This window comes from Calonectris borealis, chromosome 4 (assembly GCF_964195595.1).
Source record: "Calonectris borealis chromosome 4, bCalBor7.hap1.2, whole genome shotgun sequence".
NCBI lineage: Eukaryota > Metazoa > Chordata > Aves > Procellariiformes > Procellariidae > Calonectris > Calonectris borealis.
This window is the reverse complement of record NC_134315.1, coordinates 27,146,081-27,434,438: the sequence shown is the minus strand read 5'-3', so window position 1 is coordinate 27,434,438 and position 288,358 is coordinate 27,146,081. Positions and strand designations below refer to the sequence as shown.

General features: G+C 41.9%; 4 protein-coding genes across 6 annotated transcripts in view; 1 reads left to right on the top strand and 3 right to left on the bottom strand.

Moving 5' to 3' along the window:
- LIMCH1 (LIM and calponin homology domains 1) overlaps positions 1 to 35,329 on the bottom strand; it is a 186,315-nt gene extending 150,986 nt beyond the window's left edge. Inside the window, exon 1 of the mRNA XM_075148972.1 lies at positions 34,848 to 35,329. Within this exon, the coding sequence (XP_075005073.1) occupies positions 34,848 to 34,943 (96 nt within the window). The 5' untranslated portion in view covers positions 34,944 to 35,329. The remainder of the gene's footprint in view (positions 1 to 34,847) is intronic.
- A 28,387-nt stretch (positions 35,330 to 63,716) lies between these two features.
- On the bottom strand, positions 63,717 to 68,922 carry UCHL1 (ubiquitin C-terminal hydrolase L1). The gene is made up of 9 exons (XM_075150544.1): positions 68,791 to 68,922; positions 68,653 to 68,664; positions 68,169 to 68,297; positions 66,864 to 67,014; positions 65,432 to 65,517; positions 65,309 to 65,356; positions 64,858 to 64,927; positions 64,430 to 64,488; positions 63,717 to 64,138 (listed from the first exon to the last, which is right to left on the bottom strand). The coding sequence occupies exons 1-9, from the start codon at positions 68,821 to 68,823 to the stop codon at positions 64,052 to 64,054; spliced, it is 675 nt and encodes a 224-aa protein (XP_075006645.1). The 5' UTR covers positions 68,824 to 68,922; the 3' UTR covers positions 63,717 to 64,051.
- Positions 68,923 to 82,479: 13,557 nt separating this feature from the next.
- APBB2 (amyloid beta precursor protein binding family B member 2) lies at positions 82,480 to 272,719 on the top strand. Of its 3 annotated transcripts, XM_075148973.1 has the most exons (17): positions 82,480 to 82,508; positions 103,501 to 103,639; positions 142,160 to 142,256; positions 155,153 to 155,262; positions 169,918 to 170,718; positions 200,852 to 201,057; positions 206,187 to 206,249; positions 206,676 to 206,761; positions 206,867 to 206,927; positions 223,042 to 223,188; positions 227,654 to 227,781; positions 263,141 to 263,255; positions 265,812 to 265,899; positions 267,006 to 267,089; positions 267,597 to 267,712; positions 268,508 to 268,687; positions 269,296 to 272,719. In XM_075148973.1, exons 4-17 carry the CDS (start codon positions 155,217 to 155,219, stop codon positions 269,461 to 269,463), a joined length of 2,289 nt encoding a protein of 762 aa, XP_075005074.1. In that variant the 5' UTR covers positions 82,480 to 82,508; positions 103,501 to 103,639; positions 142,160 to 142,256; positions 155,153 to 155,216; the 3' UTR covers positions 269,464 to 272,719. The 3 variants fall into 3 exon arrangements, with proteins under 3 accessions (XP_075005074.1, XP_075005075.1, XP_075005077.1); XM_075148974.1 differs by lacking the exons at positions 82,480 to 82,508; positions 103,501 to 103,639; positions 142,160 to 142,256; ... (6 more) ...; positions 223,042 to 223,188; positions 227,654 to 227,781 and adding an exon at positions 243,660 to 244,111; XM_075148976.1 differs by lacking the exons at positions 82,480 to 82,508; positions 103,501 to 103,639; positions 142,160 to 142,256; ... (6 more) ...; positions 223,042 to 223,188; positions 227,654 to 227,781 and adding an exon at positions 251,898 to 252,100.
- A 1,034-nt stretch (positions 272,720 to 273,753) lies between these two features.
- Positions 273,754 to 288,358, bottom strand: part of NSUN7 (NOP2/Sun RNA methyltransferase family member 7) — a 22,119-nt gene continuing 7,514 nt past the window's right edge. The window contains exons 5-14 of the mRNA XM_075148977.1: positions 287,935 to 288,065; positions 286,553 to 286,705; positions 285,145 to 285,328; positions 283,311 to 283,521; positions 282,529 to 282,672; positions 281,682 to 281,783; positions 281,019 to 281,136; positions 277,530 to 277,647; positions 275,210 to 275,865; positions 273,754 to 274,271 (exon numbers count right to left, since the gene is read on the bottom strand). Of these exons, the coding sequence (XP_075005078.1) occupies positions 275,245 to 275,865; positions 277,530 to 277,647; positions 281,019 to 281,136; positions 281,682 to 281,783; positions 282,529 to 282,672; positions 283,311 to 283,521; positions 285,145 to 285,328; positions 286,553 to 286,705; positions 287,935 to 288,065 (1,782 nt within the window). The 3' untranslated portion in view covers positions 273,754 to 274,271; positions 275,210 to 275,244. The remainder of the gene's footprint in view (positions 274,272 to 275,209; positions 275,866 to 277,529; positions 277,648 to 281,018; positions 281,137 to 281,681; positions 281,784 to 282,528; positions 282,673 to 283,310; positions 283,522 to 285,144; positions 285,329 to 286,552; positions 286,706 to 287,934; positions 288,066 to 288,358) is intronic.

Genomic DNA, 288,358 nt, shown 5'->3' with positions numbered 1-288,358 from the left:
TTAGTAACTCAGATGTGACTGGGGCAGCCAAAGAAGCAATAACCTGTAACTCTTGCACTACATTTCACTGGCTTGGAAAGTTAAATAGTTTGGACTAACGCAGTCCTGCAATGACTTCAAGGAGTTGCACGAAAGTACTGACTCCATCTCCCACCTCTGAGCAGTTAAGCTGTCTCATTTCAAAGAAATTCCACAAGTCGGCTTTAGCTGCAAGCATTCCACATTTTAAGAAGTGTTGGGGTTTTTTAGCATGAGCCTGCAATAGGAAGCCACACATAGTCACAAAGTGAACTCTGAAAGCAAGTCACCGACTTGACCACAGACTACTCTGAACTGAAACATGGAAGTTTGATAGGAAAGCACAGTCTACTCCTACAAAAGAAGGTCTTCAGCATCTTATCAGTGAAATCCAAGAAGCCTGTCTTGTCTCTCACTTCATGTGTTCATTGTAGGGGGGGGAAAATTCCATCTGTGCGTAGAAAGTTCCCAAATCCGGCACTACAGACTGCATGCTGCTAAATTAGTGCATTCATTAGTACAGTGTTTTGGAAATGTGCCTATACATTGTGTGGGGAGGAGGAAGGATCTTTCATTAAGAAAAAGAAAGAAGAGAGAGAGAAAAATTGCCCCAAGCTGGTCTATCCTAGCATCTCAGCACCAGCAAAAATTATCATAGAACTTCCCCTTATGAGCTTTTACACAAAACAGATGATCTCAAGCATCAGAGTAACTAGTAGCGCAATTACAACTTGATCATATGCGGTATATCTCCTGAACAAAGAGTACGTATTATATGCCTTCAGCATATCATTGACTTGGTTCGCTTTTCTTTGGGATCTGTATTTAGCCCGACACAAGTATGGACAGCTCTCCCTGCACGCAGTTATGCATACATCACAAAGAAGAAAGCTAGCTTTTCCAATTTCAAAAGAAACAGAAGAAAGCCCCTTTCTCAGCACCACCATACATACCTCATCCTAACTGCCTTTCCCATTGCATTTCAGCTCCCACCAAACACTCTTACTTTTTATACTTACTTGAGTACGAGCATCTGGCATAAGAAGTCACTTCCTCACATTTGCTCATTTTTATGGACAATTACTGGTTACTTTGCAGGATGGCCATTTAAAATAATGACTGAACTTGGGATTTGCCATCCCTGGGAGTTGCATTCTCTTAGTGTTGACTATACTGTCTGTGTTTTGACACTTGGTAAGGAAAGCGATTCCTACCAACCAACTTCGTCACCTAACTTAAAAGGTTTTCCCACCAGGAGCTCAACTTAAAGGGCCCAACTCCATTGATTTACAGGCACCTAAGAAAACTTGATGCCCCATATAACTTAAGGCATCTAACATTACTTAGTTTTCATTCTTCCCTCCACAATTTTAAGACCTGAACACTACTGATGCCCACATTTCTATATGCATAAGTACGCTCAAGATCTAGTTTTACGTTGTTTGTATTTCAGCCTCTGCCTTTCCCATGACTTCAAAACTCCTGCCTACATGTCTTCCATCTGTGGGTTCAAGTTTCAAGAACATGAGGCTCATCCACAAAATACTACTCAAGCCTAAACCTGCAAGCACTCAAGTGCAGCAGCAGTTTTCCGCAGAGATGGAAGTCCTCTGAGTGCAGTAGAACTACTCGGGTGTATAAAGTTACTTATGCACTTAAGCACTTCAGGATCTGTCCTTAATTTTTAAAGCAAGTTTTCTGCCAAAATGGCAAGGGGTTTCACAACAATCAGCAGTTCTTGGGAGATTTCCTCTTCTTGTTCTAAATCTTATAAGAACAGCTGTTCTGGAGAAAACTTGGCCATATCTCAATATCCAGACAGGCTCCAAAACCACAGGTGCAGGCTCCAAGCCAGGGATGCATATGTAAGTCTTCCTGAAATTCAATGGGATTCAGGTTTTCTCCTTTCTCTAACTACAAAACCACCACCGAAGGCACAGTGATCAATAATGAAGCTTCAGCAATGGGCATGTATTTGCTGCTCACATTGCAGCCAACGCTATTAATGACATTTAAGGTTGAGACAGTTTAGCAAGACTTTTTGCACTGTTCCCACTACTGACTGGGCCCTGTTATGTTAAACTTAGAATGTCTTTGTTTTAGTACTGCAGGTCAGTAGGGAAACCAGAAAAACTAGACAATGCAGTGCGTGGGCAGGGTCCTCAGGGGGCAGAGGGCTACCTTGCTATATCGCTAGAAAAGGCATTTGTTCAAAGCTTGATTACAATGTTACACATGCCGTAATCAGCAAACACTGGCTGTAACAGCCCCGAGAGTAATTCCTACTGAAGTCTTTGTTCTTTGTAAGCTTTACCAGCTAGCACTAGTCGTGAAGCAGACACTGCACTGACTAACATTAAGAGAATTCATAAGACCTATTCAGTTTTCTCAGTTAGAAAATTTGGCTTAAAAAGAGATACATTCTCACCTACAGTCATAGCAACTCCTGTACCATTTTCCAGCATACCTGTCTTCTATCTTATCCAGCAGAAGATTTTCTATTAGTCAATCTTTCAACAAGCCAGACATTTTTTCCTGCCATCTACCACTGAGAACAAATCTGGATGGAGTTCTGGAAATCTTTCTTAACTTGCTTATATTAATTTCACAAAAAGCATATGAATTTGTTTATATTATCCTCCGGATGTATCAGGAGACTTGAAACCATGAATTTAGCTACTTATTTGAATCTTGTGCCACAAACACCTTCTCCAGAAGTCATCACAAATGTACATCAACAGTCATGATCTAGGAAGTGCAAAAGGTGAAACAATTTTAAAGTTTACGTTATGAAATTATTGGCTTTGTGGCTAAATCATTCATTTAACAGGTTTTTGCTCAAGACCAAATTTGCATTCGGGGGTGACCTATATAGGCTTATTATATTGCTAAAGCCTCCCAACCACGTTCATTACACCAAACATCACCAATTGTGTTTTATTAGAGGCTAAAAAGACAGTCTATTTCATGCAATATGACTCAAGACCAATAAACTGTAAATAACACAAAGTCTTAGTTTGAAATAACCATTAAAAAAAAAAATCAACTCTGAAAAACTGTTTATTCAAAACCTGACATAAACTATCGGATTTGGGGTACAGGAGGAAAAAACTCCAGTTGATCAGAAAAATACATTAAAAATACTCTCTAACTCATATTCCAACAGCTACAGATCATTCACTCCTACATACAAACCATTTTGAACTTACAGGTAGCACCAAACTCCGGTATTACATCAGGGATATCTTCATGGTAAGAGAAGGAATTCCTAGAATTTTGCAGTTTATAAGGTGCAGAACTTGAAGTGGCCTCTGATGCTCAAACACCCACTTTAAATTCCTCACCTTCTCTTTGCCTGTTACAGGACTTCAGTAACCTCTAAAGAGACAACTTTGGTAAGGCTCAACCAAAACTCGAGTAAAACCTATGACAGCTTTTCATGCTCTTAACTGCAGTTCATCTCCCTTAAGATGCAAGTTGAACTGCACACCAAACTACTCAAAACGATTAAAAGTCAAGAGAAACCAAGTTCTAAACTCTCTAGAGCTAATGGGTTAAAACAGAAGCTCAGGGTTCATGGATTACTACAGCAGCATCATCAGTAAATGCATTTACTGAGACATCTATCCCTTGATATCCCCCAGTCAGTGCTGGCTGGCAATGGACAGCAGCTTTGCGATGAATATTGCCAGATCTGTCATACCTAATTGCAGTGGGTTTCTCCTGTCAGCTTGTGGGTGGGAGTCAGAGAGGGGACCCTACATGGTATGGCTAATTAATTTAAAAGATGTCCAAATAGCCAAACGATTCATCATGGTCATCACCCCCAACAAAGTCCCAAGTCAATTTTCAATCAGTATTTTCTTGGCTTGCAGTTTCCTTCCTCTGCTTCACAGAGGTGAAGAAGAGTACAACCCGCACCGCATGGGAGTAGCACAGATACCGTGCTACTTAAACATGGCAAGGGGCCTGGGGTGGGAACGCGGGGTAAAACTGACTGGCTTTCTAAAGAATAAAGGTTCCTCAGTAGGTGTGGGTGTGCATTCCTAACGAAGACTTCACTATAAAACTGACACGAACTTGAGGGCTCAGGAAGAACGGTAGAAGCAAGTTAGAAAGCAAATGCCTTAAAAGTAAAGAAAGAAGCTTGGTTTTCCTCTCCTTGCTCAATAGGAGAGCCTCATTTGGTATCCCAACACAGCCACCAATTATGTTGTCCATAGCAAAAGCATTACATAAAGGATGAACCTGATGGAAATGAATGATACAGAAGATTATGTCATTTTTAAGCTTTACTGCTAGGGAGGCTGATTTTGTTTCCGTACAGAACTCTAATCACTCCACTCTCTCAGACCATTAATTCCAAGCATTTCTCTCCTGAAATCCTCCATGTCAGAAATAAAACAATGCCACCTACCAAAACTTATACATCGGTCTCATTCTGTACCATAATGAACTGCTATGGAAAGGCAGTGCTAATGGGAAGAAAATCAGCCAGCATCTTTCATAATTTTGGAGAAAAAAATATTAAAAAATCCAGCCAGAATTGCATTAAACTTTTTTAAAAGTCACAAAATGAAAAAAATATGTTCATACTAGCATTCCCACGGGTCATTCTGATATGCTTTTTGTTTAGATACAAGTAACACTGGAGAAGGAGAGAGCAGAAAGGAAAGTGGACGTACCATATGCGTACATCTACAAGTGGCAACACTCCCAAACCTGCCATATAGATTTATTGCATCATCTGTGGCTCAGTCAAAATTCATTAGCTCCGTATGCCTGTATGCGAGTATGGGAGAGTGTGCGTGTACGTATTCACACATCTGCTTTCAATCGTTACACTGAGGAAATCCTACACAGTAGACACATGAAATATCTTTAACTACAACCTGTACCAAAGTGTGAGAGAGACAGAAAGAATTTAAGAGAGGGCGAATTTTTTCCTCCCAAAAGGAGGGCCGAGCTGCAAAAATGAGTCACTACATACCAAGATTGTTTTGCACTTCAACTGAAGTGTCAGTGTAAGTTTGGTTTAAGGACTGAAACCAGTAAGTTAGTATGAAGTATACAATAGACAGGTGTTTTTAGTAGGTATTACCGACTGGTATCATACCAGCTTCTTGAGAAACAGCTCAAAGGAAGCTCAGGTCTATTATCCAAGGTTCCAGTGAAGACAAGTGTGACGCTATCTTCGATCCGATTAACTAGATGTAGAGCTGCAATCAGCAAGAAGATTTGATTTTCTATATACCGCTGTGACTATAATAAGCAAACAGGAGGTGTGGGGAGTGAGGGAAGCCAACTATATTCCTTGAAATGGTAAGGTCTAGAAAAAAACTCCAAAGTACCCTCTGCATTCTCCATTCACTGAATCCTGCCTCATGTAATGCGCCAATTCAAGTGCAAGTGGTAGGTACCCCAAGGACCTAATGAAGACAGTAGTTCCCAGCTCCAATCCACCTGGCAGGACTCTGTACTCTACATGAAGCTCCACGAGAGGCACTAAGTCATGCTGAGTCAAGGAGTTGTTAAATCAAACGAGGCCAAATGTTGCCTTTAACACCAGCCTGCAAAAGAAATAACTATCTTGTTCTCAAGCAACCTGCAAGTTGGAGACTATCTTTAACTTCAGTCCCATAAGAACCTTGGTCATGAGAGCATCCTATCTACAGTTCTTACAAAGGAGTTTGGGTAGATTAACTGAAAGACACATCCAGTTTCATTTCTTTGTAAGTCATAGAAAAGGGAGGACTCCGCCTTCACTATCAGTCTCTACACAATGTAATTTTGTAATGGGTAGAGGGTCAGAGCGCTCTCCTAGCTCTATGTACACTTAACAGACTTTTACATTTCTGCCCCCGTTCTGGTTTTGAAGCGGCACCCACGGGTCTGAAGGAGGGTTTAAACAATGTATAAAAGGGGTATTTTAAACAATTTTGTTGGGAAAAAAGTTTTAAAGGACAAATAATGAGATTCTACAAAACCAGTACCCTGTATCTATGGATATCTATGCGTATCTCGGCTAGTTGCTACTTGTATTAACTGTATTTAGCATAGCCAAATCTTTCCACATTTGCAGTTCTTCATGGAGAGCTTCTATGCCAGGTCAAATCCAAGATTAATTTTAATGAACGCCATAAACTACTTGGGAGGGAATTTATAAATGAAACCAAGTAAGGAATAGTAGACATTTTCAAAGCTACTAGAATTCTACAGGCACGGAACAATCTTCATACAAACATTTCCTCAGTCATTTGCTCTTGTGAAATAGCTTTAATTATTACAATTTTCCTGGCAGGACAACACTCCTCCTCTAGATTTTTTCATGCCTTATATAAGTCTTTTAGGACAATAACTACAACAACCACAAATCATCAGTGTATATGAAATTCTAAGAGTCAAATGATTATTCTAGTTATTTGCCACTGTGTCTTCTTTTGAATTTTCCCAAACATTTTGCAATATCATGCACAGATATAATTTCATACAGAATACTTAAAATACTGAAGGAGAAACATTGTAAAGCTGCTAAAAACGAATAATTATTCCTAATGTTGACCTCTCTACACACTGTCAGTAGTTTATCTTCAGACAGAGTTAACATCATCCAAGACAGAAATGTTATCTTGCTGATAAGCAGCTGCTACATTTTTCCATATAATGGTGTTTTCTTTAGCACAATACAAACCATTTCTTTGACCTTTATTTCCGTTTATTGTTTGAAGATGCTAATCAATATTACAAAGAGGGAACAGGAGCAAAGAATCTACACATTTGTATGTACTTACTGTACTACAGATATTTTAAAAGAGTGTAAATAAGGGTGATTTTATAGTAAGGAAAAAGAAGTGGGCAATTTTAACTTACTACTTGAAAAGCTCTCACACAAAATACTCAAATCAACTCTGCACAGAAGCCATTTTGCTTGACTAGTCTAAATGGGATATTCTTATCCTTTATCATAACATCATGTAACACAACCCAAAAGCTACCTTTCCAATCCTGAGGCTTGACAACCACGACCTATGCTGAAATCACGTCTTTATCAGCAATGTCATTTTTCCTGTCCGGTGTAATTTCCTGTCCCCTAAACCTGGGACCCTTCCTGCCAATGTGTGCTCTGACCTGTAGGGCTGAGCAAAACTAATACACCAGCATAAATTTGATGATGGCATTTCATAGCAGCCACTAGCAAGTGAAGCATCCAAGCATCCAAGCATCCAAGGCCTCCAAATTCTGTTCCAGAGGATTTAAACCATTGTGTTACATCTGGCCAGAAATGCTGGCAAAATACTGATGAGGATACGACTTATGGAAAGTCAAACCTCAGCACTACTCCAACTTAAAAGATTTGTTTTAATTTACAGTCAGAGACCAAATATAAATCTACTGTTTGTTGTTTGGCTGCCCCTTCCCCAGGAAGAGATTGCACAGTGCACTGCAAGAGACCATTCATGGTGGGACCAGATTGAAACATGAAGAGCAGCTAAGCATTAAAAAAAAGTAAATAATCCAGAAGGATTCACAGGAACCATTTGCAGAACATCCATTCTCAAACCACGTCCTCTCTCCGCACTTCACAGAGCAGATGTATCTGAGGAAGAACGGTTCCTTTCCCAGGGTCTCCTTCCCTTGGAGACTAGTGAGCAGTCTTTGCTCCGAGCCAAACCTTCCTTTGAGATGGCACACACCTACTTTTCAAATGCAACCACCCTCTGCCTGCTGCTGGCTTACTGCTACGTCTTTGGTCACTGTAATACAGAACAGAAGTCACCGTGATGGGGGTAAGGCAACTGGCAATGCCAGGGACTCGGCACTGCCTGCGGGTGCCACGCTTGAGCTGGATCACCTCCTCCCTGCTGCGAATGCTGCAACGCTGACCTGTACAGTGGGAGTCAATGCCAAGAGCACGGTTGCCAGGTAGCATCCATTTAATAAATCCAACAATCTTCAGCTTTAAAAAAGGAGAAAATTCAGCAGCAACAGGGCTGTCCCAAAGCCCACCCAACCTTCATTAACAATGCAAATGCATTAACATTATGGTTTGAAAAAATACAGTACAATTTGGTTGCTAGGAATACCCCTTTATTGATAAGCCATGTAAAGCTGAGTGGGAAAACCGCATTTTTGAAATCAGTCTACTACTAATTTCTAAATTAATCAGTGACAACTCGTGTGAGACAGCTGACACCTGTATTTCCTACGGCCGTAAGTTAGAAACACTCTTCCAATACACTGCTAATACTGAACAGCCGGGAAAAAGGGGAAGGGGGGAAAAAGAAAAAACAAACCACAAAACCAAAAACCAGAGAGACCCCTTGCTAAGATGAATTCTTTGCAACGGAAAATCTGTGAACAAGAGCTTTCATTTCCCCCTTGCTTAAGTAACAAGAGTTAGAAAGCAGAAGGGTCACAGCATCAGCCACGGAGGGAGAAACTGCATAGCAATGAAAGCTTTCAACATCCTACAAGAATGCAAGCCAGCATAGTGCAGGAAGGTTTAAGTAACTGCAGTTTCATAGTGATTTTTCACATTACAGACTCAACAGACATGCACACTAAGAATGCCACTTTATTCCAAAAGCCCGGTTTATAACCAGGCTTTTTGAATTTTTGAAGGAGTTGATTTTTTTTGTAATAAAGGCTTTAGCGTCATGTTCTGCAAATAGAAAATGTTCATTATCTCAGTCTTTCGGTACAACATGTGGATGATTTTGTTGTTCTTAAGAGCTGGCAGAATTTTAAACTACTAGGCAGTTCCATAGGAGTGTGGGGATTGGGAAATGGAGAAAAAAATTGGGGGATGGGGGTGGAGTGTGGCATTCCATAGATCAAATGGTATCAAGTAGATCATTGTACAGACATTTGTTCCCGGTTCTACTGCATGCCACAAGCTACAAGCTACATGATAGCAGTTCCTAAATTTGTCCAAAAGGAAGAAGCCGTTTGGACTTGTTGCAAAGGCTTAAGTATAGAGGACAGAAAAAAACCAAGAGTCAGAAGCTCCAAACCTGAACTATTTTGAAGACGTCCCTGGCAAAAGACAAACAATGCCCTTTGCTACCAGATTAATTCCACAACTAATTGAGACAGTTCAGCCCAGCAGCTGTAAGCAATGACACAACAAGAGCACGCCGCTGGACTTGGCACAGGGCAGGACTACCTCAGCTGCCCTCCCCAGGACTGCTGAGATAGTTTAATGAATATATATACATGCCAGCAAGCAACGGGCAATGAAAAGAAATCTGAGATACTTTTATTTTACCCAGATATATTCAAAGACAAGCAAAGCTGGTTTCTTTCTGCAGTAAGTTTAGGCAGACTGCTATAGGAGCCTTAACCTATCCCTCTTCTTTCCCATTTGGTGACGAAAATGAGCCACACACATCAACTGGAAATAAGAACACCCAGAGATGCTAAGAGTTTCATAACTGCCCCTTAAAGGGGGAAAAATGAAAGAAGGGAAAGAAAAAAAAAAAAAGAAAGAAAAAGCCACATGCAAACACAACTTGAAAAAGCCACACACAAAGACAGCTTCTAGAAAAGGGGGGGGGGGCGGAATTAAGAAAATGAAGAAAAAAAAACCCCAAACCCGAGAATTCCAAAACGCTCTGACCCTGCAGAACATCTGCCGAGCCCATTGCAGGAGCTCACTTTGTTGCAAAATTTGATTCCCTGAACGTGTATCACCTCTAAATGACTGATGTACAGAAGAAAAGGATGGAGCTGCCTTTAGCTTCTCTGAAAGAACATATTTATGAAGACAAAGCTGTAGTTTACAAACTATGTTTTCCTTAAAATCTGTGTATATCAATCATCATCCTGCAGTCCTTTGGGTTTGTTTTTTTTTTTTTCCTCCAGCCAGCTAATTTTTTCTCATCTTTGAACTAAACAGAAAAACCATGAGAGCCCACTTCTGGCCCTGGGAGCGGCTGGGAAGTCCTGCACCGGAGCTGAGCACCGCAGCTGCGGTCTGAGGTTAACCTCAGGCGCTGGGAGGCCAGGGTGAAGCACCGCCTGACGGCACCGTTATGAGCAACCACGCTGCTTTTAACCAGACAGCCACCGCGGCACGGCCTTCCCCTCGTAGCTCTGAGAACAGCAAGGACACACCATTTTTCTGGCTTAACTTAAACACAACGACACTTAAAAAATACAAACTTATACACCCTTTCTTTGAGCCCGTTGCCCCTGAGAAAGCTAGAGGCTTGGTCAATAATCATGTCCACCATATTCCCTCCTTGACGGATGGAGTTATGGCAGTGGTAACAATCACCCATATATCAGCTGCAGTAAAAGGAGACATTTAATCCACATTCCAGTGCATTTTGATCTATTGCATTTCCAGTTGACACTTCCCTGATAAAGCCCTTCTCAGCATTTGAGTGGGTCAGCCCATTGCTAGAACAGGTCTTGGCTAGGCTAAAAAGGTATTTAAGACAGCAAGACATCTCCATGGCATCCCTTCTACTGGCAGAGTGGGACAGCACTTAAAAACAGAGGGGAAACACTGCAAATCTCATGGCCAGGAGGAGTGGCTGACACTAGGTTAGGAGTAGTCTTTTTTGAGGCCAGCAAACCATTTGGGCGAGACAGAAGAGGAGGGAGGCCATCAGGATCTGGGGGGAGAAGGAGGAGGAGGGAATTCCATGAGCAGTTGGACATGCCAGGGATATTTGGTTTCAGTGTATGTTTTAGAAAAGGAATGGCATGCTTAAAGATGGCCGCAGGCGCCAGTTAAGCTGTGCTCTTGATACAGCCTTCCCTTCTGGAGTATTCCCCGTTGAGTTGCATCAGTGATACAGCTGGATGAGTCCTGTCACCAAACTGACAGACGAGGCACTTCAGTGAAGGCACTCAGGTGTCATCATTTATTACAGAACACTTTCTGGGCAGCAGAGCTGGCTAACGATACTCTGTCTCGTTTCAGACCTCCAAGTTCAAAATGGCCCATTCCTAGGTCCAGCTGGAGACAATGCCCATTCACCTGCACAGCTGCCCAACTAGAGGCCGACTTTGCACCTGAATGTTGGCGGAGTAGAGTTGTTCCCATATATGATGCTATTAGTGCTGACTGGAGAATGTCAATTAGGTACAAGTGTTTTGTACTGATTAGCTGTTAAGATTCTGTGTATATACCATGGGATAATAGTTATCAAGTATTCAAACGATTCATCTACTTTGCTGTGCGCTAGGTCTTGTTCTTCCTCTAATACGAGCTAAAATCTAAAAAGCAAGAGATAAGGAAAAGGAGGGAAAGAGGGGTGACTCTCACACCAGGGAGTTACCTCCCAGGGGAACCTGCCTGATAACACTCTCAGGGGTCACAGCTGCAACGCCAAGAAACCAACAGCATGAAAATATCAGGGAGAGAAGAATAAGGGGGAAATACTGCCACAAGGGCTCAGTGGCTTGAGTGTAAGAGCTAACCTTACCGGAGGCATCAAGGCTCTTAAACGTGCCATGCAACAACAGCATCTGGGGATCCTTTGAAAGCCAAGAGTTAGGTCAGAAATCTGGCAGATGCCCACATCAATAGCTAAGCATGTTCCCAGGTTCAGCAACGATGAGATCTGTGCCATAGTGAGTTGAACTCTCACAATTAAAAAAGAAAATCCACAAACAAGCTCTTTCCCAGCATGCCAGCCAAGCACGATGGAAAAGGATGCTGTGCTCAGACAGCCTCACCTCATAGCAAAGTCCATCTCTGAGGTCAGCCCTCAGCGACGGGTGGTCTTTTGGCTGGAGCTAAGGGCCAGCCTAGAGTAGGTGGCATGAGCTGCCTCCAGCTGTGTGAAGCTGGTCACTGTCTTCATTACTCGAACCTTGATCCCTTATCTGAATCTAAGAGGGAGGGACGAAAAGGTCAGGTGTCCTGTACCTACATATATTCAACATTGTATACATGGCTAGATGGAACAAAAGCCAGCTGAAGACTGACAATCAAAATCCTACTTCAGTCTCTGTGTGTCAACCTGCTTTGACTCATAAATGCATGTGAACATTTGTAAAAGGAATTTCAACTGAATATGTCACAACATTGTTATGTTGAAACTCATTTTCCCCTGAAATAAAGATGGTGATGCTCCTCATGCTGGCAGTCACAAAAGTCTCCACAGGAACTGAATTTGCAGAATAAATTTAAGCTTCAACACCATCTTTCCCCAGTCAAAAATTAATATGCCAAGCAAATAGCTTACATAAAGCTCAGATATTTAGTTCATGTGAGCTAATAATCTACTTTTTGACAAAACCAATTAAGAAAAATTCCAGCTTTAGAATTTTCATTCACCACATTTACTTAAGTACTGGAAGAAAAACCATCAAGCTCTTTTAAGAGGTGGTAAGATGTGACGAAGTCTTGAATCAACTTTTTATTCAAATTTGTGACTAAAGAGTTACTTCAAAAATCTTTCCTTCATGTGTATTTGTCTGCTTGTTTATTTCCTCCCCAATTTATATTTGTATTCAGAAATTGGGTCCTCAGTAACATCTGATGGGTGAACTGAATGGCCATACAGTAGAAGATATCAATAAAGCACAGTCTTTTACACAGAATTCTTGATGTTGTTCTAATATGACATTAAACAAAACCACAACAGGACTTAGAAGAGTCGTAACACTTTCAGGCAAATGCTGTGGGACCCTAGTCAGAGAAATCACAGGAAAAAAGCTACTAATGAGCCTACAAAAACACATCCTACTGCCCATAACCTCAACGCTCAAATTTTAGGGTAACTAGATACAGACTGGTAAATTGTGCCTGCCTTCTGTAAGGCTTTCTGCAAGAGCATGCAGGAAAGCACAGAGGGAGTTAGCCAGCTGCCTTCTTCCACCCTTTACAGAATAGAAAGTCTGATTTTCAGAGATGGGAAACTGATGGTGCTCACACATATGAAGGAATGGGAAAAATAAACAAGCCCCAGATATGATGACCACACTCTTGCCAACAGGATACCACTACGTTCTTTACTGTATTTGGGGCTTTTTCTAGTGCCCACACGAGATAATGTCTGGATCAAGTTACTGCAACAGGCACATCCAGCTTCAAAAATCCTCTTTCGGGTAGCTTCATTCTGCCAGCTCCTCTCCTTACTTCAAGGTCAGCTACTTTGGGAAAAAAGGTGTATTCTCAGTTTTTCAGAAACCACCTGGACTTACAGGATTTAACATCAAAAAGTTATTTTTCTTGGTGCCTGGTTATCAAGTGTCTGCCATGCAACTTTCCACATTCTCTTTGCCATCAGCAGAAACCTGCACAAAGCTACCTTGTGCTAAAAATCTCAAGTTTCTCCTCATTTCCACAAGAGACACTAGCTGCAAGCATTTTCCCAGGGTTCCAGCCAAAACTTTTATTCTGCTTACCTCTGTCCCCATCTGGGAGCCTATCCTCTACTTCTGCCCACTGTCATAGTGTAACTATTGTTCCAGGAGATTATTTCATGCCAACACACCAAAAGAGACTCAGATGATGTAGACCCTGTCCTTCAAAGACAGACAGATAAGGTTTCCCTTCTGATCAACACTTATATTACGAAAATGGTAATAGAAGTCTTACAATGGCATCTGCCCTGGTTTTGGCTGGGATGGAGTTGATTTTCTTCCTATTAACTGGTGTAGTGCTGTGTTTTGGATGTAGTGTGAGAATAATGTTGATGACACACTGATGTTTCGGTTGTTGCTAGGTATTGTTTACGCTAGTCAAGGACTTTTCATCTTCCCATGCCCTGCCAGATGTGCAGGGGGCTGGGAGGGAGCGTGGCCAGGACGGCTGGCCCAGCTGGCCAATGGGCTATTCCATACCATATGACGTCATGCTCAGCATATAAGGCTGGGTGAAGAAGAAGGAGGGGGGGCGTTCGGAGTGATGGCGTTTGTCTTCCCAAGTAACCGTTACACGTGATGGAGCCCTGCTTTCCTGGCGATGGCTGAACACCTGCCTGCCAATGGGAAGTGGTGAATGAATTCCTTGTTTTGCTTTGCTTGCGTGCGCGGCTTTTGCTTTCCCTATTAAACTGTCTTTATCTCAACCCACGAGTTTTTCTCACTTTTACCCTTCTGATTCTCTCCCCCATCCCACCCGGCGGGGGGGTGAGCGAGCGGCTGTGTGGTGCTCAGTGGCCGGCTGGGGTTAAACCACGACAGCATCCTAAAACTTAACTCAACTTAAATATATAGTTTTCTGTTTCCCTGAAGCTTTTTTTTGAGATAAGCCAGCTCATGTTACAGTCGCAGCACAAAAGCAAATACAAAACCCAAGCTTCTATCGTAACATTTCATGGGTCACCACGTACTTTGGAAATAGCCAAAATTTGTTGAAACCTGAAGGCAAGAGTGATTCTCTGAGATAAGCCAGAAATTCACCTCCTACCTGAATGTGACAGTATCACTTTGCTGTCCCCACAGCCTTCCAAGAATTAGCTGCAGGGAAATGTGACATCACTTTAAATGCAGGGTTGGTGTGCCTGTGTGCACACTTGACACGCACCTTTAGACCTCCTGGTACCAAGGAGAATCACCAGCTAGGAGGACCTGAGTTTATCAACAGTTTGCCTCAAAAATACTTGACATATTTTACAGCTGAAGGGTTATATGTTGAGACAGTGCTGTCCCTACAACTGCACTGACTTGTACATGCCCAAAGAAGGACTTTGGGCCATGTATAAAGAGCCAACTATACTGGTTTAGGTTGATCCCAGATCCCGCACAATACTCCCTTAAAAATCCTTTGGTTTGTTGAATGCCCACTGCCTGTGAACATTAGCACACTTTAAGTTCAAAACATTGTTGTATTGTGGGTCACACCAGATATACCACTTGGACTCTAAGTCATCCTACTTCCATAACACTGAATTGATTTGTTGATTACCACGACGAAGTCCAGTTTATTATGGTTCCTAGTCAAATTTATTATGGATCCTTTATTACAGAGAAATTCTTTCATTTCTCCTTCCACCATTACAAAAAATAACATGCATCTATTCTTGTTAAATGTACCTAACAGCCTTAGGCAGTGTTTACACCTTGTAGTTTGGTCAAAAGAGGAAAGTCAAATTTGTAGATTTTTAAACTAAAAAATAGATCCCTACTTCAAATCTGCCACAAGACATTCTAGATTTCAGAGAGTTCCAAATGAATACTATTGTACAGTATATAAAAAAAAAATTGATGAGCATAGTGGGTATTAAATGAATCATTTCAGTTTGACTTTTCATTCTAATTACAGAAGTTAATTAGTGAAGATGTTACTGAGATAAAGCAGATTTAGAATAACATAGTGATAGCAAGCAGATCCAGTACCAAGACAAACTGACAGAGTAAGCTTCCACAGCCTTTATGACAGACAAATTTTCATCTATTAACCTTCACATGCTGAATTTTCATCCAACAGACAACCTGAATACCAAGGAACAGACGACTCCACACAACAGGACAGATGTTACTGACGAGCTTGCCCAGCCTTCTCTCCTACCACAGGTCATTTCAAAACTCCTAGTGTATGGACTCCTAATTCATCATAACTTCTTATTTCCAAAAAGTTTTTCCAAAAAGTTTATTTCCAAAATGTTTTTCATAGGCATGAAAAATGTTATATTCCAGTCGAAATGTGTATAGTAAGCCAGAAAATTTGTGTGGGACAACGTCTTTGATTGGCTTTATCCAGGGAGATGAAGACAGGAGGTCTGCAATGGTAGTCAGAAGATTACTAATAATTACAGCAGTTTATTATCTGTTAGCAAGGGAAATAAATCACTAGGACTGTATCCTGGTAGGATAAAAAAAAGTTTCTTAGCTAAGGGCATTTCAGCCCCGCTTCTTTCCTGTTATAACAGGTAAGGGTGGCACACGGACCCAAATCTTGTGACTCAACAGCACCCACAGTGCTCTCTCATTTAGGCTGGTGCCAACTTTAAAGCACACAGTCCAGTGAGGTATGAGAGCAATGGAAATGAGAAGACAGGAGAAAAGGAAACTGCCTGAGAATGATAAAGAACAAAGAACTGGTATTAAAATAAGAAAAACTCATTAGGTCATTCATATCACAGGAGACTGAGATTGAAAGCCTTAGAGAGAAACAGTTCAGGCAAGGACAATGATATTTCTTTGCCTGTGTAATTTGTATGTAGGCAGCAAAAGTAGGAAAGAATTGCAGGGAGCTGAAGAGATGATCTTACATTTCAGCCAGCTATATGGCTTGCTCTGAGATTCAAATATTCTCCTGGCTTGTGCCACTGTACTCAGTTGTGTTACTAGTCAAGTCATTGATATCAAGCTTTTGATAGCTGATTACCAGTCACACGTTGCTCGTTCGCTGTGAGTGCCTGGCATCCCAGCACATGGAAGAGAGCCATAGCTGTGCCTCTATAATGCTACAGAATGCTAAGTACACGGCAAAGAATACAAGGTCTTAAAAGTCTCAAATTAGCATATAGACTTGAATCTATTTTCGCCGTACCACAGTCCTGGTACTTACAGTGATGGCACGAAACAAGATTCATGTTTGCAAAGAACTTTTTTGCAAAGATACTGTCGTGATGAGCACCACAAAAGTCTGAGAAAGTAATTCTGTCCTCGGGATTTGGTTTGAATAGCAGATAATGGCATAGGACTGCATGTTGAACAGTAAGGAGAAAGTGAAACACTGAATAGCTGTTCATTAAGAGCCGTGCTATTCATTCTGTGCACTAAAGAGATACTCAGAAGAAACACAGCACTGACCACGTATTTAATATGCATGCCCATGAAGAAGAATTGAGTTTGCAGAGACAACACTATTGTATTATTTTAGCAGGCCTGACCTTGCAAATTTCATCACGTTCTCCAAGACTGAAGACAGAAGCTTACACATGTAATTATTCAGATAATTCTTATTTCACTTGTATTTAGCAGTCTTCAGTGAGATCAGGTTCTAAGATGCTGGGCACTGTATGAGTAAAGTAAAAACCTATCTATTCCCCAGAGAAAATACAGCACACCTCTTGGTAATTTAACGTTTTTAAGTTTGTACATGCAATTCAGTCTAACAAATACTGCAAGCACAGGCCAGGAGATGAAGCGCCAAAAGAGTGAACGGTCAAGACAAAGTATATGCTCAAATGAAAAACAGTAAGAAAAAAAATTAAGACGTCCAATGGAAGAAGCTTTCTCGTGCTGTCCTGAAGTCAAACAGCTTGGCTGGGCTTCAGTGGAGGCTAAAATTCCAGCCGTAGCCCATGCATAGCAGAGATATTCTATGTATACAGGAAACTATCATTTGCATTAGTATTCACGTGTCTTCATGAACAGCAGAGCTCGTAAGAAGGTATGAAGCTGGATTTTCTGGTGCTGTATACGTGAAAGCCCTATTGGTGTAGAAAGTCAGGCATGCTCAGAAGAATACACTGAGCCTTCCTCAGCTCTCTGCAATATTATACCAACTGATCTGTATGGTATCAGAAGCATCATAATAGGTTTAAAAAAAAAATCAATGTACCTAAAAACGCAAATAATTTCTTTTTGCATAGCAAACAGCTGGTTGCTTATCCTTTGGGTTATGGAATTTACTTCTGTTAACCTAACTTAAAGCCAGAACAAAAGAGAGCAAACTGATCTACGGCCAAGTTAGTCTTAGCACACTAAATTTCTAAGGCAAAATTATAAGTCTCCAGTAAAAGTTTAAGTATATAATCCTACGGTAACAACAACAACCATCAAGTAACCAGAAGGAGTCACTCTCTAAAGTTACAAAGTTACAAACCTCACCCTAAAATCCGAAAACAAAGCACCTGGACTCAATAAGGAAATAAGAAGCCATCACCAATGATGGAAATGCAAAAAAATGTGGTCTTTCAAGACACACACTTATGAAATCTCCCAATCAGGGACTAAATAATTAAAGAGCTCATCTTGAGGTAGAATCTTGGCTCCAGCCTGGACCGCTGTCAAAGGCTGTCAAACTCCAGGCAATATTGGTAATAGACGTATTACACAGGAATCTCTGTAGGCTAGGCTACTTCATAAAACTATAATTTAAATGAAAATGGAAGCAAGGTGGTGGGTTTTTGGACACTGATGTGCTTTGGGTTTGTAGGGCAAGGCTGGCAGTTTTTACTTTAATTGCAAAAAACAGAGGCCCAGAAAGCCATGTTCCGCTCCCACTCCCACCAAGCTCAGCTGGGTCATCTGCTTGGTCTGCAATGTGGCCCTAAACCTATCCTTGGGATAGCCAAGTACACGACAGTACAAACAGAAGGCATGGGATTAAAATTCTTTGGTCTTTGAGAGAAAGCTGGACATGTAAACTGAGTCCCCCATTTAAGAAAAAAAAAATATCCATTTTTCAGTAGCTACCTAGTAAGTCTTTCTGCTGATGGCATTTAAGTAAGCAAGTCAGTTTTTACAGTCTTCAGTTTCAAGAAGATGAACCTTTGATTACAGACATGGTAGCAGGAATTTTTTTTTTTTTAATAGGATTTAACATTATTCTGTCCTTCCAGAGACAGAATTCCGTTGTGTCAGATCATACTCATGAACACACACCGGCTTTTCCAAATATTTTCCAAATATAAAATGGGCTGGTATTTGAAATTAGTAGTGTCTTAAATCAAAGTCAGTTAAGTCTAAAAATACAACACACATCAGCTGAACAGAGTACTGGAAATTTATCTCCTGTTGAAAGGGACATCAGTTCTTTTGCCCTTTTGTTCATGGCTTTGTTCTTTCTGATAATGAAAACCACGTTTGTTTTTCTCCTTTCACACCTGTGGTTAGCCCACGAGAGAACTGCTCACCAGAAGCGTATCAAACTAATTCAGTGCACTTTGGCAGCAGGATAAATCAGAACAAACTGATGAGCCTAGGGAAAGGGTATTGGTATGATAAAAACTAAGGGGTTATCACAATTCTTTCTAGAATTGCACGGAACATTACAGACACAATGTGTGAATAGGTGTCACTGGAGCTGAAGTCAGATGCAGACCATGAGAGACCAATACATATGCTTAACATTCTCTTCATCATGCAAGAGATCCAAGGCCAGTCAGAAACGTATTAGAAAAGAAACAGATGTGGTGAGAGCACGCACCCCAATCAGAGTTCTTCCTTTTACCTGCTTATCAGCAGCAAAACAACCTGCAGAAGGAAACAAAGCCTCCCCATCCAGCCTGGACCAGTGCCAGGACAAACTAAGCTACAGATCCAAAATAGAACCAATTCTTGATTTTAATTACAGGAGGAACACTTGCACCTTAGCTTAAAACTGGAGCTCCCAAACTACAAGACACAAGTTACTTCCAGGTGACTGCCGAGCAGCAGAGAAGCGAGAAGAATGGACGTTCAAGCACCAAGTGTCCCCAAAACACAGAGCACTCTCCTCTAGCTACACCCAGCCCAACTGTGCTGACAAGAACCACTGTTGCCACCTCCATGAGAGAGGAGGACACCAGGTTGGAGGGACACCACCTGCACCTTCAGCACTGGCAGACGCACTGGCACCAGTGCTACCATCACCACCATCACAAGAACTCTCCTCCCAAGACCATGCCACCCATATGACCAAATTTGGAAACTGCAATAATCATTTTCAGGGAGTGAACAATACAAACACATGCTGAGAGAGACCTTGTTGTTGCTTACAGACTTCTCCAAGTGTTCAGGGAACAGTTGTATACAGAGCCCCAATACACACATGGTGTCTGTGGTGCCCCAAGAACAAGCAAAGCTGAACAAAGCAAGGCTTTTAAGGTTTTGGCTTGAAAAATATTGTGGGGGAAGGGAAAAGGTGGAAAAGGGAGAGTATTTATGGTAAGTCTTTACTCTTTGCCCACGGGACAATTAAGCTGGAACTGTAAATATGAAGGATGCAGGGCAAATTAAAAATTTTAAGCACTATAGAATTAGTGGTTTAATGGGTCTGCCAAATGATGGCACACTCCCAGCAAAGAGTTCTGGCTGCAGAAAGCCCTTAACCCCAATGAATACCTAACTGGGAATAACGTCAGCAAAACGGCTGTTCAAGTTGACTAGAGGAACAACTGCCTAGAGCTGGAAAGCAGTATGTTCAGCCCAACCTTGAAGCAAAGAGCAGGAGCTGACACCGCGGTTTAGCTAACAGCTGCCGCTACCACCACCTTCTACCTTAAAAATGGGAGTATGAAGGAGGAAGAGAAGCACCAAAGGAAAGAAGCAACTGTTCTCTTCAGAAACACAGCAGTGTAACTCTGGAATGAATTTGAGAGTTATCTAAATCTCTTCCAAAGAGAAGATGAAGCAAGTCAGTACCTATCTGTACTCAATCCTTCCCACTTTCCACTAAGGTGGAAAGGGGTACTAAATGCTGGAACAGAGTAAACATTAAGAAAAGAAACAACTTCACAGAACCTGTGTACCAGAGGAGCTCTACTAGGCTCTGCTGAGCAGCTGACTGAAGGTAGAATTGCTATTCTATACTTCCAGTAGAAAGAGCTGCATCTCCCCTGCATCATGATCCTGACTCCAACCAGGACTCCCCAGAAAAAGAAAAGGATTTTACGGTGGATTAGAAATGCCTGACAGAGCTTATACCCTTTGAAGTGCCTATCTGTTACAGGTTGCGTTCTCTTGATGCTCTTTGTCCAGACTCTGCTCCTCCTCATCTCTTCCCTTCTCTCAACTAAATCTCTTAAACTTTTTTTCTCTGCATCATTTTTGGACTGGCTTGCCCAAATGGTAGGACAGGATAAGATCATTCATCAGAAGCTCAAGGCATAGCAGTTGCTCTGAGCCAAACCTACCTACTTGGTTAAGCTCCAACATACAGCACAGGAGGTAAGAGATACTGCATTTCTTCCCTAAGAAATATACTCTCGTTCCTGTGATGGTGCTTGAAGTGGCAATGCAGCTTTATCAGTCCTTCAAAATAGCACTAAAAAGAAGGGCCCATTCAGAAACCCAGGAAGAAGAACCTTGAAGCTGTATGCACCAGAAGATATGAAGATACAAGGAGAATGGATGACCAACTACACACAAATTATTCAAGTGAGCTTGCAATAGCCATTCTCCTACATAAGGATATTTAAAGCACTTGTGGCACATAGGATGCAGAGAGCTGCTAGCATACATGTGACAGCTGCACCAAGTGAGTGCCTTTTGCCACCTATACCGCTCTACATTAACAGATGGGTTACTGGGCAGTCGTTTACAGACAACAAAAGCCCCCAACTTTGCCCACACCAACAGCAAAGTAAAATGGCCCAGAGCCCTCTAGTCAATCAAAAGTCAGATTTGAAATCAGATGGGTTGTTGATGAGCAAGAAAGAGGCACTCTGATTTATTACCAAGAACAAAGTTGTAATTCTCCCAGTTGTGTTAGTCCAAATAATCTGTCACTGCCCTGGGAGTGAAAGAGCTATAGTTACCACACTCCAGAAATTCCCAAATGGGAATTAGACCTCTGGAAGGAAGAAATCACAGCTCTGAGGAGCAGAACAAGTGCACAGGCCAACAAATGCTGCTTCAAGCTCAGTCGTTTATAAGACACTTTCATGGCAATCCATAAATGCAATTGGTTGTGGAGGAATTGTCAGACAGCAGCTCCTTCCACCTCATGCTATCTGCTATGATACACCTCTGGACAACACAGGACAGGAGTTACTCAGTTGGAGTGACTTTCTCCCCTTGCCAGAAGCTTTCTACATTGTAGAAGAGCCTTTTTTCTAACTTGCTTTTTGTTGAAAAAATGAAAATGAAAAATTTTCTCCTCAAAGCAAACACAGCATGAGTTTTTGACACGTGTAGGCATCTCAGCTTTGTTGACTCTTATCACATCTGCTTCACCAACCACTCACACCTTGCATCAGTTTTAAGTCTAAAGCATTCTCCCTCCCCACCAAATACAAAACTAGGAGCTTATGTTTTGCTCTTTCCATACCTTTTGGTGTATGAGATGCCTATCTTTTCCCTCTCAATCCTAAAAGAAAACTTCAACCTGCTTGAGGTTGCGCACACTGAAAACGTTCACTGCCCATAGCTAACACTGACAGCCTCTTCTCCACCGGCACTTTTTCCAACAGCACCTATTTACTGGGAGTACTGGAGCCCACTTCGAGCTGCGGGGAACTGTCACTTTGATGCTTCGTATTGGAGCTCCCCATCCTGTACAAAGGCTGCCACCACTGCTACTTCTGGAAGACAGCTCCTCCGAGTCACGTAGCCTTGTACCCCAAGCATACGGTGACGGGATACTCCCCTTTCCCTACACAGAGATCCCCCTTATGCTCTTCCTTCTCTTGGGAGATACCAAGAGACAGGAAAAAGGCAGAAAACAAAAGCTTTCAACACAGTTTGAGATTGCACCACTTCCAAGAAGCCTGCTCTGGCTTTGATCTATTGATTTCAAGGCCTTAATGTGGGAAGCTGAAATGCAAGTTTTCTCCACACAATTCTAAAATGAAAAAGAAAACCCAGTATGGCACTGGAGAATTAAGCGCTGCACTGAAAAACTAACAAATATTGAGGGGGGTGGAAAAACCACAAATACCAGATCTGCCTATAACCAGAATATGCACTCAAGAGTCTTGGTTGAAATCCAAAAATAAAAAGTAAAGAATTAAAACTATTATTCAGCAGTGCTACATCAGAGAGACTACCAAACTACAATGAATGGAAATTAATGAATAAAATCCCACAAGCACTGGTAGACAAGTTTTCTATTAAATCTTACTGGAATGTCACCTCAGAGCTACCCCTGTGAATTTTCATTAAGCTATCCCACAGCTATCTACAACAGCTTTGCTTACTTTCTCCCATGAAGCTACTCACAGGAAGCAAAATGAGGGAAAGGCATGAAGTAGCAAAGCATTTATTACTGAGACGCATTTTTAAATGAAAGTATGGATCTTTTTGTTTAGGATACTCTGAGAAGGTTCTCGCACCAACTGCAGTGCATCCTTCGCATGTGAGGCTGGAATAAATCCAGTTTGATGTTCGTCTTTGAAGAGCACCCATACCAAGTGAACCTCTGCAAATCTAACTGGGAACTGCTTCCCGGGAGAAAATAATCATCGGAAGATAAGCAAGGGAGGTGAAATTACTTTGCAGCTTCACCAGCTTTATTTTTAACACCCTGCTCCCTTTACGCTAATCTCCTCGCAGGGAGTATCTAAACCCTCAGCTGTGCTGTGCCAATCTAAGAGGCTCTGGATGCCAGGAACCGCAATGCAACAGCCACCACCTCCGCTTTCAGAAGTGGCCGTGTGCCCGGGCTGTCCGGAGGGAAAAACTAAGACTGCCTACGGCCCGCACCTCCAGCGGCAGAGGTACCCACCTCGACAGCAAGCACCCACCAGCCCAGCACCCTCGGCAGCGGAGCGACACGGGTGGAGCGGCACTGATCCGAGGGAAGGAGAAAATAAGGCCCCAGCAAGACTGAAGATCTGCATGTTCATAATTAAAATGTTTTGAGGGTATTTTTGCTTCTCTTTAGAAAAGGCAAGCTGTTTCTAATAAAGGATCATTTGAGTCGCTTGAACTGTGTTGATTTATGAGTTTTTTCATGTTATTCCAAAACTGAAGGCCCCCTTGTCGAAATAAAAATTGGTTTTGGGAGGGGTAGGATGTTAGGCTAAGCTTTTATATCATTTCTTTCAATTCAGGGAGAGTCACCTTTATGACTCACCGACTCTGACACCTCCTTTTTCTTGCCAGCATAATTTTTTCTGGAAAACAGTTTATTTTCTTAGCTATCTTTAATTGATCCAAACACTGGCAGAAGACAGACCCTGCACATGCATGCTCCCAAATCAGGACTTTCCTTTTCCAAACCACAACTTTAAAAAAACAATTCATCAGAATCAGGAAAACGATAAACAGAAAAAAACACTTATACAGTTGCTGTCATTTTTTTTCTGTGTAGGTAACATATTTACAGTTATGCTTCTGGACTGAAAGAAAATTTCCAGAGTTGGTTTTGTTGCAACAATACATGCAAGTTAGCCCACTGAAATGAATCAGAACAATCGCATGGAAACAGAGCCAAGGGATTCAGCGCTGAACGCCCTGGTACACCGGGCATCCCTGCCCATGCCGGTCTGACAGAGCCAGGTCACTTCTGCCTCTCCTCATTCCTCCCTCCCCTTCCCCAAACCCAGTGAGAAAATGCTCACTGCCAAAGAGCAGACTTTAGCTAACACACCATAGCTCCTTTTTAAATTGGAAAAAAATCGGAAAATACAAGAAAAATTGTTAACAAAGGCAAGCAGTTAATAATACTTAAAGAATTATAAAAAAAAAGGGGGGGGAGGCTTCAGTGCTTTTCCTCAGACACTGAGGCTTTCTTTCTCTGACAGCAGACTGAAGAAAAATCTCTTATTTAAGAATTTTCTAGATTAGTAAAGCAGGCATTTGGATGAAGGGTTTTCAGAGTTTGTTTGGGGGGTGATGGAAGAGAGTACCCAATACATCCATGTCAGGTATAAGACATGCATCACTGATATTTGAGAAATTAAATCATTGTAAGTTCCATAATTTCCTATAATATTTATATGCTATTGACGACTGGATTTGGGGGTTACATTTGTTTTAAGACGTTGTAGGAAGACCTCCAAATTCCACCAGAGCCACAATCTTCTGCTGTGGTACGACAGCATAACGTAGCTCTGTGCATTTCATGGAAAACAGTGCTTGCAAAGCAAAGCACCACAAAGAGATTTTAACCTCAGCCCCCTGCCCTCCGTAGCCATGCAACCATTCTGCTCCCACTTGAAATCAGTTATTTATGGGCATCAGCCTCTGCTTACGCAAAAACAATACTGTGCTTCTCAAGTCAGAGCAAAGGTTACAACTATTTGTGCCAGTCTGTGGCCTGCTCCTGAAGTACAAATTCATCTGAGTTTCTTGGCCTTCTGGTTTTAGTGGAAAGGTCATTTGGAGCTTTTTTCTGCCACTCTGGAAATGGCAAGTTCCAATTCTGGAAGATACACTTTTCTTCATCTTCAGTTCACAACTTCTCCTTCCAGGAGTCCTATCCTGTGTAAGGGACTGGACATGATGCAGTGCTATCAGGCATTACCAATACCGTATGTTAAAGCCCTTGACCTGCACTGTTGCTGAATGTATCAGATCTAAAATAAATTTTGGGAACTCTTGTGTATTAATCTTTTTACAGATTTCAGCTCCTCACTGTTGGTGAGAAAAATCTGAATCACAGCAATGTATGATCTGAGGAACGGCAGGCAGGTAACAGCCTAATTTATCTTTTAAATGATACTGTAATCCAGCCAGAGACTTGATTGCTCACGGTTGCAATACTGTACTGAGATCTACCAACACCTACAGGAAAGAAAACAATAGGGTATGTATTTACAGTCTCAGGATGAGGACTCCTGTTTTTTTGCACTACATAGAGCATGTGCAACCACCTTCCCTATGGCTTGTAGATAACCGGAGGGCTGGGATTCTTCTGAAGCCCATGGAAAGGTCAGATGGAGGTAGGGAGATTTTGGAGGCTGGAATAGTATAGGGAAAAGACATCACAGAGAATTTCTCCTTTCATTCTGTTCCTGAAACTCACTGTGGGATCACATAGTGCGAAAATCCCCGTCTTATTTCCAGCATGAACCAGAATCATGGAAAAAACTCTGTGAAGGAGAGATTAATGAAGATCATTTCCCTCTTACCTTACTCATTCAGCCGTACAAAGCAGAATTAAAGAATTGCTTCCCCTGCCTCCACCACACTGCTCCTTAGCCTGTGAAGTGCTCTGTGAATCACTGACAATGACACCAGAGCCAAGAAGCCACAGCAGTATTATTTTTCAAAATCTTAGCTTATCAAAGTTGATTTCAAAATCAAGCTGTCTTTGATACTAGGCATGAGACCTCAAAACAGCAGAAACCAGCAAAATACGGTTTCTCTTCAAATGGGAGATGAAGCGGATTTTATCCTTTCCTCACCAACCAAGAAGTCACTAGACTATTTTAAGTCAATTTTAATAATAGAACTTGCATCTGATGTCAACTCTATTGTTAAGCTAGCCATTCTGCTAAGGTAAGGATTACTAGCAATAATCATTACATATACACACATACAGTAAAAAAACTAGTTAACAGTAGCAAGTTATACTAGAACTGAGCAGAGTGACTATCAAGGTAGAGGATTCTTATAGCCAACTAATACCACAAACAAAAAACTTCTTAAGGATTTAGCATCTGAATTCTCTAGAATTAAGCCTGCACATCATCTTCTGGAGATCTGAAAAGCAAAGGAAATAATTTTAATTCCTTATTGGTCAATTATAGCAGTGCACAATTAATTAAATAACAAAAAAACCCACCCTCACCAAACCAAGGAAATCAGCCGTATTTACAGTTTTCTAAAATAAAACAGGTTTAGCAAAAATAGTTAGATTGGAAGCCAAATACATTTTACACTGCCTTGAGGAGTTTCTACAAAGAAAACTCAGTAGCATACCCTGAAAATGCCTGCCATACGCCATAGGAGTTTTGCTTTTGTATAGAGAAGAATCTTGTTCATTTAAACAGGCTCTTAAGCGCTACAATAATACAAGTAACAAATAAAGTAGCATTAAAAATAAAATTAAGTGGTGTTCACTCACCCACTGTCAAGAAGTCATAGATGCACAGAATAATACAGGTTGGTAGGGACCTCGGAGGGCCTCTAGTCCAACCTCCTGCTCCATGCAAGGGCAGCTCTCAGGTCTGACCAGGCTCTTTCTACTTTGCCCAGTCAGGCATGAAATCTTCCAGGAATGGCCATCTCCCAGCCTCTCTGGGCGACCTGCATCAATGTTCAACTGGCCTCTGGTGAAGAAACTTTTCCTTACGCTATTTTAGTTTATGACAAGTATCCCACCCTCCTGCCACATACCTCTGTGAAGTGCCTAGCTCTGCCTTCTCAAAAACCTGCCCACGGGTGCTGGGAGGCTGCTGCCATGTCCCCACAAAGCCACCGCTCCTGAAGAAGCCCAGCTCCATCAGCCTCTCTCTCGGGGCAAGTCCTCCAGCCCCAACCAGCCTGGGGGCTCTCTGCTCAGCTCCCTCCAGCTTACCAGTGTCTCTCCCGCATTCTGGGCCCCAAAACTGGATGTAGTATTTCAGGCGTGGCCTAGCAAGTGCCAAGCAGAAGCAACCAACCACGTCCATCACTCTACCGGCTCCAGAATAACCACGAAGGGCTAACCTCACCTCTCCTGCTGCCAGGACACCGCAGACTCTGTTGTCCCGCAGGTCCCCCCAGGTCCTTTCCAGCAGAGCTGCTGCCCCAGCAGTCACTCCCCACCCTGTCCCAGGTACAGGGAGTACATTTATTCTGTTTATAAAATAAAAGGCAGCAATAGGCAAGTTTTTTTTCATTTTACACTGGGGTGTGTTATAGTTCTTCACATTCTTACAAGGCTGTCTCGAGGACACGCGCTGCAGCCCTTTCACCTGGGACAGCGATTAACATAGCTGGGAGAAGTTTCAGCTATCAATTTTCATGTTACGTTATCGGTGCCATAGTAGCTGTTGTAGTCATTGTGATCTAAGGGACTGAGTGGGGCAAGGAAAGACAGTACTTTCTTCTTTAAATGTGTCCTGGTTTCGGCTGGGATAGAGTTAATTTTCTTTGCGTACTGTAGATGGAGATACAGCCCCTGCAGTGCACATAAGAAATACGCTGGGGAAGACAGTCTGGGTTACTTCTGCCTCTGGCAAGGGAAAACCCATCTGTGGGATTGCTTTTGCTCAAGGACCTGGGTGCACTTGGTGGGTAATGCGAAAGGATGGGGAAGTCCCGTGTGTACCTCAAGGGGATTTGATTTTGGGTGAAAATAGCCAATGAACTGAATTGTATGATGCTAATTGCTATATGATATTGTATATCATCACTTCTATGGTTGCTATCAACAGTATTGCAGTAAAATGAAGATTAATGAAGAATGAACTCTGATGAAACCGAGCAAAGTGCAACGATGACAGAACTGGACGAGTGCAGTGATAATGGAATCAGAACTGGCTTCAGGATGCAACAGTCCAACACCACACACCATCTCTCCTGCCCTGAAGGACTGTTATGACAGATGGAGCCCAAAGTCATGGACTAAATGAACTGAATGGACATTTTAGAGGGATGGCCCATGGACTAAGGGAATGATATCTGCGTGTATATATCAAAAGACAAGAAAGGTGGTGGTGATTAATTGGAATGTATTGGAAAATGTGAGATCTACGCATGACGTAGATGGTATAGAATAAGGGGTGGATACTGTCCTAGTTTCAGCTGGGATAGAGTTAAATTTTGTCCTAGTGCTGTGTTTTAGATTTAGTATGAGAAGAATGTTGATAACACACTGATGTTTTCAGTTGTTGCTAAGTACCCCGCTAGTCAAGGACTCTTCAGAGGCTGGGAGGGAGCATAGCCAGGACAGCTGGCCCAGCTGGCCAACGGGGTATTCCATACCATATGACATCATGCTCAGCATATAAATAAGAGGCGTGGTCCAGGAAGTAGCGACCGCTGCTTGGTTATCGGTCAGCGGGTGGTGAGCAACTGCATTGTGCATCACTCACTTTGTATATTCTATTATTATCATTTCTTTTTCTGTTCTATTAAACTGTCTTTATCTCAATCCACAAATTTTACTTTTTTTTCTTCCCCCCATCCCACTGCGGGGGGGGAAATGAGCGAGCTGCTGTGTGGTGTTTAACTGCCTGCTGGGTTAAATCACAACAAAATGATACATTGGAAGCAGAAGGAGGGAAAGCTTAGATCTTCAGGGTCTGCATGCCAAAACATTCATACCTTCCCCCTATGCAGCTGACCTTTTAAATGACACTTTCACCCCTATAAATCTTGCTTTTTCTTGTTCCAAAACTGTTCTTGTTGGGATGCTTGCAGAGAACCAATACACAAAAGTGTTCATCCATGGATGAAAAGCTTCTAGACTGGTAGCTTTTCCAAATGAGAAGTAATACAGTTTTCATAACCTGTTGTAGAATAACACTTCCCAGATCAGCCAACACATTTTAGAAACTAGAAAACAATTCTGCTGTATCAATCTGCTATTTATCCTCCATATGTGGGAAAAGATGCCACCTTCCTTTCTAGAGGACCAATACTTTCCTTAAAAACAACAACAACAACAAAAATGTAGTTAACACTAGCAGAACAAGTGCAATGAGGTTACATAGCTGCGTTAACTGATCTTCACCACCAACTGCATAATGACTCTGGTGTCAAGGGCAGATCTTTTACCTATTTTAAAATTTTAGTACTGAAAGGAGAAATTAATTCAGTTTTAAGGCAATTAACAGCTCAGTCCTGCATTTCCTGACATTATCCCTTTATCAATAGTATTGTTGTTCTGATTATTCTCACCCCCGTGCCAAGCGCTACTTGTAACATGGCTTAAACTGATCTCATGACAAGGGAATTGGGTCCACGTATACAGGACAGGAGGTTGGCTGCCAGGCAACTGGGAGAGGAAAAAATTTCTAGAAGGTGGTAGTCTGACAGGGTCAGAGAGTTTGGGCGGGTTCTTCTACCCCCTTTAAATCAATTTAGTTTTCATTCCACTGAATGACTAACTTAGCCAGAATGAAGAACATCCCATCTGCCCTGTCCGCAGTCCCTAAATGCTGCCCAGGTGGAGATGTAGAGATAGCAGTGAAGAATTCATCTCCACATCCAGTCACTATAGCCACAGTAAAGTTATTCTGCGTTCACATCCATCTAGGACCAGAAGCCAGCCACACACCTTTTCACTCTTCATGGTTGCCTTATAGACATTGTGGGAAGGATTCATCTGGCCTAACTTTAGCTGTCCACAAATCAGACAACTTGTCTAAGCCATTCACATAGGTTTCTTCTAGTCTGAGAATACACTTGCTCACTTTAATAAATTCATTCCCAATACATTATGTAAAGTATACAGGTAAGACACTCTTCCAGCAGAAGAAAAAAAAGAAAAAAAGAAAGAAAGGCTAAATGCTGAGAAATTTGAACTGTAGGCACTGCTTGGAGGCTAATTCAACAACTTTCCTACAATATTTGATTAATGAAACCATGCAGTCTTAAAGCTTAGTGCATCATTCTACACTTAAATGGTATTCAAATACTCTTATAGGCAGCCGGACTGACTTCTTTGGAGCTGCTCACTGGAGAAGATGTTTGTTGGATTTGATCCATTCCTATCCAAGTAACGGCAAGACTGCAGTGGCACCTGAAGGTCCCAGTCTGACTAGAGGCACCACCGTTCTAGGAACTGTACCAACGTCCAGCGGAACTAGAGTCCCTGTTCAAGGATCTTAAAATCAGCTTCAAAGCAAAGGAAAAGTGGATGTCTACACATATTTGGAAACAGAAACACTCCTGCGGGGCACAGGTTACTTGTATAATCTGTGAATCAGTTAGCTTAATCAGTACTTTTCATCAAAAGAGCTTCATCTCTGATGTTCCTCAAAGTCAGGGCACCCCACATTTTCAAGGTCAGATAAACAAACTTGTGTATTCCTCAAGTTCCAGACCCCCCCAGCAGATTTTCCAGATTTTCCAAGTCCCTTCACCAAGCAGACAAGATTTTGTCAATTAACTACCTTCATCTCCTTTGATGTTACGTTTTTGCAACGGGCGCCATAAGCCTCAGCTCTCTTGCACTTCATCCACAGGAAGGCAAGACACCCTAAAGAAACCTTGTTTCCAGACTCATGGCACAAGACAGTCACATGAAGTTTATCTGCCTGAGTCACTTTCCTGGTTTTATACCCCTCATACTCTTTCACAGAGACGGTGGTGTAGAAGTGGCATGCCTATTCTGCTGTATGATGTGACACATCCAGAAGCACTTAGAAATACACCTGGCCCCACCGCTTCTCCAAGGAGCAATGCCACTGCTGCCAACTCAAAACTGCCACCTTCAATATGGAAATCTAAGGGAGGTAAGTGTTCTGCTAGACGGGAAAAAGAAAATAACCCACACATACCCAACAAACCCCTCTCGCTGGCAAATTTCTCCTTAACAAAAGAATTCTCAAAGGGAATATACATAGAGGAGAAAAGTAGCAGACTTATTAGAAGTTGATGGGTTTTAGCCTATACACATCTAGAGGGAATGGCAAAGTCAAGCGCCGACCATAGGGGACAGAAAAACACGACTTGTTTATTATTACTATACAACTATAAAGGAAGCATCCTTATCAGCTGGCAAAGCTTCTAAGGAACGTAAGTCTACAGAAAAGCCATTCCTAATTGAACCAAGCCTCAACAATGAGGAGAGAGCATATTAATGAGGCAAGGCTAGGAGGTGCGATGAGGAGATAACAATACCCTTAGGAGTTACACCGGTATTAAATGCGACTTTATTACTGTATTACTCTCTTCTGAATCTTTGCAGCAAGAATAACTCTGTTTATACAGATGTTCTTTCAACCATCAGTTATTCTAGTTTAAACACACATACAGGGAACCTTGACATTTTAAAATTAAAGGCCATTAGATTAAATTAGATTTGTTATTTTGCTATAGTAACCCACCAGGCTTTACAAGGCTGATATATTCTTTCAGTGAAACTGAGATGCATTAATTGAAATGAGATACCGCACCTTTAATAATGCAGATTGATGTAGCTCTCTCACAGGGTTTTTCATTTGGTGCCTTTATTTTAATTCCTCTGAGTGCTACTAATATTGTTCATTTTATCATTAAGAGGCATTTGTCACTTAAGTAGCACATGCCAAGCTAAACTGAAATAATAGGACTGGTTTACTGTTACACAGAGGGAAGCACGGTTGATATTTATGCAAAATTAAATATACGTGCAAGGCTGAACTCCGGTTTCCCACCCAAAGTGACTTGCAATCACAGTGGAAAGTCCACAGAATGCCAAAATCCCACCTTCTGCAACATACAGGTGACACCAAATCTATCACCACTCGAAATACTCTCTTACAAAACACAAACTGTTAAATATATAAGCAGCCTTCGCAGTAGGAGTCAGAGCTCTGGCCCTTTTCCCCGCTCAGGGGAACACCTTAGTGTCACTGGTTCAGAGCTCCAGGGAGAGACAAGAGGATTATTATGAGGATCCACCCAAACTTCAGTGCAACTTAGACTCTGCTATCCTGCAGCATCCAGATTAAAGTAACGTTGGCAGAGGAAAAAGAAGACTTCTGGCACCCAGACGACCTGCTCTGGTGACAGGTCACAGACTCAAGGAGTAAAGACAAGACCCCTAAGACCCCTGGACCAGAGGAAGGGAAGTACCTCAATCCTTGCAGATCTAGACATTCATCACTTCGTGTCTTGGCTCCCCATGTAAAAAGAGGGCAGCCTCCCTTTCCAGCCCCACCAGAGGAGAAATGCACTGCAGACCACAGGGTGGATTCCTGTCAGCGCTACACAATGGTGACAGTGCTCACACGAGGATTTAAACCAGATGAGAATCCAACTAGCGAGTCACACAAATTAATCGTTAGAAATAAAAATGCACAGCAAGCTCAGAGTTTTCGATCTGTCCTTTTCTGCTTTAATTTTTTTTTACAGCCTAAGACAGGTTTTAAGCTGTCTCACACCGTTAGGAGGGACCTAGAGAGGTCCACCAGCCCTGCTTGCAACCATAATGATTTCTTTTATTTTCACTTGAGAGAGATATCATTTTTAATGGTCAGAAGTGAGCTGGAAGACACAACACACTGGACATTTGCTAACATCTCTAGGCCAAAGAATAAATTGGTGAGAGACAATTACAGAGCCAGCTGAAGCAGATGGGTCTAGTAGCCAGACACAGCATGACCCCTATTTCTGGTTTTCACCCAAATCAATAGGGCTTGGCACACTGAATGTTGATACCTGTAACATTCCTTGATTTTTTATTTCTTTTTAAGATTGACATTGCTTTTCAGTAACTTTGGACTAACATGTCAAGTTCTACATAATTCGCTCAGTCCAAATCATCCAGATTTAGAACAGTGAATGCTGAGCAGATTTTTGGAAGAGATAATAACCCTCGTGCTCCAGAGCTTAAGCCAAACTGGGATTAAAAGGAAAAATAACTTGTTAGGCAAATTAAGCCACATTTGCTTCACTGGCAGCTTCTTCTTCCTCCTTTCTCTTAGTAGGAGCTTCCACTCTGGGCATTGCTGGAAAGGCAGATCCTTCCCTCTCGCACCACAGCCATGGCGATGCTCCAGGCTCCCGACACGCTCCCGCAGGCAAGAGGAGGGTGGCAATCGTAACAGCACGTTACAGCTCTGTCATTCATGCATCAAGCAGATTAAAAAAGTGAAGGAGGAAGCACAAGAAGTTATAGACAGCTTCATTCATACGCATGATTCTCTCGGGCCTGCACGGAGGGCGCAAGGAGTTAAGCGCCCTTCTGCTCTGCTCACCAGGCCCTGGGTCGCACAAGAAGAGGCGCGAGACCTCCTGTCATGGTGAACTGCAGAATAAACTGCCCAAGAGGGAAGTTTCCGCCTGACCCACCAGTTTCTGGAAGATTTATAGTCCCTTAATTACTATCACGCCTGGAGGGATTGCTGGCAGCTTTGTTACCTACAGAGAATTGCTTCGCCATTGAGTTCTTGGCTTCATTAGCAGTCAGCACGGTCACAAGGTATTTTATGTACCATATGTATGACGGAGTCATGTGCCTCTCTCTTGGTCCTGTACTGTAAAGAAGCCTATATAGAAACCACCGTATTCATCTTCCCAAGACAATCGGTGTTTATATGCACTTCACTTTTCCTCTTCCAGGCTGCATACTCACCTTTCCTTGGCACAAAAGCCCTTCTTTTCACGTTCCTCATTGTTCTTCTGCCTCTGGTCCTACACCAGCCAGCTTACTGTGTCAGCGCCAATTCCCTGAAGTCTGACACAGCATTACCTTTCCGGCTGATATTGGAGTGAACCATTACAGTCTGAAATTCCCAGGGCTTCAGGGAATCTTAAAGTCACAATAATTTTAACAAGAGTTTACCTAACCACTGTCAGAAAACACAATCCACCGAGGCTTACTAAAAGCTGCAGATTAAATTCAAAGCCTGCAGCTGAAGGAAGCTGTTACCCTGGTATTTGGGTTTATACCACCTTCACGCGTGTTCTGTACCGGCAGACGAAGAGCTATTTAAAGTGTCCCTATTGTTACATGCCAAAATATTTAACTATTAAATTTCACCCGCCACCTGCCTGTCTTTGCATTTTGTGGCACGAGCAAACAGATCTATTTTTCTGCCCTGCTTGAAGAGCGAGACTGAATGTCTCTCCCTGGCTCGGCTGAGCGATGGGAGAAGGGGCTGCGGGGTGCCGGGACGCGCCGCCCCAGGCACTCCCCGCAGCGGTGCTGACCCGCCCCGGCCCGCCTCTCCGCGCACTGCGGAGCGTTACCTGCGCGGCCGCGGCCGCCACCCGCGGGCGAGAGCAGCGGGAAGGGCGCAGGGCCGGAGGATTCCCCAGCAGGGCGAGGGGCCCTCGCCGCCCCCGGGACGCCGCGGCTGGGAGCCCCGCCGGGGGACGCGTCCGCGCCCGCTCCGCGGCTCCGCGCACCTGCGCGGCTCCTGTTTACAGCCGCCCTGTTCATCCCGACCCCGGGGGCGGGGAGGGGAAATGCGATTAGGAGATTAAGTTTGGAAGAGATGCGCGGGGGGAGGGGGGCGGGGGTCCATGGGTCCATCTAAAGGCGCGCAGCCTGCGCGGGGGCCGAGCAGCGGCGCGGCGGGCCCCGGCCGCTTTCCCCGCAGCGAGCAACGCGGGGGAGGGCCGAGACGGAGCTCGGCGTGGAATAAAATGCCTGCGGACCCCGCGACGAGGGGGGGGGAAAGGACACCGGGTCGCCCCGGTGGGGGTCGGGCGCCCGCACCCCTGCCATCCCGCGGTCTTACCTCGATCCACTTCTGAGCCTCGGTGAAGGCCAGCTCAGGCTGGGGGGGCTCGGGGGGAGGCTGAACCTCTCCCAGCTCTAGCCCGGGACTGGCCATCTGCAGGGCCCCGGCGTGCCGCGGCTGCGGCGGGGGAGCAGCCAGGCACCGAGCCGCCAGCCCGAGGTGAGCCGCGGCCGCAGCAGGGGGACGCCGGAGGCCGCTGCCTGCCTCTCCCTGCCTCTCCCTGCCTCGCAGCCGCCGGGGCGGGGGCCGGGGGCGGCGGCGCTCTGCAGCCCGGCTGGCTGCAGCTCGCCTGCGGTAACCTCTCTCCGCCGGTGCCCCGTCCGCCCGCCCTGCCGCCTCGGTCCTCCCTCGCCTGCCGCCCCGCCCGCCCCGCCGGCGGAGCGGAGCTGCGCTGCGCTGAGCTGCCAGCTAAAAATAAAGCAGACGGGCGAAGCCGCTTTGCCTTCAGCCCATGCACATGCCCGCGCCGCCGCCTCCCCGCCGCGAGCATCGCATCGCAGGCGGCGCTGCGACCGGGGGGGCGGCGGGGCCGATGGCAAGGCCCCCCCGGCTTGGGGGGAGCAGCCGATCCCCCCCACCCCCCAGCTCCTGGAGGGCACGGAGGCGAGCTGCTGGTTGCGGCTGTTGCATTAAACACCTTGACATTAATTAATGTTATTGCGTGAACCACCTGAGAGCCTCCAGCCCGCCGCGGCGGGAAAAGGTTTTCCCCCCCCAACCAGACCCTCACCCTCCGGCCCAGGGGCCGTGGGGCTCCTGCCGCAGGAGCGGAGCACCGGCAGCTGCCTCTGCCGCCGCTGCAGGCATCTCCCCCTGTTGCTACGGGGTGAGGGTGGTCTTACAAAAATGTGAGGGTCAGCACAGTACCTGACAGCATTTCTCTTAGAATCATAGAATCATAGAATCATACAGGTTGGAAAAGACCTCTAAGATCATCGTGTCCAACCGTCAACCCAACACCACCATGCCCACTACACCATGTCCCTAAGGGCCTCATCTACACGTCTTTTAAATACCTCCAGGGATGGTGACTCCACCACTTCCCTGGGCAGCCTGTTCCAAGGCCTGACCACTCTTTCAGTAAAGAAATTTTTCCTAATGTTCAATCTAAACCTCCCTTGGCACAACTTGAGGCCATTTCCTCTTGTCCTATCGCTAGTTACTTGGGAGAAGAGACCAACACCCACCTCGCTACACCCTCCTTTCAGGTAGTTGTAGAGTGCGATGAGGTCTCCCCTCAGCCTCCTCTTCTCCAGGCTAAACAACCCCAGTTCCCTCAGCCGCTCCTCATAAGACTTGTGCTCCAGGCCCTTCACCAGCTTCGTTGCCCTCCTCTGGACGCGCTCCAGCACCTCCATGTCCTTCTTGTAGTGAGGGGCCCAAAACTGAACACAGTATTCGAGGTGCGGCCTCACCAGTGCCGAGTACAGGGGCACGATCACCTCCCTATTCCTGCTGGCCACACTATTTCTGATACAGGCCAGGATGCCGTTGGCCTTCTTGGCCACCTGAGCACACTGCCGGCTCATGTTCAGCCGGCTGTCAACCAGTACCCCCAGGTCCTTTTCCTCTGGGCAGCTTTCCAGCCACTCTTCCCCAAGCCTGTAGCGTTGCCTGGGGTTGTTGTGGCCGAAGTGCAGGACCCGGCACTTGGCCTTGTTGAATCTCATACAGTTGGCCTCGGCCCATCGATCCAGCCTGTCCAGGTCCCTCTGCAGAGCCTTCCTACCCTCCAGCAGATCAACACTCCCGCCCAACTTGGTGTCGTCTGCAAACTTACTGAGGGAGCACTCGATCCCCTCGTCCAGATCATTGATGAAGATATTGAACAGGACCGGCCCCAGTACTGAGCCCTGGGGAACACCGCTCGTGACCGGCCGCCAACTGGATTTAACTCCGTTGACCACAACTCTCTGGGCTTGGCCTTCCAGCCAGTTTTTTACCCAGCGAAGAGTGCACCTGTCTAGGCCGTGAGCCGCCAGCTTCTCTAGGAGAATGCTGTGGGAGACAGTGTCAAAGGCCTTACTGAAGTCCAAGTAGACCACATCCACTGCCTTTCCCTCATCCACTAGGCGGGTCACCTGGTCATAGAAGGAGATCAGGTTGGTCAAGCAGGACCTGCCTTCCATGAACCCGTGCTGGCTGGGACTGATCCCCTGGATGTCCCGGACATGGCTCGTGAGCACCCTCAAAACCAACCGCTCCATGATCTTCCCCGGCACCGAGGTCAGGCTGACCGGCCTGTAGTTCCCCGGATCCTCCTTCCGGCCCTTCTTGTAGATGGGAGTCACATTGGCGAGCCTCCAGTCGTCCGGGACTTCCCCAGTTAACCAGGACTGCTGGTAAATGATGGAGAGCGGCTCGGCAAGCTCCTCCGCCAGCTCCCTTAGAACCCTCGGGTGGATCCCATCCGGCCCCATAGACTTGTGAACATCCAGGTGGCATAGCAGGTCATGAACTTCATCCTCTTGAATTATGGGGGGTTTATCCTGCTTGTCGTCCCTGTCTTCCAGCTCAGGGGGCTGAGTACCCTGAGGATAACCATTCTGACTACTAAAGACTGAGGCAAAGAAGGCGTTGAGTACCTCAGCCTTTTCCTCGTCCTTGGTGGCAACGTTCCCCCCCGCATCCAATAGAGGATGGAGATTCTCCTTGGCTCTCCTTTTGTCATTAACATACTTATAAAAGCATTTTTTGTTGTCTCTCACGACAGTGGCCAGGTTGAGTTCTAGCCGGGCTTTTGCCTTTCTAATTTCCTCTCTGCACGACCTAACGCGATCCCTGTACTCTTCCTGAGTTGCCTGACCCTTCCTCCACAAGTGATAAACTCTCCTTTTTTCCCTGAGTCCCAGCCAGAGCTCCCCGTTCAGCCAGGCCGGTCGCCTTCCCCGCCCGTTCTTCTTGCGGCACATGGGGACAGCCCGCTCCTGCGCCTTTAAGACTTCCTTCTTGAAGAACGTCCAGCCTTCCTGGAACGTCCAGCCTTCCTCTTCTTTCAAAAGCGAAGCAGGCATCAAGGTGTGCTTAAAAAACACCGAGCGTGAATACTCTTTTTTTCCCTTTATGCGAGGGAAAAAACCAAACTCTGTCCTGCAGAGACTTGCACGCCTAACTTGCGTCGTGTGAGTAGTCCTAGCTCAAACAGATGCTCCTGAGTCTAAGGTTAAGCACAGAAGTTTCTAGAAATAGGGAAGAAAAATTTCACAAGGCCTTTTCAAAGCCAAATCCTAAAAATCTTCACTCATAAGTGTTGGAAAGATGAGCCAAAGTTACTTGCTTGTATTTATTCAAGCACAGAAAGATATCTGTGTGCTGGAAATGTAGGTATGCGAACATCAACCACTACTACTAAGTGGAGTTTTTGAGAGGGGATTATAACAGGCCACATTTTCAGCTTGTCACAGTTGTCAACAACTTTTCCTGAGAAGCAAACTGTAGGATCTACTTCTCAACATTCCCTAATTTTAGGCATGAATTCGCCTCAGTTCAAAACTCGGGATTTTTAATCTTGTTTGTTGTTATAAATTAGTCAAAGCAAAAAATGCTAACTCTTTAAATATATTTATAGCACGTAAATTCATATATTTAACTCTATTTCTGTTCTGGGATTTTGTCTTTATTGTTCTCTACCTTTTGTTTTGGTCTTTGTTTATTGTTTTAAATTTGCTGGAATAATGAAGGGCCTAAAAACAGGAGATGAGTTTATAGGGGTTTTTCTGACAACTGCAACTAGATGAAAACTAGATGAATGGTAATCTAATCTCAAACATTTAAAGAGAAATAATAAGTGCATTTTTAAATGCCTATGCTAACACAAACTATTTTCTGATTCTTGTAATATTTAAACAACACCGATGTATATCAGACATCAATTAGATTTACTCTCCCGAGGCAGTGGAAGACTAACAATTTAAAATAATTATCCTACCTCTTTTTTTTATTACCGTGCGATATCAAATGTATGATTTTGCTGTCTGGTGATCTCAACATCACCTCTCAGAGAACTAGAAGAGCTGGAATGGGCTGAGGTAAGCATCGTATCACACAGAGCATCCGTTCAAGACAGAGACCACCACCACATACCTTGTCTTAAACTGAGAGGGCGACATTCGTTTCTCATTTATACAGTCAGTTTTCATGGATCACTAAAGACAATGTGCTCTTATACACACTCTTATACCTACCCTTACATTCAAGCATATACATCTCTTAAAATTGATTAAATCCACAGAAAGGCATGTGGATGTAGAGCTAGTGCAGTCCTTTAAAGAGCCCTCTCTTGTATTTAGGAGTGTAAAAGACACACTGAATGGCAGCAGAAATCTGGCCACTTCTTTCTAATCCTAATCCTGAACCTCCTTCCCATTCGGTCATGTACGAGGCAGCATCCCTACCTCCCTGTTCCCATGGAAACACACTTCTAGCATCAGCCCAGCTTGTTGGGTTTTTTTTTTTTAAACCACCATCTGCCTGGAGAGTTGCAGGGCTTACTCTAAGCCCCTTGAATACCGGTCATAGGTTTTTCAATGGTTTTTCTTTCCCTATTACCGCTGGCCTGGCAACTGGTACGGGAGACAAAACGAGAAAACGAGCACCTTAGAAACTCCAGCAAGGTTTTCCTGAGGTCGCTGTGCTGCTTCTCACCAGAAACATTACCAGAAACACAGCGACAGCAACAAAATAGGAAAATATTTCTTGTAACTGTTTGCAAAACTCTCTTCTTTTAAAGCAAATGCTTTGGTTTAGCTTCTCTGTTTTTCTTTCCAGTAAAACTCAAGGTAGCATGTCAGTAGTCCTTATTGCCTGCAACAGACTTGCATCTGTACTTGTTAGACAGGGGAAAACCTGTGGAGGAGCAGACACCAGTGTCGAGCTGTGTGTATTTGTCCAGGTGCAGTCATCCTTCCCGAAAGCAGACTATGCCTATGCGCAAGGAAAGTAATTGTGGAAAAATGTGTAATATGGCGGTTATAGGAGAAGGTAGAAGCAGAGGAAGAGGGTCTTCTCTGATTATCAGGAATTTCTCTGCTGCTGTGCACAGAAAGAAAAATATAGGCTTTTAGGAAGATATAATTTCAGGTAGCGTGAGGGTTCAACTCATATTAACCAGTTTGGTCTTCTACCCAATTTAGTTTTCTCCACTGGGAAGACGAACTCTCCTGTTCCTTTTTGTCTTCAACATAACATCTAAAATCTTTAACCCTCTTGAACAGCAGGGGGTTAACAAGGCCTGACTGGTGTCATGGCAGGCCTGATCTTATCCCACAGCAGCAATGAACAGCTTGCGTCAACGAAGCTGTGTCCTGGGCAGCTTCTGCCGCTATAACGTGTCTGCCCGAAGGAGCGGTCCGGTGTTCAAGACCAAGCTCTGTGCAAAAGCACTCCTGGATGTCATCTTTGTGCTCTCGCTCCTTTTTCCGGTGGTATTAACCTGACAATAAACCTTGTTCTTCAAAGCAGATCTGACACAACATGCTTCCAGTAACACGGGCACCCTCCATTTGGAAAAAATTACCAAAAACACATTGCACAAAGAGCAAATGGGTGAAACACCCGAGATCCTCTGTTTCCATTCTATTTTACCTGGCTTACTAATCTTTTCTGTGTGAGCTTTTATAAATGTGCCTTAAACCAGCAAGGCCCCTGGGCTGGTTAAGAAGGGAAGTTATCCTGCTAGCACCAGGACTTCTCTGCCTCCTTATCTCCTCCGCAATCTGTCAGTCCTGGCTGATATTCTCCGAGCAGATCTTTTTCCCCCAGACCATAATGGTCATAGTTGGGGACGTTGCACAATCCTGGGCCAGATTTCAGAGAAATCTGAGCTGAGCCATAAGCGGAGCCAATGCTCTGGCTAAATATCTTCTCAGTTGTTTGCTCAAGGACTTTTATACATTTCATTGGTTTGCTTGTCCTTTTTGTCCCTTTAACAAACCACCGAATATCACACAGAGAACTTGAGGCCGTATGGTATTTATTTTTAAAATTCTGCTCGGAATTCCTTCGTTCTCTAGAGTATAAAACAGGGGTAGGCACATCCAGCACAGCTCTGTATAACCTCCAGATTATTTCAGAGCTGCTCAGAGATGCAGCCTCCGAGCCGTCACGGGACTCGCACCATTGCAAAGAGCAACCTGGTGATGGTGCGGGAGTTGGACAGCCCTGGCATAAAGCATCCTTGGTATTAATACTCTCAACAGGTTTTATCCTGCTGGAGAGTATTTGGAGATCTTTTACTGAAGGCAGGTTGTGCACTTTCACAGTTGTCCTGTGCGAAGGGGTGAACTGAGGGGTGGGCTGAGTGAGTGGAGGAGAGGAACCCTCACAGCAGCATCTATCAAGGCAGAGGAGGGTGGTGGAAGAGATCTCTACCAGAAATTTAGCGTTTTCTTCATTGATAAAGCTAGACTCAAAGACAGTTCAGCTCTCCATGACATGCAGCCTGTCTTTGAGAGTAGGTTGGTAAAGGTATCCCACTCAGAAGCAAGAGATAGAAACACCCTAATTTTGAAAAATGACTCAAAGAAAGACTGTTCCCATTCAAGAGGTTTTTTAATTTATTTTTTGAAAAAACTTACAAGCTAGAAGAAAAGTAACACCAGAGCTTTAGTTCTTTTTAATTCTCATGCAAAATCAATGAATCTGAAATTGTGAGAGCATGTTGATATTTTTCAATCACTCAAACAAATGTTGTGACTTCACATTTTATTTAATCAGGGCATCTGCTGTGGTGCATTTGCAGTGTTCAGCATTTGGCTGACAGCACCTGTTTGTTTATCCCGGCCATGCTGTCTTCTATCACAGTCACTTTCTCTCTGCTACCACTCACTCAGCAACATATTGTCAGGCTTGGCATTGATGTTCTGAGTCGTTCTGGGAATTACAGGAGTGGATGGATCATCCGAGTTGGCTCTTTCCTTGGAGAAAAGCAGTATTATCCCTTCTCACCCTGTCCTGGGAGAGTGTGAAGCCCTTTTGTGAAGCAGTTTTTCTCTATTTTGGAATTTTATATTGATTTTTGAAAGCTAATACATCCAATTGTCTTCTGGTAGCTGAGCACCATTTGACGTTTTCCTATTTGCCTGTCTTTGCATTTAATTAAATTTTTAGATTTTGAAAGCTGTTGACTATCCAGGATCTGATATACTACTACTCATGTTGCTATTTAGCTAGCTATATCAGCCTAATGGATCAGAGTGCAGGTGATTCAAAATGAGAGCTCCCCTGCATAAATGCCTGTAAATATTCAACGTCATTTACAAAGCATAATTTTTGGGGTCTTCACCATCCTCTCTGTTCCCTGTGTAACAAATCCCTGATCAGTATCTCTGTGTTTTGAGTGCTGCTATGCTTTTAGGTGTGGGGTTTTCCCTGCCCAGCCCTCCTTTGGCTTTGACACTTGGTTCTGCCTCTCGTGGAGGCCTCCAGATCCCGGGCTGATAGCTCTGCCGATTGCACAGGGCCTGGCTCAGCTTCTCCTTTCATCCGCAGCCACGGTCTGTTCTCCCACTCACCCAAACAACCGCTTCCTTCCTTCTTTATATTGTTCTCATCAAGACCTGCCTTTCCTCTGCTATAGGAAATTCCTATATCCAGCTTACTCTTTAACGAGCATTTTTTTCTCCACCACCCTGCTTTTCTTCCTCCCAGCTGGCCACAGTCTCCTGTCTCTCAGTTCTGTAACTGCATTCAACCCCATTCTCTGTCTCTCCGGTTCCAGGTATTTCTCCCTTCCTCTTGTTCACACGCAGTAGGTGGAGGGACAAGACAACAAATATAAACCATGAAAACCACTGGGAAAGAAGAGCAGAAAGAAGGCTAGGGAAAGGAGAAATATCACAAGTAAGTGATACCAGGTTACACAAGGCAAAAAGACATAAATTGGGTTGACTGAAGAGCAATTACATAAAGAAGCAGCGTAGAGTGGTGCAAGGGAAGTGAAGCAACCCAAAATAAAGAGGTACCAAGGTACAAGAAATAATAAACCTGAGCAGAAAACCAGTGAACTCGTCAGGCCAGAGAACATCCTTTCCTTCGATGTTCATAGCTACCAAGCGCAGCAAGGTCCAGGTCCATACGTGTTCTTTCTAGGGCCTCCGGTAAAATGTTACGAAAGGAAAATGACCACACGCACAAACCAGCAACTGGAAGGGGACTCTGAAGGAAAGCATGGCTCTCCCACCCTGCTCTGTACGCCCGGAGCTGCAGAGTTCTGCTCTCTTGACAGGACAAGTCGGGAAAAGGATGCGGCAGGACAATGGGCCTTTCACCAGCTGTTATCAAGGATCTTTTTAGCCTGTTAAAACAGAAGCGCATTGGTAAGGAGCCGATGCTCGTAGGTTTGTGTACCTGCCAATGTGACACCCGGTTTGTTTAATGCAAAAACAACAAACAAACAGCCTTTGCTTCTATGCTGAGCTGAAAGCCGTGCAGAAGGGCAAAACTCTATTTCCCTTCCAGGTTTTTTCTGAGTTTGACTGCCTTTCAGCTACTTTCTTACAACCTCCTTCATTAAAGACTGGAAGTGGAAGCGGGGTGTTCTTCCAAACACGGTCCGATCCGGGGCAGGAATCTCCACTTCCAGTATGTATCTGCAATAATCTTCCAGCTGATTCTGCACTCTGCTCATTGTGCAGCATCTTTCCCTGCTGCCACCCACCAGTATGCATCTTACCCCATTTCACCATCCTGGGTAGATTTTCAAACACATGGAGTTACTCAAATCTTTCTCAGTGAGGAGTGGCATTACATGTTAAAGGGGTTCTAGTACCCTCAGGGAGATGTTCCTAAACACCTCTTTGTTCGTGCCATCACCTAGGAAGGGGCTCTTTTAAGTCACCTAACATGCTTAGAGAGCCCATGCCAGCTGCGAGTTCAGTAAGTGCAGCTGAGTCTGTCTAGGCTCAGTACATGAAATGGGAAGTTGCCAGAGCAGGTTGTTCAGCGGTCTGCAAACCTCTGCAGCAAGCCCTAGCTTCAAAGAAGTGCTATAGAGTTGTGTTATTTGGGGGAAGGCAGGGGCTGTCACGTATGAGGCAGCATGCAATGAATGCAGTTAGAAACTTTTGCCAAACTGGTGTCAAATGGGATGAAAATCAAACTTCTACAATAAAGCTATATGTGGAAAAAGGTGCTTTGGAAGCCAAGTCCTAGCTTCCAAAGTAAATTCCTGGGTTCTGATATTCCTTTTCTTGGTTTATAACAAATTTTGTGTAATGGTGGCGTAACCATGTAGTTCACCGAACTATCTCATTTTTATCAAATGTGCAAAAGAAATGGCAAAAAAAACCCTCTCCCGGGTGTTAGAACAGCTATTTGCTGGGTAGCCGCTTGTGAAAGTTTGAGAAACCTGGGAAAAGGTACTTCAGACTTTAATTTTAGCAGTCACTTGCATCATCCAGAAAGAACTGGTGAATGTTATCTTCCCTTTTCTTTTCTTAGTAACTTTCCCTTTGGAGCAGATCAAAAGGGAAAACGTGTATCTGGAATTAACACTGGGATATATCCAAATTTGTTTGGGGTATTAGCTGGTTGACAGTGAATTGGAATATTCATTTTCTCAAGATAAGGAAATAGGCAGCCAAAAGTGGAAAATGGAAAGGAAAAAGAGAAGCAGGGGCAGAAAACAAGAAAAAAAGAAAAAAGGTGAGAAAGAAAAACAAAGACTTCATGCAGCAGGCCAGCAATATATCTTATTTAGCAACATTATAATTTAGTTCCATGACACAGGAATATTAGGGTTTTTTTCTCCTATGTATTGAATTTCTAAAAGACAATATTTAGCAGAGGATTATGTTCAACTGGAAGCAAGAGAAAGCCGTGTAGAATAGATACAGGTAAGTTTATTCCCTGAAGGCAGGCTGTCTTGCTCAGTGATCTCCTGCAGCCTGACAATCCTTGCAGAACAAGACACTCATCAGAGCCTGTGGAGGTGCTTTGGTGCAACAGGTACCATTTCTGGGACAGAAGGCATCCGTCATGCCATCACAGACATGATGGTCACGTATTCATAAGCGTCAGGGTGTCAAAATCAGCCATCAGTCCAAACTCAAAATGAAGACTATTATGCTTGCTTTATTTTGCTCCACCCATCATTTCAAAGGATGGAGTATTATTTGCAACCCTGCCTAAATTACTACTGTGAGTTAGGAGGAGCTGTGGACATCTCCCCAGATAGCAACCTTTCTTATACAGCCCTAAACTGCAAGTACCAACAGGTTGATATGCCTTAGTAATATTATTTCACCACTTAAACACGCGCATGCACACACACACAGAAACCCCAGCTGAAAACTCATTCACTGGAGCTACTGATGGCAGAAAATGTAAATCTAAGTGTGACCGCAGAAACGGAATACTTCTCAATACATGTGAGATCTCTAGGTATTAAAGAAATAAGCAGTACTATGACTATTTGTTGGGCATTCCTATAACCTTTCAGTGCCCCTAGAGAATTACTTCTACTGCTGTTTTTTGGACCTCTTGGAGATCAAACCTGACTTCACTGAAATCCCTGGGAACTTTTCTGAAGGTAGAAGGCCCTATCCTGCAGTGTGGGTCCAGCAGGGCCTTCCCCACCTCTCAGGGTTGGAAGGGTTCATGTAAGCTTCTCACTCTGCTCTTTCGAACCCAGACATAAGTTCATTCTGCTCCCAGCAGAATGAGCCAACTCCAAACCAGTACCAACATTAACGTACCAATGACCCAGGCTTAACGAGCTGGGTTTATTTGCTCAAGCTCAAGTACCATGGATCACATTTTGGAGCAGAGTTGGCTCTCTTCCAGCCTGCTTTAGGAATGGATGTGGTGACGTAGGTTTGTCTACTCAGTAGACGTATCTCCTATTTTAGTCTATGTTGACAAATTGTCAGGGAAGAGAATGTTGAATCACTGTCTGAAGTGCTAAATGATTTATTGTATGAGAGCTGCCCACCCATACAAAAGTGGAGCTAATGAGATTGCCAAGAAATCACTGCTATTGAGTGTACAGCCAAAAAAGTTCATGAGGGCTGCCCTTAAAATAGCAAAATTGGGGAAAAAATCCCTTTAAAGTTATTTTCATAAGTTTCTCTTATTATTACTTTTTTAATTATGTCTTTCTGTCTGGCCAGCAAAAGTGTCTGGAGTTTTTCCCAGTTTAGAGGCCCCACTGCTCCTCTGTGGGCCTCCAAAAGAAGCCCAAAGGTCAAGAAAACGTCAACTGATCATTCAAGAGAATGGAAAATACTTTCTGGGAGTTGATAATCCATGTTACTGAAATGAATGCCAATACCTGTCTTATTCTCTGGCACTTTTGGGCCACTGATAGGACTGCCTATCACAAGAGCTCCTGATCCAGCTGGAGGAGAGGTCAGGCAATCCATAGGTTGCAGAACTGTCATACCTGTAGCTAATCCAAGCCAGCACTTTGGAGTACATTTTTTCATTAATCATTTTTTTTTCGAAAGGACCATATTTACTGAGTGTTTTTCCTTCTTGAAATACAGTATTCCTTGAACGTGTCCTCACTCTGTTGATGACCCATGCCCAGGAAACTGGATAGGGATTTTCATGAGACTTTAAAGGAGTTAGATGTTCAAATCTCATCAAAATTAATGGGATCAAGCACCTAAGTCCCATCGATGCCTTAAAAAATTCCAGTCCTAAGACACTAGTGACACCATGTTTGCTTAGCATGCCAGTAGGTCAGTAAAAGATCAAAATGATGGCATGTCTCTAAGAGATTGGAGTGCTAGCATTAAGAAAATCTTGAGAAGTCAGAGGTCTAAGTTCCGGTCAGACAGCACAGGGAACACTAGAGTAATTAATCATTTGGCAAACTTCAGTTCAGCATCAACCTTTTCTAAGGGACAAGGGGCCTCCAGTTAACTTTAGTCAGTTTGCAGAATGATGCTTCTCTGAAACTGAGTATTTTAATCCGTTTTCAGTGCTGAATTAGACCAGTCTCTATGCCAAATTTGTGTCTGTGCACTACTTCCAGACTTTTCAATCAAGCTTCATTGCAAATCCTTCTCTTTTAGACCACTTTGCAACCAGAATGTAGCAAGGATTGTTGTGCAGGAAGGAATGATCGACCTCCGGAGCACCTTGTGAGACTGATCAGCATCTTACATGCCTCAGTGACACTGGGAAATCATGAGCCCATCAGGAATAAAGACCCTCAAACCTTGTTGGCAGTCAAGACCTGTGGGATCTTTAACCCAGTGACTAAGGAAAATCATGCAAGTCGTTCTACAGAGCGGAAGATTTTCCAGCAGTGCAGGGTGACTGGGCTATCAGCTGTGGGAGCTCTTGCAACATGAAACTCTCTCTTTTGTACTTTGAGGTAGCTGATGTCAACAGAGCACTCAAGTGTTCATGCTCTAAACCTAGAGGAGGGGGGCACTTCAGCAAGGAAAATGGAGGCTCACGTGTGGAGAGCATGACATCTAGAGAAACAATGGTTCTTCAAGGCACATGCTATGGCAATCTGTGGGCATGTCCTAACATCACCAGGTTGCTGCAGTCTTCCCTTTCGCTTTCTACAGCAGTTAATTTCTTGAGCTGCTGAAACACTGTGGAAGAATTGAGTACAGAGCGCTGAAAGCAGCAGAAGGCACTCACAGCGTAGGAGAACCCAGCTGGAAACTGTCGTGGTGTGCGTACGCACGTGCTGGAGGTGCTGTGCTGTGGAGAAGTGTGAGCGCTGTACACGTGCTCCATTAAGCCTGCCAGTTCTTAGGGCTGCTTCGCTGCAAAAGCTGTGTGGCTCCTGTTTTCCCAGGGCTTGAAAGTGCTGGGGCCTCCAGGAGCAATGCAGGGGCAAGAGTAAGATGTCAAGAAACTCCTCAGCCCTCGGGCAGGTGAGAAGGAGCTGCGAGGGGGCGAGAAAGGAGAGTATGCTTTTCCATACATCGGATATGGACCTTTGTAATTCTGCTGCATCCCCCTCATGAACTCAGCAAGAGCACATAGATTTTCTGAATACGTTTGTGTTTTTCAGTGCTCAAGGCTGTGAGACCCGAAAAGGAGAGCGAGATGGGGTATTGCTACACGGAGAGGAGGCTTACAGTGGGGAGAACACATCCTAACTTCCAGGATCCACTTCTTATCTCCCTCTTAAACTTCTGGCCTCGATTCCTGAATGGAAATGACTTTATTGGAACATTCTGCATTTGAAAGCTTGTGATAATACAAAAGCCGTCCTCTGACTGATTTCTTCTTACAGAAACACCATTCAGAAGTACGGAGGGAGATGTTTACACCAACAGATATCCTTAGTTTATAACATGGTGAGTGATTGCGAAACTTAGGACTGACTTTCCAAACCCGTTTAAGTTCTCAAGTGATCATAATACAGTTAACACATCCTTTACAAAAAACATGCACAAAAATAAGGAAATGAATGCTTAAACACATAATAAATCTTTCGCTCTCCACAGAATAAATACACTGTGCTTATCAGGTATAAACCGTGGCCTATTTCTTCATAATCGTAATCATAAATCTGGCTCAGTTATTGTATACATTCTACTATCTGTATTTACTTTTGAAGAATACTGCTCTAAATTTCTGAAAGATAAAGGGATTAATTTTTTTCGTAGATATTTACAAGTTACTAGTTCTGGGTGATAATAGCAGGAGTACTGTCGGACGGGAAGGTATATAACAACAATTTATCTTAAAATTATATATGCAACTAAAGTTGCATCTGGGATTGGAGACAGAATATTGATATTGCTTTTAAAACTTTTTAATACGTATATTTTGAGGTTATTGAAGAAAGAACATAAAATTTTTTGGGGCACAACTGAAATAGTTGCGTTAAATAGAAATATACCTTTCATTACAGTTTAAAAAGGAACGGTGTGTTTTTCTCGGTGTATCAGATGTGTAGGATCTAGGACGTGTGTACCTACTTGTTACTTTGCTTTCAGGGATGCGGTGTTTGGTGGTGGTGCGGTAGCTTTCTGTCTGTAGTGCTTACAAAACCCACTTTGCTGTCATGTGAGCACTACGCCCTGGGGAGAAGCCAGGCTGTTGGGCTGTCCCTGTGGGTTTCACAAAGGGTTTTGACTCTGTGAATCAAGGTAATTTGTTGATACTCCTGTAAAGTTGACGAGCTAACAGGTCTTTTTATGGAGGATATTTTCAATCCATGATATTTTTAGAAATGTTTTGTGGTTACAAACAGAGTTAAGTGTTTGGTGTTGTCTGGTGTATTGGCCCTGGTGTTACTGAGGATGTTGTTTGCTAAACTACCGATGAGCACTAAGGATGCTGACAGGGCCATTTATACATGGCGCTGTTAAGATACAAGGGTCCTTATCGTGAAGAAGTTATGTGCAAAGAGAAAGATAATGGAGGAAATCGTGTATGACTTGTCATACGTAAGCGGTTGTTTATAGTTAGCTCCTGCTCCTAATGATAATAGTTTGCACATTAATTGCTTCAAATGTCTTACAATGCATTTGGATTTATGTTCACTCTGGAAAAAAGTCAGAAGTTATGCTTCAACCAGGACCATCTGGTTTGCTGTGGAGGTTTAAAGTTTATATGGGCACAAAAGCAATGGAAGAAATTCACTGAAGAAAAATCTGTCAAGGGATATTAAATGTAAAGGTACCCCATCTGCCTATATGGCATCTCTCCAGCTCCTTGTAAGCTGGTGCAGCACATAAGGGCACACCACTATATGTTTAGTCTCCTCTTATATTCTACCCCAAGGTCATGCTATTGGCCATTCACAGAGGTTGGAAACTGAACTAGGATGCTTTTTGATCAGATCCTGTATAATGCTATAATGCTTTTGAGACCAGAAATCACACTTGTGATTTGAGGTGCATCTTGATGTTACTGATGGTTTTGAGGTTTTTTCACCTTCAATGTGCTTTTTCGAGACGCATAATGCTGATTGATAGCATCAGAAAAATTATGGGCAGGGAAGCAAAGCATTTGGTAACTTACAGTGCCATCTATAGAAGGAACACAGCACCAGCCTGCAAACTGAGGTCTCATTGCCTTCAGAAACCTTATTTTGTACCTTCAACAACCAGGTCACTGTTTCAACCATCAGCTGGAACTAAATATTAAATCCAACAGAAAACTCTGAGCACTGCACTGAATCTTTAGGCACTACTGAAATCCTCAGAAAACTCGTTCAGCTTTCCCCCCCTACTTCCCTCAGACCATATTTTTCTGCCAGTGTTGTCCCAGTCTCGCATTTGTTTTTTTCTAGTGGGCCTCCATCTCCTGGTAACACAGAGCTGCTTGGTGGTCTCAATAAGGGCCAGGGGACTCTTAAACTTGGCCTCCCCCTTGCCAAGGGGGTAGGCTAGTAAAGGTACTTAGGTGAGGCTTTGCACAAGGCAGAATCGAGCAAAGTCTTGTACTTCTTGGTGTGCACGTCCAGTTATCACCCAGTGGCAAAAGGCTCTGACTGGGAGGTCAGGGTCTGCCTTCAGCTCGCTATCGTACCTGCAGCTGGTGCTTCTGTATTTTAGGAGCTGGCAACCACCAGCAGACTGTTACAGTGTACAGAGAGTTGTACAGCTCTCTGAATTACCGTTTGCGTAAAGAACCTGGATATACATTAAGCCAAGGAGAGATGTTGAGATGTTGACCTCATGATAAGGAGTTAGAAACTGGCGTGGAAGAGTCAGATTCAAGTCCCTATTCCAGTGACTATTCCATTGCTTACAAAGTGGAGGACCACTGCAGGAAGAAAGAGGGAGAACCATTCACCATGAAGTGCCAAATAGCTTAGTAGTTAAACTTAGTTAAACATAGAGGGCTTCAGCGCATGTTTTGGCTGCAGAGCAGGAGAAAAAGCCTAGCCAGAGAAGGAACATAACCCAGGGCTGTCTGTCATGTCTCTTCTTTTTCTCTCATTCAAAAGGGCACCTAACATTAGGAGAGTATTCACAGTAAGAGTATTAAGCAAGGATGAACACCTCCCTCTTGCCATCACAACATGTTTAAGTCCTTTTGGAGAAAACCTGTGCCTAGACTCAGTATTTCCCACCAGCTAGTTTAAGCAATGCCTCTCTCAGCTTGTTGCTTTCTGTGCTCCCCAGCCATCAGCCCCTCGTTCCTCCCATTGGTTTTGTAGGGGATCACGCTGCCTAACCGAAAGCTGAGGTTTCCCTGAGTTTTGCCGCTCACTGAGGAATTGGCAGTGTGTAGTTTGCTCAAGAAAGCTGGTGGCAGAGCAGGGCGTTTAATCTAAGCCTCCGGTGACCCAGCCTGACCACCCAGCCCTCCTGCTTTTTTCTACCAGCTGGCCGCAGCACTGTGGCTTATCAGTAAGCATCCTCATTGCTTTGGGCAATAATGGCTTTGGTTTGGAAACTCTCTCTCTGCCTCTTACAAATCTGTAGATTTACTCACCTCACTGGTGAGGTGAGTAAAAGAAGACCCAGGATCTAATTGGTACCATTTACCATCACCGGGCATTTTGCCACCAACTTCAGCTGGCTTGGAGTTGGTTTTATGACCCTGAAGAAACTGGATGAACTGTTCTTAAGCTAAATGAAAGGAATGATTAACTCCAGTTACTTTTATACTTTTACTTAATGTATTCTTGCCCGAACTTCCTTCATTTAGATCCTGATTCTGGAGGACATAAGATCGAAAAAACCAGCTTTACTGTGCAGCTGAATTTCTTGTGCCTATTTACAGCAATGTGCTTCCATTTTCAACACTGGCAAAAACCTACTTGCAAAACAACTCTGAGAATTATGAAAACAAAACAAATAAGACAAAAGTTCAGACATTTTAAAAAGAAACAGTTTAAAGTCTTTCACTACTGAAAACTACTTTTTAAATGTATTTGGTATTCACAGAAAATGCTGTGTTATCTTTTCAAAAGCCTTAGACATCTTAGGTTTGAGGAAAATATTTTAAATGAGCGGGGAGAATTAAAATTTGCCTTCCAGCAGGACTAATGCTTAGGATCTTAGTTCCAGAGAGGTAACAAAATTGTTGTTAAATCGCATGAGTCTGACTAGCTGAGATGAGAGTCTAGATGCTGCCATTCCAGAAATACAGACCTGTAGTTCTTTCGCCACTGACACCTTCCTTTGCCTGTCATCTAAGTGAATACTTCTTTTTCCTAAATGCCCACCAGCCTGTAGAAAGTAGCACAGAGTAAGATGATCCTCCACAAGAAGAAGGGCATGACAATGAGAGTCATTAGCTGTCATTGAGATGGGAGCTCCATGGAGTCTCTTGGGCAGAGGTATTCTGTGCAGGGTAGAGGGAAGCTGTTACCCTTCGAGATATGGTGGGAATAGAGGGGATATCTTAAAACAAAGACCGTTCTGGAAAACAATCCCCATGTCATTGCATGCCAGCTAAACTCCAGCATAGCTCATGCTGGGTGGCTGCTGTGAAGGAATGCAGACCTGGGTTGCTTCTGTCTGTCTGCTGTGTCTCATCCTGGAGGCTTCCCGGACTGGCAGGCTTAGAGAGGTACTAAAACAAGCACATCTGGGCCACAAGACATCAGTGAAACTCATTACCGATTCAAGTACAAAATCTGTATATTAGAATACTGTACATATCTATACAAAAAGACCGTTCCAGACCGTGAATATTTTTCAGATCAGCTATAGTTTTAAATGAACCATGAAATGAGAGGCCTGTCCTTCTGTACTGTGGGCAGTAGTTGTATATCTGAGCACCGTAAGCATGCACTGGCTGTAGTTCGGGAAGCTTTTTCCAGTAGTCCATTCCAATAATTTCGGGTGTCCTTTCCTTTTTCAATGCAGAAAGGTCAACTACAATTCCCTACAAGAAATGACATGAGTTTCAGATCACTTTCCTACATTATGGGTGATTTCTTTCTTTTTACAGCTTAGAAAGGATATGCATGTTTGATAGTATTTGCATAGGTTTCCTCCAGCTAGTTATCTTACGTACACGGGACAGATTTTTAAGGGCATCACTGTGTGCCCTTTTGCTTTGTTATGGATTTCACTGTTCATGCTTTATTTGCAAATAAAATGTGCACAAACATTTATTTTGCTCCCGATAAGAATGACTATAAATAAACAAACAAGCAGGCGTTGAAAGCCCTTTCTAGTTCCTACATCTGTGTTTCCCTCCTGAAACAGAAGTCATTCTGAAAGCGTCACTGAAAGCTTGCTTTGAAAATGAGTATTTTTGCAGACTGCGGACTGCTGACTGCAGTACTACATTTACTAAAGAGATGCAGGCACACAATGGTTTGCCTCTGTTTTATCTAGGTCACGGGCCAGAATTCTCCTGGGTGCTAACATTTTCAATTAAGCTGAATTTGTCGGTGCACAGTGGAGCTATTTTCCTTTTTAAAGCTGGTCCTAAATGGGAATGCTGAGCATCACACCTGGTTTAACTGTTTTTGGTTCCATGTAGAGTCAAGGGGTGAAGTCCCCTCCCCAAGGGGCTGGCCACTCACTCTGCCGTGGCCAAGCACTAACCCGGTGTCAGGGTTCCCTAGTTTACACCCCCCACCCTTGATTTTATTAAGTGACTTTTATTAATCCACCGCTCTTGATTTTATTAAGTGACTTTGGCAGTGTTCTAGGGGGGTACCTGGAGGGATTGCTTGCAATCACCCATAAAGAAGAGGAGCTCAACAAAATATAGTGGAGGCCAGTCTCTCTGCACCAAGTTTAGGTACTAAGAGCCTAATTTAAATCCTAGAAATTTAAACCCTAGAATTTAAAACCTAGCTTTTTCCAGTAGTCAGTGTATCTTTCCTAAATTCAATGCAGTAACTAACTGAGCTTCTTTTTGTTCCTAACAAATCCTTTTCCTCTTACATGTGAATATGCTTGTGAGCAGTAGCTCTGTCTCAAGCATTTTAAAGGAGTACCATGTACCAGGATGTATCGACTGCCTTTAGGGTTTATGATTTCTTATTTAGACCTGAAGTTTTAAAATTATTCTCTATATTATGATGATACATGTTGTATGCTGCATATTTCACACATTGTGGATAAGGTATTAAATCTGTTACGTACGTAAGAGCAAATAACGAAGCTGGGTCCAGTCAGTGATTTGTTCAGGACAGTGCAAGAAAACCTAAAGATAAACTGTGTGACCGGTTCTGGCCCTCATTGCCGCCAGTTCTGCTCTCTGCTCTAGAGAGAGCCTTTTCTTCACCTGTTGGCACATAGAATCATAGAATCATAGAATCATAGAATCATACAGGTTGGAAAAGACCTCTAAGATCATCGTGTCCAACCGTCAACCCAACACCACCATGCCCACTACACCATGTCCCTAAGGGCCTCATCTACACATCTTTTAAATACGTCCAGGGATGGTGACTCCACCACTTCCCTGGGCAGCCTGTTCCAAGGCCTAACCACTCTTTCAGTAAAGAAATTTTTCCTAATGTCCAATCTAAACCTCCCTTGGCGCAACTTGAAGCCATTTCCTCTTGTCCTATCGCTAGTTACTTGGGAGAAGAGACCAACACCCACCTCGCTACAACCTCCTTTCAGGTAGTTGTAGAGCGCGATGAGGTCTCCCCTCAGCCTCCTCTTCTCCAGGCTAAACAACCCCAGTTCCCTCAGCCGCTCCTCATAAGACTTGTGCTCCAGGCCCTTCACCAGCTTCGTTGCCCTCCTCTGGACGCACTCCAGCACCTCCATGTCCTTCTTGTAGTGAGGGGCCCAAAACTGAACACAGTATTCGAGGTGCGGCCTCACCAGTGCCGAGTACAGGGGCACGATCACCTCCCTACTCCTGCTGGCCACACTAGTTCTGATACAGGCCAGGATGCCGTTGGCCTTCTTGGCCGCCTGAGCACACTGCCGGCTCATGTTCAGCCATACATATTGCAAGTATGAAGTTACTATACGGATAGTATAGTATATACTATAAGTATATCTTGGCCTGACTGCTGAAGTACTGGAAGGAAGAATATTGAGATCTTGCCATAAACATGAAGAATAATGTGGGACTGGATAAACCATATCTAACTTGTTATTGTTTTATTTCTTAAGAAGCTTTATAAAGCTTATTTCTTAAGAAGCTTTCCATCAGCATTCTTATGAAAAAAACCCCGGACAGAGGGAAGTTGCTCTGTTGGTGGTCACCGCTGGTGAAAAGTCCAAAAATCTCCTGTCTGAGAACGAAGGCAGGGACAGCCCACACAGGTCTGCGCTTTTCTAATACACACAAACGTTATCTATTATATGGCAGTGTGCAAATACGCTAAAAATGTATACTTTATTTATACAAACTCATGTTACTGCTGCGGTAAAAAATATTTGAGAAAGCAGTTGAACTTGTGAATGCTTACACTTCAGACTGTAGTTACATTGCTGAGATTCACATTTTCTGCCTGGTTATAATTTATAAACATTGGATTTAGTCAGGGAAAATCTTCATACAGCTTAACTATAATTTCCTGCGGTAAATGGAGTCTGATGAGGGAGGATATGAAATCTTGGAAAAGTTTAATCATTCTAAGGAAAGCTGTCCCACTTGATGTAGTAGAATCAGTATAATTTTGTAAGAAGGATTGGCAGTTTGCTAATTCCCTGTCCAATCCAGAGTGAAAAATACCAAGTGAGGAGCTTCCGCTTGAAAGCAAATGGATTTTTGCCCTCCTAACATGATGGGATCAGGCTCTGAATCTAAGCAGATGTGGAAATATCATCAAGTGTCTGACTAAGGAAATCACTTCAGCCTATACATAACTTCAACCACGTGCTCAAGCCTAACTGAAGGCTTGATTTCAGTTGAAATCATGGACTAATCGTGAGCTGAGGTGCTTTGTAAAATCAGAGCCCAAGTGGTACGTAGTAATTAAAAATAAGTGCTCCTGTTGCAGCCTAGGAGCTGAATTTATCTAGCATATTTGAGCAGAGAACTTTCCCCTGCCCCACCGCAGCTAATGGAGTCTATACTGCCAGAGTGATAAAATGACATTTCCAGACATGCATATATCAAATGAATGTCAGGAACAAAAATAATGTTGCTGTGGAGCTAATGTTTCAATTATTTGAGAAGGATTATTTCTCTCCTTTTGATGGCACCTCACAGGGGCCCAGGTATATCTGTGGATTCTCCTTTCAAACGTGCCAGCTAAGCCTATAGGATAAAAAAAACCCCTGCATATCGTTAGCTGCTGGTGGGAGAAATATCTCAAGTTTTGAAAATCAAAGAGATTTTAAACTAATTTCCTCCCATGTTTTTTCAGTCTGTCAATGAGTGTGTGGTTTTCGGCTCGCAACATAGCAAGCATATTCCCTGCAGGAACCACAGGCAGCGGTCGCAGGCTCTCCTGGGACTCTCTCCTGTTACAAGCCTCAGGAGTGGCAGCCATGAGCTATGCACATCCAAACTACAGCTAAGCAAAGGATTAAAGTCAGTCATCTGAGTGACGTGTATCCCTGCAGCAGCCGTGGCATATGGGGCGGCAGAAACGAAGCCACTTTTGTAAAACACGTTGTGCAAGATCCCCAGCTGCTTAACCAGCAGTTTCCCGTTGCCCTGAAACACTGCACTTTCCCAAAGAGCAGCTGTGTGCCTGCAGAAAAACCTTCCTAAACCCTCACAGCCTGATCCAGGGCCGTGAACATGCATCAGACTGATTCAAACCAAATAGAGGATTTTGCCACCTTTTAGAAAAGATTTGCATGACATTTTACAGGCAAGTTTGTCGTCACTGCTGCCTGCACCTGCATTTCTCAAAACGCAGATGTTACTTCATGACTTGCTGCCAGAGGGTCTTGCTGGGATACAGAAAATTGAAAACCAAGTCCCAAATTGAAAACCAAGTCCAATTGAAAACCAAGTCCCAAACTGTATGTCATACCTAAGGGAGATCATGTCTGCCTCTGTATGTAGCATTGGGCTGCATCAGAAACCTCTAATAGCTGCTTCCAGAAGTCGGGAAAAATTAACCACCCAGTATCTCACCCCTTCTCTCGCTTTGTTCAGTAAAAATTGATCCTGACAAATATGTTCTTTATTGATATGACTTGACTTTCAGGTCCATTGTTCAGTGAAAGGAGAAAGAATGGTTGGTAAAGTCAGAGAAAGTATCAAGGTAGCCAAATAATGATATTATTTTCTGATATTACCTTCTTGAGTACTTCTTCAAACCATTCCATAAAACCACCAGGAACGTGGCCACAACTCTGCCACCTGACTCTTCTGTATGTCAGGAAGCCTGAACACTGCAACCAGCCTCTTTTCTGTAATCATCTGCAGTTCAGATTCATGCATACTCCTCAACTTCCCAGTGTTGCTAAACATTTTTGTGGGATGGGAGGGGGAGGAGGGAGAAGGTAATATTTCTTGAATTGTGATGAATAGAAGTCTACTGGAGAAATATTTTGAGGCATTAGAAGGGGACTCAAGGGACTATATGTCAATACAGACCCTCTTTTGCAGACAGACATGAGATCACCTGACTGTTCTCCAAGTCAATCAAGTTGTGGTTAGCCTAACACTGAGCTTTAGCTAATAAGCCATGCTAAAAGGTAGGGTATATTAACTCAGGCCCAAAGCCAAACTAGTGTAAATATAAAACTCTGCCTGCAAAAAGCTCCACATGTAGTTATAAAGTTAGTTTTAATTCCAATTCTGCCATCAGTTTCAAGCATCACCTTAGGCAAATCACTGAATCTGTCTCAGTTCCTTACTTGCAAAGTGGGGACAGTAAAACTGCATTTCTCCCACTCTCCATATATTAGGAGTGGAAGCTGTTCTGGTAGGATGTTAACATGCACATATATAAAGACTTGAAAAGAAAATGCAATTCAGTCTGGCTACAGTGCTGTAAGTAATAATACCTCTCAGTATGGTATTGAGTGTTCTTAAGCAATGGAATTGACTGTCTTTGTTTTTTATAGTACTCTGCTTGAAATGCTAAACCCACTGGAATACCTTTGCCTGGTCTTGTTCCTCCAACGTCATGCAGATCTCCTCACTTTTTATATCTTGCTGCAGGCCTTGCAATATCAGCTAACCACATCTGAAACTCATCTAAGCAAAAAGTACATAAGAAATTTTCAAATCAGTTCTATGTTGCTTGTTACTTGTGCATTGGGCTTCATCTAGAACTGCATTTCTGATGCACGGCAATTCTTTAAGGGGTTGGGAAACTTCATTAAACTGTCTCATGTTGTTTATGGTACTGCTGGAAAGATGGCTGTTAAAAAACAAGCAGGAATTCTCTCCTTTTCCCATCTTCCCTATCAAGCGTTCTCCGCTCCGTTCCCAGTAGGGTTCCGTGTCACCCTTAGGCATGTTACACACATCGTCTGGGAGGACTCCCCATACTTCTGTTTCTGATTCATTGACCGTGGAAGAGCTACCTCTGATCTGCCCCTGGCCTCTGCTTTTCCCAACTCTTTGTGAAGAGACAACCCTCCCATCAGTGACAAAACCTGCGCCTCCTCCTAGATACGTCAGCTGGTGTTCCTGCAGCCATTCGTGTCCTTCCACCCCAGCCAGAGCAGAAAAGCAGCAGTCGGCAGCATCAGCCTCCAGCTCTTCCTGTGAGGAACGGCTCCCCCGCGCATGGCTTGGGGAGGAGACTCACCATTAGCTCCTCGTCAAGGAGCACAGCACTCTGTTCCCAAGGCTGGAGCAACACTGATCGCTGTTCCAATTTTTCATACTGTAACAGGTAACCTGGGGCGGTTTAACAAAAGCTGGTAGTTAAATCCTGGTCCCTTGCAAACTTCCGAGGATGGAGATGCCCCCCTTTCTCTGATGACTTGTTCCAGTACTGTACTACCTTCCCAGTGAAGAAGTACTCTTCTAGTTTCTGAATGTCCCGAACTGAACCTTCCAAGCTGCAATTTGTGGTTACTGCTCTTTGATATACCATCTCCTACTACCAAGAAAAAAATCAGCTTTGTCATCTTTGTAAGTGCCCTTGAAGTAGTCATAGGCTACAATTAGATCCTCCCTTCGTCTCCTCCGTGCCAGACTATACACGCCCAGCTCCACCAACCTCTCCTTGTAGGCCATATGCTCCATGCCTCTGGCTGCCTCAGTAGCCTTCTGCTGGACCCTCTCCGTATTCGTCCACATCCTTCTTGGACTGAGGGGGATGACACCCAGAACCGAACACGCTATTCCAGGTACAGCCTCATCAGTGCCCAGTAGAGATGGATAACTTCCCTCCATCTGCTGACCTCACTCCTCCCAATACAACTCCCAGCATCGTACGCAATTTGCCTTACTTGCGAGGAGAGCACACAACACAAGGGCTTATAGTCAATTTGGCACCTGCCATATCCCCCAGGGCCTGTCGAGCAGGGCTGCAACTCGGCCCGTCACCTCCCAGCCTGGGCAGAGACATGCGGTGGCTCCAGGTGCCAAGCTCTGCACCTCGCCGTGTTGAACTCTATGAGGTTTCTTCTAGCCCCATCCTCTCATCTGTTGAGGTCCCTTGGGCTTGAAGCATTTGGAATGTCAACCACTCCCTGTAACTTAATATCACCCTGTGCAAGAATTTAAAAATGACAAAAGGCGAGTGATATTTTAATTCCTTTGGTCACAAAGGAATTTTAATGCTGTTACTCAGCTTCTGGCTGCATTTTTCCCAGTTCTTGTTTGCTCCCATTTTGTCCACAGTCTCACTGAGCTGCAGTCCTGTCATCAGCCTCTTCTTGGCTGGCAGCAGCACCAGGAGAGGGATCCTGTGACTATGAGGTTTATTGCCAGTCTCTTGTTTTCTCCCTACGCCCAGCACATGGACTGGTGAGGCTGGCCCCTTGAGCTCCCCGGTGCCTTTGCATCAAAGGCAGAAGATACTAGTATGTCTAGTTCCCTTTTTCAGGGAACTACTTCTCCATCTTAAATATTTATAGATTGATAAACTGGTCTGTGCATCAAAAGCTGGATGCTGCTGCAGTTATTCCCTCTCTTTCTTTCCTTACTCCCCCAAAAAAGAATCCTATTTAGCATGGAAGTAGCAGTGCATATATTGTACAGTGGTATGTGCGGGACAAAGAGGTGGTGTGGTGCTGTATCAGCTGCCAATGAGCTATGGACCTAAGCCAAAGGCTATTGAAATGCATAAGAGGCTTTGGACGTTACATCACATCTAAGTTAACTTTTGACTAAATTAAAGATTGGATATTTGGCTCTGAAATCAGAAGTGTGCTTAAGCATGTGAGTGGTCCCACTGAAAGCGGTAGGACTACCTGTGGACTTAACATTACACGTGTGGTTGAATAACTTTGCGCCTGGATCTGTTTTGCCATTGGGGGCTCCTAAATCAGATCTGTTGCTGAAACTTTCCCAATGCTGCCACCTACAGAACAGGTTAACTGCAGCTTTCAACATAGCAGAGAAGAAAACTCTGTTAAGAAAATTACAGATTGTGCACAATCAACCCTGGATACGGTTCTAAATTAGCAATGTGCAGGTCTAAACAGATAAGCCTGAAATCCTACCTAAGATTCTTAAATATTTCTCAAATATTTCCAAGCATAGTTCTATAGAGTAACTGTTAAAACTCCACCTCTGGAAGGCTGCACAAAAATGGCAGGAACCTGTTAATTCAAATCAAATAATTTGCTCGGTAGACTCCTCACATATCTGGAAGAGCAGCAGTGGCAACAGCCAGTCACAGGTTTCTTTCAGAGCAGGCACAAAACACAAAACAGGCTTCACAAGCTCCTGCCCTTCTCAGTAATTGTCACAGTGAAAATTCAGGGGTAAATTCAGGAAAAACACATAAGGTTTTAGATGAGAAATAGAGAGGGTCAAAAGAGCTAGTTTAATTAAGGAGGATGCACAGGAAACATCAAGGAATGGTAACAGTTCCATACGGAACTTCAGATTTAAGATAAAAATACAAAGAGGAGAAAACAAGCAGAGACAAGAAACAAAATGAGCCTCACTTTAGATAGGATGTGACCAACAGAAAATATTAAATTATCAGAGAGCACCTTCTCACAAAAACAATGTGTTTTGATTCATAATACTCTAAAAAGGCCTACAGACATTTATACCTCTTGGTCCAAACACTTCTACTAAAGTGTGAAACAATGGGCAAAGATTAAAATTCAAAAACTTGCAAGTAGGTAAAACTAGCTGGCAAATATGCATAAAAAGCATTTATTTTGAGATTATACACATCTGACTTTAAAACATCTTCCATCTTTTCTATTTATGGCTTATTCTATATGTTTTGACTTGGCACATACGGACTTTCATGCATCATGGCTTTTCTTCTGAATGCAGTAGCACATCTGGAACAGCTGCACTGTTAGTATTGCAAAAGCTTCCATCTATTCAGCTTACAGACCCTCACCCATTGTTTGAGACCTCCTTCATATGAAGCAACTCTATCCCAACTCCTGAGATCTTCACCTCCCCAGCAACTCATCTTCCTCTTTCTACCCAGGCTGTTTTAGATGAAAGCCCAGCTGTTTGCCCCTGTCGTAATTTTAGTAGTGGAAAACAGCCTTGCTAGTGATGTTATACACAAGTGGGTGGACAACATTCATTCCTTAATTGTTCTCTCTATTTCCATTCTTTGAAGCTATACCTGAGACCAGAAGGTGAGAAAATAAGAAAGGTCTGTCACAACCCTTTCCCTGTTTTTCCATGAGGCCAAAATTATTCAAATGTTGCCTTTCAGCAGATTCTTAACCCAGAAGCTTGAGCTAAAGAGTGAAAAAAAGTTTATGAAACACGAAAATAACTTCAGTAGTACTAGAGACTTACATTGCTACATTAAAAAAAAAGAAAAAAAAAAACCCAAACCCAGAAAACATTTGACTGCTGCAATCACTACAAAAAATACAGTAGTATCTGAAAGGCACTTTCAGGTTACCTCAGCATTGACTGACTGCCTGTAACTGTACACAGGCACAGTTACAGCAGGAACCCTCAGCAGTGGCCTTAAAGGCATGAAAATGGTCCCCTGTAGAATTAAAGCATGCTCCCCCAGGTATGGCACACAGCTGAGTGGGCTCTGCTCTTTCTCCATCTCCCTCCTCCTGCCATATCTGATGTTTATTGCTCCTTCCATCCTCCTGTGCTCATGCTGCATGCACTTCCTCTCTTGCAGGCTTTGTTGCTAAGCAGCCTGAGCTGCAGGCATGGCTCCGAATCTGCACTGGAGTCGGAGGCTGCAGCGGAGATGCCCCAGGAGGCCTCCCTCCACCCTGCAACAACCTCCACTAACAGGCAGAATAAGATGCTGCTGTAGAGAACAGTGAGTGACACATAACAGACCTTTTCTCGGCAGGTAGCCTTCAGCTTTCTGCTAACAGGAAAGCTTACCTTCCTGCTAACAGAAAGAGACTGATGTTCAGAATTGAAGTACTCTGAGCTTTAGCTAATCCTCAGAATTTGCATTAAAAGGTGTTGCAACCCCCTGCTAGCTTCAGCTATCAGGTAATTATGTGAGCAGTAACAAGGCCCAATACCAAACACCTCCGGACCACACATGGCTTTAATCAAAGCTTGTGTTTTGAATTACCCTTCAAAAAAGCCTGGAAGCCAGGAGCAATCTGCAGCATACACAAAGCACCAGTGACCACCTAAGAATGTAAGTTACCCAGCACCATACATGGCTGGCAGGCACGGACTGGGACACAACGCATTAAAAAAAAGGCCCAAGTTGAAGGGGTTTTATCCCATCTCACAGCTACCTGAGGTATCAGCAAGGAGCTGCAGATAAGCAGCAGCTAGACTCAGGTAAGAATAGTTTCCACAGAAGGTCACAGAGTTGAGGAAATGTGTAATATATATCAAATATCTTTCTTCCCCTTGAACCCAAAACTTTGTCCTGCTATTGAAAAATTCATGTAGTGTGGTTTCTCCTTTTTTAGGTGTCCTGGTTTCAGCTGGGATAGAGTTAGTTTCCTTCCTAGTAGCTGGTACAGTGCTGTGTTTTGGATTTGGGATGAGAATAATGTTAATAACACACTGATTGTTTAGTTGTTGCTAAGTAGCACTTACACGAAGTCAAGGACTTGCGTGCTCTACCAACTGAGAAGACTGGAGATGCACAAGAAGCTGGAAGGGGGCACAGCCAGGACAGCTGACCCAAACTAGCCAAAAAGATATTCCATACCATATGACATGTCTGCTGCTCAGGGACTGGCTGGGCATGGGTTAGTTGGCAGTGAGCAATTGTTTTTCATTTGCATCACTTGTCTTTTTTGGGTTCTATTTCTCTCTTTTGTTATTTTCCTCTTCATTACAATTTATTATTTTAATTATTAAACTGTTCTTATCTCAACCCACAAGTGTTCTCACTCTTACTCTTCCAATTCTCCCGCCCATCCTACCGGGGCAGAGGAGGGTAGTGAGCAAGGGGCTATGTGATGTTTAGTTGTCAACTGGGGTTAAACCACATTAGGTAGTATAGCCTCTTCCAAGGCCTTCCTAACGCAATCGCAAGTTAATAAGCACACACTGGCTAGCGAAGGATTGTGTTCAGTATTAGCCAGCAGATTTCTTTTAACCACAGGTAGGTAAAAACCTGTTCTAATACTGTCTCCTATAAGGAAATACAACACCAACCAATTCAGTGGGTATTCTGTTGCTTGTAGCATTAAAACAGGGACTATTTGTATACAAGCACCTTCAAATTGACATTTGAGTGTTCCTTTATCACACCTTCCCCTCTAAAATAAATGTATTCAGGGTGGCGAATTACAGCTTAAGATTCAGACTGGACATTAGAAAAAGCTTTACCAGAAGGGTAGTGCAGCACTGGAGCATGCTACGCAGACAGTGGTGCATCTCTCCATCCTTGGAGGCCTTCACTACACTAGAAAAAGCACCAGAGGCTGACATTAACTTTTTGCTCAGAGGAGAGCTTTGAGGGTCCTTTCAAAACAAGGTTTATAGAGGATGCCACACTTAACTCCTTTTGGAGAAAGTTACAGTGATCACTTTAGTCCATTTAGTCTTCCAGCAGAACAAGTTTATTCTCATTAAGGACAAGGAAATACCAACCAACAGCTCAATTAACATGACACAGATTAAACAAGCCCTGTTAAGCATTTTCTACTTAACATGTGAAAAAAGAGTCTAAAGACATCTGATGTGTCCAAACTGTTCACATTAAAACTTGAGCTCATCCTTTAGCTCAGCCAATGTTGCTCCTGTGTATAGCAAAAGGTGGAAACAATTTAAGTTACCAGAACAGCTGTGTTTAACAAGTACTGAAGCACTGGAGTTTAGACTGCATTTACTGGTGTGCTATTAGACTGCTTTCCTTGCATCTCTTCAGAGTCTCAGGCAGACTTGCAGAAAGCCACAGCAGAAAAACGAACTTCTCCTTTTTCACGTTCTGTAAATTGTCTACAGATCTTAGCAGAATCCTTGGAAAAAAATAAAATGTTTAGACTATCAGAATACACTTGCTGTAGAGACCAAGTCTTTGCAGCTCCTCTCTGGGTCCCACCAACTAAGTTACAAGGTCTCGTAGCACCAGCTAATAAATACACTTAACAGCTATCTAGCTCTGTGGCACAATACTACTTTGTTATCATGGTGTAAGAAGCACCAACTTGTACAGCAAGTATGTACAGCCCCTATACACTGAATGCATGCCTCTCATCCTTTTATAAGCCTTGGTTTCAGGGAAACAAGCAGGTAGGGAGAAGTCTTACCTTCAATAGCAAGTCATCTGAGCTTGTGCCATGGTTTACAGGAAATGGCATACGCCCATCTGTGAAACAAAGTCCAATCACTCAGTGTACTTAATTCTTCTGAACTAGCAGAACTGAGCTTAGTGGGCCCAAGAAACAAGTACACACATGAAGATACTTGGGAGGTCAGAATAAATTGTCAATACATAGCTTGAGAAAGCAGGGGACTAAGTATTCCCACCTTTACAGGAGATTACATGCTTTACATGGTTGCTTCAGTGCAACCCATCTTCAGTTAAAATCTTCAAGTGAAGATAAAAACGATGTATTGGCTTTGAGAGACTCAGTGAACAGCTTAACCAGCTCCAAGTACCTAGCCTGAGCCCCCAGTGCCGCTGTACAGTGTAAAGCAGGCCCAGTGCAGCTACAGAGAGTTCTCAGGACCTTACCCAATTCATACAGATGTCCATCCACATTGACAAACAGGATAAAGTGGAAATTCAAACTGTTGTCCTCAACCTTAAGAGAGACCATTAGATACATTTGTTAGACTGAAAAAAGCCTAGTACCGTGAAGTACTTGTGACTACAGGACAGAGGAGATGTCACAACAAAGCAACAGCAAATGACTAAAAACTTAAGTTCAGCTGAAGAGGTCTCTGCAAGACCTCTACAAGGTCAAGCACCAAAAATCCTAATGTACAGTCACATTTTCAGACTGGGTCTGAACCCAAATTTTCAATCCATGTTTCAGGAAGAAACCCTACACAAGCATTCACCCATGAGTCACTCATTTCTCTTTCCACATGAGCTGTAACAGCTATCTGCTAGACAAAAAATTGTATTGCTCTACCACCTTCATTAACCCCTTCTCCCAAGATTTTACACATTCGTATCTTACCCGACATTGTCCTTCTTGTGCGACCGAATTGTGGACTTCTTGTATAGCCTTAAGAGAAAGCAGATACAAGTTACTACATCCTTAAGTGCTGATAGCTGTCAGCAGTTTGTGTAGTTCATATACCTTATTATTTGCAAAATGCTTAGCTCTCTCTTCAGGAGACAGATCAGCTGTTTCATCAAGAAACTTCTTCAGGGCAGACCCCTCACCTGCACAAGAGGATCAAAGATTTTATTCAGTATAGGTACAGCATCAGTTACAGTTCAGATGCAGCCCACAGTAATCAATGTTTGTTGCACTAAGAGTCATTGCATTCTGTGTGGAACTATCGCCTGCATAAGGATATTATAACTAGCACTTGAAGCAAGCTATTTATCCAGAAGCTATTAATCTACACACAGAGCCAGAGTTCAGGTGCTTCAGGGTACTTTGGATGCTTGTCTTAGAACTCACTTTCAAATGGGATTTAGCTTTTCTGATCCCCGCCCCCCCCCCATGGCAGAGGTGTTCAGTCCTGTTTTAAAGAAATTCAAGAAAGGTGCCAGCTGTGAGGACACTTAAGTATCAACTAACAGAATATGGGTAAATGAAATTGAGTTGTCTCCCTGCCTCCAAATGAACACAGCACTTGTCATGCTAGGCTTACTTTGGTTTTCCAGAACATAAATTAGTGCAGTACCAAGATGCACTGAATTCTACTGTTACATGCATCATTCATTTCACTCATCAAGAGTGTGCTATTTCAAAAAATCCTCTCAAAAAGAGTAAAGCAAAGCTACTCTCATTTAGCCTTCCATACGGGTTTTCCTTTGTTTAAAAAGGAATCCCACACCACCCAAAGGGCTCAAGTTCTCTTGGAATAATGAAAGTAAGTTACATTTTGCAGATCTCTAGTCTTTGATCAATAGAGTATTTCCTGGACTCAACGCTTTTTTGACAAGGACTTGTAATCCTCTTTCCTAGGAGTTTTCAGCCACGAGTTACCTAAGCCAGTTTTATATCCTTTTCTGTAAAAGAACCATCAAAACTACTATCTCTGCAGGAAAAATCTACTTATAGACCCTTAGGACCTTTATGACCCTTATCATCCTATGCTGCTTTCCCAGCAAAAAGAAAACATGTTTTAGACTGATTTACAGGCTACCCTGAGTGAGGCTGTTTACATTAGACTAAGAGACATGAAGAACTTTCATCTCTTCAGTTGACATCACCTACACCAATGTCAATAGCTACTTCTGAACATGATACTTCCTAATTACAGACTTTGGCCAATCCTACTACATGCCCTTTTCCTCTTGCATCGCTCAGCAGGATGATACCTCTGCAACTACCAAAGAGGAGTCAAAGTACATTCCCTTCTGTGATTCAGGTAGTAAGTGAGACCACATGCCCCCCTCCAAGAGCTGAAAGACCCATGTACCCACTGAAGCAGTACAGCATGCCTTAACTTGGCTTGTGTGAAAGCCCCAGGTGTCTCCTATAGCCCATACGCACTCAATCTTTCCCCCGTCATAAAAAAATAACAATTCAAGCATTTCAGAACATTCATACTCACCAAGCTTCACTTTGTCTTTATTATTAGCAACTGCATGTATCAGACCAATTGTCCCACAGGAGTTACTGACCGTCTGCTTCAGGAAATACACCTTGGAACTGATTTCTTGGTCCTTTATTTTCTCAGTCTGTTGTTTCCTGAAGTTCTCATGCTGTAAACATGTAACTGTTTTAAGCATTTCACCACAGTGGTATCTTTTTATTGTGCAAACTACTAGACAAATGAGTTATGCAGGAGAATCAATACTAGGACTAGACAAAGATTTACCCAGAAAGTCATCTTTGTGGCATAGGTCCAGTAAAGCATCATATGTCTATACTGGATGCAGGCCAAGCCTTAATGGACTACCTGCATGACTCAGTCATATCCAAAGGCACTGTTCTTAGCCTCTCCATCTGTTCTGTACACTGGAAATAGCTTGGGGTGGGAAATCATACAATGGATAGGCTCTTTTATATCCTCTCTCAACTGCTTTGGTCCACTTAATGAGACTACTCAGCATGTCTCTGCAATAGCTTGCCTTTGTACCTTTAGGTTACTTCCCTTCATGAACCCCCTGCCATCAGAACAATGTATAGACAAGCATAAAACTCATCACTACTGAAAGGCTGTAATCCTTCCTTTAAAGAACCTGTTAAATATACTTTATTTCAAAGTCCATCTCCTCACCTACTTCCTTAACATCAATTGGATTAAATGTATTAATCATACAGAAGTAGTTTAGGCCTCTCCAGACACAGTGATTCAGCATGGTAACAGAATTGCTATTCCTCACGCTCAAGACTGCTAATGTTTTTTCCTCAGTCTGATACACAAACCAAAGCGTAAGAGCAGTATTAGAATAAAAGGCCTTGTTTTGTTGCTCAGTGCATTTTAGTTCAGGCTATTTGGAGGCTGGGGCCAAGCACCCAGCACCCCACCAGCCACCCACAGTCCCAGTGCAAGACAAACCCATTCCCAACCATCTGATGCTTGGAGAGATGACACAGGCACAGTCCTGACAGCAGCCAGCGCTACCTGCTGTCAGCCAGCGGGTACGGACATGGCTGCTGACAACTGCCTGCTTTCTATTCCAGGGGCGTTTGGGCCAGACGCGGCCTAGTTGGCCTGCCCGCGGAGACAGCAGAAACCCGGTACGGCACCAGCTGTCACAGAGCACCAGGGGCAGCCGCAGGCTCGGTGCCTGAACCCAGCCCATCCAGCTGTTGCCTCCAGGGCTGCAGCCCAGACGACCTGCGAAGGAGGGACAGGACAGCCGCCCCCCCTGAGCTCCCCCATCCCGCTGGGGCACCACCCACCGCCTACCTGCTCGGTGAGGGGGAACAGTAGGAGCAGTGCGCAGGCCGGGGCCGGCACGGCGCCCAGCGCCTCCTCCTCGAAACCCAGCACGTCCACGAAGCGCCAGCCGGGACCCACTCCCAGGCGGGACAGCACCTGCACGGGGCACAGCGAGCGGGTGGCACGGCCGCGACATCCCCCCCCCTCCGCCCCTCACGGAGGGGCCCGGCCTCCCCCTCCCCCGCCGCGCCCCAGTGACACAGCACAACGCGCGGCGCCGCGGCGCCACCTGCCGGCCGCGCCCAGACGCCGCCGCCGGCACCACCCGCCCGAGGGGGCGCCCCCCGGGAAGGGCGCGGCCCCAGCGCCGCTCCGCAGGTGCGACCGCGCCCCGCGCAGCGGTTCCGCTCCGCGCCGCTCTAGCCGGCGCTGCCCCGGCAAGGCGGGATGCCGAGGGATGGAGGGAGAAGGGGCGGCGCCCGCCTGCGGCGATCCTGCGGCGGGGACTCACTTTGTTCAGCATCTGAAAGACAATGCGGGGAGAAGGGTGAGTGCCAGGGAGAGACGGCGCCCCACCGCCCCCAGCCCCATCCCACCCCTCCGGCCCCATCTCCATCCCCATCCCCCAGCCCCGCCGCCCCTCGCGCACCTCGGGGTTGATCTCCATAGGCTGCCAGGCCATGGCTGCAGGGCGGCGGGGAGCCGGGAAGAAGGCAGGCTGCGCCCCAGGCACGACGATGTCCCCACGCTACACTGTCCGTACGACCCCCCGCTGCCGTCGACGCTGCAGCGCGGAGCCGCCCACCCGCCTCTTATATAGGGGCGGGCTGGCCCACTCCGCGCTGCGGCGGGGGGAGAGGGAGGAGCAGGGCACGACCAAAGTGCGGGGGGGCCAAAGTGCGGGGGGGCGGGGGGCTCGGCGGTGCCAGCCCCGGCGGGCGGTTGTGCCGGGGCCGGTGTCGGGGAGCTGCAGGGCAAGGGAGAGCCCGGCCGGGGCTGCGGGGGGCTGGGGGCATTGCCGACCCCGAGGCCCGCTTCCTCCGCGGGAGCGGGGCGCGGCCGGCGGCGGGGAGGACCCCCGCCCGCCTTACGTCGGTGTGGAGAAAGTGCTAGAAGCGGCGGGTCCAGGCGCCGGTAGCGGCCTCCTGCCGGGCCCTGCCCTGCCGCTCGCTCCCTCGCCCCCCTGCTGTGTGTTATCGCATAAAGCATGCGATGGTTTTGATACTCAACGTAAGCATTAGATACTTACTTTTAAAATTTCAGTATGATTATAAAACCGTCACGGAAGTCACCTGCCTGCTGATGGCATCCCTGCAGTTTGAACCAGTTCCTGAACCAGTCCAATGAAGTTGGTTATAAAATACTGGGCTTTTTATCTTTTATTCATGACCTGACTGTTTCTCCATGTAATGTCTTTGGACTAGAACATCTCTGAACAAAGAAACAAAACCAACCTACCTGAAATACTAGAAATCACGTGGAGTCCTAACAGCCTTTCAGATGTCACTGGTAAACAGCCAGATGGGAGCTTTGTGGATAACCGAGAGATGCTTCACAGTTATCTTTGTAACAATGCAAATACTGAACAAAATAGTCAGCTGAATGTCTGCAGTCTGTTTGGTTTTGATGACTTACTTGCTCTGTTTTTCCACCCTGTTTCAGAATGATTTGGACTTCAGTGCAGCAAAATTTCTAAGTACCTGCCTAATTTCAAGCACATTTAAATTATCTTCAGATCTACTGCACTGTAAGTTAGTGGAGAATCATCCACATCAGGTGGTTGCACACATACGTTTTTGAATTGAGACCTATTTATCAGCCTTACTCAGTTTACAACGAAGTCCTCCTACAAAGAAGCTTAAAGTTTAATCTTTGAAATATGGCCATAAAAGGTTCAAGATACAGTGTCACACTGGCTCTACCTGTAACAAGACTTGGTGAAGAAAAGATGGGATAGCAAGGAGGGTTTTGTATTTCATGTGCAAAGCTGGGATGTTTCCTGACAGGATAAAGCCTTGAGTAACCTGGGCTGATCTCGTAGCTGATGGTGCTTTGAGCAGGAGGTTGGTCTACAGACATCCTGAGAGCCGTTCCAACCTGAAGCATCTCGTGATCCTGTGATTCAGTCTATCACGGTAAAGGGAAGGGCAGTACACACTGTTCAAAACAAAGATTTTCGGGGAGGAGGGGGTGAAAGTTCACAGTAAATGACAGTATCATTTATTTCTGTTTTTTCCCCTTACGTTTTAACTGAAAACAGTCATTGATATCTATAAGCAAGCTAAAAATGGCCCAGAATATTTATTCTTTATATAGTATCTTTCACTGTCTTTTCTTTTGTGATCAACTCTTCATGCACTGTAAGACAGAAGTACAGCAAAGCAACTTGAATGAACAAGCAACAATGATGCTAATGGTCCCTGATACATACCTAGGAGAGACTGCATGCAGCTCCTCTGAGAGGATGGCAAAGCACACATCTTGCAGCCTACAAAAGAGAAGGCTAAAAATGGCAAGAAAAATCCTATTTCTGAATTGCTTAGTGGCAAATGGTGGTTAAAACTTCAGCCTGCCTCGGAGCAATGGCAGTGCTCAGATCCCTAGGTTACAGTCAGCCCTGGGATGGTTCCTGAGTCTAGGCTGTCGGGAGAGACTGCAAACAACTGTGCAAGTGTTGTTTCAGTTTGTGTGCCATGAGCAGCACACAGGGACCATAGCAGGAGTGATCATTTCTAAGGGAGAATCTGCCAAATCTATCCATGCATTGATTTTAAATAAACAGTAAGTATAACAATACAAAACTGCTAAAAATCTGCTACAGTTGCATAAAGGTGCCTGCCTCTAGAAAGTCATGTAAAAAGCGAGTGCTGTGTCATATCCAGTCCCCATCTACCTCCTTGCAAAGAGGAAGTCTCTGGACCGTCTTTCTTCAGCGCAGGTAGATGTACCTAGCACATTTCACCCAATACATTCCCATTGCTGCAGTAAAATCAACTGACCTGAAAAAGTGACTGGAAACACTTGTGAACTTTCTGCACTGTCCAAATGTAATAATGGTACTTAACGGTGTTCAACACGGTCTGCGAATAAAGCTTTCGCTCAGATGTCTAATCTAGAAAGCGTGTACAGAAGAATCTTTGCTACGTGTATAATCTTTTGGCAGATTTCTTTCTTTTAAATATAGGACTCGGTGGTGTACACCATCCTATGACAAGCAAGGTGGTGTAGGAGACAAAGCTGGCCTTAGACAATGCAGAGCTCTTGAAATGGAAGCTGAGGTTGTAAACTATTCCTTGGAAAATAATTTTCCTGTTCTCCTGCCAAAATCTAAGCCCTGAGGCAGTCCAAGTCCCCATCTTCAGCTGCACTATCTGCACCTGCCTAGGAAACACCTCAGACCTGTGCCTTTCTTCATTTTCTTATGACTTGCTTCCTAAAAGAAGGACCCCAAACCCATCCCTGGAAATCTCCTTAATTCCCTACTCCCTACCTCCCAAACAAGCCACTGGTGTCCATAGCTGGCTGGTGGTGCCCAGGGCAGCGGGATGGAGGTACATGGTGGTGCAGGCGCTGGAGCCACAGGAACCCGTTACTGCATGTCACCATTCTCCTGCTGCCCTTTTGCACTTACCCCACGATGAGCTGAAGGTATCTGAGATTACTGTAAGTACATCTGCTGGGTTAGGGATAAATCCTGCCTGAGGACCGTTACGACAGCTCAGTTATACCATAATAGTGTGCTTGAGAGAGGCTGACTTAAACAGAAGTGCGGCATCCTTGAAGAGTTGCTAGGACTATTTTTGCCTAAGGCCAGTTCTGATAGAAGTCATAGTGTAACTAAGTGGTATCCATCCATCTATTACAGGGACATTTAGGATGCCTTCATAATCAGTGGCGAGAAGAAGAAATTTGAGAGCATGAGTCAGTGGACCAAACAGAGATGTTAGCTTTGGGCTGAGACAAACCGTGCTCTAGAAACACCAGCTTCTCTCCCTTGACTATAAAGGGAGCCTATGGGACCCAGTTCAGGTGTAGAGGTCTACAGTGGTGACACCGGCTTTTAGATGGATGAATCCAACCTTAACTGCCTGGTGATGAGAGGAGGATACGTATTTTTACCTTGCAGCTCACCATAATTAATGTTAGGATAATGTATGATTGAGTATGCATTATGGCATATAGCAAGGACAAACTATTTCTGCATGACAGGCTTTTAGCCTGGTAGATATGTGGCTGTGGAACAAGACCATTTCCTATCATTTGGCAACTAGTGTGCAGTCGGTAACTGGAAAGCTAATAAAACACTGTCCTTATTTTCCACCACTAACATTTTCCGTGTTAATGTATCTGCACATCTATGTCTGCATCATTGTAAAGGATAGATGTAAAGGAGTTGCCCACAACTGCACTTGCATATAGGTTTCACCAAGTGGGGAGAGAGATATATGTTACATTCTCTCTATCACTGCTATACGACTATCACTGCTATCCAGCTATAACATCAAATGTATATAGCTTTTCCAAAATGAAAAATTGCTGAAGAAAGCCTTTCTCCCAGAGTAGATGCTGGAGAAAGTCTTATGTGTTGTGGGTTAACCAAAGTAGGCAGCTAAGCTCCACACAGCTGCTCGCTCACTCCTCCCCAGCAGGATGGGGGAGACAATCTGAAGGGCAAGAGTGAGAAAACCTGTGGGTTGAGATAAAGACAGTTTAATAAGTGGGGGGCGGGGAGGGGGATTAAAAAAAAAGCCCAAACAAGTGATGCAAAAAGCAATCATTCACCACCAGCCAACCGATGCCCAGCCAGTCCCCAAGCTGTGTCCCCCTGGAAAACTCCCTCCTCACCCCTCCCAGCTTTTATTGCTGAGCACGATGCCATATGGTATGGGATATTCCCTGGGTCAATTGGGGTCAGCTGTCCTGGCTGCGTCCCTCCCAACTTCTCGTGTACCTCCAGCCTACTGGCTGCAGGGACAGCGTGAGAAACAGAGAAGGCCTTGATGCTGTGCAAGCACTGCTCAGCAATAGCTAAACGTCGGTGTGTTATCAGGACTGTTTTGGTCACAGATCCAAAACACAGCACCATGCCAGCTGCTATGGAGAAAATTAACTTCATCCCAGCCAGAACCAGTACACTGTGTCACCAAACATAAAACATGACAAATATATCTGAGGCCACTGCAGGGACAGTGGGTGTCAGGGATCTGTGTGAGGCAGTAACATCCCCCCTCTCCTCTGGTAAATTGTCTGGAGCACAGCAGTAATTCCTGCGTGTGTGCCCCAGCCTTTCATTAGAAGATCAGAGGGATCAAGAGGGCAAGCACAAATGACTGCTTTTATAGAGGGCCTGGGTCCATCAAAGCTTTGAGCAGGAAGAGATGTGTGTGTTTGTTTCTGAAATACAGCCAGGTTAATTTAAATACTTCTGTGAGGAGTCTTGGTGACTGCAGCCCAGCCCCAGTGGGACAATGTAAGTCCAGTTACTGCTCAGCACCCGGCTGTTGGCAGCTGCTCTCCAGGTCCGTGGGCCAGGAACTCTGGGCTAAAATGTCTCAAATGTCAAGCAGGAGTAAGATTGGGAAGTGACAGAAATTCAAAGCAGCTCAGAGGTGATTTGGGAATGGGGGAAAAACTCCAAATCTTTCTTTACTTAATGTAAAGGTTGGAAAAGTTATGTTCCTCTATCCCCTTCTCCACAAGGAGGGAGCGTTTCGGCTAGGAGATGCAATGACTAAGGACTGCTGAGGTGGAGACACGCTGAAGGATATGAACTCTGGGTCTGACCTGTGATGAAGTTCAGCTGGAGAGGGGTAACACTGAAGCTATCCAGATAAAAGGGTCGAGCTTATGAGAAGGGCTGCTCTGCCAAGGACTGCATTTGTGTGTATTGACTGTCGGCAATGACCTTGCAATTACTCTGAACTACAGCCAAGTCCTCCAGCATGTAAAAAACATACTCTACAGAATGCAACGGCTCTTCTGGAAGTCTGTAGGTGGAAGTGTTAAAGTGCTAAAATGTAGCTTTGAAGGCCTGCCTTGAAAGCCTCAGTTCTGAAGAGCGTGGCCGTGGTTTTCTTGAATTCAGATCTGTCTGGCAGGATGCTTACGATTCTTCACCTTGTTCCTCTGCAAAATCACGTCCACCATATGGTGATGGTGTCTGTCAGAGGCACAGCGATAGAATGCTTTGTTTCATGGTAGAAGTAGGACAAACAGAAAGTGATTCCTCTCTCTTTCCCCAAAGAAAGGCAGGAGGGACATCATTGTTGACAAGGGTGTCTTAGTTTCCAATGAAATTATATACTATCTGCTTTTACTTAATATGAAAGCTTGCAAGGCTTGTCTCAATGGATAAGGAAGACAGTACATTGGCACCTGGGCAATCGGCGTATGTCTCCTCTCGGTCAAATGCTTTCTTTGGTGATGTTAGCAAGCCACCCTTTTTCCTCTATAGGCAGGAACAATCCATCTTTCTAGTCTAGTCTAGTAGAGGAGAACAATCCCTCCTTCCTTCCTCTGTCTTTGTTTTGTTAATTCATACATTCTTGGGATTAGTGCTTTTAGAGAGGTAAAATATACAGCTCAAGTAAGAGGGCCCCATTTTGTGCAATGTTTTAGCGTAATACATGTAATAGCTAATAATAATGAATTCTAATTTTGATGTAGCACTTGGATTATCTGTGATAAGGACTTGTATTCCTACTTACATTTTCATCTAGTCAATGCTTTCCTCAGATTAACAGGCATGAGAGAAAACAAGATGAGCCATGTGAATTAAACTACTGGTTGCAAGAGAATTAAATAGCAGCACTTGACCTTTGCAATACACTCTTTTGTACAAGACTGTGCCTCTTTCCAAGTGCTGTGTTGTGCCAGGCCATCCTGGGGTGACTCCAGTCCGCTTCTCCACTGCAGTCTTCAGTTGCTTCAGTGACAACTTAATTAGCAAACCCTATCCTTAGACTTGCGTTTGAATACTCGTCAGCCATACATAGCACCCAGAAAGCATTCACAGCCTCTCCTCTGGGACTGCTGGAATAGTTTACCTTAGGTAGGCTGAGTTTCTTGTGAAACAAAATAAAAGGCCGCTCCAAATCATCTCCTGAGGACTATCCACTCTTAAGCTGGAGAAGAGTAGGGGAAAAAGAGAAGAAACCTGAGGAATGTTGTCCGTCAGTTGAAAGGATATCAAGACAGTGACTCACTAGTACTTTTAAGATGGTAGAGATGCACTTTCTGAGGTATGGTGTGCTACGGGAAAGGCGTGGGCCACCTCCCAAATACTTCTTTACATCAGTGGTCTCCATCCTCAAGAATGAAACCTTTTCAGGGAAAGGACAGAATATATGCCTTAGGGAGCTGCTGAGGAGAGATCTAACTTCTGGACCAAGTCTGTTGTCGCCTGTGGTCTCTTTACATGCTAGCATGGCTTTGGTGTCTCAGGGGAATGTGAGGAGCAAATGAAGAAATTGGCTTGCCTGCTGTTGAGTTGTTTCAGCTTGCTGCTGAAAAAGTGAGAGGTCAGGCTCTGCCAGAAGGGAATAGCAAGAGCTTTTGTGTCTTGCAAAAAAAAAGAAGCTCTTCCTGCCTGCATGATAACAGAGGCACCTGTAGACACGGATGCTCGCGTGAAGGGGATTTATTGTGAAATGTTGTCAGTCCTCCAGTCCAGCAGCACAAACTATCTTAGACTATGTCCTAGAGGTCAGCTTATCTTCTTTTGGGGGGAGGAAAGAGGGAATGGATAGTAATGGGGATTAATCCAGATGTAAAAGGCATTCTTTCATCCTGTCTTTTTTATGCAAATTGCGACCTTTAGCAGAATTTAAAGTAGTTGACAGTTGAAATCAGTGAACAACAAAGCTACATCACAAAAAAAAAAAAAAAGCTGCTTAGCTAACTCAGTCAGAGAGTCGTGAAAGATGTTTTCTTTCTTCCAGACATCTGACGTGGTCCTGTACTCCTGTTGTATCTTATGAATAGTCTTCTGGTGAAATGTTTCCATCTGATTTTTATATACATATTCACCCTCACCTATATAAATTCTGAAATAAGGTGTGCTCAGCTCAGCACGTTCTCTGAAAACTCTACTTCCATAACATAAAACGTCTTAGGTAGTACAAGCTATCCTGAACTTCTATTCATCAACAGGGACATGCATACCACAATATTTACACCAACTTGTGCTAAAGGATTTACTTCCTCACCTACATGTGCACACTCTTGAGAAGTGTGGGGATGGATGTGGGATGTGGGAACGATGTTGGCACAGAACTGCTGCCAGTCCAGTAAGTGAAGCCAAGAGCATGAGGTCCCTGGACAGCCCTGAAACCTGCCTGCCTATCTCTGCCCACTGACCTGAAGTGGGCTGGCTGTGCGGGACTGCATGGGAAAGACATTTTCTGCATCTGAGCCAGTCCCAAACTACCTCCTTTTCATCACTCCTAAGGTCTATGGTATATCTTAGAGTTCCTAGCCACTATATATATATGTATGTTTGGTGTGCAGCTCTGGCAAGCTGGTGATTCAGAAGTGACTCAGAGCAGCACAGTTCTGTCACTTTCTCAGTGTGACCATGGTAGATGTAAAGCCTCACAGACCTAGATCTGAGCTGCTCTTGCTTCTCTATTCTGTAACAGCGAGTAGAAGCATTAAACAGATCCCTTAGTCATGCTGGTGGAATTCAGTATGTGTTTTTTAGCTGCTGAGATCTCCAAAGTCTTGCCTGTACCAATTCCTGTGTTAATTACAAATTAACAGTAGCTATTCACTTGTACTTGTAAGACAAGGCTTTGATTTCAACATGTGTAAGAATGAGAGACGTAACCCCACATTAATAACCACTTTCCAGAAGTACATCTGGCAGAACATAACCCTTAGTTAAGTTTTAATTCTGTCACAAAGCATTTTACACATGGTGACCACCCAGTGTATCGCTAATGCAAAGCAGTTGGGTTGTACGTGCTGCTCTTACCAGCAGTGGGGGATGCAGCAGTGCAGGGGCCCAACCACTCTGACACTGCTGTGGATGTCACCAGTGGAAGGTTATTAGTCTTGGCTCAACTGCAAGCAATTAACATTAAAAACACAGTGAAACAAGCTCAGTCGGGAAACATCGTCCCTTCCAGGCTTGCCTTTGCCTTGAGCCACTCCCAGAACCTAACTCTATACTACCTCCTGCGCGTGTTCAGAGGCTGGTCTCAGAGCATCAGCAGCGGCGAGAAAGGGAGGCTTTTCTCCCTCTCTGCCTCAGGAATTTTTCCATGCTATTCAAGGAGGAGAGTATTTCCAACCCCCCACCTTCAGAGAAATGTTTAGACAGTGTTTGTCACTGATGGAGAAACCATTTTTCTGAAGATCAGTTTAACAAGCACTGTTTTGACGTGTTTACCCAAAGCACATGTGGGTATGAAAAACACCATCGTTTGGCCTTTGAGCCTTATTGTTTTAGCGGAGGTGTTTAGCTTATGAATGTGCATGCTGAAACAAATCCCTTTCTCAGTGGAAAAAAATATTTAGGTGGCAAGGGGAACTACACTATGGATCAGAAAAACAATGGGACTGTATCACATTCTACCGCTGCAAATAAAAATGCAAAACATGCCGCTCTTTCCAGTGTATGTTTATACACATAGGGCAAAATTCCCATTGAGTGCATTTGCAGCCTGGGCTTTTCTAGCTGTATTTAGGACATTAGACACTGGACTTTTGTCTCTCGTTTCAGAGACAAAGCACTGGCCTTCTGCTGTTAGTAAACCTAATGTTTCCAACTTTATCTTAGCTTTCTACACCTCTTAATTAATGTGTGTTAGTGGATGTGACTGTGTATATATGCATATATAGCATATGAGTGGGCTAGACATTCTGGCCCAAGACATGGGTTTCCTGACAGCCGCACCAGGAGCTGGACTGCTGCACTGCCTCGGCTGCCCATTGGGAAGCAGAACTGGCAGCGCAGCACTTCCAGGGAAAGCTCCAAGGTGTGAGAGCACCAGGGCTGAAACACAGCAACTGCTGGCAGTGGAGAGGTGTTGGCCTAAAACTTATAAGCTGTGCTTTCTTTTGTGCTGTTTGAACAACTGCCTTCTCAAAATATGGAAAAATTGTAGCCTCAAAGGCAAGTGGCATTCCAAAATCTCTGTTTCATATTCCTATGTCTCAGATGTAGAAAATTATTGGAGATCATATGTTTTAGTAGCCATCGGTAAGCAGGACTATACCTTCCATTTTAAGCACCCAAGGCAAGAAAATCTAGCTACACCTTAACTTTGCAAATGTGAGCTATTCTCTTTATTTGACTACCTATAATTACAGGCCTTGCTCTGTGAGTATTTTTGTCTGTCAGAGCCACATAAAACAGTAAATGGAAACAGCTGAAAAGTCAGCTCTGAAAGCACCTATTGCCTTCTAGCAGAGTGCCTAAGCAGCTTCTGTAGAATTTAGAAACTCTGCATTAATAGCAGCTTTTTCTTACAAACAGCAGCTTTCCCTCGCCTGGCCCCTCCAGCTAGAAGGAAGTCCAAAATGGACTGTTTTCCTGCAGTGGTCACTTGGTATATTCTCCTATTCCAAATATTGCGATTGTTAGCAAGCTAACACAGTCACCCTGCTTGCTTCCCCCAGAACTTGCCTTTAATAAAAAAAAGGAGCTGCCCCTGTCTGGATGAGTGGGTGGGCTGCGTAAGCACATCATGTCATCAGGGAGTTTATGTGACTGGGGGCCAGGCAAGGCCACCCTTCCTTCACCTTACCCATAGGAAGTCCCAATATTCTGCTGTATAACAGGAGGGAAAGGAGAGATCAGAGAATTACATCTAGTCAGATGTCTAAGAGATCATTTATAACTTACTTTACAACTATTCCTGTCTGCAAGAATTTGCATTCCTGAAGAGCTAGAAAGAAATTTCGAAATTAATCATTCTGCCTTGCTTCGCATGTCAAGAAATCAGCAAACTGCTGGCCTGCAAATTGCTCCGGGTTGAACTTGTACCCATACAGCCTTCATTAATGTAGTGGAAACGTGCCCAAGATAGCTAATGCAGTGGACGGGAGAGGGCCCCGTGAGTATAACAGGAGGCCTTGATTTAGTTCCTGGCTTGATTAAACTACTGGAGTAATTTTACCCGAGACTGATGTCTCGCGGTCTTTGCTTCTCCATAAATAACACAGGGAAGTTCCTCCATGGCAGAATTAGTCTTTCACTCCTTGCTTGCCCAGGGAGCACTACTGAGACAGGAACTCAAAATAACAGGAGCAATACATGCTTTCACACAGGTCCTGGGAAGAAATCCATCTGGAGAACTGAACCCTGTAAGCATGTTCAAGCCTGTTATGAAAAACTGTGTGCTACAAGCTTAATTCTTAAATCTCCTAGCTGCATGTGTAATGTGCGTGGTGGTTTCCGTTCTTTTTGGAAAATATTTGATGTAGTATTTTAAGATGGAGACAATGTCACAGTGAGTTGTGTGAATATGTTAGAGAAACAGTTCCAAAGAAAATTACCATTCTGCTATAACTGAATTTTCCTAATTAAATTTCTATGTTACGCTTGGGTTTAGAATCAATACATTCAGAAAAAGGTTATTTGATGGTGTAGGTTCCTCTGAAATACGAAAGTACAGTTGCACCACTAGATGGTAGCCTTGCTTATTCCATAGTCACCTCTTTTCTACTTTCCTCTGCAGCGAGAAACTGTTTCTCAAGAGATGGGATCATTGTGTACTTTAACTATCCCCCTGCATGGACTAACCCTTAAGTAAAAAGCTGGTATATAGAAGAAAGCAGGGGGAGAAACTATTAACTTCTCCTGAGAGAGCATTTGGGGGCACAGTGCATCCCGAAGCAGGGTCTGCAGACCCGTGCCGTAGTGAGGAAGGTCTGGAGGGTTACTTGCCGGTGGAGACTCCTATGCGCAGTCATTCCTTGTTGAAAAGTCAGGTGGACTTTGGACTTTGACCAAAATAAATTTGCAGTCATAGTTCAAACATAGAAACAGCAAGATGATGATGAAATTATTTTGGTATGAGCTGATAATATAGAAAGGCCTTTTTTTTTTCCTGTTATGTTTATAAACACTGTTTCACGAGATGTTTGTGTCTTATGTACAGAGGCAGTCAAGTGCTCTGTATCAATTCCTGAAGGCCACAACTCTAGGAACTATTTCGCTGCACTTGGAAAGTTAACACATCGGATCTTTCTAAACCAAGAGATCTATATTTGATGAGACTAGCTGAGCCTATGCAAGCAGTACATCCACCTGGAAATGTTTCTGAGAAGTCTGAGTGTATCAAGCGGCTGTCCATTTAGGATGTAGATGAAATTCCTTATTTAGTTTCCCCAACAGTTCATTTTTATGACTCTGCTTACTTCACTGCAATCCAAAGTGCATTATATAGACTATGTAACTAAATGTTAACCATAATTTTAACCGCATTGCAAAACCCACAATGCAGTGCTTTTACACCTCTCATCAACAGAACGTGAATTTATGAGTATCTTGCTTGGCCATTTATGTCAGGGAAATATATTAATAGGCTATTCACTAATAATCTCAGGTAACCCGATAGTTGTCTTGCATCTCTCCAATAAATAAAGTGCAAATTCCAGGGAGAGTTCTGCTCCAGTATGCCATCAAAGTGTAAAAGCTTTCCGTCCTGCTGGATGACGTGCTTTGTCGAAGAGGGAAGCACCCTGGTTTGCAAATGCTGGAATCTGATGAATCACCTTTGGATGTCTCAGGAGGTCGTCAGTCCTTCTGGAACTGATTGTGATGACACGTTTCTATTACAGATCATTAGAACTATTTGGAGGTTTTATTGGAGCTTCATCATAGTTCTGGACCTAAAAATATCAATTAAAATGTGAGTTTTAGCTTATAAAAGTGTTGCTCTTTTTAAACAAATTAGAAGATTAAATCACATCCAATTTTAAGACAAATGGAAAAATGTGGGTACCACTACAAACAAAAACAATACATTTAAGAGTAAGTTATTAAGTATCAAAGTATAATTTCCAGGTGCTTTGCTCTGATTTATTACATCTTTGCCTAATTGTTGCTTCTTGTTCATCACTGTAGTGCGTATAATTGCAAATTTTTTTTCTGTTCTTTAGGCCAGTGGATGTCAATAAGATCTTCTAAATCCATAAATATTTCTAACTAAAGATGCTATATTCCTATTCATCTTAATGATCTCTTTAATTGCGCTCAGTTCATGAGCGTTCTGCTGTTAGCAGGAGCATAGCTGTAAAGCCAGGGAACAAAATACTGAAGAAGGTTCTGGAATGCATAGGAAAAATCATCCCTTCCAGATAAATAGATTTGCCATTATAAATGGTGCAATAAGTTTTAAGTAGACTCGGGAACTTCAGTAGGACTGCTAAGTGTGTTTTTGTTTAAGAGAAAATGAGACTGGCCATTTCATTATTGTAATAGTCTTCATCTCAAGATGTGCCTAAGGATTCACTCCCAACCTTACTCTATGGTACTGCAAGTGTGAGGTTTCCAGGACTTGTCCCTTTACTTGTTGGTTTTCTGCACTTGAGAACACTCCATTTCTTTCTGTCCATGCTGGCTACGTAACTTTTGAGACCCACCAGAACACAGTCACCTGGAGCACTATGCTGGAGTCTAGCACCCTCCATTAGTCCACAACTAGAGGGGTTCGCTGATGTTCATCAACCATGTGGGTGTTTAACCCCCGTGTTGCTACTGGAGTCCATATCCAGCGTGAGAAACAACCCATCCTTCTAGGTGGGCTTCCAAACCTACTCGATGATCTAGCTCTCTGGCTCTCGTTATTACTGCAGGAGTCCTGGGATACAGCACGTGGCATTTTGGGAGCGTATTTGCTACTGCCTCACCTTTGTATCATTACATTTGCCAAGAACAGCCTGACTCTTCTTTTTCCCCCGAAGGAGAAAAAATGATTTTTCATTTTTTTCAGGGCTACACCTGCCCCCTACCCTTCACACAGGGACATCTGCTCTGGAAGCCACCGATGAGCTGCTGACCAGAAGCCCCCAGTGCCGCAGCGCTGAGGGGGCAGCGGCCGCGGCGCGGGGCTTGGTCAGGGCGGGAGCGGCGGCTGCGGCCGCACCTCGCGCCCCGGCCCGGCGGCGGGCACACAACATGGCGCCGCGGCGCGCGCCCCCCCTCGCCTCGCCTCGCCCCGCCCGCCCGGCCCCCTGCGGGCCGCGGCTCTGGGCGGCGGCCGGGGCGGAGGGAGAGGAGGGACGGCGGCGGCCGGAATCGTTTCCTGGGTAAGCGCAGCGGGCTGGGAAGCGTTTCCGGAAGGCTGGCCGCATCCCGCAGCGGGCTACGGGCGCCTCCGGGGCGGGCGGCGCAGCGCGGAGCGGCGCGGCGGGCAGGTGCGCTCCGCGGCCGGGCCAGGAGGGAGGGGAGGGCAGCGCAGCGCAGCGCAGCCTGTCCCGCGGCGGGGCTCCCGGTGCGCGGCCGCCTGCCGTGCCGCCGCTCCGGCCGGCCCGCTGCCGGTACGAGCGGGCAGGAGGCCGGGGGAGAGTCCCGCTGCCCTTGCCCGGGGCGGCTCCGGCTCATCCCGGCCTCGGGCGTACGGGGCCGGGGGCGACCTGCGGCTGCCAGTGCCGCCGCCAGCCCGCCGCCCCGCTCCCGCTGCTTTCCCCCGTCGTGCAGAAGCGCGGCGGTGCTGCCGCTGCTGCAGGGAGCTGGTCGGAGCGTCGGTGCGAGCGTGGGCTTTCCTCCTGCGGGCTGCGAATGGGAACGGCGGCCGGGCTTGTTCTCGTGGGGGGGGTGTAAGGTAAAAAAGCATCAAAAGTGGCAAAAGTGCCTGTAGAAGTAGCTCTTTTTTTTTTTTTTTTTTTTGAGGCTTGTACACGGGGCGTGCACCCCATAAATGGGAGTGTGCAAAAATACAGTACTCGGCACAAAACGTGGACCCCATTTAATCCCACTTGAAGTTCTCAGGAATTCGCTTGGGTCCCATGACAGTAATGGAGCTACTTCTAGTTGCGGTTAGAGAGAGAACAAAATCAGACAGCTAGAATAAAATGGAAAATGTAATCGTTCGTATTTATACTTCATTGCTTTGCCTGCTTCTTTGCAGTGCTTTATAATTCTTGGCTGGGCTCCTGCTTGCTAGGGAGGATAAGTGCAGTTCTGTGCTTTAAACACAAAATAACTAAAACCAAGAAAAAAAACCCCAAACCATGCACTGGTAGTGGGCTGGTAGGCTTTGTGCGTTGTGGATCTGTTGGTAGGCGTACAGGATAACGGTATCTGCAGTAAGTTGTGCAAGATAACAGTATCTGCAGCAAGTTACAGTGCTTCACGTAAGAGCTGCTATATTGCCCCAGAAGCCGAGGCTACGGGTTGCTGCTGAGCTGCTGCAGGCTTGCTGTGTCTTCTGGCTTGCCAGTGTGTTCCTCCAGTTTGTTCTAGATCTGATATGTCATCATCCTGCCATCTCATGCTCTGGTACTTTCTGAAAGCTTGAATGAGCTGTCTGTCTTGTATTTAAAGGTATTTTCTGCCTGCATAATTGCATTTGGTTAAAATAAAATAAGTGTGCAGATGTCCTAGCACTTAAAGGGAGAGACATCCTCTTATGGTGACCTTGGGACAAAATCTTGGCTGCCTAACTTCCTTGTGTGGAACAGCCATGCTGAGAGTGGATATTTTTGTTCTTCCTTTACAGTGATGAGTGTTTGATGGAATACTTTTTGGGTTGTATTTTTGGTTTTTTTGGCCACTTAAGGGAAGTTGAGGTTCGGAGGGGGCTCTTTGGGAGGAAGAGTAGTTTTATCATGTGTTATGAAGAATGCATGACTTGGTTGTAATGAGGAGGAAGAAGATTCTTGGCTCTGAAGCAGCACAAGTGACTGTGCCCTTCCTGGTGAAGGAGGCATCTAAACAGTAGATCACAACAGTGTGGTAATAATTTCCTTGGAGAGGGGATGCATGACTTGGAAACCTGGATTATTTCTTTTGTTTTTCAGTTATGCAGCTAAGTCAGGAACAGTGACAAAAATGGTCACTTTTGGTGGGGCGTTGGGTGGACTCTGCTGTGCCCTCAGTCAGGAGGGATGGTGACTTCCTTAGGAAATGCCTGAGGAGCCTAGAAAGGCTGCAGGGTTTGAGATGAAGAGAGTGGTGACTTTGGGAGCTAGTTAGGAAGGGATTTGAGTACTTGAGATTGCCTACTCTAAGGATTTTTTTAGGAGAGGCTGTGAAAAACTACAATGATCCTGATCGTTGCTAGGTAATCAACTGACTACGTCTTTGTCATCTGTCAGATGGCAGATCTATGCACTTTGGAAGCTCTGACCTAGGACATGCGGTCACACATGAACAAATCATCCACGCTGAAAACAAACTATACTGTATGTATATCCCTTGCTAGCGGAAGACGAGGTCTTGCCTTTGTTTCCTGCTGGGAACAGCAGAGCAGAAGATGTGCTGGGTGCTTGTTGCCGACCAAGCTGCTGCTGTCCTGCTGCCACGGAGAAAGTAAAGGCAACGGTGGAGCATGGACACTGGCAGGAGGGGTGGTGGGATGGGTGCGAGCTCCTGGGGAGTGCCAGGCACAGGTCTTCTCACCCGTGCTGCAGGTGGGACAGGTGCAGAGAGGGGCTGGGGAACAGAAATGCCAATTTTTCTGGAGGAGGTGAGGAAAGCCTGGCTTGTTTAGCTTAGCAAAAGAGGCCTGAGAGGGGATATGATTGTAATCTGCAAATACAGCTCCTCTCCTTTTCTAGTGTTTATATCCCTGCTATTTAAGCTAAAGAACAATGTTGGCACAAGAACAAACGGATATGAACTGGCATGAATAAACTTAAGCTGGAATTTAGACAGTTTCTTCCCTAAATGGAGTGAGGTTCTAGAACAACCTGCAAATGGGAGAAGTGGGAGCAAGCCCCCTAACTGGCTCTTCAGGATATATTGAGGAAGTTTATATCATGTGCTTGGCTGTGGCAGTAGGAGATGAGGCTTGGTGATTCAGGAAGAGCTTTTCCTTATGTCTGAGTTAACTGAATATTGATTTTCTGCACTAGTGTTTCTTATTTTTAAAATCTGACACTCAAAACTGGCATAAAAATAAAATGCTTGCTTTACAATTTGTATCGCTACTTAGAAAGGGCTGCGATGTCCTTAGTGGCCACTTTCTGAAATGTTTCCCAAGTTAGTTTTTTTCCCCTCCAAAATACTAAGTGTTGGTTTACAGCTGCATCTAATTGTGTGGAAATTCCTTTTTCTTTAAGTCAAAACTGTGCAAAAGGAGACTGTGTTTGTGAGCTGTTTGAGCTTCTTATCCTTCAGGTTAAAAAATGAACTGCAGAAAACCTTTTTTTTTTTTTCTTCCTATTGAAGTAATTCATAAATCCTCTCAAAAAAGGAGTTTTTGGGCAGGCTGTACAGCAGACCTAGATGGTGTGAACTGAGACCAGTGCTCTAAGCTACGCTGTGACTAAAGGACTGGAATAAATGAAGTTTAAAACAAATTTGAAAACAAGTCTAGCTGAGTTAGTTGTGCATGGGGTTTTTCTCACTTGCTGTTATGCAGAACAGCTGAAAGTTACCTAGTGTGGTGGTTGCAGTAGTTGAACTCGTACGGAAGTCTGTAGCAGGTTCTAAAAATATTGTGTGTGCAACACAGAATACAACCAGCTGTGGATGCTGTGTAATGGGTCCTATGACTGTCAGCAGTACCTGACTGCTTAGGAGATGTAATAAGTACAAAAAAGAAAGAGCAGCTGTGATGGGCCAAACCAAGGGATCATCTCTGTAGCCCCGTATGCCACACAGGACTCAAGCAAGCCATGCGGTGCCTGGTTTCACCTCCAAGCAGCACCTTGGAGATGCCTCTTAAGTGCTTCTGCATTGTTTCCTTGCCCTGTGGCAGCAAGTGGTCTCTTGCCATCAGGAGGGATGAGGAGCTCTTGCAGGCTGACTTATACTTCAGGTTAAGCTGTCGCCCGCTAAAATCAAATGTGAGAAAATTAATCGAGGAGAGGTGAAAATGGGTGCATTTATGTTGTGCTTCATTGACTCTGTGACTCACATCCCTTTTGCAGGGAAAAGGAGACCTTGGAACATGTACATCTAATGCATGAGGCTGCAGTTCCTCTTCTGGCTCCTCCAAAGCCTCTTGCTGAGCTTATGGGTGTTTTTTTGATTTATAGCTCTCCTATCTGCCACCCGACAAAAGAATGGGATCTTCTTGCCGGCCTCCTCCTGCCCCTGTCTGAGCTAGCCACAGCTCCATGGGCTGATGGGCTCCAGACTTGATGGGCAGCATCCCGGCACCTCTGTGCCTGTTTCTCTTTCCTTGTCTCATTATGGGTCCAGCCAGAGGACTAATCGCTGCTGTCCCCAGAGCTTTAAGGAGCAGAGGGTGCTGTTGGGATGCTCTTTGTGGTGTCCTGCTTTAGTTTCCTATTTTTTTTTAACCCTTCACCTTGCTCCCTTTTTGATCTGTTGTCTTCTGCAACTTCCCCCCCCCCCCCCTTCTGCTTGTAAGCAGATACCCAAGGAAAAATAAGAACAGGATGACCTTATTCAAAACCTCCTCTATAGATGCTCTCTGAGCCTCTGCCTGTTCTCAGCTTGGGGTTGCCAGAGCTGGGTGCAACCTTTCCCTGTTTCAAAACGTTTGGTGGCTTTCGGTTCCAAATGCCTGTCTGGTCTGTGTGCAGCCCCCTGGGACCTCATTGCAGCCTCCGTGGCCTTTGGCCAGGAGTGCTGCTTGTCTGTAGGTCTGCTTCTGGCTGTGTAAAGAATTCCCTCCTTCTGCTTGTTCTCAGCTGGCTTCCTTCATTTGGCAGCTCTTAGCTTTTGTGTGACAGAGGTGGTTAGTGATCCTGCGTTATGCCACTCGTGATTTTGTAGGCCTTTGTCTTCCTCATCGAGTTGGCTTTTGACCTGCCCGAAGAGTTGCCTACTCAGATATTCTTTGTATGGAATTCCTGACTGTGAGCATCTCTTGCCAGGAGTCTGTCCCAGCTCTACATGTCCTTTTAGGATGAGAGGATCAGGGCTGTATAGAGTTTTCAACATGTAGGTGAGCTTTGGGGCTATACAGTGGCATAACCATGTTTTGTTTTCTTTCTTAACGATTTGTAATGTTTGGTTTGCTTTTTGGACTGCTAGTGAGTTAATGTCATGAATCTGTGAAATCATAATGTCAAGATGTTGCTCAGGAGTGTGGTCAGTTTGGAATCCCTCAGTTACATATAGCCATGGTTATGTCTTTCCCATATGCATCTTCTTACATTTCTTGTGTTTATTTGCATTAGCTTTCCTCTGCAGTTATTGACTCAGTCTCCCAGGATTGTCTGGAATTCCTCACATCCTGGCCTTGCTATCACCATACATTTTTTTATCATCAGCAAACTTCCTCAACTCACTGCTCATTCCCCTTTCCTTGTCTCATATGAATGTGTCAAACAGCCAAAGTCTGAGCACGGGTCTCTGCTGAACTTCACTGGTGACTTCTGTTTGCTCCAAGAAGAGACCATTTACTCTTACCCTTACCCTTTTCAACCATCTATTTCTCCACATAGGACCTTTCCCCTTCCTCTGTCTGCCTAGTTTCCTTAGGAAAGCCCTTAGTTTTTGGTAAGGGACTTTGTTAAGTCCTTTTGGAAATTGAGATAGGTCAGAATGAATGGGTGTACCTTGTCCATGTTTGGCACCTTTGAAGAACTCAGAAAGGTTTGTTAGGCAGGGTTTCTCTCCATACAAACCATACTGATTCCTCCAGTAGACTATTTATCCAGGTGACCAAATTCTCTCCTTTTATCATTAGCATCAGTTGAGTTAATTATTATCCCAGTAGAGGTGTTAGGCTTTGCAGCTCTGTACTTCCCTGGATCCCTGCTGAGATTGTGGTTTCTTTTGCCACTTTCCATTCACCTTCTGCAAAGGATGTTTCAAGCCGGAGGTTGCAGGGCTCTGGCAGAAGAATTTGACCGAAGCATTGCAGAGAGTGCCCTGGGATTGCTAATGGACGCTGGTTTAACTGTGCCTCGTCTGAGAGGTCCTGGTTGTGTAAGCCTGTCGCCACGGGTATGAGGTGACTGGAAATGAATATAGGAGTCTGACCTGACAAAGACAGTGGGCACTTGGCCTCTATCACCTGCAGGATGATGAGTAGACCTTGTGTGGTGGTTTTTTAATGCTTTAAAAAGATCAAACTCGATTTAGCTTAAGACCTAAGGTGAACCTCTTAAGTTCTGTCTCCTAGCATCAAATCAATTTTCTTTTTTTAACTAAAATGTGCTGAGCTTCCGTCTCCCCTGAAAATGTGCTATTTGTTTGGGTAAGCGTTTAGATGGTGATTTTTACTGCTGAAGAAACTTTGCATCTGTGTATAACACTGATTAGTGCCTTTTTAAAGTGGTCTGCATAACAATTAGGATGATTAACTAGATGCAGATTTCTGCCTTTATCAGTAGTCTGTGCTGCATTTGATACTGAACACTGATCTCAGATAAATGAAGTCAGATGCAGTTTAATCTAGGATATTCATGAATGTAAACTACTAACTTGAGTAGTAGTGCATTGAGTAATAATACGTGACAGAGGAAGGTTTGCTACAAAATATGTAAGTTTTTGCTTCAGATCTCAGTACAGGATAGCCAGTGTCTGTAATTCTGGTTTGTTTTACCTTACGAATAGTGCTGCTGCTGTAAAGTACTTTAAGCAAACTCCTGACAGACTTATATTTGACAGTTTAATCTTTTGGACTTGACAATTTAAAAACCTATGCTAAAATCTCGGTGGTGTCCTCCTGTAGCTATGCCAAAATTGAGTTGTAACCCACTGATGTAGCCATCTAGTTCTTATTGTTTGGCTGCCCTTTTTTTCTGTAGAAATCTAATAGAAATCTTGCCTTTGTCTTCCTTGCCGGATTATATTGCACCCCAGGTAATATATCCCGTCAGACAAGCATCAGCTCTGCCTGCCCTTGGGAAAACCCTCCTGGAAGCACTAGACATGCTTTGCTATGATATGCTTTTAAGCAGTTTTGTGGCGTGTTTTTCTTTCGTTGAAGGTTGGGGTTTTTGTGTGGTTTTTTTTTTCCTTTTTGTGCAAGCGCAGTTTAATTTTCAAAGGCACCAAAAGGAACATTCTAAACTACTTCTGCAGATTTCAAGTGTAGAATATGTGTTTAAAAAATACCCCTTGGGTTTGATATCGGTGCTAAAATGTGTTTCATGCAGGACTCTGTTAGTCACAACTGATATTTTTCTTGTGTCTATTAGCTGGTTATAGAGGGAGGTTTCCTGGTGTAATTATTGTGTGTAAAGGACAGATTCCAAAGGGAAGGAAGCTGGCAGGCACTAAATGTTCCCTACCTTTATGAATTAACTTGTTTGAACAGAAGAAACTACCATAAACTTTACATATTTTGTTGTTGTTGGTTGTAGAAACATGTTATTCCTTTGCAGTGTTCTCACAGTTATTAAATGACAATAATTTGGTGTGACTAATATTGGCACAAATTAGTTGAGCCTTTATCGGAAACCTCGTAAGTATAATTTCTCAGCTGGGTTGGAGGGAGATGCTGCAGGGTGCTCACTGGCCAGCTGCCTAATTCAGCAAATGAGGAGCTTGACATTAAGCCATTCTATGTATTTAATATAGAATTTCATTATAAGGAACTAGAAGCAGTAGTTTGGGTAAATATGACAACTAATTCATTGCTCCTGTGTTTACATTTGCCTTGTTAATTCTATTTGCAAAAAGGATTATTGTTAGGAAGGGATGCTTCTTAGCAAGGTATTAGATTGTGTAGCTATGGAGGAAGCTGTGCAGAGAACCAGCATGAAAGATGAAAGGGAATTGCAAGGAAGAGAAATAAGGAGGAGGGTTGCTCTCACATGGAGAATTCAGCGCTTGCTGGATTAAATTGGGATTTAAATGCAACATAATGGAAAGATAGTTTAATTAGGTTGTTTCAATGAATTAAAGATATATACATATAGGGCACAATCTATGAGCTTACGGAAAGATTCATCTGGAAGTAAATACAGTAGGGAACCTGGGTGTTTGTGATACACGGGGTTTTAAGGAAACCTCCAGCACTATCTGATGTCCTTGTCTCGTTAGCATCCTGCGTGCCTCGCGTGTGAGCAGGAGAGGCAGGATCTCCATGTGATTGTTCCCCTGATACCCATATGGGTGAAAAACGGTGCTCCTTGGGGAGCGTGTGGTCTCACTGGACCAGGCACCCCGGTGGGGCGGCACGCTTGGGGTGTCCCGGCAGTTTTGTCATGGGAAACTTCTGGTTGCCTGTGAAATGGCTGGTGCTGGATGCATGCTGTCTAATTCACTGTGGTGATGCTGGTCAACAGAAAGAGGCACAAGAGTAAAAGTATTAGGACAGAGTTAAATTTTGGTAACTCCCTTTAATAGAATGATGTAAAGTATTTCAAAGGAATGAAAGTAATTTATGCAAAAGATTCTTGCTTTTCTTCCCTCTTGAAAGCTTAAATGGCCATTTTTCCTGGGTGTATACAGCCATTTTCCTCTGACACAGGAAAATGTAGGAAACGGACAACAGGCAAAGTCCGTGTTGCCATACTAGGAAAGTTTGAGGTCTGTTTTAATGTCTTAAAACATCTGGGGAGAAGCCCTGCCGCTAGGACGGAGGGTGTCCAGTGCTGCGGGGATGGAGCGGGTCCCCGATCTCCGGGGAGGCAGAGGGGTGGCGTGGCTTGGAAGAGGAAATCCAGCGGGAGTAGAGGGACCGTACCGCAGCAGTAGCCCTCGCCCTCGCCCTGCCTGCGTCTCCATCCTCTTCTTGCTGCAGCTCTGCCCTCTCCTCGGCCATACCGCAGAGACCTGCGTACGCCCGTGTTTACCGCCCATAACGGTCCCATATTGCTTCAACCTTGCTGCTGAAGGAGAGTGCCGCTGCCTGGGAGAGGCGCGTCCGCCCCAGGGGTGGGGGAGGCGGGGCGGGAAGCCGTGCTGCCCCGGGGCCGTGCTGCCCCGGGGCCGTGCTGCCCCGGGGCCGTGCTGCCCCGGGGCCGTGCTGCCCCGGGGCCGTGCTGCCCCGGGGCCGTGCTGCCCCGGGGCCGTGCTGCCCCGGGGCCGTGCTGCCCCGGGGCCGTGCTGCCCCGGGGCCGTGCTGCCCCGGGGCCGTGCTGCGGGGAGCCGGGAAGTGCCGGGCGGCGCGGGCCTGACCGCTCTGCGCCTTCCCATCGCCGCGGCGGGAACAGGGCAGAGCCGGGTAACGGTAGCCTTTGAAGCCTATTAAAAACGTGGATAGGTTAAACCCCCCATCTGGACGATACATAATTTCACAAGGGAGCCGTGCGCGGTGGGTGTGTGCTTGTGTAAAATGCCAGTACCCCACCCGCATTTTCTGTTAATCCAGGCTAACAAAACGGCATCGTACTCTCCATTACTTACTGTTAAATTCTTAATATGGTGTGAGATTTTTAGAAGAAATTGAAACTTTAAAAAAAATCTTTGCCCTTTCAAAAATTAAGTTTTACTCTGATACTACTTTTTTGCCAAAGTATAGATGTAAAAGTCAGCTTAAAAATACAACAGAAGTGGAATATATACTGATAGGTAAAGAGAAAGGGAAAGGTTATAAAGATAATTTCACTTGAATCTGAAAGATAGTGAGAATTGCCTCCTTGGGAAATAACTCATATTTTTAGAGTCCTGTGGGAGCCTGCTTGCCTTTTTTTCTTTTCTTCCCCCGCCTCCCCCCCCCCTGTATTTTCCTACCACACTTCAGGAAAACAATGAAACAACATGAGAACCATCAGTAAAGGGAGTGGTTTAACCAACACATCTGTATATGAAAAGCTGCATGTATTCAGGCAAATAAGATTTTTTTTTTTTTTTTTGGAGGAGTTTGAAGTTTGTTAGCTTAAAAAGTTATCAAATATAAGAAAAATGTTTGATGATACCTGTGTTTTTGAAAAGAGAAGCATTAAAAAAGAAAAATGTTTTTAATTGTTTGATGTTTGCTTCTCAGAAATTTTTGAGATTGAACTTATTGTTAGATAAGTTTGTAGACTGGTAAGATGACTATCCAGGATATTGAAATAACTTGGTGACAAAGCAGTGTTGGCTTTAAACATGTGCTGTTATTTAAGCACGTGCAAGAGCTGCTAGCAAACCATGCTTGACTATATAAATGTGTTTTAACCTTATTTTTATAATCTTTGCATGCTGTTACATCAGCATTCATCTAACTGCATTTTTTGCCAATTCTTGGCATGTCTAAACTTTTTCAGTAAAATATCCTGTATGTTTCCATTTGATGCAAGTATGGATTTAAACTTGGGTAAACAGAATGGTCCTATATGTGCCAAAATATAGGAGGTTCTCTGGTAGAGGCATATGGGCATTCAGGGACCAGTCAGTCTTTTTTTGAAAACCAATATAGATATGTCCTAATATGATAAAGATGGTGCTGTTTGTCAGGGAAACTGCATAAGTGGTCCCTGCGAAATATGTCTTTGCAGCCTAACAACATGTTGATATTGTGATGCCCTTGCACTGAAGTGTAACTAATGGAACACCACAGAAAATTCAGGTATTTTCAGTGTGGGATCTGTGTGGGGAAGGGGAATCAAGAGGGATGATTGGGAGGCTCCCAGGGACATCAGTGAGGCTTGATGCCAAGGAAGTCCTGGAGTGGTGGGACCCTCAGAGCATTGTTAAAGGTTTGTACCTCAGGCGGGCGTCATGTTTCAGTTGTTTCCTAGCCTGCTTTGGGCTAAAAATCAGCACTACTGCATGCTGGTTCTGAAATACAGTCTCCACGCTCTGGTTTTGGCCAGCCAGTGTGCAGCAATAGATGCAATGGTGTCACGTGGTTTTACTTACTGATTTTTGGGCAGAAAAAGGGGGATACCTCAGTGCTTCCCCAGTCCAGCCAGCAACTCAGGAGGTGATGCTCTTTCTTCTCTCTCCTTTCCAACATGTGCGCCCATGTTGCAGTGATGGGAACGGCTGACAGGCAGGATATAGTGAGGTGCATCCCTAAATCTGCGACAGACCTTGCTGGTAAGAATTATATGAAAGCGTTTCCCTGGCAGCAGTGGCTCTGGTGACACTGGGAGCCCCAGAGACGCAGCAGCCGAGAGCTGTCTCTGTCCTTGCCTTGCAGTAACCCGGAGGCTTTAATGAGCAGACCTACCCTCCCAGCCTCTGGAGAGGCACAGGGGTCGGCGGCTGGCCACTTGCCATCCCGCAGCACAGTGCTTCAGTCCGCTGCTGCTAAACCAGCAGGTAGGAGTGCTAGCTGGGCAGAAAACATTTTGTGGGATTTATCCAAAATAAATAGCTAATTTTACATGGGCGAGGCTGAAATTCTTCGGCTGCACTTCCTTCCATGGCAGAAGAGAAACTCGCCCTCCTCGTAATCCTTGTCCAAGATTTTGTGCACGTGCAAGGTAAAATGACTATTTTCCTAAATTTAAAGCTTGGATCCTCCTTCCTTGAGTTCTCATGGATGTCTAGATCTATACGGCTTTGAAAACCCATGTGAAGACAGATAACCCAAACTTCTCTGAACCTTCCCCAAAAGACTCACATTGAGACATTTGGCTGGCTTCTCTGCTTCTGCTCTGTGCTTCTGCATAATCCTTGAAGTGTAAATATAGAGCTGGAAAAAATAACACTCGATCTAGTTGACAGTATTCCAGCTTGCACTAGAACTTAAATTAAGAAATGTGAACTTCTGCTGTAAATCAGAAATTTGAGTTTGTAACCCCTTAATTTTTGTCCTGATAAATCCTATTACTCCCAGAAAGCTGTTAAGGTTATCTCTGTAAGTCCTGAGGATGTTTTAAATCTGTGGATTATTTAAGTAGCGCGTGTGCCAAGGTTTAAAATAGGACTGCTAACCCACGCAACATGCCGGCGGTAAAACCAGGAGTGGACGGTGTGGAGCTGATTTGGGAGGCGCCGAGTGACTGATCCAACTTCAAACCTAACTAGTGTTGAGCTTTAGCTCTTGCTGCCTGGACTGCCTTTGCTGCTGTACAGGGATGGAAAATTCACAGGATGCTGATATTTGTACTAGTATCATTAGTTCTCTCAAACTAATGGGGTGGATGCTGGTTGCACAGCTGCATCGGGCTCGCGTAGGGCATTCTTGCTTGGCACATGGTATTAGCACGTCCCGAGGTTTCCCTGCTGCTGAACGTGAATGCTTGAGAACTTCCTCAAGCAGCCAGTGTTCAAGTGGGGAGCTGGGCTTTCCCATTTTGGGATTGCTCTTTGAACTGAGATTGCAAGCAAATGTTTTTGGCATGGGTAAATGCAATGTGCTGTTACGGCAGGATGTGAAGCCTCCTTGCAGAAGGTGAGCTCGAAAGGAGATGTTGAAAATTCTAGATCCATCATGGTAGAGGATTAAGCTGAATTTGCCTAGATTTTAAAAACTGACGGAGGAGATACTCTAAGGAGAGTGACGTACATACCCTGTGATTCCAAAATGAAGATACTGATGCCCCTAAAGGCTGGCTCAGGAAAGGCACTTGCTAGAGGGCTCAGGTGGAGGCAGGAGCTAGCACATAAATAGATGAAGAGGAATTTTAATTACACAGAGGAGTTAGATGATGAAATGAGCTGCAAAATGCAGCAGTAAAATAAACCTAAATCACTTGCACAGAATTAGGCACTAACCTTGAAGTAAAACTCCCCTGGAGTGGAGCAGTGGGGAGGCATACTCTGTGCTAAGTACAATATAAACCCACTTAAAAATGTTTTCTAGGTTTCTTTCTTTCCTCCCCTTGTCTGCTTTAAGGACAGGCCTGGGTTTGTCCTGAAAGATTCTAAAAGTACCTAAATTTGAGAATAAACATGTTTTGTTTCACAGAAATTGAAGTTTGGGTCTAGGAGTTTCACACACAAGCTATGTTCCTTTGCATTTTCTTGGCTATTCCTAATGTGGTCGTGTCTGTAACTTTCATTATTTCTAATTCAGAAGCGTAAGCTAACTCAAATGCTTTCACAGTGCAACAGGAGGTTTTAAAAGGCCTTGAGGGACCCTGTGCAAAGCTTGTCAAATGGCCACAGTTGGTTAGTAAAAATGGACGATTAAAAACTAGCCTTTTCCAAAGGGTTGTCAGTTGAATGTGGCAGGCTCATGGATGAGCCGTATTTCTGCCTCTCTCAAAAGCTGTGCGTGAAAGAACCTCTTCTTCCAAGCAGAGCAGTGCACACATGAACGTTTGGCTCTTCTGGAGGCTAATACAATGAGGTAGTAAGTATCTGCACACCATATGGAAAATGGTAGTAACACTGTTAGTGCTTTTGAATTGCATGTTTTCATAGTTGTTAGCCGTAACTGGAAAGCACCACAGTATCTTAAACTCAATAAAATGCTTAAACTTAAAGAGAAACAGTTCTTTTAAAGGACCTTCAATTGTGGAGAACCTCTCAGTTTTGCAAGGTGAGAGTAATGCAGCTGGAGCAGATTGGTTTTACTAAGTGGCTACTGAAGATGGACAGAGGCAAAGCACTGTAGTGAAATAACAGTGTGGGTTTGATCCCCTCTGATGGGGAGCAGGTATTTTTTAAAAAAAAAAAAAAAAAAAAAAGGCAGCTCTATTGCATTGTTATCTTAAGAGGCACCAGAAATGGCTTCAGAAATTGAACTGTTATTGTAGAGAGGCAGCTCATTGTAAGAATTGAGATCAGGAAACTTGCTTTCTTGCTTCTGAACCGGAGTAGTCTTAGGAGACTTTTCCATGCTCGTTTCCGTCATATGCTCATTGCTATTTCATGGTATAACAATTTCTGTGTTTAAAACCACCTCTTTCTTAAAACCAAAGATAAAGAGCAAGGCAAAGTATTTATAATGTTAGCATGAGGTTGGCAGCTTTTAATTAAATGCTTTAAATACTAAAATTCTTTAAAGTTAAGAAACAGCATGCCAACAGAAATTTTTAGATTTACTGGTTTCCTTGTTGTCACATGGATTTCTCCACGTTAATCTGACTTTCGATAATTGCTCCCCTGACTCAGTTACTCTTTTTATACTGTCCTTTCCACATCAAGTCAAGCGAGCATAAACATTTCATGTGTATTAGAAACAAGAAGTTTTGTCTTCAGAAATGAATCGCAGGCCACCGTGGAAGGAGAGAAGGGAGAACAGCAAGTCTTGTCTTGACTTCTTTTTCCTGCTTCCTAAATGAAGTTGTGTAGGTAGGTGCTGTGTTTAGGTCCTGTCTCTGTGATGGAGTTTACACTGTCCTCAAGCTGTCCCCGAAGAAGGCTTCATCACTTCCACAGTGTACTGTAACAATCACAGTTAGGTTGCTCAGAGGTGTGACTGCAATAATAAAAACTTATGGGGACCAAGCAATTTGCAGAACTGGAGAAGTGCAGAAATGGGCTTAGGAGTGGACCAGCTGAGGTCAGAGCTGCCCAGATGTCTACCTGATGTCCTCAACTCCCTTGTCTCTTAAGGTGCCTCATACCATCACGAGGTAGCTAGCGTGTGATGCTAGACCTGCTCCTCGGCCTCGCAGGTGAAGTCGTGCCGACCTCTCTGGTGGGGAGGTGTCCTCCCTCAGGTGAGACCAAGGCTGGCTTTATGTCTGAGGAAACCCTGCACGAGAGGCGCAAAGGACAGGCAACGTGACACACAATGTCCCCCCAAAATACTTAATTGTGAGACATGAATTTCTTTAACTGTCTTAATTTTTTGAACTGAAATCTTTGGATACAAGTTGCATGTTAGTAATGATAGTGTTGCTAGAGGAGGCCTGTTGTTGCCGCCGTTCAGGCAAGTGGCGTGTTTTGGATTTTACTCCTGTGAGATGATGATTGACTGGCCCACTTTGCGAGGGCAGAAAAAGGTATTTCAGTGAAACTTGCGCTAGATGTGTTTCAGCTGGGATGCCTGGCCTTTGAGGCATGGGAGTGCACACTTGTTTGCTTCCATGGGTCCCTGGTGCCCCCTCTGAATCAAAAGGATTGTCATCCCAAAATGCCTTAAAAAGAAAGGTGAGAAACGGGGTGTTTCCATTTGTTGATTTCCCCCCCACCCCCCCCCCCTTATAAACAAGAGGGTTTTTTTTTAATGAGGAATAATTACCATTTTCATTTTCTGAGTAGGGCCATTGGTGATACAAAAGCCATCAGTCGATTTGGTTTTTTGTAGGATAAAAATAGGAGCTAGGAGTGATGATAGTGTACCAGACTCTTCCACGTTCTTTTTATCAGAAGGGATCTGTTTGCCTGAATATTCACTAGTAATTGATATCATTTAGAGCCTTCTGTCTTTTTCTCTAGAGGAAACAAATCTTACTTTCAGCCTGCGTCCTGGTTTTGTGTAAATCACTAATTGCTTTTCTGTTCTGTTAGGCTGTGGCCAGCCACCAGATTTGGGATCACAGTATTATTATTATTAAGGAACTCTGTTGGTGTTTTAATTACATGTGCCGCACTTGTGAGCGGCATGAAAGGGATGTTACACACCGCCTGGGCATCCCAGCAGGCATGGTGAGAATAATACTTGGAATTTTTTCTGTGAGTTTTTGAGTGACTGCTCTTAAGACTGGCATGTATATGGAAGTCTTCAGCATACAGAGCATTGATTGCTGCTCCAAATAAACTTGGAATATATAACCAGTAGAACTTTACTCCGCTGAATTTATTCTCGTGCTCTCAGATATCAAAATTGGTTTCAATTTGGTGGCTTAATTTCATGCCAGTGACCCCTTTGTACAAACATACACTTGTGTGACTTGGGACAGCTGTGTGGGGTTGCTGAGGAAGAGCGCTGCGTGCCACCAACCGAGCTGGAAGATCTCACGTGTCCCTTTCCGACACGGAGCAGCTTAACACCTCCTCCCAAGGCTTGTGGCACAATCGCGCTTCCCTGCAATTAGTCACTTGGCTAATTCCCAGCATTGGTAGGTGCTGGTGTTGGTTACAGAGATAGAAGTGCCATTGCCCTGCATTAGGTGTTGTATAAAGAAGAGAAATTAACGGGTACATTTTGTTAAGGAAAATGTGGGTTTTCTTGGGGTTGTTTTTCCTATTGGGAGGGAAGACACAAAATTTGAGTTTCTGTTTCTCAGCAGACTGCTACTTCTTGGAGTAAGTGAACCAGAAGCTGTAGGAAAAGCACTTACTTTCTTGGGTGACTAAACATATTGTTTATTCTCCACATATACATCAGCCCTATTTATAGTGAAAGAGAACTTCATGGGGTTTTGGGGGTGTGGTTTGTTTGTTTTTTTTTTTAAACACATTTTAAACTTCTACCCTGAGCAGTGAAGTATTGTGTTTTCATTCTTTGCATATTTCTTGGTGTTGGTTCTAATAGAATATGAACATATGTGAAAGTTATTTATTTTCCTAAATGGTAACAGCGCCGGTGTGTTTGAAGCACAGTGTTTTGTGTTTACAGAAGAAACAGTCAGTCTTTTGATATGTAAAGTTTTAAAACAGATATTAAAGGAAAGAGTAATTAAAACCATGAATGGAAGATGAGATAAAATGTGGCATAAGTTTATCCGTAGGTAGACTGTGCCAGAGTAAATGACCCTTTTCTTTTTTTCCACGTTAAAATGTGAGTTAGGATAAATATATTGATTTTATCTGGTCTTTAATAAAACATTTATTATGGCATGAAGTGGGAAACTCTAAACTGGAGGAGCAGGTCATTAGAGTTACAAAGCTGTAAAGGAGAAATAATAAAAGAGCAAAAGAGACCCCTAGGCTGGGGAAGACTGGTGATGGGATATTGCCACAAAAACTTTGGCAACCAGAAGTTAGGAATGCGCAAAAGACACGTTAATCTCGCTGGTGTTAAATGAGATGATGTAGACATGTAGATGCATCAAGCCATTATATAGTGTACTGTCTAGGAAGAAATGAATTATTTTGATAATGAGAAGTGAGAAAGATAATTTTAAACCTGGTTCGGTATAAGAAGGCTCCTCGTTCTGAACACGCGCATTGGCTTTGCCCCAAGTAGTACCCAGCATTTTGTGGGGAGATGCTCTGGGATTTCTTGTCTCGTTTTCTCTGGTCTTTCCCAGTTTCCTTTCCAGCTCCGCCTCAGTTTGCCTTTTGTTATCACACTTTCTCTTTCCGAAGTCGTACAGTACTCTTCTTTGTGCTCATGGCTCTGGAAAAGCTAATTGAAATGAGACTTTGCTAATTGTCTTTGGAAGTGGCACTAAGGATGACTGGACTGGCTTACTCAGCCTGGGAAATGGGAAAAGTGCTCTATAGTTCCTGGGCTTTGGAGCGCTGGTGGCTATGCAGTTTCCCAGGCTGTGGGTGCAGCTTCCTGTTTGGCCTCTCGGATCTTACCAGGAGGTGGATTCAAAAAGCATGGGCAGAGTTTTGATTTTTCTTTGCTTGCTGCAATACTTTGCTTGCCAAACAAGGACTTTACTGCATACATAATTATAGTAACAGTATGTTAAATACAGAAGGTTGCATAATACATTTCTATTTATTAAATGCTATTGTTATCTGAATTTAGTTCATAGTCAGGTTGTGTGTAACCTGAAGCCCCCCACGTTTGGGGCTTAGTTTGTGTTTTATAGTTGTCTTACTTAAAAATACCAAGCACCATCTCCCCTTCCTGATTTTTTTTTTTTTTTTTTTTAAATATCAGCGTAGCCCTACTGTGGGTAAGTGATTGTATCTTTGAATGTAGTGCTGGGGAAGTGCGAGCAGTCCTAGGAGCAGTGTTAGGAGCTTTCTGCTACCAGTCTTCCACAGTTTGTGGTAGGTAAGTGTCGTGGTTTAACCTGGCAGGCAGCTAAACATCACCCAGCTGCTTGCTCAGTCCCCCCCCGGTGGATGGGGGAGAGAATCGGAAGAGTAAAAATGAGAACACTTATGGGTTGAGATAAGAACAGTTTAATAATTTAAATAAAAGGTAATTATAATAATATATTGTAATGAAAAGCAAGATAACAAAAAGAGAGAGAAATAAAACCCAAGAAGACAAGTGACGCAAATGAAAAACAATTGCTCACCACCAACCGACCGATGCCCAGCCAGTCCCTGAGCATCACACCCTGCCCCGCCCCGGCCAGCTTTCTTCTAGTTTATATACGGAGCATGACGTCTTATGGTATGGAATATCCCTTTGGCCAGTTTGGGTCAGCTGTCCTGGCTGTGGCCCCTCCCAGCTTCTTGTGTATCTCCAGCCTTCTCAGTAAGTAGAGCATGAGAAGCTGAAAAGGCCTTGACTCTGTGGAAGCACTTCTCAGCAATAATGAAAACATCTCTGTATTATCAACACTGTTTTTAGCACAAATCCAAAACATAGCCCCATACTAGCTACTACGAACAAAATTAACTCTATCCCAGCCAAAACCAGCGCAGTAAGTTAGGAGCTGCCTTTTCCATCTCCATCCCATAAAGACAGGGCGTGATCATCCAAGTAGTGTCTGTTCTTGTTCCTCACAGACCTACATAGCAAATGAAAGCGGCTCTGTAAGGTAGACAGGGCAGATATTAGAGCAAGGATTGAGGGATGGCCTCCGTAAATACTCCACTGTATTTAAAATCTTCATGGCAGCAATTTGAGATTTTATATAGAGAGTCATTGGTGAACCTTTTATTCAAGTGGTAAGCTCTGTCCTGTGTTAGACTCAAAGAACAGTGCAGGAAATCTTTTTTCTTCTCTAAAGGAAGGCGTTTGCCACCCTTGTTCATGATGTATGGTATGCTACTTCTAAGTAACCTGTTGGAACTGGGGTGGGTAAGATAAGACTGACTGTGAGGAGGAGGAGTGCTAACTTTGAGTTGCTCATGGTCAGGACTTAAATATAGCATTGTACATGCTTAATTCCATAAAAGATGTTTGCAACATCCTCAAAGACCTTTGGATCTGAATGGCTTGGGATGCTATGTAACTATTAAGTTACAACAGGGATTTTGATGTTCTGGGAAAACATTTTTACCTGCCAGAAAAATATTATGTCCATTTTGCTTAGCAATGTCTGATTCTTCGACTTTGCTTTTGTATTTTAAGCAGTACTTTAATGCCTGCAGAACTTTGATTTTGGCCCACTGATGCTAATGGGATAGATGGGCTGAAGTACTTCCCTCTGATATAAGTGAGGCTTGAGTCATGTTTGAAAGGCATGTCGCTTTGTTCATATGAACTTATGCCTTCTCCCTCCTCAAATACTACAAGTTTTGACATTGGATCTTTTGCATCCTGAAATATAAGCCAGAGATAGCTTTGCTTTTGCTTGAAGTATCTGGCTCTCAACTGGTTTGGCTTTAGGCTGACAGTGTCTAAGGACCAGCCAAGCTAGAGCGCGTTTTTGATGCTCTTTCCTGGCAGACAGTGTGACCTTTGTAGTTTCAGGATATTATTTTTCAGATGTGCACTTTTAGTCCTAATGGTTCAGCTGATACTTCTTTAAAATTGATATATATCCAAGAACCAAGAGAAACTACTTGTCTGACGAGGGGAAACTGGAGACTGAATTAGACTGGTGAAAAATTGAGGTCAAGATATTCTTTAGTTGAAAACATTCGCTCTTGACAAGTAGCATGTCTTTATAGCAAGAATATAATTCTTGCTCTAAAGAAGTTGCAAAACACGAGGCAAAATTACTCAAAGCTAAAGATTTATTGACTTTGCTTTTTTTTTTTTCCCCTTCCCAAAACAGGCTGCGGTATATTGTGAAGGAGGGTAGCTGTGTTTGGACTCAAAAGTGTTTAGCAATTGCTTACTGACTGCAGTGGGTTTGATACAGAGCAGCGTTCAGAAAATGCTTTGTGTTGAAGGCAGGAGCACAGCAATGGAAGATTACTGATGGGTTTTGTACATGATTAAACAGGGGTAGAGGCAGGGATGCTGTGGCACAGAGCAGAGGAGGCATAAGCACATGTGCTGTTTGGCCCTATTTCAGTCTGACTTGGCGGGTTGGGCCATAAACATCTCTCCTCCATCTGCCTTTTTGTGTTTTGCTCCCTGCCAAGAAAAACGTAAACTTGCAGTGTTACTTGAGGTTTTTCTGTACAGATGTATCTTTTAACTGCAATGAGGACACACCACCTCCCTCCCCATGGATAACCTGTAGTAGCATTGCTCGTGTCCCTGTGTGACCAGAAATATAGAGAAAGATTAATAAAACCTTTCCTGCTGTACAACTTTTTCCTCCAACTTCAAATGGATGGGAAAGTTTCAATGTGGCTGATGAGTTCTGATTTTTTTTTTCTTCCCTTCTTTTTTTTCAAAATAAATAATTAAAGGTTGCTGTTAAATTCTCTTCATTTTCTTTTTAAATCGTCTGGTCATATCAAACTGCCTAACTTAAGTAGTGTTTTTAGCATTGTTTGGGGAAAGCATTATATTTAGAAAAACACTTTATTGTAGAACAGTTTTAACATTATATGGAAAAATAGTATTTAATAACCAATAAGATGATTTATGTTGCTAAGGCATCCGTGTTGCAAGACATCAGAACAAAGGAGTATGAGTGTTACGGAGATTTGTGCCGCGAAGGTGCCTGCCTTCAGTTCCGTGTGTAACCACATTGTGCTTAATCATGAAAGGATCTGTCTATGTTGGCAGTGCTGGGTAATTTAAGATGTGCTCTAATGTCTGGTTTATGTAAGGATTCCTGCATATATTAAATATTTGGTAACTGTGCTAATGTGTTTTGGGGGAAAAAGTGGAGGGAGGTGGCTTGAGTAATGTTGTGCTGTTGATAGTAAAATAGATACGCATCTCTTTTCTTACTGAGTCATAGATTTGAGACGTAGGTATCGCTAAGGCATCGCTTTCCATAGCCCCTGGGGAGATTTCTCTGCCTTGGTTGTTAGCACTGGTGTTATGAGTGCCAGCTGCAAGCTAGTGTTTGGTCATGTAGATGATAACTAGCGTGGTAGATACATCTGTAGGAATCGTGCGACATCCAGGAATTGGCATGAGGGAAATTCGTCTGGCTGGTTGTTCGTTTACAGCAGCTCAGCTCTTCTTTTATTATAGGTGGTTAAGACAAGAAAAGACTTCATAAATATCCTCGAGTCAGTGCCAGGCTGTTTCTCCTTGAAAGACTAGCCAAAAACTTACAAACGACAAGAATTAGCAGGCTTGCAGCCTAAGCTGACACAGGCTTTGAATAGCATGTGCTCTGGAGCATTTCTACTTTGCCTTGTCAGGATAGCCACCTTTTACAATGGGCATTATGCTCCTGGCAAGATTTGCAAATGCACCCAGTCACGTTGGGCTCGCGACTCCCGTTGCTGGGGTGGTTTGTTTGTCCAGAGTGCCTTTAGCTGCCTTCAACACCTTTTATCAATCTGGCCTTACCACGGCATGGAAACCAGAAGGAGTTGCATGGAAAGTAGCTGTGTAGACCCTGATTGAAGTTGCTTATGTGTTTCATCATCCTCTTCTCCCAGCAGGGACCTCTTCGGCCAGCAAGAAAGGGAAAGCCCACCAGCTCGTTTGCAACGTGAGAGGCTGTGCTGTGCTGGAGAAGTGTTCCCTGGTGCTAAACGGGGGCTATTTAAGTTGAAATGAGGAGACATTCTTGAAAATGTAAGTTTCTGGGTATTCTTGAGTAAAAAGAGACGACTTCTTTTCTAAACTTACCTGATGCCCTGAAATATGTGCAGTTAGAAGTTTGGTCAAAGTTGTGATACATCAGTACATTTAAATGAAAACCACCAAATGTTCATGGCTAAGGATTGTTTTTTGTGAATTTTCTGTTCAGCTCTTTCAAAGCGTTAATATTGAGAATTCTGTTCCAACCTCTTTCTCTTCCTTAATGTAAAAGTTCTTTTTTTATACTATGTTTTTTTTGTGCCTTGAAAACTGCACTCTTAGTTTTAAATGAACTTACAGTAAGTCAGGTCAAAACAAAGGACTAAAAATTTCCTTTCAATTTTTTTTCTTTTTTTTCTGTTCCATTTCTTTCCAGACTTTTTTTTTCCCCCTCTGCTTCTGAAGATTTAAGGCAGAGAAGCTGGGGGAAGTTATAAAGTGAAGGTTTGGGGATTAGCTGTAGGTACGGCCATCCCATCTGCAAGGATACAAGAAAGGTGCTGCTGTTAGCTCTTCCAAGAGCTAGTTGTTGAATCCAAAAGAAGTGTGACTTCAAAGACGCCATTCAGGCTAAATGCAGTATATAGTTTTAGATTTGTGCTCTTTTTCAAGAGCTTCAGGCCCACTTCACTGAAAGCAAGCAGTAAGAATACGTGGAGAAGTCAAACGAAGGATAACGTGCATCTCGCTGGAGCCAGTCGCACTGTAATTTGGTGCTATCTCTTACCATTACAAAAGCAGTGTGTGGCATCCTTGGTTGTTAAAGCTGGTTGTGGAGGAGAACTCCATTCCGCTTGGTGTTTCTAACTGAGGACATGCATATTTAATGGTTACAAGAGCAATTTGGAAAAGATGTCGCATATGTGACTTCCATATTGTGCAGTTTTGGGGCAGCTGTAGTTTATCTGTCTCTGATGTGAAGATGGTAATAGCCTTCTTAACTCAAGTAGAAGTTGTGTAAATTAGTACTTCAGAAATTCGTATCAACTCTTGAGATAAAAGATACACTGTGGTTAATGTGAATTACTGTTGAAGGAATAACGATGAGATGAAAAATGGAATATCAGACACTGTTTTAACTTAACAGCTGTGGTTTCTATGATAAAGATACATAAATCCCTTCATATGAAACAAACCACAGTTTAGGAATTCTTTTAAATATTTTAGCCTGTTTTGAATATGTATTTACATTTTAAAATACTTTAAATTCTGAGAGGAAGTTTTCTTGTGTCTCCCTGACGCTCTGTGAAATCCTTTGAGGGAGAAGCGAGGGAGTGCTTAGAAAGCTATTTCTGACATTAAATGGCTTCTTAAAAGCTAAGCTGATAAAGCCCTGAATTGTGGTTTTGGGAGTTAGCGTTCATAGGGTGGGAAGAGTTCTATTGAAAAGCAGCTGACTGCGCAGGGCCAGAGGTCAGCTGCCCTGGGGTGCCCTTTGGGCTCCAGCATCGGCCCCTGGGTGTGCTCTGCTGCCGGAGATGGGGCTGGCGGGATGCTGCCACCCCAGCTGGGGCCCGACCGCTGGGCACGGCCGCTGGCTCTGCCGGAGCCCCTCCTCGGTGCTCCCCTCCTAGCCAGCGTACCACGAAGCTGAACAAATTCCAGTGCTAGCCAAGCTTGTAATCAATTAGGCACAAGGTGAAAAGGATAAGGAAGAAAAACAAAAAGTGACAGCTGGGTGTGAAACATCAGCAGGGCTTCATTAAGGGCTATATGGTTGACAGCTTCTTGGCATCTTCATTTGTGCGTGCGCAAGCTGGGCCAAGGCTTCCATTGCATCTGCTGCAAAGACTTAACTTGATTGTATCCCCATGTCTAACCATTTTTTGAACAGCAGAGGATGTCCTCTGCTTGTAAAAGAACCAGTCCTGTATCACTGCTCTACCCAATGCGGATGTTTACCTCTCCATTGCCCCCCAAGAGCCTCTGGTCTAAACATTCAAACTAAACCTGACTTATTCAGATCCTTTAACTTTGTTCTTATTTGGCTTATATCAGCAATTTTACACAGCTTTCTGAGGAGTTGTGAACTCCTCTCACAATTTGTACTCGGCACGCCTTTTTTTTTTTTAAAGAAGGTAAATGCGAAGGGCATGAATCAGACTTCAGAAACTCTCCTCCCACCCCTGCTGTGGCTCAGTGTAAGAGGGGAAACCAAAATCTGGAGGGAAAAACTGTTGTTATGGCAGCAGAAATAATTTCTGTTTGAGACTTGGTATTCAGATGCTGCTTTCATGTTTCCTGTTTCAATCTTGGAAGAAGTCTGTGTATTATATGATGAATTAAATGACTTTTTAATAAGCACATAACTAGTATCTCCCAAACTCTGTAATTTAGGCACTTATGTGAATAATAGCACATGATGTATAATAGCATGTTGCCTTCAATTTTCCAAACTCTAACAGAGAGGGCAATGATGCACAAATGTATAACTTAATTAGGTCTTAATTTTTAGTACTTTGCAGCCTACTTTATGCCGGTATCTTTATTTGTATTGCGGTGCAGTTGAATCACTGGAATAATCTTCTGAGCAGTTAGGCTGCCCAATTATAATTGCAGTGAGTCTGCAGAGGCTAATAAATGAAATAACTCCTCTGGATTTTAGTTTTCTTTTCATTGAGCAAAGTGTGCTGGAAGGCACAGTTGGGAAAAATCATCTGTTTTTAACTTACTGGTTTAGTATACATTTGTATACTAACACTTAACGCAGTCTCTGCCTATGAACCTTCTCTGATGGAGCCCTGCCTGGACAACATGGCTTGTGTCTGAAGGGGAGCATTGGCTCCTAGTGTCTGCAGAAGACAGCCGCCTCATGGCTGGGGCTTTCCTCTGAGAGGCTGTGCTCTGAGCATCTTCATGCAAGGGAGCAATTGGTCCCAGTTCCCTCTGCTTTCTGTGCAAGCGCCCCTGCTGCAGAATTGCTGCGTAAGGGGGACTTTCACTGTGTTGTAAGGGAGAGAGCAAATTTCCACACTGTTTCTGGAAAGCACTAACCAGGCACCTCCAGGGAGTGTGTTTGGCCTGGGGTCTGTGAGCATCTTGGGTCCTTGCAGTGGGTGGGATTTCAGGCAAGTCCAAATGTTCTCATTTTCAGTGCTTTTTTCCCCATTTTTCCTTCCCCCCTACCCCCCGCCCCCACTTCCCTTTTAGGTGGTTGTCCACAGTGAAATGTTGAATGCGGTGATGTACAATTTGCCATAGAAGTCAGGTACCTGTTTTCCTGTTGGTGTCCTGCTGGGTTTTGCATCGCCCTGCTTCTTGCAGGCACATCCTTTTGTTACAGCTGAAGTATAGGTTTTGTTCTCAGACTGTACATTGTGCTTTCCTGTCCTTCGTTTGCAAGTGCCTGTTCTTTGTTTCAGGCTGTGTAAAAGTCCACAGACACCTGAATGACGTTCTGAAAATATGGACAGGCCTTTGGCTATTCTGGAAGAATTGAAATTGAATTGAAAGGGTTACTATTTTTATCAGGAGACCACTAATCTTAGGCTTACGTGACAAGCAACTCCATTTGTATGTTTGAGTATGGATTGCTGTTGTTGGGGAACTGGTCTCTTTATACATGCACTGCTCCCTTCAAGTCTTTATTTTGCTCTGATCTTTGTAAGTCTTAAGTGGTCACCTTCGATATACCTGCGAAACTCAGATCTGGGCAAGCCATCTTTTTCTGCAAGCCATTAAGTGAAGCAAGTTGGTCTAATGGAGAGTAAAATCTAAGCCAGCCCAGGCGTGAATGTAGAGGGGATCAGCAAGCAGTGGAATGTGCTTTCTATGACTGGAGTTGACGAGTTTATAGGGGAAACAGCGGAGGACGTTCAGTTGCATCTCCTTCACTGAGGGCAGCCATGTCTTCCGACTAGGCAGACTTCTTAAGTGTTGGTAATTCACTGTTCTGTGGGAACAGGTAGGAAAGAAGGAAGGAAATTACAAGCTACATCTCCGTGAGCTACATCTACATTACAGTGACTATGTGTGTACGCAGCTCTGTCATTGGCGTGGCACTCCTGTAGCACTTTTACTTGAAAAAATTATTGATGAGTTATTGTAATTACTGATATTCCATCCCTCACTGGGGATTGTCTGAGCACAGTTTGATGGATAATTGGAAGGTAACCATTGACCTTTTTTCCAAGTGTTAGAGTGGCTTTCATCACATTTAAGGACTTGATCTCAATGATACTGATATCAGGAGAGTGAGAGAATCTGGCCCTCATCTTCCATTTGGGTAGAGATGATGATTGGGCCTTCAGTAGGGAGAGAAAGTGAATGGGCCTGCACAGACTAGAATGGGTTACTTTTCCTGGGCTTGTGTCTTGGGCCAAAGAGGCTTTTAAAAGGAGACCCTGTGGAGAAGTTGAGATTTGGATGAGCTGGGAGAGGTTACCCACTGGAGGAGCTAACGTCCTGGAAAAGCAATGACTTGGACAACAATACCGGTTGCTCTTCTAGCACAGAAAGGCAGATGACATGACAAATTTTGAAGGTCTCCAAAGACCACTTAATTAACTCTGAACACAAAGAAATTAATCACATTTGCCTGGCTTACAAAATGGCAGAAAAAGGCATAAAACTGTTATTTTTCTTCAGTTGGAAAGAATTTCATCTGCGCTTGTCTCGAGGGCAGCAAGATGCTTTAATCTAGGGACTATTGATTTATCTAAGCTTCAAGCCAGGACATTAGTTCTCTGAGAAAATAGATCTTGCCCACACATGACTCTAAATATATGCTTCCTGAGGTGAAGGGGTTGAAAAGTCTTTAGCAGCACATGCGGTACTGAGAAAATCGTTAAGGAATGTGTATGTTCCCAGATGCTGAGTATGCAATTTCTGAAACAATTTAAACTTCGCGCAGTTTATGTAGAGGGTCCTGTTGTGTCTATTACGCGTGGAGCGACGAGAGGAGCAAGAGATCTCTGTGGCTGGGGTGGATGGCTTCCAAAAAGGTCTGATAAATCTCCAGATGGAAGATGCACCAAGGTGTCACAGAAGTCAATATTCTAGAGCTATGTAAGAGGTGGGTTTGAGATCAGTGGGCATTAAAAGAAAGCTTCTCTCCCTTCCTGAGCGGTAGCCAGCTCTGCAAAAGTTAAGCCTTTCTCTAAGAGGCCTTTGTGTACTCTTCACGTGGGGCTGTCATTCCTGCTTGCACAAGGATCAGAGGCTCCAGTGTGCTGGGCCTTATGGTTGTCTGTATGGTCATCTTTCTGGATCTTGTATCTTTTTGGCTCTTGGCACTAGGTGGTTGGTGCTTGCTTGTTTTCCCAACCAGACTGGCTTTGTGTGGGTGATAGCCCGGAAAGGCAGAGATGAGATTATAGGGCAGGTAGAATCATGGAATCATAGGATGGTTTGGATTGGATTGGAAGGGGCCTTTCAAGATCATCTAATCCAACAACCTCCCTGCCGTGGGCAGGGACATCTTTCACTAGATCAGGTTGCTCGAAGCTCAGTCCAACCAGACCTTGAATACTTCCAATGATGGGGCATTCCACAACTTCTCTAGGCAACCTGTTCCAGTGTCTCACCACCCCCATCATAAAAATTTCTTCCTTATGTCCAATCTAAATCTACTCTCTTTTAGTTTAAAGCCCGGTCCAGTTTCAGCAGGTACTGCTGCTCCTCTGCAGGGCTCCTTTTGCCTGGTACCAGAGCCAGACCCCCTGTGGAGTGAGCTTCATCTGTGCCAGATAGATGGTGTGCTGCATGCTGTTTGCGACTGTGGGGATTGTCAGGGTGGAGCAGTCCCTGTGTTCCTCTCTTTCCAACGTCTCGTCTACAAGGTGTCAACACTGTACGTTTCCAGAGGAAAAAGGAGGAGCATCTCTGTTTTTTATGGGGTAATCTCTCCCACTGTTGTTGTATCATAGTCTGTAATGGTTAGAGGTAGACCCACACCTTCAAGGTTGTTGATAAATTAATCTTAGTAATAAACCTTGTGTAAATGGAACAACTGTGCCTGGTCTTGGTCCTCACATGAAACGTGCCATACTTGACTTCCATGACTTCCTGCAGGAATTAATTTTAGTTTGTATTTATAGACATGCATGTTCTTGTATATGCAAACAGAAACTGCCAGACTTCCTTTTCCAAATAATTCTCTGTCTTGTCATAGTTGGATGTATTTCAGCAGATTGGGGTTGTTCAGGAAGACGGTCTATTCTGAGGGTTTTTCCATTCCCAGAGCCAGACATGTTACCTCTTTCTGAAAGAGGTGTAACCCTCGCTAGTTTAGCAGCATCTTTTGGGGTGACTAGCACAGCATGTTATTGCAGAGGAGTCTGCACTATTGTCTTCTAGAAGATATTTATTAGACTAATGTTACACTAATCATCTCAATTCTGTTCATGCAAGGTGGTTCTCTTTTTCTGCTTTTTAAACCATGGTTGTATCTTGAGCAGAGACTTTTGCTGAGCTGTTCCAAGTCTCTTTCTAGAGCCTTTAATTAATGGTTTAATTAAAAATCCTGTGAGATTTTATAACTAGTATAAAAGCTTGCATTCAGTGTGCAGTGTTAATACTGAATTCCACTGGTGTTGTATTTCTTGTCCATCCATGTCACTTATTTCTCTCTGCAGACTCCTCACGGTCCTGTCAGATATTGCTTTACATCAGAAATTGTCATCTGCTGATGTTCGTACCTTTCATCTCTCCCTCCTGCCCCCTTCCTTTCAGTTCATTGGACTATGAAATACTTTAAAACACAAAGATGTGGGAGACAGACTGCTGCTCGTCTTTGCCGTTATGCAGACTGAGCCCTTATTCTCGCCCTTGCTGTTGGTCTCCTAACCAGGGTTTGATACATGTGCATCCCAGCACTTGCCCATCACCTGCTTATCTTGGCAAGCCTGTGCTGCCTGGGGAGGTGCACGTGGCACCTCCTCCCTTTCCTTCCTCCCGTGGTTGGGTAGGCAATGCAAAGCGCGCCTCTTTTGAAATGCTTCAGAAACTACTGAATGTCAAAGCTGCTCTCAGACACTGGTGTGCATGTCATGGCTGGCCAGGGTTACTTTGTGTGGTGATGAGAGAAGTTTGGGCTTGTGTGGCTGTTACTGGTGGCCTTCACAGAGCAATCCGGTATGGGTTCTTTTTTTGTATTGAATTCGTTTCGTAAAGTACATCCACATTGATAGTCTTGTGTGTAATGCACTAGTTCAAAGAATGAAGGGTAGTTCAGGTGAATAAGACAGCGTCTTGCCTTACTAACTACAGTTATTTAAGAATTAGGGAAAAAAAAAAATTGTTTTGGCTGAAAGGATCTGAAGTGTTTTCTTCTTTGGCCAGTAAATGTCAGTTGCTTCAGGAGCGTTAAAAACTTGGATGTGTTCCAGCCTCGTCTTCCAGGCTTTCTTGTTCCTTTCCCCTCCTTATTTAGCTTTATGCCAAGAAACACACCAACTCTAATGACTCAGACATGAGAACTCTATTTCCTTTCATTTTTTAGCCCACCTTTTATATACACATGCATATCCTATTAACTTTTAAAAAGCCACTGTTTGGAATTAACACTGAGCAGTAACGATGAAAATGTGTGTTTGATTCCACTGTGTAAAAACTTACAGTAGTTAAAACTTTTGGAGAGGGGGTCCCATGTGCAGCAAGATGCTGGGCAGCTGGCAGATGCGGTTGGGTGCTCGGAACTGCACAAGGAGGGGGCTAAGCTCTGGTTTCCAGCTGATTTCCACCACCCTCATCCAAAATTGATTGTTATGGTTTCAGTATCTCTAGGTACATAACTGAAAAGCATATGCTTTGAAATACAGCTTTCCAAGTATTTCTGTGTAGTAGTAGTAGTCAAACTTTTTATGAGCACCGAGGCGATAGTTCTATATTAATTTTTAATGACATACGATGGCTTTTTTTAACTCAAAATATGTAGTCCCCCCTCTGAGAAACCAAGGCTTTATTATTTTATTAAATAAAACATCACACCATAATACATATATGTGGTGAACTTGATGTAATGATAGTTAAAGTTCAGTTTGATAACAGGACCCATTCACGTATTGCTCTGGTTTTGCTACACATGAATCTTAATTTTTAGAGATTCATATCTGTTCTGTATTCAAATGTTAAAAGAAATGTTGAGGTAGCTTCTGGCAATAAAACTAAACTGACCAGCTTTCCTGTGAAACTTCCAGTACTTCCTGCTTCTGTTCCGGCTTAAAATTAATGGTGTTAAAAAACCACCCTTTCTTCTGTCATTTCCACTTCTGATTTTAGCCAGAATGTGAAAGCAAGGAAGCATTGTAACAGTAATAAATAAATAAAAATTTAAAAATTCATCATGATCACTTTGTTTTCAAATGACAACGGTCAGAGCTTCAGGTTTCTGTCATTGTTTTTGTATAAAAGGTTCTCTATGCCTGCCTATACTTCCACATATTGAGATCTTAGCACATACATGTATAAATATATACAGAGAGAGGAAAAAATGAGTTTATAGGAAAAAACAAGCAGCCGAATAAAGACAAATTCTCTGTAAAAATTGCTTGACTTGAGGAACAATTGGAAGATTAGACCGGATAATGGTGTGTATGTTACTTTAGGGAAATTTATCAAGCAGTGTGTGACTGCCTTGCTGTTCCTAATGCAAGCCTAGCTGCTGAGATCAAATGGTGATTGAGTGTTAGTCAATAATTCTATACATGTGGGTCAAATATTTTCCAGCTCTTAATTGGTTTCTGTATATAGTACGATGATGGTACCCATTATTTCTCTTGTTGTCCGAGATTGTATCTGCTTTCTTCTTGATTTAAGTAGTGTTCTCCTCCCCCCCCCCCCCCCCCCAAGAAATTTCAATTACTTTAGAAGCATTGAAAACTTGATGTGTGGCATTGAATTCATTCTGGCTTGTATTTGTGATTCTCCCAATACATGTTAGGTGCAGAGATGCCCAAGTGGTGTTCATTTAGGATAGTATAGTGATTTCTTTCCTTTATAGTGGTTGAAAAACTTGCCACATCACGTTTGGCATTTAGTGCTAGGTTGTAGTGAAGATGAAGGTGTCTGGAAAAAGAGAATCACTTCAATTTTGTGTTGTAATAGTATATATTCAATGAGAAAAAGTGGAGTCCTGCAAGCGAACCCTTGCTCTGCAGTATCTTAAGTCTGAGTTTTCAAATCTGAAGTCCAGCCTGCACTGTACTCTTGAAAAGAAATAGCTCAACTTCTAAAGTGTCCCTAAACACACGGTTACAATTTTATGGTACGATATGTTTCTGCAAAATTGTAGCCAACATGCAGCAAAAGCACGGGAAGAGAAGGAATTAAACCCAAATTTTAACAGCAGTGAAGGAATAAGGAATGGGTTAAAAAAAATAAGTGGACATTAGTGTTGGATATGTAAATGAGTATAATTTCTCAAGTAGGTTTTATTTGTTGAGCTTAAAACTTGGAAGCAAGCTGACTTTAGACAGTGGTGTTTATGGCAAGATAAAAATGCAATAATGCAAGCAAATGGTTTTCCTGACTATTTTTTAATCTGGATACAAGCAATCATAGCAGTAACCCCCTGAGTGAGATTATTGCAGAGTTGTATAACATTTCCAACAGCATTTTGAATTTGGCCCTATTGGAAGCAAGAACAGTTATTCTTGTCCTGCACCTGCATAAGCCTGATCTGAATCTGATCCGCTATCTTCTCCTGAGATCAGGGTTTCGGAGCACAGTTCTTTTTTTAAAGGTAGTGCTCTGGAAAGTATCGTTTTTTAAAGGTTTTAAATACAAGAATTGAAGAGCAGTGTAATGTAGTAAATAGAGAACTAGATTAGGACACCTGAGCTGGTGGAGCCCTGTCTGTGCTCTGCTGAATTTCAGCTGACTTCAGTGGAGTCAGGCTCTAACATGCAGTTTCCATTCATGATCAGCAATGCTGGGCAGGTGATGCTGCTTGTATGGTCTTTCATCCTTTACCTTGCTAAAAGATATATTTCATTTCATAAAGCTGGTATACTGAAATAAGAATGAGGAATTTGCAGCTTTCTTTTGCTTAACTGGTACCCAATACCTACCCAAGGAGAACATTTCAGGTCAGGATTGCACATGCTTCTTGACTGCTCTGTCTTGTTCAGTCAAGTGTTGTTGGAATTTTTCTTGTATTCAATAGTCCCCCTGCACTTGCTTATCGTAGGAGGATTATCTGCATTGCACGTAAATGTACCGTGGCTGCAAAGGAGATCTGGTCTCATGCGATCTAGCTCAGGGCCAGAAGCAATGTGGTTGAGCTTGGGCAGCAACACGCAGCCTTGGAAGTTTGGGCTGGTGCCGTCTCAGGGATGGATCTCCGTGCTTTAGAATCAGCATCGCTGATGTTTCTCATGTGCTCCTGTACGTTAGTTGATGTAACTTGTCTTACTCTTGTTTTTACATTTGCAAGGCTGTATTTAAAAGAAAAGGCTTTATAGGTTAAAAAACCCCAACTTATCATTTGTGACAACAGTCACCTGTCCAGGCATTCTGTCCTTTGCATCTTTACTTTGTAACGTGAATAAAGTTATAATATATGTGAACAACAACACTTGGACTCTACTATAATGTTATTTTACGGCATTACAACTGAAGGTCTTTAAGCCTTACTGTTTTATAATCTGGCTTTGGGTTTCTGTGGGGAAAACAGTGCTGATATATTCATCAAATTTAAGGGATTAAGATGAGGAGGAAGTTAAATACTGTGAAAAGTATGGTTGAATTGCAGAAACACAAACAGGGTTGTATGAAAGATGTTAGGAAACAATCTGTTCTCTGTTACAGTTTTCGGGATCTTCAGTGAAAAAGAGGACTTTTTTGTTTTTGCACACCCTGAGGAATGCTCTCTCTTGTAGGTGGGGTAGCTTTGAATGCTTTTAACAGCCTAATCGGCGCATAAACAAAACCACCCCAAAGGCTGCTTTCTTAGTGGAAGGACTGTGCTTGTGTGGTATGCGTTTCTGGCTAGATCCAAGTAGGGGTTTTTTTGGAGGCCTTTTGCATTTTTTGTGGTAACCGTATGAACAAAATATTTGGAGAACACACCCTTGTGGTGTTCCTAGGTCTTCTCTTTTGTCAACGATCTGTTGTTTGAAAGCTGCGTCTAGAAGAAAGTTCCTGACCACCTTTTCAACATGTATCTTTGACATATTTTTTCTATGCTCTGCAGTTTTTAATATAAAGAAAAATACTAGTGCAATACGCTCTTGAGGTGTTGTTCAACAGCAGAGTAAGCCAGCGTAAGCTGGTGGTTTTGCCGGTGATGCCTTTGTAGGCAAGCTTCAAGTGTTAGACTACAGTGTTAGCGGTATGGGTTGCTGCATAATCAGACTTTTATATTAGAAGCAACTGCATGTGTTTCATGATTTCTGGAGAAAGTCAGCATTCAGTTCCCTGGGGTGAATTTCCTTGATTAGCTGTCAGACTCTTAACTTTCCAAAAGCCATCTCTTGTCTGATAATAGAAAATAGTGCCTGACTGTTCAGGTTGGTGCTGAGAAGCAAGGAAGGCTCCCTGTTCCCCCTTGTGCCTTGAAGAGGCTGGGCACCTCAGGTATGTGGCTCGTGGGGTGCTGCTGAGCATCTTCTCCTCAGCTCAGTTTGCTTCTCTGCAGAGGATCAGACTGAGTGACTGATCTTGGACTTGTTGCTGCATTTCCCAACTGGCCCTTCCCTAGCAATGGATATGTATTTCTCGCTAGCTAGCTTATGGTGCTGCAGGGATGCTGACAGAAATAGTTCATACAAGCAGAATAGTAATGCTTCAAGGATACCCCAAATTGTAGAAGAATCTAAACTTCTATAATGCTAATATATAACTGTGGTACCTTCACACTGCCTACAACTGATTGTTGTTGGTTGATTGTTTTTAAAGCCAGCCCAAGCGCAGAGGGACCATTGCTGGCGTTAGGTTCCACTTTTCATCAGGAGACTTTGTGGATGGTTATATACAACCTCAAAATGCAAACTCTTAGTGGATAACAATGTAGCAAAACATTCTTATGGTGTTCGTTATGAATAGCTGTGTTCATGTGGGTTTTTGTTTTGTTTTGCTTTTTTTCCCCCTGCGTTTTCTGTGGTTAATTAAATGTGGCGTTACTTTTTTTTTCACTTAGAGAAGCCTGTCATTCGTTAGCTGGGTCAGCTGAACTGTGTGCACATATGCTCTCCTGTCATTGTACCTGGAAGCTAGAGGTATTTTTCAAGGGACTTTTGGGGCCTTTTATGGTGTGGAGCCATTGAAACTGCACCGGGATTTTTGGTGTGTCTATATAGTTTCTGTGCACTCTAAGCAATTATCAGTCATTATCAGTAACGTATTAACTCCATGTTAGGAGGAGTACAGAGCAGTTCAGGTATCAAGTTGTTGGGTTACTTGGGTAACCCAGCAGATCAGAACAGATCAGCAGAACTCAATCAAAACAAATGAAAAAGCTAGCTAAAATATGCTGCAAATGGAAGAAAAGAAAATTAGTTGTTTTAAAGGACTTAGTCCTTTTAGAAACATTTAGAGCAGAAGCCATCCAAAGTCCTGCCTCCTTGTTCCTTGTTCTTCTGAACATTTTGCTCTGCAGCTGGCTGTATTTCTTTCAGTAGCGGCCCCCGTGGGTTACAGTGCTACCTACTAGCATGGCAGAACTTCTCAAGGTGGCCAGGATGACAGCTCTTTTGTTATGCATGTGCAGTGTTTCCTTTTAGGAGATCTCTGTTTCTGTGCTGTAATATGTGGAAAGGAAGTATCATAGATTTGTGGTTTATGGGTTTTTTTGCCCCCATCACCTCTTGTGTTCAAAAGCAAGCGTCCTTGCATAGGAGTATCACACTGCAGTATTTTGTGCAACAGAAATTTGGCTGTGTGTATGAACAGAAACGAAGTGGTTTTTTTCTGCCCTGTGTATGTATATAGGTGGACTGCTAAAGACACTTTACTGACATGCATGTCTTTCAGTTAGCGAAGGGAACTGTGTTCATGAAGACTGGAGCAAGGGCTGAAAGCAGGGAGATCCTGTCCTGGCTATTGTCTTCACTGATGGTGACCGTTAAGCTGCTGTGATTCTGGGAGACCCAGCGGCCATCTGCTGCTGGGTTAAGGCTGCTCTACTTGATTGGAGCAAGACAGTGTTAACTTTCTTGGACCTGCCCAGACAATGTACCATAGCTGAACAGTGTGCTATTTTAGGTAGGTGCACGAGGAGGGTGATTCACCTTATCTGTTAATGGGAAGGGTGCTAATGCTCTGGAGGATTCCTGTCATTCTTGTGATGGAAGTCAGTTTGGGCTTTCACAAAACAGAGCCTTGCTGTTTATAACAAAAAACCAAAGGTGTGAGGTGCTAGTGTGGCCTCACATCCCACTGTGCAGTAGCTCTCCAAACTGCCTCTCTTGGTGGTTGTCCTTGGGAAAGTTGTTGCTGAAGTAGGATAAGTATATCGCCTGCCTAGAAGGAACTGCTTTCTTCACTGTGGGGTGGCTGCTGGCTTGCATGTTTTGGGTCAAAATATGGTTAAGCATTTGGGTATATCTCTTTCTTTTTCTAAAGCTTCTGAATCCTCTTTCAGTTCTTCATCTCCCTACTACTCCTGCCTTTTCTGAGCTCCAGCAGGGACAGTCTGGGTCTGGTCATCAAATATGGGATGAATAGAGATGTTCCTATCGTGGCATGTTTCTTAAGGTAACCAACGTCAGTGAGACACACTGGGAATCACTCAGTAAGTACAAAGAGGAATTAGCTGAATATAATGACTACCCCTCACTAGAGATGTTTGTCTAAGCTTTTATAAAAGTGCTTGTGGACTGAAGTTTGCTATTGCTTCAGAACCTTAGTCAGCATGCAGCATGGTGAGTGCACGGGAGGTGCATTTTTAAGCTAGCATAACCAAGCAGAAAAGTAGTTTGAGTGCAGGGGGATGCCTCAGAGTAACTTCTTTGGAGAGAATGCAGTAAGGTGTACCACCTAAATGGTGAGTTGTTGTCGTTCTTTCGGACATGACTTAACATGTCCAAGTGCAGAGGGAGGAAATATTTGAGAGCTTTGCAGTGTGCTTTTCAGAAGATAGTGGTAGATACTTCAGCAAAGCTCATGCTAGGAAGTTTCTAAGCAAAGATTTGCTGTGAAGAGCGTTCCGGGAGGCTTGGTTTGGAGGTGCAGAGGTGAACATGCTGCAGTTTCGTTGGCAAGGAGCGTGCCTCTGGCTGACATGTGTCTCATGGTGGCCACTTGTGCCTTCTCCCTGCTTAAACTAGTTAGTTGCATTAGATTGGAGGGAACGAAGTACTCCGTTTTCCTTCAGTGATGTGGAAATTAATTGGATTTATGACATCAAGGGAGGAATATAAGCCACAGGTAGAAAATGTATTCCAGTTTTGCTGTATCTAACAAGCTCTTATTTTTCAAATTTATTACACTGTGTAATGTTATGCTTTACTAGTCTGAAGTAAGCATTTTAGCGAAACTGAGTGCTCATTCACTGGCTTCCACATCCCACTGAAACTTGGTGCTTTGTAAGTGCTTTCTGTTCCACAGAACTTCTGTTTTCTTTATTTTTTTTGGACTATTGCCTAGTCTTGCCATTTCATGCTCTTGCCATAAAGTGGTGTGTTAAAACAGGATGCCTTTGTCCGTGCTCAGGCGCCGCCGTTTTGGGGGTGGGGGGAGTTGGCAGGAGGGAGCGGGTGGCTGGTGCTTACAGGCCCCCAGAGGAACCAGGCAAAATGGTGCCCATTCACGGGGCCCTAGTAGTAAAGTATACCTTCCCCAGTGTTTCCCCGCTGTTTTTCTTTGGCTCTGCAAGTTGCCCGAGCTGCAAAGAGCTCCTGGCTCTTGGTCCTCAAGGATATTTTGGGTAGTTGAAGATGGAGTTCCTCCGCCATCTTCCCTGCGGTCTCCCGGCACCAATGAGAGCATGGAGATCCTGTGCTGTGGGGCTGCCGATGAAGCCCCGCTTGTCCGTTGCAAGCGTTGCTGAGTCCAGGCTGGTCCTGTGCTGATCAAGCTTTGGTGGTAGGAGCCTTGTGTCCCGTGGTAAATAGGTTCAGCAAAAGATGACTTTTGAGACCGAGCGGTCCTCAGCCGTGACTCTGGGTAGGCACAGCACGATTGCCTTGGCTGTCTTCTGCTGCGTCTGGCTACTGGGCAATGGGAAGGGGAACGGGGCAATGGAGGAATCTCGCTATGGTGCGTTCAGCAGTTCCTTTCCTCTAGGTATTTTTGGGCTGTCTCGCTACTAAACCCCCAGTAGTCCTGCTGGAGTGTGGTAGTTCTCAAAGTCCTGTGCTGTTCACTTGGGAATTGTGGATCAAACTCGCAGCAGACGGGGGGATGATTTCCTCTCTCCTTGATAAAAATAGTCTTTGGCTAAGGACAAATTGTGATTCCCAGAAACTTAACTCGATGCACTGGGCAAAAATTGGCCTGCTGGTAGGTGCTTGCTGCAGAGTTGCTCATGAGTTCCCAGAAAGTAGGTGTGTGGTACTGTCTCTGACAGCCAAAATGCCGAGAGGAGAGTAGCAGCACATGGGACGTGTGAGAGGAATATTCCATAGAAATCAGTTGTCGTTGGCTGTGGATTAATTTCTCTGAGAGTTTTGGAAATTAGTCTTGGATATTTGGGGCTAAAGGCTAACTAACTGGTGTCTGGGGCTGGTGTCCTCTTCAGAAATGAAGACTAGCAAAAGGAGGGAAGTGAGTATCTGAGATTACATACATTTCTGATGTTAAAATGGACATACTTTGTACATCGTGAGAGGGGTAGATTTTTGTTCTGCTTTGCAGTTCTCCCTTAAAAAAAAATTACACTTTCTTTGAGCTCTGATTATTTATTTGCAAAACAGAGCAATTATGTTGTCCTCCCTGATGTTTTATTATCCCAAAATTAGTCCACAGGCACGTATGTAGGAGGACTTGATGGGAAAACCCATAAACAGGCAGTGTGGATGAGGGAGCTGGCGCTGCTCATGCTGGTCCTGTAGTGTTTACAGCAAGCAGATGTTGCAGTGGGACCAGCCTGGCTATAGGCTGTTCTGGAGGTGTAGGGTGACTGTATATTGCAGTATGCTGTCTGACGCTCTTTTCAAATTAATTGGTGGGGTTTAATAATGAACAGTGCTTCCTTCTGCGGTAACAGTACCGTGCACATCCAGCAGGTGCTGATTCTCACAACGTGTCCGGTCCCTGATTCCTTACGGGTCAGAGGGAAAACAGTCGTCCCTGTTTCCTCTGTGCAAGTTGTATTTTGACAGGGAAGATGACATAACAGCACAAATGCAATTTTGACAAGTTTTGTCTGGTGGGTAATGCATACCAGACTTTTGTTACTAAGTCACATTAAACAGGGTAACTTAAATGAATGTATTGTTGCTGTGTTGGAGAACTCCTCTATCTCAAGTTAATCAGTAAAGACTCAGCTCTATTTAAGTCAGTAATATGCTTGCTTATCGCTTCTTCCTACTTAAAAAAGGGTTGTTTTGGACCATGGGGAATGAAAACATTCAAAGTATGAACTGCGGTCCTCTTACTTACTGGTTACCATAGAAATCTAAATAAAGAATGCTCTGCAAATAGTGTAAATATAGCACTTAACTTTCACAGCTCTCACTTTCTTAAAAAGACATGCCATTGTTCAGATATCTGTAGTAACTGATCAGTAAGGGCTACTGCACACATTCTGAATAAAATTGCTGTAAAAGTGCTGTATTTACACTATTTGCAAAGTATTCTCAGTATCAGAGAACTTTTCCATTACTGATTTTTAACATCAATTTGTGGTTGAGACTGGCCATGGTAAATGAGAGCAGAAAAAGCTGCTTTGCATTCTTTATAAAAGCTGCAAAATGCGCAAGATTTTATGGATTATGAATGAGTCACCTACAGAACTGTTCCTATAATTCCAGTGGGAAATGCGACCCAGTGACATGCAGAGCAGCCAGGTTAAAGCTGCAGCTAGAAACTCAGGAAGCAACAAGATGTCTTGGCTGGAAATGTGCTGCGCTTCTGCGGACCACTCAGCCTCTCCCCTGGTCCGGCTTTCTCACTCAACCCGTTGCATAGCCCAAGAATGGGGAATGGAGGCGAGCTGGCTTCTGGGTGTCTTTGGCTTCTGCAAGTGGCGTGGTCTCACTTACAGCAAGTCGGTTTGTGAGCTAACATCCTTTTAGGAGCTGAGGGTAGTTGCAGAGTAAAGCTGCTCCAGGTTTCTCCCACTGTCCTTAGGAACACATACTGTGCATGTCTTACCTGGTGGGACCTGATGGTATTTTCACCACTTTTCATTGTTTTCAAAGTAAATATTGAGACTTTTTTTTTAAAAAAAAAAAGCAGTCACTGTGGTTTCATCAGTTTTCATCTGTTTCCAGTCATCTCATATAATGTAAATCACTTTCATATTCCATTGATTTTTTTTTTTTTTTTTTTTTTCTTTTCCCCTCTTAGGGCTGTCTGGCTGGTAGTAGTAACCTCCTTGCAGAAAGAGAACTAACCATGTAAGAATTTTAAATGAGTTTCCATCTGGTGTTGTTTTTGGCTTGGTAACAGGAATAAAAATGTTTTGCATTTTTACAAAGTAGAGGATTTTTTTTTTCCTGAAAATTAAAAACTGAATCTAAAAAGCAAAATGGAAATTTACAGATTTCCAGAGCCAGGTCACTGAGCTGTGCCCTTACATCAGCATGCAGCTGAGGGAAACCAAAAAGCATGTGCACCACGTGATGGATGGGCAAACTGGGGAATTTTTATGGGCAAATCTGAGCTGGTATGGCTTCCCAACACCTCTCTAACAATGTAGCTGTACTCCTGAGATGCTGTGCTCTTTGAAGTTTCTAAGTTGGCTCTACTAGTCATCTGTAATTAAACGAAATACAGTCCCCATGCCTAAATCATGTTCAGGTGTTGGACTGGGTAATTCTTGCAGTACTTCTTTGGGTGTTGGCATCCCAATAACTACTTAACATCCTGGTGCAGGTTTGGAGAAAACCAGGCAGCAATTCTGGATGGGGAGGTTAATGCCACTTTCTTGAATTCTCTCTCTTCCTTTTTTTTTTTTTTTTTTTTGGTGTGGGGTGGTTTTTTTTGTTTCCTTCTCACTGCTCCCACTTTTCATCTTGCCCTGGCGCCTCTGGCTGGGTGAGGTGATTGGTGCTTCTTGTCTGGAGAGCACTGAGGCTTTTGTAGATGTTGTTGATTTTGCTGTATTTGTCCAGAAAATGCAGGCACCTTTTTAATGAACAGGATGACGTTGCATGTGGACAGTGTTGGGAGGTCTGCTCTTCTTTCTCAGTGACTGTGTCGTTATTCAGTGGGGTTGGTGCTGGTCTGTTGCTGTCCTTCGGCTCTGTGCTGCGCATGCTGCAGAAATGGCCATGGAGAGTGCTTCACCTTCGTGCTACTCTCATCTGGTCTGACCAATGTGCCGAGCCTTGAGGTGCCCCCGTAGGGAAATTGGATCCCTTCCCGTGGAGGATTGATGCCTGAATGTACTTCTGCAAGCGAGGAGGAATAATACAGGCATCGTTCACCGTGGCTGAGACCATTTCTTTTTGAGATCAAAAGGATCTGGGGGCCATATTTGTTATTTAATGGGTATTTGATAATGCTTCAAGTCTGTTTTCTTGATGTCCTGCCAAAAAAGAAATAGTTGTTTCAGTAGCAATTTTACCAAACTTCTGTGATAAGAAACTGATCTGAACTCAAAGTGATTTGTTTTTCAAATGGATCTGCAATTTTGCTCTATTTTTTTTCTTTGTCCTGCTTTCTAAAAAACCTACTCAGCAAATCTAGCGAATATTATATCGGCTGACTATTGGCTGTGTTTTTCGATGCTTGCAAAAATAGTAGATGGCAGAATTTTAGCTAAGCAATTCTTTCCTCAGATTTGTGCTAATATGGTGTTGCATTTCTTTTCCTCCGCTAACTCATCAAAATTGAAGGCAGTTCTTACTAAGGCGTAATATGATAAAGAAAAGTTGAATTTAGATACAACACTGCCAAGTAATTATAGTCTAGGTCGCTAATATAAATGTAGCTTGAAATACACTTAATTGCATTTGAAACAATTTCAGCTGCAAACTAATAGTATGCTTTTTTGGACTTCTGGTTTATACATGGCGTTGACTGCTTGTAGCTATTGGCTCTTTTTCTTTCTGTCCTCACAATAAAGAAATTTCTCATTTAGTATTTAATTATTTAATAAATTTATTATTTATTTTTCAGTTTCCTCAACAGTTACCAAAATTCAAACATTTTTATGTTAAAGGCTCTTGTGTTCCCCTTTTCAAAGGAACAGATATTCACAAAACAGCACAGAATTGCTAAACTGAAGGTTAGAAAATAAAGGTGAAAATTTTAAAAGTCCCCTGCTTCTGACTTCAATGACAGCAGGGAGTTCAATGCGAGATCTGCCTGCACTACTCATGAGCCATGTCCAGGTGCACAGGACATGCCTTAGCATGGTGATGAATGACGGGGTGCAGTTATGCTGCTTTCAGAGAAACAATACTGCTTTTTTCTGTATTTGTTTATTTTTTAATTATCATAACTTGGAGTGTCAAGTGAAATCACCAAACTTTGCAGCTCTGTGGTTTTAAGAACTGCATGTAGATGTGTAAGCCATTCAGTTTCGAGCGCTGTAGAAATAAGAGCTTCAACTGAATTTCTTCAGTAATAATTGAAACTGAGAGAGGATGAGTGTATACAGGTACAGAAGGTTTTCTGGGAGAGGAGTTCTCACAGAACAAAGAGAATCCTTTTAACCAAATGGATTTGAGTAGAATGAAAATTAATATTACAGCTAAGCCAGTGAGTTACTGCTGGAAGAGGCTATCCTTGTTCCTTTTTTTTGTTTGTTTGTTTTTTCACATGTTGTGTGATGTGGCCCTGCCCTCTTGTTTCAGCCAGCTCTGGGGCTTTTTTTTTAATATCAGTCACTGGGAGTTAAATACACTGTCTGGGTTCGTCCTGCTCCCTCTGCCCCCCTGCGTGTTCTGCTCTGTTGGTTCCCTGTGTAGGCTTCCTGCCCAATTAAATGGGTGCCAGAATGAGCACAGGAGGATCAGGAGGCGTGAGAAACATCGCCTTAGCCCTGATGTGGTCTGGGAGGCTCAGGGTGTGCTGAGCCCACCAGGTAAGTGCGAACCGCGCTGAACAGAAGTGCTCTGGAAATCCAAATTAAAGCATTTCTTATGAAAGGGGAGAAGGACCCATTGCAGAGAAGCAAAACTTGCATAGTTCTGTTGTTTCACTGGGCACAGCGGTGTCGGATTTTGGGTGCATTGGGTTTTATTTTTTCAGAAACATCAGAAGTTTCTTGGGATAGGGGAAAGATGATCTGTCAGGGCTCTTGCAAACTGGAATTACCCAAATTGAAGACAGACGTTGAAATGCAATGGGTATTCATCTCCATTCAGCACTTCATAGTAGGTAAAAATGCAGCTTTCTATTCTTGAATGCTTAGTATCTTGCCTTATATTGCCGTTGCCACAGTTTCTGATCTGTGCTCCTGTTCGCCTGGTAATCCTGTTGCTTATTTTATGCCTCTGTTGTGGGTGTGAATTCCCAGAGGTATTAGTCTATTAGTCCTTTGGGTTTCTTTCAGGTGTGATGAGGAGGAGGCTGACCTCTGTTGCATGCTCACAAGAAATAGTACTGTGAGAAATTGCCTCTTGCCTGTGTGGAACCTGGCTTCTCCTCCAGCAGCAGAGTGGTTACTGAGCCTTTTTTACTCACCCTGTTTGTATTCCTCTGACAAAGTAAATATGCACTAATTATCCTCTTGATTACATGGTGCAATTTCCTTGATCGTTTTAAATTGCAGCCACTGCCAGCTTAAGGACCTTTGACACCAGTTTGGCCTTGAGTTTTGCAGATGTCAGATATATGTACTATACTGTAGTAATCTGTCAGAAAAGAAAGTGCTGCAGAACGTGAATGGACTTTGAGAATAAATGTTTCTAATACTTCTCTAGTGTAAGCATCGGCAGTATAAAGCTTTTGTGCTGTGGAAGACTGCTGCAGCTGGTATCAGGTTTAAATCAGTCATTGCGTTTGACAGCTATTCTGACAGCCGTACTCACAGTGGGTACACTGCAGCAGCATCATCTCTAGGGAGAGCTAAGATGTTGTGCCTGAGCTCAGGTCTCTCCCTTTCACCATGAAAGATTTATCCTTTCACGGAACTTTGCATCAGTGTTAGATGCTTTGGAAAAGCCTGTATAAGTAGATGCATTTTGATAATGTTATTTAGTTGTGGTAAGAATCTGGTTATATCCTGTAAGACACTGACCATCATCTCCTGCAATTGCTAAGGGAAAACTGTGGTTCATGGTGCCTAAACAATCGATCAGTCTTGAACTGTTTTTACTGTTTCTTGATCTAAAACAAGAAGTTGACTTAATTGGCTGCATGTTTGCTCACAACTCAACCATAGTGTAGTAAAATGAGTGAGGATTAAAACTACCCTGTTTTGAGACGTCTTGCTGTCGGAAATTGCTTCTGTGGATTGCAGTGTGATCACTGGTGAGCTGGTGCAGTAGTTACTGGAAAGGCTAGCTCTGTTAGGAAAGCGGTAGCTCCTTACACACTCCAGTCATGGGCTGAGATATATACATTATCCCGTAGTTTGTAAATTGTTCAGTCTCAGATTGATTGTTGTTCACATTTGCGTTCCACCAAACAGAGCAACTACATGGGTTGCTTTAGAAGAAATGCTGTTGGGTCAGGACCATTTATAGACCCTTGGGTTTTCTATGAGTTAAAATTAATCCTAACATTAGTTTTGTGCTTCACTCAAATGTGGGTATTTATTACTTGTTTATTCTTATCCCTCAGAATGTTAAACTGATACAGTAGATGCGTCTTGTTATTAGTTAGCATAAATGTCTGCTTCATTTATCACTTAAAACAAACAATCCTTATATAGCTGCCTTTTTTTTTTCTTTTTTTGTTGTTGTTACAAAGTGCCTTACCTTTATCTGAAATGAAGGAAATCATAAGAGCACAAAATAACAGTATAGCTTAGGTTTACTGATGATAATGCGTACTTGCATATTATTTTTTGTCAGTGGCTCTGGAGATTTTTTGTAGACTTTCAGCAAGCTCTCCTGTCCTAGAAATTACGAGTTAAGAATATCAGAAGATGTGTGATTCTAGGCAGCAAGCTGCATTACAGGAGTAGGTGACAGTATGCTCTTCACTCATCTTGCCTGCCTCGTGTGGGCAGGTTTGACTGAATTCCTGAAGATCCATCTTATCTTGCAGGGGCTTTGGTGTAAGAATGGTTAGTCTGAGTGTCCTGTGACCGTTGAGATACTTTTATTTGTGAGCAATAGGTGCCTTTGGTTTTGTATGGCTCTTACCATGTCTTGTTCATTAGTTTACCACTTTCTTGTAGCTTGCTATGGTTCTCTGGTTTGGAAATTGTGAAGGGGAGAACTCCTCTGACTCCATGTTTTGTGCACAGAATATATTTCAATGGAGGGTCTCTAAGCAGTGTCAAAACAAGTTATTAATACACTTGTAAAGGATGTTACAGGTTATCTCTTCCAGGTTCTTTTAACACACCTGTCAAGAAGCCATGGGTACTACTTCTGGTGGCTGTGGTTTTTAGTAGGTTTGTAAACCATCCTTCAGTGAGCTTAAGCAATTCGTAGAAGGCCCCTCTCGCTGTTAGTAGTAAAATAAAATCCTTGATCTTCCATTCTCTGAGCTGTTATTCTGTGTTTAGCCTCAGCTATGATTTTTCATTAGCTTAATATTTAAAGAAATCTCGTAAGTGAGGCTGGTTCAACTGATACATAAAAAAAATAAATACAGATGCCTGTAAGTATTAGGTAAGTTGTTGCTAACTAACAGGAATACAACTCACACAGCTGTATGGTTGCAGGTATTTACCTTTTACGGTACTTGAGAGGGTGGTTCAGCCTAAGGAAATCTGAGGTTTATTGGCATTCCAGGTGTGCTCTCTTACTGTGCAAATAAAGGAAACATTATCTTTGCTGAACCGCATCTCTGAAGAAGAGGCTTGAGAAACAAGTTTTAAGTGCAAAAGAATCATCTGATCTTTTAACACTATCAGGTGAAATAAAATCACTTGTTTAAAACCTCTATAGTATCTGTCTTTTTTCCAACTGTAATCACTGTTCTTGTTTCATTACCTCCAGTAATCACCATCACTTTTTTCTTTTTGCATAAAACTTAACTGCCACCTTTACTCTGAACAGGGCCCTATTGTATCTATATATGGGTGAATAAGCTACATTCTGTGTCATGGGGAAGGTCTGCAGTAAAAAGGTGTGTGTAGGTGATTTCTTTTGATTTAGTTTCTAGCTGTTATTTTATTTAGTAAAATTTAGGAAAAGCTTTGCTTATGTAATAGACAAATTGGAAGAAAAGTGTTTTCAACAGTTATTTTTAAAGGAATTGCATTTGTTGTAAATACGCGAAGGCAGTACAGTATTTTAAACTTTTAAGGTACCTTGTTTCTTCATCAGGCGAAGATAGGCTTTGTCTAAGTTGGGTTAAATTATACCATCGGTCATGTTTCGGGCATTGGAAAATTGGCATTAATTTCAAAGCAACAGTTGTACTTTTTTAAGGAAAAAATGGAAAACAATAGAATTTTTAGTCACTATTTAGAACCAAACCTTTCCTCACAGCTGGAGAGAAAACACAGTGTATGTTTGGAAAAGGCAGACTGCTATGCTGTGTATTTGTACTTGCAGGCGGATGCCCTCTGTTTCACTGTGATGTGTAGGTTAGACTCGAAGAATAAAGTTTTGAAGTAGTTGGTTAGGCTGTCCGCAGTATAAGCATACTTTGGCTCGTAACTTGTTGAATGGCGCTGGAGTTCAGAAAGGGCAGGAGAAGGCAAGCATGGTGCTGGCCGCAGCCTGGGCCGCTGGGGAGGCTAACGGGCCTCTGTGACTGTATTGGGTTTGCGTGGCAAGGTTTTGGTAGCAGGGAGAAGCTGCTAGAAGCTTCCCCGTGGGAAGCCCGCGCTGGAGCAGGCTCCTGGCAGGACCTGTGGACCCGTGGAGAGAGAGGAGCCCATGCTGGAGCAGGTTTGCTGGCAGGACTTGTGACCCCGTGGGGGACCCACACTGGAGCAGTTCATGAAGAGCTGCAGCCCATGAGAAGGACCCACGTTGGAGAAGTTCGTGGAGGACTGTCTTCCTTGGGAGGGACCCCGCACTGGAGCAGGGGAAGAGTGTGAGGAGTCCTCCCCCTGAAGAGGAAGGAGCAGCAGAGACAACGTGCGATGAACTGACTGCAACCCCCACTCCCCGTTCCCCTGCGCTGCTCAGGGGGAGGAGGTAGAGAGATCAGGAGTGAAGTTGAGCCCGAGAAGAAGGGATGGCTGGGGGGGACGTGTTTTAAGATTTGGTTTTATTTCTCATTACCCTACTCTGATTTGATTGGTAATAAATTAAACTAATTTCCCCAAGTCAAGTCTGTTTTGCCCGTGACGGTAGTTGGTGAGTGATCTCTCCCTGTCCTTATCTCGACCCACGAGTCTCTCATTGTATTTTCTCTCCCCTGTCTGGCTGAGGAGGGGCGTGATAGAGCAGCTTGGTGGGCACCTGGCATCCAGCCAGGGTCAACCCATCACAGTGACCTGGCTTTGGAAAAAAACACGCTAATTTGAAGGAAAAGAGGATTGTCGTCGTCTTTAAAAGGTATCCCTTCAGAAGTCTTTTTGTCCATTTTAATGTCAGCATTGATCTGTCCCAAAATCAGTGAATTGAGGAGATGGTTTGGGGTCATTTTTTTTACCCAATAGCCTCTCTTTTTTGAGAAGCATAAGCAGTTACAAATAAGCCATCAGAACATACATGGCAGAATTGAAATTACTTAAAAGTATTCTTTACCAAGAGGGAAGTGGACGTAACCCTGGCAAGGAAATGCTGTGCCCGGTCTGGGAGGGTTGGTGTCCGTTGCACCTGAGATAGGGGAAATGTGCCAGATGACTCGGGTAACATTTATTTCCTCTCTTGGGGTCTGTTTTATTTAAGCCATCATAATAGAAATCTTTGCTTGGCTTATACAAAGCATAGTCACTTCCTTTACTGGTTGTCAGTATTCACAGAATTAGCCCAGTTATGGATTTTTTGGGCTTTACAGGATTTTTGAAAGCCTTCTTATGAAAAAGGTGGCAACTGCTTGTGCGTTTTTAACTGTTCTCCTCTTCCTTATCACCGGTTTCTTAGATGGAAATGGGAAGAGAAGCTGCTGCTGCTTTTGGTCTGTCAACCCTTTGGAAGTGCCTCTTTGGGTTGTGTGTCCCATCTTCGTCAGGTGTGAGGTGGACTACTCCGTTGTCAGCTAATGCAGTGCCATACTTGAATAACTTGCTCTTGCCATAACTTAGCTACCCCACGGTGTTAGGTTTAAAAGCTCTGGTTTTGCTGACTACTAGCCACATTAGGATTGTGTTAAATTTAAACATAAATCTTCATGTGCCTGTACGATGACCAACAAAGAAGGATGTAGTTCGTAATCTAGTGGTCCGCTGCCAGTCAACGACTTCTGCAGTGTACATCTTGCATACGGGTATCCCTAATTGGGACTTTATCTTCTATAGTAGTATTTCATTGAGTATGGTGAGCTTTTAAAAGTATTATGTATTTTCTGCTGGTTTGATACGGTGATCTTGCAAAAAGATGGGCAGCAAAACTTGTGTCTTGGGAATACTTGCTGAATGGCAGTAACTGGGTTTTTTAATAACCCTCTGTGTTAAGGTTTAAACATACCGCAGTGTGCCTGTGCTATACTAATTATGGATTTTTTTTTTTGGTAACTAGGAATAGATTTGATTTTTTAATTTCTTTTAGCAGACTATCTTTAGGTGAGTTCACAAGCTGCTTGTTAGCAGTACAGACAGAAACAGGATTAATTGGAAAGATGATCGGTAATAAATAGCCCAGGAGATCAGGTGGCAGATGATGACTGGCACGAATGCACTGAGAATTTTAAGGTGTCCTCTCAAATCAGGTTTTTAGACACATATCTGTCTTGGCATATTATGTGGAAGGTGTGTGGTGGTTTTTAAAAAATTTTTTATTTAATGCATTGATTTCTCTAAAGATTTGATAAAGACCTGGCCAAATGTATATGTAATTGAAAAGGAATATAAAAAACCCCACTGGTGTTAATTACGGAAACAGGGTGCAGAATCCTAGCCCCACTGATTTCTCTGCTAATTGTCTGCTAATTACTGCTATGAACAAGGTTTTCCCCTCACTTACACCAAAGCATTCTACATTGATTTAAGACCACGCTTAAATTACTGTGACTGAAAGTACCTTTGCCTGTGGCGCTGCCTGTCTCCCTTAGGAAGGGGTGCAAAATGCTTCCCTGGTTTGTGTTACATTTTCTAAACTTCAGCTGTCTTTGAACTACCGTGTTGGTGCTTTCTCAAGCTTTATTTTCACTCTAATACTATTGCGACTGTTGCATAAACTGTTTGACTTGCAGGAGCACTAGCATCTCTTTGTCAGGTAAATATTTCTCTGACCAGGTATCCAGTGCATAGAGACTTCCGTGGTGTTTCTCGAAGTGAAACCCTGTTGCTGCTTGTTGCGCTCTGCCTCCTGCATCTGCTGAAGCTCCCAGGGCTTCTGGCTGATGTTTCTGACAAAAGGCATCTCTTTAAAAATGCTTGTTACTGTGGACAATGTACGCCAGATATTTCTAGATCGTTTGGGGGGGGCTTGTGCTTTACCGATGTTGGGGTCACCCTCCCCTTCCTTTCCCAGGTGGCAAGGAGTAAGCAGGGCTGTCCCTGTGTCAGCTACTTCATCCTCCTTCTGGACCTTCAGAGAAGGAGGAGGACCTATTTGTCTGTGCTGAAATTAGATCAAGCTCCCATCTGAAATTTATACAAACCCATGTGTGGATTTCTATAAGCTTCAGATATGACCCCAATGAGACTTCCCCCCCCCCGCCCTTCTATTTTTAAACAACTCTGAAAACACAGAGTGGGCAGGATAAGAGTCGAGCACACTGTGAGGTTACGTGTGTCATCCGAGTCATTAGTGCTGGCGGTGCTCCTGACCTGTCGCATGTGCCAGAGGTGACGTCTTTCAATGAAGTTCAAAGGCGTGGTGAAAGATTATGGGCACGGTTCCACATCACTTTGGAATGCTCCAAAATTACCGTTTTAAAAGCTGTTGCTGACAGCAACTGTTAAAGGGCGTCTGTCCATCTTCTTCAAGCTATTACAATACGCCTTTTCCTGGCACCCTTGTGGCCCCCTGTCCAAGCTGATCAATTTGAGGACCCAGCTGAAAACTAACCCCTCAAAGAAGGTGCATCCTTGTGACAGTGTCGCTGTGATGAAGCGGCTGAGCCAGTCTAAAGGCCAACTGCTGCTGAAAGGGACAGTTGGCTTAAATCAGTGTAGGTGTAAAACTGTACCGTTACGTGAAGCATTTCACTCTGCTGGCTGTGGAACAGCAACTTTGACTTTTACTTTCTGCAGATGAATGTATGTGAAATGATTCCTTAAGCTGAGGTGAGCACTGCCTGTTCATACTTTTTACTGTTCATACCTGTTTAACCTGTTGAGTCCAGGACTCTGTATTCCATTTAAGTTCTGCCTGCATGAAGTTAAAGACAGTTCCAGCTCTTGTTTATGCATATTTTGAGTTTATACTGTGCTTAATAGCAATACTAAATTTCACTGTTGCTTTTGACTATGGGAATAAGTTATTTTTAAATGAAGACTCCAAGTTGGCTGGCCTTGCAGGCATCTAAAATGTGTGGCTGTGTCAATCCACATGCATACTTATACATATGTATATACACATACACACTCACAGTTTTATTTCTAACAGGAAGTCTTGAAACAGCTGGTTTTCCCCCAGTAGCTCTGAGCACAGCCAGCTTCCTAGGTGGGTAAAATGGAAATAATGGGAATTCTTCTTGGCTTCTGTGGACTTCAGCCGACGTTATAGGTGCTCACTTCTCATACTGCTTTCTAGCAATTTCTGGCACTGTTTAGGTTTTGAAGGGTCTGGTAGAGAGTTTTAATGTTTTGACTTTCAGGTGGTCCCACTTCAGCCGTCTGTGTTCAACCTTGGTGTGACTGGTTGGTGATTTTGTTCCTAGAGCTGTAACTCTGCACTTCTCCTCTAACAGGTTCCGAGACCTCTTGGAGGTGGCATGTGTGAGGAAAAATACTTGTAAGTTCCAAAAGAGTTTTGAATTTTATTTTTCAGTTGTGGCACAGACCTCAGTCTAGGTTCAGTGAAATTAGTGGCTACATTCCATTGATTTACTGGAGGTTTCCTCGGGACTTCTCCATCAGTTCAATTTTTTCTATCTATTACATGCTTCGCTTCTTGTTGTAGAGCACCTTCTTTTTAATTTTTAATTTCATAATACTTTGCATCTTTTGTCGCATTTCAACCGGAGAGGATCTGAACTGCTCTCCGGCTCCAGAGAGCTCCAGAACTTTCCTGTCCAAGCCAGCATTGCTTTTGTGCTTCTAATCATTATCAGTACTCATTTAAGAAGCTATCAAGCCCCACTGTCTCTGTTGAAGAAGTTACATTTCTTTTGCTGTATTGATTAACTTAACTGTTTTGAGTAAATTTGACCGCCTGTAGCTACTGCTGACCCTAGATTCCTGCAGTACCTCCAAGCAAAATGCTAAACATAGCTGGCATTCTTGGTCCAGCACGAGTGGGCGTGTTGGGAATTTGGGGGTGCTAGGACAAAGCATTGCAGTGCATATCCAGGGCAATCTTTTATTTGGGAAAAATAAAGTGTCTTACTCTTTGTTAAATTCAATTTGGGATCACAGCATTGAAGAGGTGAGATCCCTCTTGCTGTGGTTATGTGTGATGCCCCTCGGTTTCTTACTACCATGGATGGTTCTGCATGAATTGGAAAAAAATCAGTGTACTAGGGGTAAAAATTCAATGTAATTCTCTGGAATCGAGGCCTTAGTTAAAACAAGGGGACTGCAGGAGGTTTTAATTCATAGCCAGAAATGATAGGAATGTAAGTGAGCTAGGGTTTCTTGCACAGAGACCACAGCCATGCACAATGTTATTAGGGTGAATTTTGTTGCTTCCTTTTGGAGCATCTGGTAATAGCTGCTCTCAGGTCTGTTCTGAGATGGTATTTTAATGAAAGTGGTTGTAGCAACATACAGGGTGTTTTACTGAAGACTCGGCAATATTGCAGCAACATTAATTTCTGTAGTTTGACTTTTTGGTATTGACATGAAGTGTAAATATAACTATTTGGCAGTGTAATTAAGTATGTGTGATGTCCTGTAGGAAAATTTCTTTCCGATTCAAGAGGAAATTAATTTAGAAACTTTTTGATTTAATACAGACATAGCTGCCTCTTGTGTAGATGTGTATGAGCTTATTTAAAAAAAAAACAAACACAACATTTGTTAACAAAAATCTAGGTCTTAAAACCTTAGCAATGGAGAACTTGAAAAGAACCTAAATGAGCATATTTTGGGCATAGCAATGTAGTTATTAATTAATCTGCTGCCTTATTGTTTTTATTTTTTTAAATAAAACACTTTTTAAGTGATTGTCTTTTGAAAGAGCTTCCTAATCAAGCAACTTCATTTATTTTTGTTAATAAATTAAATACATTAAAATCTTGGAGATTTTTTTTATTTTATGAATAATTGCCACGTTGGACTTGTGAGCATGTATTGTATTTCTCGGCTGTGTAATCATACATGAGCAGAAGTCATTACTGAGAAATGCTGGTGGTTTTTGGGTTTTTTTTAACAAAGTAGAAATGCTGAGTGCAGTCCTACAGTGTGTAGTTCTTTGGACATGATGTTTTGTCTGCCATTGTCAGAAAGGGTTTTTCAAATTAATTAAGAATATGCTTGTGTGTTGCAGGATAGAATATGGCTAAATTTAGGGGAATAAACTTCTGAAGCCTATAGGAATGTTAAGGAAAGCTTTGTATAACTCAAGGCAAAGATGTAGTCAATGCTGTTTTGAAGTCAGAGGTTGTACTAAGAACTATGAGAAGTCATTGGTCCATGCAGAAAGCAAATGTATGATACAGGAGTAACATCTCTGGCATATAAGTACTGAATTTCTTGTCATCTGACAGCCATCCTTGGAGTTTGCTCTTTAGGTGGTGGTTCTGGTGACCTTTCTGTAGCTGACGATTTTATGTCTTCTATCTTCCTAATTTCTCTTCTGTGGAAAGCATATTTTTTCCTGTTGTTGTTAGGATACTTAATAATCATTCTCTCAGGAGAAACTGCAGAATCTCTTCTACTAGTGGCTTCAAGTTGGTTTTAAAAAAAAAAAAAAGAGGGAAAAAAGATACTAAAAGTATATGGATTAGGTAAGAGGTTTTAGCCTCATAGCAGATTTTATGACACAGTAGGAAGATGTATGCTTGTTTTTCGAAGATGATCGGAAAATTAATCTCATTCTTTTCATCAGGTTATTGCACCATTAATAGATCTCCCTAACAGAGGTAGGGAATTGAGAAAATACTGCGTAGCACTAGAACTGCAGTCTTAAGTAAAAAAAATTGATCTAAATATCTTTCTCTCGGTGAGAACTGTGAGACCACAGCTGCTGTATTTTTCATCTGCTTTACTTCCTTAGGAGATCAACCCTAGGTGGTGAGTCAGCTGGCCAGCAAAGATGATTAATAAAGGAATAAGCTGAATAAAGATTTTTTTTTCTATTAACCACTGGCTGTTCTGAGCAAGAAATATTCCAAGTACTTGCTGACCCTGTTTTGTTTAAAAAACCAACCAACCAACCAACCAACCAAAAAACCCAACAAAAAAAACAAAACCCCAACAGTTGTTATATTTGAGGTGATGGAGATGGGACAGGTCTGATAGTTACTTCTAACAGTGCTTCTGCCTTAATTCTACTAAGCACGTATGTAGTGATCTATTCCAAACCTTTCATAGGCTTGCATAAAATCTTTTAGTGTGGGGAAAAAAATGTGCTGTAATTTTTTTTTTTAACTTTATCCCCCACCCCCACCACCTCCTGAACCAGAATGACAGAGGCTTGTAAGGTAGAGGAGATGATCCTTTTTTACAGCTAAGCACCTATTGTGCAAAAAGTTTTGAATATGTTGTCCTGGTGTGCAGAATCAGTATGATTTCTGTTAGTACACGTTGCCTAAGTAAAAGGTTCTTCATTGTCTTTTAGCTGGCTTTGAAGCCAAAATTATGAGGTCTTATAACAGCATCATTAAAATTGATTATGACTAAAACTGGAGAGAGACTTGAGCCTTTTGTTCTGCCTTTTTTTTTAGTGCACTCATTTTAAGCATGCAGTCGTGAGAGTCTGCCTGAGCTTTAATGAATGCAATTTGGTCTCCTGCTGGACAAATTTTCCTATATAGATTTTCTTGTATATATGAAAATAATGTAAAAGAAATAGTATGAAATAACGCGTATGCGAGTCAAAGACACCCTTCTAATGGCATAATAAATCTGCAGCATGAGTGGATGCCTAGGCTAATGCAAAAGCTGCGCGAAGGCCAGCGGTGCTGGCAGAGTGGTTGGCTAAGCAGGATGCTGAAAGGCAGAGAGTGCCAGAGAAGCCAAGCTGGCGTTGCTGAGTGGCTTGTCCCATGATGCCGTAAACTCTGTGCCTTGCCCTGGCATGGCGTGTATCAAGGATGCTCTAAGGTAGAACACCCTGTTGTGTGCAGCATAAGCTGGAAAGTACTGCAGAGTATCCAGGGAGGTTGGGGAGAATTATACAGTGATAATAGTACTCCAGAATAGGAATGAATAACTGAAGTCAGTTATTGGGAGAGTTTGTACTTAGAGCACAGATGATAATGCCTTTTTAAACAGGAGCTGACTCGCAAATTGAGATTTGCCTTCAGTTTTGCAGTGTACTTCTAATAACTTGCCTTCATTCAGCAGGGTTCCAAGCTAAGGCTGACTGTGGCTCCATTTTAATTTATGCTGGTTTAGCTAATGCTCTGTGAAATTGTTGTCTTAGTGGTGCGAAAGTACATCTCTTGGGAAATGTGAACAAAGGACTACCTTGTTGGAAAAACTGTGCCTCTGGTTTGTGGAGCTCTTGAGTTGAGCAGATGATGTAATATTTTAACATCATCTTGTGAGACGGTGTATTGCATTTCTGTTCGTGTCCTTATTTCTTCTGCAACGACTCATCCTGTTTTGCTGGGTTTGACCTGTTAATGTATGTGCAGAACAGGAGATGGAGAGAGAATAACTAAAGAGCATGCTTGTGCCCTGCAGGGGGAAGGATGACTTAAGCTAAAATGCTGCCTCCATATCCCATGGGTATGATATGTGGTAGAGTGACTGGATCTCCTGCATTATTCATTGCCACTGGCTTCTGCTGTGACGTGGGTGTTTATCACATGAATAGTAGTGCTGTGGGTTGCTGCAGAAAAGGTGTGTGTGACCTGAATACTCATCACCCACAGGTCTTTCTCTAAGTGACATATAAAACCTCGTCTCAAGTATGGTATGTCTGCTAAGAAGTCAAATCATTTGGAGATGTTTTTCTCTCAGACAGCTTGTGGATGAGCATCTTTAGTTGCTTCTAACCCTCATGGTTGGTCTCTGTCATGTGTATCAGCATGAATTCCAAGGCTTTCAATTCCTTCCTTAAAATTTGATGCCTGTGTGAAAGTAAGTTTTATTCTTACCATGTATTTGGAAAATTGTTCAGCTAGCTAAGTTGCACCCCATTGTGCTAAGAATAAGAATTTTTTCTGAGAGAGAAATTCTAGGCTGCTTTGTTTCCAAATATTAATTCAAGTTTTTGCTTTCGATTTTTAATTTTTTTTAAATTCTTTTTAACTCGGCTGCTTGGGCGTTTTCAAAGCACACTTGTTTTGCTGCTGAAGTGCTAACAGCAAATCATGTGTTGGGCTTTTGTGAGCTCTAAAGCTTGGGTCAGGAGGATGAGCAAACAGAAAATATGGTTTGATTGCCATCCACTGGGGGGAAAACATGCTGCAGTGGCACTCGGACTGTACTTGAAGAGTTGCTGTTGAGCAATACTTACCCCTGTGTAGATCGTGCTGTGCTTTTGGCATGATAACCCAGAAACTGTCAGCCTCTGTTTGCTCAGTTAGTTTTGTAATAGCAGCTACTTGTCTGGTTCTCATTGCGAGTCATGGTAGCAGTGATGCTGAAAGCTGGAGAGAAGGGGGTGCTTAGGAACGGAAAGGGAGGACACAAGGCTTAGTTGTGCTGCTGGGGGAGTGCTCAGCACGCTGCAAACCGCCTGCCCTAGAGCGTGGGAGCTGTGTTCAGGATGTTTCTGTGCTTTCCTGCTCTTCCGTTGGCTTTTGCATATTGGATGTATGGGTGCTGAGACCTAGCACCAGAACAGCATCTGTCTTGCTGGAACAGCTCCTTGCCTTGGCTGGCTGGTTCACCCTTAGGAAGCTGAGTTACTCACCAGTGGCAACACCAGCTCCCTCGGACTATAAGGGTAGGGTATGTCCGTAGAAGTTTTTACTGGTAGGATATAATGATTTATGGGTAACTATAGAAGCAGAACACGAATCGAAGCGGGTTTTTTGGGGTTCACAATCTGACAGTATCAGGTGAGCTGGAGCCAGTGGTGTGCGGTGGGAGATGTCAGCCTCTCTGAGGCTGAAGATGAATTCTGCTTCAGTGTCAACCCAGTGCTTTGCCGCCTTCTGCTTTGGTGTCTCTGCAGCACAGCTCAGCGAGCAGTAAGACTTGTGAAAAGCAGTAAGTCATGCAGCCAGAGGACCAAAGTGACGCAATGGTGTTTGGGAGCAGTCACTGGCAACGTGGAGGTCTGTGTAAATGATTTGAGGGCAATGGTTGGGAGGATTTGCTAAAATGAAAATACAGATTTGGTCCAGACTGGCATGAAAGGAAAGGTTCTTAGCTCGTCCCCCCTCCCGCCCCCTTCTGTGCAAAACTTTAAAAGGAAAAACAAAAAACACTTTCTAATATCCACTTGGGACATTTTAGTGATTCTTTTTTTTATAAACTGAAGGGGACAGACTTGGGTATTTCTCATAAATATCAAGATTTTCTCTCCTCACAATCTCTTCCGTAGTGAGCCTGTGGTCAGTGCGCATTGTGGGAAGGCAGAAGACGCATGCCCATGTTCCTTCTTGGCCCAGGAGGACCCGACCCATCTTCTGCCCTTTCCAGGAAGGTGTCCAGAATATGCTTTTTAACCTGGAAAGGGAAGAGTGGGACCCCTCCTGCAAATAATGGATAACTGAATATCTTCAGTTTTGTTGGATTTCTCAGAGTTCATAAATAAAACAGTGCCTTGTGCATTTCAGTGTTTTAGACAGTAATTGTGAAAGAAGTGCTTCTTCCTGACCTTCAAAAAATTGTGCTTCAAAAATTTGGGAAGGTAAAATACCATCTAAGTGATGCTATTTTCCTTTTGGCCTTCTAGGGCAGTAAGTGAATTAATGTGTAAGATGCTTCCTTCAATGGATTTGGCAAAAACTGCTGTCAAAAAAGGTAAGATGCAGACAAAGAAAGGTAGATGCTAAAAATGTCAGAGAATTCTTGAGGCGGTGACAGCAGCCTTCCCCTCCACCTCGTCTTTAATGAGTTTTCTACCCGTCATTATGTTATGAGACTCCTCCATGTCTGTCAGATGAAGTGCAACTTGTTAATACACCTGGCAGGTTTTGTGGTTGTTTTTTGGTTTGTTTTTTTTTTTTTTTGTAAGAAAAACTAATTTGTTCATTTCATTTTGTTTTTTCTTTTAAACTATTTCCAAACTAAGGCCCCTAGAAACCTCAGAACAAAACTCAGTTCTTCCTTCTCTCCTCCTTTTGGAAACAATCGCCAGCAACCGGGGTTCTCAGGGCGGTTGCATGAGGTTCACCGGAAGGCTGTCTGATGGACTGGAATTAGAAACTGGTAATGTGCTTTCTAGAAGGAAATAGAAAAACTTGTCCCTAAAATAGATGACCATGCTGTACTTATTAATTATTGATGTTATGCTGGACTGCTTCTTTCTTCTATTTTTAAATTGGACGAAGAGGTGGAAATTTTAATGGAGGGGTAGGTGGGATCCTGTGGTTCCTGTTTAAAAGACAATTTTAAGGCAGTCCTTCCAGTCTCATAACATAAACGCAGCATGCCTGCATGTCTGTGTGTGCCTAGAGAAGACTGCAGTATGAAAACTGTCACGAGTTTCATACTGATACCAGTTTGCTCGCCTTTATATGATGAGTACTGTACATATGTAGTATCCTCAACCTCATGCATAAAGTACATAACTATGCTTCCATTCTAAAAGCACAAGAATTGGGAAATCTGTAGTTATTTTTCCCAGAGCAACTGAATCCCTGCCAACTTGCATGTTACTGATTTTACACCCTTCTGCCCTGCCCAACACTGTTTAAGTCAACAGAAGCATCCGAGAACCTTGCTCATATAGGTTTTTTTCTAGCTTAAAAGGTGAGAGCAAAAATGCAATGCCATTGCTGAGGAACACACCATTTATATAGTGTGTGCTTCAGGAGAAAAGAGTTACTGAGGTATAAAACCTATTTTGGTACTGAATGACTCCAGTTGAAATTTGGCAATTGGAAACCTGCCTCTTTTATGTTTAACCTAAACTTTAAAGTTCTTTGCCAGGAGTAAGGAGGTTGGAAAGGAGAGCAATCAAACCTGCTAACCTTCTTAGGTCTTGGCAGGAAGCCACCAGGCACAAGCACAGGCTTCAGTGGAGCAGGAGGAAAAAAGGTGCAGTGATTCCTAGGTCAGTAAATTCCTGCTAAACCTGAAGAACGTAGCTTTGGTCTGAGTTTAGACATTACAAATCTGTGAGGAGTCTCTGTCGGGTAGATGTCTGTCTCTGTTTTGAGAGATCTACAAAAGTAAGTTTTGTTCTAGCATCTCAACAGGGGCGATAACTCCCAAATTTTTTCCTGGTGTTTTCTGATTGGTTTTATTATTTCTAACTGAAATTCTGTGATGTGCCCAATATCCGGTTTCATGCTGGCACCTGTGAGATCACCTGTTTCTGAGGCTAGCTGAGGACTGGATTGCGGGTCTGTGTCCCATGGAAATCCAACTACCCAGGAATATCTAATCCCGCTTTAAGTATATGTAGCTATCACCCCATCTTTGCAAAAGAAGGAAATAGGGACTATTTAATTTTTTAAACTTGCACCTAGTATTACCTCAACCAGCCAGTTGTTGATTTAATTTATTGTAACAGTATGTTCCTACTTTGTCATCTGTGGGCGTTAAAACATTTGCTAATTCGTTTTCCAAGAAGGCTATCAGTGCCTGCATGCTATCTGCCTTCCAATTTACTGCTTTTAATAAAGTCCTAAATGAATTATTCTAGCTTGCATAGGTCTGGGAGACTGAGCTTGCTCCACTGTTGGTTGGCTCAGCTTTTTTTTGAAATATTAAGATTTATAAACAGGAAGAAAAAAAATTCCTCTCCTCATCCCCAAGTCGTTTTCAAGTCTGCCAATTTTCAAGGCAGGCAACATGGTAAAAATGTGGGTGGAGAGGTGGATGTGTTCAGCAGGACATAGAGAAAGGGAAGGACACTCAGGGTGAGGGAGAGATTCTCAACTGGGAAATAGAAAAAGTTGTGTGTGCGGTAGCACAGTTTCAGGAATTTATGTCGTCAGCGTAAATATCCCTTTGCATCTGAGGTCAGATGTCTCTTGTTGAAACTTTGTTTTGCAATTTCCTGTCTGCTGTTTTGTTGGAGAGCTTGGTCGTTCCTACCTTTGAGACCTGTATTTTATACTTCAGGCTTTCCTCTGATCTCAGAACTGGCGACTGACTCTGTCTTAGTTTGGATCGAAAAAATGTCTTGTTTCAGGCGTAAAATGCTTTTTAGGCTGTTGCCTATTTTTTTTTTTTATTGAATTAACTACTGTTTCTGTTGCAGTTACACTAGGCTTGGTTTAGAGCAAATTAGGTTTCGTATATAGGATGAGGAGAGTAAATTATAAAAATGGCTGTGCCAGCACAGATGGATGCATCTGTTTGTTTATCTTGGGAAGAAACTCCTTAAATTTTTTTGGAAAAAAGCTAGCATGTATGCCCAGCCTGTGGAGAAGTTTGGGGTCTCAACACTTAACCCAGAAAATTTTATTTATATAAAACCTGTGATTCTCAAACAGAAGGAAATCGCTAGTTTCTTGGCTTTACTGGTATGAAGGTGTTAACACAATGTGTGTTTTCTTTCTCTCCCTCTTTTTTCTCCTCTTTCTTGAATACTGAAATTTGATCATCTGATAACAAAAAGTCCACAAATGTGCCTGCTAAATTGGGTTAGAATATTAGTTTAATGAGCATTGTTCTGTTTTCTTCCTGCCCCCTTGAAGAGTGTTTTTAAAAGTGCAATTTCACTATTGAGATGAAAATGAGTATATTTTCTTGATTTCTTCAAAAAGCTTTAGATTTTAAAATTATTTTTCATCTGGCTTATAAAAAGGTCTGTTTTCAAGTTTCCAAATGACAAATAATGATTTTTAACAAGAACGTTTTTAGCTCTCTTAAATGATCTGTTCTATCTCAGTGCTTTCTAGGATTTATAGTTCTTGGATTTCTGTTAGAACAAGTACAGGAAAAAAAAAAATCTCTCTTTAAAATGGGATATAATTTGGCTTGATTTAGCCTGGCTTTTGCTTTAACAAAGGAAAAAAAATTTTTTTCAGCTCTACAGCAGATGAGATTTGTATCTTTGGTCTTGCATATTTATTTTCTCCAGATGGGAGAACAAATATAAAGATGAATAATACCTTGAATCCTACAACACAGTTTGACTGACAGATCTGCTGTCACTGTTGGAGTATCTTTTGATGGGGAGATAACCTCGCTTCTGTCACTATGTGGCAACAATCCCAGTATATTTTTCAGTATCAAAACCCATAGCATTAATGTAATCATTTACCAGGGGGCAGGATGGTTGGGGAATGACTGTGATACAGCATACAGACTTTGCAAAAAAAATTATATACTTGATGTCTACTGAACACAAGCATAACTGAAAAGATGATTTTTCACTTTATTTTCTAAATTAGGTTATGAACGTACTGTTTAGTGAGGACTTTTTGATGCTTTTTTTGAACTTGGGGCTCACCTATATAATCTAAATTAATTTTCTTCATGATATTCAGTTTTTGTGCATGGGGAAAACCGCAGGTCTGTAATGCAGTGCAGAGAGAGAGAGAATTTAAAGCATGCTTTGCAGCATGTCTCTTACATGCCCGAGCTGTCATAGTCCGACAGCAGCTTGCGACACCTTCCTGGTTTGGGGAGATGCCTGCACTGTAATATACGGATCCTCTCTTCTGCTTTTACTTCTCCTGCATGCGTGTTGTTGAATGCAGATGGTTTTTAAGGGTTTAAACTGAAGGTGGCTGTTTGGGTAACTCAGTTACTTGTCGTGCTCGTCTGATTCCCAGGCTCCCGCTGTCTTGCTGGCTCCCACTGCCGCAGAGGGCAGTCGTGCGGGTTTCTTCTGGTAACCTGCACCTTTGTGAGCTCAGTAGTTTTCACTAACCCCTCTTTGACTCTTCTTGAATGACAGCTCCAATATGTGACTTGTTTTTGTTTTGCAGCTTGCCTGATTCCTGCAGCGACCTGAGAGGGTGCTGGTGCCCAGGACTCCAGGACTTGGTGCTTTGGTACGGGCTTTCCACCCACGAACTGGGGAGAGTAAGTAACCTGCTCCATGTCCGGGGATCCTCTGGGGCAGGGGGGCTCTTTCTGCACTTTTCTTGTCCCAAGTCTCAAACACTGAAGATTTCTCCCAGCACAGAGACCGGAGGTACCTGTATTTCTATGCAGTATTTACATTGTTTATTATGACGTTTGTTAACAAAGATGCTCCAGCTCTTCTAGTACTCCAGCAAGAGCAGTTTTTGGTTTATCCATTCTTGCAGATTAACTGTATTTGTGCGACAAAACACTACAACTTGCTCTGCCACCTCATGTGAGAAAAGGCCGTACACAACAGAGGTGTTTCGTAGTAGTGCCGTAATACTATCTGTTAATGGGGACACCCGTGTTGGATTTCAGTGTTCTGTGCAGCAGAAGTGCAGTCTCCTGCGATATGTTCAATGGTTCTGTGTGGGCCTCGGAGTAGGAGGGCATCTCAGCTTTGTGGCACCATCTGAGGCCATCTGTGTGGAGGGATTATCTGGTGGCATGCTCCCCAGCAGCCTCTGGCGCTGTGGCTTTCCCTTCCTTCTCATGTGACCTTACAGGCTGGGGATGTACTTCCCAGTACCTGGCAAGCCACGGGGCTTCTCGCCTTCAGAAATAAGATATGTGAGGTCTGGCATTGTCTGCCCACAGAGAAAGTGGTGTTAGCTGGAAGACTTGGGCTAAGCATGTCTGTAGGTTTGCCTACGCCATACAAGCAGTTGTACTGGCAGAGCCCTGTGGAGAAACTGCACCACCGTTTGCGGCCAGAGGCACAAAGTTTTTCCATCAGGATTGCTGTTCCACCTTCCTGAAATGCAGCAGCGCTCTTCTGGGCTTTTGCTGATGTGATCCTTACAAGGTTGTTATTTTGTACAGTCCTAACTCCTGGAGGTGAGCTGGCAGAGCTTTCAGATATACGCCAGCCTTGTAGCCACTGAGCAAATCTTATGTGTGCCTCAAGTTCTTCCTTTATTTGTAGAATGCGCAGCTGCAAACTCTTATCCTCTAGGTTTCCTCTTTAGCTGGTTAGTGAAAACATAGAGAGGAGATAAATACCTAGCTGAGACTTGATTTAGAAAATGATCTTTTGTGCTGCATGTTACTTTTCCCAGAGAATTCCTTATTTACAAAGGACTTCTCATCCTGAAGAATTTTAAAGGTTTTATAGTTTGTGCCCCCACCCTCCCAGATAAAGCTACACTCCAGTAAGACGAAATATTTCTTATTAAAGCAGTCTTTGCAAAAAGAGTATGATGGGACTCCAGCCAGGGCCAATCTCATGTTGATATGCAGTTGTGTGAGACATGAATGTTTTAGCCAGTGCAGTAAAATAGCTCTTAAGAGCCTATGTAAGGGTTCAGGGTTAGTCTTGGTCCTCATGCTTTTCGTGTGTGTTAATCAAGCAGACTTAGTGATCTGTAATACACAGGAGGCTGGGCTAATGATGCAACTTTTCTTTCCAAGTTGTTTTTCTTTAGTCTCTATACCTAGTTGACAGAGCCTCAATTCTTACGTGGGAACCGAGCAGTATTCTTCTAAAACAGAGAGTTACCATGCAGATTATTAATTTGTATCATATACTAGGTCATTTTCATGTCTTCTCCTTCCCCCCCTTCCCCCCCTTCCCCCCCTTCCCCCCCTTCCCCCCCTTCCCCCCCTTTCCCCTGTGGATTTTGGAGGTGTGGGTTCAACTACCTGACCACCGATCGCTGCTTTTCGGAGTCTTTTAGCAAGCCTTGCAGACAAGGCGTGGGTGTCATGCTTGCAGTGGAGCTGGTGCTCACCACATTGTCTCTGAGATCACAGATGCAGTAGCGTAGATTAATTCTTTCCCAGATTTCACTGGATTAACACTTATGTTTAGTATATCTACAGAATAAATTTTAAAGGTGGAAGTCCATGCTCAGAACAAACTCTGTGTGGACGCAGCTGTAGCTCAGGTTGTCCTTCAGGCCTCATCAGCATCTTCTTCCATGCCCCAGTGGGACCTCTGCTGCTAATAACAAGAGAGTTCACTTTTCACGGCTGTTCCAGTATTTCTGCTGAGATAGTAATTTCTGTAGTGTGTGTGCCTCTTTGTTCATTCTGGTTCAAGCCCTAACCATCTGCTTCATAGGCTAGTAGAAAATCCATGGTTGCTCTCACCTCAGGATATACTTGTATTGGTGACCCCTCTTTAGTTAAACAGTTTCTTATTAAGAGTCATTTAAAACTGTTTGCTACAAAGCAATGAGGTTGGTTGAGCCTGAACTTCAGGTCCAAGTGTGGCCCAAAAGACGCCTATTCTGTGATATTTACTAGGATGAGTTTAATGGGTCTCATTCTAATTGACCTCAATTCAGCCTGTTTTGGTGCTGAAATCATATGAGATCATCTATAGTACTTATTGCTTGGCAAATATGGATGCAGTACCCCCAGTAGTGTGCTGCAAGCCCTCTCTGTGGCTCAGCAGAGGCTATCAGAAAGTTCCTGCTATATTACCGTCATTTAGGACTGGAGAGAATAGCCGCTTGTTTGTGGAAGATGTTATTCACAAAATCAAGGCTAATTCTCTGGTCCCTGATTTGGTTAATAATGGTAATAGGTTGTGAAGGAAACCCTGGGGGAACTTCTCAAATTGCAGCAGGTGAATGGAATAGCCTGTGCTTCTGTTCCCGGTGTTGTCACCATTCATCATCACCTTTTGCCACTGGTAACAGCAGCAGAAGATGTAGTACTGGGTAGTGCAGGACATGGTTCAGCCTTTTTTACTACCTTAGTATATCATACTTTCAAAAAGAAATAAATTTCTTGCTATATTGATAGCAATTGTCCTTGCAAACCAAGGACACAGCTCTTGCCGTGGGGGAGGGTATTGTGGAGAAGAGAGACCTGAAAAGAAATAATTGAATCTTAGGGGGTTGTTTGTCTTAAGCTGGTAGTTTATTGTCCCCAGACTCATCTTATTTGTCAAAAAATGGAAAATGGTACCATGAAGTATGAACTAAAAATATTTTAGAAAATGTTAAATAAAATTGCTTTTTTAATGGAGTATTGCAGTATTTAATGTGATTGTTCATGGCTCAGTTAGGATTAGGAAGCATCAGCGACAACATGAAACTATTCTGATTATTCTGACAGATGTTTAATTGTTTAAAAAATTGGTTTTTCCTAAGAATAAGTTCTTCCATCAAGAAACGTGGAACTTTTATGTGATAACTACCGATAATGAACCATATATTGACTTGTGACTCAGTTAATAAATTTTTCTTTTTGGATGCTGAGAATCCTTTCCACTGCATTATTGCAGAAAAACATGGCACGTAGCATGTCAGCTTAGGAACAATTTATGCTATATTGCAGCAGTTGTCAATACCATATGGGTTGTGAATGGAGAGTGAAGGAATATGCTTATATTATTCTAAATGCATGTCATCATTAGTTTTGAGGAAAGAATCAAAGAGCCCCAACGAGAGCCTGTCTCACAACTACTCTTCTATTATTTATGCAAGTGATTTTGGTGGCTGACACTAGTATAAAACTGGATTCGGATGCAGGGTGGGTCACGTCTGTATGTCATTCAACATCCAAAAAGGCTGACCAAAGTTTTATCTCAGTGTGCTAGACATGGGTTTCAAATACTCTTTTAGTTAAAAAAAACTACAAATCCTACATTATATGATTTGTCTGTCTTTTGTAGCCATTATTTTTGAGGGAAGGTGAGGCTAAACAAGTGCTTTGACAAAAACTCCAATATAATTTTCAGTGTAATTACTACTTTGTTAACTTTTTCAGAAGTATTTCAGTATGACACTGATACATTAATCATGAGGTTTTGTTATAGCACTATGGAGGTAGTTTGTGTAGCTTCCTTCTAGAAAGACGTAAAAAAACCCCTAGCTTTTTATTTCCTTGTTTTATTAACTGATCTTAAAGTAATATTTTTCCCATGATGCTGCAAAAATTACTCTTTCCAACATTTCTTTATTTACTAAAATGCTGAGGGGTTTTCTATGGCTGATGAACAACTGTTTAGTCAATAGAGGTGTTGTATGAGAGCTCTTTGTATCGAATGGCTCTACCATAAAACCTGCCAAAACTGGAAAGAAAGGAGAGGTTTATTTTGTGTACTCTATTTGGATACTACAGCATTGTTGTCCGTCTGAGTTCCTCATGACTTTCAATTTATTTTTTCTTCATATCCCTGTGGGTTAAAAAACAAAACAAAAAAACCCCAGAGGGCTGAATTGTTTTCTTGTCAAAAATGTAAATGAGTTGCTTGCTTCCTGCAAATAAGTCTCCAGTCCTTCCTTCAGTTCAGCAGCAAAAGAAGTGTACTGCTTATGCTGGTAGAGCTGTAGCTGTTCTCCAGTTTATGGCAAATTGAGACATTCAGACATGCGCTTGGTAATTGCACCGAGAAAAAGGGGCTTTTTAAGGAAAAAAAAAAGTAGTAGAAATTAAAATCCTGAATCGTACCTCAGAAATAGTTCATCTGCTTTCAGTCATTCCTGGTTTCGACTGCTTCAGAGAAGTAAGGCGGCCAAGAAATTGTGCAGAAGGCAGAGTGAAAAATCTGTTCACAAAGTTTCTTCCAAATGCTATTAGATGAAAGCCATCTTATCCTTTGAAACTTGATACCCCAAATCTTAGGTGTTTGGTTTTTGCTGGTTTGTTTTTTGTGTTTTTTTTTTTGTGTGTGTTTGTTTTGTTTTGTTTTGTTTTTTTTAAAAAACTTTGTACTCTGGATATTCTTGTTATTCACTAACGATGCAGTTTTATAACCCTGCTGGATTTTTGTCCAGAGGTGGTTGTTTAGATTCTCATTAACCTCGTGGTGAATTCCACAGAAAAATTGTTGATGCTCTTTTTTTCAATTAAAAAAAAAAACCCAAACCAAAATGCATCAGAGGAAAGTATCTCCCATTCAGATGCTTACCCCCATCATATTACACAATTCATAACTTTTAAGAGAATTTTGTTAGATGATTTTATACCCTTTTGGAAGGCTGTTCTTGGACCACCTTTCTCTGATGTTAGGTATGTTCTAATTTCCAGCCTAAATTTAGCAACGACTGTTTATATGCACTCGTTTCGTGTGCCAATATTACACTTTAAAGTTTTTGTTGCTTCTCTCGGCCTTCATTTTGCTGTAAGCCAAACCCTTAATATCCTTGTACAAGACAGAAATCTGGTACCTTGATTATCTTCCAATTTTCTGTGTTTTCCATTAATCCCTGGTGTGCAATGGACCAGATGCTACCGGGCTGTTTCAGGTGAGGTCTGGGCATTACCTCGCACGATGGTGTCAGTGTTTTCCTAGCTCTGCAGGAAGGGCTGTAACCAGAGGACGTGTTTGCCTTCCCCCGTGCATGCATCGCACTGGAAGCTCAGAGCAGGTCAGTATCCTGCTGATGTAGCTGGGTCTCTTTCTTCCGTCACATCCAAACATTCGCATCACAGCCCAACACTGACAGTAGAATTTCTTGGTGAATGCCCTGAGTGAGTGACCTTGTGCTTTGTGTTACTTCACTTCATTACATTTCTAATATGGTCCTTCTCAGCATCCAGTTTTCCTTTTGGTGATTCCATCTTTCTCCTTGCAGCAGAGCATCCAAATTTTGTGTCACCAGCAGATTTCACTAACACCTTTTGTGACAAGATCATTAATGATGATGATAATTGAAATTTCCTTTTATCATCCGATATTTTCCACTCTCTTGGTTAATTTGTATTTTCTGTTCTCCTCTTATTGTATCAAAAGGAGAAGTTCCCAGTTTGCTTCCACTGAACCTTTCTTTGTGTTCCCTCTTGTTAACTCCTCTGAGGTAAACATTTTGTGCTTCCCTCAGTGCATCAAAGCTCCTGTACAATAGCTTTGATAATTGTCCATTCCCTAAGTCTTCCTGGTTTTGTGGTCTCTGACAAATACTAAAGATACTTGGGCTTGTCTGAGCTGCTGAAGTTTGTATACTGTGTCTGAGAAAAAAATCAAGCATGGAGGAAGCCTGTGTTAGTGTCTTACAGGCTTCCATTGCCACAGGTAAAATAACATTTTGTTAATGTAACAGTTTGCTTCAGCGTCATTCCTCTGCTGTGAATTGTAAATTAAATTGTATTTTAGCTGGTTGTCCAATGGTCAGGAAGCAGTTACACACACACAAAAATAAATATATATAAATAATATCTATTTATATATTATATAAATACATAAAATATATAAAAAGCTTTATATATTCATATATAAAAACATATATATTTATATAACAAGTGTATATTTTATGTATCTTTATATATATAAAAATGATAGGGTAAATTATTCAAAATACAACCCGCACTACATTTGTTACTGCATCTGCTACCACCAGGTCCCCAAGGAGCAGCAGCAGCTAATGATGTGACTGTTGCATTGCAGACTGGGGATATAATGCGCTTGGGTTAGGTAAAAATAGGAAACTCTGATGACAGGAGGAATGAGTAATAAGATATGAACAGAATTGTTGTGATTTTGTTTTGGTATTTTGCTTTCAAGATAGAAAGAGTGGAGGCTGCTTGGGACAGCAATGAAGAAAGTCACAGAAGGTATCTGCTGGTGGTGGAACAACTGTTCCAGAAGGAACTGTTTAAAGAAATATCAGTGCAGGTTTTTTTGTATTGCTTTACAATTCTCTTCTTCTGTCCTCACACCTCAGTTATATCTTACGCTCAGCTTGTCTTCTGAGGGCTTTCTAGTAACCATGGGAGTTAGAAACAGCCATGGCTTGAAATCCTGGTCTTCTGGCAGTACATGGGTTCTGCTGTGCTCACTGCTGCTGTGGAAGGGTAAAACACAGGGAGTGTGGATTAGATCATTTAGATGCAAATGGGCAAGATGGGTAAACTCGGAATTTTTGTCTTGAGTAATAAAATGAAGTCATTCTCTTAAATTACATTTCAGTATCTAATGGAGGATACCAGCAAGATGAAGAAGGTGGTGGTTTTGTTTTTGTTTTTTCTGTCTGAACAGTTTTGGTTTAGCAGATATATCAGTTTGAAGAGAGAAGCTGTAGCTCATCCCATTAGTTAATTGAGAGCTGACAAACAGAAATAATGATATTTTTCTGGAGTTTCCGGTTCTGTTTTGTCTCAGCTTCCAAGTTTTGCATCCATTCTTGGAAGGACAGCAGCAACATTGTGTTCATTCCTACAAGATCTACCGGGGGAAGTGGAGAGTAGTGATGAAATGCTGTAACAGAAAACCTAGCTGTGCTTGAAAAGCTTCCCACAGAAAACAAAAGCACAGTGGCATCTCTAACTTCAGAAGAAATAAGCACCTTCTCATTTAGAATTACTGCTGTTACCTGACAGTCAGCTTTGAAAGATGCTTTTCACGGATCTTGGTGTAAATGAGATTCAGAATGCATCAGTGCAACCGTAAATATCGCCCTCTTGTTTTAGGCTTTACGGGAAGATCTGTGTTACCTGGCGATGATTGCTTTGATCGTGTGATGCCTTTGCACTCCAGCACAGCTCCACGGCTTGGCAGGCTTGCTTCTGGCACACAGCCCGACCTCGCTGCAACCCCAGAGACTCAAAGCATGGCAGTAGTGGTCTTGTCAGCCTTAACTTTGAACTCTTCCCCCCCAGCTCCCCATCCCTTTACGTGTGCAACTTTAGTTCTAACTTAACAAATTCCCCCAAAGAGCAAGTAAAATTGAGATTGTTAGCTGGTATCAGTTCAGATAGCTGCATCAGAGTGAATGAAGTTATCTTCATTTATAACAAACTCAACATTATACACAGTGTTTTTCTTTGTGTTAAAATATATATGGACTGTATAGTTGCACAAAAAATGTCCTGATGCTTTCTTTTACTGTTTGATTGAACAAAATCTGCATTAAGATAACTTAATGTAGAATAAATAAATATAAAAAGCAGATGTGTTTTACTGAGAAAGGAGTATCATCTGTGCAGGGGATCAGGGTCAGGGGACCATGAATGACTTGAATTCAGCTTGCTCTACATGATCTGGCTGCTGTACTGAAATGCTAAATTTCAGAAAAACACGTTTTTGATGAGTTAGGAACTCTATGACAAGCCTCAAATATGAATTAGGGACACGGTAGGAATTTTGTCCAAGTGACTAACATTGATTATATCCCCCAGAACAGGGTGGGAAGTAGTAACGTCCATCCCCACGTAGTTTATGGGAACCTCAACTAAGTGGGCAGGTGACACACTACCTGGAAAAGATGACCAAGAATAAGAAAAGCCCTAACGAAGGACTTCTCAAAAATGGAGAAGAGGGAAAGCATCCAAACAGGAACTTGTTAGGGGGGAAGTTAGAAGCACAAAGGTAGCCAAAAAGTATACAGGACAGAGAATTGCAAGCGAGAATGGTTACAAGAAACAAGAATTTGAGTAGTGTGAATTTGATGGAAGGAGAAATTGTGGAGTTGCCAGGTTTTTTGGGCAGGACAGGACTTTCCAGGTCTCTGAGCATATCTGGTGTCTGGATTGCACTGCATCCCAAACAGGTCCAAGTGTGGTAAACCCATGGCGGGTGCGGCAGGGCTGGAGTGAAGGCAGGACATCCCCTTGGCCGTAGGGTTGTGGTTGTCGTTCCGGTTCCTGGAAGGCTTTTATCCTGCGCCAGCGAGCGGGGATGACGGGGAGCGAGTCCTTTGGTAAGCAGGGCGGCTTCCTGCCTCTGGGCAAAGCCAGGCGGTGGAAAGCGTAACCTTCTGGATGTGAGTGCTTCCAGACAAAACTGGAAAACGCGGATAGGTCTCTTGGGTAACAGAAGACTTTTTAAAAAAAAAAAAATCCCTGAAATGACAATACCTTTTTTAAAAAAAGGTGGTAGTTATTGGATAAAGAATAATGGATATGAATCATTGACCTTTTTTGAGGTTATTACACTCACAATGATAGAAGATATTTGGCTAGACAAATAGACAACATTATGCTTTCTCCAGTAGGCAGTTTGGCATGGGAGATCCGCATCCGATAGCTGTTCCCAGCACAGAAAATTAATGTGCCATCTCTGTATGTGTCTCCGGAAATAAGCAGCACAAATTCCTAATGGCCTGGCTGCGCACTTTGCTTGCTTGTTTAAATTGGGTTTTGCTAATGTTGTCCTACAGGTGGTGCTCCGAGTGGCTGCTCTGAATGCAGGCAAACTGAGCAGCAGTTGACTACGGGAAGCATATTTGCATTATATATGCAAATATGTACATACATATACAAATACACTTTCTTACCTCAAAATGAGCCATCCACCAGCCTTACAGGCTGATTTTTTTTTTTTTTTTTTTTTTTAAATCAGCCTCTTTCAGTCTCTGAACCCTTTGCTATAGTGGGCCTATTTTGTATAGGACCTGTGGCCCCTGTGTTTTTAAAACAATGCAAAGCATTCCTCTTACCATTCCGTAGCAGGGCTATTTCCTGGTATTCAAAGCAAGACTTTAAAGGTGGGATTGTGTTGTTTGTCAGAATATCACCCAGAGAGTACTGGAATGTAAGTTCTTGGGTAGGTGTCCCTTGAGAAACTAAATGCAATAACCTTTTTTCTTTCCCTGCTGTGTGTAGCTGTTCCTTCCGAGCATTGAATGATGTAGTCACACTTGGATGACTTCTGTAGGTAATCTGCAGTCATCTCTTTTCTTTCCTATCTTTTTTCTTGGGCATGTGAGGGTAGGTCTGCTGGCAATCTATTGTATGAGATTAGAGCAGCCAGTATGAATGCACTTAAAATGGTGTTTGAACACACACATATTTATAGCAGATGTTGCTTCTAGAGAACCAGGGAAGGTCGAGTCGTCACCTGGCCATTTAATACCCTCATAAGCAGCAGCATGCGTGAACAAATAAATTTGGGTGAAACCCAAAAAAGGTTTAATGTCCATTAAAAGTATGGAGGTTGGACTGAGTTGTTTGTTCTCAAACAAAAGATAATGGAATTAGTTCAAGCAAACGTGATCTTACGTGCCTGCCATATGGACATAACTCTTGGTTTGACTCTCTCATTTAAAAGAAAGAAAAAAAAACAAACAAAAGACACCAGAATTTAGTTTTTCTTTTTTTTTAGTGGTGTCAAAAGATTAATACAAGTAAAATGAAACTTATGTAGCAGTTATAAAAACTAAGAAATGTAAAAGAGCTGCAACAAAAGAAGCTGGGTGAAGAAAATGGCTTCGGAAGATGACAGCCTCAGCTGAAAGTCATGGCAGGCCTCTCTGCAAGATGATTTATGCCCTCATTATGTGTGATAATGAGTAGCTGGTAGCTCTGTCACCACAGCTCCTAGAAAAGACTTGGCATTAGGTGAAGTGGATAGTGCTTTCAGGTGCTCCCCTGGGTGGCAGGTATGCAGTGATAGTGCTCAGGTTTTGTTTCCATGGTTTTCTGTAATTGCTTGCAGTGTCGGGCTGGTCACCTGAAATGAATCGGGGAAGATCATCAAGAAAGGACAAAAAATAAATCTTCAGGCAGAGCCAAATCAAAACATTTCCTGAAGAGAAACCATAAGGCTATATGTGCATTTGTGTGTATATAGTTTTTAATTTAACTATAAAGATGTAAAAATCACCATAAAACATTTTTAAAGCAATTTTGCAGTAGAATAATGATTAAAAAAACCCAGAAAGCTGTTACAAAACGCATTTGTTACAAAACAAATGTGAGTGAGCAGGTTAAAAACAAATACTAAGACGACCTGATCTGACATACTAGGTACTTTCAGGTTTAACTCAGGTTTATGTGCAGTAGCAGATATCTAAGTAGTGTACTTTTAAAAACAAAACAAACCCCAAACCTGTACATACATTGTACTTGGATCTTTTGAAAGGAATATTTGAGACCTCCTTCCATTTTGTTTACTATTCTCATGACTGTATATGGAAGATAAGTGCTAGTTTTCAGATGCTTTAGCTATGGCGTTTGGATACCAACAAGGTCACTCACATTTCTGTGGGACTCCCTCCGAGATTCACCTGGGTGAGCAGAGGTGTTTAAAAGGCAGGTTGCTTTGGCTATTCTGGTCACAATTCAAAGATGGTTCTTGAGTAAAAGAAAAAAACCAAACCCATGCAGCATCTTCGTTTGTCTTGATCTGGCTATGTCCCTGCTGGTACGTACAGTCAGTATCACTATTGTTTTGCAGGGCAGTTTAACTTCACTTACTGTGTAGCACTTGCTTCTAAATTGACTTTTGATAGTTGGCTTTAATCCAGGTGGTGAATCTTTGCAGTTCCCATTTTATACAGTAACTGATGAAACCTTTGCTATAATGAGAATATATCTTTATGTTGTGTTTTCCACTGAGATTTCTGGGGTTTTAAAATGTCATGTTTAAAATGGTTGTACCTTTGGGTCCCCACCTGGCCTCTCCTAAGAGTGGTTTATTTTCATGGTGGGCACACTTCTTTAGGAAAACCATACTCTAGTTTAATTCAATTGTTTGAGAGCATAATTGTGGGTTTAGGATTTTTAATTTATATCTGTTAGGTTTTTTTATTATGGTATGGCGCAGAAGGCCCCTTCTAATGCTGTGCTGCTAGGTAGGGAAGCAATAGCGTGTCTCAAGTGTAGACATCTGATATAATTTAGTGAGTGTTATCGCTGTAGAAAAGTGTACACCTTCTAGAAAGACAAGAATGCATTTACGAAAAATGAGTAATCTTGCAGCTCCATACATACTGATCAAATTCTTTCACAAGCGAGGGGAAAAAATTGTAAATACTGTCATCGAGTTACAATTTTTGTTTCCCCTCAGTAAATTTTTTTTTAATCCTTGCGCAGCTAAGGACTGTTCTGTTGTACTCTGCTATGAATTATGAAATTGGTGCGTAGGTAATTGAGGGGAGTAAAAATGTTAATGAATTTGGGGTGAGGGGAGACTTAATTTTTTTCTACTAATAAATATGTTGGTGTGGTTTTTTTTTTTATTCATATCGATCAGGAAAGGGGAAGCAGCCATCTGCAACTTTTTTTCTTACACAACATTCTAATGTGTTGAATTAGTAGGCCACCACAGAAGTTTGAAAAGGTCTGTTTGGCCCATGGCAAGGAGTTGTCACACATCGCCCTGCAAAAGAAATGCAGGGTTTTTTGATTGATTGTTGATTTTACTGTTTATTAGTCGATTTTCATTTTAACAGCCAGAATTCTCCTTTTTGTTGCAAGAGAGTACCATCTCATAGATTCACTGAACTTTCTTCATTGAGGAGAGTTGAACAGGACACGCTTTGTCAGCACTGATTTGGGAAAGAATGGAGATCTTTAGCTGTTTTTTGCACTGCAGATACGGAGCCTTGTAGGTGTCTGTATTTCAGAAGTAATCCACAGAGGCTGTAGCAATTTTATGTGATTGCATTTTAAGTCATTTTAAGTAGAGTCTGCCATGGTCCCATGGTCCCCCTTGGGTTTTTGATACTTCCAGAAAACTGATACACTAATAAATAGCCTGCATTCCTGTAAAGACTCTTTGTTTTTAGGGACAAATAAGCGATCAGTGTTATGTAGCACAGGTAAGTTTTGCTTCTATAGCAAACTGTTCATAAACTTGTTGCTTAATGATTGCTTCACAGAATTTGAGATGACATTGTTATTAAATCTCACCTACTGGCTAACTGTATTTAAAGCCAAAACCAAACTCTTTCTTGCAATGTTTGCTGTTCTGTCTGTATTATGGGCCAAAAGAAGCTACTGTATGACCTGAGACTTCTTTGTGCCTTAAAATTTATGTGAGCTTATTAATGGAGGCCAACCACTAATAATAAATTTGTGCTGCATGTATAGCACAACAGTTCATCTCCTCTGACAACATGACTATGAATAATTTATAGATGTAGTTATCCTGAAATTTGTAGGGGTCATTAGCATTTTAATGAAAAAGATACAGCTGTTGTACTAAATCTTCACTTTTTTTTTCTCTTCTCCCTCAGTTAAGCGTTTCGATCTGTACTTTGAAAGCAGCTGACAGCGTGCGGTAATGTGCTGACTGGCACTATGGGCAGGCGGTACCCGGGGGCTCACTATCGGCCAAGCAGCTCATGTATGTATGCATTTGGTCTAATTTATTTGTCGCTTTATTACTTTTGAAGGCTGCTAAGTTTATAAATTTTGAAATAGTACTTATAAAGGATGATGACATATTCTAATCGATGCCAGCTCTCCTGTGTGTGTACCCAAATGGTAAGTATATTGATTTATGTTTAAACTGCAAAGGTGTTTTCTAGAACTTTAAAAAATGGCTTGCGGTGTGACTTGACCAAGTCTTCTATAGTGTGCTGTTCGAGATCTGCAACTTCATTTATTATAGGGTTCAAAAGTTTAGCTGCTATTCCTCTTCACTCCCATCCCAAGTTTTTAGTACGAGATACCTTCAAATTAACAAACTACTTGAGCTTATCCTAAAATGTCACTGTGCACTATAGCTTTAATTGCTTAAGACTGCAACTAACGTCTCCAGTTCAGATTATTTATATGCTTGAGTTCAATACTATTCACGTTGTTTTTTCCTCTGAATTGTATCCAATAGCATTATATTACATTATCTCTTACTGAAGGTTGTCTTCTGTAAAAGCGCAAAGGCAACTCCTAAAATTTATCACCTGCATCTGCCATTGAGTAAGCAGACGTCTCTCATGCTAGTGCAGATGGCAGCCACCACACCGCAGTGGTTCCGCAGTGCAGGCTGTGTGAAATGAGCTGATGTGACCTTCCCTGAAGAGCTGTATGGGGTAGCCCCCTGACTCCAGAATGCTGCTGCCAGTCCTCGTGCGTTTTCTGTTGATCCCTCAGGCTGCTGAGGTGAAGCTGTGGTAGGTTAACTTTTGTATTCACTCTTCTTTCTGCTGTAGCAGAAGAACATGATCCCATGTGGCTTTTCTTGGCATCAAAGCCAGCTTAAGAATCTCTCACTTCTGTACGGTTCTTTCTGTTCCTTTAAAGACTTCTTTAAAAGCCTCGATCACTTCAGACATCCAGCTCCACACATACTTGCGTTGGCTGATGCAAGTAGTAAACTACTCTCACTAAAGTGAGAGCTTACAGCTGTGGCAGGACAGGGACTTCGTAGGGTGGCTTTGCCATCAGTTATGAGGAGCTGCACGGTGAGGTCCTGTATCAGTGAGAGCTTACAGCTGTGGTAGGACAGGGACTTCACAGAGTGTCTTTGCCATCAGATATGAGGAGCTGAGCGGTGAGGTCCTGTATTCAGAACTTGACTTTGTGGGATTTTCCCTAACGCCAAGGTTAAATCCTAGGAAGTAGTAACGCATGCTTACTCTCTGCTGCAGACTAGTCATAGGTGTCATGAAGATGTGTGTTAAAATGGTGCATTAGCTCTGGAGCCCTCAGCACAGGAAAGGCATGGACCTGTTGGAGCGGGTCCAGAGGAGGACCACAGAAATGACCAGGGGAATGGAACACCTCTCCTGTGAAGAAAGGCTGAGAGAGTTGGGGTTATTCAGCCCGGAGAAGAGAAGGCTTCGGGGAGACTTTATTGCGGCCTATTAGTATTTAAAGGGGGCTTATATGAAAGATGGTGGCAAACTTTTTAGCAGGGCCTGTTGCGACAGGACAATGGTTTTAAACTAAAAGAGGGTAGATGTAGACTAGATATAAGGAAGAAATTTTTTACGATGAGGGTGGTGAAACACTGGCACAGGTTGCCCAGAGAGGTGGTGGATGCCCCATCCCTGGAAACATTCAAGGTCAGGCTGGACGGGGCTCTGAGCAACCTGATCTAGTTGAAGGTGTCCCTGCCCATGGCAGGGGGGTTGGACTAGATGGCCTTTAAAGGTCCCTTCCAACCTAAACTATTTTATGATTCTATGATTAGAGCCAGTTTAGAGACTACTTTTCCAAAGAGTTTGTCTTGGGTATTAATATCAGGATATTGTCTATACTAGAACAGGGGAAATAAATGGTTATTACAGTTTTGACAGGTCTCTGGTGCTCTAGTGCTGGAGTGCAGAATTGGACTGATCTGTTTGAATCACTTGACGTTAAATCTAGACACTAGCCTTCAAACCTGGCCTCTCGGCGTACTGCAGGGCATGATATCCATGTCTCGTGCCTAGGCTTGAAGCTCAGAGTTTTAAAATGATCTAGTGTAGAGGTAGGTAATCAAGTCTTTCCCATTTCTACTTAGACAGAATACGTAACGTGCATTAAATTCTTACCTGAAGAGCTTAGGATGTTTTTCCTGTTGTCTAGTTGAGCAGTTGCAGATAGTGAAGAGCTGGAATTGTTTGCTTGGGGAAACGCTGGGGTTCCCATCATCTGCCAGGGCAGAAACTTGCATCAGAATCAATTGGCGCCAGAGCTCCCTCTGTCTGAGGGCAGAGATATCAAATTATCTACTTCATGATTGCTTTATGCTTTTGTTTAGCCAAGTTTTCCCTTTCCTTAACCTGTCAGGCTTTCTAAGCCAGGAAACGTGCTGTAGTTTTTGGTGTTGTTACTGTATGATTTGTGCAACTTTCCGGTGCCTAACATAATAAGTGCTTTGGGCATCCAACAATAACAGCATTGAAATTGCCCAGTCTTTGGGAAATGCGGATCATAATGAAATCTCTGATAGCAGATTAGATCGCAATGGAAGTGCTGGTAAAATACATCATTTTGCTTTTGTTTTCTTTGCATAAATAATGAGTAATTGCACCATCGCAGCTATTGTATTTCACATTCACAGTTGTTGCAATCTTAATGTTGTACCATTAAGGACTTGGTGCAGCGTCAAGCCTTAATCCCTGACTTTTATCGTCTGTCTCTACGTACGTATATACCTAAATAAAGTCTGTGAGGGGAAGAATTAGGTCTGTGTGGAGTATGGCAGTTGTATTGCTTCTTTCGTGGTGAGATAATATTTCATCCATTTATGACATTGACTGTATTGTCGAATGATTTCATAAATTTAGTGAATATAATACTGCGTAGTCTTAGGAGAGTAGCAAAAGGTTTTATATTCAAGGAAACGCGTAACAATTTAGACAGAAAACAGCTTATTTGAAGCCCAGTGCTAGGAAATGTATTTGAAATACAGGTGCTGAAAATGTCAGGCACAGCAAGGTGTTTAAAATGTAAAATTGAAAGCTGTGAATTTAACAGGTGCATGCTAGTTTAGACTTTTTAAAAGTGTAATTAAAGAGCAGTGATCTCCCTTGATTACTGACAATAAGCAAAGCAGTGTTGGGTGTATCCCTGGCTCTGTCTAGCACTGCTTGTCCTGACTTAACACTCCCTCGTGTGCTGTTTTGTTGGTTTTTATTTTTTCTTTTCTGTGCTTTCCTTGTGAAAAATACGGACTAAGGACGTACATTCTCCAGCTACTGAGAAGCTAGGTTTTGTAAACAGACTTTTTTCATTAATTTCTCCTGAGCTTCATTTATATTTCTATTTTATAATATTTGCTCATAAACCCCACTTTTCTGCATTGGCTGCAGCAGCTCTCCTGAAGACACGGTACTGTTTGTGTTGTTAGTTAGCCTCAACTTTTCTTTCATACTGTGGCTAAAAATTTTTTGGACTGTGGACAGAGTAAAAGGGTTTTGAATGTCTGGAAAAAACTTACTAAGAGGTTGTCCATGCATATCCTGTCCCCACCATAATTCATTTATTTGTTAGTTGAAGTGTTTTGTACAATGTTGAAATCTGAGCAAAGTGTTTCGGAGAAAATGAAATTGGTTCCAGTGCCATTCTGTTGGCATTAAATGCTCAGGAAGGGTTTAAGCAATAATAATAATGAAATGCACAGTTTTGTGAGAGTGCTTTTAAAAGAAAAGCCCTCTTTTTTTCAGAAGACATCGGAAGTGAGGAAATGCAGGAGTTTGTGGGTGGTGGTTTTCAGCACTTGTTGACCTTTGGAGTGTGCCAGGGCGGAGGTGCCGTCCTGTGGTGGCACGTCAGCATTCACCGGGAGGAAGGGACCCGCTTGCGCCTGGAGATCCGCGACCAGCCCTCGCTGCACACGGAAGACGGCGCTACATCTCCCACCCCTAAGTCACCTTCTTGATTTGTGGCAGGCAGAGGTGGACTTTTTTTTTTTCCTGAACTATTGGGCATCTCTTATTTAAAAATGACTCAGACTAGGGTCCATATGGAATGATTTATTGATATAATTCTGCCAATACAATTATTAGAGATGACTGGAGTTTTATTTCAGAAACTTCTGATGGAGGGTGATTCCTCCCTCCTCCCCCCAAGTAAACCTTTTTGGGGAAATACCATTTTGATGAAATGTTCATAAATCAAGGATGAGAATGAAAGGAAATATCCCTCACGGGAAGGCACTCCCCTGGACTGCAGAGGGGAGGAGAGGTTTGAGTCTCGGTTCTTCCTGATCATCTCCCATGCTAGAGCTGGTCTTATAAATAATTCAATATACTTGAGGGCAGAGAGAGCAAGGTTGATTTTATAAACTTGGTGTTTGATTTCCCTCCAAGAATACTAAAATTCCTGCTTTGCCTGTGTCTCTTCAGCTTCCCAAGGAGTGCCCAGCTGCAACCTTCTTTGCATTGGGGCAGTCTCCCTCTGCTGGTCTTGCAAGGGGGCTGTTGCTTAGTGAGACAGCTGGAAAGTCTTAGCTTTGTTGCAGTGAAATAAGGAAACAAATGCGAGAATGGTGACACTATAAATAACAGCAAACCCCTGGAAAAAACCCAAACTCCCAGTCTTGCAGCCAGTGCCAGTGATTGCTATCGTTAGCCCAAGATGTGTTGGTGTGAAAACGTACCGTGGAGTGGCACTGTGGGCTTGGCTTGGAGCCACTTCCAGAGTAACAGAAAACTCACCCAAAGAGGAACCCTGACCCCCAAGGAGGAGTGTATCCACTGTGCTACTCTTGGTAGAAGCATCCCAGTAAAATTCTACATCTGCAAAATCCTGCCCTGTATCTCCTGACCTTTTTTTTTCCTGAGCAAGATATCTTGGTGTAAACGAGACTCAAGCTTTAGCACTGCTCAGGTTGTGCTCAGGGGGGACAGTTTTCTGTAAAGTTGCTGAAAAGCTCCACGTAATTGTTGCTTAGCTGAGGAAAAGGTGGGAATACAAACGATTCATGGAGTAAAATTTACAAAAGCACCCAATGACACATATGTTGCTCTCCCTGTTAAAGCCTGTCTTGTTTAGGTTTCTACCTTTCCTAGGAAGTTATGTGGAGACTTGCAGAACAACTTCATCGCGGCCTCTTGGGTGGTCCTGTGAAGCCCCAAAACACATCCTGGTTTCCACAGATAGGAGCTGACTTAGAGCCTGCAGATAAAAAGCTTTCTTTAAGAACTGTGTATTACTCCGAATGCGTATCATCACTTCTGGTTTTATTTCTTAGCATAGTTAAGTAGTACCCTTACCCAGAGACCCTGACAGGTCGATTTCTTCTTCATGGTGAAACCAGAGGTAGAGTGCTCTGAAGCTGAAGGTTTCCTGGTAACTCCGCTTGAAGTTGTGGATGTTCATGGAGAACCACCACGGTACTGGATTTGCACTGCGTGTTTGTCCCCTTTCGCAGGAACCCCAGTTCCTTTGGTGTTAAAGTGCCTTGTGAAGATCTATGAGTTTATAGGTAGGAGAAAGGAGGAGAGGATTTTGGCAAGCACATCAAGAACTCAAGACTCCTTGTTGAAATTCAGGCCACTAATACTACTAGCTTGTTCTTTTCCACTTGTTCAATGTCTACAGCCAAGTTTGCTTCTTGTTGAAGCTGAGCCCACTTTTAGCTGCACTTCAGTTTAATATAAATGCCAGTAAGTGCAGTTGGTTTTTTGTTATGTTCTCTTTCCACTTTATTATGGATTGATCTGTTTAGTTTATGGGGACCATAAAGCAAATAATGATACTTTGATTTTATTTATGAGCATGTGGTTTTGTTTTATGTATGAGCACTATGCGCAGAAGTTTCTCAGCGTTAGTACAACAGCATTCTCAAGGAGCTCTATTTGCTACAGCAGGCCAAGATTGAAGTTATTCCTGTATTCTAGTACCATAATTACATTGGGAGAGTTACTGTAGGGTATGGCCATTTTAGTCATCTCTCAGCATTCTGTCAGCTTAAGCAGTGCTGCAACAGTTGGTTTATAAACTGTTTGTATGTTTTGAAGTATTTCTGATTTGTCCCATTAAAGTTCAGTTGAAGACAATATGTAGCTTTGCTGGCAACTTTCAGCCTTGCTGAGATGTAGCTCTTTGGGTAATGAGCCTTATTTTAGTTCAGCTTTTAATGGAAAAACAGACTAGAAATGTGGAGACCTTTTCTGGTTTGATGCATCCTGTGCTCTGAAATGCATCCTGTTCCATTACTGAGAGCAAGGGATATGTGGGTAGGACATATGAATCCAACTTTAAGACAGTTTTAGCAGATGTAGCTAAAAGTGCACACATGATAGCCTTATTTAGGTGAGATACAGCATGTTTTTAATGTATGTGAAACAGAAGCAATCTTGTCAATGTGCAAAATCTTGATTTCCTCTCCTTGAGAGCCCTGATAGTCTCATTTTGCAAAACCTGGCAATCAATCTAATGCTCTGTTCTGTTACTAAGGCTTAGACTTTTTTAGTTTTGCTCACAGGTCTCAACTTACTGTTAGCAATTTGAAATTATTTGCAAACGCTTACCAATTAATGAAATTAGAGGTTTTCATTCTTTATATTGAGACTTGATATACACATATTTTTATTCTTTATTTCTTTTCATATAGAGTTTTAGAGAGTCTACTGAAAGATTATTTTCCATTTATTTAATTTTCAGATTTTCATCTCTAGAGCTCAGTTTGACACCAAGTACAACCTTATAGTAACAAGAAAACAATTTTGGTGTACCATGCTCTTTCAAATGCATTTTAAGATCTCAGCTATGAGGCAGTGATAATAGGTGCTCAAAACTATTGTTACCAGTCTGGGTAATTTGAGGGTAAAAACATTTCTGGATAACCTTGGTAAGAGCTTAATATGTAACCAGCCATAAATTTATTATATGTAATTCAGAGGGCAGGTGAAGTTGTAGCAGGTGAAATCATGATACCAGGCCATCAGAAGTTTAATTGTTAAAATATATTAGTTTAGAAAGAGAAGCTGAAATGTCTGTATTTATGTGCATGCAGTTAGTTGTTCTCGGGGAAGTGGATTGTGCTTCAGGAGTATGTGGTGTTGTTTCTAGGCTTTGCGGGAACAGTCGAGTGTTTGCAAGCTATAAATAGCAGGGCCACAGACAAGATGTGTGGGAGGTGGTTAATGATAATCATCTATTCAATTTTTTTTTTTTTTTCCTGTCCAGCACAGTATCTGTGCTGGAACTTTACTCATCCATTGCATCTGACAGGGGCTCAGTTAACATTTTTGCTCCTTCTGTTAATAATGCTGTGACCTATGCTTAATCTCTTTCCTACTTTCGGTGCCTGTGTCTCCTGATCAAGGAGCCTGGTATTGGGCTAGTGCCATTATGAACAGCTCGAAAGCTGGTGCTGGACCCTGCGGGTTTCTTTTAACCTTTTCAGGAATTGATCATCTTTTGAATAGTTCTGCTTCCTGATTTAGGAGCTGTCGAATGATCCAAGTTAAATTTATGTGGGGCTGAAAAATCCATGGTCTGAACTCAGACTAATCATCTAAGTTATTTTATGTGCCAAATCTGTGGCCATTGATTCCTTTCTATTACTCCATTAAGCATATGGGTAGGCTGCCTGTCCTACAAAGCATTTTGATTGCCTTTTTTTCCATGAGACAGCTTATCCTAGCTTTCTTTTTCATATGGCATCATGCTTTGGTTTTGGTAATTCTGATCAGGTTTAATTACACATTGTTTACCTTCAGACTTGGTAAGAGTTATTTTTGGATGGCACTGGAGATTGAAGTTGCAGGATATGGAAGACCAAGTCCTTCTTGCTTTATTCGTCATCTCAGTTGCAGCAATTTAAGTTACAATTTCTGAGTTTGTGTCTCTGTGTAACAGAGAATGAAGTTTATGCTTGTCCTATATTAGCACGTGCATTTAAAGTAGAGTTGTTTGTAATTAACAAATAAGTCTGAGGCGTGGTCTTTATTGTTGAGTAATTTATACATAGATTAAAAAAAAAGAACATTAAGGCTCAGGAGTTTAATTTGCACAACAGGATTAGAAAAAATGAGAGAGGTTTACTTAGCAAATGTCGCTGTGAATGTATAGATCCGATGACAGAAGGTCTTATTATCTGTGCTTGCAAGTAGCCAATAGATAAAACACGCTCCATCTTCTTGCCTTGACAACTCTGTTTTTGCATGCCAGACTGTTACATTCTGCACGGGGGGAAAATCTAATTAAAGGGACAAAATTGAATTTGGAAAAGACTTAGTATGCCGTCTTGTTTTTTCCTTTACTAAATGCAGGATTAGTCGTGCTTGCATGTCATGGTTATGCCTTATGTAAATGAAACAATTGCTCTTTGTTTCTCCAAGTGATCACTTGATTTAAGAATACTCTAGTAGCAAGAGAATGACCTAAATCATCTGCAACATGGAGTTTCAATCAGATAGTCAAATATACACTGATTACCTAGGTGCATCTATCTTAATAAAATTATAAGTAAAGGAGCAATGCTTTAACCTGTTTATTTTTTTAATTATTATTTTTATTTTTTTCTTTTTCCTTTGTAGCTGTTAGAATCTGATTCCGAGAGGCATCCTGTTCCCAAATTTTTGCTGAATAAGGAATTTGACTGGCTGTGTGGGAAGGGGGAGGGAAAAAATGGGAAATGGGGAGACGTACTCCCCTTGAGTGCCAGAACTCATTGCAGGATCTGAAGTTGTTTTTTCCTTAATAAAGTTATTTAAAGACAGATCAGCATTATGGATTTCCATTAATAAGAGCATCACTAGAACAGAGACAGCACTGCTGCTAGGCTGTTGCAGTCAGTTGGCAACATGTTTAGCTCTAAAAGGAAAAATGTAATTATTGTGGCAGCAGGGGCTGGCAGGGTGCCTCTTGGGGAAGAGGAGCCAGGACAGAAAGCTGGTTACTGGATGGTGATTTCAGTATGACTAGATGAAGCAGAAGTAGCTGGAAATGAGAGAAGCTGCATTTAGCAAGCAGGTTGAAGAGGTGATTTTGTTGTGATGCAAGGACAGAGCCAGGGCGGTGTGGAGAAGGCAGCAGTGATTCCCTGCTTTGGCAGGGGGGTTGGGCTAAAAGATCTCGAGAGGTCCTTCCCATCCTCAGCATCTCTGAGGTTTGTGTGGAGGAGTCTGCAGACAGGTTTGAGAGCGCACATGCAAGCTCCTTGTACCCTACTCCTTTCCTGCTCTTGCGTTCCCAAAACTGCTCTGCCCACCATCAGAATTTGTTTTCCTGGCTTTGCTGAGCTTTCTCTCTTCAGCGTCCAAGTTCTTAGTCCAGCAGAGATGCCATTGCTGGAGGAGCAGTGAGAAGAAAACCATTGGCTGTAGGAACATCATTGATTGCTCTGATCTATCACAGCACTTCATTCAAGTGTTTGTCCCTCTTCCTTTTCCCCTCTGAAAGTGTTTAACATCCCCTGGCATTTGTGTAGATATGTAGGCAAAAAGGAGCGCAAGGACACTTGACGTGAAACCTTCTAGTCCCGATTCTCATTTCAGCTACATTAATGTAGATGTAGACTTCATTAGGATGCTTTCGGCTGACAGCTGTTTAACTATTACCATTTAGCTGGTCCTAGTTGAAGAATGCAGATGTTAAGAAGGCGGTGTGTTAGGATACTTAATTAAGAATTAATGTTTTAACACTGGGATTCACCCTTTGAAGTGGAGGGAGTTAGCTAGTGTTGAGTTGCAATCATTGTATAACAGAGGTGTTCTCTCCACCTGCTTAGGCTTTAACTAGACCCAAAGTGTACAGGACCTGAGGCTGTAGCCCCACGGCCTGAGTTTGTCATGAAACACTTTGTACTCAGCAGATGTCTTTGCAGAAAGGAAATCTGCTGTGTGAAAATGTTTGTATGCTTTCTTTCCTATGTTTCCTGGACACAATGGTAGAAATAGTCATAAGTGCATAGAAATACCTTGGCTCCCAGTGTATGGGCCATTCACACCCAAACCAGAGACTTTAAGGCAAAATGGTTTACTTATGAGAAGATAGCCAGGAAAGGGTCCCGAACAGAAGCTTGCTGCCTAGCTTGCTTTTTATGATTCCCTTCTGTGGGATCAACCCTGCGGACTATGCTTCTTAGTTTCATATGCTGAATCTCATTCTGCAAATTCTCATGTGAACATGCGTTACTGCTGTGTTTATTTTTACCAACGCTGCTGTAGTTTCCTGGGTAAGCTGTAGTTGGGTAATTGGGGAAAAACCCAGATTTTCTAATGTCATGAAGTTTTTGCTACATGTTGATTAAAACTGGAGAATATTGTTGAACTTGTGCTCCTAGTAAAGCATACATTAAGAAATATGTCATAGTTATTTTTAGTTACTTGTTCTCATTGCTGTAGACTAGCCTCTCCCGTACTTTAATGACTGTCAAATATCACTGAAAGCTCAAAAGATCCTCACTGTTACGTTCTGGGTTTTGTTTAGAATGCTTAATGTCTCTCAGGAACTTCTGAAATGTGGTATTTTTATTTTGTGTTTTCCTTTGGTTTTAATTCTTAAATGATCCCTCTTTTCAGATTTCAAATTATAATCTATTTCCTGATGCATTGCTGACGCCCCGTGAGCCATGTCAGAAGTACTTCCAGGTCAGATGCCCTTTAAAAGATTCTGCTATGCAAATATGTGAAACTTTCCTCTTCTTTTCCTCCTTCTTCTTCCCAGGCCCGTATTTCGCTTTCATTTTGCACTTATACGTGAAAAAGAGCAAGCACTTTCTTTTCTTTTTAACAGTGCCTTTTTGAATAAACTCTCTATTCAGCGTTTTAAAAACTATTCCTATAGACAATACAATGCAAAAAAGTTTTATTAGAGGTAAAGACAAATCGTTCATGCACTGTTCTCATTTGCAATGGCATTTTCTCTCTCCTCCTTCTAGCTCTGTAAGGTTTATGACAAGACTGAAAAACATCAATAAAAGCCATTCAAGTAATAGTGTTATCTGTATTATTATGATGCTTAGAAAATTGGGACTACTTTGTGTTAAACACATTATAGTGGTGAAAGTATATTTAATCTATATCTGTAGATACGTTTCTAGATGTTTTAAGTATGCAGTTGAGACTGTGATTTGTTTTAAAAAGTAAGCAAACTAAAATCATTAATGAATTGTTATGACAGATCTTCTACCTACCTAAAGTGCTGTCTTTAAGCACCAACATTTTAATGATATATTATTATTCCCAGTAATGATAGTGTCCTAATAATTCTTAGTTTTTCACCAGAGTCCAATATTTTTCATTGTAATACCCTATTTTTACTTGCTTATAACTTACCACTATTCACTTGCTTTAGCGGAGATATACATATCAACTCAGCGATTCCTTGTCTGCTTGTCTATGTGTGTTTGCTTTTCAGCAGAAGGCAGCTGAAAAAAGGGTGCCCTGTGCCAGTAGCGTCGTCCTTGCCAGTGGCTCAGCAGCGCGAGGAGCTGCCCGAGCAGGGGGGACAGGGACTGCCTGCGGCGCGGTGCCTGGGTGCAGGACCCCTGGCACGTAGTTTTGGTTAGCTGGTGAGGGGCGCAGCACCAGTGTGCGTTAGGTACCCCTGTGGCGAGGGAGGCAGGGTCAGTGGGAGAGACAAAATAAGAGATACGGGAAGTCAGTGATTGGAGTGTCAGTCTTGAAATTACAGGCACAGGAAGAAACTGCATTTCCTTGAAGTTTTAAATTAGAAAGTTGGGATGTGCTTCCTCTGGGAAAAGTGATGTGTTTCGAGCATCACTGTGTCCTGTATAAAGAAGGAGGGATAGGCTCTCTCTCTTCTTCCTTATGCCGTTCTACGACACAGTCTAGGGATTTTTTTTTAGTGCATTTAAGCATTTCCTTGCATTCAGACGTTTTCCAGCGCTTTACTTAGTCCTGGTCTGGTAGCAACTTCTGCCCTTGAGACGCAAGACCTGTCCCTTCCCATCTGTATTTCTTATTCTCTTTTTGCCTCTTTTGTTGCTTCCCTTTTTCCCACCTTTACATCTGTTTCCGAGAGCGGAGGGATGCTGGCTGCACGTATCCCAGAGCCTGGCTGGGAGTGCAGGGTGACAGCCAGCGAGCAGGCGCCTGCCCTTTGAGAGGACAGCCCGCTCTTCTCTGTGCGTGCCTCATGGTACTGTTTGCACATTCATTGATTTGATCAATGGATCATTTGAAAGGGGGTCAGGAGGGGACGTGGTGTCCAGTGAAAGGTTCATTTTGACATTCTTCTGCTTACGATCGTACACCAACCCAACTTAGCACCCAACTTACAAACACTGCTTGGGTCATAAAGACTTCTGGAGTCTTTGGCTCAGTCATTGATCAATGTGCCAATGTTCATCATAAATCCATGGGGGAGCTTGATCAAGCAGATTAGTAAAACATAATAAATTTTGTTTTAATGTTTCTATGTGCTTATTCTTACAATATTTTTGATAAGTGAAATGCTAAGGGCAGGAGACTGGCTAAAGAAAATCTGGCAGGCAGATACTTAAGCTTTATCTAGGAAGATTATTTTTTAAGAAATTTGTTCAGTGGTAAAAGTAGTAGCAAACATTGCATGAAGCAGCTCACATGTAACAAAGAACAGGAATAAATTTCAGTCTTGTTCCAGATTGTGGCATTTGTATTTATTGATGAAAAAAAAGGCTTGTTTTAATTTGCTGAAGCATAAATTAAAATATAAGCTAGTGAAATCCATAGATACTGTGCAATTCCATAAATTCTAAAGTTCAGGCAGTGAGTCAAAATTATCCTGCCCTATTAATTTATTTTTTATGTGACTTCCAGATTGTCAGACTTTTAACTGATTCAGAAAAAATATAAAGCAGCCAGTCCTTAAACTGTTTTTAGTGTTTTAGTGTTTTTAGATTAAAACATGTGCTTTGGTAACATTATATTGAATCAGATGTGACCTTGCTTGCATTACACTTCGTTGTTTTTAGGCAAGATGCAGAAAGCAACATTTATTGATGTATTTGAGAAGTACATTTACAAAGTTCCTTTAAATTATGTGATGGTTGTATTTTAGAAGTCTTTTGTGGCTAAAGCTGAAATTGTCTATAGGATGTTTGTTAGCTGTTACTTAAGCTGATGGCTTTTGCACAGCGTGCGTGGGGTGATCTGTCTTCTGAAGAATTTGCAGTTAGTCTAGACTGGTGCTTGAGGAAATGGCAGACATGAAAATTTGTAAAATTTAGTTTAAATTCTGTTTTGAACAGTTTTAGAAGTTGTTCTAGGTGGGTGATTCAGGGAACAAAGAGCGTACTTGGTCTGCTTGATTTTAAATGAACTGGAGTGGTGGTTGGAAGTGTGCAGCTTTGACAGCACATCAAAGAGAAGGGAACACTAGCAACTGTGCGTGCGTTTAGGTAATGTTGTGAAGTGCTCCTTTTCACTCTGTGGTTATGTATATGTTCTTTTAAAACCCATATATTTAATCTCGTGTAGATCTGTACAGCAGTCATTTCTGTCATATATCAAATATACAAGGATGCAGCACAACTCAGCTGGAATGATCTGTCATCAGCTAGCTCAAATTATAGCTTTTCATTCCTGGATAAGCCCCAGATACAGTTTTATGTGCAAGATACGCAGTTGGTGATATCTGAGATTAGGAACAACAGAAAGGCTGTTTCATGCCTGTGGCAGGTGGGAGTGATTTATTAATTGGCCTCTAATTTGGTTCCCAGGTGTCAAACAACAGTGACTACTACAGTATGTAAATTGAGGTGGAGTATTTGTGCAGATTAGTGAGAGCCATAAATAGGCATTAGAGGAACAAATGATAGTTTTTTAGAAAATAAACTTTTGATTATTTTTTTCAGTCTAAAAATCTGTTCCCTCAAGAAACTTAGTATTTTTCAAAATGTGAGCTGTGCCCCTGGCTAATAAAAATCAGAAACAAGTAGACAAAAGAATGATTTTATTTAACTGTGGAATATGTGCACTCTGCCCTAGGATGTACCTTTTATCCTTAAGTTTGAACTTTGTGAGCTGTAGAAACAGTGAGCCATCTTCATCTCTGGAGCAGCCCTTTTAACGTTGATTGAATTTAGAGCAGGATATTTTGTCAAAGGATTTCTGCCCCCACCCCCCGAAATAAAATACAATATTGTGAAATACTATACTTTTTGTATTCCCTGCTTTCTGACCCTCTACTTCCCCCTTCCAAAAAAAAAAAGGGGGGAGGGCGGGGAGAAAAGACAGACAAAGAGCAGAGAAAATGCAGGTGTTAAGAGGCAACAGCTGACTGGCCTCCTCGTCGGAGATACAGGTGAAATACTAAAATGAAATGATGGTAAGGATGACTTCTGGACTCCCAGGCATTTGCAAAGGGCATCTCTCCTGACCCCAAGCCTGCCTGCAGCAGAATCAGACATGAAAAAAGTGCCTTAGAACTACCTTGTATAAGGTCAAGCTTTCTGCTTTTTCTCAGCTTCGTGATAATCTATTATATGTTTCTGCCTCTGTTTTTCCTTATTTAATAAGCTAAGCTTTTGCCTATTCTCTTACCTACTTAGGTTGTGGTAATTTTCCTACTATAAAACAATTATGTAAAGTGCCGCATCCTTTACCAGAAGTCCTAGCAAAATAGTGTATGTAATGGATGTGTTTCATGACTGTTTCTTTTGCTTTTCTAGTCGATTCCGGCGTGGACGCGTTGGCAGTGTTTATGGCAAGCAGCAGTACGACGGACGTTGTGAACCGCAACAACCCTGCCACCCCACCGAACACCCTTAACCTGCGCTCCTCTCATAACGAACTTCTGAATGCGGAAATTAGGCACACAGAGACTAAGAACAGCACTCCTCCGAAATGCAGGAAAAAATATGCGCTGACTAACATTCAGACAGCCATGGGTCTTTCCGATCCAGCAGCGCAGCCCCTTCTGGGGAACAGCTCTGCCAACATAAAGCTGGTGAAGAATGGAGAAAACCAGCTCAGGAAAGCCGCCGAGCAGGGACAGCAGGATCCCAACAAAAATCTCAGTACCACTGCGAGCATAAACGTAACTTCTGAGAAGTTTGAAGGCAAAGAGCCGATCCCGCAGGATTCCTCTGGCTGTGAAATATTACCCTCGCAGCCAAGGAGGACCAAGAGCTTCCTGAATTACTATGAGGATCTAGAGACATCTGCTAGAGAGCTAGAGCAGAGTTTTGTTGCGATGGAAGATAAATCTGCGCAAAGCAACAGCCAGGCTTCTACCATTATTGTCAATGGGGAAGTCCTGCCCCGGAAACAAAACAAGCTGTCAAGCCCAGAGGATGGGCAAGTTGCCACAGTGTCGTCAAGCCCCGAGACTAAGAAAGACCACCCAAAAACTGGGGCCAAAACAGACTGCGCCCTCCATAGGATTCAAAACCTGGCCCCAAGCGATGAGGACTCCAGCTGGACTACGCTGTCCCAGGACAGTGCCTCGCCGAGCTCGCCAGACGAAACAGGTACGCAAGTAAAGTCTGCTCGCAGCCACCATTTTAGAAATGCGTTGCTTAACTCCTCTCAGCTGGCGGCTGGAAGGAGAGAGGCGATTTAGTGGTGCTTTCGGTGGGGAAGTGGATTGCATCGAAACACAAGCACTGGGCTTGCACACAGCTCCTTGCCTCCTTGGGAACGCTTGGCAGCCTCCCACTGGGTCCTAGCGGCTTTACTGCTGCTTTAGGAAAGGCACCAGCAAATGCTATAGACAGGGTCCTAAAAATATGCTAATTGCACTTTTTGTTAGTTTAGAAATAATTGCTCTTCACTAATCAATGGGTACATGATTGTCTGGAGATGCTGAACTACTGATAGCTGCCTACACACAACAAACAAACTTTTCTGAGCAATGATTTTTAGGTTCAGCAAAAATTTTCACTTTTCTAATTCAAATCTTTGTGAGTGTCCCCCTTCTGCCCCCAGTCATACGATGATATTCTTTTATTTAAAAAAATAAGTCCTCCCAAACCTTGGGTCATTTAAGTTCTGTGTTTTCTTTGTGCAGCAGTTCCATACCGTAACTCAGAAGCTGAAACCATGGCATTTCATAATTTGGAAGCCTGGCCTCACTAATTATTTGAACAGTAATGATGACTTCTGCACTGGCTCTGTTGTGATTTACAATGCATCTCTATTATTTTTAAAACTCCAGAGATCCCATTTACTCTAGTTAATGGACTTTGTCACTTTTTTTATATCCAAGCCAGTATGTAAAGGTACAACTTTGTCAAGATGAGGGGAGGTGATCCGATTCTCGAGGGTGACATGGGGCTAAAGAAGTTTGCCATATGTTGTTTGTGTTTTAAGGATTTCATTTTTACAGCATATACTGTTTGGAGGCCACCATGGTCCAAATCCACAGCTGCATTACATGTTAGTTGTGCATGATTATGACAATAGTGATTTCTATTTTGATGTGTAGGGTTTTTTAAAATCGCAAGCAGAAATCCCCACTATGTGACATATAATGGATCTTCTGATCTTCTTTTTGATATGTAACAAACCTTTGCTGTTACGAGAGAATATTTTCATGAAGTCTCCTCTTCACATGCAAAATGAAAATGTTTTCCGTTTACTAAAATTGCAGTTTGAGTTAATATTATTTCTCAGGATACTTGATATAATATGTGTGACATCACTGATAACATTTTCTGACGAAACTATCGATAGGAGGTAGTAAGGTAATTTAATGCTGAGCTTGTTGGCTCCTTCTGTCTTTGTACTTGCCCCAGGTTTGGCGATGAGAAACTGCGGGTAGAAAATTTATATTCACTGAAAACTAAATTAGAGTAATTCCAAGCAGCCTAATTAAATAAGGGTGGCCTAAGACGCTAAGAGCTAGCATAAATTTTGTTTCTTTTTAAATTATGTGTTTAAAATTTTCTTCCCACATGTGTATTGCCGGTGTATGAGCTCTTTCAGCACTCGGGAGATTTTCTAAGCTGTTTTGAGGTATTGGCAAGTTTGCTTATTTAAGTAACCAAGTGTTAGCTGAGCTGTGGTTTGTTTGCACTACAGAAATAAAGGGGAACTTTCCGCTGCTGAGTATGGGGGTTTCCTCATTTTTTTAAAAAAAAAAAAAAAAAAATCAATTAATAAAGCCCTCAGAGCTCACCACTCTTCTAAAGCAGAATAAAGGGCTTTTTTAACTTCTACGCTACCTTCACCATACTAGCAACCAATGTATTATGAACAGACAGTTAAAGAAAAGCAGATGGCCAGATACCTGACTTCAGTCTCTATAAGAAAAGAGTTAAAAATAAACAGAAAGCCCTAGAAAACCTCAAAAGTGCCTTTCAAGATCAAAGTGGTAGAGATGTTTCTTTCTCATCCCCATGGTTGTTGTCAGAGAGCGCCGAGTAGGACATAGGACCTGTCATACTGGATTGGATCGCAAATTTTAAGATACCTGTATATGTAAGTATTTATGGACTCTAAAAGCATCCAACTATTGCAACTTGCAACTTACAGACATCCGTCTTTTAGGATTATTGGCTATCTTGAATTTACCTTCACTCTGATAAAATTGTTTCATTAAGTGTTTCTAGTTTCTTTCCAAAATGGACTGTCAATTGATACCACAGAAGAAAGCTAAGAAATAAAATGTCGAGTTGCCGTGGGTGCCAGGACGGCTTTTGGACACGATAAAACAGGCCAGTTTCTCAGGCTCCTCTGCAGCTGCTTCTGGGAGGCTGAAAAGGGGGGTGCAAAAAGCAATGCTGCTGGTGTTTAAAAAAAAAAAAAAAAAAAAAGGGCAGAAATCACAACTGGTGCAAATATCTTTAGACTTACTCGTTTGGGGGCAGATTTTCTAGTTGTTCTCAGGGGCTCCAGCCTTTTATATTTGAGTAATGTGCCATCCCTAGGCAAGTTCATATATCTCCAAGGATGTTTGAAGGGTAATAAAATAAGAGGTGAAATAAAAGTTGAGGAAGTGAACTGAACTTTCTTTTTTGAGGCAAGGTCCAGAACGGTTCAATGTTTTGCACTGTAAACACCTGTGCCTTTTCCATCTCCTTCCCTGGAGGTGCTTGAGTTACTGTGGTGCTGACCGACAAGCATTCACCTTTCACCGTGCCAGGTCAAGCTATGGGAGTTACCTTACTTGCCAAATAACGAGGGTCCTACAGCAGTGGGTGGAGTTGGAAGTACTGAAGGAAATCAAGTAACACTTGCTGCTTCCTGAAACCCCTTGCACCCTTCTGCCATGCGGGGGACGGAGAAGTCGTTTCCCACAAGCACAAAATACATCCAATGTGTGTATGTCAGTGGCGGTTGACCGAAAACCCCAGAGATTCCCAGGGGGCTGTACCTAGCCCCTCTGAGGCCACGGAGTAGATATGAGAGCCCACATTTAGGAGTAGGCAAGAAGAAACCTCAGAAAGCATGGAGGTGGTCTCTCAGCTCTCTTGTGATTGTCTGATGTGGTTTTAAACCGCTTCAGCGGAGGTGTTGCCCCAACCTGCGCGGGCCATCTGCTCCAGAGGCACGTGGTGCTTTCCACTGCGGTAGATCTTTCCAGTCTTTTCAGTGTAATCTCTCATTCCTCGTTGTCCCTATGTGCCAGTATGGAGGAAGGGAAGCCCCCCAACTGGGGAGTCGTGCAGTGAGCCGTGGTGGTGGTGCCCATCCTGGAGGTCCGAGATTTTGGGCATGGCCAGGGCTCCTCACTGCCACTGCACATGGGTGGGAGGAGAGCACCGCGTGGGGTCTTCGCGGCTCAGTGCTCTCCAACCCTTGTGTTTATTCTCCAGTGATAAATGTTAGGGACCAAAGGGAGAAAAGCATCGGAGAGAAAAATCTGCAAAAGTAGACAGTTTTAGTCATATGGCTTCTGGGAGGGGGGAAAAAAGATATAGTTTTGAGAACAGTTAATCCATTAAAGAGTGTAATCTGGGAGATACCTGGAGAATTATTAATGTTCGATCCAGAGATTATATTTAGCACTTTAGTATACATAGGAATATGATAGAAATACTGTTATACTGGGAGGACACTGTTGAAAATGACAATATACTACTTCCAGGGTTTCTGAATTGTTTTGTCTTTTTTCCATCTGTTAACACAATTTGTTATTCAAATCCCGGAAAACTTAATGTGGTTTTGTGTTTGGTTCTTTTGTTTTGTTTTTCACGTGTTTTGTTTTGCAGGTATGTAATTCAAAGGCCCTGAAAAACTTACCCTTAAGCTTAATTGTTTGCACTGGGGATGCATCACTGTTTAGACAAAATCATCCTGAACTCTCCTTAGGGCAGGATACTTCTATTTGTGGTCTAATGAAAAGGTTTTTTCAAGATACTTGACTCTTTTTCTGAATGAGGAGGCAAAAATAAGACAACCCAATTTAAAGATGCAAAACAACTGGCTGGATATTAAACAAATGTTAATGTTGATTAGTAATGTTGCTGAAGAAATGTAATAGTCCATTAATAACGGGTGCACAAACACCACAAGCACAGTACAGTACAAGAATTGTGTTTTGAGGAAACTCTTCTTTCTTCTCTAAAGAAATTATCTATATCGGCTTCCTGACAAGAACTTCAGTGACTTCAAATTTCAGAGATTTTTTTTTTTTTATAAAGACTTTTAGCTTTCAGAGGGCATGTTGTGGGTTACCAAACACCAGCTCCAGATGTCATTAAAACTTCAGATGGCAGGGAGCTGATTTAAATCACAGTGATTGCTTCCTCTCCCTCTCTCCAGAAAATTTCCATAGTGTGGTTTTCAAAGGATCACAAAGCATCTTGTGTTATTACACCCTCTATCTATTCTTTTTCTCTGTCTCTATGTATTTACCAGTTCCACCTTCATTTATCAATCAGTGTGTTGTGAACAGCAGGAGTCAAGTGGACACCCCAGAGCCCAAACCTAGGGGAGGATGAGGGTGATGCTAGTGCTGTTTTCTGTTTGTGGCTTTTTTTTCTTATTTTGAAGAAGCTCACCAGAACATCTGTAGAAGGCAGACACGTTTCTTAAACTTCCTGTCACCTGAAAATTAGTTTCAGTGGAAAGTTATCCCTCCTTAGTAAAGTGCAGCTCTCTATGTAATAATCTCTAATGAACTAGGAATGAGAATTCTCTGGGGAAAAAAGAGGAATTCTGTTTGCCTCAAAGTCAGGAAAAATACTGGAATTTTCTTTTGCTTCTAGCTTTATCTTAATTTGAACCGTCCCTCCAGATCAGGGCATAGCCCCGTAATTAAGAAGGTCCCTGAGATGTGGGACACTTGGTGCTAGAGAGCCTCAGGTTTTCTTGCTCTGGGACAGTCGCCCTCCTTGCTCTCTTCAGAGCTGTGGGAGACTGCGCAGAGGCAGCAGCCTCCTCTGGCTCCCCAGCTTCTCAGCCTTTGGCTTGCACAACGCCTTGTTTCTCCCTGGTTGAAAATGTCATTGAAAGGGGGTATCAAAAGTACAAGCATCTTCTGTTTAAGGGAGTGCCGCTGCTGTATGTGCCTGCCATATAGCAAATGCCTGTCTGCTGCTGGTCTCTGAGCAAATCCGGGAGGGCAGTTTAATAGCTGGTTACGAATAAACAAGTTCAACCCAGTGCAGAAATGACAGCGATGAGGCTGGCCCTTGGGGATCAGAAGTGTCACTCTTGTAAATAGAGCCTGGTATTCTGAAATAAGAGTATGTCTGGATAGAATAGCCCTCTAATACAATAAAAATTACAGCAGATCATGAACTAGTCAGAAAGATTTATACCAATGGTCAACTTCTGCCTCTGATTTTAACCAGCATCTTTGACAAAATTAAAATGGATGTCCCCTTAAAAGCATCATTTTTCCTTTGCAGTACCTATCTGATATAGACAACAAGTATGTTATTCACTACAGAACATGTTTTCTGTGTTCCTGAGTGTGGAAAAAGATTTATGGTAGTAGAAATACATTAAATTACACTGTGGATAAACACAAGTCCCGTAATACTAGAGGAAGAATATATTATCATCTGTATGGTTGTAGGGTTCTAGGTAAACATCCAATTTTCAGATTTTTGGGAATAAGAGGCTCTAGTTCACAGCCGCTATGCATCCTAACGGCCTGTCAACTTTTAATATTGAGCTGTTTTTTTTAATCCTGCATGTTACTGATTAACCACGTATCAAAAACGGTGCATGTTTTATAGTCTCAGACTTGACCATTTGCTGACTGCTTACAAAATAGGGAAGGGTGACTATTGCTGTATATCCCCAGTGTTTGTGTAGGTAACATTCTGTATGTGGAGTAACTAACTGCATGTTTATCTTCCTTTTAGCTACCCTATAAGAGGATTTTAGGGAAGAAAAACTAAGCCAGTTTAAAAGAAATAAAACCTAAAAGGCCACACAGTTACACAATGTTCACAGTAATGATCAGCAATCAGGGTCTACTGGTAGAAGGCCATAAAATAAATTGAACTTGATAGTAAATTGAACTTGAAAGATGACTCTCTTGAGTACACGCTGCTGCTATCAGTTGTACAGGGAGGCCACGTGCTGCGTTTGGGCAGTCAGGTTGGTTTTATCCTGTGGTTCTCAGTGGAGCTACCTAAATCCGTATCTTGAATGCTTGGATAAGTTCTGACTTGAAACTCAAAGTTTCCATGGTAAAGAAGGGTGATCAGCACACTTTTGAATTGGGATAGTTAATAAAAATAGGTATGTAAAAGTGAATTAACGTGCTTAAACTCAGGAATGGGAGGATGGATCTTTTATACAATAGTGATTAGTGTGCTCTAATGTGCTTGCGATTACCAGAATTACCTATAGAAGAGGCTTTCCAGGACGTGTTGTATGGTGACAGTTGCAGTTTCATACTTGCTGTTTACCAGAAAGATAAAGAAAGATTCTTTATTTCATCAGAGCCATTCATTTTCCTCCTTAGGGAGGGCTTGATTCAACTGCCTGCCTGATGTCCCTTGAGGAGCCTGGTGGTGTCCAGGACAGGCAGCAGACAGGAGGCAAGAACTAGGGCTTGTATTCTGGAGGAGGAACTGCAGGCTAAGCGGGATGGACATCAAGTAACACTCACAAATGAATTAACCAGCTGGATAGAGCCTGCAACATCTACCCTGCAGTGCAGAAAGAAATTTGGCTTTGTTTTAAAAATCACTCTGTATTGGGTTTGTGTGGCAAGGTCTTGGTAGTGGGGAGGCTACAGGGGTGGCTTCTGTGAGAAGCTGCTAGAAGCTTCCCCTGTGTCCGACAGAGCCAATGCCAGCCAGCTCCAAGGCGGACCTGCCGCTGGCCAAGGCCGAGCCCATCAGCGGTGGTGGTAGCGCCTCTGGGATAACATTTAAGAAGGGGAAAAAGTTGCTGCGCAACAGCGACTGCAGCCAGAGAGAGGAGTGAGAATTTGTGAGAGAAACAACTCTGCAGACATCAGGGTTGGTGAAGAAGGAGGGGGAGGAGGTGCTCCAGGTGCCGGAGCAGAGATTCCCCTGCAGCCCCTGGTGAAGACCCCGGTGAGGCAGGCTGTGGCCCTGCAGCCCATGGAGGTCCACGGTGGAGCAGATATCCACCTGCAGCCCGTGGAGGACCCCATGCCGGAGCAGATAGATGCACCTGAAGGAGGCTGTGACCCCATGGGAAGCCCACACTGGAGCAGGTTTGCTGGCAGGACTTGTGACCCCGTGGGGGACACACGCTGGAGCAGTCTCTTCCTGAAGGACTGCACCCCATGGAAGGGACCCACGCTGGAGCAGTTCGTGGAGGACTGTCTCCCGTGGGAGGGACCCCACACTGGAGCAGGGGAAGAGTGTGAGGAGTCCTCCCCCTGAGGAGGAAGGAGCGGCAGAGACAACGTGCGATGAACTGACCGCAACACCCACTCCCCGTTCCCCTGCGCCGCTTTGGTGGGGGAGGTAGAGAAAATCGGGAGTGAAGTTGAGCCCGAGAAGAAGGGAGGGGTGGGGGTAGGTGTTTTTAAGATTTGGTTTTATTTCTTATTACCTTACTCTGATTTGATTGGTAATAAATTAAACTAATTTTCCCATGTCGAGTCTGTTTTGCCCGTGACGGTAGTTGGTGAGTGATCTCTCCCTGTCCTTATCTCGACCCATGAGTCTCTTATTGTATTTTCTCTCCCCTGTCTGGCTGAGGAGGGGAGTGATAGAGTGGCTTTGGTGGGCATCTGGCATCCAGCCAGGCTCAACCCACCCCACGCTCCTTGGTTAATCTCTGCTATATTGTGCCTAAAGGGTCTAGGATGGTTTGTCATATTCTTTCCAAACACAGCTCACTCCCAGCATGACATCTCTCCCTGGGCGCTCCGGGGCTGGGGGAGATTGAGTTCAAAGACAGTTGCCTTCTAGTGGCTGTGCTTTGACTACCAAAGCATTGCTGTGCCTAGCTCAGTGCTTTAGCTAAAGCAGTGTCAAATGTGGCCCTGTCCTAACTGACATAGCTTCATTAATTTTGATGTTATTCCAGCTGAACTTCTGGCCACTTGATGGGCTAGTTTAACAAGCTGTTTTGCCCTTGATACTTCATTTCTTGTTTGGTGCTTGTCTTTTCAGAGATACTTTCTTTGCTAGCGTAGTAAAGCACATAATTCCTAATCTGGACAAAATCAGAGTGCTGTTTTGTGTAAGTGCAGTGCTATGATGTTGAGTGTTTTAAAAATGAGTATTTTCTACTCAGTAAAATGTATAGTGTGGGGTGAACAAATGCCTGCAGGCCTGGTTGCTGGAACATCTGGAATACCAGCAGGGGAAAGTGAAAGATGACAATGGGGAATAGAGTTTGTGGCGAGACAATGCAGGGAAGTGAATGCCAGTGTCGTACTACTGCCTGGGTGGAAGCTATAGAGTAGTTCACAAGGCCTTCGGAGCACCGCAAGTTTTCCCTAATTCCGTAATGCAGTTTACATTGATGTGTAATGTTAAGAGATGTTAGGATGTGCTTTTTATACAGGGCTCATTGTGTGTTGTAGCAAAGTGGAAGACTCTTCTGAGCATCTGTAGGGAAAACTCGAGTTTCTGGAGTGGTGAATAGCTTAATCATGTCTGGTAATTAACTTGACAAAATATTTTTGGAAGCTTTCAAGCTTCTGTTGTTTCAGAGGTGGAGAAGTGTAATTCTGGATCCTGCACGTCCTCTCTGAGATTGAATGTATGTTGCTGAAAAAGCTCTTCTGTGCCTAGGATTGTATGTCTTCACAGGTCTCTCCTGAGACCATGGAAAGAGTTCAGGTCCAGTCAGACACATGACCAGGGAAAGAGGAAGGGAAAACAAACCACGGAAGAGAAACCAGAGAAGGTAAAGGGGAAAAGTCAGGATCGTGATAGCTCTTTCAGAGGGATGGTAAGGCAGGAAGTTGCACAGAAGAAAAGCCACCATCAATGAAAACCAGATCAACTGCCCCTCCTTTAAAAAAAAAAAAGTACCCATTTCATAAAGCTGTGCAAGTAATAACAAATTACAACCAAAATTGATCCAGTAAACCTCTGCCTCAGCACTTCTGAATGCTGCGTAGAACTCAGGCCAAACTTCAATCCACCTGATTGATGCTTTGAAATGGGTATAGAAATCTCTGGGGAAGGGAAGGAAAAACCAGTGTTACCTTTGGGAGGACTCTTAACCTGTGGCCCCCTGTTCGTTAAGGCAAGCTGAGAACATGGCTATATTCTGCTAGGTGGGTTCTTTGTGCTCCGGAGCTCTTTTCAGCCTGGTTGGGTGTTTGTTTGTCGTCTTCTGTGTTCCTATATCTCAGCTGCAGGAGGTGTGGTAGAGAAATGGTATTGCTGCTCAGCAGAATGAGTCTCTGGTCTTTACAGTGGCCCCTGAGCTTTTGGAGGAGCTCACAGTTCCTGGGGTAGCAGCGATTCACCTAGGTGTACAATGCCAGGGATGGGTGGTACAATTTGGGGAGTTTCCTGCTCAGAAGTGATTCCTGCCTGCTAAATCCCCTGCAGAGTGAAACCCCAAAGCCTGGGCCGCTGTGGTTGTTTCTCTGAGCATCTGCAGCGATACCAGCGTTGGGCCCCAGTAGCAGTGGTAAGCTTGTCTCACCGCAGCTCTCAGCAGAGGAGAAAGATGATGGGGGAACAAGAAGCGTTGTGGGGAGGAAGGTAGGAAGGGTTGGAAGATGGGAGTGTGACCTGGAGGCTTGTTGAGAGAAGGGACCCTGTGGAGGGGGAAGCAAAAGGAGAGTAACTGCAGCTGTGGAGATAAATGAGAACTTGGCACAAACTGGGGGGAAGCTGGAATAAACAGGAGCTGGAAGCAAGCAGGGGTGTTCGTAGTCAGTAGCTTAGGCAAGTGGGTCTAGCACAAAGACAGCGACAATAAGTAGGATGGACTAAGATTGAGAGTAAAGCAGCAGAAGTGAATATTGGGCAATTTGTGTATGTTTGAGGCTGGGACGTTATTTCGCAGAAGTTCTGAAAACTTAAAGCAGGCAAAAACAGGGGAGCTCTGGGTGAAAGTTATTTAATACTGAAGTACTGCTAAAAGAAAGTCAAATCCTAGCTCAGGGTTGGATTCAGGCCCTGGTAGAAGATGTCTGTGCCGTGAGGGACACAGACCTAAATTCCCCTTGAGTTCCTGCCCTGGTATATTTGTACCTGTAGGTATTTCTTTTAACCTCCCCAAGTTAGCAGCTCCTTTAGACCCCAGTCTCTCAGTGCACTGGTTCCTTTTGTGCTTAACTCTCACACAATTCAGCTTTAGCTGATTAAAATTTAATTCATCTTTAATTAACGACGAGGGATTGGCTGAATTGAGGTCGTGGGTCCTTTTGAGTTGCAACTGTGCTACTGCAAGCTGTGGTATTAAACACACAGAAACCTATAGCATGTACCGTCAAGACGTGGACTAAATGGTGCTGCAGACAGCCTTGAGTTCGTTGCTGCTGCATCAAGAGAAGGTGGGCAGATGCAGGGCAGTGCCGAGCCATCTCTGTGGGCCAGGAGAGGTCTTGTGTGATGAGAGTTGGCATGCTGCAGAGACCTTGTTCTGAACTCAGTGCTTGCTTGAGAGTGGATGCATTGTCCCTGCCTTAAGGGACATGAAGCCTTTTTTAAGGAATCCCATGAAAGCACATATATTTGCCATTAAGGCTCAATTGCTTCATTTTGAGATGTATGGAGCCCCTGGGTATGCAGCATTAGGCTGTAAATGTCCAGTATCTGGATGCCATAGAGCTCAAGATAATGACATTAAGTGGGTTTCTTGTAGTGTCTGAGATGTGGATTTCTAAAGCCTAGCAGTGCGTGTCCTTCGGTTTGCACAGTAGATTTATCCATGATACCTCAGTGATGAGAAATCCTTGGGGAGAGAGAGGGAGGACAACCTGAAGCATATATTTTTGCTCCCTGCTCATAGTGTTTCTCGGGCATTTTTATCCATTTTTATATTGCGTGGTGTTACAGGGATTGTTTTTAACCACCATTTGTTATGTTGATCATTTTGTATGACATGCTTTGATGCACTGGACTAATTTATTACCTAAAATGATTTTCAAGCAAAAGCCTTGAAGTAGTCACTCAGAAGTATTCATGAAACTGTTTATTAATGAAATTATTTTTTTCCTAAACAGAGACATAATTTAATATTAACTAAATTAATTTTTCCTATTATTTTGTTTTTAATTGCTTTTCAATTGAGATTCTGCAGGGCTAAATTTAAATATGAAACACTTCTTCCGTTATTAACTCAAAGAGATAGTTGTAGTGCACTGGGAGATAGGTATAGTAGCACTGTCATAATACTCAAGTAAAAGTTGTAACTCTGTAGAACACATTTCTTGTTTGCACATAACTGATAAAATACTCTAAATCAAAGATTATGGCTTCTTTTACTTTTTAGAAGTGGATTTTTGGCTCTTTCCTGAACCTGAGAAGTTTTCAGAAAGGAACAAAGGAGCCCATCCCTCCTCCCCTTCTCAAAATGAAAGCCAAAATGCACAACTCAGATTGGCCAAATTAATTTTTAAATTAGAATACATTCCCATTCAGACTTTAATTTAATTTTCCTTCTTCTCCGCAAGAAAGAGACAGTCAGTTACCCTGGTCATTTTGGCTGAGATGATTTTTGGCTTTGCTTAAATTATTGATTATAGCAAGGGGAGGGACTTTGCGATGAGAACAGCGCTCTCACTAATAGAAGCCTTTCACTAAATCAATTTCTACCATTGCTGCAATGCACCTTCGGGGAGTCGGAGGTTAGCAGCCTTAAGTATTTTGTCTTCAGAGAGTGGATCTTTGCCATACATTTTTCTAAGCCTTTTCTTTTCGTGTTTATACAGGCAGCTAAGGAGAAAAAAACAACATAAATATATTTCCAGGGGTTGATTTGCAGAGTGAGGGGCTGTTCTGGTCCAAAGTTGAGCTGATTAAATCTCGATGTGATTGATACCTAAAGGCTTGTGGGCTGAAAGTACTGTTCAAAAGCTTGTCTCCTGAGCAGAGTCAGTCAGAAAATACATCAATGTCTTGCAAGCTGGAATCAATTCAGTAGAGAATGCACTGTATGCACACGCTGCTGTAATTCCTGTATAGCCATCCCTCTCATTTTTTCCTGGCTTATTAGAAAATGCAGTCATTTATATGGTCAACATGTGGTGTTTCTTCTGTTACATCTACCGGCAGTTGAGTAGGGGTGGCTCTTCTTTTCTCCCACCCAAAGCACCATTCCTCGTTAGACTAATTAAGTAAGTGTCTGTTTAAACATAGCATTTGAGTTGGAGATGCTACACAGAAGGAGAATATGAAGCTGTTGGGACATGTATATAGCAAACTTAAAGGATGCTGGTAGCAGATCAGTACATGTTGAACTATATGGGAGCATCTAGTAACTGTAAGTAAAACTTATTTTCTATTTTACTTTTTCGTAGCTCTGGTTGACAATGTCACTTAGCTCTGGATATTGAATACAATTATTTTATCTGTTAATAGAAATTCTGTTCAGTAGAAGATCAGCTGGTATCTGACAGTTGCTTAAGTTGCAGAGTGCATGGTGTGCAGTTAGTACTGTAAAGGTATCTTTCTGAATGCTCATTTCAGTAGTGAATTGGCAAGTGATGTTTTAGACTGGTGATCCACAGAGCTCAAAATTTTTTACATAGGTTTAAAATACATTATGAACCAGACTTCTAGTTTCTCCACACATCACAAATTCCTCCCCTGGGACTGCTTTATTTTCCTTGCAGTCAAAGGGAAGAAAAAAGTCTGTCTAAATAATATAAAAGCAGTACCCCTAATCATTCCCTGAAGTTCAAGGTAAAGCAACTTTTGATATACTGAGTGAGGTTTTGGGCGTTAGAAATGTGAGGCTGTTTATAGCCAGTATTTGACTGGGATCTGTCAAAGAATGTTGACTAATATCTTGGACCTTTTTTTTTGTTCATTTTGCTAGCCCTAAATCAATCAATTTGGCCAGGTCCAAAAAACGATCTTTTGTCAGAAAGCTGGTTCACACAAAACCTTTACACAACTTTTTGTCTTCATTTGTGGAATTGTAATTAAATAGCATAACTGTATTTGCTCGTTACAAAAACAAACTAGTAATAAGAAATAGTGATCTAGTTTGGCTTTTGTAAAATTACTTGAAATTTAGTTCAATTCTTTTTTTCCTTTTGTAGGCAAGCCAACATCATTTGTCACACTCTGTAGCTGTAGCAGACTTTCAAGATAACATTTGGCATTAAACTCAAATTACCTTATTTTCTTTTGTGCTTAACTAAACCAGAATAATGAGTCTCCTTTTTTTGCCACTGGAGCCTGTCAGCAGATCCACTAAGGAACTTTGTCCTGACTACATTAATTTCCCATAGTTAATTGTGCTGAAACATAACCAATGCTTTTTTAACAAAGAGATCTGAAAAGTAGGAAGAAGACATCAGAAAAACAGAGATTTCAGGGCTAAGCTTCCACTGGCATAGAATAGGAAGTTCATTTGATTTTTCATACAGGATTGTTTTTTTCTACTAAAATGGGTGTGTTGGGCTTTGTAAAATTATATTGCCTATGCATATTCAGGATATGTATGTCATATGCATGTCAAAATGAATGTGTGATCATGAACGGAAGATTGTTTTTCTATATTTCTCTTGATTTCATGTCATAGTTGAATTCTCACTTTCATAACTATATTCCAGATTTCTGTGCTTTAAATATACCAAGGGTACTTCTTTATGGGAAGTTCCTAAGATTATCTAATCCTCCAATTACTTCACAGGGAAAATGCAGTTTCTTAAAAGAAGCTGCTTCAGGAGTAGGGTGATATGGAAGTTGCCCCATTCTCTCTTCCTCCCAGTGGCTTCTGTCCACATCCACTTTGGTTTTAGTTTCAAGGAGCTGGTCCAGAAAATGGTGGTGCATGGTCCAGAGTGGTTAACACTTCCCAGAGAAAACCTGCCTTTTTTGGGTGGTCAGGTGTTTCTAACTTGAGAGAGACTGTTGTTAATCTGGGACAAGCTTCAGCTGTCCCAACAAAAGATGAATTGAGCAGTGACTCAGGAAGAGTTGTTGTTTTCCAGGAATGATGCAGAGGGGTGAATTGTCTCTCAGGTCTCTCTGCCAGAAGTAGGTAGAGATGCCATCTATGTGTTCGACCAGCGTTTCAGGTTCACTACTTCCAAATTTTGCTAACATCAGTGCAATAACTATTTGACAGTATTTGGAAAAAAAAAACCCACAGACAAAATCTACTGATTTAAAAGTGGCGCTCCCTGCAGACCACACTTGAAATACTCTAGTAATAGTAATTACTGGTTGTATTTTTTTTAACCTTTCTTTTCATGTATTCAAGTATACAACAGAAGCTTTACTGTAGGTGAGGGGATATATCTAGCATTTGCACAGTAGATCTCTCTTGTTTTCCTCTGCTAAACCACTCCATCTGCAGGCAGGGCAAGTGGACAGACTGAGCACTGGAAGCAGAAACGCTCTTCAGAAGGGAGGGGAGGGAGTTTTCAGATGTTGCTGTTTTTTATTAACACGTTTATTTTACATCCTCTCTTTAATTACACAAGGCTTATGGACATCATGCATTTATAAAGGCTATCATACTGATGAATAAGAATAAATGCTTCAATTTACACCAAGAAACCAATTAAAAACTAAGTGAAAACAAAGTTATAAATTTTTCTTGAAACAAATACACCTTGTCCCCAAACGGGAGTCTAAAAAATATGAGTCTTCAAAAACAAGAATCAATTTTAGGTCATTGTTTATCTTTTAGGGTTAAGCTTTTATTCTAATTTTATTTTTTTAGCTTTTGGGAGGGGGGAGGGAGACATGGGAGATTCTGTGGGTTGTAGTGAGAGTTTTTTTGTTCTTTTTCTGTTAATGGACAATTTGCAATTTTCTGATGATTCCAGGAGCTGGGGACTTAAAAAGTACCAGATATCACAAGACACAATACAAAATTGTAAAAATTTCTGTCAGAAATGCTGAAAACAAGCATAAGTTCACAAGAGTAGTATTCCATTTCTCTAGTATTTTAAAAGTAAACTTTTTGAAAGGAATGAGCCTTGCAGCTTGAATTCTGCAGTGATGAACAAATCTACTACTTCATTTGGTAATACGCTAAAGGTCTTTTGGTGGGACGTGCTTTGTCATTTTATGACTTGCTGGTGGGTAAGGTGGTGGTCAAAGTTTAGAAGAGAGAGAAAACTCTCTTTGTTTCCTCCTTTTGGTAGCGTTACTGCAAAAGGCTTAGTGTAAAGGCCACCAGATCAGGTTATTTTGACTTAGTTATTTCTCTTTTGGTTTATCACTTTACAGATGCTATGTCAGGATTTTATGTTGTGATGGCCACAGTCTTATCTGGGCTAATTCTGTTTTCAGAAGGTGGCAGGATTCACTGAGAATTCGTTATCAGTGCAGAAACAGTGAATTTCTAACTAGCATCTTGCATCCAGTTTGTTGCTGTCATCTCTCCTTTCTATTTCTGATTTTTTGTGGAATGCAAATAATATAAGAGAAGCAAGACTGTAAACATTTACTGACATAAGAGCTCTTTTGAACTGTAATAATTGTCATATATAAAAGCCTGTAGTTTAAGCAGTGTTAATTACCTCTCAAGAGCAGTCGGCTCTGCAGTAATCACTAGATGAGATCTGCTTTTAGTTACTGCTCTTTGTGGTGGTTCGAATATGTTCCCCTTTCCTTATTGATAAAGATATTTAAGCCCAACAGATGTATTTGCCTATAAAGAAATTTTTATCTATTAGATGCTCTGTACAATTTAGTATAAAAGTAGTAACATCTTCCTTTTAGATACACGTAATATAAAATTGAAGGTGACAAATGTGTAAGGATAATAATATTCAGTCCCATAACTCCTACACTGCTGTTGTCATATGAGGTTATTGTGTATCTCAGGGTAGGAAACTGTGTACCTTTGTACTTATGAGAAAAAATTTATTGAGGATTTTCCTTTTGAGAATATATATATCCCTTAGAGGAAGCTTGGATATATCAGTTTGAGGGTTCTTGTATCAGATGTGGCTTTTTAATCTGACCCAGTGTAGTTGTTAATTTTATCAAAGTCTTTCAATAGTGTTGTTAATTCCACTATTTCCAGTGCAAACTAATGCACTGACTGGAAGCTAGAGCTCACTTTTACAAGAGTTACAGAGGTTACAGTTCCATTTTGTACATCACCAGAGAGTACGTCAGTTTGTAAGAATGGCTGTATCCAGCAGACCTTATGCTCATGCAGTTCTTTATGGGTCGCCTCTGACAGCGGTCAGTAGAAGAAACTTGTGGAAGCAATAAAAACAAAAACCAGGGCTAGCGTAAAGTGGTCCTCCCCCTATTATATCTTTTTCCACTTTCAGCAATTGGTGGTTTTAGGGCTTTCAAACTTGGTATGTCATTCATCTTATCTTCTTTAATTGCTCTTGATAGACTTTTCTAACATGAATTTATTTAATCATTTTTGGTCTCATTTGTATTTCTGGCATCCACAACATCCTGTGACCATGAGCTCCATAATTTCATTATGTTCTATGAAAAAGTACTTCCCTTTGTTATAAAATTGCTCTCCAGTAATTTCATTATATGCCCGTTGCTTTTCTGTTATAGGAAGCAGTAAATAACAGTGAATGATCATTTCTTTTCCATCCTTGCCGCCTTCCCACCATTCATGATTTTACAGATCTCTGTGACATCCTTCCCTCCTCCCTGTCATTCCTTTTCCAAGCTCGAGACTCCTACTACACTCAATGTCTCTGCCTCCAGAAGCAGTTGTATCTGTCTTTATGTCTTTTCTAGTTCTGCTACGTCCATTTTTATAATAGGGCACGTGGAAGTGCATGCACTAGTGCTGTGATAGTTCAACTCTACATTAAAACAGTAAGCATAAGGATTTTTGATCTTAGTTCCTAACATACAACTTTTTCAACTGCCAGTGAGTACCAAGCTGCTATTTTCAAAGAACTCAGTGACCTTGATCCTTCCAGAGAGGCAAAAGGTAATTAATTGCCTGCTATTGTATATGAGGATTTTAAGATCAGAAGAGTAACAGTAAAAGAACTTCAAGAAATTAATAAAAATCAGGAGATGGACATCTGTGTGATGAAGGAAACTGAGAAGTGAAGGCTGTGCCTTAGGCTGTGCATTAGAGCATTCAAATAGCTCTTGAAACATGTGTGTCCTAATCCTGTAGGACCTATTTGCAGTCTTTTGTTTTTGCACAACAACAAAGGTAAATATAAATCTAGAAAGGGAAATCTTCTCATCCTACGTAACTGTGGTTTTCCTGCTTCCCAAGACCACCTGCAGCCCTTTGGCATGTCCACAAATTGTAATGTTTTCACCAAAGATTAGATATTGTTGTCAGCTGAGGGAAGGAACATGCTGTTGCTTGTGCATCTCTTGTTTTACGGTTTGTGACAACTTGTGATGACAATCAGCTGTGTCTTTTCCATAGTGCTAATAGATCTCATGGCTTGTGGTACATCATATACTGGAGATCTTTTGTGTATTGTTTTACTGTGCTTTGCCGTGTTTACATTCTTACCAAGCAGGTGTTTGTTTTGAGGGAGATTCTAGCTCAGGTTTCACAGTAAAGGAAACTTTTGAAGTTGTTATATTCTGGGCATATGCAGCTTTAAGGAGAGTTTGCCCTCAAGTTTTCAAAGCAAGTAGCTATTTTGCTAATATTCTTTGAATCAAAGGCAGTGCTAGTTGCAAGTGAAATTCTGTTGTGGTTCTGCAGAACTGTAAAATTAATCCCTCCCTTTTCCCCTCTCAAATGCTTGTCCAGCATAGGACTCCAGTTGTTGTGTGTTAGGTTTGTTTCTGGCTACTGTTTGCTAAGTTAGACTTACCAGGATGATCGGTGACATGGTTATTTTTCTGAATTTTCTTCTAATTCTTGTTAGTGGTTATGTCAGAGATACCATTTCTATCTCCTTAAATGTAGATTTCTGTTCTTCAATTATGTGTATAAATCCACCTCTGTGAAAAAGAAATACAAAATTTTAGGGCTGGAGTGCCGTGAAGTCGATACCAGAATGAAAATAATGATCTTTCTAATGCTAGATGGTTGCTTTCGAAGATGATTAACATTTCTGAGTTTGCTCAATACCAAAAGATATCTGGATGGTGTGAATAAAGATTTAATAGAAAGTTCATACCAATGTAGCGATGTGAAATACTCAAACTTTTGGGCTACGAGAGCCCCCTGTGCGCCATCAGCATGCTTCCCTCTCCCTGGATTGTGAAATACAACCAGCTCCCCTGACGCTTGCATCTGCTGTCAGAAGCCCCTGTTCATAAAGCCTTTCTGTTGTAGATGCTGTATGTTGCATTTTATATATGGCTCTAACATTGTGCAATAGAAGACTTAGTTCAACTGCAGCAAGATTACTTTTGAAAAGGTTAAAGTTTTGTTGGTTTTTTGTTTGTTTTTTTTAAAAGTCTCAAGGCTTGAAGGCTGGGAGTGGAGCTAAGTTCACATCTTACAAGGCCTCAACGCAGCCTTTCGCTGCCTGATGTGCCCGAGCTTTTCCCTTAACGTCTGTCTTTGCAGGCAAACTGTAGGCCCTGAGGGCCAATGTGTTGCTTCCTATGCTTGTGCCATATTTCATGCTTATACGCCTCTAGTGGTAAAAGAGAGGGTTTTCGCCATAATAACAACTCCCTTCCCTTCAGTACTGTAGCAACACGAAATGAATTCGGAGATGGGGAAACACTAGGTCTTCGGCTTCTATGTTGGGAAAAAAGGAGCCTTCAGTTTGTTCTCTAATGTACATTTGACTACAGCTTTAAAGTGGCAAACTAATCCATTATATCGATCGTTAAGAGTAACATTCTGGCTTTTACTGATAGTACTAAACTGACTACATTGGGTAGGATGGGGTAGGAATTACTTTTTTGCCACATCAGGAAGAGCAGCCCTTTGTGTGGGACGGAAGAGGACTCTGGCGCATGGACACACCGGAGGACGGTGGCTGGGCTCTGTCTGTGCACCTTGACCTTGTGGTTGGTGTTTGGGTGCAGGGACCCTGCACAGATCCTGGGGAGTACGCAGAGTCTGGGCATGACTCTGGGCAAGTTATTTAATGCATCTCAGACCTCTCCTCCTACCTCTGCCCAGCTTTGTTTAAAACAGGGCTCGCACTCTCCTGCCTCACAAGTTTGGTGTGAAGATAAAGTCATGGTTTTCATGGCATCCTAGAGCATCTGCTGTGCTATATGTGGAGTCATGCGTCCGCATGGACTGAGGGATGAGCAGAACTTGCATCTGAGATGGGAAATCGCTGTTCTTGCAGGTTTTGCATTTTCTTGAAGCACAGCATTTAATTTCAGAGAGTAACTCCATTGTAATTCAATTTTATGTTCTGTTTTCATTGAATCATTAAATTCAGAAAAAGGTTTTTCTAATGCATTTGCACAGTGCTGTAAATAAAGCTGTCAACGAAAAGCAATTTTAGTCAAGCCACCATTTGAATTGTATGTCTGTGCCACTGACCAAATTCACTGGTTTTTAATTAGCCAATCATATGCACAAAACTCACTCATGAGCATTTCTATAAAATTTCAGACTATATCAATACATTTATGCAATACATTCTCCAGAGAAGTACAGTCCTTCCTTTCTCTACATTGTTCTCTCCTGACGTCAGTAGGCTTCATCACATTTTAGATGAAGGAAATTATCATTTGCCCAGTACCTGACTTTTAATGCAAATTTCTTTTTTCTGCAGTTCCTGTTCTGAAGGGAGAAGAAAATAGTACCTGCTAGTCAGATTCCTTCTATGCTCTAGCTTACTGCTTCTGTCATTCAGATTAGAGACATTGACTAACGTTACCAAATTTAAACTGTTGAGGCTCTTTCTATTCCTCAGTTGAAACAAATCTGATAGAAAGTATAGAGTCCAAGCCTATTGCTGTTCATTAGTACCAGGACTTGATGGCAAGTGTATCGTAGCTAAGTAAGGGAATAAGATCTGTCCACCTGTCTCTCATGGCATGTGTCAAGTTCAGTAGCACCAGCTACTAGCAGAAGGTCTAAGGGAGACGGGACCCACTTGTGTCTACAGCCAGTCCCAGCAAAGTGGAGAGTTACAGGTAGGGAGATACTGAATTCTGTAATGTTTGATGCTTGTAAAACAGAGTTTTACTTGGAAATAAAACATTATGGTGCATCATTTCCTCTGTGGAGAGTTGAGGCTGTTGAGGTCACCAACAATATATGCTATACATTGGCGCAGCATCTCCTCCCGCTCTGCAGGCCTCTTGTGTCTTGAAGTCAGAAGGACATCTGTGTTTAACTGCTTTTTGTGTCAGTATTTATAGACTGAATCTTTCTGGTTTGTGTGATTATTCCAGATTATATTTGTTCATTGCCCAAAATGAAATTGTTAATGGTCTCTTCTGTGGATGGTTTGACACTAACATATTGATTCGCTTTGAGGGGACAGGAGAATCAGGCTCCATATTTTAGTAGAGAAATACATAAATTCAGAGCTGCCACCAAACTGATTTTCCTTGCTTTTCTGCCAAATGGTTGGCTGCTGTTGCTGAGACAGATAAATTTTGTGAGGGTAAGGAAGGCTGGACTCCATGCATGTGCAGATTGCTTTTCCTGTTCCTGGGCATGCTGTGCACTGTGCCTACCGGTGCAACAATGCATGTGCAGGCTTTGCTGTGTGAATCCAGCATTCCCTTGGCTGAGATGGCAGTTTAATTTTATTCTTTAGACCAGACAAAATCCTCCTTCTGAAACAATACAAAGTGGTTAAATAGGGTATGAAGCCAGAACACAAGATCATGTGCTGTAATCCTGCTCTCTGTGGGGAAAGGCATGGGAAGCAGAGATGCTATGCCAAAAAAAAAAATCAGAAAAGCAGATGCAGGTTGCTGCTGGACTGTTTTAGCCCTGAAAGCGAACTCTCAAGACCACTTTTAGTGATTTGCTGGCGAGGAAGAAGATACTGCTCTGGATGAATTATTTGTTGCTTAGAGTCCTCCATGGTGAGGAAGTCCCTTGGAGTGCAGTCCCACAGGGCACAGTCACCATAGATTTACAGGTAGAGGTAGACTCTGTGTTAGATTATTTTTTTTTTAAAGTAAAAGCTTTTGCCACCTGGTGGAAATAATAGAGAACTAGCATTTCAAATAAGCAAGAAACCCACTAATACTGGTTATATATAGTGCATATGGAGTAACTCACTTGCTAGAACAGTAGCAAATTATTCTGTTTTCCTGTGGAAATTAGATGGTAGAAATCTTCCGAGATAATGGTGCATTTTGTTCAATAATATTTGAGGCTGTTTTTCATTTAAGCACAAAGTTGGTGAACAGGGCGTTCATTTGTATGCTGCTCTTGCTTGTTTGGGACTCCTTTTCATTCCACCTCGGAGGGTACCTGCCTGCTCATACCTGGATCCTGGGCTTGGCCAGTATGCTTTGAATGCCTCTGTGGTGGCTCACTTTCCCCACCGGTGGGATGAGGAAGAGAATCGGAAGGGCAAAAGTGAGAAAAACTCATGAGTCAAGATAAAGACAGCTTAGTAAGTGAACAAAAAAAACCAAAAATACAAACAAACAAACCCAAAAACCCAAAAACAAACAAAAAAACCCCAAACAAACAAAAACAGAAAAAAACAAGTGATGCAAACACAATCACTGAGCACTTCCTGCCAGCAGACCAGTCTCTGGCTGGGGGCAGACTGAGAAACAGAGGAGGTCTGGGCCCTATGCAAGCACTGCTCAGCAATAGCTAAACCACTGGTGTCTTTCCAACACTTGTTTTGATCACAGATGTAAAACACAGCACCTTACAGGCTGCTATGAAGAAAATTAAACTGCATCTCAACCAGACCCAGTGCAGCCTCTTAGTTGCCCAACTCTCCTAATGTTCATCAGCTCCCTAACCAAGAGATGGAGATCTCGTCGCACAGTAAAGTTTGTGCAAGAGGTGTAGGATGTTCCTCCAATACAGCACTTTCAAGTAGTGATTCATCAGCCTTTGCTCCAGCTGAGGTGGTCCTTCCTCTATGTCCACCATTTCATGTTGCCACCACTGCTCCACCTGGCTAAGCAGCCACCCTCCTCCAGGTGGGACGGGTCTTCCCAGAGCCTGGCTTCTTCCTGGTCCACAGCTTCTGCCACGACAGTCCCCTTGAGACAGCAGTTCAGGTCACCTGCAAGTCTTCCTTCCTTCCTTTGCTGGGCTCTGCTTGTTTTGTGGCTGAATGGTTTTGCTTGGTGAACAGCCTAGTCCTCTTGTTCTTACCCATTTTTGGCCCATTTTCCAGGAAGGAACACATGGACCTTTCCTCACTGTCTTCCTGTGGTACTTTTCCCTGCTGCTGTTGCTATTAGTGTAACTACCGTAAACGCAAGCTGCAGTGCTGGTTTCTCACGGCTTCACCTCTGGAGCTCAGGCCGTATTGCCTCTGAGCAGACACCTCACAGAGCCTCGAAATTCTCCCACTTAAGCAGGATGGGTAGTACCATCCTGAGTACTCGTCTAGGGCTGTCATCAACAGTTCTTCTGAACTTCTCTCCTGAATTCACTTGCCCTTGGTTTTCTTTGGTTATTGTGCTAGTACTCCGATTCTTATGTCAACAGCTTGGGGTTTGGTGGTTGAAAGGGAGAAGCAGCCAGGACATCAAAACAAGTGGGTTTAGTGGTGTAGTTTTTTTTCCTGAATGTTGACAAATCTGCTTTCTTCTCTCTTCCTTAAGATTAGTCATTTCTGCTTGAATGCCTTGTACCGTGTAGTAACTCACGATTTATACATCAGGAGGAAGATCACATCACATGAGAAAAATAGTACAGGCGATTCATCCCAAGCTTCCTTAGGATTTTTAAGAAGTCAGTCTTTTCTGATTATGGTTTATGTTACAGGTGATCAAAACGGCAATTCATTTTGGCACAGGTTGTGTCGGGTTACGCGTATGCCTGTTAATCCCACATTTCAGCACTTTTTCCTGGAACCTGTTTGAGAATCTTCCTCTCACAAAACGCATGCGGCTGGTTCAGCAATTCAGCAAGGAGGATGACAGGGTTGTCATGACAACCAGTTGCATACTGTGAGAAAAGATGATGCCAAATGACCAGCTTCTGGCTGTTTATCGCTCCTTGTTGAGTAATGTTCCCCAAATTAGATAGGCTTGTCTAATTTGTATTTGCTTGTCCTAGTGGCTTGTATTTTTGCTGCATTTGTTTCTGAGATAGCATTCATGCTTCTTGCAATGATGCTTAGGCGAGACTACCTGCTGACCATCATCGTTGTGAATTATGAGGATAGGTGGTACCATTGATTATGCTGTAGTACATGCAAAGTGAGGAGAAAATTTGTCTTTGGGGTCTTTTTTTGTTAAACCCAAACAACTTAAACTTGCACATTGAGCCCACTACAGGAAATAAATGGGATAAAAACATTCAGGGCCCGTGTTGTTTCTATTGTGCTGTTTAATGGAGAGTGCTCCTTTAGTTTTGTTTGCCTTCACTCATTATTGTATTAATGTCTTCCCCTCCCTTCCAATGCCTGCCCTGATCTTCAGTGTGCATATGGGGTAGGGGAATACACTCCCTTTAGGATCAAATCCTGGATCTGCTGAAGTCATTGGGATCTTCTCAAGAAGATTAAGTTTCTGTGATTTTCTTTTCCTTTGGTTTTGCTTTTCTTTAGGCCCAGAAGGCAGAAGGAAAACATTTTTATTTCAAGATTTTGTAAGTTCAGAAGAGGAAGAAACCACTTTAGCCTATCACTTTCATTTTTAATAAAACCTTTTTATCCTCCTGTCTTCCCAGCTCCTTTCTTGTGCTTCCCCTTCTGTGCCCAGAAGGATGGCATCTGTAACACACATGTGCCATTGTGGGCCAGCTCTTTCCTTGTGCTTCATTCCAGCAATGAAGAAAGCCATCAGATTTGAAACTGGTTTCCCATTGCTGCCCAAACACTAGGACAACATATTGTTGGATCCTGTCGCCATCCCATTCTTTGCAATTTTTGGCACAGGAAACTTTGCTGCAGATCTCTTATTTACAAGCAAGGCACTTTGTGGTTTGAAATCCTTCATTTACATTGTGCACCCACTGCTGGAACGTGAGCAATGGGAGGGCCAGAAACTGACAGATTTATTATTGGCCAGATTACTTTTCTAGATTTGGAAAACTCTGAGCGTGTCCCTGTTTGGACCGTTGTGCTTCAGCCTGGACACTGAACACTCCTTTTCAGTTAACTTTTCACTGTGGAAATATACGTTTGAGGCGGTGGTAGATAATCAAAGTCTAGATCAGTTTGGATGGTATCCCTTTTTTTCAGAGGATCTTTACAGGAGAAAAATTGTTACAAAACAGTACTAAGAATTGAGATAACTAAGCTAGGAGTACAAAAAAGTGAGTTCTCTCATCTTTATCTCTGTAGAGTATGGGTATTTTATTTCCTAACCTATTTAGATAATGTAGATCAAGTGCTCACAAGTATGGTTGAGCCTTGCAGGCAGGTGGTCTCACTTGGTCATTCTACCACCATGCAGTGGAAGGAGTCCTCCTTAGCTGGGAAGACTGACTGAAAATCAGGCTCCGCTCCAGTGGAGCTACATTTGCATCAGCCGGAGACTGCTGCTGCTTCCAAGTAGGGGAAATGAGGTCCATATGTGGAAATGAATCGCTTAAAAAGCAAAACACATATGTCCCTTTAATGATGCAATGATACCTCTCAGATTTCCCTGAATATATTTTCTGTCTTAGTATGAGTCTACCTTGGTGCTCTTTCCCAATTTTCCAAAAAAAATGCTTTTAAATTGAAGTAATGCAGTTTAAATTGTCCTGTGCCATAAGTTATATTACTATGCACCTCCCAGGTACAGAATTTCCAGTGCTCTGATGGCTCTGTACAGCACTTTTACAGTCTCTGTTCTGAAGTCACGTATGCTGCCAACCTCGAGCCCTTTGGGACTGCAGTTCCTCCTATTCAAGAGTACTCTTCTTGGCCACAATTTGATGCCCTAGCCATGCTGGTTGGTGGGATTTTTTTTTATTTAAAAAAGAGCTGTGCATCCAAAATACATGTTTTTTCCCAAGTAAATCTCCCAGTTCAATACAAAATTTATTGCATTAGACCTGTCACCTTGCTTAAGAGTATTTTGTTCAGGAAGTAGGTCTGCCTAGCCTTTAATGAATTAGGTTTGAGGCTCTGGTTCCCTCATGCACAAGGACCTAAGCAGAGAGGCACTGACAGTTCGGTCTCTATCCTCAGCACCTTGCTTATCATCACCACCAAGTTCTCTTTGAAGTGGAGATAACACCTAGTTGCTGATTTTATCCATTTTTGTTTAGTTTATCTAAAGAAAAGTAGAAAGTTTGTTTATTACAGTCTATTTTAAATTATATTTTTTGTTCCCATACAGTTTCCTTGCTGGTGCATTTTTCCTTGAGATATCTATTTCTGAGGTATCTAGCTTTTCTTTCTGTCACATAAAGTGATCTTTTTCTTCCAGTCCTAAGTAATGTGCAGTTATGCTAGTCATCTTCTACTACCTTACGTAGAGAAAGGGAAGGAGCTAGATTATGTTCCTTCCAGACAGGAGTGTTGAGATTTGTTATTGAAATGGTATGGTATATTTCTAGTCTTTATCAAGAAAAGATCTTGATTTATTTAATTTAGCATAAGCACAATGTCATGCGATTAGATTTTAGTACTGGACTGGTGATAGACCAACTTATGACAGTGGTGGGTGGAGCACATAGCTTGTTTAATACTGATAAATACAGACTTTGCTAAGGATGATGGAGATAGTGCTTTACTAGATAACACATTTTGGTCCATAAGAAATCAAACATCTTGCTAATATTCATCCATTCCACTGTTGTTTTAGCACCAGGTCAACCCTAATTGAACATTTTACTTTGGTGTAGTTCTTTCTAAAAAGGATGAGTAATTATTGTCTCAAAACATTAACACAACTTACTCTTAAATTCAAATATATTGTGCTGTACCTTTGCATTCGGGCTCTTCCAGAAAGTGCCTCCAGAGCTCCTGCCATTTTCTTTCTGTCTGTATTTGTTTCCAAATGATGGCCTGCGGTCTTCAGTGGAAGGATTTCTAACTGCGCCTGCAGAAGAAGGCCTGAACTAGTTAAAAGGTGCTTCGGCTTCATGGCAGTTAGTCTCTCTAATTATGAAATATCCATATATTTCATATATATGGATATACCATACAGAGAACGCTGCTGACATAGTCAGGAACGGCAGCTGAAAAGCTGCATTGCGTTTAGATACAGGGCGTACTGTTTGCATCCGTTGTGATGCCACCGATACGACCTGCGCTTGGTGAGTGTTGACCTTGCCTTACACAGGATGCCTGTTACGAGGGAACAGTTTGTGGCATTGCAAAATGATGGAAAAATAAATGGTCTCCATTTACTGCACAAATTCGTCTGCTCTGAAAGATCCTGCTGAAAGCTGTAGTTTCAATTTCTGTTTAATTGAAAAAGGGCTAAAGAGTGATTCATAATGGCTGCAATTTGATTACTATCCTTTCCCCTGAAACAGCAATAAAATAAGTGATAAAAATACTAGTTTTGCCAAAGAGCAAATTGCATGTGCTCTTCAGTGAATTATTTATATTATTACCATCTCTTTTCAATATCATAACACTGGTTTCCTAGATCAGCCTCAGATAATAAAATAACTTGAACTTGAAATAAAAATGTAATTACTAAAATTTCTAATTATTATGCCAAACTTAATATATGAACTATAGCTACAGCATGGAATTTGTCACTGCTCTGTATGAGGTAACTGGCAGAGGCTGACATTTGGAGGAGGGAGTTACAAACAGCAATATACTACATTATATTGGCTTTATCCAATCTTCTTTAGAATACAACATGTTTTCACAAAGTTCTAGCCAGAATTACCAGTTAAATATGGCTGTGTTTATGGTTTTGTAGAGGTGTATCTCTGTTGCTAGTTGTTTCAAAAGAGTGAATTAATAGTTTCATTTTGTGTAACAGACTTTATTTTTCCAGTGTTTTTGAAGTTTTAACTGCTGTCCTCAGTTATAGTGATACTGGGATGAAGGCTGTATTCTTTTTTTTTCTATTACAGGCTCCATGTTTCAGCCATTCAGACAAAAATTCAGACACAAGCATTTATTTCTGAGTGAAATTTGACCAGACAATTTCAGCAAGTGAGAATCTCTTCAGACTGTTTTAATCCTTTGTACATTTATTAAAAATGGAAACAACTATTTATACCCTTTAAAAAAAGAAGTGTTTCTTTGGTATTTTTCTAAAGCCTTACTGGCTTTTTGTGAGTTAGTCCTTTCTCTTTATTTTAATTTTTAAAGAGAAATCACTAACATAAACTCCCTGTTGGTTTTAAAAGGGAATGGTAAGGCATTGCAAGCGCTGCCCTCCCCTTGGGCTCTCACTTCTGATTATTTCATTTTTTTCATCTTTTTCCCATTCTTTTAAAAATGTTCCTATCACCGCCGTGTTGCTGAGTCTCTGAAGAGATAAAGTGGAGGCTGCATGGTGGGGTGCAGCAAGCAGATTCCTCTCTCCGAGTTCTGCAGAGACCAGTGTCAAAGGTTTTCAGGGAGCAGCCCTGTGCCCCGTCGTGTTGGACCCCGTAAGAAGGGACTATGGCGCTAATTCTAAGCAAGCTCTAGGTAGAGGGGAAAGATGTGGTTTCCCAAGGGGCTTGTCAGGTCCTGATGTGGGAAGGTGGTGGAGGCACGAAAGCCCAGTGAAGTCCACTCTGTGTTTTTCAGTTTTTCTCAAATGAAGTTAGCTTCTTATCTTAAACCACATCTTTCATGTTTTTATGTAATCTTCCATTTTAGTCCTCAAAATCCTCTACCACGTCCTTCGACTGTAATGTTTTTTCACTAGAATCGTCCCATGCTTCTTCCATAATAACATCCCCATGAATAGCCAGTTTGGGGATCTTCCGCTGTACGGATAAGGCTTTAGTCTTCTGTCTTTAGTGAGGCAAAACTCCAACGGAAGAATATCAGTCCTCTCTCTGCAACCTGTCCTTTCACGTGAATCTGCCTGCAGAAGACCAGCTGTGAACTTCTAACTATGTTGACCTTTAAGCTGGTAGTGCTGCATTTCAGAAGTTGGGTGCTGACAGCTCACACTTATCTTAGGCAGATTTCCAGGTAGCAGCTTGCCGATGACGACTCACTGGTGTGTCCGTGCCAGTGTGTGCAGATGTGGGGTGAGAGCCGGCCTGGCTCCCATGCACCCCGTGTTCGGACGGGGATAGAAAGTGAGGTGAAGGATCAGCTGCAAGCTCACTGCCCATTTCGGCATGTATTGAAAGGCCCAATATGTACATTTTATGAACACTGACATTACTGTGATATTTTTGAGTTTTATGAACCAGTTATTTAAACTTACTCATGTGTATCTGGACGTGCAGATGTTGCCACGCATACTTCAGTGTGATGTTTAGATATTTGATCTTTGCACATCACTTTTTGCATGATTGTGCATATTGAAAGTGTTTTGCTTTTATTTTCCTTTTATATGGTTGAGAAGAGTGCAGCTGAGTTGTTCAGAGGTTACAACGGGGGACATCTAGAGACAGGTGTTTAGACTTTTGGGGATTTCTGGAACTGATTATGTCAATGTTGCTGATTTCAGATATTGGGCTATGGGTGAGGCTTATTATTGAATTTAAGTGTAATGATATTGTCTAGTTTTTCTTCTGCAGAATTTGCTCAGATTAGTCCTCAAGTGGTAGATCAGTAACTTAAGAACTCTAAGTGGCTCTGGGGAAGAAACAGTCTGGATTGTGCCATGGAGTGTGAAAGTTATTTCAAGTTACCATTATGTCATTTGTGTGTGTGTGCATATGTGCATAAATGTGGGTAGCAGAAATCAGAGAGATTCAGAAATAAGTAACTGTGATAAAACACCTCATAGGAAGCTTGAGGATAGACTAACAAGAAACTTTTAATTCAAAAAGAGATTAAGAAGAGCAATATAACATGTTATTCATCTGTCATCCACTGAAGGTGTTTTGAGGACTGCCTTTGAAGGTTGGAAACAAGTTGCCAGGCTAGATGAGCCACGGCTCACTGGTATGGTGCTTCCTTTATTCTTGGGGTTTTTTCTCGCTAGCTCAGTTCACTGTGCTGGTGTCAGCCTTCGTATTGTCTGCTTAAGTGCTGGTGGAAATGTCAGTGCGGGAGGTTACTGCAGCTTGACGGTCCTTGGAGTAGACCATAGCAGCTGGTTAATAGCATGTACCATAATGATACCACCAAAGCAGTTTAGCTGAGAAGTTTACAAGAGCACTGGCTCCCTTCCCAGCCTCTGGAAAGCGTGTATCCAGCAGAAGGTAACTGCCCCTGCTGGGGTGCAGCTGGTTTGCAAATAGGTGATGCCCCTGCTTTCTAAAAAGCACTGCATGCTCTCCACTGGTGACATCTCTTATATGCATCTATAATCCCAGGTAAATCTGGGAATGTCTGTAATTACGATATGAATTGCTGGCACATTCTTAAGTTAGCAGGAGGTTTGTCAGTAGAGCCAGTATTTTATCTCTGTGTTGGCACTGTGGATGAGTTTTTGATTTTTTTTCCTACTCCATTGTAAAACTAAGTGAAAACAGTATGTTTGTTTGTGACAGTCAGTGTGTGTGTAAAATGATCACTCAGTTCTTTTGTTCTCATTGTTTTGAACTTTTAGATGTTGTAAGTAAACCCAATGCAGGTTGTTTAATTGTGGGTGGTGGTGGTGTTGTTCTGTTTTGATAAGCTGGCTTTGATTAGCAGAAATATATGCTCTGCTACCATGCATTGAGAAGGGAAGGTGCTATGATAAAGAGGATAGAGTACACCACAACTCCAAATTTTTCTTTATATGTTGTGATTTAATATACTTGAAGCTAAACCTTATTGGAAGAGCTGGTTTATCTGATAGTATTAGATAGCTGCCATATTAGAACAGCTCTTTGGTAAGTAGTGTATTTTCTTCCTCTCTTTATAGGCCAAGTCAAACGAGGCTTTGTCACCTTTGAGCCTCAATAATTCAGTGTGCTTTTCTGGTGTTCATTTACATAGGAACTGTACAACAGCAGTACCAGCTGTGCATCACTTGCTTCAGGGGCAGACCCATAGAAGAACTGTTCGTGTCTTAGTAATATTGATGCATTTTCTTTTTTTTTTTTTCCTGTTCCCACCAGATATATGGAGTGATCATTCATTTCAGACAGACCCAGACTTACCACCTGGCTGGAAAAAAATCAATGACATTGCTGGGATCTACTACTGGCACATACCAACAGGAACAACTCAATGGCAACGTCCCGTGTCCATCCCAACAGATCTCCAGGGCTCACGGAAAGGATCGCTTGGTTCCATTACTCCGTCTCCTACTCCAGAAACTGAGGTAACATATTGTGTCTTCTTGTGGGCTGCATACAGCTGCATACAGTAAATAAAATTGAAATAACTTTCTGAACTTGCAGGTTTAACTGTTAGCTAAACTGAGCTTTAGAATATGGGGCCTGATAGTAACCCAAAGTGTAGCTATTCGTTGATAATATGTTGTAAGTATCTATTTTCTATATGCATTTTCTAATGGCTGTGCCTCATGAAACATCCTAAACTTTGGATGTGTAGGATGAAATCAGACATATCTCAAATAAATTAGACAGCCAATGCCTGATTAATGTGAAACTACTACAGTTCTGTAGCATGCACTGATGCGTTGCTGCATTATATGGATACAGGATACATAAAATTTATGCACATTATAGCAGTCTTTCAGCTGGGCTCTTTGCACCTTCTTTCTTTTTGGTTCACTTGGTAGGAATATCACACAAAGACATGTGAGTCTTCATTTGAGACACTAGTTCCTTTACAGGGTAATTTCTATTGAATAAACATCAACTATTCTCAAGTGTAAGTCTCTTAACATCCTGCCAGTAGAAAATATCTGCAGAAATGGACCACTGTGTTACAGTCAGTCTTTAACTGTAAACAGAAAGAAATGCACTCTCTCTTCCACGTGCTGAAAGAGCAATATGTGATACTGCCTTTTAAAATGATCCTTTCAGGCACAATCTAGGGGGTTGATTGATGTCATGTAAGTAGAAAAATAAAATAAATTATCAGAAAGAAGGGTATGCTTCAAAAAATGGTCACTTTGTTTTGGTATGCTGGGAGGACTTCTATGGAGTGAAATACTAATATAAAATCAAATTGTTTTGAAATGTATTCTTTTTCATACTAACTTTTCAGAAGAAGGTCCACAGTTTTATGAAATAAAGGGAAGTCTTTGTACTAGCTTTGAGTTTTGGATCAGGCAATCCTTAGGTTTTATTTATGTATTTATTTTAAATGTATTTAGATATGACATTTCTTCTGTTCTTGATTTTGTTGATATATGCACCAAATTAACTTAAATGAAAGTTAAGAGGAGTTAAGGACATTCAAGTATATACTACTGTCTTCAGCCTGAAACTTTTATCCTGTATAGGCTTAAACATGTACGTTCTTGTTCATTATTTTAGAAAGATTGCTCCCACATGTTCATAAATGCTACTCATAAGGTTTGCAAACTTGACCACAACATTTCATTTATGGTCTACATCAGTCAAGCTCCTGTGGCATGTACTGTGCACCAAGCATGCTGGAAGTTATTTCTGAGAGGGTTCATGGAGAAAGAACAGTAATTGTTATCGTTCCGCTAGAAAACAAGGAAAAAAAAACAGGAAATGCTCAATGTAAAGTGCTGCACTTGCTTCTAGTATAAATTCCTGTAATGTACACATGAGGATATAACTTCACCATTAAGTATTTTTCTTACTCTAAAATATGGAGAACAGGGCTTTAATTAGTAAGTTATAGATGTCTTTCACAAAAACCAAGAAATCGGTATGGTTGGTAAATTGCAGAGAGAAAATGTGTGTATTAATTTTAAATATTTTTCTACCTCTGTTTAAAATGTCTTCACAATGAAAATTTCAGACTTGCTGGTAATGTGGCAGATACACCTTTAACCTTTCACAATTTTGTTTGCTTTAAATGAAGAGTAGTTTGTGATTATAAATAATGATCATTAATTCTCAGCGGCATCATGGAGAATACAAAATGTATGAATTATAATAACATAAATTTTAATACAGTGTAGATGTATTAAATAAGACAGTTGAGGAGTCATTCTAAAATGCCATGTATGTGAGTACTCATGTATGTAGTAGGCTCATCTCGGTTTTGATATGGCAGTTCTAATTCAGCAAGGAATTTGATCCAGGAAAGATTAATGCATATACAGCTCTGTGGCAGCATCAAGACCATATACTGTAGTGTAAAAGATGATACAGAAAATAAGCAAGTTTCCAAAATTTATATTAGTGTGATATTATATGGTTATTTTAATTGTAGGTATAGACAAAGGCCTTTGTCTTTTGAAAGTTTCTGTATTCATTGATAAACATCTTACATACCATTATTTAAACAATATTGATTTTTTGACTCAGTGGTTATTAAGATAGCATTGCAATACAATACCAGCAGACTTACAGTAATGGAGTTCAAAATGAGAGTGTGAATTGGGCTCAGGACTTTGTGCACTGCCAAATTCTGAAACCACTACAAAGAAGCGATGTGGCTGGAGTTATAATGAGAACTGTTAGGAAAAGTCTTGTATTTCTTGAAACCACAGATGTTGAGCTTTATTAAGAGGGAACTGGAGGAAGAATCCCTTGGGATTCAGCTGGTTCTGAGCAGAACCCCGCTACAGAGCACTAAGAGGGAAATAAGTCATGGTGTGGGTTTAAGAGATAGGGTTAGGTAATGAAATAGTTTGTAATCTAGATTTAACAGCTCAGCTATCGTGAATCTTTGGGTTTTCATCTCTCTGCAATCAATGCTTGCCAGCACCTAATCATTTCCAGGTCATTTGCAGGTGATACTGGTTTCTATCCCTGTTCACTGCACTGCAGCCTACCCCAAGTGCTCCCCCTCTCCCTCCCCGTGAAGGATTAACCTGGACATCTGTGATACGGTCAATATGACACTTCACAAAAGATGTGGAATTCGGTCTAGAATAGGGGCTCCCAAACGCCTTTATCCCGGCACTACCGTTGGCAGCAGCAGTCGTGGTGGACAGCTTCCAGCTCCAAGTTGGACCATGTGTGAGCTGTGTGCTGCTGGTTCCCTCATTGCTGTTTGGAAGCCTGTGCTCCGAGATAATCTGGTTTGGGAGGGCTGGTTTAGCTCATTCCCACGTGCTGGAATTTGGATTGCTTTCTTCTGAAAAGGTTGGGGGATATATAGGTTTTAGGCAGATGAAAGAGTATAATCTAGGATTGAAGACTGGCAGGGGTAGCGTTTCATATCTGTCCCAATAGGCTTCTGGGTCCATAAAAAATACTTTTATCTTTATCACATTTGTCTGTGAAGCATCATGTGCTAGTCTTGAGATGAGTTTATTTGGGCTCTTTCAGCTTTTGAGTTTGTCAAAGAAACATTTAGAAACACATTTTTTTTTCCCCCCAGAGTAATGCCTTTTTACCCTTTGTCTTGTTTCCTCCTTTTTTTTTTTCCTTTATTTTTTTTTCTTTTTTTTTTTCATTATTTTGTGTCCCTGTCTCTTAAATGATGTGGTATACAGAAGCTTTGCTTCATCTGGTAGAATGTGGCTCACAGCTGAGGGCAGTCAACAAAGAACAGATCAAGTCAGCCATTTTTATGTTGTAGCTTACTCTGGATATTTAGCATAAAGAAAAGCAGTTACTTACTATTGTTGAACAGAGAATCAGAAAAAAATGGGTAGGGAGGAATGATGCTGTAATGCATACAAATAGCAGAAAGGGTTTTAAAAAGGAAAAAAATGCAGAAATGCCGTACTTTTGCACAGACTGCAAGGCAATTTTTCTTTCACAAGATAATCAGTAAATTTCAATCCAAAGCAATTATGGGTTAAGCATTATGCGAAAATCCTGCAGATTTAACAAAAATGCTAATAAATGTTAAATACGAACAACCTGGAATTCCTTCTCTTCCTCCCCCTCAAAAGCATGAAAATGTGTTTTGGTTTTGCACAGTTGATTAAATTTGACTTAGTTTTAGGTGGTTCTTTTCTCCTGTGTGTTGCCAAATGTCCTCCTTTGTGAATCCTCGTCTTTTGTAACGTTCTCTTCCAAATTTTAGAGATTTTGCTGCCTCTTTTCCCATTTCCTATGCAGAGAAAAAGCTGTAGGGTTCAATTTTCAATAAGAGCTTCTTTGAGATCATAGCAGAATTTGATGGTGGTAGTTGTGTCGTCTTATAGCCTGACTCATCCGGGGCCCGGATCACCTCTAGAAGTTCTTATGTAGGTAACATAACCACTAGCAGCTAATAATTAAAGAGGAGGGGCTTAGTAGGAAAAGCTAACAACTCAATTAATTTGAAGGCATGTTAGGGAAGAGTTACTCCTAGGAGTTGTTTCTCACAAATAATTCCTCCAGTGGGGATGTACTGAGAACACTTCTGAGGTGAGAGGTCCACCCTGCAAATCAATGCATTGGGCCATATTAGTAGGTACCACTTCATCTTGGGGCTGAGTTGGACAGCCTGGGAGAGCTCATCTTAAAAGGGCCACTAATTACAGGAAGACTTGATTTGGTGAAGCTATAAAGAGGAGGCTCTGGGTCTCTCAGCAACCAGATCTCCTGTCCCATCTGGCTCTTGTTCAGGAGTGTGGGATTTCTGCCCTTGTGGGGAAGAGGATGCTGGAGTTGCCTCTCTCAGCTGCTGCTCCTCCCGGGCTTTACAGAGAAGGATGAACCTCAGGTTGCTGCACTGTGACTTGCTTGATTGTACCAGTGAACGCCTCTGAAAATTTTGAGAAACTTGAATGGAAAATGAGAGGGTGGGTGGTTTGTTTGGTGTTTTTTTGGTTTTGTTCTGTTTTTTAAAAAAGCTGCTAGACTTTACAAAACTACTTTTTCAGCAAGAATCTCTCTGCACTCCTTACTAATCCTCCTTCCCTTCACTGTCCTTTTCTTGTACTTTCTCTCTAGAAATATTTGATTTTTACCTTATATGTATCTTATCCTTGTATATGTCATTGTGTTTCAGTATTTCTAGTTCTAATAGTGTTAGGGTCTTTTAACAAAAGAGCCAATCAAATGGAAATCCTAATGTTTCCCCTTAATTGCTGTTTATCAAAGGCTGTAGCAGCTGTGGCCAACATTCATATTCAGATTCATTTTGCTTGCTTTTAAGATCATAGTTAAAGAGTAATTTCATTGTCTGTTCCTAATTTATATTAACTTTCCTTGTTTCAATCATTTGTTTTGGTAAGTAACTGTTAGAGGCATGTCTTCTCTTCCCTTTCCTCCAAATGCCATGGTATAGTGGAGTAATTAGTTGAAGTTTGAGGTGATCTGTTCCCTAACCCATCCTGTAAATATCAATGCTAACAAGAGTGTCTTGTGTTTTTTTTCTTTTTCTTTTTCTTTTTTTTTTTTTTTTTTTTTTTTTAAATCGATGTGCTTCTTCCTGTGTGAATAATTATGTGTCTAGAAACAGCCATGGAGTGATTTTGCTGTACTGAATGGGGGAAAGATTAATAGTGACATTTGGAAGGCAAGTATATTGTCAGATTTTAGAACCTTTAATACTATTACCCTTGTTTTTTGCATGGCAGTGGCTGTTTTTTTTCCCTTTTATTTTTCCATGAATGTCATTCATAACCTAGGCCAAAGTGAGTGGGGGTACTGCTAGGGATGTCTAGCTCACAAACATGCCGCCTTTTCTGATCTTTCCACTTGGGATGGATTCAGTCTAAACTAGCAGGGCAACTGCCATGATGTAACGAATAAGATGCCTGCACTGAATGAAATGCAGCTTGAGAATATATGCATGCCTCTCTTCAACTTCAGCCAGAAATACTGTCGCTTCTTTGCAGAGAGGATTTAATTTCCCTTTGAAATAAGAAATAACATGGTGGTGTACTTAATACTATATTAATAGCGCTTAATACTATACTAATGGCACTGCCTTTATCTCTAGGATCTGCATGCAGCCACTGTGAACCCAGACCCAAGTCTGAAAGAGTTTGAAGGAGCAACCTTACGCTATGCCTCTTTGAAGCTCAGGTACGATGACTTCAGAAGTCTCCGTGGAGTGACCAGCTCCATTTTGTGTTGTGCTATAATTTTTATATGATTTTAAGATTGATTTTTTTTTTTTCTCTGTAACAGAAATGGTCCACAATCTGATGATGATGATTCTTGTAGCATCAACAGTGATCCAGAAGCCAAGGTCTGTAAGAAGATCCACAATGGGATAACAATTAAAAATTTGCAATTGTAAACAACTTGCAAGGTGCAGAATGTCTCCTAGGTTTTGAAATTAACTGTACTCTTCCTCTTGGCACAATGTAGATTGACCATGCAAGACTAATTCCATCAAAGGAATTTGCAGATTTAAAGCTTCATTCAATTTGGTCAGGAAAGTGTGACTTATTTTAAAATCATGTAAGCCAAGAGATTGAATGTTACAGCTCAAGATTCTACTGTCCAACTGTAATAACTGACCCCTTGCACAACTAAGTCAGTTTTCTGTCCTGAATGAGAGAGGGCTCTGTTGTTTGTCATGGCTGGATAGCTTCCTGGGGCATTCGGTGACAGAATTTGCTCTTTATTCTCGAGTTTGTCCCTTTTTTAAGTACTCTTCCTTGTTTATGTGGCTGCTTGAACTCGCAGCTAGTAACAAGGAAGTTACTTTTTAGAACAAGGAACTTTGTATTTTAGAACAGAGGATGCAGCCTAGTTTGAGGATAAAATTTATAGAGAAAAATGAGACCATTATGTGAACAACACCATAATTAAATCAGAGCTTTTACCGTTGTAATCTAAGGTTTTTAAGGAGAAAGAAGCAGCAGAATGTTTTGAATGCATGTATACGTATCTCCAGATTTGTCTTGCTGGTGGTTTTGCCTCATGCTTGCATCCATTTTTAAGGATGTATGTGAATCTCTATAATTGGAGATCCAAGTAATTTAAATAAGAGTTTTGGCTGTGCCATACACCTGCAATGACTGACAGGACCAGAAGCTACTTACATGCAGGAAGACAGTATGTAACAGAGTTAATAATTATAATAGCATTAATGATATATTTTAGGAGAGAAAACAGGGTACTTAAACTTCTTTGTCATCTTGATTATTTGACTTGTGATGTTTAAATCAGATGTGAATAAACGTGTTTTGCTTGGCAGGCTGGCAGTTAAAAAGCAAGGGTTTCAGCTGCGCTCGTTACAATGACAAGCACTAAATTCTGAGCACAGTAAATGGAGGTGTAGGAGTGATGAGCATTAGGTACCAGTCCTCAGAACCAGAAAGCTTCTGTTCCTTTCAAGATAAGCCTTACACTATGGAAAGCATTATAGGGAGGCAGTATTTTGATATGTCTGACTCTTTCCCAGGTGATTTGCACTGGGTAGAATTAGGAGCCCTTCCTGCGTGGAGAACCATGACAGTATTTGTGGGCAAATAACTCATATGTCATCATCTCCCTTCCCTCTCTGGCTTGCTTTTGAACTTCAAAATTTATGGAACTGATACCCTTCTGGTGTCAGGGAAACGGGTCAATGCCAAAAGCTTGTCCTCTTTTGTCTATCACAGCTGGTTTTGTTTCTCCTGTTTAGGCGAAACATGATGATGATACTTGAACGGGTAATCAAAACTGAGCGCTGAAACATTTACAGAAGTGACTGAGAAGAGCAAGACAAGAAATAGAGGAGAAACTATACGTGTTTGGGTGTTTTTTTTAAATCACTTGAGTCAAAGCACCTTACCTGCCATCTGTCACTGCCTGATGGGGATGTTGTGGGGGGACAGTAGTGACCACGTGCGTGGTCCTGCAGGTGAAGCTCAGCAGCACTGATGTTGCTTTGCAGCGGGAGAGGCTCTGGGCAGAGCTGTTCAGTGCATCTGCCCCTGCCCCGAGGACAGGACAAGCAGCTGCTGAACCGCCGTACCCACAGGGACGGGAAGTGGTCTGGAAACAGTGGGGAGAATCTTCGCCTGTGGAAAATGCTCTGGGATCTTTAATTCTCACATGGATGGGAAGGAAGTGTGGTAGGTGGATTCCTTGCTAGCCCATTTAACCCAAAATATTGCGGGACTGAAAGAATTCTGATAGGATTTGAAACTGATGACCTGAGTCTTGGAAAATCAGATTTTTTAGCCCCTTAGGCTCTCCTCTGCCACGTGACGTGCCTTAACTGTATTTGATTGAAGCTTGTTTTTGCGTGGCAGCAAGCACAGATACTTTTTCTTCATTTCAGCATAAGAGAAGGAAGCTTTTTTTAACTTACTAAACTCTCTATTGGAAGAATTTGTTAAAATGAACCTTGTTAGAGATATTTTAGAGATCTTAAACCTATTTAAACCTATTCATGACAGTGGCCAGTACATTTGAAAAAAAAAAATTAAATAAAAAATTTAAATTTCCTCAATGACACGGAGTAATGCTGTCTTTCAGCAAAGGGAACCGTGCCACCTTGTGGAAAGCTGAGGTAGTTGTCTTCCCCCAGAGTCCCAGCTTCTGCAGAGATTGTAGCTCTGCAAAAATGTCAGTTTTGGGAAAAGTGTGTCATATAATTCATGTAATTCTTGTAAGAAAAGTGATCTATGCAGCAACACAGTTAAGTGTTCAAAATTGTCAATAAACAACAAATGTTTCTCTATACATCATGTGCTTAAGATTCACTTCAGAGCTTCATATCCTTGGCATCTTGGTGCAGGTTGTCTGCACAAGGCTATAAAGGAGAAGGGGAAGCGGGAGAAAGGGGACAACGATTACATCCAGCTTCTTGATTTCAGTAACTTATTTTGGTAGGAATTTCTTGAAGAGATGGCTCATTGCACTTGACCAGGATCCTAATTCTGCATGCACAGAAACACGCACAACTGAAAATGAGTTTTGTATTGGTACTTCCCAGGAGACAGATCATAACCTTCCTGGTTAATTTATAGAGCAACCTGCGCCTTCCTAATTGAGTTTCAAGGGAGGTAAAAAGATGCTTTTACCAGTCCTGGACTGTAAATTCCTCTGGGCTGTCTCTTTTTACATTGTTGTAAAATATGATGGCCGTGTGTAAAAAGTATGGAAAGATGCTAAATTTTTTCCTTGCGGTCGTGCAAAGAAACCGAACCTCCTGGGGAAACCTGTCTCTGTCCCTAGGAATTCATCCCATCCCTAGGGATGAAAAATGGGAAGCTCATATGACTCAATTTCTCCAAAATCTCTTCAGAATTGATCTGTTTAGCCTGACATTTGGGCTCGCCTTTATTCTCTCCTTTTAAATGTGATTTTCTGCTGAGGCTTAATTTAGTCTTTCTGTGTTAAGCATGGATTTTCAAATTCCCTGTCCACATTAGTCTGTTCAGCAGAGCTTCGCTTTCCAGCTTTGCTGTTTTAGAGTAGTTTCAGCTATATATCAATGTCTAAGAATGGGAAGAATGTGTTGATACCTATGGAAGTACTAGGCAGTTGCTCCAAAAGTCTGTTTTCTACTTTAGAAACCAGTAAATGCTCAGGATCTCAAAAGAAAGGAAGAGAAGGAGACTGTTTGCAAGAGGGAAAGAGGTAGGAGGTGCTGATTTAAATTTAATGACTTACCTGTAGGTGAATGAAAACACAGTTGGAGACATGGGAAGTGAGTTGGTGAACTCCTACGGATTACCTGAGCATTAGGGATTAACCAATTGGGCTATTTGGAGTTATGTGAGGGATGTTTCTGACGAGCTGACTTGTCAGGCCACCTGTGGCTGTCATGAAAGTGGCCTGTAAATAGCTCTATGGAAATAATTCTACAAAATACTCCTCCTGAAGAGTTAATATCCATTTCTCTGCTGCTTTTCTTGCTATGTAGGCAGGTGTGTGTGTTTTGGAGACATCCTACATTTGCTTGTTTCTGGTCTTCTCCAGAAGCAGATATCCTGGCTAGACACAGGGCCATTAGTAAATAATCAGCATGTCTTCTTGGTGATGGAGATGAGTCTGATTTCTGATGCAAGTGAAGACTTAATCAGAGAGGAGGAGTTTTTGCCATGTCTAGTAATTCCAAAAAAGGATCATCTTTTCACACTGAAGTCCGTAATTCTCTCTCACAGTCAGAGTAGCTTCTGAAATTATTGGTGCAAACAGGGAGTATTCAGCACTTCCCAGCAGTTTCACAGTCCACCTCGTGCTGCATGTAATCTTCTCGTGAGAACATGAAACACTACAAAAAGCCTCAGTTCAATTCATTTCAATTAATGGACTCAGTGGACTCAATTCAATTAATTAAATCTGAGGAATTTATTCCATCTTAAGTCTCCTTACAAAAAAAGATTAAATCTAAAAGAAAAATTAGGCATCTTCAACAGTTTTTCTTCCAAAATGGTACTCCTGCTTGTTTTTCAGAACAGGATTTTTTTTCTTTCAAAAACAATCCTTAGTTTTCATTCCCTAGGAAATAGGACCTGTGACAGGGTAGAGGACTAAGAAGAAATCTTGAACCCATTCCTTTACCCTTATAGGGAACCACAATATGTAATCACATGTATTAATTTCAGGTTTCTTCTTAAACATTTTGGGGTTTTTTTTGCCTTGACTGGTCTTACTGACAAACTGATCCAAGTATTACCTTCCTTTGATGGTCAAAAACCTTTTAACCTAAACTTTTTGAGGCCATTTTTTATCCTCTTATTCTATGTTTAGCCATCTTCTAGTGCATTTATAGCAGGCAATTATGTCTCTTCTTCAGCCTAGTTTTATTAAAGTAAACAAGCCAAGTGCTTTTAATTATTCATAACGAGGCTAGGCGGGTTTGCCATCTTCTTATGAGTCCCTGTTTCCCTGACTGTTGTAGCAGCTCTGTGTTTTCTGTCTTCTATTTTTAACCAGGGGCCATCAGATTTGTTACCTTGGGTAGAGTTTTTCCGGGGTCTTGTAGGGTAGCTTTAAAATGTCCATATTCTCTATTGGAAAGTTCCTGACACATAATTTCCTTTACTTTTTCAACTCCTGAGTAAGTAATCATTTTATTTGCAACTTAAGCCATAATTATAACCAGTGTTTACAAGTTTGTAGGAATGAGGGGAAGAAAAGTCCTGGTCTTCATCTCAACAATTTTAATAGCACCTTGGTCAGGAGGAGGGAGTTGATGGTTTTGGTTTGGTTTGTTTGTTTTTTTAAAAGAATCTTCTTGCCAGTAGCTGATGTTTTTTTGTGAACAGCAGAATTTTGTATTTTGGGGATTATCCTAAACAATGTGTACATAGTTCCTTTAACACTAAGCTGCTCCCAATAGAAAACTAAGTGCTTCTTTGGAAATACTGACTTTTTGCATTGATGAGATGGTGTGGAAATGCAGGAAAGCTTTCACAAAATGCAGGAAAGCAAATTATGCTCAGTGCTCATGGATCTTCCTTAAATGATGTTCTTAAGTATTTTAAATCAAAAGAACTACAGATTAAGTGTTAAGTAGTTTTTAAAAAAGTGTTTCCTTTTGGTATTAGCTTATTTTAGGCTTTCAGAGGGAACAATGATAATCTGGGAATAAAAACTTTAAAAAACCAAACAAACAAAACCCCAACCTAAAACCAAAATAAACATTGTAATGGAGTTTGGGGTTAGGGTTTTTTCCTTGTTCCTTTCAAACACAAAAAGGTGCCCTTAGTTTCTTCCCTCTCTCACCATCTGGGTAGTCATTTTAGTAGCTTTCAAAACTATGAATCAAAACACAGATCTTTGTTTGAAACATCCAGTGACTAATCAAAAAGAGGTCCGTCTTGACAATTACTGTAGTATAGCAAACATTTGTCCATCTTTCCATCCTTGCAGCTTCTAGGTAGCAATGGTTGGAGATGGGGATGGCAGTTTCTAAACTGGTTGGTTGGTTCTGAATCTGGCTGTCTGCCGTTAGCAGCTTTAAGGCACCCTCCCAGCTGTGGAGATGCTGCAGGTAAATGATGCAGGTGCTCAAAAACATTCTGCTTCAAAAGCGGTTTTAGAAATAGCAGACTAAAGCACTAAAATACATCTCCTCGACAATATTTTTTAAAATAGTTTATTTTTCATTTTGTACATTAGAACTTTTGGAGAGTGTGTTTGCTCATTCATTCTCTCGCTCTGATTGATGCTTATTACTACTGATACCTATTGTGTCATTAGGTGATGTTATAAGTGATAATGTCATGATGTGAAGTAGATCATAATACAGATTTCCATCTAGAGGATATTTGCTTCCACCTTGTCCCTAAACAGTCTTGTTTAATCAAATATGAAGATTAGTCCAGGGCAGAAGCTGACGTAGTGTTTTCCCAAATCTAAGCGATTTACTTTTTTAATGGTATACAGACTTACAATATGTTTTAACTGTTATATTTATATTTTTTATATATATATTATCTGGGATAATTTCTTGAGCCCTTCAAGATTTATAATTAGATCCTGCAAATGTTACATGTCTTTCACTCTTAGAAATCCCACGTATCTCTGGGATCTAATTAGATGTGAACCTTTCATTCAGGATCAGGACATGGGTGACTGAACAGCAGGTGAGATGTAGAGGGAGAGATTTTACTTGTAGCCTTTCTTAGAAAAATATATCACAAAGTCATTCCTCATGTGAAAGAGAATGGAAACTGCTTTAAAATTTACCATTAATTTCCAGGTTTGTAATGCAATAATTATGTCTTGAATTTGGGGGCATTATCAGTATTTGCTTTATTAAGATATACTGTACAAAAGATTTGCATTGGGCTGCCAGATTTCTACAGGATTGGGAAAAGAGAAGATAAAATATAAGAACGCTTTTGTTTCAAATTGAATCAAAATATCTTCTTGGCCCATAAATTTCCAGTATTGACAGCAACTTTGTCTGCCGCAGGTCTGTTGACCAGGGATTGTTGTTGGAATAGTAAGAACATAGATAGCGATTACATTACAGGAGGATAAATGATGTGGGTGGGAGCTGTGTGGGTCACACTTTTCCCTTGAAGCAATTACTACCTTGTGAGTGCCGTGGGTGGCCAGGTTGCATGGGCAGTTTAGGCGCACGCCAGTGACGGCTCTCCCCGTGGGGAGGTGGCTTCCCTGGCTGCCAGCTGGGCGAGGCGGTGCCGGAGCCAGCGTGCCCTGCCTCTGAAATGGCAACCGTGGGGCACCAAATGCGCTGCTGTGACCTCCAAGTAACGGGAAACCATTTCCAAAGTGAAACAGTGCTGTTGAAATTGTAGCTACTCTACCAGGAAGTGCCAGCCATGTTTGAGAAAATATGAATATACCTGACTTTTTTTTTTTTTTTTTTTTAAATGATGATGTTTCTTCCAGTGGTGGCTCTTTAAGTAGAGTATTCTATTGCTTCACTAGGTCGAAGTGCCAGTGTCATGTTCAGTACCATTTCTCATGGAGATGCATGGTGCAGTTTTTCTTGGCCGGGGTCTGTGTACAGCATCTTGCTGTATACAACCATTTAACAAGCCATGGCTGTTGTGCAGAACACAAGAAAAACCTAGCTGCTGCTGTGAGAGTTTTTTTTTCCTTGGAAGAATCTGCACTTCCTAATATTTTAGTGTTTCTTATTTTTAATTGTTTTTAATCACAATTTATTCACTGTTTTGTGGTGCAGCACAGTAAACTCTAGGCCAGCAGTACTTTGTGTGTGGTTGATGAAGGAGCCCTTAGGAGAGGACAGAAACTGCATACTCACGTCCCACCGGCAAAAAGCTCCTGTTGCCGTTCTGCAGACGGATGGATTTGGTGAGCAGGGAGCTCCCAGTTTGGCTCAGCCTCTGCTGATATTGCTGGCAGACCTCCCCATCAGCTCACCAGCATCTTTGCTAATACACTGCAGACGTGATCACAGCTCACAGCCCTTCATACTCCCCACTGGAGACCAACCATTTCACCTCTAAAACAATATATAGCCTCTCTTAGCTCCAGCTTTAGAATGGCCTGTTGATTGTGAACTGCCTCTTGTTCATCATCTTGCTGCTACAAAATGAACTGATCAGATGATATTTTTGTATTTCTCTTCAATTATTTACCTTAGCTTGCCAGTTTAGGGTGGCTCAGGGAAATAGCCTGCTCTAGTCTGCAGTGTCACAAAGTTTACCATTCCACTGCATAGATTTTTAATGAAAAAAGTGCAGAGTATGTATTTTTGCGTGTGTGTGTATATATATAAAAAATATACATACTTATGTATGATGTATATATGTTATATGTTGTATATACACAGTTTGAAAACAGCATGGTACAACCTTGCTGGGTTATTTGTCCATTGTGGACCTGCTGAAAGGTACATTTATGGAGGAAGTTAATTTAAAAATCAATTAAAATGGAACATTGTATTGAATGACAGAGCAATATTTAGATAGCTCTAGCCAACATGTATATTTATTTTGGTATTAGTTCTACCTCTAAATTTCACTTTAAAAAACCAGAGGTCTTCCTTGCCAAAATTGCCTGCATTTCATCAAAGAGAAAAGGGAGTGGGAGGTAATATTTATCTCTTAAGAGATTTAAGAACATGAGATATGCAGTACATCGTAATGCCATGTTGCTGCTACCATAATGCTGGGTATGCATTATTCCATATGCTTGAAGATGATTGCTCCACGGTGCTGCAGGGAGGCAGCGTGACAGTAAGTGGGCCCTCAAATGTGGGAGGCCCACCAGGGCTCGAGATTTCTGGACTTGGGATTCATGTTCATTTGAGTTTTTTTCAAAGAGTGGGAATCGATCAAACGTGATTTAACTTCATAGACTTTGGATTCTGTTGTAAGCATAATTTCTGCAGAAAACAAATTACTCTTAACAATAGTGCTTCTAAAGAGACATGAAATCCTGACTCTAGTGAAGACGGAAGGTTTTTCTCCATTGATTCAGTAAGGTTGAGAGTTCACCTAAAGGTTGGGGTTTTTTTGTTTTGTTTTGTTTTGTTTTTAGTTGGATGTCTTGCATTTTACCTTTGAAATTATGCACCACAGTACTGAATAAAGTGCTGCTGGCTGCATGAGAACCACTTACATCTATCAGCCTGCAGAAGAGCCCTCCTCAGAAAAATACAACATTTAAGGTTAAAGATAACAAGTGCAGAGCATTAGTTTTTAAGAAATGAATGCACACATTCTTTCATGCCCTGTAAACTCCTGCAGGGCTTGTCTTTACTGAGAAAGCATATGTGTGTTTGTTGGGGTCGTTTTTGTGTGTTGCAGAATAATGAAACTTGCTTGAGTTACCCTAACGGTTCAGTTATTCTGCAAGATAGACCCTAATTTGAGCATCATTGCAACAATCATCCATTATTAGTTTCTGGTGAGAAATATGACTGCCTTTTCTTCACTGAGGAGGCACTGAGGTTTTTATTTCACTGTATTAAAATGAAACCCAAAACATCATTAATAGCTCAAAGCAAAGTCCATAAACCCATCCCTTTAGAATGTGAAGTCAAGGTATGTGCAAAACATTTAAGATCAAAGCCTATTCTTTACTGAGAAGACTGGAGAAAAGAATAAGGTGATTTTAATTTCTTCAGAACTACATATAGCAAAAGGGTATTAGTAGAGAATAATAGTGTCCATTCCATTTTTGCTCAACTGACTAGATTTTTTACTTGATTCAGAAATACAGTAATGAATAAGAAATTGGGATTCAAAAAATCTCGAACCGACACAATGGTCCTGCAGCATGTTCTTGCCTTGATAGAGCAGATTTGACCTCTGGCTGTGAGCCAGCAGGAACCACTAAGAAATATTAAACTCAAAACAAGAAAGGGACTTTTGTCATCCTACACATTGGAGTCTGTGAGTCTGGAAAAAATGAGACTGCAGTGTCTTGGAGAATGAGTAAGGGACTGTGAAAGCAGAAAGTTCAGTATTGACCTGCTCTAGAGAAATAATTTATCATAAAGGTTATTTTACAGTATTTGTAAAGCCCTCATATTTTATTCCACAGAAGTTCAGTTTACAATCATCTGCTTGAAACATTATTAGTAGATTTCTGAATTCTGTTGTGACCTGAATATCTGTGTTCTTATTTTTGTATGGCATGCACATTTTCAGCAATTCAAATAATACAAGATGGACTGCAACAGAAAGCTGGAAATGTTGAAAAATCTTATTACTATGTTTTTGATTCTGCATTTTTAATTTTTTGTAATTAAGAATTTTTATGTGACAACTGTCAGTATTTCTCTGAGAAAATGGATGCATTGCAGTCTATTCACGTCAATTAAACGAAAGTGTTTGCTTGTTCATTAATTGCATAAGATCTCTTTATTCTTTTGTTACTCAGTTTAGCTTTGGTCATCTCCAATATTTTCATCTGCAATCAATGCAAGTTTTCTTCATGTATAGCCAGCAAATATACTGGAACATACTTCTTTCTTGGAATAGGGTGGCTATATTTTAAGATACTTGATCTTCTAAAGCATAAAATAATATGATAGTTTGTTTTATTTTTAAATGATTAAATAAATTGTAAGTGGAATTTCCAAGATTGTGTTGGCTGCATAAGAAACGGTTAATTATGTGATCTACATGCTGTGTCTCAGGCACGAGCCTGCTCAGTGGTCTGTGATAAAAGGCCTTATTAAATACTATAATGATTTACGTATGTCTGCAGACAGATAAAATCTTTAAAAAGGAAAAACATAGAGGGAAACAAAGGGAAATCCAAGTCCTTTAGGCTCAGAAGTAGAGAAGAAATTAGTAGCACAGATTTAAATCATCAAGGCGAACATAATCTAATGCAGATGTTCATAGTGGCTACCAACAGCTGTGATCTGAAAAACAATCAGTCCGTGTATTTGTAATGTTCATTAGTTTGTTGTTCTCAAACTGATGTTCTAATCCAATTTTTCCCTGTAATGGGATCTTTCTACCCATGCCTTTATGATCCATCCAGTTTACAATACTACTCTGCCATTAGTCTTGTGTAATTGATCTCTTGTCCTCTGTCTAGTAGGGGATTGTATCTGCTTTGGTTTTCTTGATTTTTTTTGTTTGTTTTTATTTTATTTTTTAAAGGTACGTGCTTAGCACTACATGAGGCAACAGGTAGAGTGTGGCATTTGTGTACGTGCACGGTTCTGCATTCCTGTCAAAGCTCCTTCTAGACTTCCTCTTGGAAAAGCTGCTGCAGAGCAGAACCCTGCCCTGTGGTGAAGGGTTTGCAACGCCAAAGAGCCGAAGTGTGTGAACCACGATTCAGTCATTCCTTCACATCTAAAGCTCCCCAGCTTTAGGTGATGTTTTAGATCAGAACTGTACTGCGAAGGAGGTTTACAGCTTTTTAGAGAGTTTGGAATACAGCATTTATGAGTTTGGTTCTTTGGCTACAGATCATTAACCCTGAAAAATTAATTGGATTTGCAGCCATCCAAACATATGTTCCTCAGAACTGTAAAACTGAGCAGTGATACCAGTGTTTTCATTTCTGTTCACTTGTCTTTTCATGGGGCAGTGTGTGATAAGGTGGCCTTTTTTTCCCTGTGGCCTTTTCTTCCCCCTGTGTATTTTCTTTGCACAAGGTCCTGTGTAGCCTAGCAGGAAATGTGAAGTTTCCAGTTGAGATGAAATTACAAGGTTGTTGACATACCATGGTTTAAACATTTTTTTCATTCACCTATCTTAGACACAGTGTTCATGGTAGTATCTTTGATCCTTCCCCATCCCAAACAGCAACATCCAAATGTGTATACAACATCCCAATACAGTATGCAATTCCTAAATCTGTCTTTCATCCTGCTGTATTTATCAGCTTTTTTTGGTTTTCTTCAAACCTGGTTTTCTTTGCCATCTCTTGGAAAGAGTCTGGGAACACTAGATTCAAGCAGGTAGGAAATCACGTTTCACTTATCTTTATTCAGATATGGTTATTTAAATCATCCTTTTTAGAGTTTTGATTTTAAGATAAAGCAGAGGGTCTGACCAGGCAAAAAAACTGTAAGATTTTATTTTGTAAGTTAATACTAATAATGTATAACATGATACAAAGGTTATTTGTTTACTGTCCAAGGGAGAAAAGAAATGAGGTAGACAACTGTAAGCCAAAAGTTGGCATCTGGATTACTTTGAAATTATGATTTGCCGATAATTATGATTTGCCAGTAATTATATGTGGCCCTCGAGTAGAGGTACTTGGAACCAACTGGCATTACCAGGAATGTCTGTTTTACTGAGCTCATAGACTCTTAGTCAAGGAGAGCTGCACTCAGTGGTTTTCAGCTTGGCTTGTTTTGACTCTAGATACCAGTTCCAGGAGAAAAGAGGGTGCGTTAGCAAAGCTCTTTAGGTCAAAGGAAGCACTTTGTCTCTTGACTAGTAAGTACCGTCGGTGGGAGCCGGGGAACCACAATGCTGGATGAGTGTGCTACGTAGCTAAGCAATTCTGCTGTCGTGGCTAGCTCAGCTAGTCCTGGCTTAAGAATTAGGTCACACCTGATTGGAGACACTAGGTGGTTTGTTTCTGCTGGGTTTTGTGGTTTGTTTTAAAGAGTACCTCTGAGTCAAATAATTAAGGGGGGGGCACCAATAATAAAGCATGAAGTGGATCCTTTTTAAGAGAGATCTACAATTGCTGGCAGTACACAGAGAGAGAGGAATGCAGGCATGCGTGCACACGCTTCCACCACATCCCCCTCCATAGGTGTTTGTATATATACTTCTGTTATCTATTATACTGATGATAAATGAACTGTGGTATGTATTACATGTTATTCTGAGTCCTCATATTTTCTACTGCTGAAATCTGCATGAAGGTCTACCATCACTTCTGAGTTATGCCAGCATGTGTATTCAGTTAGAGCCAACCAAGAAGTAGATGATTTTTGGTCTCTAAGTGTATTTTGAGCAAAAGAATGTTTCTTGCATGTGTATCCTCAGGTACATAGGCATTGTGTTGCTTTGTGGGTGGGGTGTTGAGTCCTTCTGGGTTTTATTGAGAGGTTTTTTGTTTGTAGTGAGTCTTTGGGAGATCAGTTTGTTTTGATGAAGCTGTTCTGAAGCATTTTATTTGGGTTATGGTAAGGGCTTCTTGTAAAACACACAAACAAAATCTTGCCAGGTGCCAGAAGCCAACTGGGTTTCTCACGTCTACCTGGCTTGGAAGCACGGAGAGGGACTGGAAGTGGGGAAGGAAGTCAAGCCTTTCACATGGAGGGGAATACGTGAGATGGACAAGAAGTGTGGCTCATTCAGCTCACTCTACTGTCATGACAGTGGGCTGGGAAGGGAAAGAAATACAGTGGATGCCACCACTGGAGAATTTTAAACATAGTATAAAAATGGCCAGGAAAGAAATACCAAAACAGTTTACCATCTTTACTAATAAGAGATTTACCTGCTGTCAACTTGAACTGATTGTCTTTCACCAGTTTTTTGCCTTCTTAAGGTATACTCTGTTCAGTGCAAGGACTTGTGTTCGGAAAGCAGCTAACAAATTGCAGATGTGGTTGAAATATGAAGAATAATGAGGAAACAATATGCTTAGTGTATATATTTAGTTATTCACCTCTCTTAAATGATTTAGAAAATGTTTCTCTCTGCTAGTATTCTGTTACTCAATTTAATATTGAAATACTTGTAAAAAACCCTTTCTTCTGGCACAGTAAAAATCTGTATTTTAAAAGCTTGCAGAGATAAATATTTAATACCCCAATGGGCATCGCAGCACTTTCAGCAAGATTCATGAGCATCTGATATGCCAAAAACAATACTGCAATCTTGAAATTAGATGATCTTAATAATTGCTAAAAAATTGATATTTTAGTATCTTATGTAGCCCTGAAGTGAAGAGCACCCCTGAGTGGTGACCCCTCCTTTGTTTTCTCTTTCACTTTCTCCTTCATCTCCCTTTAAAATCTGAAAGCCAGTGCTTTTGTGGGTTTCCGGCAAAGCTGGGTCAGGAAGCAGCAGTGTAGGAGAATTTGCATATTGTTTCCTTGTTTGCAAAGCAAAAAAATAATAATAATTTTTAAAAACCAGCCACAAAAAATCTGGAGGCGTGGGAGGCTTTAATTTTTCACCCACACTCACTAAAGGGTTTCACACAATTTGCAGAGTGTATTTGCTGTCTGATAGCTTAGATGAGATGCATCATTAGTGGGTCATTGGAGTAGGTACCAGAGGTACAAGAGGCAGGCTCTTCGGCTGGGTTTTCTGCGTGGCGAAGTAGGCTGGAGGAGTGTATTGTGCAAGCTGAAGGAAGGCTGAAGGAGGAGAGAAGTTTTACAGGGCAGGCAGGAGAAACTTGTTCATCTTTTTACTCACTGGTGAATTTTATTCCTCCCTTAGTTTGCCAAAGTTGACATATTATGCATATTTAAAATACCTTGGTGTTTTGGGGTCTTTTTTTGAGGGCAGTGGTTCCCAAATGGCACACCAGTGATGGTGCGTGAGCTTGATCTACTTCACTGACTTCACAGCATTTTTTAGAAGGTGGCAAATAAATATTCAGTGTCTGCTTTTGAACTGTGAAGCTGATTTATTTACTGCATCTCAAGAAGAGGGATTAATTGGTAACTCCAGCGTGGACCTGCTGTTGCTGCTGCTGGGCTGTGTGCCTGTGTGGGCAGTGTCTCGGAGGCAGCGTGGCTCCCAGCGGTCACTGGTGCCGGCTTCCTTCGAGCAGCTCCCAGGATCACTGCCTGCCTTCTGGAGACCCGCAGGATGCTGCTGACAGCAAAGAAAGCTCTGTGGCACAACGCGGCAGCACTGGACAATGAGTGTTGGTCTTTGCAAGGTCAAAATTGCGCTGAGTACCTAACAGGGAACTGGATTGACTGAAACAATTGCAAGTCAGTTCACCAGAACAACATAGCCTTTCAGGACAGCATAACATTTCAGAAGAAACATATGAATAACACCAAAGCAAGCAGGGTACCAAGGACTGAGTAATAACTGACGTCAATACTTGATCCGTCTTGGGAAGGGGAGGCTCGGGGTGAAAGAACAGAGATGTTATATGATGGCAGATTTTCAGTTATTAATTGTAAATTGTCTCCCTTCTACTTTTGGAATTTGTGCCTGCTGAATCCTGCACCTCTGTAGGAGGCATCATGGTTAGCAAAGAGGATTTGGGTGTAAGAAGTGAGTGCAACTTTATGTCAGTGCTGATGCACTATCTAATCACTGACTCAAGCCAAGTGTTTCTTCATATTGTGCAGGGAAACCGGAGCTCAGAGATGGGATGGCATTTGATTTGGCAGTGTTCGGTGGCGGTGTCTGTTGCCATATTGAATACCTAGAAGATAGCAGGAATTTGGTATGGGGTCATTAAGGAACTATTATTGATGAACTTTTAGGGCCCATCATATATGTTTGATGTGCCTATTAAGGAGGTACACCAGTAAGTCTGTTGTGCTTCCGTCACTGGCGGTGCGTTGCCATTTGAGAATGAGATGTAGCCATAATGTTCTCCAGAGGAAATCTTGGTCTCGTAGACAAACTCCTTTTGACTTAGCGTGAGGTCTGTATTTCACCCATTGTAAAGCCTGAGAGCAAATGCGCAGTGTTTTTTCAGAATTAAAGTTTTTTATTCCCTACTCTAGTAGATGTAGGGTAGAGATGGTGCCATTCAATTTCTCCCATTTTGTTTTGTTTGCAAAAAGCACCATATGTGCAAAGTAATGTCATCTTGGCTTGTTCTGCCAACTGAGTGCTCTGGTTGGCTAAACATCCTTCTGCTAAAAAACTGTATAATTAGATTGTTTTATTTTAAAGGTAATTTTTAATTTCTTGTAGAACAAAGCCTGCTTTCCTCTTATGATAGCTTATCTTTTTGTTAGTGCTTTGAATTTGTTATTGTTTGCCACCTTAGTTAAACTTACTGCAGAAATGATTGCTGTAATCCACAAAAAACCCCTTGATTTTCTGGTTAAAAGCCAGGCAGTGAGATATACTGTGAGCGTGAATCTCAAACAGATGTAATCCAATAGTATTTTCTTTCTTTTCAATTAGAGCTCTAGATGCTAGCTAAAATTTCAGTTCTTCTATATCTGTAGTTGTGCTTTTTCCCTTATTTCTCTGTGTTTGTGTGTCCTACTATTTACTGGTCCCTTGTTTCCTCCTTTATATTAGCAAAAGTATTTTATTGTAAAGCATTGCAGTTACCTCTACAGCTACCTTTCCTGGCAAGTCATATATTCTTCTTTGTTCCTTCGAATGTTTTCACTTTGCCATTCTGAAATTATATTTTGATTTATTTATCTTTGAGCATAAGCTCATCTACAAGGCCTTGATTTTGTTTTCCTCCTAGCCAGGGATCTTTAACCTTAACTGACTAGTTTCTGTTGCATGACAAGATTTTCATAGCTGGATACAGCAGCGTGTTGTGTGCTCCGATATGTGTTCAGATATTTTCTGGTTTCTTTTTAGTGCTTTGCTGTGCGATCTCTGGGCTGGGTAGAAATGGCAGAAGAAGATCTGGCTCCTGGAAAAAGCAGTGTTGCTGTGAACAATTGCATCAGACAACTCTCTTACTGTAAAAACGACATCAGAGACACTGTTGGCATTTGGGGAGAGGTAAGAATGGGGTGAACTACTCCTCCTCTTGGAACATCCCTTCTTGTGTTGTAAAACATCTTGAAAGAACGACTCTGCAAGCAAATATGTCCATGCTATGTGTTTGGGATTTCCCTATCCTAGCTGGCACTGCCAAAAAATATAAAAGAGTTCAAGGAAATTGTTGATGTTTTTGTTCCAAACTGCTCAGGGCAGCAGATGCCACAAAGATCTCACCTTCGTGTTTACATCTGTGCTAGTACACACATGTGCAATAACAGTGTTGGGGGCACACAAACCAAACTGTTGAAATCCGTGGAAGTCTTTCTCCTGACCAAAGGTTTGAGAGTGGTGCTTTGGAACAGCAATTTCACAGGTTTCCTGGTGACATAAAGGGCTTTAAGGAAACCCAGAAACCCCGTGCTTCTGAAATGAATGAGAAGATTGAGAATGGTGTACAGATGGCTTATTTTAAGATTATTATTTTATCAGTGTTTCAGAAGGAAATTAATTGTATGTCATCAGTCTGTCTGTTGGTTCCTCTCCAATAACTCTTGAATCGGTTCACCAGTATCATCCAGTTTTGAAGGATGCCAAATTCCCACACAGTGAGGGAAAAACAGAGAGCCCAGCTCTCCTCTTTCTTGGTTTGCTGGTGGGTCAGTACATCTTCATCAACTGAACCATGCAAGCTCTGTGCTTCTTTCTGAATTGGCAGCAAAGACAGGATAACACTGTGGGAGCTCAGGGGGAAACTTGAAGGAAGCTAGAGGTATTGTGGTTTGGAAAAGAGGTGTGCTGGGGACAGATGAAGGAGTGGAAGATGTGGAGGGATCAGTAAGTGAAACAAGAAGAAAGGAAAAGGTGAGGTTATAGTGGTGCGATGTACAGAGGACACGGGAGACAAACCCATAGAAAAACATCTTCATTATTTGATTGTTCATGGAACAATTTAAACTTCAGCCAAACCTTATTCTCTACCTCTCTCCTGACATGTTTTCAGGAGGGTTACACTAATGTGGATTTACTACACAAGATCTGAATGCAAAAGTCATGTGAGTGTGGTAACCTTCACTTGTGTGATCGAAGAGAAACGGCACTGCCAAACAGCAGAGGAATTGAAAGACTGACTTGTCTGTTTCAGTAAAAATCTCAGGAAAAATATCGTTTGGTTTCCCAAGTTATTGTTACAGTCTAAGGCTTGAGTCCAGCATCCTGGCTATGACCACAACAATGCAGAGATGCTTCAGAGGAGCAACTTGGAGAAAGTGCCTGTTTAAAAATGGAAGTGATGTTTCAAGGGACACATGTAGAGTGCCCTATCTAAAGTAATTTCAGAAGGGTTTTTCTATGTAAGAAATGTATATTGTACGTATAAATGAACAAGATAATATTGATCTCCCTTTTCCTTACTTCTGGGAACAGTTTTATTTAGTTAAAATAGCTAGACAAGCAATTAGAGATGTGTCAGTCATGGAATTTGGACTTACTGCTGACCCCGGGAGGGAAAAAAACCCACTCTCTTTACATGTGTGTAATCCCATCCATGTTTCAGATGACAGAATTTTGATCAACTTGAAGTATATCGTTTACTTTGAAATAGTGTGCTTTATTATGGTTTAAGAGTTAATGTTCACTGGTTTAAGAGTTAATGTTCACATTTTTCCATATTTCTCTCTGTCAATCCCATTGTTCTTTGCTGGAAACCCTTGCAGGTTCTCAAGCCAAAGTGGTGAAAAGTTTTGGTCCTCTTGAATGGAACTTTTAATTAAGAATGCTATTCATAAAAAAAATAAGGAAAAATCAGCCTGACAAAACAAGAGAGACACTATGCTTGAATAGGTGGCCCCTGAAGTAAATTGTCTCCTTGATTTTAAAAGAAATCATTACAACCACATTTTTATGCTGGCAATGTAATGCTTCAAGAGTGATTGGAAGAGGCACGTTTTAGAGAGGAATCTGAAAAAAGTGTGCTCATCACTGACATATCAGATGGAGCACTTACAGCAGAAATCTATTATGAAGCTAGAACTGATGACTGCAGATAGAGGTTTTAAGATTGCCTAAAGATTTATCTTAGCTAGACTGTAATGAAAGTGAAATTGGAACTAGGACCATCCCCAAGTTTTCATGATCTAAAAACACAAAACAAAACAAAGCAACACACACCCTGGGTAAAATCCTGACCCTACAGCAGCTTTGTCACTGGCTTTAATGTGGGATTTCATGCCCTCCACTCCCCTCCAAAAGAAATTCCCTGTAAATTTCTAACTTCCTCAGTTCTGTAAAATCTAAGAAGAAAAACGCAACTCATCTGTTTGTGTTGCTACTTTGCCATCCATTATATTCCTGTACATAACAAAATCACTTACATGAGAAAGATACATTGTTGCCATTGACCTATATACCACAGTATGTAACACTTCCCTGAAAGACTGCTGGGGTTGAGTCTTTATTTCCTTCATTCACTTTCCCTGTGTGGCTCTTCCCGTGAGAGCCTTCCTCATCTTGGACCATCAGGTCTCTGCAGCTCTTCAGCAGTCTGAGACATTGAGGCCTATGTTCAAGTGCCCAGTCTGTCTAAATTATTTCTTCTTGCCCTCTGCAGTGTTTTCATCTCTAAAATAGCTTTTGTATAATAAGGCAACAAAACTTAGCAAAATATATTGCTTCTGGCTGCAGCCAAGCTATCCCTTGAGCATTGCAAGGATAATTTTCTATGACTTATGTTGCTTATCTGCCCATTCTCCAATCTTTTCCAGCTAATTTGGGTTCAGTTTTATTACCCTAATCCCAGTGTATTTTGCATGATGAACAGATTTTACCTTCTTGTAATAATTTCCTTCTGGAACAAATATATAAGTGGAAAATGGGTCCAAAAAGCAATCTTTGTGACACTCGGTAACATTCTTCACATAATCTGTTTACTGCTTCTGACCTCCAAGTAAATTTCTCACCGTTTTTCTTTGTGATGATTCTGTTTTCTGATTGGTTTCCTTCATCATCCTGGTCTGCCTGGTGCCATCCTGGCTTCTGTGTTTTATTTCCCATGTTTCTTTTTCTGCATGCCACAAGCAGTTCAATGCTGCTGATTCGCCCCATTTACATGCATGGTTATCGCAGCTACATCTGTTTCTGCTTCTCTAGGAGCAGTCTATAGATCCAGCCTTGCATCTCGGCCACAGCTGTACTTTTTCCATCAGGCAAAATGTTCTTGTGTTGGCATGGCATATACCAGCCTATGTCCCCTCCTCTCCCACACCCCTCTCGGCACTTGCACTGCCTGCTCTGTGTCGCAGCTCCCCTCTGAATCCCTGTTAGGAGACCTGTGGGGGGAGAGGCGGTCGGCAGTGCCTGCCCCTTGCTGCCTAGCCTGGAAACCCTGGAAGCAGGCCCTCCCAGGGTGACATGAATGTGTGTCTTACACAGACACAAAATTGACGTCATTAAGACCTGAGCCACTGTAACCAAGCGGGAAGAAGGTTTCTGTGTCACTGAGGTGAAGAAAAAGGTCATTTTTGAAACATTTGTCAGTAGGAAGTCAGACCCTTTCCATTCTTTCTGTTCATTTATAGATTCTGGCACAATAGAGAGGAAACAAATTACTCTATATTTAGCTGATAGCTCCCACCTTCTTCTTCTATCAGCAGGAGCTTGTCTTACCTCGGCAATAGGTCCAGGATCATTTCTGTGGGATCTTGCAGTCTGTAGAGTAGGTGTACAGCCTCTGAGAAGAGAGCTATTAGATGTGATAGAAGAGGCAGCAGACCTTTTGCAAATGCTAGCCATAGGGGGAAGATTAGCATTTGTGAATTAACATCAAAAGGAAAAGTGCTGCTAAATTTGTTACCTCTAAGGGGAAAAAGCATTCTCCTCCTTCTTACCTGCCAGAAGAATAAGGGAGTCAGACATGCTGCTGCAGTCACCAGCAGAATTCAGATTCATGTCTTAATACTAGGTTTTCCCCTTTAATTAATCTTTCTTCAAAGAGTATCCTATAAATCCTTTGACATGTACAAATTGCTCTCTGTTCCCATGACCCATTGGTTAAAGTTTATGGAAACAAAGCGCATTGTTTGAAGGAAGAAACTCTGCCTTAAGAGTACAGGTTTTGATGTAAGCTTTTACTATGAAGACAGTTCTTGACTTCTCATATATTTGGAAGAATTTACTGGAGAAAGGATAAACACATAATTTGTTTAATAACTCAGTAGCTTAGGGTTGAGTGAGTCAAACAGTTGCATTTAAAAGACATCAACGCTTTTTGTGATTGGGATTGTTTAAAAATACAGTAGTAGCAAGTTACTATCTTAGATCTTTTTCACACCAGAAGTAAATTAACTTGTTTTCAATTGCTCTTGGAACAAGCCGAAACTTCGAGTAAATTAAGAGGATGCAAGTCTAAACAGCATAGGCATAACACCTTGATCCCAGTCAGTTTGAGAGAGGGACGTACTGTGTAACTGTGCTTTGTCTGGAGTTGCAGGGCAAAGACATGTACCTTATACTGGAAAATGACATGCTGAACCTGATTGACCCCATGGACCGCACAGTTCTTCATTCGCAGCCCATTGTGAGCATCCGAGTCTGGGGAGTGGGTCGTGACAACGGCCGGTGAGTCCTCCTTATCCCTCTTGACTTGGTGCTATTTCTGTCTGCTGATATAGAGTACGCATACACCTGGAGCAAGTTAGGTATCAAACCTATTCATTTGATTGAGTAATTGTGTCCCAGGGGCTGTGAGAGGATGGGTAAATTCTTCTTGCTGGTGTTACTTTTTAAAATCTCTGCTTTTCATAGTTTATCACTTATATGCTGTTTTGTTAAACGTGTATTGAGCAAACCTTTCAGATTAATTCAGCCAGGTGCATAAAACTGCACACGCAACACTATTTTGTTTCAGATATATATAATACTTTTTTATATAAAACCATGTTTTCAAATATGTCCTGTAGTATGTTTCTCCTGGCTATGTGAAAGCATGTCTTCCTGCTGGTCGAAGTTAAATGTGCTACTTACACTCTGACTGTATGCATGTGTTTCTACTTTCTTGAGATACTTGATTTGAGGGAGAAAAAAGTTGGATTGAGGGAAGAGTAATGGTTTTAAGCCATTATTATTACCTAAAGATCTAGATGCAAGGAAATTCCTAAGGGTGTTGTAGAAAACTAAGGTTTGTCCCTGAAACCTGACTGCCGGCGAGCTGAAGTTCTTCCTTGCCGTAGGGAGCAACCGTGAGTGTGTGTTAAAGGCCTTCCTGCCCTGGAGGCAGTCTGTCCTTAGCTTTCCTTCCTGACTGGTCTTCTTTTGGTAGCATCCTCCTTTGTCATGTAACATTGCTGTGGCAACAGGATTGTGAAGGTGACTTATTTAGAGCGGGACAGCGAGCTGCCTCCCTGTCCCGTTGAGCGTTTTGATCTATCAAATGTTTCCATTCACATTGAGTAATTCCAGGATCTTCGGGCAGTGCCCGTCCTGACACATGGGTAGTAAGGATTGAATCATGCTAGCAAACTGCTGCTTTTTGTGTCCATGTTTGATTATTGAGATACTTGCAATAGCAGGGGTGGGGGGGTTTGGCTCTGACTTTTGACGGGAAATGTAATTTTGGACCTGAAAAATCTTTCCCAGTAAAAGATTTTGTGAAACTTCTTTAATCCCCCCCAAAGTTTGTGATTATCTCTGGCTAAATTCCAAAAGGAAAGGTGGTAAGTGTTTCTGTGACCCAATTCCATCTTTCTAAACTTCTTACTTCTATGAATGTTTGATGGTTGGGTTTTTGGTTTTTTTACTGTTTTTCACTTCCATTGGTGCAGATTTTTGAGAGATCTAAAAGGGGCGAATCCAGTTTGAAATGGTGGGAAGTAAAGAGGTTTTAACTTCTTATGAATAAACCATTGCAGTGCTTTGTTTGCCTCAGAAAATGAGTGCATTGCACATTTCCCTTCAAGTCAGATTTTGTGGTAGCTCGCTTTGGTCAGGAAATAAATAGAACATCTTAAGGAGCACCTAAATGTGATGCAGCTTTACAGAGTAAAGGAAGCCAGCTTTGCTTTTCTTTCTTTTTTTTTTTGAAGCATTTACAGTTGTTTTTTCAAATATTTACATTTCTTTGGAAAATAAAATCGTTCCATTGTATTGTTTATAAAATAAGATAATGAGTCACATTTCTCCAGACTGGATACATACTTCTCCTAAAGACAGAACTGGTCATAGAAACGTGGACGTTGAAAGGGGACATTTAGAGAAATGTGCCTTTTGCGATCATGTGGCACCAAGAATGTCATGTCAGGCTTTTGGTGAAACCGACCCAGGGATGCGAGGCAATAGAAAACTCTCCTAGATGAATATAAGCCCCATCGGTAAGGCAGGAGTTGGTGGGAAAGGTTGTGTGTGTCCAGGTCGTTCTGTCTGTTCCGACCTGCCAGGGTATCCCACAACATTTACCAAAAGCTATGTACAAGGCACAGGAAATAGCATCTCTGATCCCATTCCTGCCCAGTTTCGTGCCATGTCTGGGGACCAAAGATGAATTCCAGTTCTGTTGAGACTTCTGCAGAAACTCATGTCTCTTATTAAGAAGAATATTGTAGTTATGGAGTATGTGGGTGAAGTGCATGTCAAAGTTTAAAAACAAAACAAAACAAACCTAGTGATCTCCTTCTTGGTCATAAAAGGTAGAAGCTTCCTCTACTCTTTGCCTGAAAACAGATTTTATTTGTGACATTGACAATACAGAGAACCTAGTAGAGCAAATAAACTAATCTTCTTCTCATGTTTCTACTGTCAGAAGAGGGAATTGGCCTTTGTGTTGAACGTGAACATTTCTTGTTTCTAGAGATCATGACTTTTCTTGATTAGTTGCTGTAAACAACAGCAAGAAATAATTTATTGAAGTTTTAATATATAAACACACAATCAAAAACAGCCTTAATATTTCATTTGCTGGCACAGTAATGTTCTTAGCCACTTTTATTGGAATCTGTTTTTTTTATCGTAAGAAGTTTGATTTCAGAGCTTTCCTATTCTTAGACCTTTGTAAGAATTTTGATGGATGCTTCTGCAGAAATCTTGTGTCCAGTATGGTTTTCAGGACTGGAGCCCATTCTTTTTGAAATTTAATTTGTTTATTGACCCATTTTAAAAAATAAGATTGTAGGTAAAACAGTGTAGCCATTATTTGTAAGTAAAGTCAGACTGCATGTGATTTAAATAGCAGGTAGAAGATCCAAAAGACAAGCAGAAAGAACTTATGACTGAGTAGTCAGATGTACAATGTGTTTTGCGCATAGAGAGGTTTAGTATAGGAAACATGCTTTGAAGCGTAGCATAAATGATGTAGAATTTGAAGAAGCACCAAAACACAAGAAAAAAGCCTTTGATGACAAGAGAACCTGAGCTGAGAAAACCATATTGTTGAGCTGGAAATTGCACTGTATCTTTTTTCATATATACATTAGCATGCAGTCCTTGGGCTTATCCTGGTAAAATTACCTATCGGTCCTGAGGTGAGAAACACCAGAGCCATTCACTGATTGCAAAAGCAATTTTCCCTGATTATGAGTTTGCCATCATCAGAGAAAAGTGAGGGGAACGCATTGCTGCTTTGGAGGATTAATTGTCCAGGAAGTTGATGAAATCCCAGTTTCTGGGATGAAGCTCTTCCAGAAGTTGTTCACATCAATGTTGTTAATTAGCTACATCTTCTGGTCCAAGAGCCTGTATAATAAAATATATTGGGTTTATTGTGAAAGGCAGTGTTTAAATTTAAAAATATTGTAGAAATATATATTTTCCTCTATTTTGAGCTATTTGAACCCCATAACGATCTGCAGGCCCTCCTTTTTAACTGTATTTTGCTTGTAGTGATTTGTTTGGGTAGATTTTGCTTTGGAAGATGAAAAGGTTTTCTAGTGACACCTGACCAGATGATTTTCTAAGCTATGCCGTAATGAAAGATTGATGAAATACGGAGAACTGCGGATCCTCAGTTTGATCTGAAGATGTGTCTGCTAATCACCTCAGGCAGAAATGTCTTCCAGGACACTGTAAACACTCTCCCCATACATTACACTATTACCTTGACCTCTAGAGTTACTTCATTTAAAACAGTTCTGTTATAAGCAGGGGCTTCATCATTTTGTTGACTTAGGCTCTGTGGCAATTTCGTGTTTTGAACGGTAGCATCCCTTGTTTTCAATTAATCAGTCAGTAAAATATGTGTAGACTCTGAGCGCCTATGTTTGATACGTATATACGGGCATTAAAGGAAAATAAACGTACTGTATCTGTCCATCCTTTTGGCAGACTGTTTCTTAGGTGATGTCGTGTGGTATTTTTAACAGTAAAAGCCACTGTACTCTGTTTGTACAGTCTTCCTCTCCTGCTGTACTGAAACCAGAGCCATGATGATGCATTTAATATTATTTGTTAATAAGAAAAGTCCTCATACTTGCTTAAATAGTTTGATTTCAAGATCAGTAAGGTCATTGTCACATGGAGGATTTGTGGTATCACAGGTATACAGTGAGTAATTGTCAGTGCTATGTTTGCTTCTTAACAAGCAGCCCATGGCATGTTTTTTTTCTGGGCTTTAAAAGCATGTTGGAAAATATTAGCCTACTGAAGCTATAAAAGGGTTGTTCTTTTCACTTGTGAACTGCAGGACAGTACATTAATCATTCCTCAGGTTGGGTTTTGTCTCCCCTTCTCAACTGCTGATGCATGCCCTTTGCTTTCTGAGCAGCCCGCTAACAAGGAAGAGAGAAAAGGTAATGGCCCATCAATTTTGTAAAAGAGTTTCCATTAGCACATTTCCCTGAATCCTCCTTTATCTTCATTGCTCTTCCACCAATCCAAAGCCCGCCTCAACTTCTATGAGACTTTAATTGCCTAAATGGTTCCTTCTGTCGTGGTGTCTCCGTACAACAGCAGTATATTCCAGCTGAAAAATTCAGCCATTACCTGGCCAGGAGGGTTCCAGAAACAGCTTTGATGGGACTGAATATGCAACCAGTTGCTGGACGGTATGGGCACCTGGCATGTTGGACAAAACACGTAGCACGTGTCTTTGTTCATCCACGAGCTTTGTCATCACATAGCCCAGGTTTGTTTTCTCTGTACAGTTTGTGTGTTTCCCTGGCAGGCTGAGGAGGGAGGGCAGTTGCTCTTGCTTCCTAAGTGATGGAGAGGCAGGTTCTCTGATATTGGGGTTTTCCGATTGTAGGCTCTGTGACTAGACAGTGTGAAAGCATTGTGCTCCCTCCTCTGCCTAATAATGCCTATTTTGGCAGGTGGTGGGGATCTCTGTGGATGTCCATTGCCCTGCTTCTTTGAACTGCTGCTGTTTTTCTGCAGCTTAAATATCAGGGAATAAGATGAGGCTGGGAATCAAAAAGGGGAGAAAGGCGGAGAAGAATAGAGTAGGATGATGCACGTGCCAAAGATGAGGCTCAAGCTGCCTCAAAAAGGGAGGGCAGACAGCTAAATGGATAGCCCCAAGTCAGATGGGCATAATCCTGTAAGGCTGGAAGAGAAGAAAGTCATAACAACAAAACAGAAATTACCTGAGCTCTGTTATCTTAGGAGCTGTTCGGGGGTGATTATGAGTGAGAAAATGGGACAAATTTCTGTAAAGATGAGGAGGAAATGGCATAAAGTGGTGGCTCAGATTCCTCAAAATATGGGGAATTAAAAATAGTATCCTATCTTGCTGTTTCAACAGCAAAATAAAAATGGCCTCGTTGCAGAGGTGTTTAACACCTGCAGTGTCCACTGACTTCAGCAGGATCTCCATACATTCAGTTGCTTTTGAAAATCAAATACATAAATACAGATTTAGGAACCTTTCTCTAGACATGCAGAATTGGAAGTTTTCACTTGAGCAACAGTGCTACAGCAGGTTAAATGTTTTATTTTTAGTTTTGAGTGCATCTCAAGCTAAGAGGGGCAGGGACGTGTCTGAGCAAGAACTGATTTGTTAGAGGACAGAAAAGGGGCGAGTTGGGGAATGTGGAAGCTCTGCTGCAGGTCGAGTACCTGTCTCAGGGGGTTATGATCTCTTATTTCCTAGCTGAGACTGTGTATTTACATATATTACCTGGCTTGAGCTCCAGTGTATGTCTGTCACGTGGACATGAGATTTTAGGAGGGATACCTGGCCTTAACTAGACAATTAAAAGCTAAGAGAAGAACAGACAATAAATACAAGTTTAGTGTGGTTGGGGTATCCTGTTGTATCTGTAATTTATTGCTCCCCCTTTCAGAAAATATTTTGCATACTAGCAACACAACATCAGACTTCAGTCATGCAGTGTGGCTTATAGCTGTGTCGTTCAGGGAGGTGTGGTCTTCTGGGCTTGCCTTCCCTTTGAGGTGATGATTGAATGTGCTGTGAGATTGAGTCTTTCTCCGATTCCTTGAGAGAAGCTTATCAAGCTGTATGAGATAATAAATAATAAACTTTCTCTTCTGCATTAAAGGGATGTGGTCAAGAAAAGAAGAAAATAAAATAAATTAAAACTGAGATGGTGTTTGCACCTGCTCTTCTGAAGAGATAACGCCCTTCAAAGAGTGTGTAATTCCAGCTGAACTCCTCAAGCTCGGAGACACCATTAATCAAAATTGCCTATTCGGTCCCCGTAACCTTGGAATAAGGGCAAAACATACTGTGAGGAATCATGCAAACAGGGCATAGGTGAGGGATTACACTGGAGGAAAAGGATTTTACTGGCTTTTCTGACCCATATTCTTAGCTGGTTTTTAAGAGTAATCTTTTGCTTTATCACAGAATCATAGAATGGTTTGAGTTGGAAGGGACCTTAAAGATCATCTCGTTCCAACCCTCCTGCCATGAGCAGGGACATCTTCCATTAGACCAGATTGCTCAAAGCCCCATCCAACCTGGCCTTGAACACTTCCAGGGATGGGGCATCCACAGCTTCCCTGGGCAACCTGTTCCAGTAACTCACCACTCTCTTAGTGAAGAATTTCTTCCTTATATCTAATCTAAATCTACTCTTCTTCAGTTTAAAGCCCTTATCCCTTGTCTTATTACTACATGCCCTTGTAAAAAGTCCCTCTCCAGCTTTCCTGTAGGCCTCCTTTAGGTACTGGAAGGCTGCTATAAGGTCTCCCCGAAGCATTCTCTTCTCCAGGCTGAACAACCCCAACTCTCTCAGCCTGTCTTCATAGGAGAGATGCTCCAGCCCTCTGATCATCTTTGTGGCCTTCATCTGTACTCACTCCAACACGTCCATGTCCTTCTTCTGTTGGGGGCCCCAGAGCTGGATGCAGTACTCCAGGTGGGGTCTCACGAGAGCGTAGTAGGGGGGAGAATCACCTCCCTTGACCTGCTGGCCACGCTTCTTTTGATGCAGCCCAGGATACGGTTAGCCTTCTGGGCTGCAAGCGCACATTACCAGGTCACGTTGAGCTTCTCATCAGCCAACACCCCAAGTCCTTCTCCTCAGGGCTGCTCTCAATCTATTCTCTGCCCAGCCAGTATCTGTGCTTCGGATTGCCGCGGATCCTAACCTGATCCCTGGCTGCTTGGACAATTTCTCTGTATCCCTCCCAGGCTACCTGTCCTTGCTTCCACCCTCTGTAGGCTTCTTTTTTGTGTTTGAGTGCGTCCAGGAGCTCCTTGTTCATCCATGCAGGCCTCCTGGCGTTTTTGCCCGATTTCCTCTTTGTTGGGATGCATCGCTCCTGAGCTTGGAGGAGGTGATCCTTGAATATTAACCAGCTTTCTTGGGCCCCTCGTCCCTCCCTAAGCCAACTGCATCTGAATATCCTTTTCTGTATGTTTGGATAGCATTTTCCCCTCTCACTAAGAAATAGTTTAGGTGATTATTTGTACAAAACTTCCCATTTATATCCATAAGGCCTGACATTACTGTTTGCAAGTGCAGCATGTTCTAGGAAGGGGTAGTAAAACAATACAGCTGTGAAAGGGGAAATCCAGTCAAGCTTACAGAATGAATGTATTTTCAAAGAAATATAGTTAAGTGGGTGCAAAAAGCTGTATGTGTGCATTCTTACTTTGATTAATAAAACTGGTTTATTTTAGTTTTGGGATTTAACGTGAAAGACATGGTAGACTGAAGATGCATTGAAATAGGCCCATATTAACTTGAAATAAGCACCCATAGTTTTGCACCAATGGATGGTTTTGTATCAATAGTGGCTTCAACTGTGTAAGGGCAACATCACTCTATCCTTTCTGCCTAATGCCACTAAGGAGATGAAAAATGATTACATGTGACAGTGAGGGATTTTTCTGTTTTACAGATGAGTCATGTGAGCAGCTCAGGTGCTTATGATACGATGGATTCACCCTTTGATAGCAGCTGAGAAAAAAGGATATGCTTAGGGAGAATTTCGGCCATGGAGCTATAGATATTTGGTAACCTTTGAAAAGCTTAAATGCAGAAAGAGCAGCTGAGAAGCATAGAAGAAATAGAATAGGCTGGTAGGTTAGCACAAGTGCGGGGAAGTCTCATGGAGCAAGGGAATTGGGACAAACACAGAAGAGGAGAATTGTAAGGCTTTCTGTGGGAGGGCAGGAGAGGAACAGAGAAGCCCCAGAAGGAGAGCTCAGGGTGGTGCTGTGGCATTTGCTTGTAAAGAAGTGGGAAAAATAGCAGGAGGGAGGCTAACCTTCTTATTTGGAAAAACAACCAGACAACCACTTAAAACATGTCACTTGCTGTGCTAGCGGCTTCAGCATGGCAACAAATGCTTAGTCACCTTAAACAGAATCCTGTTTAAGTATTTTATTGTAGAATGTCTTCAGTATTCTATATTTGTTTTCAGGAAATAATGGAAAACACTGCATTTGGAATAATAATAATTTGGAAATTGTATCTAGTGTTTCTTCTGGGAGGCCGACTTTTTAAATGGCACTTGGAATTCTTCAACTGTAAAGTTTTCAGTTAAGACAAATGATGTGTCTAAACCTGGGCTACAAATAACCACTGTGATGTAGTCATGTTGTCTCAATTAATAAACTGACGGCATATTGATCGAGTCCCTGGCTTAAAGTGTTTCTACAGATTTGTGATAGAAAATCTCCACACATTCCCTATGATTCCAGCTATTAAACTCAAATGCTTTAGGATACAACTAAGGCAATCTATGGACTTCAGTGGCTATCGCACAGGTCCCTTGAGAATAGCCTGAGCCGTCTGTGAAAGTGTCTGTGGTTCAGGAGAGCTACTGACTGCCAGTTTGGGGTGGAAGTCAGATGCTTTCTTCTATTATTCTTTTCACTGTGTGTTAATCAAGCAGATGCTACATCCAGGCTGAATTCCTATATTTAACTGCTGCTTTAACTCTGTGGAAAAACAGTGATGGAAGTGATGCAAAAAGCAGCTGCTCTCCAGCTCCGTAGCTGTGAACAGCAAACATCCTGCTCCCAGGCTCTCCGCAGCACTCCTTGTTTTCAACAACCAGTTAGAAGCTTTGGTTTTAAGTGACGATCAAAGGTGGTTTAAACTTACCTTATTTACTTTGCCTGGTCATGTACTTGGGTGCGTTCACATGCTGTTGCTTCCTCTCAGCGGAGGCTATGCTAACAAAAAATAGCATCCTCCTTCCCAAACCAGTTGGAGTCGATTGAAAGCTTGAGGTGTGAAAGGTGCCTTTCACACCTCATCTTCAGCGGCACTGAAGTTAGACTCTTAGTTATACATCTCTCAGATGATGTGTCAACAGTAGGGACTGTGTATAGAGGGAGCCACCTATGGAATAAATTTTCACGAGAGAATTAGGCTTTGACAGCCTTATGAAAGCTGTCAAATAATATCAATTCGAAAACACTTTTCTTCAAAAAAAAACCCAAAAAACTTTACTGTATTCTTCCGTTCTCATCTCAAGACCTTGTCCAGTCTAAGGTCTCTGTAGCAGATAAGAGAAAACCAAATTAGTCTACTAGTGATTTCACTTTGCTAGTCTAATTTATTTTGAAGCTGTTCAATTACTAATAGGGTGGGCACATAAAAACCTTCTGAGGAGAAAAATCACAGAGAGCATAGACCACTGAAGGAAAGAGCCCTGTTTTAAGAAAAATTGTGCTAAGAATACTTACAAGCACCATGCTGGCTGAGATGTTCAATACAGCTCTTTGTTACCTTGATTATAGTCTGCTTGTATGAGCAGTAACAGACTTTTCTGTTGTGTGGTGGTTTACTTGAAAAGTCAGCTTTTTGTAAGATATATATTCGCTATGCTTACTGTTTTCTATTGTAGGCAAAAATTTGACTTCCTAAAAATTGTTACTAACCGGGCAAATACTTTCTGAAAAAGTAATTCAGAGGAGAAAATTTACTGTGTAATGGAAAGGGTTTCATTTGATTATCTCTGTGTTATGCTGCTTAATGAAATGTGGGACAAATTAAAAAGCAAAAGTACAGCCAGCAAGTGACCTGTCTCTAGTTCTTCTTCCTGTCCAAACAGTTTATGCCCATACTGTACTAGTGGGTTAGAGAGAGAGAGGATGTTTCTATATATGCCTTTACTGTGTAAATATTTACATCCAGCTACATAAACACATTTTTCATGTTCGCATCAGTGTTACACTCCTGATATCAAGGGAACTTACGACACGCCTACGTATTTGTAGACCACTGAAGGTCTTCTGGAATTTGCTATATTCTATAGTCAAATAAGGTCCAAATTTTGTCATGTGTCTCTTTCTAAGCACAGTCACAGACTTGACTGGACTGCACTGGTATAATAATTTGGAATGTACCTCTAAAATATAAGAGGATGCTCTTGCTATCAACTTACCACTTCAATTATTTAAATGTTACATCTGCCTTGGGATGCTTTTCCACGTTTGCTACTAGCTGATTGCAATTCAAATATTTATATGCGGTACATCTTTATGTAAATCATAGCATATACTGTCTTACCCATTACATGTATTCAGAAAGTATTTTAACTTCAGGCTTTTAATTCAGAGGATGGTATGTTGGCTTGATTCCTAACATTGGCTCCATCAGGGAAAAGGGCCTTTGTTTGTCAGTGGTATTCAGCACGATTTGCCCTCTGGCAATGGAGGTAGATCGCCTGCTAAAGTCTCTTTGATATGTGCAGATTGATTAGCAGAAACGTGAACACGAATTTGAGTAAGCTAAAAAATGTTTTTTCAACAGATAATTCAAGTGTCTTAAACATTTAGGGTTTTTTTACTGACTGAGTTCGTTTTGTATTTAGAAACTGTGTTACATGAACATCCCTATTTTTGCAAAAAGAAAGTTGTGCTTAATGACACTGAAAAATCTGTATGCATTATATCAGTCATGATGATGGTCTGCTTCACATAAATGCTATTCATCTTAATGCCATAAAAAGAATTTCAATTTATAATAACTCAATTGTCTCTAAAATGTCAATATTTTACTGCTTGAAGTTCCCCTCTCCCTACCTTGATTAATTTCAAAGCTGGCTGGGTGTATGTTTGTGTGCCCCCTTAGTCTGACCAAATTCCCCTTATAATTGATGTGAAGTTTTTTATTAACTTCAACAGGAGTTGGGTTAGTCCACAACTTACAGATGCAGACCTGGAAAACCTGGATACTCCTTAGCAAAATCAATGTGATACCTCTGGGAGTGGCAGGATGGTGTAAATGTTATTTCTTAGCAGGTTCTTCATGTAGAAGAACAAAATAGCAAGTGGAAAAGTAAGGAGCCTGCTATGAACCTTTGAGGAGTATGAAAGAGTTTGAGGTCTGCAAGGTCAGGCTAGGTGTCTGGCTTCAATATTTGACCTGGTATGCTGCTGATCTTATGTTTAACATTGATGAAGTAAATTAATTCTTCCACTTCAGACAAGCACCTGTACAAGAGAGCTTGCCTGTGTTCTGGGATGGCTGTTACTGACACGTGGCAGTGTTTGAGATGATGCTGTATTTGTCAGGAAGACGCAGAAAGAGGAACTGTAGATTACTTAAGGAATAATTTTTCAGTAGCTGGGAGTGGAAGGGTCCACCTGGGTCCTTGTGGTCTGTCCTCTGCAATTGCAGACACAATCTCATGGTAGTTAAGGTCCTTCTTTTGGCAAGCTGATAGCAGGTCTATTCAGTTTGCTAAGGATGTGTTGAATAGCTTTTGCTTTGGAGTTGGTTATAATCAGTCTTTCTTCATTGATTAAGAAGTTTATTTTCTGCCTGCTCCTTTTGGTGTTGTTTGAAGAATCTAAACTTTATGTGTGTATCTCCAAAAATGTACATGTACATTTAAGATAAAATGTTATCCAAACCCACAAGAAAACAGGTGCACTAAGGAAGATTCTTTTTTTTTATCTTTTGTTTGGGCACTCGTGTATTTTCGGAAAATTACTTCTTATCGCTGCTTTTGCTCAGCTACCAATAGGAACATAATGAGGTGAATTAGACAAAGCAAACGGAGCGATTTCTTGTGCCCTCTATTCATTTATGAAGTACATACGTGGCTTCAAGGGCCTTAGCCTAAAAAACAAACAAAGCCCTTCTGGGATATTGCCAACCCAGGCATTCATAAATGGTATTCAGTCTGTCACTTTTGAGCCTTTAGGATTCAAGGTATTATTTCAAACTTTCCTCATCCATCCATGGGTGCTGGAAACTTGTTTTGTTGTGCATATGGAGATTCTCATGTCCCTGTCTGAATCCAGGATTTAAACTTCATTAAATGTTTCCTCACTCGTCCCTCACCTTGTCCCCCCTCTTTTTGAAAATGATATGAAATTTCAGATAAATTAGAAGATTTGGCACTGCTGTTGCTGCTCGATAATTTGTGATGAAAATAGATGATCACAGTGATGGGGTGGGAGGTTTCTTCTACGTTGTTAAAAACTAAACAAAATTGCTTGTATGCTCTGAGTTTTGCTAAAAGGACTAATTTTTTGTTTCCTGGAAATGTCAAAATGTTTTGCTTCAGGATAGGATGGATGCCTCAGAATAGCAAAAGGCAGGGCAAGCTTGGGAAACATTTGTTTCCCTTCCTGTAGGGCAGAAGTGGAGCTTTGAATGCTGCAGGTGCAGGAGCTGGGATGCAAACCTGCTTCTGCTGTTATCTCAAGTGTAGGACTACAAGTCTAGAAGTCTACAACTGTGAGCCAACAGTGTGAGCACAGCTGCTAGGGCTGCCTACCTCTCCACCCACAAAAATATGCTCTTGGCTTCACAACATGAATTTGTTTTTATAATATCATTTTCCTTTTGTTCAAACTGAAATAAACTGCAACCTTAATCCCGGTTCCCTACTCATAAACTGATTTTCTTTTTTCCTCAAAATTTTCTATATGTGAAAACCTTGGATCCAGTCCTTGCACACACTTACAGTGGGTTTGAGGATCTCAGCCGCTGATTGTGTTTTTGTTTCTTTAGTCTAGCCACAGCTCTGCTGGTATTACCAGGGCTGTGTGTGATGGGATACTCGATATTCTGCTCTAAGGTAAACAGCTTCTGGCCATGCAATAGGAACATTTGATCAATTTGAGGAGAACATGATCCTACCCCTGTGTATAGAATATAAACTAATTTCATTTACTCAGATGCCCTGCTGTTCACTGGCAGTTTAACCAGAGAGTTGGGCACATAATCACTGCCAAGTGCATGGAGATCTGCCCAGATTCTTTACGGCATTAAATATCCCCTCCCTGAATATGAGTTTGGCTGAACCTTATCTCCAGTGAGGAACACAGCAACTTGGGGACATATAGCCCAGCTGAGTACCCATGAGAGGGCAGCACGTGACAGCTGGGAGAGGCTGGAAAAACACATGTTGTATTTATACACAAGGCATGCCCCAAAACATGCCTGCTGCCTTGAATTTGGCATTTTTGGCAGTGCAGGAGTTGAATTTGTTGGATCTTTGTCAGCTGAGAGCTCTCCTGGGCAGTTTTCACCTTGCCAGGGCTGGCTGCTTGTGATCTTTTTGTCAGTGTAAATTTGACCCGTTACCTGCTACCAGCTCATTTCTTTTGCAGCCTGTAGGTAAAGTGCAGTAAAAAAGATCCCTCCTGCCTAGTGATTTGGCTGCAAGTTCACAGCGCTGGCTGGCAGTGGGAAATGGGACTCGGTGCAGTGTTTGCGCTGGAAATTTTTTCATGTGGTTGATGGTAGCAGTTGTTGCTGGGGAGAGCCTGTCAGCCAAACTCGGCAGCGGATGTTCAGTGCTGCAACTTCCATGACTCGTTTCAAAACTTGAGTTATTGACTATGATTCTTTAAAATATCCAGCTCATGAAAGAAGACTTCTGTGTGAGTTTCATCTTTCATTTTCAGAACACACATATTTGGCCAAGTAAACTTTAAGGAATCAGAAATCAGACAGCACCACTCCCCAAAGCCTATACTTAAAATTTTAAATTCATGTTTGAATTCACATTTTTGGGTGGGATTGAGGATTGGTAAAGCTAAGTTTTGCCAGAACGACAAACACGAGGCACAGTTCTGGTTACTAAACAAATCGCGTGTGCACAAACGGGAAGACATTGGGTCCAAATTGTTTTTCATTTTCAGAAACTGCCTGCTGGCCAAGTCCCGGGAGATTTTCCTACTGTTGGTGGCAGAGGTAAATCTGTTGCCCTTTCCATAGACAGCAACTAGAAACAACAAACTTAGAGGAGCAGAGAGTGTGGGGCAAGGAGAAGGGAAGCTGAAATGCTGATACCGGGGCAAGGTATTTCTCAACAACGGAGCCAGCATGTTTGTAGCTAGCCGTATCATCACTGAAGGGTGCACAGGCATCGATCATATACCAAAATGTCACAACCAACACAGGATTAGAATTCAGTCCCAGGTCATTTACTGGATAACCAGCTAAAAACTCAAAGACTGGGACATAGTTTTAATAATACTTATTTTTACAGGTTTCCAAAGTTCTGCTGAATCTCTTTTCTTGTACTGAAGAGAGGTTCAGGGAAGAGTGGTTCTCTTCCACAAACTGTTCCAGCATATTAAAACGGCAAAGTCTGGCTTCTCTCCTTAGAAGCCTTTTAAGCCAGAGTGTGACATTGTTCTCACGGGTGCTGTCGTTTGGCCAGCTGGAAGACTACCATATCCTGTTGTATGCTACTTGCTGAGAGTAAAAGAGGAGAACAGCAATGGAAAAGGGTAGTTGTCATAGTTATCAGATTAATTCTGTCTTCATTTGCAAGTTTAAACAAGTTATGTTGAATGCGTATTGGAACCTGGATTTAAAATATAGTGCATGTATATTTTACTGCATTTAACCGGTTTCAGGTGCCATTTTACTTGTCCATAAAAATGCCCCTTTCTTTCCCCACAAGTTCCATATTTGTGTCAAGACTTTCGAGAACTTACTTGTTTGCTTCAGTGCAAAAATTATTAGATGGCCTTGAATTCTTGTTAGTGCTGGGCATCCAGCACATCCAAGAAAGAAAGAGTTGGATCTGTTTCTTCTTAGGCAGCATCAACAGATTTGTTTATTAAATTCCAACCTGTTACTCCCGTGGAAATCAGTGGAAAGCTTTCGGGATGGCACAGGTTGTCGCTTGAGCGTAACTGGTCCTGCCAAACCTTGTTGATGATACGCAGGAGGGAAGGAAGGAAGGAAGGAAGAAAGGAACCTCAGTAGACTTCTCAGGGGATGTTTAGGCTGTGAACAAACATCCTGCTCCCAATGCATCTGGAAGAAGCGACTGCCAGAAAATTGTCCTTAACTGCTTTTCACCCTCTCAGATCTGCTGGTGGAAATACCCATGGTCACGTTCCCTGCCCTGCTTTCACTCCGTTGAGCTCAGCTAGTTTAAAGAGGCTGGTTGGTGGGCGTTTGCCATGTTGGCTCATTTTCCTTGAGGAGGGCAGGGTGTGATCCCACGAGCAGCTCCGCTGGCACGTTTGAAGGAGCGAGTCCCTTGGATGGAGAAGAGTGACGTGCAGGGTGGTGACCCATGTCCTCGTGCCGTTGCAGTTGTGCCTCGGTCGGAGTTTGCCTCCCCCCAGTCCTCTCCTGCATCCAGCAGGAGTGATGTGCAATGCCGTGGGTAGCTGTGAAAGCTGAACACCCCGGGATGGGGTTTAAGCCCTGCCACATTTTGAGTGCAGTCCCTGGGGAAGTAGCTCTTTATTGCTGGTTGAGCATGTTTGATGGGGAGTTTTGCTGAATAAAAACCGGAGCTCCAGGAGCGTTGTGTTTACTGTCACCTTTAGTGCAAGCAACACCTCTAAATTAGATTTACTGTTATTGCATGTGTCAGTTTTGGAAAATCAAATTATTTGGTGTGTTTGTTTTTACAGCTCAACGATAAATCTCACTTCTAGCATAAGCAGGTATAATTTCATTGAAGTAAATGTAGTTGTACTTCTGTCTGAATTCTTGGATTTGGCCGTAAATCTTTGCTGCCTTTTAAAGAGACTTTCTTTCTCTGTTGCATTCAGCTCAGAGTCATGCTGTGAAAGCTTTGCACTAGTTTTGGAAAATTGGGAGGGGAAGACTGCCTGCGCACGTCAGCTTTCCCCAAAAGATTGCTTCTGTCACAGCAGATTAATCTTGGAAGTTTACAGGCTAGAAACACAACGCACAGCAGTGAAGATTTGTTAAAGGGGGAGGAGAGGGGCCGCTTCTGCGGGTCAGAGCACATGGTAAAAGCGGTGGGAAGGGAGGAAAAGACACACCCCTGGTAGAGCGGTGCCTTCCAGGGAGAAGCACCCACTCGCTCACAGCTGGAGCCGGCGAACACAAGTGTGCACAGTCCGTGAGGAGAGTGGGAGCTGACATGATGTGCTTCAACTCGATGCAAAATGAATGAGCTGCTGTTCTCGGGGGTATTCGGCCCCCGTCGTTGAAGTACAAGTACACGGCTGCATCAAGTGCACTTTGCATCATCTGATGCATAGATACACACTAACGAAGACAGGACCAGGCAGAGCATTGAGTTGGGTGTTTGTGTATGACGTGCTTGGCATTAAATTCCTGTTTGCTGCAACAAAAAGGTAAGAAACTTAAAAAGTGACAAGAAAAAAACCTCGGCCTTCCCCTCCAGACAACAATCTCATGTTAAGAGTAGCCTTTGTCTCGAGCTGTATTTTCAAAGCTATGGTCCATTAGTCTAAAGCTTCTGTGTGAATGCCTGCAAGGCAAATTACAGCTCCTAGTGTGACAACGGCAAGTCAGATCTCTTTTCTCCAAGAGTGACACTTAACAACCTTCAGGAGAGCACTGTGGCAGAAATGCTGGACTGTGTGCTGAGCCGTAAGTATTTGATTCTGTTCTCCCTCTCCTTTATCCCTTCAGATGTTGCTCATTTGAGCAGTCAGCTAACTAATGGATCTTGATCATTAATAGGTTTGGGGGTCTGTGTTCAGCTCAGAATTACATGTTTCTAAACTGGCTGCGGTTACTGGCTGCATATTGATCAGCCTGATTTGTAGAGGATGATCATAGTTTTAATGGTAATGCTGTGTTAATGGACGAAAAGATGCTGTAGTTAAGAACAGCAGAAACCTCATTTACTGAAGAGAAGAAACCTCCCTGTGTTTTCCCCCAAACATACAGCGCCTGTATAATTATTTATGTGTAATTCCCAGCTAACTTCTAGCTAGCTAGTCTGGGCTTTCTTCTTTCAGCACATAATTGACAGTGGAGATTGTGCAATTTGAAATCTTTGTAGAGCTCCAAAAGAAGTAAACGTGTAAAGACAGAAGCAGCATTACACCATGTGTGGGGATACATGCATGTAAAGATGTTTTCAGCTGAAGTGAAATGGTTAATGGCTCTTTTGACAGAAGAGGAAACTTCATGATTTAAATGTAATATATTGAGGTCTGTGTGCTTGCTTAATCCTATCTATATTCATAAAGAATTTGTAGTAGGAGAAATTTCATTGATTTGTTAATTGATATATAGCTTTGAGTTCTCATTACATTGGGTACAGAGGGGAGGGGAGAGAGACAAGCACATTTATCTTTTTCTTTAAACTCGGCAGCTTCACTCTTAAATTAGGTTTCTCGCATGTTATGGAACCTCATCGCTCCCCCTGTTCTGTGCAGTAATTTTTGCTTTCTTAAAGGATAGCAAACGTTGCTGAGTCTTGATCTCTATGAGAGAAATGTATGAAGTGTTTCATCTCTTAAAACTATGGCTTTAATTACGTTTTTGTAGCTGTTGCCTTGCAGTTAATGTATTTATAACAACTTGTGAGTAAAGAAAAGGATATTATTTAGCCCTGGAGCATTTCTCGGTAAAAATTGGCTTATTTATTTTCATAACGAGTTAAAAGAGAAAAAGAGAAAGATAGTGGGGTTTTATTATGTAATAGTAGTTAGAATATTTTTTTATAACATACAGATTAGTTTTCCCTTCTACAACAATAGGTATATATAAATAGATAAAATAACCCTATCTATGAAGATATTTTAAACACTGATCAGTTGGAATACAGATGAGGATCAAACAAACTGTTTATATTAGTATTTTAAGGTAATTAAGGTGTGTATTGAATGTCCGTGGTGTTTCTTGTATTGTTACAGCCTGTTGGGTATCCCGTTAGGCAGGCTTTCTGGTTCGCCGTACGGAGTTTCCTGTGTTTTGTGACATGAAGTAGAACTCCGTGTTACTGTGGACAAAATTCTGATCTGGCTGATACTAGAGTGCTGGTATTGATTCAACTGTTCTGTATAGATTTAACTTGTGTTGGAGCGCAGACTTGTCTCCAGTGTAGTTTGAGATAGGCTGAGATGTCTTTATTCTCTGGGTGAAGTTAATCCAGGTCAAAACCTGAAATTTAACAATTCTAAAGCAGGGAATATCAAGTCAGTAAGAAGTGTTCAGTTTCATTTCCTCCTATTAGAAAATAACTGGCATGTGCCCGAATTTGGTTTGGTACCTCCCAGAGAAAACATACTTTGTTGTTGTTGTTGTTGTATTTTGATGTGATATTAAAGTGTTCTCTACGTGTTTTAAGAAGTTTCCAAATTGATGTGCTGGAATATCTTTATGGCTGAATTTAATAATTCTTAAAAGAATTAAAACAGAAGACCTCATACCAAACGGATCCATCTAAAATGGTGGTCTGGTGATTTGGGGAGAAGGTGGCCTGCTGTTCACATTTCTTTTGAAATACTGTCAGAAACGTGTTTATTTTCCCTAACAAGCCAAACGTAACATTTCCTAAGGAGAGAGAAAGCAATGGTCTGCAGTGGGTTATGAAAGACACCCCTGGCTTACATCAGGCGAGGAGGTGCCTGGGGTGGCCATGTGCTGCAGGGAGCTGTAAGGGCACCTGCTCTTTCATCTCAGGTCTTCAGTCACTGTGATTTAGTGTGTGCAGATGAGGGGAAACCCTGAAGAAATGGTGAAGTGACCTGAGGCTGTTTATTTTTGGAGTGGACTTGAGGAATAACAAGGAACCAGCTTGCCTGTCGGATATCAATGTGGTGTCTAACACCCAAACTATCAGTGGGACTTACTGATTCAGAGCCTCTGGTCTTATGAGTACAATTCAGTCTTTCCAAAATGTGAATTCATATAATGTGTCAGGCTGCCTCATATTTTCTTTGTATTTTAAAAATAGAATCTGATTAGGTTATATTAGTCTTCATAATATATGATTAACAACAGAAGGCTAGATCAAGCCATCAATTTTTAAGCAGAAATCTTCTTTGCTACCAGTGGAGAATTGCTTAAAAATTGATGGCACAATCTGGCCCACAGTGAGCAGGGGATTTCCGCAGAAAGCGTTAGTTGTATTTCTACTCGGTCTCCATCCTGGTGGTGACAGGGACCCAGAAACTCAAGGCCAGTCTGCTGGAATAGTCTGATACTTGTTGGAAGACAAAAGGCCTAAGGACTATTTGGGGGGGGGAGGAGGTTAAAAAGCTACCAAACCCTTAGAAAAATTATAAACCACAGCCATTTTCCTTCCAGTGAAAGCAACTATATTTCTCTAAGAGCATACATAAGTGAAGGAAATAATCATCCCTGAAGCAAGAGAGAGACTTCCAAATGCACAGAAATGAAGGTTGTTTCCTTTATTTGTTCGTGTTATGTTGTTGAGGTGTAGATACATTTTACATAAACATTTTGCTGCATTAAGTGCTACTAGACTTCATAATTACAAATTAGAAAACCAGAGTAGGGCCTCTTCTGTGCCTCAGAGGATATGCTTGGGCAAGTACTCATAACTGTAAATAAAGACGAAAGGCTCGTGCCGTGCATCATTATTTTTAATCAAGTAAAATGTGTTTTACTCCACTAAAACTCTCCAGTAATTGAAAGCAAAGACATTTCAGCTGGTTGTTATCTCTTAGGAAGAGAGACGGCCAGAGCTGCTGATGTGTGTGGTCCCCCAAATGTTTAAGGACTGCAGAGGTTGGAGGGCAGACCTCCGTACTTGCTCAGGGTGTAGGTGACGCATGGTAGCCTTATTTTTTCTGATCTGCTCAAAAAAGACAATTGGGGAAGTTACAGTCAGCCAGACTCCAGGGGAAGCTACAGTAATGAAGAGCTGTGAAGTGTTAACCTCTTCACCCTGGTAGCTGAATGCGTCGGTCACAAAAATGGTTGGGCTGTAGACTTAAATTCATTCTGCCAGGTACAGGGGAGTACGCTCTCCCAGGCTCATATGCAGTGCGGTGCCCCGCTAAAACATTAGCTGAGCATGGGAGCATCACCTTGGTCCTTAAATACCTTATCAGAGACGCCAACAAGAACAAACCCTGTTGCGTTTGTTGGTGTGGTTTGCTCTCCATCACGTTGTAGTCTTACAGTGGCCCTTGTTGAAGTAAAAGACACAACAGCAGCAATCACGGAGTATTTGGAGTCCAGCACATCTGCCCAGGTCACGGGGATGGATGGGTGGGCGCGCGGGACACCTGAGCTGCTGGGGCTCTCGGGCATGCCGTTTCGCCCCTGCCGGCCTCCCTCTGCCCACCGCTGAGACAGGCCCGTAGGCTGGTCGTCTGCGTAAGCACAGCATCGCCGTGTCCATCTGCGCAGCACGTCTCCGTCGTGTGGGTTGAGGCGTTTCTGTTACAGAGTCACAGGAAAAAAGTTACCCTGGAAAGGACTGCAGCAGGTCACCTACACCAGCCTCCTGTCCAAAGCCGGGCAGGGTTCAGGATCACCTCAGGGCTGTTCCTGGTTGATATTTTTAAAAATCTCCAAGGACAGAGATTGCGCAGCCTCTTGGAGTACCTCTCTGAGGGCTTACCCGCTCTCTTGGCAAAGAAACGTAGGTTTGCTCTGTGTTTTAAACCCTCTCATGAGCAAGTGAGAGACATTAATTAGATCCTCCCCCCGTTACCTCATCTCCAGGCTAAGCAAGCCCACCTCGTCTACAGGCTAAACAAGTGTGGTTCCTGCAGCCATGGTGCAGGTGAAACCTCCGTTACGCTTCAGCTTGTGGGGTGGGCATTGTATGTCAACGATTGGCCTCCACGATGCAGCTTGCATCAGTCACTGATGTACAAAACCTGGAGCTGGAAGGAGAAATTGTCTTATACTCAGTCAGTCATGTATTGTGAAGACCTGTCCTGCAGGACGGTGCCCCATCAGTAACACCGCTCTCTGCAACTGTCTTGCCGCCGATGCGTCCCTGGGCCCGGTACGACCTTCTGCGAGAGGAGCGCGGGGCAAAGAGGGTGATCAGGGACACAGGCATCCTCGGCAGTTCCGTAATGCGCTGTCTCCAAAGGCACTAATTGGAAAACTACCTGGAATAAATGGGCCTGGCGGAAGTGGTAGGGAGGAGAAGACTGTCACCCCCTTCCCAGGGAGGCAGCGTCCCCGTGGGGCCCCCTCTAGGAGCGGGGCTCCTTTCTCATGCCTCTGCAGGCTGGAAGGTTGTGGGCTGTTTTCCTTGGAGGCCTTGGCCTTTTCCCCTCAGAAATGAATCTCAAATCCTGTGTAGCAGCCCTGACACAATTTTCTAGGTATCATTTTCCCACCGTATTGGCAGGCTCTGGCTTGACCCCTTTTAACTCAGTCAGCTTGGAAAAGGATATCTAGAGCACCATACCGAAGCACTTGCACAGCTGCTCTTGCGGCGTTTCTGGCACTTAGAGCCATCAGCAAAATCTGCTATTTGAACTGAAACTTTCCATGTCTGCTTTTTAGCCTTAGGGTGAATTTTTAAAAATTTATTTATTTATTTTAAGTTTAAAGGTAAATCATTCAACCATATTCGAGCTACCAGAATGTGAAGAGAATACAGGCAAATAGTCTTTTGTGTGAAAATAATTCATAAATTACAAGACACTCTATGAGGAGATATTGGGTTAATTGGAAAGCTGTTAGCTGGTTAGAGGCAGGATACAGCCCCCCTTGATGCGCATGTATCCCACGGTGTGGGAGTCCCCCAGCCGGAGCCCCCGCTCGTTCCTCGCTGCTCGGGCAAGTCCAGCAGCGCAACTGCTCGTATCTTTCTCTCACCTTCCTGAATTTCCTCCTGTGGTTTTTCTTTGTCTGTGCTTGCAGCTGCAATGGTGATTGTTCTGTACAATTGTATTTTGCATAATGGTAGGGGAATTAACAGATCTCCCTTTAACAGTTCGCAGCAGCAGGTCATGTTTTGCGTCTAATTGTACTGTGTTCAAAATCTGCTAGATCCAAGACATTTCTTTTCCACTTTTTTTTCCCCCTAGTACATTGTGTCTAAATTGCTGGAAGATTTTTCCAATACAAGCTTTGTTCTGAGAGGTAATCTCTGTTTGTCCACTTCAGTGGACAAACATTAATCCAGTGATCAATGCATGAAGAAAATTATATATATTTTGCTTCTCATACCACATAGAAACATTGACTGTATTTTCCAGGAGAGTAAAAGTACTTTTTCAATACTCAGTACTTTTTCAATTCTGATTTTCAAATTGGCATTGAAATACAGAATCAAGGGCCGCTTAGGCTTGAAAAACTTCCAATATTTGCAATACTGAGATCTAATTTTAACCTCTTAATTTATAAAATGTTAGCAATAGACATGGTGAAGTCCTTGCCGATTCTGCAAAGCCCAGTAGAAAGCCCATGTAGCTGAAGTGAAGGAATGAGTGGGGCTTTGGTTGGGGAGATGTACACAGATCACCACTGGATATTGGAAAAGGGCAATTCCCAGTTCACTGCATGGAAGGAAGTGGAGCAGAGCACCCTATGTTTCTTCTTCTTTACGGTGAGGCTAAGTCTCACACTTCCATTGTAAAATTTCTGTAAATGTCCATTACATTTGTAAATATGGATCTTCTTTCCAACTTGGCTGCTTTCATAGAATCATAGAACAGCCCAGGTTGGAAGGAGCATCAAAAGACCATCTGATCCAACCTTGCATGGGAAAGCGAGCCTAGGTGAGATTGTCTAGCTTCCTGTCCAGTCACATCTTGAAAACCTCCTGGGATGGGGACTCTATCACATTCATGCAGATGTCATTCCAGTGAATGATTGTTCTTCACAAGGAGCCACATGGAGATTACAAGGCGCAATGGGTACAAGTTGCACCAGAAGAGGTTTGATCTCGACGTAAGAAAAATTAAACCTTTAGCTGTGTACATATGCATCCATGTGTGACTTGCACTCCCGTGTTGGACGGATTCATTAGCTAACCATATGCACATTTAGTTATATGACTTAGAAAACCTGTGTTTTTCCCAGATTTACTCGCTAAGCCATTTCTAAGTAACAGATCGATCCCTGTAAGCTTTGCAAGCTTGCTAAAGTGAGATGTCTAATGGGAATTGGATCCCTTCCCTTCAGTGTGCTCTGTCTTTAATCCTGCCCTTACTACTTGAGACGGGGTGATTTTTCCACTCCACTACTTTTTTCTCAGTCAGTTATAAACAGGATGATGTAGGGTCCCGCGTTTTTGTGCACAATGGATGAACCTTGCTAGGATGCTCACTGGAGATGAGCCCTTCTTAAAAAAGGGGAGTTGTGAGATGCATGCAGGAGGCAGGGGTGGGAGAGCAGGACTAAACAGCTCTCTTCTGGGGAATGGTTGTTATCCCTGTAGAGACACTATACACTGCATAAAGTGGTGTCCTGTTTTTAAGGAGGGGTGGGGAGAAGTAGGCAGCAACCCACCTCATTCCCCAGCACAGCTAACCCTGTGTGGTAATGGGTGTTTTGTGGTGGCTGGCGTGACCTAGAAAGCAGCCAGCTGCGGTGGGTGCTGGGGACCTGCAGCGAGCCCTCCCCGGGGCTCAGGCAGGGAGCAGGGCCGGCAGAGCAGCTCTGCGGGAGGGGGGAGAAGGCAGCCCCCAGCCAGGGAAGCTTGTGGCTCTCCTGCCCGCCTTCGCCTTTGGGAAAGGGGTGCTGGTTAAGTTGAACCATGAGTTAGTGGCTGCTGAAGTGCTTCAGAAATGAAGATGTGTAGTGATTTTATACGTCCTGGCTTCAGCTCAGTGCTCATGTGAGGTTGTTACCCAGGCTGTCACTTCTTCAGGGTGCAACTTCAGGAGCCAAAGTGACCTTGGGGCATGAGCTTTTGGAAGAGGCATTAAAAAAACTCACAACGATCTTTACACTCTTTCAATTTAAACAACGTAAGGTTTTCACAGCCTGAAGAATTATTCTTGTTTGTTTTGTCAGTGTCTGCTTTAAATAGTGTTATTTTGGAAGAAGGAAAGTTCATGCACTTTGTATGTCTATTTATGCTTTCTGCATACTACTTCCCAGACTTGTGTGTGGTATTTTAAGCTTGATTACCTCCCAGTGTTGATATGTCTGCACTGCCTCTCTAAATTCAGCTGATGCCTGTTGGCTTCATTGCATGTTTCCAAATATACAAACTTCAGAGCAACAAGATTCAACCAAAATAAGTGTAGAAAATAGTGGCAGTATGCTTAGATACACCCTACTACAAACAAACAGCGAACGTTAAATATGCAGCACTTCTTTCAGCTACTGTGTCTCATCATATGCTGGAATTCTGTCTGCGTGAGTGCTTTCTAACTTGCTCTTTCTGTTTCTTCATGCTTCCCTGGATTCAGAGAGAGGTAAATGATTTTCGTTTTTCCATTATTCTGTGTGTTTATCCTTCCGGCATCCACCAAACAATGCTTGTATTGGTTTGCTTGTATCAGTAAACAGAAGCTAAACTTCAGTGAGTAAATTCGTATCTCTCTGTCACCTTTTCACCTTGCTATTAACATTATTTGTCAAGTTGAATTGCCTGCTGTTTTTTTTTTTTCCAGATCCCAAACCCTCAAGTACTAGAATGGTTTAAAATCATGCAATGCAGTGGGGTTTAATATTTGCTTCTTGTTTTGAGTTTAAAATTTAGATGATGTTGTTCTCTGTAATCTGAAGTGCAGGAAAGTGATATTAAAATCCCACCTTTTATTTAAAAACAATTAAAAAACAGGATGCTAAGAGTAGGGGATTTAAGAGCTACGTTTGGCAAGAGTTGGAAGCATCAATGTTTATTTCCTATTTTTAGTATTTGTTTTGGATCCGGCTGGGTTGTTCGCTTGTCTTTTGAGTTCGGAGAAAAGTTGTCCCCAGCATGTTTGATTTGTTTGGATGTACAAAGGGATCGTTTGGGATTCTCTACAATGCTTCCCGTTTCATGGGAGCGCACACAGTAAGGCTTTGTAGTCAGGTGCTTTGCAGCACAAGGGCTGCAGCCACTCCAAAGGCTCTCACTGATAGAATTGCATCCCTCAGATGAGATTTGGGCTTTGTTTGCTCTTCTAAATTGCAAGGACTTGATACTGGGACTGGGTGGAAGGAATGTGGTTTAGAGATGCGGACCGTTCCTTGCGTTTGCTTTGTGGAATATAATGAGAACGGTTTCCAGACTTGACGGGTTTTTAATCAATTCTTTAGGCGGCGTTGGCCTAGAGAAATGTTTGAACTTTCTGATTATGGCTTTGCAATCTAATGTAGATTTCATGCATGTGGGAAGCGATGATCCTCCCAGACTAACACTGGCAAAAGTGTGCTGCAAGCAGATTCGTGGGTAGTGGCTGTGCACAATTGCTGTGTTCTCTGTCTGAATAATAAAGAACAAAGGAGAACTAGTAAGCGTTGCTGATAAAACAAATCACACTAGAGAGATGAACTGTTCTAGTGTAGTCTGCTGTCGTCTTCAGTTAAATCTGTAGTAGTGCTTTGAGCATCTCAACTTGATGTATTTCTGTATTAAATCTTTAAATATTCCTTATAAACAAAGGCCCACGTCTTCCAATTAGATCTGGAACGTAGAAGCATTGTCAAAAATAGCTAAATACTAATTTGTCAAAATCAGATTTACAGGATCTGCTGTTCAGAGGTTCACAGGCATAATAACACGTTCATCTCTTTTAAGGAAGTTCAGCATTCATCAGAAATGCTAGACTGGCCATCCTGGGGAGTTAAACCACCACTTTGCAATGCTACAAAGGAGAAGCAGCAACTACAACGGCCTTGACAACCTACATCATTTGTGTGCCCTTACCTTGAAAACTGTGCTGCACAGGGTAGGAAGGCAGCCCCCTGCCCATGCACATTTCATAAATGTTGTGAAGCAATTAAACAAAAAAAAAAATTTCACCATTAAAAATTTGCAGCGATAAAGTCAGTGGTCAGTGATTTTCATAGTATCTGTCCCTGAAGTTCTGTCTTCCTTTAAGTTCATTTAAAAAACAAGCTGAGGTCTAAGCTGCTGCTTGACTTTTCAACTTGCCGTGTCTGTCTAGCAGTTGGTGAGCAGCAGTAAGCCCCATCTGAGCCCCAGGCTGGATGTGGCATACTGTTAGCTGGGCCCTCCTCATGCTGCCAGTGCTACAAGAGCGCGAGTCTCCAGGGCAGTCTTGGTAGTGACCACGGCACGTGTGATAGACTGTCCTCCTTGCCCTGACAGTAGTACTTCAGCCACATATGATCATAAGGTGAGGTTGGGAAGGAGGACCAGCATGGAACGTATATGTTAGCTGTACAATTTGTACTGTTGTCACTATGTTAACACAGCTCATGGATCTGGAGAGCTTAGATACTGAGTCGCGCTTTGACATGACTCCATCTATGTAAATCTGTGGCCCTTTGTGGGAGTGGAATATAGCCCTTGGTAGTAGAAAGGGAAATGATTTGTAACATCTCAGAGCCATCTTTCTGGCTAGTGAGGCAGTGGTGGCACAGCTGACAGGAGTCCTGTCCCCTCCCCTGCCAGAGGAGGTGGTGGCAGCGCTGAGACATGGGAAATGCGTCTGGGGGATCGGCTTCTGTGGCTTCGTGAGGATCAGTCTGCAGGAAGGAAATTGGAGTGAAAGTCGTGCAAATGCTTTTCAGGCTTGGAAGCACTGGGCTCGGAAGAGCTGAGCTGGGAATCGGACGTATCAGCTCTGTGAGGGTTTTAATAAATTTTGGAAGCACACAGAACTGTGGCCATGATAAGACATCAAAGAAAAACTGGCAGGCTGTGTGTTCTAGGGCTGCCAGATTAAAGCCTCCGAGTATCGCACAAAGTAGCCATAGCTCCTCCTTGAGAGTTAGCAAGTGACATTATCGAGGAATGAAGCAAACAGCCTTTCAGCAGGGGATAATTTGCCCTACAAACTTCATGCATGAATTAGAAAAACAAGCTACGCTGTGTCAATGCCAGACCATTTGAGGAGAATTTAATAAATGCAGAACTGATGTTTTGCTGCAAGGAAACCCATTTTGAAGTGGTGTGAGAACTGAAATAAGAAAAGTCCCCCAAAAGTCTCTGCTTGGGAGGGCATCTTAACTACTTGGATGAAAAATTAATGACCAAGGTAATGTAGCGGTGGCCAAGTCTGCCATTCTGGGTTGTAGCTGGGGAGCAGCCAAAGAGGTGCAGGAGCTCTGTGGGGTGGAGCGCCTGGAGTGAAGAAAAATTGCAAGGCTTTTGTATGTTTCTAGGATTGCCAGCAACTGTCAGAAATGTAGGGAAAATTCATTCTCTCTTGCACCTCCTCCAACTCTAATCACTGAGGAGAGAGGAGTACATGTGGTTAAATGCACTGTGACTATCTGGGAGAAATGGGAAGGAGACGACTTGTGGGACTAGTTATTTTTCTTCCTCCTCCTGCAGGATTTGAATCCAAAGCGGTTAGTATAGTCACCTGGAGAAGGGGCTGTGGGTTTCCTTTGGAAGGTGTGGAAGGGAAGCAGTGGTTTCATTCGGTGTCTGTCTGGTATCCGGTAGGTGAAATGGCAGTTGAAAGGTCCTCAGTAAATCTGCTACAAACAGATTTTGCCGCTTGTGTGAATCCTGTTTGTTTCATCTAGTTCTTGTTTCTTACCTTTGGGTTTTTCTCCCTAACTTTGCAAATTCCTTGACGTGAGCCTAATAAAAAGACAAGTGAACTGAACAGAGTCCCAGACTTCATTTCAGCTCTATATCAGTGCCCTTCCTCCTACGTGACAGAGCAGTCTTTTTAAAAGATTTAAAATGTTAATCCAGAAGATCTCTAATTTTTGTTATACATATTACTGCAGGATTTCTTGCACCTCATCTTTGCTGTTTGTGATACTAGAATATTTACGTGTCATGGAAAAAACCCATCAGAGCATGGTCTTGTTGGTGTTATGTTTATCCGCTTTTTTCTCATGTGTCTCCTCTCACTTGCCTTGCTCTTCCCCTCTGCTCGTTTACTCTGCTCCCATGAACGTTCATGTCTCACTGGTGAATACCAGCCTCCCGCCGGGTGCCTTCTGGCCCCGCTCTGCTGCTCTCCCCTTTTTTCTTCCTGCTTTCACAAATCGCTGGTCAGCTGTTTGCAGGAAAGCAAAGTGAAGCCTGAAGGTTATAGACTCAGGAGACGGTTTCCCCACAGCCCGGCGGTGTGTGCTCTGTGACTGTGCAGTTCACAGGAGTCTGTACACCAGTACATAGAAATCAACAGTCATCTTCTGTAGGCTATTCTGGATGAATTTCAATCGATTTTAAGCCAAGCCCAGAGGATATAATTTTCTGGTTCAAGGATTCTTGATACAATTTGTAATACATAAATCTGTAAAGCAATTTACATTTTCCTGCCATTTTAATATAGTTGTTTTAAATAGCAGCAATTTAATTTTGATTGATAAGAGTAAAAAAATTTATTTTAGACTTCAAGGCTAGGGTGTTGGGGATTTTTAACAAAAAAAAAAAAGGATTAATGCAGTTCTACACTTCTTTGAAGAAATAAGTTTATAGTGAGAAGATAATGGAGGATGTGCTGCTCTTTCAGGCTGTATTTAATTGGGCTGTCTCCTAGGACTTTAGCCTAATAGTGGCAAATGCCTATGACTACTACTCAAACAGGACAGCATTAGCATAAATTGCATTTAATGTGATTATATTCATCCAAGGTTGAGCAGCTAAGTGATGCTTAGCCAGGTGTTAAATAGGTATGGCTATCTAAGGTTTAGTCAATTACTGTAGACATTTGCCAATTAAAGAGAGTAAAAGAGCAAATAAAAATGAAATTCCTTTCTACTTAGTACCTTACATTGCCTTTGCAATTCTCTAAATTGCTTTTAAAGATGTCTCTCTCTAGTCCTGTACTGTTTCAAAATAAAGAAATTTCTACTGAATTTTTAAAGGTTCAGCAGAACTAGTTGTACCCACCTGTGCAGCAAAATAATTTTCTTACCTATTTTTCTGGTTTTCTAGCTTTTTTCCAGAGTACTGATTTATATCCAGTTCCTATAACTGGAAAGATACTAGTGGATCATGTAGTACATGTGCAAATGATTAAAAAAAGAATTACCTACTATGCAGTACCCTTGCTCTATAATCCTTTCAACAGAAGTGGCACACTTGTGTTATAAAGTTTTAAGAATATACAGCTTTTTTCTGCAACGTAATACATCATTCTCCCACTAAATACCTTGCTGCCCTCCCCACTGACATGGAAGGGAATTTTACCAGGAGCTGTGGTTCAAATCCCACAGATTTCATGTGCCCACACATTCTATTGAGACAGAGAAGACTCCAGCTGCATGAGATCACATCTCATGCTAGCTCTGTATCCAGCCGTGGGCTTTGTAAAGGCTTTTGACTGTCTTTTTTCCCTTGTTTTCCCAGCAAGGTGTAAAGACAGGGGAATGGTAAGAGGAGACATTTGCCCTTTTCCATAAATTCCTATTGCAAACACGTTACTCGGCTCTTATTCATTACGGGCCTGTTGCACGTAAATCTTACTTAAATGTTAATCAGCTTCAAGTGAGTTGCAGTCAAACGAAGGTTTACAGATGGAGCGACTCAGAAGGGATCCGAAGTGAAAGAAGAATCAGAGAGCAGTCTTCTGGCTTATTTGGTATTCAAGGCTTTGGACGAACAAGAAGCTGTTGCCTTCTGGTCCTGCGTAGGGAAACACAAAACTTTTCCCAAGTGTTACTCTGTTATTGATGCTGCAGGGAGCAGATGCGCTGGAATCCCCGAAGCCATACCTTTCTTCTCAAAGAGGGAGTGTGGAGCTTGGTTTTGTTTTCCCAATACATAGGAATGCCTGAAGCAAGGCTGCAGGGCTCCCGCTGGCGTTGGAGGAGCAGACTGCCACCAGCTCCAGGTCCTGCCTACTGGGCTGCCGTGTAGGACTGCTCGTGCAAGCGCATGGGCATCTAGGTGACTTCATGAATTAATGAAATCAGTAGTATTGTTCGCGCGCTGTCAGAAGGGAGAAGGATGGTTTGTGTGCTAATTTTGATTGATGATTTGAAAACAGATGGTGCTGGCAGTGTTGCATGTGATGCAGTACCACAGGTTTTGTAGAACTCAGATTTCTTCCTCTGTCTCAGCAGATTTACAGACGCAGGCCCTGATCATCTAAAGTTTTATGCATATTCACAATCCGTGCATGTAATTAGCCGATCTGCTTTGTTCAAGCTGTTCAGGTATTTAAAGTGAAACACTGGTGTGTGAGTCTGAAACACCACCACGAGGGTTTTATTAGCTCTCAGTAGTTGAAACTGATGTACTAGCTGGTGTTCCATTTTCTCCTGTAATTGTGCTATACCGCCTTGTTTATGAATGCATACCATTACAAGCAGAAATATTTACAGAAGCTGCAGGACCAAGTGCTGCAGAGGCTCGATGGAAGCGTTATGTGCACTGCTGCAGTACTGAGGCAGCATTTGCTGAGCCGAGGCGTGGGCCAGGTGCCCCCAGCAGCGCCTTCCCTGCACCCATCAACACCCCCGTGGGTGGGAAGTGGTGTTTCTGGCACTTCTTCAAGGTGACTCAAAGGAGTGGAATTTCACAGGACGAAGACGAGACATTTCTCACAGTGTCAGGGGCTTTCCACGCCACATGCCGGAGACTTGCTGCAAACAGCAGAGGCATCAACATTTCTTCAAGAAGAATTCCTGGTATCAATACCGGCTGGGGGGTGAAGGGATTGAGAGCAGCCCTGCCGAGAAGGACTTGGGGGTACTGGTGGATGAAAAGCTGGACAATGTGCACTCGCAGCCCAGAAGGCCAATCGTATCCTGGGCTGCATCAAAAGACGCGTGGCCAGCAGGTTGAGGGAGGTGATTCTGCCCCTCTACTCTGCTCTGCTGAGACCCCACCTGGAGTACTGTGTCCAGCTCTGGAGCCTTCAGCACAGGAAAGACATGGACCTGTTGGAGCGGGTCCAGAGGAGGGCCACAAAAATGATCAGGCGGATGGAACACTTCTCCTGTGAGGAAAGGCTGAGAGAATTGGGGTTCTTTAGTCTGGAGAAGAGAAGGCTCGGGGGAGACCTTATTGCAGCCTTTCAATATTTGAAGAGGGCTTATAAGAAAGATGGGAACAGACTTTTAGCAGGGCCTGTTGTGATAGGACAAAGGGTAATGGTTTTAAACTAAAGGAGGGTGGATTCAGACTAGATATAAGGAAGAAATTTGTGGGTGGTGAAATACTGGCACAGGTTGCCCAGAGAGGTGGTAGATGCCCCATCCCTGGAAACATTCAAGGTCAGGTTGGATGGGGCTCTGAGCAACCTGATCTAGTTGCAGATGTCCCTGCTCATTGCAGAGGAGTTGGACTAGATGACCTTTAAAGGTCCCTTCCAACCCGAATCATTAAAAAAAAAAAAAAAAAAAAAGAGTCCTGCAGCAGTCTGTAGAGGAGCGCGTTAGGTGGCCTATATGTAGGGTCGCTACCAGCTCTGTCAGAAAATCAGCACATCGCATTTTGACTAAAAGTAACATCTTTGTGGGCAGTATCTGCCCTTTCGCAAGTGCAGAGCAGGACTGTTGTCCTCTTCCTCTTACAGGGACAACAGGGTTGCAGGCACTTCTGTGGCAGGACTAAAGTGGCAGGTGAGCCCCCTTGTCACCTGGAGCGTCCCACTACAGATACCACATCCACGACACTCATCAGACTCCTTCTCCCTGCCCTCACCACAGGTCGTACCGTTCAGAGAGGTTACTCATCCGGGCTCTGCGCGGTGGCTCGTTCATTTGGCTGTCATTAGCCTTCCAAGAACAGAGAAATGTTCTTACTGAAAAGCGCGCAAGCTCGTTAAATGTCAGCGCTGCCCTCCACATTGGTTTCCTTTGATCAGAAAAGTAAATTTATGCTTGTGAGAGAAATGAGACTCAGCAGGCTGCCCCCAGTCCACCTCTCTGCCTTTAAAATGCTGTGGAAAATACTCTCATCTAAGGTGTTTCCCACTTACAGGGCATAATTGTGAGTTGTGTTCCTTTGTGACCAAAATCTTTGATCCTGACAGAATTCAGTCTTTAGTTTGACGCAGTTTTAATTGTTTGGCTCATTTTTATCTCTACAGTCCTTTGAGTCCTACCTCCACTGGCAGATAACGTGCTGACTAAAAACATTTAGTATTATCTTTCAGATTCCCTGAAGGCTGAAAATCCTTGCAGTTGAGTTGAGTGTCAGATAAATCTCACCCTGCAGAGAGTTTAATGTGGCTTCAGGGGTTGTCCATGCACCAGGGACTTGGCAGCGCAGGGAAGATGCCCTGCCTGACGTGGTCTCCTACAGCAAAACAGAGTAGTTTATTGGGGCAGTCGTGGTGTGCCAGGGCATTGCCGGAACTACTGATCAGAGGTTGGACCACAATTTCTTAGGCTGTTACAAATTGGTTTTGCTGACAACGTGTTATGTTCTCCAAGCCCCGATGACTTGCTTTGGTGGCTTTGTCCCATCTTAGTTTTTATTAACAACAAAAGAAGGTTCAAACAGATAGCTGTATGGTTAACAGAAGGGGCAAGTTATCGTCTGTGTTTGTGCAACTCCTTGAAAGTGGTGGCTTATAATTAGAAGTCCTGGTATTGTACAGTGCTCCTGGGGCTGTGCAGATTTCTGTTTATTCAAACAGGCTTCTGCGCAGTGCAGGCAACTTGGCCAAATAACACAGCTGCTCTTCCTAGAATCGTCTTGTAAAGGAATGCATAAATCACTTGTTTACAAGTCCTCGAAGGAATAGTATCAATTTGACGTAAACGCTTGTTTAATGGTAATAAATAGCCATGTAATGGTCACATAGATGGCTTTCAATGTTATTTTAAGGTAATGCGAACACAAGTTCCAGCTGTTGCATCTGCACTCCGAAAAAATAGACCTTGATCCAATAATAAGGTGTGTGCAGCCGTCTGCTTGTTTATGCGTCTTTGCTACCCTGCAGTGATGATCACTGCCAGCAAGTTTTTCTTGCATGTAAAGGGGGGCAAATCTTAGGGAAGTCATGGTAGCAAATCCGTGTCTGTTAAGCGAACAATGTTTTCATATTGCAGTTAAAATATTTGTAAGGGAAGGTATTTGGACTCAAAAATGTGAAGTCTGAAACTTAGGGCATTTAAAAGATGGCAGCTAAAGCCAAACACATAGAAAACAAAAATCCCAAATGCTTGGAAAGTCTGGAAATTCCTCGCTTACATCTCTCGAACCAGGCAAGGTCTCTTCAGAGCTCAGGATGTACGTAAGACTTTTGTGAGCCTGAGCATTTCCAAATACCTGCCACGAGCAACTTATGTGGCACTTGGTTTCATTTTTTTCCCCATAGCTGCTGATTTTTCGTAGGCCATAGCTGGGCCATACCCCCTTCTCTTAGTCTTATTACTAGAGTCCAGCTAGGAGTCTTCAATCTGCTTTTGAAACATTAAGCTAGGAGGAAACCATTCTAAAGCAAGGCTTGGCACATGTACAGATGAGCTAAAAAGCATCAGCTTTTTTCCAGGAGCAAGATTCCAGCTGGAACTCAGCATCTTTGTGAACTTGCAGTGCAGCAGAAGGGAACATGCCAAAAGGCTCTTGCAGATTGTGGCCAATGTGCTTGGGGCTGAGGCTGAAGCTAGGAAACCTCACGGCATCTTCTGTAATAGACAGCACCTTCCTGGATTATTGCTTTGTGATTTTTTTTCTGCAAGTCACGAGCAATTGGGTGAAACACTGTCCCTCCCCAAGTGCCTGCATCGCATGTGCTGGCAGGGCAGTGCTGCAGCCGGTGACAGCAGATGCAGGAAGGGTTCAGCTGGCAACACACTCTGTGTGCTGCCCCGCTGCCTCCTGTCTCTGCTGTGCCCTAATGCGTGCCATCGCACGTTGGGATGCAGTGAGATGGAGAGGTGCCTCCAGCTTCACTGTCTTTCTGCACGGTTCTGTCATGTGGAATTGTTTCCAAATCTCAGCTCCTGATAGTTTTGTGGGCTTTTTTTAAGTATTATTCATCAGGCTTCAGGTTGTAAAGCGGTTAAACAGAGGAACAACCTGTGCCTGTCACTGAGCAGCCTAGGCTGTGGGCAACAGCCCCTTTCATTGCAAGGGCTCGTTAATGACAAAATCTAGTGCTGCTGAATTGGATACAGGTAAGGCACTTAACTGCAGGACAATGTTCATATCTCATACAGAGCTGGAAGTCCAGCTATTCATCTGCCACAGTCTCTGGTTCTCCCTGCGTAACTTCAGTATGAAATTCTTCAATTCACTGGCTATTTACAATGAACAAAGAAATTGGCAATCCATCCTACATTAAACCCTGCTCGGGATATTTACAGACTTTAGTATAAACTGAAGTATTCCTGTGTCTAAAACTGTGGTCTAGGAATATCCCTCCTATCTTTTTATCAGTTAGAATCTTGCTGGTAATTATTTACTTATAAGGAGGAAAGGCACTGAAAAGAGACTTCAGGCAGAAGAGGCTGTTGGGAGCTCCAGCTTCACTTGTCTGGTCTAATTCAAGTTAGGTACTCAGCATAGCTCTGCTAGGGATGCAAAGTCCCAAAGAAATCTGGAGATAGCAGGAGGGTCACAAAGTAGGACTGGGCTATGGTTGCTCGGAGGACATGAAAAAGCAGAGGTGCAAGACCAGGGAGCGCAGAGTCTGGTATAGCGAGGGTGGCAACCAGGCAAAGCCAGGCTTCTTCCCCACTCAGTACACCACTTTGACTTTTTCAGAAGAGCTCCAACTCTTAAACAGCCTGAGAACAAATAGACGTGATCCTAGCACTTCCATCACCCATGCTAGAAAGCTATACTATGCCGTGGTGACTAGCCAGTACAGTGCAAAAATCTCTTTTGTAGGGAAGCTTTATTTAACTTTTGAAAAAATAAGGTCAGAAATTTAGGCCAATTAGTGTGAGCAAAGCTCACTTCTCCCTTATGCAACCAGATCTCTAATTACTATCTGCATATTTTAAACACTTTATATAGTCCTTCGAAATACAATTTTTCTCTAACTAGAATCTTGTATACTGTTTCTCAGATTTTTTAGCATTTAAGAGCTGTATGTGTTTTTTGTCTTAATTTGTAGTTCTCTCCCCACTTCATATTCAATAAAATATTTGAGTAAATTTTCCCCTGCATTTAGAGTTGCAGTTGGAAGTACGGGTTCTAAGTTCAGTAAGTTGCCAGGGTTAGGAAACTATAATGAGCTCTTTAATTTTATAGGTTAAGCACCAAACTTTAGATATGTGTTTCATGGGTATGCAGGTTATTAGATTTGTAGATCTGCTTTGTCCAAGGCATCTGTTTTGTTCTTTGACAGCCGAGACATACACCTGTTAAACTGAAGTAGGACTTGCTGTTTTGGAGATAGTACTGATTTTAATGCCTTAATTAATTTTGCTTGTTTCTAATGTGTCAATTTATTTTGTTTACACAGAGACTTTGCTTATGTGGCAAGAGACAAAGACACAAGAATTCTGAAATGTCATGTGTTTCGATGTGACACACCCGCAAAAGCCATTGCCACAAGTTTACATGAAATCTGCTCAAAGGCAAGTGGATTTAAAGTCAGCTGCATTCGTCTGTGTAGAGGTCCCTGAGCATAATACATGCAATCAGCAATTACATGCAATGTTAGTTTAGTTTATATCACTGGCAACGAGAAACGGTGTAGAGAATTTGTAAAGGAAAGGCTGCGAATGGATGGGAGTAGCGGGAGGATGAGCATTTAGATTTGAGGAGGATGATACGTGCTTTTGATTTGGTAAGTCTGTATAGAGACTGCAGGTTTTCTTGAATAATAAAGCAGCTGCAGGTTCAAAATGGAAAAAGAACACACAGCTTCAATTAATAATAAATGGTGATGTTAAACTCCATAAATAAATCAGACCTTGTTTGAATGGTATTATTCAATGGTATTATCCTGCAGGACAGACAGGAAAATAGTTGCTGACGTTATTCTGCCCACTTAAAAAAAATCAGGGAGAAGAGGGGGTTTAAGCTACTATACTTATAAATACTAAAGGATCTTGGTTCCTGCTTGTGGTAGTGTTGTCTGTAATACTGGAGAGGACTGTTCTTTTCAGTCGTTTTACCTTACAGATTTGCCACCATTCCCTGGTTATTAATTTTGGTTTTCTTGCATGATCAGTTCATGAGTGTCCTCTGTACGGTTATTTCATGCAATGGTAGCAAGGCAGCACATCCTTTACAGCAGGCAAATCTGATTGAAACACTTTAGAGAGAGGCAGTTAAACCAGTCTGCTTGAAACTCTTTTATTCTTTCATTGAGCTGTGGTGGATTTGAGGCTGCATCCCCCTTTTTAAAAATATTATGCTGCTCATTTTGGTTTTCCTTAAAACACATCGGTTTGCACCACAGGAAAAGTGGACTCTGGGGATGAATAACCTTATCAGTTTATCCCTGAGTAACTTGTCCCTCCTCGTGAGTCACAGCTCTTCTAGAAAAGCTAGTTAGGAAACCTTCAGGTTTTAAAATTCTACTGATTTACTGTATGCCTGTTATTTGCTTTTTACATTTTGTCTTCATGTTAGTGCATGGAATCAGTGATGTCAAATTCCCCTCTGTAGCCAGTTGTATAGTCTAAACATTTTTCATTTTTGCAACACTGCAGATGTGGCTACTGAACTCGTGGTGTTTCATGCAGACAGTGTGAGCATTTACACAGTGTGTATTACTGTAACCTTCTGGGCAGCAGAGCCAGAAGGTAGCCCAGCAACTGTGGAAAGCCTGGCAGGTCTGTCCGGGCTTGGGTGCCTGAGGCAATGCAGGTGGCAGGACTCAGGGCACTGCTCAGGTTGGCCAGGGAGCTGCAGGCTGTGCTTGGTTAAGTTTAACACCGGGGACTGCAGCAGTGGCTGACTGGAGAAGCCTAGACCTGTTACGTCCCTCCTCTTTCTCCTCCAACTCTCAATTCTCACAGATGTTTCCAGCAAGTCTAGCAGGGAAAAACATGCTACACAGGCCCTACCACAGCTGCTTTTATCCAGTAAGGTCAACGTCAAGTAAATGCCACGGTAGCTATACACAGGGATACTGGAAAGGGAGTAGAGCTGTCACATACACAACTGTGACATGAAACTCCTGGCATTAATTTTGGATAAGAGAGCAACTAAGCATTTAAAACCATAGGTAATAGTAACAGAGAATAAAACAGGATAGTGTTGTTAAGTAGAGCATGTTCCTTCATAATTCAGCCACAGATATAATCCTGATTCAGGAAAGCACTTGGCATGTGCTAAGTGACATACTGGACCTCTTTGCTGAGTCAGGGCTTCTTCCTAAGCTAGCGTGTATCATTTTTTATCTGCAGGGGGGAATATTATTGTGTGTCCTTGTAACAGAAAATACTTTCAGGATATAAAACCTAGAAAAAAAAAGGGGGGGAGAAATTTGCTAGAAGCATCTTCAGACCAAGTGTCATCTTGGTCTGAAGGCACGCCTGTTATCTTTATAGCTTCATTACAATTAACAGTCACAGCGTAAAGAAGCAGATAGCAATGCTTCATATACGAGCTTCAGAAAACCTCTTTTAGCTTCCCTGGGTCCCTTCTCAGTCATATATTTGTAGGGAATATTCATCCAAAGTGGTTATTTTGAAGTGGGTTTTTTTTTTCCCCTCTTTTGCTAATATTATACATTTTGGGGGAAGAACAGGTTGTATTTTGCATGGGATTTTTAATTCCAGAAGAAACATAAAAATGGAGGAAAAAATTATACACGCAGAAGATAGATCAGAGAGAAGCATGAATAATGAACACTCTTCACTATGTGTTAAATATTTATATTTCTTGCTGTATTATTCCTCATTGCAATTTTGCTGTTGGTAAAAATGGCTAGAGGTTTTTTTCCGCTTCCATTTATCTTTCATCTAGGCTTGGACACCACTTAAGTTCTTTACGTAGTTAAGGAATGGTGAATAAACTGGAGGGAAATTAAAGTTTAAAAAGAATAACCTGTTTAGTCATGTAGCTTCTGACTTCTTTCCAATTTTAGAAACTAGGGTTGTAATAGGAGTAAATTTATACTCATAGTTGCTGCTGTATTATTTTCCAAAAAAATGCTGTATTATCACTATCTTCTTCAGATTATGGCCGAACGGAAGAATGCTAAAGCTATGGCTTGCAGCTCATTGCAAGAGAGGACAAATGTCACCCTTGATGTTCCTCTGCAAGGTACTGTGTTACACTAGCTGTGTTACAGCTAGTATCCTTGGGGTGGTCCTATTTTAGATATGTTTTGTTTCTGATGCTGCTTTTGACCAAAATGGAGCATATTGGGTGGAGATGGCAGGAGTGTAATCCTGTCTTTTAATTACTGTATCTGACTGTAACCTGTTACTGTATTACATTAAATATTTTAATTGGTTATGTTGTCAGTAATGGAGTCTTGCTAAGTTATGTCAACTTGTGCATTTCCTCTTTTATTTTGAAATACAAATGCTGCAAACGCAGTCTTACTTATTTGTGGCTACTCGCATGTATTGTCCTTTTCAAATCAAAATACCTCCTGACTTGAGACTGCACAAATTGGCCAAATCTTCCTTAAAAACAGAATATAGTCCAGTTAATCACTTGGATTCAGAGGAGCTGTAGGAGGACTCCTCCTAGGTTTTAGCATCTATTAGCAACTTCCAAGGCAAGAGGTGCAACTGGGTTGTCATCCAGCTTAAGGATCTTTTGCACACTCTAGTGCATGGTAGAAGAAAGTTGCCTTTGCATGCCTTTATTAGTCGTAGCTTAATAGTTGCTATTTTGAAAGTATTCCAGGAGAACAAACATGCTTTGAGTTAGCTTTACAGGAAATTATATGCTTCTAGATCCACCAGTATGTACTGAATATCTTACTCCTAATCCGTACATCAACTTGTGTAATTGTCTGCTCGGACAGTAGTATTGATATCTTGTAGACTGTGTTTAACATATTAACAGGGATGGTATTAAAAACAGATTTCAGATTTTACATAGTTATGCAGTGAAACTTAAGTCTATATGTCTCAGAGACACATTCATCTATATTTTCTGGTTTTTAATATGCCAGCAATATAACGTGACCTTATTCTTAGTGTAGATCAAGAATTAGGTGATGCAAAGTTATCCCTAATTCCTTTAGAAATTATTGAGCATTGCTCTTGTCAGAAGACATAAAAATTTGTTTTAATCAATACAATACCTTCAGACTACAATTACTGGGTAGACTGGTTTATGTTATTGAGGAAATAAAAGTGGTTTTGCTTGCTGTGAATGCTGATTAACAGAAATTGATTTTTGTTCCCATGCAGTAGATTTCCCAACACCAAAGACAGAACTGGTACAGAAGTTCCACGTCCAGTACCTGGGCATGCTACCTGTAGCTAAACCTGTGGGTATGTAACACTTAAGTGACTTCCAAAGTACCTTGTATAAACTCTAAAGGCTGGACTCTGGCTAGCCGAGTGTAAATGCATGATTTTCAAAGGGTAGCAACTCTTGTACTTCAGTCATACAGGTCAGGCATGAAGACATCTAATATTCAGGGCCTCGTGTGAACATGCCTTTTGCAACCAGAGTATTTTGGGAGCTGCCAAGAAGACAGAGTTTCTTTCTACTGCTTTCTCTGAATATGAGCTCTGCTACTGATGAGAAGGGCCCTAGAGAACTGAAATGGTGCAGCAGTTAAACAGGATGCTATCCTGTTTTTTCTAAGCCAGAGGCACCTGTTTTGTTTTTGCAGATGAAGAAAACCAACTTCACAACCCTTCCTTCCATCATCAAATTAATTTTAATGAGTCCAAAACAATCTGTTTTCTGTTCTATGTGAAAATAAAAATTTTGTTAATGTTTACCTATATTCATGTATTTATTTTTCATTATTGCATTTTCTTCTCTTTTAGGAATGGATACTCTCAACAGTGCCATTGAAAGTCTAATGGCTTCCTCTAGCAAAGAAGACTGGATGCCAGTTACTATGAATGTTGCTGATGCTACTGTCACAGTCATCAATGAAAGAGTAAGGCAGACTGTCTTGTTTAAAACGCATTTAACGTAATATAAGTGTTGAAAACCAGGAACACAGGAACATTAGGAGAAAGAGTTAATTTACACCAGAATTCATTTGCTTATTTTGCATTTTATTTCTTTCCAGAATCTGCAGAGGCTCTTACTGCTTGTATCAGCTTCAGCTTTATTTACCATTCCAAGCATGTTCTCAGAAATAAATTATTATAAGTATTCATTAGGTACTTGAAACAAATTCAGCATTATTCTTTCTAGGAATTTTGAGCCTAAAATGTTGTAGGTTAAGTGCTAAGTAGCAATCCTAAATTCTAAACTGTATTTACCTTATTCTTGGTATGGAAGCAAAGAGTAATATTAAAATCTGTGTTTCACATCACTGTCCTTTTGTAGAGCATTTTCCATAGAGATTAATACAATGAAACTTTCAAAGAATGTCTTTTATATCTGTCTGTTGATGATGTACTAAACCAGCATCTCTATAACATACCAGTGATAGGGGAGCATGTTTTGGAGTCATGATAGCCATGTTGTTTTGTTTCTGCCCAAAACAAGCAGCCTTTAAAATGCACAATATGCTGCGTGCTAACGCTCAAAACCTTCGTCTTCTGGTGATAGCCTAGAAGGGGAGATCCAGCCCAGGCCTGAGCACGCTGGGTATATGCAGATAGAGAAAAAGGAATTCCGCAATACTGCATCAGTGCCCGCCCCCCATTTAATCAACTTAAAATTGAAAGTAAGTTCCACAGAATATCCAATAGTAATGATCAATCATTTGATTCATAACCAGAATGAAGAGGAAATCATGGTGGAGTGTCGTGTGCGGTTCCTGTCCTTCATGGGAGTAGGCAAGGACGTTCACACATTCGCCTTCATTATGGATACAGGAAACCAGCATTTTGAGTGCCACGTTTTTTGGTGTGAACCAAATGCAGGCAATGTATCAGAAGCTGTTCAGGCTGCCTGTATGGTAAGTGACCTTCTTCAAAGGCACCTAATAGCACTCAGATTTTTCACTGCCTCCATGATCATCTTTCCAAATTTGCAATTATATTAATTTCAAGACAGAAAAAGAAAGAACAGATAAAAATAAGGATTGGGATTCTGATACATTTTATCAATTAAAACCCAAACATTTTTACGTTTGAAATTTAGTGAACAACGCCCCTTTAATCGTCTTCCCTCCTAGCCTCTGCAACATCTGTGTAAGTTAGAAATCTTTTCTTTTGCTACACAAGTTATCTAATGCTGGAAAAACATTTTGCTTGGAGTTGTGTTATACACGCCAGTGACAATGTAGTGAAAATAATCCTTGTTCAAGAATAGCTGAACCCAGAAAACTTATTTTTTGGTTTTCAAAGGGCTGTTCGTATGGTTCAGTATCCATCATGTGCTAATGAACAGTTTCTGCCCACAGATTGACAGACCAATGTCCCATTAGCTTCAGCTGGGCTGTTTGTCACAGCCAAAATGGAGGTTTGACTATATTTAATGAGAAAGTATTAAAAGTGTATTTTAAATGCTCTGTGAAAGTATTGGATACAGTAAGGATTGCAGAATGCTTTTGCTTTGTTGCAGTTACGGTATCAGAAGTGCTTAGTAGCCAGACCTCCTTCACAAAAAGTTCGACCACCGCCCCCTCCTGCAGACTCGGTGACTAGAAGAGTTACAACTAACGTAAAAAGAGGAGTGTTGTCCCTCATTGACACTTTGAAACAGAAACGCCCGGTCACCGAGATGCCATAGCTGCATAAGAGAGAAGATTCTCCTAACATTTAACTGAAGATAACAGTAGCTACACTAAGGAAAATGAACTGACGATGTCTGGCCTTCCATTTCAAATTGCTGATGCTTTGTCTTCAGAGAACTTACCTTTATCGAAACAATGTTAGACAAGCATGTTCTCTCGTTCTTGCCACCATCGTGTGATATGAAAAGAAGCATGAATAATTTTTTTGCTGTCAGTGAGTTACATCATGAGGAATGGAAGGTCTGTTTGATTGTAAATACATGAACATTACCTAAACTCACACAAAAAAGAATACGGCCACGTCCCTCCCAGTGAACTCATGCTAAAGTCCTTGGAGTGAATGATGCCCAAGTTGATAGTTTCACCGTCTTGAGCTGGATTTGTCACAAACCAATCTTAAATCCTACAGCACTTTGCTCTGTTTTCAACACTGGAGTAGGTACCAAGTATTAGCTACCATTGAATTACTGTAGATTAAATACCAAGTTTTATTTTTTACAGAACTACACCTGTTTTAAATTGTTTGTCAGCATTGGTCAGGCAACCACTTTAACATCTCCCTGACATGCTTTTGAATCATGGTGTCATTATTTCATCTTCTGGTTATAAATTATGGTCTTAGAGAAGAACCGTGTTTAATACCAAACCAATGCTGAAAAATCCAGAACTGTTTGAGTTGCAGGGTGATCCACTGAAGCTTTTCAGCTTAAAACATATAAATGCAACTGTTGGCTGTTAAATTTATTCTCCTAAATCTGTCATTAATTCATCAAAAATACCATTTGTTTCACACAGGGCTCAAACCAATCAGGAGTAAGAAAGAACTAGTGAGTAATTTTATTGTCTTACAACTCTTATAGAGACTAAAATATTCCATACAAGTGTTTGATGAAATGTTCAATTCAGCGTCTGGTTGCACAATTCCCCCTTCCCGTCAGAGTTTGTTGCTGAATACTTAACATGCCACAAAAAGAACAATCACATTTCTTGCGATTTACAAAATTCCACGAAATTTCTTTTCCTTTTAATGTTCTTGTGACAAAATAAGAGAGTTGTTTTCTAACGGAACAGTGCTTCAGGTGCTACAACTTGATTTCAATGCTTTTGCTCCAAAGGCTTCATCTAATTGCTTTGATTTATACACTACTGCAGACCCTGACAAAGTCAGCCCAGTATTGCCCCTTAAAGTTGTACCTCAGGCTAATTTTCAAATGCAGTTACGCATCTTGAGTCTCTCCCTTTGCCATCTTCTGTCTAGACCTGCAGATTGGTACAAATTTCGGAAATGGAACATTAAAGATATTTTTAACTAGCGTTAAAAATGTTTTGCCTCCGTTTATAGATACATTCCAAACTGGAAGTGTCTCCCAAGTCTGCAAATCTGGTCATACTGTAATTTTAAAAGAACATTGGCAAGGTTGTTATTACAAGAACTCTTTTTTATTTTACTATGCAAGACTGTTATAAACAAACTATTTTCTTTTTATTTCCTTGTTTAAAGAAATTAACGGCAACACCTGTGCAAAGCAACTTAGGAACACAAGGGGAAAAGAATGATGATTCAAGAAATGTCTACATTGAAAAATGCAGAAAAATCATTAAATTAAACTCAGCGCGGTGTATGAGCGAGTGTCAGGTGAAGGCTAGCTATGCAACTATTGTAATTAAATGCAGCTCTCTGGAGTACCCTCTGAAGAGCTGATCCTCCACCAATCTCAAATCTCTTCATGACCGTGATTCTGCACCCCAGGTGCTGAAGCAATTGTTTCCCCTCCCAAGGCTGGCGTTCCTGCTACCTCCTTTGCACCAGCTCCATCACTTGTACAGCTGGCGGAGAAGTGGCTTATGCCGAGTGGGCAGGGAGAACCGGAGGCGAGGGGACGCAAACAACCCCCCCCCGTTAGCAGTACCAATGGTTTCAGCTGACCATGAAGCCAGATCTCAAAGCTTGGAGACGGCAGCCTGCACACGTGCTTGTTTAGTTTCTAGCATTGGTACCCCAGTGACGTCTGCTAGGAGCAGCGTAAAAACTCACTTCCTATCATGACTGCTATCAAAATGTGGTGGCTAACAATGTACTTTTAGGTAGGATCGCGAAGTCAAGAGATAAAAGTTTCCTTATTCATCATCCTGCTAGTGATTCAAACTTGGACTTTTGTTTTATTTTAAATTACAGAAAATACTTTGACAGTGTCTTTTTAAAGTTCCAGCTGGAAGCGCCAGGATTTGGGATTTGCAACTATTCTACAACAGTGAATTTTAAACAGTATAATTACATTTTGTAGTTGCAATTACACAGTGCTGATTCTCCCCGAGAGAGATCTGGACTCTCTTGAAATTAAACAAACACTTAGCAAACAGCAGCATAGAGGTTCTTCTGCATCGGTGTTGTCAAGGCTATGAACATCTAGCCAGCTTTCATTAGCAAAATGTGCAATTGCAGGAAGAGCTGAGGAGAAGACAGAAAGGTATTTGAAAAGCCGTAGGTCACTTGCCAGTATATGTTTTAAGAGTTTTGTGTCTGTTCACAAAATGTTGTTGATTTTGCAAATATTTAAGTAGTGTGCTTATGGTCTGACTATATGTGGCCTTTTTGCTTCAGTAGGGCTCCTTATTCTCCGAAAGATTAAATGCACACCCAACTGTTTGCAGAATCAGAGCCTAATATTGCAAAGCCCGTTATCTTTTGTTAAACAATATATTAAGACACTCTTTTTACCATGGCCAAAAAAGTATGTATGGGGTATGCGTGTTCGAGCAACTGCCACTGTTTTAGTTGATGTTATAGTGACCCTTCAGTTACCTATGCATTTTTTTATAACACCTAGTGATTCTGTAGGCAGGCAGCCCTGTTCACTATGCCTTGTATGTCTGATGCCATATTTTAAATTAACCTGTTAAATACAGCTTAAAATATTTTTATTTTATTTATTCTATTTTTACTGAAATATCCTGCATTATTATGTTGATGTATTGTCTTTACTGGATGTGCTCTTGTAACATTATCTCCACTCTGTATTCTATAGGTTGCCTAAAAAAAGGCAGGCTTTGTAATTATTTGTAGTCACATTTTTATTGAAGTCTGTAGAAAAATCATGTAAAGCAAAGCTAATTTCTTAATTTTTTTCAATGCAAGTAGTAAGTTAGAGGTAAGTATCACATGTCAGTCATGTCATTAATATGCTCCCTTGCAGAAGCAAGGTGATTTATATTCACAATCAACGACTAGAGATAAAAGCCTCTCTTTTGAAATCTGCAGTGCTGGCCGTAGGTTTTATTTAAGCCACTTACTATTCCATTTGAAGGGGAGCAAGGGGGTGTGGGAGATGTAAGGCTACGGAGGCCACCTACAGGGTGGTTAAACAGGAATAACAAAAATTGCATGGAACGGCATAGAATCCATTCACAGTAAAATGAGTTCTTAGCCATATACTTCGTGCGCAGTCACCTGTACCTAGTGAAACCACATGCTCTTCGTGACAGAGGAGCAAAAACTATGGAGTGTCTCATAGCTTCGCCAGTTCTGTGTCACCAAGAGTTCTACCTCCCTTTTCTTTTAATTTTGTCAAGCATTTCATAGATCATTTAACTAGGGATCTAAAATCGTTAGTAAATCACCCATGGAAAAGAGAACTTTCTTATTTCAACAGCTAATACGGGCTCAGCCTTTCAGCATTACCGTTAACCCCGATACTCCTTTCTTGGGCAGGTTAATTAATACATTGCTAAAACTTGTGCTGTACAGTCAGCGAAAGCAGGTTTGATTTATTTTAACAGCAGTAAGAAAGAAGGAAACACACCCACTGTTTATTAGCAGAGTTCAGTCTTACATAAAGCACCTGATTGACACCAAAAAGGACAATTTTCCCTGCTGTTGACCACTTCTCCACATTTAAATGTAATCTGTTCTGAGAATAAATTTAGCTACATAAAATGATTGTCTCAACTGTTACTGGTCCGTGAAACTGGGAAATTATTTCTTTTGTTCCAAATTGTGATTGAGGGGAGGGAAAAACATACTGGTGGTTTAGAGGGTCAGCCCCAGATGTTGCCACCATGTGATGTTCGGTGCTCACAAAGTAAGCTGCTGGCCCACAGAATGAAATTCTTCACGACCAGCTCTTGGATATTCTTGGTAAGACAGCAAGATTCTAACTGGTTTAGCCTCCGTAACGCTTCAAAGATGCAAACTCCTGAAAGCAAGATGAGGCCGGCTATGGGATATCATGACGCATATGACGTAAGTAGCCCAGAAATTCTGTCGTCAGACACGTGTATGTTCTTTTACAAGTAATTTTAATTATATTTAATAATGAATGATACAGATTTATATTTAAAAAATAGTTCAGTTCTCTAACTGCAGAATCTCTAAGTTTATTTTACGCATTTAACAACCATATTGAAAAAAAAAAACAAAATCTCCTTATTGTTCCTTCCTTTTATCTAACATGTAGAATCTCTCCTCTAAGATGGTTTTGAAATAAAATAGGGATTTTTTTTTTCCAGTTCTACACATTGCATGTGCACAGGTCTAGATCTATCCTTACAAGTTTGTTCAGGAACTAGAGCAGAGTTCATCTTTTTTTGGAACAGGTAAGGAGCACAGGTTACTCACAGGGATATGCAGCAGGTGAGTGATGCCTCTGAATAGGACAGCTGCTCAGATTAAAATGCTAAAAGAAATTTTCACTGATTCCGTGAAGCAACGATATTTATCTGATGAACAAGAGCCCGCTGTCTACACTGCTGGTGTAGTATCATTCAATCCTTTCTTCTAAAGGTGGTGCTGATCCAGCTACATTGACTGGTGAGGGTGAGGAAAAAACCAGAGATGTTACATTTTCTCTGGATAGGTCTAAATCCAGACTCGGTTACATATCAAATAGGTTAAGATTCCATACCATATTGTCAACACTACTGGCAACACTCTTGCCAAATATCTTAAATGATTGCTTAGAGGAAAACTTCTCTTTTGGGCCACAGCTACCTTTGCCCTGACTAGCAATAGAATTTATAAAAATAACTTACTTTGACAGTAGCAGCTCTTTTCAACTAAGAACTGCTTGTGTTAAGAAAGTTGGTGAAAAGCAGGTATGAGCCATGACATGACATTATGGTGACAATTCAGTATTTTTAGCATGAAAATATTTTATCTAGTTTTCATTGTTAATATTTGGAAGCACACCTGAGTAGAAACCAGGGGAGTAAGTACTAGAAAGCCTGTGCATGGGCTTTAGCGTGCTTGGCCAGTTGCCTGTGCAAAAGCTCATATCTAGTTTTAGATATAAAGGTGAACTGACTGGCTTACTGCGCAAGGCTTACTTTCCATGTGTCACAGTCTAAATGGTAACTCACAAAAATGTATCTAGCACTTGTAAAGAAAAATAGCCACTTACAAAATGCAGTCTCACTTTAAAAAAATCGATTTGAAATTGAGTATTCCTATAGATCTATGCAGGTCATGGGGGTGGGAGGGCACGGAGACGTATGCTTTAACTTGTCACTTTAAAGGGTATAGCAAGCAAGAAGCTATAGTTTTTTGACCTCACTTTCCCCAATGGTCTATCAGCCTTATGCAGCTGAGCTGTATTTACTTTAAAGTGTGATTACCAGTTTAAAATTACTACCTAACATGGATATTACCAAGCAAATATCCCATAATATATGTCTTTCCCAGAGCAAGATTATCCTGCATAAAGATATACTGTAAGTAGATGCATGAATATATATATGAATCTTTACCTTTTCTATAAAGGTAGGGCAAAGTTTGAAGATTCTTACAGCCACGGCCGAGGATGGCTAAGCACAGTTGGTTTCACCAATTTAGGCAGAGGTGGTGGAAGTATCCTACCACTCAAACCCTCTCCTCCAGTCCAGCCATGAAAGTACCAATGAGTTGATGTCCTGGGTTTGTTTCCTCGTGAACTTACGTATGGTGTTATCACTGGAGGGAAGACAATTTCCACGGGCTTCAATACAACCCTCTTACGTTCTGCACGTGCCTTTCTAGCAAGTGTCTGTCTTTCATACGCCTTGCCCATAGGTGACAAATGAGATGTGTGCTTCAGCACTCTAGGCAGAGCTGTGTCTAAAATGGGGTTGATGGTCAATTTCTTCAGCTGAACACACCTGTTTGTTTGGTTCTCATTCTTTTTTTGTATGTTACTGACTGCTTTAGACACGGAAACTTCAGCCTTAGTATTCGATACAGTTTGATGGTGAAGGAACTCCGCAATCTTTGGCTCTAGACCACCACCAGTAATATTACTTCTACACGGTGTTACTTTTGGTCGCTTTTTCTCCTCTTCCTTTGATTTTTCTACAATGCTGTCTAATAGTCCTTTTGCTGCAGCACGAGCCAAAATGTCTTTAACAGGCACATTTTCAGAAGAATCTTCCTGAAAATTTTGAAGGAAACAACAATAAATCTAAGCTACAAACTTAGAGCTGCAAACTCAGTCCTTTAATCCCAGATCACTCAGAATTTACTCCACGAGAAAACTATGGCAGGATCTAGCAGAAGGACTTAAGTCACGTGTGATAAATGCTAACGAAACTATTTGTTCAAGAAATTGAGAACGTGACTGTTGTGTAAAGAGGTATCTGAGCATTTGCTCTTCAGAGACTTTGCCCTCTACAGGCCTGAAGAGGGGAAACGAAATTCTGGACTTTGTACTACATGTCTCTCTACATTGACTTGCTCTGTAATGTGTCTGTAGTAACATGCATATATACATATAAATGTGTGTGTATCAGAAATAGGTACTAAAATACAGAAATACTATCAATAACGTTAAACATGGATAATTTTCATGATAATGAAAATCCTTGCTCACAATACATAAGCAAGGAACTCTCAGATTAATGAGGAACCACGTCAACAACCAAATATGTAAAAAGAAGCAATGGGGAAGAAACTATTTACAACTAGCCAAGAAGAGGGTTTCTATAAACCAGAAATTTCAGTTTAAATTATACTTATAAGTACACATTTTCTGCCTTGCGGAAAATGTTCATTTCCAGGATCACCTAAAAATTGGCCGTAGGAGCAACTGCTTCTGTGCATTAGAATTTGACTAAAAAATTATTCAAAACAACTACCTGAAACAAAAGTGTTTTTTTTTTCTGGAGGGAGACAATATGATAGGCAGATGTACACAGCATGATTAAGGAAAACTTATTAGCTCAGGGAGCCAGGTTAAAAATATTTTACATTGAAAAGAAAGAGGTCAATAATAGATAACATGAAAGGCTTTTCATGTGTGATTCTCTTACTCTAATAAAATCTTCTCTTCTAATTCCCCCCCAAGACACGAGCTTCTTTCAAGCACTATAATTGCAGTATGACAGACAGTGGTACAAATAACCAAATAAGGTCTCATATCTTTAATTTTTAATGAAATTCTAATTAGCTCCCCCCCTTCCTCTTTTGGTGAAAAAAGTCCTGCTTTTCTCAGACTCAAGAGGAAAATGTTGATGCTCAGAGGTGCAAGCTAGCCCTTTAAGGCCTTTCCTCAGGAATCATGCCAAGACTTTTCCATTCACTCAGCAAAAGCGCCATGCCTTTCAAGCCAGATTGGCATATGCCTTAGTTTTGGAAGGAAACACATTCATCCCTATTTTATTCAAATTATAACGAAGTCTTAATCCTTACGGGTGACGCTGTCTGCTTGGATACTGGCAAATCTTGGTGACCCATACAGACATAACAAACAACTTTACTAAACACCATTTATCATGAGTCTAATCAAGTTGTGTATTTCATTCCAAGCTGTGACAACAGCAACAATATATTTCCATAGATGTTCCTAGCACTGACTTAGATCAAGAAACTGCTCTGATCAGGAACAGCTCCGGAAGAAAAGGCACATATTGGAAAGTTCTGCTAGCATAAAACTCTAGGAGTTGCACATTTCAACTGCTCACCTATTCTTTCTTCTTAAGACAACTAAAGAACAGCCAGGAAACTTTTTTAAATGTTCCATTTCATATATTCTTTTGTGGAAAATGGCAATATTATTTTTCTGTAAAGTGTTTTTAAATGGTAATTTTCTTAGCTTACCTCTCTTGCTAGAAGAGCTAGAAAACAGCCACTGGAAATTTCTGATGGCTCCATTTTGAAAAAAAATTCAGTGGAAGCCTTTGACTTGGAGCAAGTAGAAAAAACAGGAGGAATAAGCCTGTAAAAAAATAAACAAATGACCAGAAAATAATATTTAAGGATATAAAAGGAAATAAAAAAGGATATATTAAAAGAAATTTCCAGATTATGTCTTTTAATGACAGTCTTATAAAGCCTTATCTTCTTTTTAAAAAAAAAATGCAATTCAAGAAAGACATGATAATTCAGCTTTCTGGAATTAATTCTGTTTTTTCCATCTTTCCAATAATTCCTATTTAATTTTTTCCAATAATTAAGTATATTAACCACCAGATAATAAATATGTATGAACATAATTAACAACTATGTTCTTTTTCAGGTCTGCAATTACTAGATTATCAAGTTGTCCATGAAGTTGGGGAATGCTCTGAAAACACTGAGCAGTACACAGAAATTGTAGAGGTGTTGACTTTGAGTTATTAAGTATATGCTCATAATAAATAATATATCTATCTAAGCTAAAAATCTTAGGTTAGAAGAATTCTCTTATTTGTAGTAATTGAGTGCTGTTTTTTCAAATTTAAAGTTTTGCAGTGCATCAGTGAGGAAGGACGAACTAGCCTTTTCTCACGTTCGCCCTGTATTCCAGTAATCCCTAGCTGTTATAAACAGGCCTCAAGGACTTGGCTCATAAGGCCACTAAAGTAGTACTAAGCTGTTTCAGTACAGAAAAATGCTTCAAAATGTCCTTATGTATTTTTTACACCCTCCTCTTCACAGCGCTGAGGACTGTAAGATACAGCCCCTCCTCAGCGCTCCATTGATTCCCTTGAGACAGAGCTTTGTTCAAAGACGGTTACAGAGAAACGCATTCAATATTTGTAAGCAATATCCTGATGTGGCTGGCTAGTCCATTTCTAACGGGAAGTCTGCAAAACTGTTTGTTCCCAGCTTTTCACCGTAATCTGGATTTTTTGTATGTCCCTCCGAACTTGGTAAAACAGACTACAAGGCTCACGTCCTCCTTGCCTTACTGAATAAAACTCTATGTCCTATGACACGTAGGAAGTTTTCGCTTTTAGATCAGGTCATTCAATGCACAAAAGTTATAATCTTTATTTTGATTGATGTATACAGATTATCGTTACCAGAATCCCTTTAACCGATGGTCTGATCCTGAAAATTGATGCAGAAATTAGCTCAAATTTGATAGGCCAAAGGGAAATACGTGAATGGTTTAGATTCTCCTCTATACACACCTGTTTGCAGTGTGCACCCTTACATAAGGTAAAGCCTTTGCTATAAACCGTTTGTCATATCCTCAAGGTAAGCTCAGCTTAGACAGTGGCTACGTGTTTGAAATCACTTTTACAATTTCACAGCCCTAAAACCAGCTGTATGACCACAAACTCCAGCACAGCCGTATTTTGTTCGGCACTACTCCAGCACTGCAGAGTAATTCCAAAAGATATAACACACGTAAGCACAACTGGCGTAAGAGTTTCCTGAAAGCCCTCAATTTTCTTGCAAAAGGAAATTAACATTAAGTAGATGTGTGATGATCACACAGGATGTTTTTATTAGTATAACTTGCCTCTCAAAGACACTGCTGTGAACACAGGGGCTAGGGGGCTAGTAATTCTGCAACAGAGTTTTTCATTCTATCCTGCATTCTTTTAGTCAAATAAGTTATCATCTAATTTTAAGGAAAGCATACAAGGAACCGTTGTAAGTAGTACATGCATCTTAAACGGCTTGAGCTTTCATCTTAAGACAAGCATAATCACACTACGTATTTTATTTATGGTGTTCTATTACTGCTCCGTTTATGCTGGTTACCAGCAGCTTTATTGTAGCAAGAACTATGCACGAAAACATCCAAGATATGTGCACGACAGTGAAGGAGGAACTGATTCTGGAATTGTTTTTTATGAAGTTCAATTAGTCTTCAGTCACAAATTTGCTCAGGTCTGCAAAAATCCTAATGTAATTTTATTCTCCTTTTCTTACCATCTGAGATTGCCTTGTATTTGAAAGTAAAAGTATAATTTGGTGGTTTGACAAGTTTTATGATGTTTCTGCAAAACACTGAATAGATTTTGTTTTGGCTTTGGGGGGAGGGGAGGTGTTTTAGACAAGGGGGAATTTTTTTCTGAAAAAATAAAAGCTCCGGAAAAAAAATCTCAGAATTTTTTTTAAATACAAATTCTATTATATGTATCATGAATTTAGGTATTATTTGTGTTCAAATACTTCAGAGACCACTATGTTCCAAGGTCCCCCTAATTATCCCCATAGAGTAACAGCTGCATAGAGGTCAAGACATGACAGACTTCACAGAAGTCTTTCAAATCCCAAAAGAAAACACAGTTTACAGCAAGAGTCCATAAATGCTTCTGGACTAGCATAGCATCATTGGCAAGACCTACCCTTATTTCATTCTATTTAGCATAAAAATTTAAGGAGGCTGCTCTTTTCTATCGGTGATTTGCAAGAAAGATGCATTTTGTTGTACTGTATCTTAACATTATGCACAACATACCTCTTTTTAAAATTCTTTGGACTGGCCACAGTTAACATTTACCATTTTAATCATGCAAAATTTAACTACACTGAATGGTATCTTGAACTACATAACCTTTCCCTACGATAGCCAGGTCATTAATGTCATGTAAGATAATACAAAATCTAAAAATACAGTATTACTCTCCTGCGCTTTTGGCAGCATAAACTCTTCTAACCTGCATCCTGTAATCAACTGTTACATCTATGTGCAAGCAAGTGCCAACTGTTTGCATTTATCTACTGTGACTGAAAGGAAAATCCAGAAAGTACCCATCAGTCTTTTAACAATTGCTCCAGCTGACAGGGGTGACAGCTGACAGGTTTTAACTACATATAAAGTATACAACACACATACTTTTTTCATATGTATTTGTATTTGTTATGATTGCACAGGATGTTCTCTTACTGTAACCAAAAGTCGTTCATCTGAATACAGGGATGCGCAATCCTACAGCAGAGGCTCTTATTCTTCTATATTATTCTCACATTTTAAGATTTAATTTCTTTTTCCTTTGAAACTGATCATTCTAGGTCAGAAGCTGAGAGCACGCTAGCAAGCTCCCTGACTTCTAGTCTCCATTTTATCTTAAACTGGCTTCATTCTCTGAATACTGATAGGGTGAAACGAACAGCTCTATCAGAAGCACACCACAATGTTATTTCCTCCCACTTTGATTTCAGATGGGAACAAAAATATTAGATGAAAAAGTCAAGAGCATACTACTTAGTACTCTCATAACATCAAAAGGAATGGAATGAGAGGCAGCAAAAAAATATTTTAAATGTTAATCTAATGCAAGACACAGATCAGTCTAGGATAAGAATTAAGCTACAATTTAAGGTTATACTTTAATTTTTCCATAGACAAAACCACTCATTCCATACCTATATGGTTGTACTTCATTTCCTTCCACTCCAGATTCCAGTGCTTTTTTCACTACTAGTTCATTTTCTTCTGGGTAAACTGAACAAGTGCAGTAAACAATAGTTTGTACTTTGTTAACTACAAAACAAACAAACAAACAATTTCCACTGTTCAAAGTCTTCATACACACGGAGGTTTAGTAAGGACTGAAAGCATCATAAAAGTTATGCTTTATTTTTACCAATAAAATATATCCTCCTGCACACATTAGTATTCAATCTCTAGTGGTTTTTAGTAATTAAAGTCTTTTCCAATATTTGCCGATTTCAGCACCAATTCAAAGCTGCATCCAGTCTTTTCACACAGCTACCAAAGGAGGGGGGTGAGAAAGTGGCAGCATGCAGATGGAGTCAGACTACATTTACAACTTTTCCAAAGCAGAGTATGACTAAGCCAGTCAGTCAGTTCTCTACACAATGCTGAAGGTTATTGTATTAATGGCTGGTGAACACTAGGACATAGAAATACCTTCAAACTTGAGGAGATCATTATTTAGGGGTTTTGGTTACACACTTACTGTTAATTAATAATTAGTGTACTTTTAACTATATAAAAACTGGTGATAGTACAATGGAATTGACAGTACAAGGTCTTCCCAGAAATTGCAGAGCTAGCACACTTACATTTCATTGCATGAATCAACTCATTAAGCTGCCTCTCAGCAAGAATACTGAGTTTATCCTCAGATACAGATCCCTGGAAAAGGTCTCTTAGCAATCCCGCATCTAAATGCAAAGAGTTGTAAATTTATTATTGCAACTTGTATTAGTGTCTTAAAATCCAGTTGTTTACAGAAAATGCTTTGGTAACAGACCTGGTTATTACTGGTACACTGAGAAGACAGGTTTTACAAATTACAATACCAAGGAGTAACTAGATGATGATTCTTTCCCTCTTTACCAGTAATTACTACTGCCTTTTACTTGCTTCTATTTAATGAAAATTGTACAGTGAATAGACTTATACAAATAAAGGAATGTAATCAATGGAAAATTATATACACATTGGTATCTTGAAATAAATTTTCTGCCTATAGTCTTTTTACTTTAAAAGAAGGGCTATATACACTCTGCTCTCCAGAATAACCCTCAAACTTCATACTATCGGCTTGAAACTGCCTTTACAAAACGCTCTTAATCCTTCAATGTCACCTAGAAAGATTACCTAGAAAGGTTTTGTTTTCTTATTGAGAATCCTAAGCTAAACCAAATACGTTCTTGCTCACTTTGTGTGGAAAAATCGTCGTATAATGGATTTATTCTCTTTTGTATTCCATAGTAGCCTGCATGTACATTACACACAGAATTATGCAAGTTATTTAATATGTATGTTCTATAGCAGTTAAAATAAAAATCTAAAAGATAAAGGGGTTTTTTAATAAAATGACACAATTTACTGAAACAGCCATGATGTCCAGATCACAATACTTGAATACTATTTTCTACCAGAAAGCATTGTATCAAAAGTTACCTCCGTGTTCATTTAAAATAAAGTCTATTGGATTGCCAACACCCAGTCCAGAGCACTGTGGTAACAGCAAAATAACTTTTGCCTTTTGAAGTTTTGGGTCTGTTGGTCCAATCTCAGTAAAGTCTTCATGTAACAACTGAATATCTGGAAAAAAGGGAAAAACTCAACCGTTCTACATGCAAGCAAGCCTGCCTAACTTTAATGTGATAAAGGTGAAGAGACAGTGGTGTTACACAGCCTTCCATAGACCTAGAGCCTGCTAGACCCTGATCCTCTGAAGTATGCCCCACTGATTTCAAACGGATTGAGGGACCTTAGCATCTTCCACTGAAAAGACAGCTAATAGGGTTCCAGAGTCTTCTTGCATTCTGTTCTGGTCATGTCCTCCAGATAAACTGGACAAGTGCATGGGTTCTGGATTAACACACTCAAACAGCTGAAAATCAGGCTGAAAGACACCAAATTTGGCCAAGACACCAAATAAATAGACCCAAAAGTTCCCAGCTACACCAACTGCTATACAGTAACTACGTATATGGAAAAATTCACTGTGACCTTTCAGGAGCCTGCATCTATGACATGGTTAATCTGCAACCTTTGATTAACTTCATTGTAGCTGAAGAGTTGTCAGTTCACCTTGTGACAAAAAACAAGTTGTTACTGCCCTCCCCAAGTCGTCAAACAAGGGATCTCTGAATTCTGATAGAATTATGCCATGTTTATAGATACCACAAACATCTATATTACAATACTTTATGCATACCAACTGTTTTAACACCTACTTTGACATCCCATGTGACTGAGCAAGTTCCTCAGTTCTGCTGCTTTTGCTGAAGATTTCACACCACAAACAAAAATTTTGGACAGGCTGTGATTTGTCAGCACTGACATATGGGCAATGGTCAGATGGGAACCTACGTGAGCCACTATAATGTCGTCACCTGTATTCAACAGCGCTTGTGCAGAATGTACAGCAAGGCTGCGAGACTTATCCTGGAAAACAATGACACAAAAATTAAGTATGGCCAACTAATTTGGTTTCTATGAATGCCAACCTTCTTTTCCGAATTAGAAAAGTATTTCATTGTTTTCATGACAAATGGGAAAGAAGGGAGGAGAAAAACTAATAGGGATAGCTGCTAATATAGAATTAAATAAAGTACAAAACCAAACATCTTATTAAGTCACTCACTAAATTTAAATAATTTAATTCTAACTAATGCATAAGAAAGCATAGTATCTATAGGTGAAAAGAATGTAAGTGCGTATCATCCCCACACGGAAGAACTCTTAGCAACAGCCAGTTCCAGAAAAGACAAGCATAGGCTACAATATGCAGAATTCATCCTCAGAGGCAGCTTAACAGAGAAATGCAAAACTGTTCACATAGCTCTTGACGATAATTATAGGTGAAATGAAGCCCTTACAGATCAAAGACCAAGATTTTGCTGAAATTTCAACAACACCGGCAGATTTGAATGCAGGGAGCACAGGGACCTCTCAACAAGAGTAAATGATCTCATACTACAGGTGATGAAAAGAAGAAGAGATATATCAAACATTATCTCCATCTAATTACTTTAAAAGGCAAAGAGTGAAGATACGGACCACAGGTACCATGTTTTGCACCAAATCTGGCAAACACTGATGATAAAGGGGAGCGGGAAAAAAAAACACTAAACCTTTAAGTTCACATCAATGTCTATGTATCCACTTACAGCATACAGTACCACCTTACCCCACCAAAGAGAGATGGAGTTTTTGAGGGTTCTGCTTCCTCACTTTGAATGTTCTTAAGTAGTAATACTCAGAATTTGTTCCCGTGACCTATGGGGCCCTCAGGTATAGTTCTTTTCTGTAAGTCATCTACTCAAAATACACATACTAAAATTGAATATTGAATATGGAATTACTTTGTAAGTTGGGTAATAAATTTTGAGGCTAAAATTTCCAGAAAATGCTAAGCATCAAGTGAAAATACCCTTTTGAAATGTTTCTGCTAAGCACTCAGAAATCATCAGATGCTTCAGGTAATTTGTGGTTGTGTGTGGTTGCACGGTTACTCCAAACCACCGCTCTGCAACAGGAACCTGCGACCAATCTTGCCTGGAGAGGCTAATGATAGCAAGTCAGGAAAAAGAACCAGTGGGGTTTGTGGAGATTTAGGAACCACACTGCACGCAATTCAAAGAAGTGTCATCATGCCATCACAAATATGCAGTTGAAGAGGAAGAGATACTGTAATATTAGCATACCATTATCTGCTAACTGGGGGTAATGCATATAGAGTTACATAGAAAGTTTGCTCACATTTTCAGAAGTGAGACTGCCTCTTTGACCTCTTTTGATGTTTCTTTCAACAGTTTTAAGATTAAATTTAAAACGTTCAACTAACTGAATTGTAGCTATCAATTATAAGCATTAACATTTGCATGCTAAATTTAATAAGTGAAACAGTTTCTAACCTTCTGTTTATTAGAAACGTCCAAAACCTCATGAGAGTATGTTGCTGCCTGACTGATTTAATAGGACAGTCACACAATACATGACCTCGTTCTAATGCAAAGCATTATTTTAGTTTGCAGATCATATTACTCAAGAGTGACATCAACTCACCTGCAGTACGAGTTTGCAATCTGCAAAAAGATCTAAATTAAGCAATTCTTCTTTAAGAGAGGAAGGAAAAACCAATACATCATTGCAATGTTGGTCCATACAGTAAGTATAGCGGTCAAAGTCTGACACAGTTTGAACTCTTGTGAATCCCTTCTTCTTCAAATCTCTGAAAACATCTTGAAGGCTGTTAACATACAACTCTGACTATTAAATATACAACAGTTTCTTAAGCAATATAGTTCACATTGATTATATGGATTTTTGCCTTTTTTTTTTGTGTGTATGTATATATATGCACATGTGTATATATATATGTATATAAAAAATGCAATACTGCCTAATGCAGGAAGGGAATTCACTCTAGTTTAGGCATATAAATTCTGGTTTGAAACAATTAAGTTAATAAGTCTGATAAAATAAATTAAGAAAGAGGTATGTGTCTCCAGAGGATGATTCAAAGCATCAAAACATAAATGTCCATGTGCTCAGGAGACACTGTAGCAAATTTACTGCTGCAATAGTTTAGTTCTTTCAATTGTTTTCAATTTAGCCCAGCTCACCAATGGCTGATATCTGAAATAATCCTTGTGTAAATGTAATAAAGGCATAAATGGTGAGGTTTGCAATTCAAATATCATAAAGATTTAAAGGTATATACACCAAGACTTGTTTGTCGAAACGCAGTTTCAGACAGTGCCATAAGCTTATATGGTACATTAAACATAGTGTCAATGCAGCAGCTTTCAGCTCAGTCTTAGTTAAGGATTGCAACCAGAATAAGACACCTTCTCTATCTTGAAGAGCCTATAACATAAGCACAGAACACTGGTCCAAGACAAGAGTATGAAAAAAGAATTCTTGAAAACATGATAAAATGGATTATCTGTCTAACAAAACAGATAACAGGATAGCCTGGTACGATTCATATATCAGTTAGCACAAAACTGGGAACACCAATGTTGCATGTATACTAGCCCACCAAATATAAGGATTTTAAAAAGTGTATTTTTATTTCAACTTTACACTACCCTTACAGAATAAATACCAGTTTTAAGTATTGTATCTTGTCTTAACACGCTTTGCCAATGTTATGGCTTACAGTAATACACCCACTTTTTAAGAAGTTTTCTCTTTCTCTATTTTTTGTCACATAGTTTACTGACCCATATAGTTTTTTCTAACTTTATTTCCTCGTTTATTTGGGGAGACCCACACAAGCAACAGAATAGTAAGAAAAACTGTTTCACAACTTTGTTACAGTTTATGAATACCATTACTGCAATATATAAAAACTACAAACAAACATAAGGTAGTAATATAACCTGGAAATTCTAAAACAAGTCTGTAGCAAACTATATCACTTCATATGTAAAAATGTCAATATTAGATGATACTTTAAAGACCCTACCTGATTTTAAATGTGTTTGCCCAAACACATAAAGGTAAAGCAGAAGCCCTTTGTTCCTGCCTCCGTATCGTTTCTGGTAGAATGCATTCAATTGAAAGAGCATCATGTTTGATGCGACATCTTGCTAGTGCAGCTGCCAATTTGGTCCTAAAACTACAAAAACATAATCACAAGTTTCCTAAGTTTTACAAATGTTTACACCAGCTAGTAACATGCAATATTTCTATTACAATACTATCTTGCTCAGAAACCAAAACCAAAAGTGAGACCTCATTTTGCAAGCTGCTACAGAAAATACACAGTTATAGAACATTTTCTACCCCAGACAACAGTAGATGGAAGGTAGCAGTACATAGCTAAGACTGTTGTACTTAAATGCATGGGACTGGAATTATGACAGATGACTCTCAAATATGTCAGTTTTGTCAGACAGCTAAAAAAAACTAAATATGTTTTGGAACTGCAATCTGTGGAATACAATCATCAGATTTTTTTGTATGTTTGAAGATATAAATACATGTATGTGCAGAATGAGCATTTGAGGAAAGTTGACCTCTAAATGCGTACAGAAACAACACAAGTATGATGCAACCAGGAGTCAGTTTTATTATTATTACGTGAAAATCTCAGAGGATATATTCCCAGTCTTTTCTTCCCACAAGTCTTATGCATAATTTTGATACATGATAATTCAAAGCAAATAAAAATTGCTGGTGAGCTACTGCAGATGTCAAGGTATACTACTTACTGCCCTCCAGGAATACCTTGCACTTATGATATTCATGAACTTTTTGGGCTATTCTAAATACAACAGCAACACAATTTTGTCCAACAAATGCCTGCTGAGTTCATCGACAAACTGATGAAAGAAATACTGGAACACTACTTAAAATGTTTATTTTACATATCCTCTTTTTTTTGTTCTAGTTAGTTAAAATAATAAATACTTAGCAAAGTTCCATAATAGCAATATTGCTAAATAAATCGATATTACTCCATTCCATGACCTCTTGACTCTATTACACTTATATTTATGAATGTTGACTGAGTATTTCATTTCTTTTCTAAAATTGTATGAAAAAAGTTTCAACAACTCCAAAATAAGGTACCTTTTTCTAGCACAATAATCCACAATATAAAGATAATTTGTTAGCTGTATTTTTCTTAACTACAGGAATATGAAGGTTTCCCTTCCAACTGGGTTCTCATTAAAAATAAAAACAAAGCCCACAAAATTTGAAGCTGAAAGACATCATAATATTGACAATTATAAAAAAAGGGCACTGGTTATACAAATCTGTATTTCTGCTAATATATATCATAATATATCTGCATATATATATCATATCATATATAACAAAAAAAGTTCTTAGCATGTATACCTGTACAGATAACATTCTACTTTCTGAACTTCTGCTACAGGTTCCTCTTCATCAAAAATCTCTCGTGCTTGAAACTTTCGGTCTTGTAGGTCATAAAGCATCACAACAAGCAAGCTGGTTAATTCATCTGGCTGCAACAGAAAAGCAACTCGATAGAGAAAGTGACACAAAGCATGCCTTACTTCTGCAAAAAGAGCCATACCAAACAGCAGTCTCCCATGTAAGAGGCATTAAAAACTCCAATGAAACGCTTATTTGTAAGAATATCGAAGTAATTTCTCATGGAGAGTTAGTTAAACACTGAAGAATTTTTTAAAAATTCAAATACACAACTTAAAATTAGCTTGTCAAAATTAAAAACATTCTCCATACACACAGATAATATACTATATCTTAACAACTTTTAATGTTATCAGAATTTAAA

Bases quoted from the DNA above. Each gene is read 5' to 3' on its own strand.
- APBB2 (XM_075148973.1), top strand. From the start codon at position 155,217: ATGGGCAGGCGGTACCCGGGGGCTCACTATCGGCCAAGCAGCTCAT. The intron at 263,256-265,811 runs GCAAGTGGATTT...TATCTTCTTCAG, and splicing joins TACATGAAATCTGCTCAAAG to ATTATGGCCGAACGGAAGAA. The intron at 268,688-269,295 runs GTAAGTGACCTT...GCTTTGTTGCAG, and splicing joins CTGTTCAGGCTGCCTGTATG to TTACGGTATCAGAAGTGCTT.
- UCHL1 (XM_075150544.1), bottom strand. From the start codon at position 68,823: ATGGCCTGGCAGCCTATGGAGATCAACCCCGAG. The intron at 67,015-68,168 runs GTAGGCGGTGGG...ACATGTTTACAG, and splicing joins TGTTCCCCCTCACCGAGCAG to CATGAGAACTTCAGGAAACA. The intron at 64,928-65,308 runs GTAAGATACGAA...GTCTCTCTTAAG, and splicing joins CACAAGAAGGACAATGTCGG to GTTGAGGACAACAGTTTGAA.